This window comes from Crocodylus siamensis, chromosome 1, assembly GCF_052110815.1.
Source record: "Crocodylus siamensis isolate JL-2025a chromosome 1, ASM5211081v1, whole genome shotgun sequence".
In the NCBI taxonomy this organism is placed as follows: Eukaryota; Metazoa; Chordata; order Crocodylia; family Crocodylidae; genus Crocodylus; species Crocodylus siamensis.
This window is the reverse complement of record NC_143395.1, coordinates 400725702-401013366: the sequence shown is the minus strand read 5'-3', so window position 1 is coordinate 401013366 and position 287665 is coordinate 400725702. Positions and strand designations below refer to the sequence as shown.

Here is a 287665-nt window from a genome sequence, read left to right as displayed (position 1 = left end):
GTGTGCAGGGTTGAACCTTTGGCACAATGAATCAGGAAGGACTTGGGGTGCATGAAGTGTCTATTTGCACGGATGACATGAAAATGAAGGGTCAGAGACTGTTTTGGGGCACACTGACAGTTATGGGGGGCTGACAGCCACTCTGACCAGGGACAATTTCAGGAGGCCACAAGTCTGGCCAGGGCAGCATTTATGGAAAAGGTTTCTTTTCAAAGACTGCCAAATTAAACCCAGAGACTTGAGTGTGGTGGTAGCACACAAGAACTACAAAGTCTGGGTAGACCTTCTGGAAGCAAGAAGCCTATGAAGCCTTCTGGAAAAGATATGAACAGCTGGGAGCAAGAGGTGAACTGAATGGGGTTACATTTTGAGGCAGGGGAGAGGGCGAGGAAATGGGTTATTTTCATCAGAATGTTTAATGATTTGGTGGAACCTGAAGATGTCAAGAGGTGGTTGGAAGGGCAAGTGCAAAGAGTGTTGCAGGTTGAACAGGTCTTTGATCAATACTGGATCTAGACAGGTTCATGAAGGGCATGCATGGTAATGGAGGAAGAATGGAATTTTTTTTGGGGGGGGGGCAGGGTGCACCACTTGCCATCTGTGATACAAATGGATCCACATAAGGGATATATCAGTTACTTTGGGAAGCCTCAGGTATGTTCTAAATAGTGGGGAGGAACTTAGCAGTATTTTGTTCCTATACAATTTGCTTCAGTGTAGGGGAAGGGGACACAGGACTAACACATGTCAGCAGAAACTTGTGTGTACAGTTTGTGGGGAGAAGGATCATGCACAAAGGGACTGCCCTATAATCTTATGTGAACTATGCACGACTACCAGGGAAGAGGAAGGTATGGAGGAAGGAGATTACTGCTCCCTATTCTCACTAAAGTAAACTCCAAGGGGGTTGTAATTGAGGTGGGGGCTGGCTTAAGAGTTGGTGGGCGAGGAGGGAATTTTGTCCATATCATCTGTGGACAACAGAACAACAAGAAGTTTCACAGAAAATCCCAGACAAGATGGTGGAACAACTTGGGGGGGAAGGAAGCATATTCTGGAAGGGATGCTAACCAGGATATACTGCTGGGGCAAGGGGATAGGGGAAAAGGAAACTAGTTTAAAAATAAAAGAAGAAGATGGAGAGGAGGAAACTGAGAAAGAAAAAGCTTAATACAGCAAATGAAAGGGGCAAGGGGAAAGAGAAAGGGAAGGAAAGAAGGGGTGGTGGCAGTCAGGGGGGAAGGGGTGGCACAAAGTACAGCAACAGGGTTCCCTAAACTTTGAGTCTGAAACAGGCAATGGGCATGAGATAAGAAGGGACAGTGACAACGCTAGGGAAGGAGGCAGGGGGAACAGCCATTTAAATATTTGTGATGGGACTGACTGGGTCCTATCTCTAAATGTACAAGCCTACAACAGGTGGCAGCACAGGGAGGGGTTATGGAAAATGTTAGAAGGGGCTGATTTGCAAGAAAATTTATATCCACATGTGTGGGATAGGGTGGGAAAGGGATAGTTATCTAAAAATAGAGGCCATTGTGGTGAGTGGGTGCAGGTGCTCACAAGGCAGCCAGGGTGGGATTATTGGTGAGAGAAGGGAGGGCTGCTTTTTCAATTAAGTCCATGTACAACCTGGTGGTGGGGAGGCTGCAAAAAGCAGTGGTGGAGTTTGGAGAGGAGAGTATAACATTCCCTGCTGGTGCATGCACACTGAACAAAGTAAAAAACAAATCGGGGTTCTTCAAGAAACTTGGGGTATGTGATGGGGAGGTGGGCAATGGATAATAAATGGGGAATTTTTAGTTGTATTACTGAGAAAGGGGATCACATAGGCAGAGCAGGTAAAGGGGAATTGGATAGCACAGGGAGGTATTTAGGGAAATGGTTGCAGGAGGAGGGATTGAGGGATAAATGGAAGGGGCAACCAGTGTTTACAAGGGTGAAACCCAAGGAGAAGGAAAGTTCAAGAACTGATTTTGTTTCTCACAAGGGGGGAGAGTAGATCAGAAGGAAGTGGTGGATGTGGGGTTTTCTGATCTCCATATGGTGAGCGTGGAAGTTGGGGTAGGGGGGAAATGGGAGGAGGTGTTACTTGTCAGCCGTCTTCCTGAGGAAGGTTTGGCACCCAGCTTGCTGGACTTACAAAGGACTTTTTCTATTCCCCTGGCTGCCCCCACATACCTTACCTAACCAGAACTAAGCAGAAGAAAAGTTTAATAGGCATCTCAGGCCATACATTCCCTGGTCCCAGTATGGGAGGCTTATTTAAACGTAATTGGCTACAACTCAGTCGCCGGGTTAGGGAATGCTGAGGCAAGAAACTGGAGTCAGAGGGGGTATGGGCAACATTTGAACAATGGTTAAGGGTTCATCACAGCATCCAGCCAATCAGAGCCCCGACCACAAGTGCTGTCATACTTTTCCTGGGACAACTGGTAGAAGTCCTCCCCACAAAGTTTATGAACACTTCAAGTAATCAATCCCTTTAAGTAAGATCTAGAAGTCGTGCTAAACTGAGGCTTATTCACAACAGGTAAAACACAAAACCCTCATGTTACAAGCATAACTAGGCCACCTGAGAAGAAACAATGTGGTATCCCATCCTGTATATCTTCTATGCACAAGAATTTCAAGCTGGCTCTTATGTGTCTGGTTACTCCTTAAACCTTTGTGTTTTTCCTGGTTGTCAATCAGTTTGAGATGTTCCAAACCAGATAGCCCCTCATCACTGAAAAAGGTAATTCATTTATAAACAGTTTAAATTTTATAAACAGGATTTTTCTTGTCAATTCTAGTTTGAGACCCTCTTGATTTACACAATTAAAAGAATGCGTTGAAGAGGCTAAAAGGTACAAGAAAGCTGTAAAGCAGCAAATAGTTTGCTTCAAGAGAGAAATCCCCGATGCCACCTGCTGTTGTTCGAGAAGCTAGGAGAAACAGATAGGTCTCCCTTCAAGAATTGTGCTGACAGCTTTGCTCGTCAACAAAATAACCTAAGTGCCCTGGAACGGTGAGATCCCAGCTCTGTTTTTCTTTTTCTTCCTAGGCATAGCTTTCTGAACCTGAATTGTATTAGTTAAGCTTGAGCTGTTTCCCCAAATACTCAATGAAACCAGGGTAATATTACAATTGTTTTGTTAGTCTTCCCTTGCATGTCTATTAACTACTAGTGCCATTATAAATTTCATATGCTTAGCAATAAATAACTTTTATAGTCAAACTGGTGGTAACTGGGTATATTTTTCATTCTCTACTTCCCCTTCCCTACTTGCTCTGCAGCAATGCTTCTTCTACCCAAGCCAAAGATCCCTGTGAAGCCCAAAAATATTGTGAGTTCCACTCATCAAGAGGCTACCACTGCTAGGACATTTAGGGCAAGAGATTGGGATGTGCCGAGTTTGAGACACATAAGGGAATCAGCTTGTATAGGCTGACTGACCCAGTTTGGCTCAGACGTGCCCTAATAAATCGAATGCTGGTCCATGAGGGTGTCAGCTGGACACCCAGCTGGATTCAGAGGTGTTCTGTTTACCTGTGTGCTTGCGTATTGACTGCATTTTATTGTTACTTTAATGAACTGATTCTTGGCATATGAGGGTGTCAGCCTGTCCATGTTGATCAACCCAGATACATCACATTAAAACAGGGGCGGGCAATTATTTTGGGCAGAATTTTGGTAAAGCCATCAGGACAGGTAGCCCAGGGCAAATTAATATTAAAATTTTTTAAAGTTTTTTTAAGGGCCCCGCAGGCCAGATAGAATGGCCTGGCAGGCCGCAGTTTGCCCACCTGTGTGTGAGCAAGTGGGTTGGTGGCTGGAGGAACCCAGCCCCATTTAAACTGAGTCCTACAAGATAGCTGCACTGGGGGTGAGGACTTGCAGAAGGGGGAGATACAGCTCCATACAGAAGCACAAGCAACACACTGACAGAATTAGAGACCTTAAAAGTGTATCCCTAATAAATGAGCACACCAAAGTGATGGGAAAAAAATCTAGTAACAGGGTGCAGGGCTTTGGAAACTTAATATTACATTGTTAGAAGACAGGAATGTATGTAAGGAGTTTGGAAGATTATACAAAGGGTGGGTCACAGTACAGAAATATTTTGCAACAGTGGGAGTGGTGGGTAATGGTTAACAAAAGGATACAAGAGTGGTTCCGGTGGGTAGGGAAAACAAAAAGCAAGAGGAAAGAACAAGGGAGCTGCCCAACATAAAAGAGAAAGTACAAGGCTGCTCAAAGCAGCAGCAAAGGGGAGAATTGTGGCAGAGGACTTGGTGGAAGCACAAAAAAGAGTGATTTCAGTGGTGTGCATGGGGGAGAATGTTTTTGGTGAAGGCACCATGGGTGGAGGAAGGGGAAAATTGGAAGAAATAAGTTTTGCAGCAAGGGTAAGGAAGAAAAGAAGTGAATTGGGGAAACTTAGGACAGAAGGGAGGCAGACAGGTGGAAGGCTAAGAGCTGATCCTACAAGAAATGACAAAAGTTTTATGAAGAGTTATATAGTACAGGGGGAGCAAATCCAGGATAGAGGATTTTGTGGGGAGGTTAAACAGGATACATGGGGGAAGGGGAAAAAGAAGGGCTGGAGCAGGAAGTTACATTGGGGGAGTAGAGGAGTGTTGAAAAAGAAATGGGTTCAAATAAAGTACTGGGGTTAGAAGGGCTGCCTAAAGAACTCTACAGTAAATTTTAGGAGTGGACAGGGAAAGATCTAGAACAGGTTTTTCAGATCATGGAAGCAGGTGAAGTGGGGGAGGGATTTGCAGATGGGGTTGTCATACAAGGAAGTGGGGAGGGAAAGTTTAAGAAATTAGAGACCAAATTTGCTGAACACTGATTTTAAGTCGCTTATTGAAGGTTCTAGCAGAGAGAATGAAATAGGTGTTAGCACAAGTGGACTGGGGAGGAACAGATGTGCAGTGGAGAACATAAGAATCTCACAAACACAATGGATTTTATGGGACTTCATAGAACATGCAAGGGATCAGAAATGAAAATTAATGGGGGGGAAACTTAGAGCTGGAGGAAAGCATATGATCAGGTGAGGCATGGTTTTCTGTTTATAGTCTTGGAGGGTATAGGGTATCCAGGGCATTTTGTGGAGTGGGTTCAGGCCATCTTCAAAAGAGGCACGAAGTAGGGTGTTAATGAAAGCTTTTTTTAGTCAGAAGTTTAGAAGTAGCAATGGGTTAGATAGGGATGCCCATTATCACCTGGGCTGTTTATTTGTGTGATGGAGCTGGTAGCACAATGGATTAGAAGCGATAGTTTAATTAAAGGGGTGATAACACCAGGGAGAGGGGAGATAAAAATCATTGTTATATATGGACAACATATCGATTGGAGTGAGGGACAGAATCTCACTGGAAAGGCTATTGGGACACATGGTGGAATTCAGGGAAAGCATCAGGGGCAAGGATAAATAAGGGGGGAAAGTATATTGTTGGTAATAGGGGAGTGGGAGGGTATAGAGGGTCATGGATTACAAGTAGTGAAGGACAGTTTCAAAGCACTGGGGGTGTACTTAGATACCAGGGGGAGGGAAAAAAAACCATGGGAAGACTTAGGCGCACAGGTGCGGAAAACAGCAGGGCTATGGAGTACAAGGGGGTTATCCTCGTCAAGAAAGGTATGAGTGTTGTCCTTCACGGGTGAGAAAAGAAGAGAGGGGGAGAGAGAGGGAAAAAAGGGGAAAGAGAAGAGGAGAGGGACAGGGGCTAGGTCATATGGGTACATAGGTGATTTATAAGCCTCATCTTTGCCTTGAACAGTCTGCTGCAGCAGGGGCAGGGAAGCAATGAGGACTGGATATGATAGGCTTTCAATTTTCCTAGCCATATGTTTCTCCATTGCTTCTGCCGTGCACTGCTGTTTAAAAGGCCAGTGCTCCATTCTGGATTGATGACCTCCAGGATGGACCATTGTGAGCGATTTGTTCCCAAGACTCTGGGCTGATGCTGAAACTCTTTAAGGACACCTTTAGGGTGTCTTTGCACTACTTTCTTGGCACGCTTTTGTGGTGCATTCCATTTGACAGTTCACCATAGAAGATTCTCTGGCAGGTGAGCATCAGACATTCTTGAAAGATGGCTGGCCCATCTCAACTTTGCCAGGTTCAGCAAGGTGTGAATACTGAGAAGAGCTGATCTTCCAAGCACCTGGGTGTCTGGGATCTTGTCCTGTCACTTGATTTTTAGTATCTTTTACAGACAGCACAGGAGGAAGTGGTTTAATTTCTTGGCATGATGTTAGTAGACAATCCAAGTTTCACAGGCATAAAGAAGAATCAAGAGAAAGATAGTTTTGTAAACTTTCAGTTCCACTGATATTCCAGTATCTCTGTGGTCCCAGACCAACTTACAAAGTAGCCTTTGGCAGTCTCACATTGACCTTCTCATCTATGTGGACAGCACAGGACAGCGTGCTGCCTAGACAGGCAAGCTTGTTGACTATCGCCAGTTTTTGGCCTTTAACCAAGACATGTGGTTCCTGGGATGTTGTGCCATGCGCAGGTTGAAACATCACTTCAGTCTTTGTGCTGATAGAGTCTGAAGTTGTTGCAGTGACAGTAGGTCCATGGACCACTGCATGTCAGCCTGTGAGCCTGTGCATGACACAGTCGTCTGCAAAGAAGTTGCAAAGCATGGCTGTCTGGACTTTGGAACTCACCCAGAGCCTGTGCAGGTTGAAAATGTCTCCATCAAAATGGTACCTGATCCCCATACCAAGGACATTGTCTTGTAAGGCATCCAGCAGCACGGCAGAAGAGGATCAGTGTGAGCACACAGCCCTGCTTGACATAATTTGTAACTGGAAAGGGGTCAGAGCATTCGCTATTCACAAGGACATGTACCATCATGGAACTGTTGAACTATATTGATAAATCCTCCAGAGCATCCTTACTTCATGATTTCCCAGAGGCCTTTGTAGTTCACCATGTCTAAGGATTTGGCTGGATTGACAAAGAAGAAGAGAAGGTGGACATTCTATTCCTAGCGCTTTTCTTGAAGCTGCCAGGCCACAAACACCATGCTGGTCATTCCATGTCCTTTTCTAAACTCACCTTAACTCTCAGGCAGTAGGTCATTTAGATGGTCAGTCAGCCAGTTGAGGACTCTTGCTAGCATCTTGCTGGCAGTTGAGAGAAGGGAGATGTCCTTGTGACTTGTACAGGAAGAAGGGAAATCTCCAACTCCATGACAGGTGGATGAGGAGGGAGGCATCCTTGAATTCGAGGGACTACTTCCTGCACCCACATACTGCAGAAGATCTCAGTTAGTTTCTCTGTGAGGCCGTGACTGCCTGACTTGCAGACCTCCACTGGAAATGTGTCAGCTTCAGGAGCTTTGCCACCAGACATTTGCTGTACAGCCTTTTGGACTTTGCTTGAAGCTCTGTCTACAAACTGCAGGTGAAGGCAATTCAAGGCAGCTTAAATATGGCATCCATGTGGACAGAGGAGGTCTGACAGAGGATGGCACTGAAGTGTTCAGCCTCTCTGGAGGATTGAGGACCTTATCAGTTAGAAGTGTGGGCCTGCTGGCAGACAACAGTGGGGAGGATCCAAGGACGTGCAGACCATAAACAGTTTTTAGGGCAAAGAACTTCCTTGCATCATTTCAGTCAGCATAATGCTGGATCTTGCCTGCTTTGTTCTTCAACCACGTGTGCTGCATCCCTCACAGCTTACACTGAAGAGTCTTATATAGCTTCATGGAACCACTTCCAGTTGGCTTTGATGGAACCATAATGGAGCAGTGTGGTGTGAATCTGACCTTTCATTTCATAGACATTAGGGCTGGAAGGGACCTCGGGAGATCATCGAGTCCAGCCCCCTGCCCAAAGGGCAGGAAGTCAGTTGGGGTCATAGGATCCCAGCAAGATAAGCATCCAATTTACTCTTGAAGGTGTTCAACGTAGGTGCTTGAACCACCTCCGCTGGCAGACTGTTCCAGACCTTGGGGGCTCGGACAGTAAAGAAATTCTTCCTTATGTCCAGCCTGAAACGGTCTTGCAGGAGTTTGTGACCGTTCGACCTCGTCATCCCTTGGGGCGCTCTGGTGAACAGACGTTCCCCCAGATCCTGGTGGTCACCCCTGAGAAACTTCTAGGTGGCCATCAGATCACCCCTGAGCCTGCGCTTTTCCAGGCTAAAGAGTCCCATGGCTCTCAGCCTGTCATCATAAGATCTGTTTTCCTGACCTCTGATCATGCGCGTGGCTCTCCTCTGGACTCTCTCAAGCTTCTCCACATCCTTTTTGAATTGTGGAGCCCAAAACTGGACGCAGTACTCCAGCTACGGCCTCACCAAGGCCGAGTACAAGGGGAGAATGACGTCCTGGGATTTGCTCGAGAAGCATCTATGGATGCAAGCCAGCATTTTGGTCGCTTTACTAGCTTCAGCATTGCATTGGAGGCTCATGTTCATCTTGTGGTCAATGATGACCCCCAAGCCTCTTTCTTCTGTAGTGCTAACCAACGTAGCACTGCCAAGCCTATAAGGGTGCTGCAGGTTTTTCCTCCCAAGGTGGAGAACCTTGCATTTTTTGGTGTTAAACACCATCAGGTTCTCGTCCGCCTATTTGCTGAGCTTGTCCAGGTCAGCCTGGATCACCCGCCTATCTTCTGGTGTGGATGCTTTGCCCCAAAGTTTGGTGTCATTGGCAAACTTGGCCAGTCCACTCCTGACTCCAATGTCCACATCATTAATGAAGATGTTGAACAGTATGGGTCCCAGGACAGAGCCTTAAGGGACTCCCCTGGTCACAGGGCACCACGATGAGTGACTGCCATCAATCACAACCCTCTGGGTCTGACCACGGAGCCAATTTCCCAGCCAGCGGATCGTGGCGGAGCCAAGGCCACAACTGGCCAGTTTGGCCAAGAGGTGATCATGGGATACCAGATCAAAAGCTTTTTTGAAGTCAAGATATATGACATCAATCTCTTCTCCTTTGTCCAGGTGATAGGTCACCTGGTCATAGAAGGAAATGAGATTGGTCAAACAAGACCTACCCGCAACAAACCCGTGCTGGCTGTCCGTTAGAATGTTAGCCTGGGCCAGTCCATCAAGGATGGCCTCCTTAATAAACTTTTCTAAGATCTTCCCCAGGATAGAAGTCAGGCTAATGGGCCTGTAGTTAGCCGGATCCATTCTCCTCCCTTTCTTGAAGATCGGCACCACATTGGCCTTCTTCCAGTCTTCTGGCACTACACCAGAACGCCAGGAGTTTTCAAAGATCCGTGCCAGGGGCCGGGCTATGACGCTCGCCAGCTCCTTGAGTACCCTGGGGTGCAGGTTGTCAGGTGGTTCACAAAAGACAGCCTAGTGCTGTTGTTCATCAGCCCTGCAGTTCTGAAGAGCTTTCAGTCCACTTAATCCTTGTGGATGCCATCTAGTTCCAATTGTGACCTTTAGTGAGGAGATGAGTTGATTATCAGTCCAGGATTTAGTGCCATACATCGCTTTGGTTACACAGACATCATATCTGTCCCTCCTTCAGACAATGACAGAGTCAATAAGATGCCAGTGCTTGGGGCGAGGGTGCATCCACGATGTCTTCTGACTGGTGAGACTGAATAAATACAGTGTTAGTAAACAGGAGCTCATGTTCAGCACAATCCAAGCAGGAGAAGACCATTTCTATTGCAGCTTCCAATCCTGTGCTTCCTGATGACACCATCCCATACTTGGCTGTCAGAGCCAATCCTGGTATTTAAAGACACCAAGAAGGATGAGCGCATCAGACTTTGGTACAGCAACAATCATGGAATGGAGGTCATCGCAGAACTGGTTCTTGACTTCAGAGTCAGTCAGTTGGGGCATATGCACTGATGATACGGTCACACTTGTTGCTCAAGCTCAGGCTGGCAAAAATCAGTCAGTCATTCACTCCCTTAAGTAGCTTCTCGATAAGGCTTCTTTGTGTAGCAAAGCTGACACCCACTTCCCATTTGGCTTCGCTGCCATGACCACTCCAGAAGAATGTCTAACCAGCTTTTCCTTCTATGAGCTACTCTTAGTCAGGTAGGCAAGTCTCACCGAGGGCAGCAAATCTGGATGCCTTATCAACCCAGTTCACCCCCAGTGAGGGGAGTTCTCCTTTCAGGTCTGTTGGTGTTTCTGAAAGTCAGTGTATATACATTCCACGCACCCAGCTTGAGGGATATTAGATTTTTTTTTTTTTCCCCCAACCACTGTAGCGGGACCCCTGCTAACTAAAGTATGCTGGCCAGGATGAGGTGAACAGTATTTAAAGACATGTTTTCTAGCCCCTTCCTCATTCTAGGACATGAGCAATGCAATCCTGAATGGGACTGCTCAGGCACTCACAGGACTGCCGAGTTTTACTGCTGCTTCTGTCCATTAAAAAGCAACCCAAAGCCCTGAGCCACCTGTGTGCAGGTTTGCGGCTACAGCTTCCAGCATGTCCATACCTGCTGCTTCATCACTGGCTTGTCACTACAGGGCTTCTACTAGATGCATGTTGTGCAGGATTTGGATTTAAAAGTAAGAAAGAGCTGAGCAGCTCGCTCATCCAAGCCAACTGGTAGCCAGCAGCAAGACAGTTGGAGATTGGCCACGATGCAGTAGATGACCAGGATGTTTTTTGTGCCTTGTCCTGCTCTGCGCAAATTGACAGTGCATTGCTGTACTGCCATCATGGCCACTGGACCATGAGAGTCTCAGCTGAAGTCAAACTCTGCACACAAGGATAGGCATCTCCTTACCTCCTTGGAAGTCCAAAGACCAACTGGGTACCCTCACCTGGTTTGATCTGTCAAGGCAGTTTACCAGAGTGTGGCTACTGTTGCGTGCAGACAGCTACTTGGAGCTACAGGTGAGAGCTAAGTGCTGGTGAAGACCAAGTGAGGAAGAGTCACTCAAGCAACTGCAACATAGCACCTCCAGAGAAAGAGCATTTCTCCCAGACACCCGTCAGGGAAGGTAGAGCCAACTAAGAGTATTATTACCAGTTATTTTGTTTACAGGTATGGATCCAAGCACAACAGATCCAAAAGGGAAGTTTTGTGTTTTCTTTTGGGGAGGGAAAACAGAGAGAGTTGCAAGGGGGGGGAAAAAAATGGGGGTTACCAGAGGTGGAGGTTTTTGTTTATGGGCATTTTGTAGCATCACTGATCTAGGAGGCAAAAAGAGAAGGGGGGCTGTACGTACTGGGGAGGGAGGATATTGTGGGCAGTAGGTTTTTTGGGGGCATGGTAGATAGGGTTATGGTAGGAAAACCACCACTGCACTATACAAGTATGGGAGCATTTATCAGGACACACGCTTTAGGAACACTAGGGGTAGAAGGGTTACAAACTGCAAAAAATATGTTTAAAAGAAGGTAAGTTGAAGGAAGGATGAGTTAACAGATACAGGAGAGATTTGTTGTGGACACAGGTGAGGGTGGTTTGGAAGGGAATGGTAAGTTAAAAGGTGGAAGGCAGAGCACAGGGTATTTGCATGGAGGGTACTAAGACTGGTTCTAAATGGTGAGAGAGACACAACATAGATGGGGGTTAGTAAGATTGGCAAGATGTCCATGAGAGTTGTAGCAGTGTTGATTTGTGTCTTTTGGGAGTATTTTTATGCATGGAAAGGTGTGGGGATGGAGTACGGAAGTGTGAGGGAACTGGATTGGAGGGGAAGGATTTCTTATGAGGATATAACGTATGGGTTAGTGGTAGGGGGAACTAGGGAATGGAAAGTTCAAGTATTTTTAATAGGGGATGATAGTGGCACTCTGGAAAATAAAGGTGATTAGTAACAAAAGTGGTTGCGTTTCTCTGTGTGGGAATGCTTGCAACTGGCATACTATGAAATGAGGGGGTGCATGGGTCAGCAGGAGAAAGGGAACAACATTTTTCTATTCCTATTAAGTGGAGCCATTTGAACCAAAAGGAATTGGGTAAGACAAGGGTACAGGGGAGGTGGTATAATCTATACACACCTATCCAAAAACAAATTGTGTGTTTTATGACACTAATATGGGTTTATGGGATCCTAAAGCTTTGGTTTGTTTTATCATCTTTATAACAAACAGCATGTCAAAGCAGTGTTAACAGTTTCAGCACTTAAGAAGCTGGCAAGTTGGAATATGTTGTGTAGTGTAAGCAGAAGTTCTTTTGTTGATATTAACAAAACACCACAACAACATTAATAGTCTGTAACTGGATGCATATATGATACCCTATTTGACAACTTCTGTATTGTACTGTGGTTTATGCTGTTCTGTATGGTTTTAAATTTTGCTATAGTTTTAAAAAAAAAAAAAGTTATCAGTTTAATCCAGGGACAGGCAGTTTTGGATGGAGGGCCGCTTACTGAGTTTTGGCAAGCCATCGAGGGCCAGTGACAGGCAACCAGGGGCAGATTAATATTAAGTTTTCTAAATTTTTTAGTGGTCCCATGGGCCGGATAAAATGGCCTGGTAGGCCGCATTTTCCCCACCTCTAGTTTTAAAAAAAACAAAAAACAAAAAACCAATCACCGATCTCCCCTCAATGTGAGGGCCAACACATTAAATGCATTTTGGCATCAGGAGAGGACCTCTGGGCTTGCCCCAGCCACTACACGCAGCCGCCCAATATTGCAGCACCACTAGGCCTGGTGCCTGCTCCCCCACTATTCCACTGCCTCCCACCCACAGGTGCACCAGCCTAAGCCAGAGACAGGGGAAGAAGAGACAGGGACAGGGGCATTTCATTTTGTTCATATTTTAGTACCAGAATATTTTTTTTTCTTTTAAAAATCACTGCAATTCAGGATCTCTGCAGATTATGCTGGATAACACTCATAAAGCAGTGCCCAAGTATATGGTTAGACCGCTCTGAATGCCTTCAGCTCCATGAGCTACCTCCACATCTTCAACACCCTCTAGAGCTCACAATGTCTGACAGGACTATCAAACTTGTGTAGGAGCTTTAGGACAGCTCCATCACCACCATCTGGTCAGAGGGCAAGGCACACAACATCTCCATCGGATCTCAAGTGAATCAGGGTTGCCCACTCAACTCTGGCCTCTTCAGCCTAGTGAAGAATCTGTTTTTCCAAGCTGTGGCCCAAAGCCCCAGCAAACCACCTTTATGGGTGCAAGCTGAGCATCTTGGCCTACACAGACAACCTGGTCCTCCTCACTGGTGACTAAGCAGCTGCAGAGCATGTTGGACTTCAGCTCTGAGGCAGTTGGTGATGTTGAAGTGGAGCTCCATCCATACAAGTGTACCTCCCTGAGCATGGACTGCACAAAAGCAGCACCATCCTAGACTCCGCCATTACCATCTAGAACAGTGGTCACTAACTGGTCGATCCCAGAGCCTCTTGAAGTCAATCTTGGGCTGGGGGGGGGTCGGGTCAAGTCTATGCATGCACACACACACACACACACACACACACACACACACCCCTCCCCTCCAGCCCACCAGGTCCATCAGTGACAAAGGGAAGTGGCAGAGGCCCAGGAAACATGCACAGCTATGGAAAAAGAGGTGTACCACTTGCAAATATAATATATTCACACACCTGTGAATCTTATCTGGTAGTTGAGGGGTGGGAAGAAGAATAGAGTAAAGTAGTATGGAGAATGAGGAGGGTGAAATGGAATGGTTGGGAAATTAGTAAGAGGAAGAAAGGTATGGGGCATATAAACAGAGGAGATGAAAGCACCAAACAGCCTCCTTCCTAGATCCTCCATCTGCCCCTCCCTTCCCCTCCCCCCCATAACTATTAAGCTCAGCAAGACTGAAACATTTTACCCAATAAGAGTAGGCAGAAAGATTCCTAGAAGAACTGGACATAGAACAACTAGACATAAAACTAGTCATCAAAACAGTAAGCATGAGTGGAAGACGAAAATGCACTGGAGAAAAAGCAGCCAAAGTGAAAGAAGAACCAAGACCTTCAAAACAACGGTAAAAGAAGCCTCACTGAATGCAAGATCAGAACTCAGCAAAGATAGGTGGAGGACACTTAATATCTACTTTTAGCTGTGCTAAATATGCTTCATTTTCTTGCAACAGTGCACAATCCCCACACAAGAATTATACACAGGCAACCCCCCTTAAAATAAGCATTATAGTGAAATTAGCACTAATCAAAACAGTGTTAAAATTGATACCCAACTCCATTTAGCACTAAGCAAGCTTTGTTTTTAAACACTTGTGGTCGCCATCTTGGGTCATCAAAAACTTTCCGTTCCTCTTAACGCTCATTTCACTTAATTGGTTTCTGAAAAACCGAGTGTTAAGAGCACTAAGCAGGGCTTGCCTGTAGAGTATGAAAGACACTGGATACTGCAACCATTTGGTTGGTCTAGTTCCAATATAAGCAGAGCAGTCGGGGCAGCTATATTAATAAAGAACCTGGGAATTATGATTAGAAGAAATCAGAGAGGTAGTGGGTGGAAGGATGTTGCAAGGGATGTGCGAAGACAGTGGATCACCTTTCAGGATCATTAATATTATATGCACCACACTAGAACAGGATGAGAGGTGTGGTTTTCTGGAAAGTCTAGAGTTTGTCACAATTAAAACAGCACCCTATGTTAAGGTAGGGGATTTTAATTGTGTGCATTAGGCATGGGACATGAAAGGTGGGAAGGCAAGGAAAGCCTATCAAGAAATCCGCAAAAGTCTTGAACCAAGTAATCTAATATGACAACCTACAGGATACCAGGGAAAGCAGTGGCATTTATGTGGCATGATGTAGAGGGCAAGACTTTTTCAGGGATAGATTAGATTTTGACATCTAAATACTGAAGGAAGATGGAAGCAGCAACAGAGCCTGTCTTTTCATCAGATCATTGTCTATTGACCGCAAGACTGGAGGAGGGACAGGGAATGCAGAAAGGGAAAGGAATTTGAAAACTAAAATACATGACTGCATATGCAGACTTGATCTTTGATTCTACTAACAAAGTGAGCATTTCCCATCCATAATGGACGTGTGGAAATGAGTTAAGGAAGAGATGAAAGAACTCTGCGAGGGTGGAGAAAGAATGTGCAAAGATGAAAGTGTACAGAAGACAACTACAGCAAGATCTACAAAAATGGCATTATTTGAGCATGTTAAGGTTTTGAATTGAAGGAACTGTGGAGAAGAGAAGGAAACCTCAAGCAATGGTTCAGAGAACAGGGCAGAAAGTAGATATTCCTGGCACCCAAAATGTGGGGCAGAAAGTTTTCCAGTGCTTTATTCCCACCCCCCCATGGGAAATTTTCCCATTTCTAAAAATTCATTGCTTCATAAAATTCACTACTAGCAATGAATGGATGCCAATACAGTATTAGGCAAGCCTGACAGTTTCAAAGTTGCAATTACAAGTTTTTCAGGAGATTATCTCTAGGAAGTGAGAGAGAGTACATATATGTTAAACTGATTTGTGAACAGGAGGGTAACTACAGCTACACTCACATAGTAATCCAAACCCAAAATCAAGTTATGAAAAAAAATCACTTAATTGGCTGAGCAGGTCAAATCAAAACCAAAGCTAAAATTCTTATTTCATCTCAGGCTGCAAGTGAAACCAAAACCAAAACTGATTAATTTGTTTCACTTTCAGTTCAGCAAACAGAGTAGTGTCTCATTTCTTTCCTTGAGCTGGGGAAGTTTTTGCATAAGACCTTAGGTTTGTAGTGCTTTTGGTTTCAAGTATTCATAATAATGCCTAATCAGAAAGAAAAAAAAAAAAAAAAAAAAAAAACTACACACCCCAGCGTGTGGCATCTTTATAGTGACATTCTTCCTGCCTTCAGTGGCTTGAAAGTTGGAATATGACTATATTGTGGGCAGGAGCAGGCTAACAATACAACAAGAATGAAGAAACATGCAACAACATGAGACTTGATCTAGCTAAATATTTCCAATATAAAAATTAAGTTATGTACAATGGCAGGAAATAACCGCAGTTCATCCAAGAGATTTCAGTAACAACTCCCAACTAATAACACCCAAATTAAATCAAGATGTGGCATATAAAATGCAGCAGTCCAAACACTGGGCAATCTGAGAAATAAGAGCTAAACTAAGACCTCAGACATAAGCAGTACCATCACATGATGGAACAATATCTGACAAAAGTCTCCTTCAAGAATCCTACGCAAGTAAACAAATTAATATGTTAAACACCAACACAGTAGGGATTAGCATCTATAGTTTTAAAACATTATATGTCCTTCCCCACCTTTGTTGCAGGAATTTGGTAGCTCAGGTGAAATAACAGAATTGCAAAAAAATGGAAAATGAAAATGTTGACCTGCCACATCCAGGGGAAGAAACATTAGGATCCTTGCTTTCAAAATCACCATCACCAAATATGCAATCCACCATGAGTAGCTGTTCAGTACAGTCAGGCTTTTTAATCAAACTTCATGGGCAAAATGTCAAAAGACGATTTAAAAAAAAGCAGATGAGACATTAGTTCAAGCTATATTTGCCAGTGGTACACCTCTTTCCCAACTGAGGAAAAAAAAAAAAAAAAAAACAATACTGGGAGGAACATTAATATGATGGGTGAATAAGTTTGTATTGTGTACATCACATTCTCTTAGAGAGCATGACAGAGTTCAAACAATTAACTCTATCATTCAAAGGACTAGTCAAGCAGAATCACTGACTCAGATGTCAGATGGGGTGGATCAAATCCTTTATTGAATATTATTGACCAATATTCCCAAAAGCAATTACTACCAAATTTTCTCATCATACAGGTGACTACATAGCCAAATTACTGGAGTGAAGAAATTGAAAGTGAAGGTCCCTCCAGGGTACAAGCCCTTGTAACTGATAATGCAAACAACATGAAAGCTGCATGGCACATGTTAAAGGCAAAGTATCCTCATTTAACAGTATTTGCCTATCTTGCTCATGGGTTGAAACTTGTGGCAAAGGACATGGTAAGCAGAGTACAATGAAGACAATATTGGCAAACTGAAAGTGATTGTGAAAGTATTCAAGAAGTCACCATGTTGCTAAATCACACTTTAAAGAAATTACAGAAAGAGAAGCAGGGGAAGGAAAGTGCACTTATTGCCAGGAGAAACTAGATGGGGCTCAGCTACAAAGTGTTTACGCAGTTTGCTGTGCACAAAGAACTGTTTGCAGTGTGCTTCAATAGATCCCAGATTATTCCAGTGAACAATGGAAAGCAGATTATTGACAACAATGTGTACTGGGCTTGAGTTCAATTTGGTGAAAGTGGTGGGACACTGGAGCTGCTTACTGTGCCTGATGCCACTGCCAGCCCCAGCCAGTAGCAGCAGCCTGCTGTTGTCTGGCACAGACCCAGGGGCACGCACCCCTTGGGAGGAACCCAGCACAGCCTGGCAGCTCTCCCTGGGGCATGGAGCAGCAAAATGAATCCTAGAGGCAACAGCAAGGGGCCCACACCCACCCACAAACCCCACACACATGCCCATCTCCTGCAGGCAGGAGCTTCCCTCCCCACTCACCAGCTACACCCTAGGGAATTATGTGATTACGCCTAGGCAAAGGTTTACACACCAAATTACATGGGCACATAACTCCCTGGGGTGTAACCCAAAGTGTAGTCTCAGGAAAGAAAGGATGTTCTTTATGGTCAAAGCAGGAAGAATAGGGAAAGCTAGGTTGTCTCCAGTTCAGTTGTAGAAATTTACTAACAAAATCATAAATAATAGTGTAGCAGGCTCAGTGCTTCAAGGACAGGCTGACACATGCCTCATCACCTTGAAGTCTGAAGCAGAGATACAGCCCCCCCCCCCCCCCCCCCCCCCCATTAGTTAACATGCAGCCAAAAACCAGTTTTGAAACAATTACGATGTTAGGTCAGTGTGGGAAAACTCTTGTTTTCCTTCACAGTGAAAAATTCCCACCTGCGCGTGCATCTTGTCTGTAAACTATAAATCGCCTCTAACAGTTTTATTCGGGACCTCTGAGTTCACTCAGAGTGCCCAACATGCTGAATAAATTTTGAGATTGACAGCGACTCTGTATCTTTGGGAATAGCTCCGCAAGGGGTCACGAACTCCCCAACACTGTCACAAGTCTCTATGCAACTTTGTACCACTCAGTCCATCCCTCTTATCTCAGTTTCCATCTGAAAACTAGGATGATGTAGTACTTCCCTGCCACAAAAGGCATGGAAAGGATTAATTGATTAGCAGCTGAGATGTCACAGCTGAGGCCATAAAAGCTAAAACAGCGTTTCTCAACCTGTGGGTCACAGCTTTAACAAAAATGGATAAACAAACTTTAAAAATTAATTCTTTTTTTAGAGAAGAAAATGTGGGAAACCATGGTTTTTCTCTTGCAGGCTGTCAAGAGTTCCAGCCTGGAAGGGGCTGCTTGGGCCCTCCCCCCATGATGCACACACTGGAGACTGGGGGCAGTAGTGAGAAGCACTGCATCAGGACTGGCCACCAGTGTTCACAAATAGGTCCTGATACAAAAAAGGCCGAGAACCACTGAGCTAGAACTAGAAGTACACGGATACATTGGTTGTAAATGCTCTAACACAGCAGGCCACTGAAAAACAGAGGTACCGAAACCAGAAGCTTCTCTGACTGAGGCATTAGTCTTAGGAATCCAAGTCCAGCTAATTAAGTTCCTCCTTTAACTATATTGGGATCAGTGTAGCTGGCACAGACTTCAGCTGAGTTGCACAAAGCATGAAAGCAGCCAAAATGCCTCAGTAACTGTCCCTGTAACAACTGGCACAGTGATTCAGAAGCAGGCAAGACCCTAACTTGAGGCACAGCGGTGCAATGACAATGCAGGGGATCTGCTGACACAGTGAACTGCAGTACAGCTGTGGTCCAAATCCCAACCCAAGAGCAGCTGCAAAGAGACAATCCAGTTGGGCAGCTGCCAGGTTCCTGGGCTTGGAGAGGCCAAAACACACCCCTTATCTTCACCAGGACACCTTGCCCATGCTGCAAGAAGGTACCTACCTACCCCATGCTACTTTGTGCTACAGCTCCCTTGCAAAGTCCTTGAGTTGCTACTTCAGATCCAGCTCAATTCACTCACCAGGCACCAAGCAATGGATATCTGCAGGGACTAGGACTGCAGCTCCAAAGCAGCCTGACCCACGTTTCCAGGACTGGAGCGTGCAAACCACCATGGCATGTGAACACAGCCTTGCAAAGCAGTTAACAAGCCTACCAGTGCCTCTGGTGAAAGCTTGCCATTAAAAGACATTTCTTTTTTGCAATAGCCTAGCTGCTCTAATAAAAGATATCACCTCTATCTACCGCAAGTCCCGATTGCTTCCACCTGTTTAAATAGCCCAAATCCTTCAATTAATAAAAGTCCAACATTCTCCAACCAGAAAACTCCCAGATCTGCATGTTTTTCCACAAATGCAGTGAAACACCCCATACCTACCTACAAGTTGCTTCAACAGTGTAAATGTATAGCCTTTAACTGATCAACTGGAAGAACTACCAGTACCTCTATATTATACAACCAAACGAAGTCGACGTACCCCCGACCCGAAGGGGCTGCGGCCCCACGCGGACACCCAGGCCGTGTGTGCGGGGCCCCGGCGGCTCCAGCCCGTGGCGGGGCGAGCAGAGGCAAGAGGTCCCGGTGCCCCCCCGCGCCTCCCGCACTGACCTGGCTCCGCACTGACCTGGCTCCGGCTCCCGGCTGCGCCGCCGGCCCCAGTGCACGCACCGGCACCTCGGACGTGGCGTCGCCGCCTCCAGCAGCTCGCGAGGAGAAACCTTACGAGGGGTTTCCGCTTTTTTCGAAGAAAAACCGAGGGAAAAAAACACCCCGAATCCGCGAGCACGTGAGCAGAGCAACGAACAGCCCAAGCGCCCCGTACGAGGCGCCTGCGCGGAGGCGAGGGCTTCCCCTAAGTGGCCCTTCTGGAAAAGTGGTGCCACCTGGTTTCCCGCCTTGCGCTTGGCCCGCAGGTCTCTGCTGGTGGAGGCTGCGCTTGTTGCACTAGGCCCCGTTGGCACAACATGCTTGAGTTTTATCCCGTTCACATCGTTGTAGGGCGGAGGGTTTTGTTTTGTTTTTCAGTTATTCTTCTGGGGTTCTTCAATTCCTTTTCCTGGCATCAGAGTAGCCCTAGTGTCACTGAGAAACACCCTCTGCTTTTCCAAGCTTCCCAGGACACATCTTTCTTTCCAAATGAGCAATTAAATGAAGGGCTGCTAGGATTTCCAGGAGAGGTTGCTAACCAGCGGGTCCCAGAGGACAACATGATGTCCAGGGTGCACCAAAAAGAAAACTTTTCAGTAATGAGACTTCCCCTTGCACTGGTTTTATGTTGGTTTGTTTTGTTTTCGTTTAATGAAGCAGGGGGGTGTCAGTCTCCCAAGCATTTTTTTTCCCTAGCAAGAGGTCTGAAAAGTGCTGATATATTGAAAAATGAAATGTTCGCCCGTTCCTCCACCAAGTCCTGGTGCACAATAAACACAAGGGTGAGCAGAATTGGGTGCTTGCACGTGACTACATTTGCATGTTTAATTAGCCCATTAGTCACTTAGCCTGGCAACCTGTGTGAATAACTACCTGACCTGCTGCATAGCAGTAGTAACCTTCAGCAAAAATTAGCTTCTTTGTTGCCCTTGAAAAACCAGCCTGCTATGTCTAGACTTGATTTCTTGAGAATTACTTGACTGTGACCTGTAACTGAGTGCCTTTACATAATTTAGGTATCTAGTTTGTAGCCATTTTGGTCTACAGATAAAATTAAATTGGGGGGGGGGGGTTTGTTGGTTTTTGTTTTGTGTTTTTGCAAAAATCTAATTGATCTAACACAAGATAATCACCCCTACCACAAGTTCTGATTTTTTTTACATAGCTTAATGTAACTGTTGTCTCTGACTGTACTTCATAAAATGGTGATTTACAATCCATTTATTAGCTGCAGTGCCCCTAACGTCCTGGAAACAATGAGTTGACTGCCAGGGGTCTAGGGTATAGCCCTGTTGGAAGACATAGGCAAACAAGGGTCTTTGGGTAAACCTGTTATCTTTTATTAAACCAACTCAAATAGTTTGAGAGAGAATTTTTCAAACTTTTTGAGTTAGTCTAATAAAGGATTTTGGATTTACGCAAAGAACCTTGAGTTGTTTGCCAGGCACTTAGACCTGCTGCAGGATTTGCATTTGCCCTCCAATTCATTTCTACAAAGCCACCCTGGCAATGACAACAAAAGGCTGCAGAGGAATAAAATGGTAGGTTTCAGGGAAAAGCCCTTTCTGACAAATATGGATAAGATACTTATGTATTGTTCTCTACAGCATGTCAGGAACCCACAACCCAAGTTTTATTTGTGTCCGAAATGCCCATCTTCTCACCTCGGTTCTCCCATTCAGTAGATTTGGCCTGCCTGAAAGATACCCAAAATGGGGGGGCAGTCATTTGCAATTGAGATTGCACTTTAATTTAATGCTTAGTCCTATTTCCAGAATTGGTTTCTAGTGTTACCACATTGCATTGTGTGGTGGGCCGGCAAAGGGCAGATGGAAGTTGAATTCCTTTCAGTGGAATCTGAACAACAGACAAGTAAATCCTAGTGGGGGATTCTCCCCACAAGCAGATTAACCAGGATTTATTGGCCAGGTAAGTAGGGAGCAGGGAAACCAAGTCCAAGCCTCTGACCATTGTTCTTTCTTAGGGTTGCCCTATTAGTATTGGGTGCAATCCAGAGCATGGAGTTTGGGCAGCTGCCACCAGCCACAGAGCCCCGGGTTGCTTGCAGCAGGCAGACAATAGGGAGGCTGCAAGCTCTGCTGCAAGTAGCCCAGGCTCCGTGGCTGGCAGCAGTTGCCCAGAGCACAGGCCTGCTGCAGCTGAGAAGCTGCAAACAGGTGCACCGAGCAACACAATCCCCAGTCCCCACCCAGAGGCACCTGTGCAGCTATCACAAGTGATGAGGATCAGGCGCCTCATGGCTCCCCATGGTCTGCCTTTGATATGGCAAGTTAAGGTATCAGTCAGGGTTGGGGTATTTTTGGCCTAACCCCTGGTTTGATCACTGGCCTCTGTATCTCAACTCCCTTGTTGATAGTCTCTCACATGCTAACGATCACTGTGATTCAGACTGAACTGCTTCTGGGAGTGGAGTGGTAGGGAGGAGGAAGGCAGTGACACACCCAGGACAGCCAAAATGGATGAGGGGTGCTCAGGACTCCCCAACAACAAAAGGAGTCTTTTCACTTCACTAGCTAGCTGTATAGCTTGTAAGGTGCGGTGATATACAGATCCATTTAATGGCTTCAGGATGAGATCTGTTACCAATTTGTTTCCCCAAAAAAATTATTGGAGCACAAGTAGGTCAAGTGTCTAGGTTTCCAAAAAGCTAAAGAATCTTTGAACTAGCTCGGGGTCTAACAGCTGCTTACTTCTGCAACCAGAGAAGGAGAGTGGAATGGTAGTGCAGAGCTATGCAGAAGCATCCATAGTGAGGGTGGGCAGCAGCAGAGCAGCGCCCTCAAACTTAGTGATCCCCAGTGGTGGTGAGACCTGATAATAATGGTGGAGCAGCTACACTAGCTACCACATTCTCTCCATGTGACGGAAAACTCTGAACACATCGGCTGCAATAATCTGTTTGTAGTTGGTTGCAGTGGGCCACTGATTATTTAAGGGTTTCCCATGTCTGTTGTTCCATTCCCTTCCCCTTAAACCATGCTATAGTTTGGTATTGCTTGCAAATGAGGAACTTTGTTTTCCTAGGTTTCTGGGTGGGGATTTGAGCCAAGGTAATACATTTGTATAAAACCCCTAAGTTGAACTCGACCTTTCTTACTGCCATCTCACGCCCAGCAGAAGGGTAACACCCACATAGCACCAACTTACTATCACACTTGTCCAAAGGCCCTTTGAAGCATTACGCAGTGTGCACCTCCATGTAAATTGGCGTGGAGACTTTGTCCGTCTCTCCCTTAGCATCCTGCTCCTTTAGCCAGGAATTGGGCACAAGGAGCTGGCAGTCTTGTCCATAGCCAACTAACATGCCACACAATGCTGTGTCTCAGCCCTTCACCCATAGAAGTGCTGAGGCCACGCTTCCAGCAGCTGTGGCACACTGTCCATTCCCACCCAGCCCCTTCCAGGAGGAAGCACACTGCAGCTCAGCTGCTTCTTTCCTATCCAGTGTCACAGAGACACCTGTACTCTGGGCAGTGGGGGGAATCTCCAGTCCAGCAGCCATTACACATGCCCCCAGGGCCTGCATTACAGGAGTAGTGGTGTTCAGCAGCTGACTGTGGCAGGGTGTGGAGGCCAGGTGGATTCTGGGAGGGAGCAGTGAGGTACTGGAGCAGGACTAGGGGATGGCGGTGGCACAGACATGGGAAGATTAGAGGGTGCACCAGCGTCATGCAGTAAACAGGGACTGGGTAGGTGGGGATGCCTTGGCAGGCAGTAGGTATTTGACTAGAGGCCCAACAGGGCCTTCATTTCTAGCATAGCTCCCTCCTACCCCTTCTGCTTATTTTGAGGAAGGCCTCAGGTTCCAACCAGGCTTCTTTCCTGAAAAATAAAAACACGGGAGCAAGGAGTTTTAAGGCCCTTGCAGATCACAGCTGGAAGAGCCCTCTTAACAGACTTAACACTGTAGGGACAGCTCATTAGCACCTATGCCCAAGTAGAAATAAGGCACACCTGTATGGCTAGCTGCATGCTAACAGGTAATTGGGTTTTGTTGTGCAATCATTAAAATCCAATTGGTTTCTCCAGGTACTGGCTGTGTAACACAGGTGTCAACAATGAAATTGTTCTATCAGTCTGCCTGTCTGAACAGCCAGCTGAGAGCAATTAAAGGCTCTGGTTGTATCCTTGTGATGATTCTTTAAGCTTAATGGTATTGCACCTAGCAAACTGGGACAAGGTCAAGCTATGAGGGACTGGGACTCCTTGCAGCAGCTGGGAAGTCTGGTGGGGGGGGCAGGGTGCACTGATGATGTGGCAGGGAGGTGGGGGTTGGTAGGCAGCAGGGCTTGGCAGCAGTGGGGTGCTGAGGCTGGGGGTGTACAGGGAACAAGGGCAGGAAACAGGGATGAAACAGGGTGGCAAGAAGATGGGGCACACAGGGCAGAGGGATATTGGGATGGCAGTCATGGATGGGGAATGTGGGGGGTACTGGCAGGGGGTCTAAGGCAGTGGTTCTCAATTTTATTGATTTATTTTTGTACCAGGATTCATTTGTAAACATTAATGGCCAGCCCAGACCTAGTGCTCTTCACTCCTGACCCACTGCCCCCAGTATATAGGCTGGGGGTGAGCGCATTGGGGAGCGACCCTAGTCAGCCTCTCACAGACTGGAACTCTGCCAGCCTGCAGGAAAAAAAACAAGTTTCCCATGTTTTTCTCCTTTTAAAGGAGAATCCATTTTTTAAGTTTATTCACAACTCTTTCATATATTCTTGAGACCCACTTTTGGCTTGCACCCCACAAGTTGAGAAACACTGCTGTAAGGTGCTTTGGTGGGGTAGGAAGACCTTGTGGCTAGGAGTGGCAGAAGCTACTGTGAATGGTTGGAGGTGGGTGCTGGCAGTGACAGGGGAGGGCAGGAATTGGAGGGGGGGTAGAAAGCACACGGGGTGTGCAGGCTGGGGTGAGAGGCACTGGACAGGGCAATAGTTTTGCAGTAGGCATTGGGCTTCTTTGGATGAATTGAAAAGAAAAAGGGTGATCTGTTCAGAGAGAGCTGCTAGGAATTTGGGCTGCTACTGAAGCCAGGAGGTGCCCTTCTTGGTAGAGCCTGTGTGCACGAGACTTGTCCTGGTGGAATAAGCAGAATGACCTTCCCAGTCTGCACTGTGGGCACACACCTGTGGGAAAAGCGGGGGGGGGGGGGCTGAAAACTGTTTGCTTTTATGAGAACTCAGGAAGCATCTACATGCAGCTTGTTTCCCGCTCTGTTGTGCAAACATGCAAACCGCAGACTTGCAGTTGGAAAGCCCTTAGCTTCACAACTATGCTAGTTTGAAATGTGATTGCACTAATGGAATTTTCCCAATACCTTGTAATCAAGTATATAAGCAATGGAGAGTAGGCACTCGGGGTGGGCTTTGATCTGAGTCTCATGACTCCAGGCCGACCTGCTTGCAAGCAATAAAGGCTTTGTCTCTGTGGCTTGTGGTGTGACTCACTTCTGGGGACCAAATTGGAACTTAGCCTCCAGGAGCTCGAACGGCCCCTTGTGCAACACACCCACTCTAGGAACAGCACCTTCCCTCCTCTCCCACAAGTCACTCCTTTTTTTTGTTCTGTTTTTTTTCCAGCCTTACAATTCATTCCCTCTCCCTTCCCTACCACAAATTCAACCCATTCTCTCTTCTGAACAAAAAACACTCACCGCCATAGGCTACAACACAGTTTCCAAAACAGAGCACAATGCTTTTGGTTTTTGCTGTCTCTCTTGGCCTACTCAGTCATTGAAACAGTATTGCCAACTCCACCATGTCAAAAATCATGAGATTAACTCTTAAAAATCAAGGCATTTGGCATCTAAATCATGAGATCCTATTTTTCAAGTGTGGGAGTGCAGTGGGGAGGTGTTATTTGTGAAGATATGGGGGGGGCTGTGAATGGGGCCCTGGGGCTGCGTGGGCTGTATGACAGGGAGCCCAGAGTGTGCAGCCCTGAGGGAGGCATGGGGGGCATATGCCCCCCAGATTTGTGCACAGGGCAGAGGCGGCTGTCTACTGTTGGCTTGGGGCTCTGCACCATGCTGCCTTTGCACCAAGAGCCGCATGAGGCCATTGCTGCCCACCAGGCGGCAGGAGGCACACTGGCCTCATGCGACTAAGCTCCTGGGGTAAAGGCAGCAGGATGCAGTGCCCCAGCCTGCAATGGGGAGCCCACCTCTGCCCCGCACACAAATCTGGGGGTCACACTGTCTCTAACTGACTGCCACTCGATGCACCCTTCTTCTACTTTCCTAGTATTCTGAATTGTGATTAAACTGAATCATCGGTCATCACTTCTGTGCAACGGTAACTTCTCAACCCATCTGCTCATACAGATTTACAGGATGGACACATTTAAAACAAAAAATCCTCTTATCCCAAGTGCAGGAGGGCTGGACCTGAACCCGATGATCTGTAAGGTCCCTTCCAGCCCCTAACATCTATGAAATTATGAAACTATCCCTTGCTTCTGCTTATGCAGCTCCAACCTGCGCTGGCTTTTGCTTGCCCTGCGTCTGGTTTGGTAAAACTATTTGACTTGTTTCCAAACCTCTCCTTTCCCTGTACTTTGAATAATCCCCTCCTCCCCCATACATGTTTTTGTATATTTCCATAATCTAATTTAATTTAATTTCATTTTTTTTTTAATTCTTGTGACCTCAGTGTCATGCTGCTACTGCTGCACGTGAGGACCGGATAAAGCTTCGGGACTTTTAGCGGGCGGTGGGGTTGGGCAAGTCCAGCATAAACGTGGTTGTAATTAACAATTAACAAGGAGCAGGTGGGATGATGTGAGAAAATCGAAGGATTTTTTAATTGCTTACGGCTGCAGCCGTGGGTGACAGAAGATAGAAGCAAATAAGGTGAATACAACGAGCAGACTTGTCCTGGTAAGTACAAACGGCGTACGGGGTTGCTAGGCACGGATGGGAGGTGGGAGCTAGATGATCAGTCTAGCATCCCCTTTTTACAACAGAGCAGGTAGCGACAACCTTGCTCCGGTGAGGGTAGGGGCTCCCTTATATTGCTCAGATGATGCACGCAATGACAAGCTGACGAACGGTAAGTTCACCCTATCACTGGTTTTAAAAAGCGTGTGCTTTTCTTTCCCCTCCCTGGTCCCACAGCACAGGGGGTGGGGACTCCCGCCATCTTGTTGCCTCGCTCACGTGGTCACATTAAGGAGACATGCCTCTTTGCGCGAGGCAGCAAGATGGTCTAAATTATGGTACCGTACTCATCTTCAGGGTACAGCTGTTGTACAGCCGAACTCATAGTTGCTTCATCACTGGGTAAACGGGTGTATACAAATGCAGATAAATGTACTAGTCGCGACTTTAGCCACTGCAATAAAAAACAGAATAAACAACATATTATAATGCCAACAGAACAAATGGTTAAGGCCGTAACCGCTAGGCACTTTAAGTGACTGAGTCCGAACACATCGAGCCAACTAAACAGCCAGCCGGAGTTAGAACCAACATCACCAGCTTGGCGTGTAAGGTTGAGGGCAACGTCAGTTCCTTGCAGGACATCGGCGAGGTTGAAGCTAGCAGGGGTGAAACGCAAACAGCATTGTAGTTGACTATCACTTTCAGACGGAGAAGAGCCATTGTAGATGTCGTCTAGGGCAGTGCAAAGGCCACCTTCTGTGGCTGACAAATAGTGTAACCCAAGGCGGTTAAAGTAAACAGCTTGTTGAAGCTTGTTGATCGCTTGTTCCGTCTTCTCAAAACCTGTTTTTGTGGAATTACCAAAGGCCTCAAAGGCTTGGTTAAGATACACAAGTTTAGTTAACGCAGGAGGGGTACCGACTGAAGGGAATATAGTGCCTAGCTGCTCAAGGTGGGATATTTGATCCCACGCACTGCATTTTTCACAGCCAGACTGTGGGCGTTGGAAAAAAGGCGACTCGCAATAAAGTATAAACTGTTTCATGTTGAGGGCGGTGGTAACTAACGTCCACTTACAGTCAGGATCTGGCTGGATGTCTAAAAAGGCATGAGAGGTGTTAAGATTAAGCCATAGTCATCCTGGTGGTAAGGCATTGTCACAGGGCAGTGAAGTGCCCTGCTCCGAGAAAGAGTTACAGGTGCCAGTTGCCGGGGCAACTGCAGGTTGGTCAGCTGACCAGAAGGGGGCAGGGCCTGGCCTATATAAACAAGCCAGGCTGAGGCCAGAGGCAGTTCCCCTTTGGTAGCTAAGGAAGTAGGAGCTCTGTTTAAGTGGGCAGAGTAGAAAAGCCCTATGGCCTGAGCAGCTTCTGTGGAAGGAGACCAGGTGGAGGAAGCCCTGGTAGGGATTTGGAAGGATAAATAACCTGATGGTTTAGAGTTCATGTTAGCCAGGAGGCTTATCTTTGAGTTGCAGCCAATTGGCTTATGTTATTGCTTTTGGTTGTTACACTGGAGAACTGGGTGAGGCTGTAAGGGTTGGAGGAGCTCCCCAGTAGTGTGGGGGTTCCTGGTGCCAGAGAGGGCGCTCTGTTTGGGGTGTCTCAAACCCGGCCCCAGTATGGGCAGTATCGGGAGGGTAAAACCCCAGTGTGGGAGCAGGCGAGAAGCCCCAGTGGGGTACAAGACCCGGAAAGGGGGTCTGGAGGCCAGGCACGGCTACGGTCACCTGAGCCTCGATTGTGGGGAGTTGCAAGGCAAGGCCCCAGTGTGGGCAGGGAGTGTTGGGAAAACTTGATCAGCTACTGTGTAGCACCCATACACTGAAGGGTGTGCTCATACATCGAGGAGCACTGATTTCGTCTCTTTTGCTGGGCTCGTTCCTAGCCGCAATTAATTAGGCAGAGAATGAGGGGGTGTCGGCAAGATGATTTATTGCTCTGCAGAGGGGGTCACCCAGTGTCACAAAGACAGAGTTCCCACTGAATGAGTTTACAGCTTGGTATTTATACATTAAGCATTGCATTGCAACATTGTTGTGCGCGGATGTGGGTTTTCTCCTTTGCTGTTACAAAATTACAAAACATGGTACAGAGCAAGCTTGGGCTAGTTGAGACTGGTTTCACGGTTACACATTACTGTCAGTGAGAAGTACACATCGCTTACTGTCAGCAAGAGGCAATCTTTTAATTTTAGGTGGAAAAAAGATCATTTGCTTTTTTAAGGGTCATCTGCTTTTTATGATTGTATTGCTGTTTTCTCTTACAGGAGTCACGAGGCAAGGCCCCAGTGCGGGTAGGGAGTCGCGAGGCAAGGCGCCAGTGGGGGCCGAGCACGGAGAAAAGGCCCCGGAGCGGGCAGCAGCTGCTAGGAGCCCCAGGGAGGGCGCACAAGCAAGGAGGGCCATATAGGCTCAGCCTAGAGAGGCCTGGGAGTGTCCGCAGGGAGTGCGGGCGACTGTAAGGAAAAAGAGGCCAGAGAGCGTCCGCGAAGGCGCGGGCAACAGTAATCATCTGAACAATGTCCAGGACATCTGAGAGGCTTGGGGTGTGGTATTAGGGGTGGTAGGAGCCACATGTAGCCCTTGAGGTGGGAGTGCCCAGGATCATGGTAGACAGGGCACAGGCCAGAGTATGTCAGGGGTACCGTGCCAAGGAGGACAAAAGGCAGCCTTCCTTAATATTCATACCATCAAAGACGTGGCGGGTGAGAACAAGGGTGCATTTTATACCAAGTTGGCACAGTTGGGGTCGCTAGGAGAGATCACGGCTGCTCCTAGGTCCCTGTCCTGTCACAGGCATCTTTTGGGGAACGGCTATCACAAGGGGCAGTTGCTGGGGAATTGGAACAATTATGGAGAATTAGCTTCAGAGCTTGCGCACACACTTGCATAAAAGCCGCTGGGCTAAAGTTTGATGGAACATACGGGACTGCGTCGGTACTAGTCGGGTAGTTGCACTGTGCTGCTGCTGCCTTACAGGCCAAGACTAAGGTTTGAAGGCCTGCTGGAAGGGAAGTGACTTTTCTGAAATAGGGGGTGCTTATAAGTTGGGAAACCCATGCAGAGTGGTGGCAATTGTTATTATTAAAGGTTGGCCACCACACAAAAATTGCTTGCTGCATGGAGGTGTTACATAACAGTAGTCGGTCTATGGCAGTACCATTCTTTAGCCGTACTATGGGGGCTACTGAGTTTGTTAATAGGATTTGGGGAAATGCCATCGACCGTGCTGGGACGCCCTGACGGGCAATTAGGAAAATTGGCCCAGGATGCGAATTCGAAGGAATTATTAAAAGTAAATGGGGTAAATGAAAGGCCTAACTGCTGAACACTGGGGACTCAGTCGGTACATGCAACGAAGGTGCCATTTTCTTGCGTATCATTTATGGAATTGTGGGACACAATAGCTAATGCTGTCAGAAAGGAATTTTCTCATAAGTCATTGCTCTGAACCTGCAACAAGATAACACGTTAATAACAGTTAACAAGATCTACATAACAAGTTAAGATTTACGGTAATTTTGGGTTGCGCCAGCTTACCCAATTATGGTGCATTAATATGCGAGTATGAGGACCCTTTTTCTTCTTATGGTATGGAACAGTGTCTTCATCAGACACCTCAGAATCACCTCTGGACCTCTTCCACTTTTTCTTAACACTTTTCTTTTTCTTTGTGGTCTTTTTTTCTGTACTTTAGACTTCTTTTGTTCTCTTTGTTCTCTGTTTGTCTCCTGAAAAAAAAACTGCTCTTTAAACTCTGTTTCTTCATAATGTCGGGAACTTTCTTGGTCCACTCTATCATAACCAAAATCTATGACCATGTGGCCCAGCCAAACTAGTGGCGGCTCCCCTGGATGGCAGGACGTGGACGTAATCAGGTCACGTACCTCTATTCGTGACCTACTCCTCCAGGAGGTGCTCAGCACTGGCTGTCCTGCCGGCCCGATGGTGATCTTTGTGCTGATCGGATAAGCCGTAAGCAGAGCAGGTGTCGCTGGAGGCGTGGACTGTGGCTCGTCAGGGAGAGCTGACAGCTTTGGATGGAGGCCGGGTGGAGCTTCCTCTGCTGGCCCGCCTTTTGGGCCGTTGTATGGCGGGGGCGGTGCTGTGGGCGGAGCTACTGGCTGCGCAGGTGATGGTGTCTCCGCTGCCTGCTTCACTTCGTCTTGGCTTTCATCAGCTGCACGTTGCGCTGCAGCATAGAGCTGAGACTCCAAGTTAACATACGACTGCACCGCATTAACAAAATGCTGATACACAATACTTAGGCACAATACTTTATCCCACGTGGGCCCCGACCACTTATGTGCGGTTTTCCCATGTGTTTCTAAATCACTGATCAAATCCGCGGCCAGTTCATGCCCCTGAGAGCCTTCTTTTAATGGCAGGCAGTGATAATTATCCGTGGGCGTATCAACTCCTAGGCTTTTTAAGTGTCGCAGCCCCCATGCCCAGGTTTGTGCTGGGGTGGGATCTCCTATCCCGTACCCCTTAACTTTCTTTAGGGACACTGTTTGCCCCTCATCTTGCAGATGGAACAAGGTTTTAGAGTCCGTTAACAGACATCCTAGGGCTGAGGGCATCCCCTCAAAAGCCCACTCCTTCTGTCCCTTCTTCAGGGACAAATAGCCTTGGCAAGTTTTGGGAGCCGAGCTAGCAGCATGGTAACTCATGTGCCCACAATTCAGCATCATCTTCAGTGGGGCGGCATCCCCTGCCCCACAGACACGCGGTGACCAGTGGGTCTAAAAGCCCCAATCCTGTTCGTGACGCCATGTCATGCTGCTACTGCTGCACATGAGGACTGAATAAAGCTTCGGGACTTTTAGCGGGCGGTGGGGTTGTGCGAGTCTGGCTTACATGTGGTTGTAATTAACAAGGAGCAGGTGGGATGATGTGAGAAAATCGAAGGATTTTTTAATTGCTTATGGCTGCAGCCACGGGTGACAGAAGATAGAAGCAAACGAGGTGAATACAACAAGCAGACATGTCCCGGTAAGTACAAACAGCGTCCGGGGTTGCTAGGTGCGGACAGGAGGCGGGAGCTAGATGATCAGTCTAGCGTCCCCTTTTTACAACGGAGCAGGTAGCGACGACCTCGCTCCGGTGCCGCTAGGGGCTCCCTTATGTTGCTCAGATGACGCACGGGATGACGAGCTGACAAACGGGAAGTTCGCTCTATCACTGGTTTTAAATAGTGCACGCTTTTCTTTCCCTCCCTGGTCCCGCAGCACGGGGGACAGGGACTCCCGCCATCTTGTTGCCTCGCGCATGCGGTCACATTAAGGAGACACTCAGAACCACAAACCTGAAACTAAGACAAAAGCTTCAAGCCATTTAGAGAGCTTAAAAGGCCCAGGAATGCTAACAGATCTTTGCTTTCAGCATATTGATTATTATGGGGATGTAAGTATTGCTTACCTGCGCCTTGCCAGAAAACACAAGCTCAAGATCAGCAAAGACTTTACTGTTTGCTGCTTCCATACAGAAGAAAAAAAAAAATGAATGAAAACTGACCAGCCTCCTTGTTACTTTAAAAAAAGAGGAAGAAACAAGGAAATTAAAGTGGAATAAAGCAACCTGTGGTCTTTAATGGAAGAGGGGAGTCCTGCATAATTTTGCCCATTATTTTCCAGTACTTTTGTTTGATATCCATTTCTGTTGCTTAGGAGCCACTGCTGCTGCTGTCATGTTTTCTGTCAGGCAGCTCCATGCTCACTCACAACAGCTACAGAAAGTTTCTGAGGAAAAAATGTTAGGTGTTTTTGTGAGCCCCTGAAACCAGAATGAAACAAGGAAAGCTATGGAAAGTTTATATGGAAGTACTCCTTTCTAACTCTCCAAGAGGCTTCCCCAACCAAGAGGCTTCCCCAAGATTAATATTACCTCTAACATGCTGCGTTTGCACCCTAGAAATGGGACTGTATCTTGACAAGTTAACTCTGAACAGGTTAGTTATCCTAAGCAAATGACACTTTTTTATATCTTCAAAGTTAAATTGAAGGTTGAAGCAAAAAAGCCAGCACTCAGCAGAAGGAACTATTTGGCTCCTATCTGACTATTGTTTCATTTGTTACTGTGGTTTTGTTCCATTATTAATGACACCAGAAAGAGAAAACAAACATGAGATCCTCTGAGGGGACACAGACAAGGCAAGGAAGAAAACTGGAATGAACCAAAATGGGTAGGAAAACGTAGGGCTATAATAAGGCAAGCTAAAAAAAAAAAAAGTGAAGGAGAACTTGCTAGAGACATAAAACAATAACAAATTATTTAAATACATTAGAAGCAGGAAACCTGCCAGGGAGTCAGTTGGGTCACTGGATGATCAGGGTGTAAAAACAGATTAGAAATGTTAGGCCTATTGCAAAAGAATTAAATTAATCCTTTTCATCTGTCTTTATTGTAAGAGATGTGAGGGAGGTTCCTCACCAGAGCCACTCCTCCTCCCAGGGGACAAATCAATAGAAACTAACCCATAGGGAGCTATCAGGAAATAAGGTTTGAAGCTGGAAACAGCAACCAATTGCCAGGACCAGACGGCATTTACCCTAGAGTCCATACTCCAAATTGTCCAACTCTTTAGCATGCAACCTTCACCAAAAACAGCCTTGGTCCCAGAGGACTGGAGGTTTGCAAATGTTAACTCCAATCTTTAAAAAAGGCTCGAGATAGGCAGGGGCAGGACCAGGCAACTAGAGGGACAGGCTAAATTCTATTTCTGAGAAATTTGTAGAAAGATAGTAAAAATGGGGTTGTCCAGTGCACGGGTAAAACAAATTTGATGTGGAAAAATCAGCGTGGCTTTGCTAATGCAAGAACATGACTCATCACCAGCCTGTTAGAGTTCTCTGAGAGCAGCAACAAGCAGGGGGATCAGGGTAATCCGGTCAATATAGTATATTTTGACTTCCAAAAAGCCTCAACAAAGTCTCACATCAAAGGGCATTGGTACACACCACAAGATTCCCCATTAACTCATGCAGTGTAGGTCGAGCAGTGTTCTGGAGTCCCCATCAGTGGGAGCCCCAATACCCAACAAATATTAATCTACTTCAACACCACAAAAGCAATACCCACCCACCCACCCGATGTTGGTGCTGCTTTACAAAAAGCTACTCAGTGCTCAGGCTTTGCAAATAGTTTCACAAAAGACAGGAGTGAGTAAAACGATTCATTCTCTTTTACATAACAGTCCTTTAATATTTTGACCCTTTTAGTTTCCTTTTCATTGGTAAAACCAAGTCAGTGTGGAAATACACAGTCCATTCACGGTGCATTTCAGTGTATTCACAGTGAGAACCAAGACACCCACACACCCCTGCAGGGCAGAAACAAAGAATAAAGCAGGGTGGGATGCATCTGCCCTGGGCACAGGGATGCCAAGCAATTGGGGGAAGGTGATGTGAACAAGTCAATAACATTTTCATTAAATGACAGTATCCGGTGAATACTTTTGCAAGTGCAGCAAAAATAGCTGAAATCAATTGAAATGCTATTCAGATTGGTGAATCACAATAAATTGCAATGTTATTTCCATTGGTAAATCACAATAATTTGAAATTTTATTAATGCAGGCTCATGCCCTGACCCTGAGACCTGACAGATTTTTTTGATTGGTGAATCACAATCAATTGGAATGCTATTCATGCATGTATGTATATGGGAAAAGGTGGAACCTGCCTCACCCAGTCCAATGGTACTGCCTTGCCTGGCAAGAAGCGGGAAGGCCAGCCCCTCAAGGTGAGCAACAGCATCAGTGTTGCTCACCTTGAGAGGCTGGACATCTTCAAGTCAGCTGGTCCTGACAGATTACACCCTAAGGTACTCAAGGAGCTGGCAGGTGTCATAGCCCACCATTGGCAAAAATATTAAAAAATTCATGGCACTCAGGTGAAGTACCTGAAGACTGGAAGAAGGCCAATGTGGTACCGTGGTAAGATTCTTGAGAAAATGATCAAAGAGACCTTTCTGAACAAACTGGCTGAGAGCAACATCCTGAGGGAAGCCAGCATGGGTTTGTCGCAAGTAGGTCTTGCCTGACCAGTCTCATCTCTTTCTATGACCAGGTGATGCATCACTTGGACAAGGGAGAAGAGATTGATGTCATATACCTGGACTTCAAAAAAGCCTTTGATCTGGTATCCCATGACCTCCTCATGGAAAAATTGGCCAACTGTGGCCTCAGCTACACCACAGTCCAGTGGCTGGGAAATTGTTTCCAAGGTTGGACCCAGACAGTAGTGGTCGTTGGCAGTGAGTCATTATGACTCCGTAACCAATGGCGTCCCCCAAGGCTCTGTCCTTGGACCTGTTCTCTTCAACATCTTTATCAATGATGTGGACATTGGTGTCAGAAGAACACTGGCTAATTTTGCCAACGATGCTAAATTTTGGGGCATAGCATCCACACCTGAGGACAGGTTAGTGATCCAGGCTGACTTGGATAAATTTAGTAAGTGGGCGGACACAAACCTGATGACATTTAATACTGATAAACGCAAGGTGCTCCACCTCGGGGGGGGGGGATACCCACAACATATTTTTAGGCTCAGCAGTGCTACACTTGCTAGCAGCACTGCTGAAAGAGACTTGAGGGTCATGATTGACCACAAGATGATCATAAGCCACCAGTGTGATGTTGCAGCTGGTAGAGCAAACAAAACCCTGGCTTGCATCCATAGATGCTTCTCAAGTAAATCCCAGGATGTCATCCTCCCGCTGTACTCAGCCTTGGTGAAGCTGCAGCTGGAGTACTGCATCCAATTCTGGGCTCTGCAATTCAAGAAGGATGTTGAGAAGCTTGAGAGAGTCCAAAGGAGAACCACAATCATGATCAGAGGGCAAGAAAACAGACCTTATGAAGACAGGCTGAGAGTCATGGGACTCTTCAGTTTGGAAAAGCGCAGGCTCAGGGGGCACCTGGTGGCTGCCTACAAGTGCACAAGGCATGTTCATCAGGATCTGGGAGAATGTCTGTTCACCAGAGCACCCCAGGGAAAAACAAGGACCAACAGTCATAAAATCCTACAAAAGCATTTTAGGCTGGACATAAGAAAAAATTTCTTTACTGTCCAAGCCCTCAAGACCTGGAATAGACTCCCTCCAGATGTGGTGCAGGCACCTACTCTGGACTTAGTCAAGAAACGCTTGGATGCTTATCTTGCTAGGGCCCTTTGACCCTAGCTGACTTCCTACCCCTAGGGCAGGAGGCTGGACTTGATGATCTTTGGGGCTCCTTCCAGCTCTAACGTCTATGAAATCTATGAAATATGAACTCTATGAACCTGAATTGTAATAAGCAGGCAGGCCCAGGCCCTGGCCCTGACACCAAGCACAATTGGTCCTTGGTGTCGCAATAAACGCAAATGTTATTTTCATTGGAAAATCACAATAGATTAAAATTAAGGCTTTGTGGCCAGTTATTTTTATTGGAAAATCAAAATAGACTGAAATTTCATTAGGGAGTTTTGGAAGGCCCACCATGCAGTGAGTGGGGAAGCTAGGATGCAGTTTTTCATGCATTTAAGAAAATCTTACAATGTGGAGGGCTTATTCATGTGCTGAGTGGAGTTGGAAGTCAAGTGGTGAAGCACATGAGTGTGTGTGCATGCATGCATGCATGCATGCATGTGTTAGAAATATTATTAGAAATACATAATGAATAGAGTGTTGTTAGAACTGCACAGTTTGCATCTCGTACCTGATAAGTAGAAACACCACCAAGGACATTCCTTCCCCCCCTTGGCCAATTTGCTAGTTTTTCTTATACTAAATCACACACTCCCCCAGCCTCCCTCTAGCCTTTTCTCATGCAGATTACAGAAGCTGGAATTCAACTGACTGTGTCCTTGAAAGGGGGGGGATTTCAACTCTTGGTGACCTAGAGAGCTTTCTGAGCGTGCGTATAGCTGATGCATATATGCCTATCCGCCCCGCATACTTAAGTAGTTAATTATAATGCACATGCGACGGATGATGTGACGTAATCACATGTATGTTTGTATGAACCAGAAATGAGTTGTAAGAGTTCCTGTTTCTGCACACGTGCCCAGGAGGAAAGAGATAAAAGCCAGCTAAGAGTTTTCCTCGGTGGCAGAGTAATCTGAGATTTTCTGTCTCTGCTCTGACCCTATTTGCAAATACACCTTTTGTTCTGCTAATAGTGTGTGTCTGAGAGTTCTTCGCCTCCCGAGAAACAAACCGCAACATTTTTGCAACACATGTATGTATGTATGTATGTATGTATGTTGGCATGTTTTCAAACAATTAAACAACCTTCTGAGGTTGCTTTGCTATCACAAAGCATGGAGGTATCAGTGTCTTGGAGAAACAAGGCCAAGAGTGTTGCTCTCACACCGGCATGCAAAACAAGCACTGCACTGTTAAATAAAATGCAGGAGAGCTCTTTTTTTCTTCTAATAGGAAAAAGATTAAATTAGCAATGCAGGAAAGAAAGTGGACATTGTATAGATAGTGTATAGGTATATAGGTATTGTATAGTTGTGTGGGTGTTGTATAGTTTTGTTTGACAGATTTTGATTGACAGATTTTTGATTGATAAATCACAATAAATTAGATGCCCGCCAGGGAGGCTCACTCAATAGTAGTCTTGGTGTCCCTTGATGGCAATCAAAATGTTAATTAGTTACCTTTGCACTTAAGAACTGTAGGAGCAACCCATATTGCAAGTGGGGCGGGGGGGAGGGCAGTGAAGTGCTGTTGGTAGTCAAGTGGTGATTAAAACCAGACCAGAGATGGTTGTGCTCCGCAAGCTACAAAGAAGTGCAGTCATTACTAAGACACGACAGAGCCCAGAGTATTGTTATTATAAGTTACGATTATTAATATTATAATAATATATAATAGTTTATATTACATATAGTATATATAGTAATATATTCTATAAGTCTACTGTACTGATTATTAGTCTATATAAGTCTATATTATATAGTGAGGATATATAATATAAGTCTATATAAGTCTACTATAAGTATAATGCATACTATAATATATACAGTAAACTCTCTGGTAACTGGCACCTTACAAGCTGGCACACTCTGTTAACTGGCATGCTGGCTTGTAAGGAAAAGTAAAACCAGAAGTGCCCACTGTAGCACTTCCGGTTTCTCCGAGCCCCCACAGCCCTAGGCAAAGATGCCGTGGGAGGGGCGGAGGGACATGGTGAGAGAAGTGGTAGCTGGGGCCGCTCAATTAACTGGCATATTTTGTTATCTGGCATCCCCCATAATAATTCTCTTCCTCTTCTTTTCCACCTGTTGTCACCCCCACTGGGAGCAGCTTGCAACTAGCAATGGGAGCTAAATATTGGAGGGAGAGAGCATAGAAACAGCATGGGAATTTTTATTGGAAACCCAACATGCAGTGCCTCTTGTGCACTTCGTGTACCTTCTTTCATGAAAAAACAATTCCACCAACCCGATTTGCAAGAAAGTTAAAGTAAACAATCCCTGCACCCTCAGGGCACAGGCAAATGCCAGGTGTCACTTACCAATGCGTAAAGGTGCCACTTGGAAGAGGACATCGCAATGTGCTCCACAAGTCTCATGTCGCAAAGCTGCACTCCTCTAGCACTTAAACTTCACTGCACTCCACTCCAGCAGCGTGCAGCCTTCTCAAACACTGGGTTTGCATTCCAGTGCCCCCCAGGGGCAACTCTCCCCACTGAGCTGAGTCCTGCCTCTGGCATGCTGCTGTCTCCACCCACCTCAAACCTCTCTCATCAATACAGTGAATGCACACCCCAACAACTGCTCCCCCAATTTATAGTCCTTGAGTGGGGCAGGAACCACCACCCCCTCCACCCTCATTTTGGTGTTAAAAATACCCAGACAGTCTGGCACCAGGCGGGAAAGAGTGCAGAAAGAAGGTGGGAAAAGAGCCTTTGCAAAGTTTCTGGCTTTGCAAAATGCTTCTGTGCAAGCCAGGCTTGTGAGGGGCAACCACTAACCCCCCACCCCCAGCAGAAAAGACTGGGCAGGTATGCCCTGTGAACTTTGCAAAGTGTGTCTAGCTTGCCAAAATGCAAGCAAGGCTTGTGAGGGGTGACACACCACTTATGCTTGATGGTAATGTTAGTAGGATGCTTCCCTTCTCCAAACTGAGGGAGGTCAAATTAGAAACAGCCTGGGCTCCAAAGTGGCTTTGCAGAGTGGCTGCTGCCTTGGCAAACTGGTAGTGCACAGGCCAGCAGGCCAGCCAGACTTGTGAGGGGCAACCCACTCAGGCAGCCCCACTGTGTACCTGTGCAGAAGAGATTGCCAGCCCCTCCACCCCGCAGCCCATGCACCAAGCACCAAGAAAAAGCAGCAGGCAGAAAAACGCAAAAAAAAATTAAACCAGCAAACAAAATCCCCTTTCCCCTCTCAGCAGTGTGAGGGGGGATTTTGCCAGTCCTTCAAAGATATGGAGCCAGACACAGAAAGCCAGGATAACATGCGGTTTTATTGAAAGGAACACAACATTGTAAGTAGTTGGTTACTTGGGCTTCTTTGCCTTCACCCTACCACCCCCCTGAACCGGCCCTGGCTCTCTGAACTGCTGCGGTGGCTGCCTGGCCCTGCTGGCAGTCGTACACACCACCGCATTTGGTGGGAAGTACCACTGCATTGAGGGGAACAGGCCCAGCCGTAATGCTCCTGCCTACCTCCCGGACAGAGGCTAGCCGAGCAGAGCTACTTTTCTCTTTCTGGGGTGGTACCCACTTTTCAAAGAGGTGCTTCGGCAATTTCTAAAGGACATCACTTATCAAGTCCTGCTGCTGAGAGCAGATTCAGGCCTGGATCATGGAACTCGGTGTTAAGTAGGTCACCCAGAGACCTTTTTTATGACCCTCCAACTTGTAAAGTGACGCCATCTACTTATTGAGACCCAGGTTGAGGTGCTGTGTGTACTTTTGAGGGTCGGGTACAGCACCCTTGTGAGCGGGGTGCACAACCCACATATAAGGCATTTTGATTGACAGCTTGGTGCATGCTTGGGTCTGTCTGGGGGGTAAGTGAGGCTGAGTGGGTGTGTGAACGGTGTGGCTGAGGTGCTTTGAAGGTGAAGTGTGTGGGCCTGAGGGACCTGGGTGCATCTGAGGTGACAGGCAGAGAGAGAGTGGTGGAGTAGGATGAGATAGCAGTGTGCCATGGAGGTACAACGCTTCCAGCTGAGAGGTTCTCCAGGACTCCTGTTCATCGGTGTCTCCCACCGTTGTGACTCTTACAAAGGCAGCAAGGGTTGGCTCCCAGGTTTATGATCCCTGCCGAGTGCACGTTGCATGTAACTAAGCATCCCTCTGCCTTTTTCTCCATAAGTATCACCCCATCCCACTTTGTCTTCTGTATTCCTTTATCCGTCACCCCTTCCTAATATAGAGGAAGGTAAGCCCCTGATCAGCCATCGCTTAAGGACTGAGAGAACGGGCTGGAGTCAATGACCAGCAGGCCGAAGCATAATAAAATAGCCCTCCGCTTTTAATATAGTCTTCACCTTTACTTTGCTTGTTCCTGAATTATATTGTTGGGGAGTTGGATTATTGGTTTTTAGGATTGTTTATAAAAATAGGATTCATATTTGTAGGGGTGTTGTGTATGTTCTTGTTTCTTACTGTTATACTTACCTGTTTGTTGTGATTTGTGTGTGTGGTTTCTTTTTAATAAACCACTGTATTCATGTTGGTTGGTAATTTGTGTCAGTGTACTAATTAATTACAGGTCACTAATTGCTGGGTTGGCTAGATGGTGATCAGAAATGCCTTGTTTAATCTGTTAACTGGCTCAGGGTCAACCCCTCCCCCTGTTGACCTGGACTAGCTAACAGCCACTGATTGGGAACTTAATTAGTTCTAATTAAGTCCAGGTTCAACACTGTGACCTCTGGTAATCAACACAGAATTCCATGGCCATGTCTATCACTGCCACCTGTGGTCCAGCACCTTCTCATGGAAAGCAAGTGCATTGTCTGCAAGTCGGTTGTCCCGGACCGCGTTGACTCCCAGAGTTCATCCCGCCAGGCTTCTGCACCTGACACTCTGGCTCATAACGACTCTGACAAAGCCTCCATCAAGCTTTCTTGGGAGCATCACTGCCTGCGGCGCATATACCTTGAGTGCTCTGCTGTAAGGCGAGCAGGAGTCTGAGGTTTGGAGGCACGTTCCCAGCCGCCACCGGGCGCGGTAGCTGGTAAACAAATGAAATAAGTCTTCCTGGTTTTGTGACATTTCCTTCCCCCAAGAGAAGAAAACTCCACTCCCCCACCCCACACCCTGCAGTGGAGAAAATGCCTGCAGGCAGGGAAACAAACCCTGCAAGAGTGGGGCACCTTTCATACTGCCCAAAATTTACAAGTGAATGGTTCAGAAACACGTTCATGGCTGCCACTCCCTGTGCCAGCTGCAAACAAATTTAAAAAAATTGTTTGGCATCTGTTATATTACGAGCTATCCAACCCCAAAAGAGAATGACATATACCCTTCATCCACCACAACTGAAAGAGCATGGCGACCCACCTCCAGCAGCACATGAATTTCTCCCCACTGCCCCGTCCCCCAAGCTCAAGTGGCATGAACCTGAGCGGTGCCCAGCAGTCGCAAGAGGCACATTACAAGATACTTACAAGTCACTGGTCGGCCGCACATCTTCTTGGGTCTCGGGAACAGAAAATGATGATTGAGTATTGTTGGGAAGAGAAATCACATTGGTTTCTTCCTGTTCCTCCTCCTCCAACTCATCATCTGTGCTAATCTGTGGAATCGGGGGTGGGAGGTATGACAGTTGTGCCTCTTCAGGGCCATTTTTTAGTGGTCCCACAACACCGATCAAGGGTCAACCTCCTGCCTTCTCACGTGGCAGGCGAGAAGGCAGGTGGTTGTTGTTACTTGCTTGATTGGAAGATCTTAATCAAGCGGGAGGCTGCCTATTTTCTGTCTCGGTGCCTGAGGCACTATCTGCGGCTCCTTTCCTCCCCTTACACCGCAGCCCAAGCCTTGCAGATGTATCTGATGTTGTTCCGGTCAGTCCTACTCTCCACACCACGCAGACGCTTTTTGGCTTGTCCCTCAGCCTGCACCCTTGCTGGCGCCCTCTAGCTTGTCTCACAGCCCGCGCCCCTACCAGCGCCCTCTAGCTTGTCCTGCACTGCCTGTTCCGGGACTTCTCGCCAGTGTCCGCTCCAGGGCTCCTTGCTACCCCCTTCATTCAGGGCTTCCCCCTGCCCCCCCTTGGCTCTGGGGCTGCCCCTCTGCCCCCCCTTGCCTCCAGGGCTGGGGCCAATGCACCCCAAATAATGCTCCAACCTCTCCGGTGGCAGGAACCCCCACACTACTGTGGAGTCCCTATGAGGCCTCCTCCAACCCCTAATAGCCTCACCCAGTCCTCCGGTCAAAACAATAAACACAAGAACACAAAGCCCCCAGGCTACAACATAAAAGCTGGACCGTCCTGGTCAAATAAGAATCCATCCGTACCAGAGAGAGAATGCACCAACCCCAGCAGCAACCAGGGGACATTCCCACTGTCAGAGTTCTCCCCTTTGTCTGCACTGGCTGAGTTCCTCCTCCCTCGGCCGCCGGAGGGAAACTGCCCTCCTGGCCTCCTGCCTGGGCTTAAGAAGGGCTAAGCTCCACCCCTTCCTGTCTCTAGGTTTAACTGGTTGCCCTAGCAACCAACACCTGCACAGTCCTGGTGACTGGCAGCTGAGCTTCCCCCTTCTCGCCACGAGGGGTCTCTCTCAAGCCATTTCTGCTCTCAGTTGCTGGGCACCTGAGAGCTCTGCGACAGGGGGACACCAGGAACAAGTTCAAGGTGTACTGCTGTTCTTGTTGGCGGTCCCTGTCACCCAGGAGCATACTCAAATTTCACCCTCAGGAGGAGCTGCCTCTGACAGTGTGCTCTCCTCCTCCACATCCCTGGTCCTGAAAGACTGCATATTGGGATTGTCACCTGTATCCTTGGAGAGAATGACAGACAACTGGTCATAGAAAGGAGCAATTGTGTACCCCACCCCAGAATGAGAGTTTGCATCTTTGGCACAGTGAAACGCATATCTCAGGGCCTTGATCTTCTTGCACCAGCACTGGATCCAGTCCTGGTTGTACCTTCGCGCCTGCATTGCTTTTGCATTGGTTACATAAACAGGCTTATTCCTCCTACTTTCCAGTAGGATACATTGGATACAGTTTGGCTGTTCCTACATTAACAGGAGAGGACTATGACAAAATCTTATCTGTCCCATTGCAGAATTAAATGTTTGCAAGCTTGATTACAGTTGTCTTGAACAAAGACTTGATGCATCAGAACATAGAAGTTGGTTCTTATCTCAGGACCAAACAAAGGCTATGCAAAGGCCCAGTGCCCTGGGTTACTTGTTGAAAATCCATCACTGAATGCAGCTAGACAGACCTCCAGACCACAACACTCCCTCTCTGCTCCCAGCTTGGTGCAGGGGATGGTGGTGATCTTAGAAACGGGTGAGATCTGAGAAGTGGTTGATGACAGAGAGGGACCAAATGGAGAGTCAGGACGAAATGCATGAGAAATGGAAAGTGGAGAATGGAGAAGAACTCAGTGAATACTCCTCCGCAATGGAGAATCTGGAGGACTTGGGTGAACAGGCAGAGGAGGAGGAGGAGAACTACTCCTGGCTTTGAAACTAATACGAGACATGCAGCACTGCCGGATAACAATGATAGTGTATGCATTGTTAGCATTTCTCCAAGCTTTACATGAGGACACATCTGCACATAGTCACCTCGCGAAAAAGAAAATGGAGATATTCCAAGGAGTGGGATAACCAAGAGGCATGTGAAGAAGTGGAAGGTGACTGGGCTGTGTGGAGAAATCTCAGGAGCAGCAACTGCATAGTTTGGGCCTGCAAGAGCAGCTCGGACTGCTGGGAGCGAATCGTGCTGACCACTTGAAACAATCTTCAGGGGTGGGGACATTCCAAATGACCAGGGAGATATTTTACCATATCATCTCAATGCTGTCCCTGCACATTGAGAAGCAGGGCACTAACATGCATCGGGCCATCCCACTGGACAAGAGGGTGGTCATGTTCATCATGAAACTGGCCACCCCATCCATCTTCCGCTACATTGTGAACCAGTTCGGCATGGCTCCCTGCATGGCTGGGGCAGTGACTCGCAAGGTATGCCAACTGCTGCAGGACATCACTGCAAATAATTTCATTTGCTTGGGGAATCCTGAGGAAGTCATAGGTGGCTTCAATGCCATGGGGATCCCTAACTGTGTGGGGGCTTTAGACAGCACTCACATCCCAGTGCAGTCCCCTTTGGGGAGGGGGAGGTATTTCAGAAACAGGAAAGTATTTGCCTCTGTGATCCTGGAAGCCATGGTGGACCACTGGGGCTGGTTCATGAACATTTTTACCAGGTAGGCTGGCATCACACATGACACACTCACGTTCAGAAACTTTCCCCTGCCTGGCCTCATAGAGAAAGACAGTATGTACCCAGAGTCAACAAGGTAGTGATCCGCGGTGTTGCCGTTCCCTCACTTATAATAGTGGACGCTGCCTACCCCCTAAAGCCACTGCATGTGCCTTTGGCCAACTGAAAGGACAGTGGAAGGCACTTAACAGCTTCCTTGAACTAGAGCCAGAAAATATCGTGGCCTTTGTAGTGGCAACCTGCTGCATGCTCCACAACATCTATGAGACCCATGGAGAGGTTTTCAGCAACTCGTGGGCTGAAGAAGCACAACAGGCAGCAGCCAGACAGAAACATAGCCAGGCAGCAGCACAGGGAGTGAGGACATATCCACAAGGAGAAGCTGGTCAGATGACCCTTGTATGGGATGGCCTGGCAGCACATATTATGGATATGGGTGCTGACAACAACTAGCAGTGGTTGTTCTTTTGACTACAATAAATTATTTTACTATTTCCAACATAAACTTCTGTGTCTGCCTGCAGGAGTGTGTGGGGAAGGTAGTAGGCAGGCATGGAGGGGAGGTGGATTGGGGTAGGGGGTTGCTTCTTGGAGGTCAGTAGTGGTCTGTAGGGGGTGGCGGCTCTTTACACACACCAGCACCTAGCCAGTCTGAATCATGTCCTGTGGAAGGATTAATTACACCTCTCATTGACCATCTGGGGTGGGGCATATTCCACCTCAAGCCCACCAACAACCCACCAGTTCAACAACATTTTACAACACCCCTCCAAAAGCTGTATGCTGCACTAAACAAATTCACAGTGGAACAGCAACACAACACAAAACACAGTCCACCTCGCCAACACCATCAGCCACAATAGCCAACCACTCAAGGTGGTACCACCCTCCCGCTACTCTCACCATCATACATTTTTTATATCATATCAGTTATATATTAAAAAACAAAACTTTTCATATACATACATTCTCGATATTTTGTAACATGGGGGGAAAGGGAAGGGATGATTCACACAGCTTGTTGTCAGACTCGCCATAGAGCCACCTACTGGGAGACCGGCCAGAACTTAGACATGTGCAAGTGACAGGGTTTTGGGGTGACTATGCCATGGAGTAGGGTGCAGGAGTAGCGACTTAGCGTGAGACTCCTGGGGTGGGGACTGTGGAGGGAGCCCAGTTTACCAGCGTACAGGCACCTCCTACTGTAAGTCATTAGAAAATAAATTACTGGGGGTAGATTGGTATTTGGTCCCCCCTGCTGGAATCTGTGGGGAATTACACACGTGAGTTAAGTCGCTCGAAAGCTTGTGGTGTGCAGACACAAACACAATGCACCAAAATAACCCAGGTTAATATTTTTAAGGCACAGTAAATTAACAAAGATAAAATGCCGTGGCATATACAAATGACCAAAGGCTATTAATGAGATTAGGGTATCATAGCTGCAGTTACTTAGACTTTGAGTTAATTTGCTCTTTGCTTTCAACCCACAAAATTTATCCCAATTTATCCATCAATGGGATAAAGGAAGTATTTGGGCAAGCTGTTCAACATAAGGATCCATGACAAACACCATTGCCAACATATCAGTCAGAGAAACGCTATATTTGGTGGCTTCTGTTTTTGGGTGTTGGGAGGCAGACTTAAATTGGAGTTTGGTGCTGTATGGTATTGAGCACCCGTGGTTCATACTGGCTTCCCATGTATTCGGGGGTGCTCTGCCCCACTAGAAACCATGCTCTGATGATGTCCACAGCAGAGTACTCAAAACCAGAGGCACCAAAAGTAGAGGCTTCTCTGACTGAAGCATTAGCTTTAGGAATCAAAGTTCAGCTAATTAAGTTCCTCCTTTAATTATACTGGGGTTGGTGTAGCCGCACGGACTGACTTCAGCTGAGTTGCATGAAGGATGAACGTGGCCAAAATGCCTCAGTAACTGGCCCTGTAATAACTGGCTCAATGATTCAGAGGCAGGCAAGACCCTAACTTGAGGGACAGCAGTGCAATGGCAATGCAGCTGATCTGCTGACACAGTGAATTATAGTGCAGCTGTGATCTAAAATCCCTTGACCCCTAATTGAGAGCAGCTGCAGTGACCACCCAGCCCTGCCGCCAGGTTCCTGGGCTTGGAGAGGGGTGTGCTTTGGCTTGTCTCTGCCAGGACACCTTGCCCCTGCTGCAAAGAGGTATCTACCCCCAGCTCCTTTGTGCTGCAGCTCCCTTGCAAACAGCCCTTCAGCTGCTACTTTAGAACCAGCACAATTCATTTGCCAAGCATGAGGCAATGGATGGATCCAGAGTCTGGGATTGCAGCTTCTGTGCTGCACAGGAATGCTTCAGAGCAGTCCAACCCAGGTTTCCAGGACTGGAGCATGCAAACTACCATGGTGTGTGGATATAGCCTTCATGCATGGTATAATATCCTCCCAAGAAACTGCTTTGATGATCTTTTCAACAGCTAGGCTGCTACCTACCTTTAAACCTAGTTTAAACATACAAACTAATACTTCAGTATAACCTTGACCTTCCTTGGAGTGACTTGGCAACCAGTTCTCAGTTCTTGCTTGGGATTATGTTCTGACTGGTGATAATACAGGGTGACCAGGATTGTCTTTATACATTCACCTTAGCCCTGTTGTTGGCCAGAGTGAATCACATTGTTATGTTTTCCTTGCAAAAAATTATTTCTGCCTCCCAGTGAGGTGCTGCCCTGGGAGGTCACTGGTGCACCTGGTGCATATAATGCAAAACAATGAACACTTATTGGTGGCTGTACCAGTATTAGGCTAAGGTTATCTTCATGCCACTCACTAACAACCTTAATAAATACCATTCACATGTCTTGGTATCCAAGAGTACATCTGCACACACTTGAGCATGGTGTCTTCAGAATTGTATTTGCTTCTCAATGTTATAAACATTTCTATTTAAAAAAAAAGGCTATTGTGTTAAATTGTCCTGTTAGAAATATTATTAAAAATGCATAATGAATAGAGTGTTGTTAGAACTGCACAGTTTACATCTCGTACCTGATAAAAAGAAACACTACCAAGGACTCTTTGTGCTAAAGTATCACTCCCTTTGCCAATCTGTCAGCCGTTCTTACACTAAATCACTCTCAACCTTCATACTCCTCCAGTCTCTCTCCGCTTTTTATCATGTAGATTACAGAAGTTGTAATTCAATTGGCTGTGTCCTTGGAAGAGGGAGAATTTCAACTTTTGGTGACCTAGGGGCTTTTCTGAGCATGCGTAATTAGCTGATGCATATATGCCTATCCGCCCCGCATACTTAAGTAGTTAATTATAATGAACATGCGACGTATGAAGTGACGTATTTCCATATATGTTTGTATGAACCGGAAATAAGTTGTAAGAGTTCCTGTTTCTGCACACGTGCCCGGGGGGAGAGTATATAGAGCCGGCTGAGAGGTTTCCTCGGGGGCAGAGTAATCTGAGATTCTCTGTCTCTGCTCTGACCCTATTTGCAAATATACCTTTTGTGTTGCTAATAGTGTGTGCCTGAGGAATTATTATTCGCGAGCCTCCAAAAGAAACGAACCGTGATTTTCGTATCAGATTTTGGCGAGCCAGCCAGGAGATTTTTGGACGACCCCGAAATCCAGCGACAAATCGCCTCCGGCACGACAGGGAGTGCGCACTGAGCCAACTTTTTGGGCTCGCCCTAAGGTCTGAGACGTGAGTCAGGATATTCGGGACGTTAAAGGCTCCTGTGCAAATTTTTAGTTTCTGGAGTCGCCAAGCACACATTCCGGTATTCTGATCGAGATCTCTGGGGTATCTGAGTGAGTATACGAATTCCCTTTGCCCAATTTGGTGTATGGATCCAAAACAAAGGATGTGAGTGACTGCTGAGGAACTTTTGGCTTGGCTTTCATTGTAAATCATCTGTTGTTAAGGATCTTTTGGTATTTGGTGTGACTTGGGTGCACATTTGTGGGCAATGGGTGCGGGTAGCTCCCGTGTAGAAATCCCGGATACAACCTTAAAATGCATGTTATGGAATTTTAATAAGTTTGCAAAGCCGGCAGATTATGGAGTGAAGATGAAAAAAAATGATTTAATTAAGTTTTGTCAACTTGAGTGGCCAACATTTGGGGTCCACTGGACCCCGAAAGGATCCTTTGTAGTAAAAGAAGTGATAGCTATCCATGAAATAGTTATGCAGAACGGGTATTGGAATCAGTTTCCTTATATTGATTGTTGGTTGTGGGTGGTTCAAAATCAACCACCTTGGATTAAAAAATGCTTAGTAAAGTCTCATGTGATGGTTGTTAAAGGAAAGACTCAAGGAGGACTGCCTGTACTCCCTGAGTCTAATGAGGGGGGGGATTCTGAATTGGCTGAGTATCGGACCCGCTCTCCGGTTGCCCTGTCAGGTAGTGAAGATGAATCAGACACCTCCTCGGAATCCAGTCCCTCTGCACCACCGCTCCCTCCCTCAGGGAGACCACCACCGGCGTATCAAAGCATACCTAATGATTTAGAGCGTGAGCCTCAGCCAAGTGCCCTATCTGAATCAGGGAATAAGGGTTATTATTTGCGCAAGCCTCTAGAGTCACAGCTGGTGCTGAACTGCCCGATGCGAGAGGTTATCGGAGAGGGGGGCAATGCAACCTTTGTCTACACCCCATTTAGTACTTCAGATTTATTTAACTGGAAGAATCAGAGCCCCTGTTTTCATGAAGACCCTGAAAAGATGAGGGACCTGTTTCGATCTATTGGGCAGACTCATCGACCCACTTGGGCTGATGTCCAGATGATGCTCCAGACCTTCCTGACCCTGGAGGAGAGGAGATTAGTGTTGGGGACGGCAGAACGTATTGCAGCAGCCAGAGTTGAGGCAGAGGGAGCTGCTGGTCGTACCCTGCGTGATACCTGTCCTGTTGAGGAACCGAGATGGGATAATCATACTGCAGAAGGAAGAGAGCTGAGTGCACGGTATCTGGGGATTATAGTGGAAGCAATGGGGAAGGCAGTGCCTCGGGTTACTAATCTGTCTAAGTTGTATGAAGTGAGACAGGGAAGAGAGGAGGATCCCTCAGCTTTCCTCGGGAGGCTGTATGAGGCGTTTCACAGGTTTTCAGACCTAGATCCAGAAGCCCCAGATAATCAACGCATGGTAAATCTTATGTTTATTGGTCAATCCGCTGCTGATATCCGTAAGAAGTTACAGAAAACTGAGGGAGGTGCTGGGAAACCGATTTCAGAGCTGGTGGAAATTGCATATAAGGTATATGGGAATCGTGAGCAAGTGCAGGAGCGCAAGGAGGATAAAAAGGCTCAGCGACAGATGGCAGCACTGGCAGCTGCTATAACTAGAGGTAACCCTGGAAAGGCTGGGATACAGAAGGGGAAAGGAGAAAGAGTGGGAGCAGACGTTTGTGCTTATTGCAAAGAGAAAGGACACTGGAAGAGGGAATGCCCAAAGTTGAAGGAGAAGAGAGAGGGGGAACTGAGAGGTCACCTCATGCGGGCAGAAGAAAAGGGTGAGGACACAGAATGAAGGGGACGGGGATCTAAGACCACTACCCTTTGGGTTGGAGCCCGAGAAGATCCCATGGTAACCATTAGGGTTGGTGGCAAAAACTTTGAAGCCTTGGTGGATACTGGGGCTACATTTTCAATGATTCCAGAAAAACCCCCCTGTGCAGGAACTAGTGAACAGCATGTACTTGTGGAAGGGATTGAGGGAACGCAATCCCGACTCCCTGTTTGTAAACCACTCCTCGCCAAAGTGGGGGACCATTTGCTTGAGCATTCCTTTGTATATTCTCCAAGTTGCCCGGTTGCACTCCTTGGGCGGGACTTACTCACAAAATTGCAAGCTGAGATCTTTTTCAGAGACGATCAGATGGTGGTCTAGCTACCTGTCAAGCAGAGCTCGAACTATCAGATGGCTCTCCTGGAGGACCGACACCCTGCAGTAAGTTTGGAAGGTCACATGACTGGAGTAGACCCTTCGGTAGGGCTGATGGAACCCCTATGCGAGCTAAGTCGGTCTCCCTGGTAAGGATCATACTCAAGGATGGGGAGGGGCCCGTTCGGGTAAAATAGTACCCACTCAGCTGAGCGGCCAGAGCTGGACTCAAGCCGTTAATAGAGAAATACAAGAAGTGCAGATGGCTAGTGGAAGGGTCCTCACCCTATAACACCCCCATTCTTGGAGTGCCGAAGGCAGATGGGGTCTCATACAGACTGGTCCAAGACCTACGAGCAATAAATAAGAAGGTCCTTTCAGACCATCCTGTAGTCCCGAACCCTCACACGATTTTGACACAAGTACTGGGGGAAGCTGAAATATTTTCAGTGCTAGATTTGAAAGATGCTTTCTTCTCCATTCCCCTTCACCGAGAGAGTCAAAAATTGTTTGCTTTTGAATGGGAGGATCCAGATACTTTCCATAAAGTCCAACTCATGTGGACAGTTCTTCCACAAGGATTCATAGCAACCCCCCATATTTTCGGACTTGACCTTCAGAAGGATTTGGAGGAGTGGAAGGGATCACACCCCGCAGTGACTCTCCTCCAGTATGTGGATGACCTGCTAGTTGCAAGCCCAAACTTGCAGCTCTGCGAGAAAGCCACCAGGTCACTGCTAAACACTCTGGGGGAAAAAGGATATAAGGTCTCTAGAGAGAAAGCCCAAATATGTCAGCCTCAAGTCACATTTTTGGGATATAAGCTCTCAAAAGGAGTCAGAGCCCTGAGTGCAGATTGCATACAGGCAATCCAAGGTCTAACCCCACCTAAGTCACCCAAGGAGTTACGGGCATTCCTAGGGCTAACTGGGTTTTGTCGACTATGGATACCAGATTATGGTGGGAAGGCTAGACCACTGTATGACTCACTGACTAAGGAAAGTCTCACTAAATGGAAATGGAATAAAGAAATGCAGCATGCCTTTGATCTGCTGAAGGCAATGGAATAAAGAAATGCAGCATGCCTTTGATCTGCTGAAGGCAGCATTAATCCAGCCCTCTACCCTGGCCATCCCAATAGTAAAAAGCCATATCGACTGTATGTTCATGAGAGTCGAGGGGTTGCATCAGGGGTGCTGACACAGCCATCAGGCCCGACCTGGAGACCCGTGGAATATTACTCAAAGGTTCTAGATCCAGTTGCACTCGGGTGGCCAGCCTGTCTTCGGGCTGTGGCAGCCACAGCAGTGGTTGTTGAAGAAGCCCAGAAGATAGTCATGGGTGCAGATATGGAAATACTCACCCCTCATGGAGTTCTCCAGATTCTAGGGACTGAGGGAGGAAAGTTTCTTAACCCTTCCAGACAATCACGGTATGAGATATTCTTGCTCTCTAATCCAGGACTTACTTTCAAACTTACTACAGCCTTAAACCCTGCAACCTTGCTGCCGGAGCCAGGGAAACCGATGCATGACTGCCTTGAGGTCCTGAATCAAACCACACAGGTGCGGCCTGATCTTGCTGAGGACCCAGTTGAAGACCCAGATGCTGAATACTTCGTAGACAGCTCCAGCTCTGTCATCGATGGAAAAAGACGAACAGGATGTGCAGTGGAGATCATTCCCTGGTATTCCCTGCCTGAGTCCATTGAGTCGGATCAAGGACAACACTTTTTGGGAAAAGTGGTTCAAGAAGTTGCGCAAACTCTCAAGATCACTTGGAAACTACACACACCATGGAGACCACAAAGTTCAGGACAAGTGGAACGCATGAATAGGACCTTAAAGACTCTGCTTACCAAAATCTGTATTGAAACACGCCTTAAGTGGCCTCAAGCATTGCCGCTAGCTCTTACTTGCATTCGAAACACTCCCCAACGGGGCCTCAAATTGACCCCATATGAAATTATGTTTGGCAAACCACCTCGAGTCTTACCCCCTGGGATGCGAGAAAATGTAACTTTTGAATTAGGTAATAGTGAGCTTCATATGTATGCTATTGCTTTGCAGTCTGTCTTGTCTTCTCTTCACTGGTATGCAGCCTCCTTTCAGCGTCTGCCTTTAGACGTACCGGTACATGACTTCTGCCCGGGAGACTGGGTCTTGGTGCAGCGGTGGAAAAAGGAACCTTTGACTGAGAGGTGGAGTGGCCCTTTCCAAGTACTTCTAACAACCCACACCGCTGTAAAGATTGCTGGCCCTGACCGTTGGATACACCATACCCATGTGAAACGACATCCACGAGCGTCAGAGGACATCAACTCCCAAGACGAGCTCACTCCGGAAGCTGAGTCATCTTCAGAACAAGAAGCCAGCAAGTGGAGCTGTGAACCTACTGGTGATCTCCAAGTGCGCCTGAGACGGCTTAATCAAAGTTCAGAAAATTAGACAAGAAAGTAAAAAGGGAAACATTTAGACTGTGTTTGATCTCATGAAAGGGAAAATATGGTGGGAATCTTAATGTGCCTTGTTGTTATCTGTATAGTGAAAGAAGCAGGATTGAGCAGCCTTAGTCGCTGGCCTATACCCCCGCTTTCCCCAATTGCTCCCCTAGGGACAGATTTGTATGTTGACATGATGGAAAGAATTGCAGGTACTTTTAATCTTACCAGCTGCTGGGCCTGTGGGGGGCTCCGAGAGGCCGGAGGCCGGTGGCCTTGGAGGGCTTTTCCTTTGGCCCCAAAGTGGCTAGTGAGTAGTAAGGCAGATATTAAGAGTACTAGTCAAAAATGGGATGAGAACCACAGCTGGGAGCTTTCCCAAGTGGCATTGGGAGAGTACTGCATCAGTAATAATGGTACAGGAAAAAGTTTGGGACATAGCCGTTGCATATGGACTTTAAAAGTAAGATGGATGAACCTTACAAAATTAGAACAGCTTTATTATCTTAACAGCCCAGGGTATAATCGGCTAGAGTGGCAGCATCCTAATGGAACAATTGCACTGTTTAATAAGTATTGGAGTGCCACAAATCAAAGTAATGATTGGACAGATTGGACAGACAAGAACCAGGATGGACTATGGGAATGTTCCATGAAAGGAGGCCTCGCAGCCGCTGGTCCTTTGGGTCCAGAAGGAGGCTTGGGGTTTCCCGAGATGCCCTATGGTTGGGCCCCTCCAAATGCCACTAATAGAGAAAATAGGGCCTTAAGAGGATACTATTGGATTTGCGGACGACGGGCCTATACGATACTACCACAAGGGTGGACGGGAACTTGCTATATTGGAGTGATTGTACCAGCTTTCTTTTTGCTACCATCAGAGGTTGGAAATGAGTTGGGAGTCTCTTTGTATGATGACTGGAAAAGGGCCAAGAGAAGTATTGATGTAAGTTTGACAAAGGGTGGCTCTCAAAAATGGAAGGAGGACAAGTGGCCTCCTCAAAGGATTATTGAGTATTATGGACCAGCTACATGGGCTAATGATGGGAGTTGGGGATATCGGACACCAATATATATGCTAAATAGAATCATCCGGTTGCAGGCAGTCTTGGAAATAATTACTAACCAGACTGCCACTGCTCTCGAGTTACTGGCCCGACAGAGCTCTCAGATGAGAGCAGCCATATACCAAAATCGGATGGCCTTAGACTATTTACTCGCAGAGGATGGCGGAGTCTGCGGAAAGCTCAACCTTTCTAAGTGTTGCCTCCAAATAGACGATAACGGAAAAGCAGTCTTAGAGACTGCCAAAGAGATCAGAAAAATAGCCCATGTACCAATACAAACGTGGGAAAACACATGGGGTAAAGACTGGTGGTTTCAATTATTTGGAGGACCCTGGTGGAGAAAAGTAGGGTTTGTGCTTTTGTGTGCTCTGACTGGTTTGATTTTTATCCCTTGCCTTATTCCTTGTTTCACTACATTGATAACCACCTCAGTAGAAGGGATGCAAGTTGCAGCAGTCCCCCTTAAAGCACAGACTGCAGCAAAAGTCATGGTCCTCAGAAAAATTCCTCATAATTATCTTGATTTGCCTAAATGAAGTAAGGAGCAGAAAGCATCTTGAGGGGGGATATTGTTAGAAATATTATTAAAAATGCATAATGAATAGAGTGTTGTTAGAACTGCACAGTTTACATCTCGTACCTGATAAAAAGAAACACTACCAAGGACTCTTTGTGCTAAAGTATCACTCCCTTTGCCAATCTGTCAGCCGTTCTTACACTAAATCACTCTCAACCTTCATACTCCTCCAGTCTCTCTCCGCTTTTTATCATGTAGATTACAGAAGTTGTAATTCAATTGGCTGTGTCCTTGGAAGAGGGAGAATTTCAACTTTTGGTGACCTAGGGGCTTTTCTGAGCGTGCGTAATTAGCTGATGCATATATGCCTATCCGCCCCGCATACTTAAGTAGTTAATTATAATGAACATGCGACGTATGAAGTGACGTATTTCCATATATGTTTGTATGAACCGGAAATAAGTTGTAAGAGTTCCTGTTTCTGCACACGTGCCCGGGGGGAGAGTATATAGAGCCGGCTGAGAGGTTTCCTCGGGGGCAGAGTAATCTGAGATTCTCTGTCTCTGCTCTGACCCTATTTGCAAATATACCTTTTGTGTTGCTAATAGTGTGTGCCTGAGGAATTATTATTCGCGAGCCTCCAAAAGAAACGAACCGCGATTTTCGCATCAGTCCAATCAGGTTTATGGATGTGTAGATCACTAACCCTGCTCCAAGGACACATGCATTGCCCTGCCTTCAATTGCAAGACCTCATACCATTTCTCAAATATTATAATTCCCTTAATTTTTCTACAGCCTTGGCACAAACATGTAGTGTGCTATGTTACTGTGTAGATAAATAGAATTCATGGAAACCATCTAGGTAAAAACAGTATTGACAATGCCAACTGCTTAAAAAGCAAGAGTCATGTGACTGGCTCAAAAATCATGAGATTTAAAAATAATAAATGTGTATTTCTTTGATTTGCCTTTTTAACCTGTAGTAGTCCCAGTCTCAAGCTTTCTCTGGGAGGACAAGACACAGATTGTTTTAAATTATAGGCAAGTTTCTCCCACAATGATTTGATTCCCAGAGTTTGGGCATTTAGAAATACACCAGACACTATGACAGCAGGTATCTTTGCATCACATCACCTCTTTGCTGAGAAGGGAACTTTTCAAAATGCATCCATCTTGGTAAGGTAAGGGAGACCTGGTTAGGGGCCCGGTGGGCGCATGCTAAGGGAACTGTCTGAACACAGGAGCAGGGTCTAACAGCCTGTATCAGACTGTCTGACTGAAACCACTCACTGATCAGGGCGAGCAAATCTGTCCAGTGTCTGTCCAGGTACTGAAGGAGGTTGAGGGAAATTTGGATGATGTTTCTCTCAGCCAAAGGCATGTGTCCTGTTCCAAGCGCCTGCAGGGAAGAAATAACACAAGTAGGTTGGATCCATCTAGAGCAGGGGCGGGCAAAATACAGCCCACAGGTGTGATCTGGCCTGCCCGGCAATTCCATCTGGCCTACGGAGCCCCTCTGAAAGACGAAAGACAATTATCACCTGCCCTGGCCGGGAACATGGGAGCTGCGCGCTATGGGGCTGGGCCAGGCTGGCACTGCTTGCTGCTGCCACATGTGGCTCTGGGGACTCCAGAGACCCTCCCGCGCCCACACAGAGCTTCCCATACACCCTGGACCCCAACTACACATTCACACTCTCTGCCCATATACCCACAGCTCCCCAACACACACAAACCCCACCGTACCCACACCTCCTCCCACACCTACTTCCCAACCACACACTCCCCCAACCACACATCACACCCCAGTACACCCGCCCCACACATTATATACAAGAGTAAGACTTGATTTTGAGCTATTATGCAATCACTTCTAGATACACACTATGTAAACACACACGTCAGAACAAAAATATTTTTCTAATTAAAGTAAGTTATAGTAGATGTTTGATTTTTAGTATACGATTTGGGGGTTTTTTGCTGGTTCCAAGATGGCAGCCTCCCCGCCCCCCAAAGAGTACTTCTAGGGCAAGGGGAGGGATGTCCAGTGGCAAAGGTCAGGGGTTAGGGGTGGGACTTATGCTCCCACAATGGCAGCCAGAGGGCGGGGCACACGTCAAGGGGTGGTGCTACCCTTGCAGCCCTCAAAAGCTCACCAGAACTCGTAAGCAGCCCTCCAGCCAAAATAATTGTCCACCCCTTATCTAGAGGCTCCAGAGAAGGTGAATTTGGTCTGGTAGTAACCAAACTGATAATATGAGGAGTATCGGCAACGGTGAAGCTGGTTAGCAGTGTATTTGTTATTGAGAAGTGATCTAATGTATATATGTATATGCTGTGATTATTCATGTTTTTCATTACTTGTTGTTCATCCATTATCATATTAGTTACTGTAGTGAAAAAGATAACTTAATTTTTATTCTATATTATTCACTGAAGAAAATGTGATGCCAGGTATCCCATGCTGGGTCTGTATATATGTAGCAAATGCAGAGGCGTTGTACATGTGGCATTGCATAACCCTTTCATGTGCTGAATGAGAAAAGGACTTCAGACTTCTGTGCAACTGCCCCTGCTTCTGATAGACTTGAATTTAGCCCTAGGGATGCCGGCTCTTGAAATGGGCAAATTGGAAACTAGAGAATTGCTGCTTTTGCTTCTTTTCATCTTTTTTTTTCCCCAGCAGGTTGAGCCATGGGTGACTGGTGCCTCCTCAGTCTGGGCGGGGGCACCAGATTGCCAACAGCGGGCAGATGGGTACCCAGGCAGCAGATCACTGACCCGGGTAGGGGGAGGGTCCCCTGGTAGCCGACTGATGAGCCAGCAGCAAAACTGGAAGTACACTTACACCAGCACTTCCGGTTTCACAGCAAGCACTTCCAGGGGGTTCATGTGCACCTGCGTGCACCCCCTATGCATTGCCAATGGGTTGGGCACATCAGAGGCATTGTCCTCACTGTTGTGGGGGGAAAATACAATGGGATTTAATATAGGTTTTCCTCAATTTATGCAGGTTCTTTATATGAGAATTCGCTCTTATACAATAAATATATTTAGATCCATAATTCATTATATGCGAGGTAAATTCCCTTTTATACGATCAGCATAGACGCCCACCCGCCCAAATAGGTAAGTCTGTGGGGAGAGAGGAAAGGGCCATGGCCCCACGCACCCCTTCCCCAAGAGCGACCGACACCCGCTGCCTGCAGCCACTGGGCAGCACTGTGGTCTGGAGTAGGCAGCCAGTGTCGGCTGCTCCTGGGGCCACTCCAGCACAGGAAGGGGTGAGTGGGCAGAGCCCCAGAAGAGTTGGTGCACGATGTACCCCAGCTGCTACAGGCAGCTGGTGTCAGCTGCTCCCAGGGCTAGGGTGAGTGCCATGCCCCGCACCACCCAGGGCTCTGCTTGCTCCCACTCACCCCAGCCAGTGCTGGAGCAGCCCCAGGAGCAGCTGACACCACCTGCCTGCATCAGAGCACAGTGCAGCCCAGCAGCTTCAGGCAGCTGGTGCTGGCTGCTCCTGGGGCTGCTCCAGTACAGGCTGGGATGAGTGGGGACCAGCAGAGTCCCGGGGAGCTGACAGGGTGCAGCCCAGCTGCTATAGGCAGTTGGTGTCGGCTGCTCCCTGAGCAGGGTGTGTGCCTCACTCCCTCACTGCCTTGGGAACCTATCCCTGTTTGTTACATTATTAAGTGGGTTCGCTTCATGCAAATGTGATTTATTCGCCGTTCTCTGGGAGCATATGTATCGCATAGATCAAGGGAAACCTGTACTAACAATTGCCAGTCAAGGGTAACTGCTCAGTCCGTTTCAGGAAGGCAGACTGCTAGCTCTTTTTCAGTCTCAGTCATGTCTGTGTCTATAATCGGTCAATATATGACTTCCCAGTTCTTCAGCCCAGCATCTTCAGGTACACAGACAGTTGTGTGTGACTAGAAGGTGTTCTCTCCTTGTTGAGTTCATTTGAGCCCAGTTATTTCCTGCCCATGGCAGGGGACCGGACTTGATGATCTTACAGGTCCCTTCAGGTCCTTCTTTCTTTCTTTGCTGGGAAACTGGCTCCGTGGTTGGACCCAGAGGGTTGTAATCGATGGCAGTCACTCATCATGGTGCCCTGTGACCAGTGGGGTCCCTCAAGGCTCTGTCCTGGGACCCATCCTGTTCAACATCTTCATTAATGATGTGGACATTGGAGTCAGGAATGGACTGGCCAAGTTCGCCGATGACACCAAACTTTGGGGCAAAGCATCCACGCCAGAAGATAGGCGGGTCATCCAGGCTGACCTGGACAAGCTCAGCAAATGGGCAGACGAGAACCTGATGGTGTTTAACACCGAAAAATGCAAGGTTCTCCACCTTGGGAGGAAAACCTGCAGCATCCTTATAGGCTCGGAAGTGCTACTTTGGATAGCACTACAGAAGAAAGAGACTTGGGGGTCATCATTGACCACAAGATGAACATGAGCCTCCAATGCGATGCTGCGGCTAGTAAAGCGACCAAAACGCTGGCTTGCATCCATAGATGCTTCTCGAGCAAATCCTGGGACGTCATTCTCCCCTTGTACTCGGCCTTGGTGAGGCCGCAGCTGGAGTACTGCGTCCAGTTTTGGGCTCCACAATTCAAAAAGGATGTGGAGAAGCTTGAGAGAGTCCAGAGGAGAGCCACACGCATGATCAGAGGTCAGGAAAACAGCTCTTACGACGACAGGCTGAGAGCCATGGGACTCTTTAGCCTGGAAAAGCGCAGGCTCAGGGGTGATCTGGTGGCCACCTGTAAGTTTATCAGGGGTGACCACCAGGATCTGGGAGAATGTTTGTTCACCAGAGCGCCCCAAGGGATGACGAGGTGGAAAGGTCACAAACTCCTGCAAGACCGTTTCAGGCTGGACATAAGGAAGAATTTCTTTACTGTCCGAGCCCCCGAGGTCTGGAACAGTCTGCCAGCGGAGGTGGTTCAAGCGCCTACATTGAACACCTTCAAGAGTAAATTGGATGCTTATCTTGCTGGGATCCTATGACCCCAGCTGACTTCCTGCCCTTTGGGCAGGGGGCTGGACTCGATGATCTCCCGAGGTCCCTTCCAGCCCTGATGTCTATGAAATCTATGATTCTATGATTCTCCAGATAGAGTGACTGTATCTTGCTTACAGAATAAGAGACACCCATGGTGCTGCACTTGTCTTGTGAGCAGAGGACCCCTTCCTTGAGAATTGGCAGTGCCAATCTGGTGCTTTTTAATTATTAAATTGAATTTGCTGAAGAGGAAATACAGGGGAAAGACAATACAGGAAGAGAAAGGAAGCACCAGGCCTGTAAGCCCTTTAGTTGGGTGGGCCATTCCATTGGCACTGATGGTACAAGTCACATGAAAAAGGAGGATTGGTTAGAGGCCTGTACCTACTGCTCCTCAGGTCATCACAGTGAAGAAGGCTGACAGAATTGGACCTTGAGTGACTGAACCTTGAGTGACTGAGCATCTACGCAGGATCAGGCCCCAACTGCTTATAAACTTGCATCACCCTGTGTATGCGTTCTCTTGATAAGGGTTTATTACTGAGGAAGAAGAGCAGGTCCCAAGACTTCTGGAGGGAAAGAATGGCCTGAGAGTGGTGGAGACCTGTGGGGTAGGACAGTCTCCCACCTCTGTTTCAGAGCGTTTGCAGGTGGTGGCCGGTTCTGTTGCACGTGTGTAGTTGAGATGGTTTTGTGCAGTAAGGAAAACAAAAGTGCTGTTGCTTGAGCTGGTTTAGAGTCTTCACATAGGCCTTGGAGGTGGATGGAGGGCAAAGTCAGGGATCTGTGCCAGGCAAAGTCAGGGGTCTGTGCCAAGAAGTGACTTCCAGTATAATCTGTTCCACTGCCTCTGTGGCTTATTTCCTCCCAGAGGAGGAAAGTGGCACTAAATCTTCCCTGATGTAACTTCACTGAAGTCAGCAGAGTTCCCTCGGGAATGAGTATGGGCCATTTCTGGAGTGGTGATGGGGTAATAGTGTGAGCTGGAGCAGCAGCTCTGCAGACAGATGTGTCCATTAGATGCTCATTTCCTGGCTGTGTGACAGCAGGAATCTTTGTAGTAGTTTCCTTTCTCACTGCTCCCTTCAGCCAATGGCATCTTAAATCAATATCAGAGGATCGCAGGGTGTGAGCGTGGGAGAAGTCTCTTGCTTATGTGTGTGCGCAGCAGGCAGCAGAGGCTCGGCTCTGGCAAAGGCAGACCCAGAGAAGAAGCGTGTGAGAACTGGTTTGGCCAGAACCTGAGACCAAGCCCATCGGGGTCTGGGCTAGGATCAGCAGCAGTGGAGGTGAAAGCGGAGGAGGAAGAAAGAGGCCTGACAGCTGCCAAGCCAGGCGGTACAGGGAGCCTGTCATGTGGGCCCATGCACCCGGATAAATGCAGCTCCCGGGGTTCTCTCTTCTTTCTAATGAGGCTCCTACAGGGCTGCAGGAGACGAGGTATCCTGCTGGGGATTGCAACTCTCTGCCTGGCTGCTGGGTGGGCTCTACAAAGTAAGTGTCCTGGCTGAGCTGCCTGTCTGCTTTCTGCTCTCCCTCCCTATCTCTCTCCTTGCTGTCTCCTCACCTCCCTTCCCCTTCTACTTTGTTTCCTCCACTTCCTTTCACTTGCTCAGTTCCCTCTTTTTTTTCTCCTTTTCTCCTCTTGATCCCCTCTCTTGCCATCTCTCTTCTAGTCCTTGTTCTGGTGCCGGCTTTCAGCACTTGTCTCTGAGAGCAGGAGTGCACACATGCTTCAGCCCCAGATGCCCAAAGGCACCCAGTGGGGCAGCGTGGGCTGCACAGGATGTGGCTTGGCAAACAGAGATGGGAGTGCTCCAGCAGCATTCGCTCCTTCTGCCCAGCCGTGTGCACTCATCTACGTTGCTGCGTCTCATGAGGGATCAGAGGGGCTCGGCTGCCTGCTGCAGCTTGGGAGAGCGGCCAGAGTATGAGGAATCTTGCTGCGGTTTTCCTTGTGCTGGGCTGGAGCAGGGATGCAGGTGTGGGTGCCTGGCGCTGGGTGACAGCCCACAGGCAGGGAGGGCAGCACGTGGGTGTAGTAGTGACCCAGCAGAGTAGTGACCTGGTAGAGCCGGAAACCAGCAGGATTCCCACACCCTGTTGGGTGAGAGTAGGTAGACAGCAATCAAAATCCCTCCCCCTTCACATTTGTAAACATTGACACACCACTGAGCGCAAGCAAACCCTGTTTAAATGGCACTGAGAGTCAGCACTGTCCTGGAAAAGGGTAAGAGTCATAGTGGCAGTGAGCCAAACTCCTCTGTGGTGTGACTCAGCTGTGAGCTGTAGACTGATACCAGGCCTGCATTTGTCCCGGTTCCTTTGAATACCAGCATTGCAGGGCCAAGCAGAGAGGAGCCTCAAATGGGAGTTTGGGGGCGAAGCTCTATTCCCACCTCTGGCACTGTCTTGTGTGACTCTGGGCAAGTCATGTCACCTCAGAGACCTTCCTTTTTCTCATTTGTAAAGACCAAATTTGATAACATCAGCCTCAGCAGGATCCAAAGGGCAGTGATAGGGAATTTACTCCTGTAATAACTGCTGGTAGCGGTCAATGCACAGTGCTTCCTTGGGCACAAACCCTGCCCAGCCATTGTTTGCACAGCTCAGCAGAGAAAACCCTTTCTCTGCATGCTCCTTTCGCGCACAGCTGATTCTGTCTGGACCCCTGGAAGCTGAATAACACAGAATGCAGGATTTACAGTTGGGGGGGGGGTGCATCTCCCTGGATCTAGAGGCATTTCCTGAAAATCAGCAACATGTGCACACAGTCATTACATAACCCTTCCCAGGAAAATGGTCTTGGGTGTAATATTTGCTTTCAAGGCAGAAGCAACTCTGTTTAGACTAGGCAGGTTCAACCAATCCCAGCTGATTGCATGGTAAAATACAGTTCCATGTTTGGATTTTGCATTGCCCGGCTTAGTTATAAACTTCAAACCAAGACACTGATAGTGCTTGCTATTATTATTAAGGCTGATCCATAAAGGAATCATTATGATTATGATGCAAATGCAGTGTTCAAAACAAAAGCCTTGCATTTCTCAATCACCTAAAGAAGTAAGTGTTGAAGAACTGCATGTGCCTTGTACCCAAATAACACTTAGAGATACCTGATGGGAGTGAGGAAATTCTTTAGAACAGCTTTCAGTTATGACTAGACAAGAGACCAGCCCTGCTTCCCCAGCTTTTACACAAATCTTTTGGTGGGTCTTAAGTTACTCTCCTCTGTGTACCAAGAAAGCTGACAGTCATGCAGAGGTGAATGGATGTCCTGTGCACCACAGCATCTGCGGCTGTACCTGGAAGATTGCTGCTGTAAGACTTACGCTGCAGGACTCTTTCAGCGAGTCCAAATCAAACATGCTTGGTAAACAAGGACAAAGATGAGGGTTTCTCCTAAATGGCAGTCCTGGAAACAAGGATCAAGCTGTTTTTTCCTCCTTGTAGGTCTCCATACTAGGCCTGTAAGTCTCCACGTGGAGTAACAGTTCTGCTGTGTGAATGCTAGGCTGCTGTACTGAAGGCTAAGAGGGCTCACTGGTGTAACAGAGGGAATCGCATGCTTTAACTTGATCCCATTCAGATTATTGTGAGACTGTTTGTTTTGTTTTCTTCTTTTTCTAATGAGAGTTATTCCCTTTGGTATCTTCAATTCCTTTCCCTAACATAAAAGTTACAGAACAGTGAGGGAAATCACTTACAGATATCAGTTATAAAATGGCTTTAGTGTCACCGGTCAGTACATGTCCATTAATATGTTGTAATTATGGCATAATTATGTCATTGCAGGCACTAAATGTGCAATAACCAGCCCTACTGCACATTAGTGCAGACAGTTTTAATGTTATACTAATGCCCAGTAGATTAATTCTACTGCACATGAGTGCATTAGCACGGTTTTTGCCAGCCATGCTAATGTGCAGCCTACTGCAACATTAGTATCTTGTGTAGATGCACTCACTGAGACACACCTTCTGCCTTTCTTAGCTTACCAATATGTTTAAAATGCAGTATTTCTTTCCAACTGAGCAGCTAAATGAAGGGCTGCTAGAAGGATTTCCAGGAGAGTTTTCTTACTAGCAGCTCCTAGAAGGCAAGGAGATACCCAAGGTGCACCAGAAAGAAAACCCTTCAGTGGTGAGACTTCCCCTTTCAGTGGTTTTACTTTGGTTTGTTTTCATTTGATGTTGCTCTCCCAAGCAATTTTTACTAGCAGGAGATCTTAAAAGTATTGATATATTGAAAAATCGAATGGGTTTTGGCTGTTCCAGCTAAATCCTTGTGTGCAACACAAGGGTGAGCAGAATTTGGGGGCTTGCACAGAGTGACTGTGCATCTGCTTGTTTAATTAACCCATTAGTCATTTAATCTGGCAACCTGTTTGAATAACTACCTGACCTGCTGCATAGCTGTGGAACCTTGAAATGTGCTTCTCTGTTGCCCTTGCAAAACAAGCCTGCTTGCTTAGACTTGATTACCCAGGAATTATCTGACTGTTACATGTACCTGAGTGCCTTTATGTCGCTTAACAACTCAACTGTTGTCTCCAACTACACTTTATAAAATGGTGATTTACAATCCATTTGTTAGCTCCACTGCCCCTGTTGTGGAAACAATGAGCTGGCTGCCAGGCACTTAGTTCTGCTTCAGGATTTGCATTTGCCCTGCAATTCATTTCTACAAAGCCAGCCTGGCAAAGGCCAACGAGGCTGCAGTGGAATGAAATGGTAGGTTTGTGGGGAAAGCCCTTTCTGACAAATATGGAGAGATATTTATATGTATTGTTTTCTACGTGCCAGGAACCCACAATCCAGGTTGTACGTGTGTCAAAACACCAATCTTCTCAGCTCGGTTCTGCCATTTGGTAGATTTGGCCAGTGGAAGGGGGCTTGGGCCGACACCAACCTGGCCCTGCAGGGGTGGAGGGAACGTGGCACAGCCCTGACCCAGCCCTGTGGGAGAAGGAGGTTTGGCTCGGCTCCAGCCTGGCCCGGAATAGGGAAGATGGCAAGTCCTTTTATTAGTCTAATAAAAGATATCATATCTACCTGAAGAACCTTGCCTGCCTATGTCCTTAGACCAGGGGTTTTCAACCTTTTTTAGTCTTAAGTACCCCCAGCGGCTGGATGCTGAGTGGTGGGGGGTAGCATGTGCTCGCGTTCCAGTGTCAAAACATCATTGTTTAAGGTGCTGACCTTGGGTGGCCTGCCGAAGGGCAGATGGAAGTCAAATTCTTCCCAGCCTATGGGAATGCCGTTAGCATCCCAGTTTGTGCGGCTTCTAGTGGTCTCCCTTGTCTTCTGTGTTTGAGAAGTGAAGAACCGTGTTCAAACAGAAATGCAGAACTCTAGAACTCCTGGGTCAGAGCTGATACCTTTTGTTAGACCAACTAAGAAATCGCAAAAAAAATTACTTTTCTTTGCAAACTTAATATTTTTCTTTGTTTTTCCATTGCAAATTAATATTTTTTGCAGTTTCTTAGTTGGTCTAATAGAAGGTATCATCTCTGAACCAAGAGTTCTAGAGTTTTGCATTTCTTTTTGTCTCAGACCAGCTTGGCTACCAGATACATCCCTGTTCAAACGTTAAGTGTTTATGTAGCCAATCCTGGCCTAGTAAGAAACACAACTGCAGTAAACTGTGGTTAACTGGCCATTCCCTGTATCCAAAGTAATAAGTGACCTGTACCTGCTGATGAATGATAATTTGTTTGCATTTAGCTACTGTTGGGACTTTAATTACCCTTTTGCTGTGTGACATTCTTTCTATAATTTATTTAATCTTTATGACTGATAATGTGACCGTTTAATGGCCTCAACAAGTGCAGGAATTAAAAAGAAAATCCTGCTCAATAACAAATAGGATGAATGAACACAAGAATAAGCCTCTCACCAAACAATAGCTCTTCCACCCAGGATTCTCAGCCCATTTATTGTCTGCTCTCTGTTAAATAAATCATGTATCACCTGATCTGTTAAATAAAGCAATAAGATAACTAACAAGACACTTCTTCATCTTTGTTGGTTGTAGCTGTGTTGCTTTAAGGCAGGGGTTGTCAACTGGAGGTATGCATACCCCTGGGGGTACTTGAACCAGCCCTAGGAGGTATGCGTGGGCAGGGATGGATCACCACTGCCTCCCAGGAGCCGGGCTGGGGTGGGGCGAGGGCAGGGGCACCCCTCTGCAGGATGGGAAAGCTTGCATGTGGCCACTGTCATACGCCAGCCCAGTGAGCTTCCCCGTCCCGCAGAGGGGCACCACTGCCCTCACCCCAGCCCTGACCCCGTCCTGGCCCTGCTCCTGGGAGGTGGTGACGCTCCATCTCCGCCCACCTGTGCGCTGTCCCTGCCTCCCTGCTCCATGTTCAGCCACACGCTAAACACCATCCCCTCCCCGCTCAGAGTCTTGCATGTGCTACCCCGCTCCTGCTCAGTGTCCAGCCGTCGGGGGTACTTAGACTAAAAAATTTTGAAAACCCCTGGTCTAAGGACATAGGCAGGCAAGGTTGGGCAGTAGCCTAGTGCTAATATAGATTCCTCTTGTCTTACATTTATTCCCTATATATTCAGATTATTTCTGACTGGGCAAATATTAGTTTAATTACCATAGCAAAAAGAAGAGGCAATAATGGCGTCTTTGATGTGTACCTCTTAAAAGGGGAAAATTTTCTGACAAGGGGCCGTTTACAACTGCATATGGATAATTGAGCTAATACCCAATTTTGAAATGTTGCTCCTAGTCCAAAAGCATTACAAAAAAGGAAAAAAAACCTGCTAGTTGATTCAATCAAAAATAGGTGAGGTTCATTACTATATTCTGAGTGAAAAAGAGATCTAATACTCTGAATATTATCAGTCATCTGCCTATTTTGTTATGAATCCTCTGTGCTCTATATTATTATACGTAGGGAGGTTTGTTTTAATTTATTCACTCAAACTGATGAAAAACATAGTTTCATAGTTTCTAGGGTCGGAAGGGACCTGAACAGATCAGCAAGTCCGACCCCCTGCCCTGAGCAGGAATGAGTGCTGGGATCATAGTACCCCCCCCAGCCAGATAGCTATCCAACCTCCTTTTGAAGACCCCCAAGGTAGGAGAGAGCACTACCTCTCTTGGGAGCCCATTCCATAGCCTGGTAGCCCTAACTGTAGAGAAATGCCTCCTGATATCAAGCCTGAACCTGCTCTCAATCAATTTGTGGTCATTATTCCTTGTTATCCCAGGTGGTGCCCGGGGGAACAGAGCCTCACCTATTTTCCACTTGTCCCCCCTGGTGAGTTTATAGATGGCCACCTGATCCCCTCTCAGTCTTCTCTTGTGGAAACTGAATAGATTCAGGCTGTTTAGTTTATCTTCGTAGGGCCTGGCCTGCTGCCCCCTGATAATGTGAGTGGCCATCCTCTGGACCCTCTCAAGGTTAGCCACATCCCTCTTGAAGTGCAGCGCCCAGAACTGGATGCAGTACTCCAGCTGCGGCCTGACCAGCGCTGCATAGAGAGGAAGGATCACTTCCCTGGACCTGCTTGTGATACCTCTGTAGCTTCACAACAAAGTGTGGTTAGCTTTACTAACCGCTTCCTCTCACTGGAGGTTCATGTTCATCCTGGAGTCAACAGTGACTCCAAGATCCCTTTCAGCCACTGTGTTGACAAGAAGGGTGTTCCCCAGCCTATAGGTGTGTTGCTGGTTCTTTCTCCCTAGATGCAGCACCTTGCACTTGTCTGCGGTGAATTCCATCCTATTCTCATCCTATTCCTCTGTAACCTGTTTAGATCTAACTGAATTCTATCCCTCCCCTCCAGTGTGCCCACCCTGCCTCACATCTTGGTGTCGTCAGTGAATTTAGACAGCGTGCTTTCCACGCCCACCTCCAAGTCACTGATAAAGACGTTGAATACAGGCCCGAGGACCGAGCCTTGGGGAACTCCACTGCCCACATCCCTCTAGGTTGAAAATGACCCATCTACCACCACTCTCTGGGTGTGACCATCAAGGCAATTTGCCACCCATCTGACTGTGTAGGCATCAATGCCACAGTCACCTAGTTTTTTTTATGAGAATAGGGTGAGAAACAGTGTCAAAGGCCTTCTTGAAGTCCAGGTAGATGACATGCACCTCAACAACCACATCCAAAGACTTTGTGACCTGATCATAAAAGGAAACAAGGTTAATCAGGCAGGATCTGCCCGCAGTGAACCCATGTTGGTTGCCCCGAGCATTACCTCCCATGCTGGCCCCCCGCAGATGTGTTCCTTGATAATTTTTGCAAAGGTCTTCCCAAGGACTGAGGTGAGACTAACTGGCCTATAGTTACCCGGGTCCTCCTTTCTCCCCTTCTTGTAAATGGGGACCACATTGGCCCTTTTCCAGTCCTCTGGGACCTGGCCCAAGCACCATGAGAGCTCATACAGCTATGCCAGGGGCAATTCCCTCAGTACCCTTGGATGAAGAGCATCCAGACCTGCTGATTTATACATGTCCAGCCCCTCCAAGAGTTCCCTAACTAGATCGTCCCTGACCCTAGGCATGGCGTTGTGTCCCTTGAGCCTGGCCATAATCCTAGTGAGGGAGTCGTCCTGGTCCCTGCTCAGAAATATGGAGGCAAAGAACTTGTTGAAGAGATCAGCTGTTTCCTTTACTGCAATCACCAGATTGCCAAGCCTGTCCTGTAGGGGCCCCACGTTACCTGGTGCCTTCTTCTTTCTCCCTATGTATTTGAAAACGGACTTTTTGTTATCCTTAATTCTGGTTGCCAACCTTAGTTCTGTCTCTGCCTTGACCTACCTAACAGCCTCCCTGAAGTCATGTGCAACGGAGGTGTAATCCTCCTTGCTGATTGCCCCTTGCTTCCACTTTGTATGCCACCTTTTTTGCCCTCAGGACCTTCTGGATGCCTTTACTGAGCCAAGGGGACTTTTTAGCACTCCTGCCCCCTTTGGTTCACATTGGGACTGACTTCCTCTGAGCTTGGAGTGGTGTCTCCTTAAGGAACAACAACCTGTCCTGGACTCCCATCTCACTGAAGCTCCGAGTCCCCAATTTCTCTCTTACTAATCTCCTTAGCTTATTGCAGTTGGCCCTCCTGAAGTCAAGGATTTTTGCCTTACTGCTTGCTTTCACCACCCTGTGTTGGATAGTAAATTCTAACCCAGAGTGCCTCAGTTTGCCCCCTTCTGAATTTATCCTGATCATCAAGGATGTGTACCGTTCTTTAACATAGAGCGCTACACTGCCCTCCCCCCTCTTTCTCCCTACTCTATCTCATCTATACAACCTATAGCCCTTGATGTCTACTGCTCAGTCATGGGTAGAATCCCACCAGGTTTCTGTAAGCCCAACCAGGTCTGGGTTTTTGCTAGCTAGCAGGAGGGCAAGTTCCTTCTGCTTATTTCCCATACTGCTAGCATTTGTGTAGAGACAGTTAAGACCTCCTATAGTTGTTCGTGCTCCCTCTTGTTCCCAAGCTTGCCTGGGCCCTTGTCACTTACCTGGGCTGTTCCTGTTCACGTCACCTGGTTTAACGTCAAAGTGTCCTCCTGTACCTCTGCATCCCCATCCCACAATGAACCTAGTTTAAAGCTTGCCATATTAGATCACCCAACCTGGAAAACATGCTTGACTTTGGGAGGGGAGATGTAACCCATCCTGCCCTAGTATGTCACGTCTTCACTTAATAAAGATACAAGTCTATGCAAGGCAAAACAGTTAGTTACTTGCTCAAATATTGGGATTAGCACTGTCTCCTCTGGGTATCAGGAGTCTTTTTCCCCTTCAGTATCTAATTAAAAAATTCTGATAATGGGCACATTGATTCTGCTCTAAAAACAGTTGTAAAACTTCAAAGGGAACATAGGCCTGGAGATTTACCATTTCTAAGAGAGTCAAGTATATGTAGTATCTTCTGGTTTAATGTCATCTTCTAAAACACCTTGATCCCCAAGTTCTAGCCTAGGCAAATTTGCTGTAATTAGATATTTATGTATTTGCTTAGAATTTATTGGATCTATACAGTAAACATTTTCATAACAACTCATAAATTCTTCACATTTGGCTTCTGAGCTAGTTGCTAAATCATTTGGAGCTCTCCAGGCAGGTGGTATAATTGCATTAAAATTAATTTATTTACAATAATTTGCTAATAGTTTGTCGCTTTTGTTTCCCTTTTCATAACATAGCTGTTTTATGTAGCTAAGTGCCTTTTCAGCTTGTAAAAATATAACTTGTTTTTAGTTTTAATTTTAAGTAAGATAATTAATTAATAGTAACATTTTGCATTTCTTCTCTTCTAGTTTTTTATAGATGAAACACTTTACTTACTAGGCTGCCTCTGATGACTGCCTTGAAAGCACCCTATAAAATATTATTTCTAATTTTATTTATTTTCAGCAAATAGAGCTTAATTTCATCTCTAGTAGTTCTCATTCTTTCCTGGTCAAATACAAGTAGGATATTCAGTCACCAAGTTTTCTTTTTGGGTGTATTTTCCCTGTGTCTAATAAATAACTGTTCTTGGTTGGGGTCTGCCTTCTTTGGCTGATATAGCATTGTTAAGTAATAATTTGGATACTGGGATTGTATTTATTCATGCATATGGTTTGCCTGGTGTTGAAGAAAGAGAGAAATCCAGTTCTTTTGGATTTAAACATCTGCAGGAGTCAATAAGTTCATAAATATTTACTAATAATCTTAGTGCTGTGCTTGATTTTCTATCTTTTTTTCTTACTTCTATCCAACCTATCTACCTTTGGGTCCATAACACAATTATAGTCTGTTCCCAAAACAACTTCTACCTCTTTAAATATTTCTAAAGTCTGGGACAGCTTTGGAAAAAAAATTCTGACCTGATTAGGAGCATAGGTACGCCCTGAAGTTAACTTTCTATTACAAGTATTTCTGTTAATGAGTATCCATCTGTCAGAAAGCCAATTCTAAACTGAATATGTGGGAAGATCATGAAAGACCCGCAGGTCTGCATCCTCAATTTATTTCAATGGGAGTTCAGTGTTAACATTAAATTAAGAGTTGAAATACTCTTAAAGATTATTCTGGGCTGCAACTCCTAGAGAGCTAGCTACATAACATGTTTCTACTATTTATCTGAAGTCTGCCTGTGTGCCTCTGCACAGTTAAGTCTGCACAGAAATCTGGTATAAAGTCCATTAGCCTAATTACCCACTGCAATATTTCTTCCATGCATCTTTAAACAAAATATTTCACCCACTCATACACTTTATTTTATGCTTAAAGACACTGCAGGAGCTGTGTAACTCAACCACAAATGAATTTAAAAAAAAATAGGTACATACTATCTTTTTACAAACAGCTGCAAAACCACCCTACCAGTATTAGCCTATGATGTTGCAATATTTCTGAATGTACTAAAGGCAAACTCATGATTAAATGATCACAGCATCATCCCCAAATGAGCTATTACACTGAGAACAAAACTTGTTCATTGTAATAAAGCTGTATTTTTAATGTGCAGTGATTTCCCTTTGATTCCTCATGTTGTTTTTTAAAAGGAGAAATTCTAAGGCAGCAATTTTCAGTGGCTTGCAAAGTACTGCCAGCTGATATGCAGAGCTGTTTGTCACAAAGAGGAAGCATCTTTGGTGGTGGCGTTTCAGTCGTCAGCAGTGTCATTTGCTGTGAGCTGTGACCCACCCACATCTCTTTCAGCTTGTACATTTTTTTTTAAAATCTCATTTGTCATTGTAGAATGAGTGCCCTATTATTACTTTTCATGGAAACACATCACACTTGGTTTAGCTGCAAGTGAAAGATGATGGAGGAGTGAAGTCATGAGCTTAGGCTAGAGGAAATTTTGGTTTATTTCCGTTATCAGCTACAGGCTTTCTTTCTGGCCATAAGCAAGTCATTTGGGCTTCCCTAATCAGGGATGAGTTATGCTCCAGCTCTGAGCTTAGGAGAGCTTCTTGGGTCAGGCTGCAGTTCTGTTAGGAGTCAAACCAAGTGGTTTTAAATGTGGGTATTTGGTGTATTACTTGATTGTGGCCCTGAAGACAGGCATAAGTAGCAGTGAAGACATGTATTCCTGAAAACCCAGACAGCTTTTAAAATCTCAGTGTACATCTTCTATACATATTTGCTATTCCACCTGGGCTCTCAGTTCCAGCGGAGGGATAGGACAGATCCGAGCCCCACTAAAGCTAATGAGAGACATGCCATTGACTTTGATGGAGCCTTGTTTGGCACACAGGGATTCTTATGTTCAGGGCAAGGATTTCTTAGGGTGACATCTTTCATTGGACCAACTGTACAGTTGAGATTAAGTTAGACAAGTTTTGAATGTAAGACATTCTTTGTCAGGTTTCCCCGGTGAGAGAGCTTACCTAATTTTATCCCAACTACATAGTTGGTCCAATAGAAGATACCACCCTAGCAAATCCGTGCCTCTTGCATGATTTGTGGACCATCATGGTTACTACACCCATTTAACTAACAAGGATTCTTACCTCAGCTGCTCTGCTGGTCTCTGCTGTGTTCTGCAAATGCACTGTTAGGAAGCTCTTCTAGTTTCGAACAACAAAAGGCACATCCTTAAACAAACCAACATGGGTTGAACCCTGACAGCATTTGCTAAAAGAATGGACAAGAGAACTCCACCCCCCCAGCAGATGTGCACACAGGCCTGCTAAAACAAACAGCCTTGTATGGCACAGCTCTAGTTACTTGGCTTTGGAGCCTCTCCTAGTTCTCCCTGTTATCACTGAGAGCAATGACAAATGACAAGGAGCTGTCACAGAAGAGCATCAGGTCACCCCTCCTTCCTAGCTCCAGACAAGGCAGGAAATGGCCATTCACCCTTTTGCAACCAGGTAGGAATCAAGACTCCTGTGCTGAAAAAGAAAGCCTGAGCTGACTAAGCAGCTGAACAGTAAGGTGTCCTCTCTATTCCAGCAGTGGGCCTGCTAGGATCAGAAAGGCTATTCTGTGCACCCATTGTCACATGCTACCGCTTATCAATGATGCACAAAATTGCATTCAACTTCACTTGCTGCATTACTTTTCAATTTGATGTGCTGTGCAATGTCAATTCTAAGTCACTCTTAGGCAGTGCAGCCTTCAGTTTCTGTCCTCTGCTGAGGGGGTGTTTTATAGCTGATTCTCGCCCAGTCCATCTACACTACCTTGCTTCCAAAAGCTCCACAATACCCAGGTTCCAGAGCCACAACACCCAGCCTCAGGTGGTTAGTGGAGGAGGATCTGAACTGAGATTTACTGTTATGTAGCATGGTCTGTAACCAGTACATAAGTCCAGAGTTAGCTCTGTTGTATGGGAGTATTTCCTCAACTGGTGTTCAGGTATATCCAAATTGCAGCTCTGTGGGCTGGTGTAGTTTACAATGCAATTGGCTGGGAATCTCTTTTAAAAAGTTGTAGCAGGTCAGTATGAGCCCTTCTTGGCATCACCGTACTCCTGAAGAAGGACATTAGATCTCAAGAAATCCCAGTTGTTAATTATTTCCCCAGCATTTGGAGGGGAGAGGGGGATGGAAACAGGACTGAAATTCAACTGCATCCAATTCAGATTAATACATTGGCGAAGTACCTGATTTTTGAATAGGAAAGTGCCTCCCATGTCTTCCTCTCTGCCAAAGAAAGTGCAAGTAAAACCAACAGAAACTGGAAAAGAGCTGTTAGCTGATTGTTTTCTCTCACAACTTGGCAAAAGCAGAGCCATCTGGATGTTGCACACAGTGAAAAGTCTATAGACCCGCTGGTTACCAAACTGTGGTTGGCAAACACCTTGTGGATGATTTTCTAAGAGCTGGCTGGTCATATAGCGTTAGCCCCTCTTCCTTATTTCCAGCTACTAAACTGTATTAAATAAACCAAAAATTAAATTAAATTACTTTTTCCAAGATGCCCTTCCTATTTCAGTACTTGGGGTCATTGCCATGGGATAAGATTTTTACTTTTTTGGCGCTGTGCATATTCTGCAAAGGCCAGAGAACTCCTGTGCGAAATGATTCTGCATTTGTAAAAAAGGGTTGCCCACTGCTTAACATGTTAGACTTGGGGAAACCCAGATTCATTTCCCTAAGTCTCTTTTATGACCTTGGTCAAATCACTTATGATTCTCAAAGGAGTGAAGCAAGGATAAAACCATGCAAAGATTGTGAGAGGCTCAGGCACTATAGTGACAGGGCCCATGGAGGTACCCAAGACAGGTATCTTAAAAATAAATCAGGAAGCAAAATTAGCAGGTACCCCTCTGTACATTTGAATGCAATACCAAACGAAAGAGAAAGAAAGTCGTGCTATCTGCTAGCAACCGGTGATTCTGAACCCTCAGCATGAGGCATGCCAAAATGGGGGGGCTTTCTGGACATGCACCCTCTGAAAAGTAGCCTGTTCCAAAGCGGTGCCATTTGCACTCCCAAACACCAAAGCAAGGAAAGTTCACTACTCCTTTGGACCTCTCTTCACTGAACTTCAGAGGAGGAAGTCTATGCCCATAATTAAGCCTCTTGCATGGAATATTTAGGCTTATCTTGCAGTTGCCTGAAATAAGATCTGTATCTGACTGTTAGCCATTATTTCATGCTGATTACTGTAATGTATGACTGTCATCATTGTTTATTATATTTACCACAAAGTTGCACCATTATTCATCACCCAAACCGTATTTGTTTTTCAGCTCGGGGAGGAGCATCGCTGTATGTCCCACAACCCAACATAAACGCAACTGTGGCCCAAAACGTCCTCCTTTCAGTTGAGTATTTTTACAAAGGTGTTGCTACCATTGAATGGAAGCATGTGTCGAGTTGGGGCACCACAAAAATTGTTGAGTGGAGAACTGGGATTTATACCAACATATCCAAAAGTTACATGGACAGAGTGACTATTTATGACAATGGCTCAATACAGCTTCTGAATGTGGGTGTGAGAGATGCCGGTTACTACTTTGTCACTGTAACAGAAGAGTTGGGAACCAGCATTTATGGCACCATCATATTAAATGTTTATGGTATGAATGATTCGGGAGTTCTTTTATTCTACCAGTGAAATGTAAAGGTGGCTCATGATCATCTTCATGATGTTACATTTTTCCCCCCTTAGAGATTATCTATGAAGATTTACATTTTGTAGCCGTCTTCTTTGCGTTTCTTACTGCTGTGTCTGCCATTTTAGTCTGCTTCATGTGGCTTTGTAATAAGTCGGTGCATCTATACCAGAAGCAGAGGCGCAAGCTAGAAGGTAACTATCTCTGGGGGTAAATAACCCCGATAGGATGTTGTCTTATCAAAATTTTGACCATTTGTTCAGTTATTGTAAGATCCCACATTCAGCACTGATGCCTCCCACTGATGTTAATAAGAATCATCAATCCTCAGTATCAGACCTTTAATAGAGGTTAAGGAAGGGTGATAATTCCTACTTGTGGACTGAAAAAAAAAAAAGCGGGGAGTGCTTGCCTGCTTGCTGCAGGGAATACACTTACACTGGTAGAGAGCTTTTCAGGTCAAATTCATAAGGTAACAAGCCAATATTCTTTGCTATCAGCTCCAGCTACAGCAAGTAGGTTTTTCCTTCAGAAGGAAGTTTCTTCCCACACCTCTGTCCCCTTCCTTCTGAGGACAAATGCTCCAGTGACAAACCTTTTACAAGACAGGTGAAGACAGTGTAAGTATCTCAAGTATCATAACCCAGCCACTTTTTAAGTCTGCTAAAGTCAATTAATTCTAAAGAATCTTTGGCTAATTATTTCTTTTCCATACTTTACTTCCAAGACTTGGGTAAGAGGTTTCCACAACCCACACAACAGATATGTCCCTGAGATTCTGTAGCAGCTGAAAAACCTGGCTTTAAAAGCCCCAAACACTCACTGTACTGCTTCAAGACTGCTTCAAGGAAGGCAAGAAACAGATGAGGGATTTGTCTGGGCATTGACTCCAAACAAAGCAGGGCTGGGACAGTCATTTAAACGTGCAGCTTGAATAACAATTAACTCCAATTAGCCCCTATTGTACTGGGGAAAAATTTCATTACTGATGGTGGGAGAATGGGTTTGTCCATCTGTAGGATCCCAGAATAAAAGGCTTTGTGGCAGTGTGGATGGGGAGATCCACAGTTGCCCAGTCTTAACCTAGATGATCTTCTGATCAGTGCCTGAGGGGCTGGGATATAATATATGATAGATACCCTTTGTGCACAGATGCAGAAGACAGACCAACAGGATTTGTTGTAGCAGCTAACCAAAGATCCGAGCTCACCAGTTCCTCCATATCTCATCAAAGCACTGATGTTAAAGCACTCCAAAGCATGATTTACTATTGCTTTGATTGAAGGTCCCTCAGGAATACTTCAGGAGTTGTTTCAGAAAAACAAGCAATATTGATGAGCTTTCAGAAGTCAGCTACAGCTGACATTGCATTAGCCAGAGCTCTGAGCACTTGGAGGTAGAGAGCAGCCCTGCTGAGCAGCTTTGAACTTGAACCAAATCATTCCAGTCACAATAGAGAATGGTGTCTCATTTAGTCTCCTCTTTGAGGGAACCTGTATTACTTACATTTTTAAGAATTGAGAATGGCACTGTATAGGCTAACTAAAAAACATAGACTCATGTTATATTTTAAAGGTACAATTCTATCATAATCATATGCTTTTGCACTAATATTGAAGGACTCTAAAGGCTTCTGCTATTAACATCAGCTGAGCTGTTAATTTTGGGATGTTCCAATCGATTTTTTTCTAGATCAATAACCCCATCCTTTTATTTGCAGAAAGAACTGAAGAAATTGAACTGGAAGCCATTGAGTTTTAGCCAGGACTTGTTTTATAACCAAAAAAACCCCAACAAACCAAAAAACCCCATTTCTACCTCAAGTGAAAACAGTGGCAAAAGAAGGGAAGACAAATCCCAAAAGGTAAAGTTTGTGCATGTTCCTGCCAGCTACAGAAGCTTCCTGACTTGCAAAATAAAGATGGTTGCTAAATGGAGATGAAATAAGAGCTGCACATCTAGGGCATCTTGGAGCTGTAAAGGTCTCACTTCCACAGTTTGCACTGCATAAGCTCCAAGTAGACAGAATGATTTAGCTGTTTAGCATGAAGACTACTGTACTGTGGGCCCATGTAATAAAACGTACTGCTTTTTGCTCTTTTGTTTTTAAAGTGCCCACAATACCTCAGCTACACAGTACTGGGGAATATTAAAAGGCCATGATTAAGGTCTTCAAAGCTATTTATGTTTTGCTAATGAGCATATCAGCTAAAGCAAGCATCACTCATTACAAAAAAGCAACAGAAGAGACCTGCATTCTTGGCATGCTAATTATGCATTAATTTATTATAGCATTAATTTAATAACAGGTTTCAAGGAACAAAGTACACAGTGCTGCAAGTTTTGCTCCTGACCCTCAGGCAAAACAGTTTGTTGGATCCTCTGAAGACAAATTGTAATCCAACATCAGCAAAAGTGGCTGAGACATCTAGTGCTATCATTCGGTGTCTTTATGGTTGTTCACATTGTTCCAAGAAGCTAAACACAGACCTTATATTCTTATGGAAGGGTGGTAAGCAAGGAACGATGCAGAGGTAGAGAAAGTGATGCCAGTCAGTAGACAAGGATGGGAACAATTATTGGTAGATAAAATACCAGGTTGCTGGTGGGGTGGAAAAAATTACCTGATGCTTAAAAGCACTGAGCCCTAAGTATTTCTGACACAGGCCATGGAATGATTGAGTCTGCCTCAGAAGGAAGAGTTTATTACTTTTAAAGTTAAGATTACGGCTTTGAAATAATTTTCAGCAAGAGAAAACACCTTCACTACTTGCATTCCTTCACACATTCCCCTCCTCCTTCCCCCCCATCGTGTCCCTACCCTTTGTCTTCCAAATTTCCACACAAATTTCCACGCATTTGCATTACACAGACTTCTCTTTTACCTTAGTTTCTTCTCCACCTCAGAGAACACAAAACAGCAACAGTCTCCCAATGCCTAAGGAAGGGTGTTTGTGCCCGGAAATTTGCAAAGAACTTTTATTCCAGCTATTTAGTTGGTCTAATAAACAGATATCATATATTATTTACCCAAAGAGCCATGCCTGCCTTTACTTCTGTATGTTGTAAGAAAATGCTAGGAGAGCTAACTGTAGGGCTGTGTGAAATGGGACTGTTCTATTTCGTCTTGTGTTTCAACGGGTCAACCGAATAGTGTTTCTTACTGCATTATCCAAGGCTGTCTCTCCAAGTGTGTGGAAACATCCAAAATGGCTGTGTCTTCATATCCACTGTCCAGGCTTTTGTGTCCTGGAGAGGTCACTCCAGCTTCACTTTATTTTTAAGTGAGGCTGATGTCTCACTCAGTGTAATCCTCCTCTTGGGAGACAGACTATCCAAGGCTCAGTTCTTCAAGGAGTGAGATTCCTAAATCCTATCCAAGTCAACTTACCTCATGGACTTTAATGTATTTATTCTCAAAATGCCCAGGTGACACAGAAGGGTGCTATTATAATACCCCAGTGGGGAACTGAGGTGCCAAGGGCCTGGTATACAGAGGAAGTAAAGACAGGCACCTAAGCTCCAGCCTACGGTAGGCAGGGAGAGACAGGAGCCTCTCTTACCGTTCTGCGGCATTTTGGGGAGCTGCAGACAGCTAACTGCTGCAGCTGTGTGTGAACAAGGAGGTGGAAATCACTGCGGGGATCCCTGTGTTCAAAGAACAGTAATAGCTCCATTTAACTGGGAGGATGTGGCAAGTGGCATTGGGGAGGAGGGGGCTGGGGGAGGGCGGCTGACATTACAGATCAAGAAATCATTCAGACTGCATTGTGTTAAGCATGGGCTCAAGAGCAGCTCTTTTTTAAAGCCCTATGTTCTTCATTAACTGCCTTATTTATCCCTATTGACCTATTCAATCCACCTATACCTCTCAGCAGTTCCCCTGTAACCTTATCCTTTGTATTTAAATATCCTTCTCTTTCGAACCCCTCTGCACTTGCATTCATAGCTGCACTTGAGAGGACTATATTCATACCTGATGAAGTAGGTTGTTGCCTGCTAAAGCTCATTCCCCTCAGAAGCATCTAAGGTAGCATCCTGCCCTGCCTTCTGCCTCACTTCAGGTTAACAGAGGCAGCTAACTCTCGCTGGGGGTATCTGGAGGATGCTGATCTGGCAGATGGGATTGAGTGCACACTTGATATATTAGCAGATGACACCAAAATAGGTGGAGTAGAAGATTCTTTGGACAAGTCTAGAACCCTAAATAACCTTGATAAATTAAAGGAATAGTCCCAGATTAGATGAAATCCAATAAAGACAACTGCAAAGTCCTGCCCATAGAATGCAACAATCAGAAGCACAAAAACTTGGGAACTGGTTGGGCAGCAGTACTTCAGAAAACAGCCTGGGAGTCATAGTGTTGAAGAGTCAAGGGTGGTCTGTTATTGTTTCAGCTGTTCCAGTAGCACACGCTGGGATGTATAACAAAAGTGAGCCTTCTACTGTATTCAGCACTGGAGAGGCCTTTGCTGGAATATTGTGTCTGGTTCTTGTCAGGGAATTGCCCCAAGGTCACGGTGGGCCGGGGTTCGGATCGGATCAGGCGGGATTAGCGGCGAGGAGTCTGAGCGGTACGAGACACGTGCGGTTTCAAACAGAATAGATTTTATTTACTTACGCCACTGATGGTGATGTAGCGTAGGCAGAAAGGCTTGCTTGTTCAGTTACAGTGATATAACAAAAAGGGGGTCTGTCGGTTCACGGGGTTCCTGAGCCGAGCTCTTGCTTTCTAGCCCGAAGGCTAGGTGCGGCTGCCCGACTCGATAGTCCCAGAACTGGTGGACAGCTCATACAAAAGGAACAACTGTAACTCGTTTTCGGTTGGTGAAGAACATGATGTAAAAATCGCGGTTCGTTTCTCGGGAGGCGAAAAAAAACCTTCAGCCACAGACACACTCTATTAGCAACACAAAAGGTATATATTTGCAAATAGGGTCAGAGAGAGAGACAAAAGATCAAACACTCTGCTGCCCCCGAGGGAAACTGCCCAGCTGGCTTTATCCCCTCTCTCCTGACCACGTGTGCAGAAGGAGGAACTTTTACAACTCATTTCCGATTCATACAAACATGTATGTGAATACGTTGAATCATACGTCGCATGTGTATTATAATTAACTACTTAAGTATGCGGGGCGGATAGGCTTATATGTATTAATTCATTACGCATGGGCAGACAGTACCTGAGGTTACAAAAGTCTGAATTTTCCTTGCTTCAAGGCTAGAACTGCAATTTACTCTTATCTGCATGAGAAAAGCTGAGGAGTATATGCTTTACTGTAACAAAGAGATAGTAACTTTGCAAAACAAAGAGGGAGTGATACCTTAATACAAAGAGCTCTCAGTAGCTCTCCCAGTTCTCTCACCAGGAGGGCTGACAGCTGCACTGTTTTAACAAGACTTATTGATAATGCATTTTTAATAATATTTCTAACAAACAGTTGGCAAGAAGAATGAAGAGAAAACGTAGGCAAAGTCGGGTCGGTCGGTAACAACAATGCCAAGGATAAAGCTGGATACGTAGTCGATGTCGGAACAAGGTTCGGTAACGGTTGATCAACACGAAGATGAAAGTCGATTAGGCGAAGATAGGCTGTAAAGCCACAACACGGGGAGACCAGTGGAGCCCTGGCAGGCAAACCAGGGCTCTGGGCCTAGGAGGCTCTCCTGAGGCAGTCTCTGCAGCAGCAGTCTCTGCTCTCAGGTCGGGTCTTGTCTCCGCCGTAGGCGGAAACTTACAAGCTTTTTATATGGTTTTAGGTGGCCAATCAAGTGATTCTCTTCGTGGAACTTTCTGGTCAGATTATGTCATTCTTCAGGCAGAACTAGGCATGCGGATGGTAACAAGTTAAGTTACCTCATGGCTGAGCCATGATTGACAAGCCAGAGGTCGCACAGGGGGCATGTGCTGGGCATGCTTGTTCGCCCTCTGGGGATTTTCCATTGCTTGGGTGCGCATGTCAATACTTAACTCTGTGTTATTCAGCATACACTTTGAAATTTGGTTCGGACAGTTCTGATTAGAAAGAGCCCAGCAGAGGGCAACAGAAATTATAGGGGTCTCAGAAGTGTGATTTATGAGGAAAGGTTGGAAGCACTGAGGTTAGCACGGAAAAGAGGAGACTGGATGCGGAGGGTGAGGATCTGATAACAGTCTTCAAATGCCTGAAGGGTGGTTGTATAAGAGATTAGTGATGGTCTGTTCTGCTTGGCTGCAAGAGAGTGGACAAGGAACAGTGGTCTTAAATTGTAGCAAGCACAATTTAGGTTGGGGACTCTTGCTATGAGGGTACAGTTAAAGTATTGAAACAAGTTTTTCAGAGTGTAATTTCCATCCTTGGAAATTTTTACAAATGAGTTAGACGAACATTTGGCTGGGACAACTTAGCTCAGCAGTGGCCAACTTGAGCATGTGTCCCCTAAATGGGGCACACAGCTTGTGTGTGTGGCATGCAGCAGATTGGGAAGGGGACAGGTGGCACAGTGGCAGAAAGAAGAGCAGCAGACAGGGTAGGGAAAGGGGATTGGAGTGGCCCCAGGGAGGGTGTGGGGCTATGCCTGCCAAAACCAGTTGGCTCCCACTGGTTTGGCCAACAATGATCCTGCATTGAGTAGGGCAGTGGACTAACTGACCTCCTGAGGTTCTTTTTAGTCCTAGTTTTCACCACCTTGCTGATGATACTGCATTAAGTATGTACATTACATCCCTGATATCTGCAACAGTAGATCACACTGATGTGCTGAGTATTCAGAGATGTGTCATATCATAGCTCTGTAGTTACACCCCAGAAAAGGAGCATCTTAGTTAAGTTCTTCCTTTCTTGAAGAAAATTGATTATAGACTAAAAAATAATGACAAAAAGTTAATGGGTATATAAAGGGACTGAAGTTTTATTATTCTTGTATATCTTTATAATATACTCTAACTGCTTCAGGAAGGACCATGACAGTGCAATACTGATGACAAAAAGGAACTCAGCTCAGCTCACAGGCTTTGCTCTGCATACATTCTTGATGGCTTTTTTTTGTCACTCTTCAAGAGATGTAAGCTTTACATGTTAAACCCATCACTAAGGCACAGCAAGTACACACAATGCGTATACTAGACATAAGTAGACAAGAAAGAAAGAAAGAAAAAGAAAGAAAGAAACTTTGACTTTTAAGAGACATTTTATTCCGGGAAGGGTGACAAAAGGTGGGCAGTAGAAATTATGTGCAGTTCGGTCCGCCTGGGCACACAGCCTGCAAGGCCTGCCTGCACACATACTTTAGATAAAGAAAAACAAAAAAACACAAAGAACAAAAGAAGTATTTACATATATACATATCTTGGCAGTGGAGACACACAGGGGGGCCTCAGGACATCAGGGGTCGGCGTGTCCGGACAAAGCCCACGGTCTCAGCTCGCTGGGTGCGCCTCTGCACCTTGAGGATCTGGTGGTGTCACAGGGCAAGGTGCATGCGTCCTGCCTCGACTCGGCACAGTGCTCCGTCGATGGCCCAGCGTTCCTCAAAGGTGGACACCGTCTGCTGCAGGACCGCATGCTCAAATTCAAGAGAGAGGCGGGCCCGCACCAGCAGGTGGAACAGCTGCAGAGAGTTGTGCATCCCGGTCCTGGTGATCCAGTTTCGCTGGCTCTTCAGGGTGGCCATATTGGCCTGGCCCACCAGGAAGTTGGCCAGGCTGACTGTGGCCTGCTCAGCCACCCGGTACGGGAAGGAGTGGATGTAGGTTTCTGCTGAGAAGTCCCAGCCTAGTGCCCGAAGCAGCGCCCCGAGGGTGGCAAAGAGCGTCTGCAGTCAAGGATGTGGAAAATGTCCTCTTCCAGCACCCCTGGCAGAAGCGGCAGACTGCTGAGGCCACCGGGTCTAGGTGGCGCACAAAGGTGCCAGTGGCCAGGATGCTGCGGGCGCCTTGTAGAGCATGCGCCACGCTGGGGTCCTGAGCCACGCCAGGCGCTGCCGCCATGCGGTGTCGGGGTGGCCGGCCAGCACCTGGGCGTGCCGGGTGCTCATCACCCACGCGTAGGGTCCCTTCCAGGGCAGCAAGCCCTGTATTGCTGCTGGGGGGCACAGGGAGCCTGAGCAGTGTGTTGGGCCGGTCAGCCAGCTCACTGGCCACCGCTGGGGTGACCGGCAGTGGTGGGAAGGCGTCACCTGTGGCGTCTGCAGTGGGTAGGGCCTGGTGAGCCTGCAGGTAGTCTTCCAGGGTGGTCGTTGCTTCCGTCGGAAGGGTGGCCCTAATGGCATGCAGAAACTGGCCTGCGGTGCGGACGGAGCCCAGTGCCATTTGAGCAGCCAGGGCTTCGGGTGACAGCCAGCCCCAGTGAGCAGGGTCCAGGAGGTGCCCTAGGCAAGTGGTGTGCACCTCAGTGAGAGCAGCCACGAGGCTGGCGAAGGCCAGACTTGGCACGACATGCTGCAGGGCCGGGTTGTGAACCAAGGGCTCCTGAAGCAGCTGCGGGAAATGCAGGTGCCTGGCCTGGGGGCAGAGATGGAAGGCAGCCCACCAGGCCCGCACCATGCTGCAGTAGAACGGGGGGAGGACCGCCCCATTCAGGAAGGTGAGGTCCAGCAGAAAGAGCTCCCAGTCAAAGCCCAGGCCCCCCACTTGGTGCAGGTACTGGCATGCCAGCTGCCGCCACAGGAGGTGGCCCTCAGCATACAGGAGCTGCTGGAGGGCTTGCAGGCAGTAGGCGGCCACCCTGCTAGCCAGGTTGATCAGGCCCTGGCACCCCTCGGCGGTGGGCAAGTAAAGGATGGCTCGCGGGAGCCAGTGGCGTCTGTCCCAGAGGAAGTCCACTAGGAGCCACTGGAGTCTCTTGAGGAGCTCCAGTGGAGGGTCCAGCACGGCGCAGTGGTGCCACAGGGTCGCCGCCGCCACGTTGTTGGTGACGAGGACCTGGTTGCGGTAGGAGAAGGCAGGGAAGCACCAGCGCTGCAGGTGGGTCTCCACTCTCTCCGCCAGGCCCTTCCAGTTGTGGGCTGCAAAGGCCAGTGGCCCCAGGAACACTCCCAGGGCTTTGAGGCCCTCCCGGTACCAGGCGAGGCCCCCCGGCAGGTCCGGAGGTGGCCTGCCAGTCCATGTCCTGAGCAGGAGCGTGTTGCTCTTGCCCCAGTTGATGTGGGCCGATGCAGCGAGCTTGTAGGTGCGTTGGCAGTCCACCAGGGCCTGCATATCCTCCTGGCTGCCCAGGAAGACTATCACATCATCCACGTACACCGTCAGCTGGATCAGGGGGCTGGTGATTGGGCCCGGTGCCAGTGGCAGGGCTAAGCCAGTCAAGCAACGTAGCAGAGTGTGCAGCAGCGGTTCGATGGCCAGTTTGTATAGCATGCCCGAGAGTGGGCAGCCCCTGCGTATGTCACGACGCACCGGGAACGGGGAGCACAGCACGCTGTTCACCTTGAGCAGGCTGGAGGCGTCATGGTACAGGACCTGGAGGTCCGCAATGAAAAGAGGCCCGAAGCCAAAAGCCTCAAGGGTGCTGAGCAGGTACCAGTGGTTGATGCAATCAAAAGCCTTCTCTTGGTCCAGGGAGACCAAGCCGACGTCCAGGCCAAAAAGCTCCGCTGCCGTGAGCAGGTCACGCAGCAGAAACAGGTTGTCCTGGATGGTCCTGCCTGGGACACAGTAGCTCTGCTCCAGCCCGATGACAGAGGCCATGACAGTGCAGAGACGGTTCGCCAGCGCCTTCGCCAGGATCTTATATTCGGCGCACAGAAGAAAGAAAGAAAGAAAGTTGGCATAATTATACAGGGAATGTGCATCTTCCTATCAGCATTTTTTCTGTTGACCATTACAGGATGAAAGTTAATAATTAGCAAGGGTGCAAGTCCATAGTGATGCAGTAAAGATGCCATTTGGCATCGCTATCTTTGACTTACTTCCTCTTGACAATTTTAGCATAGTATTTAAAAAGCACAATTGACTCTTAAAAATCCATTAACAACAAAACAAACCATCTCTGTTGGTTATTTTGTCTCCTTTGCTTTGCTTGCTTACTGAAACATTGATTTAGGGCCTCTAACCCTTGACTATTCAATTTCACATACAGGTGCCAGCTAAATTCACTTTCATTTTTTTAATGCTTTGGAGTACTGCTATGGTCAGGCCTTGAATGATACAAGCATATTTAATGACTAGATGCACTAGGCATTATTGCAATGGTATTGTTTTTACTGTTCTGTAAGAGTCCCATTTCACCTCAAATTTAACCTGACAAAGTAAAAAATACATTTCCTACACAAAATAAATCAAATATTTTTCAAAATGTACTACTGCTGCTAGGTGTAAGAAATGCAGAGCTAAACCATATGGAGTTAATGCTCACAAGTTACTGGCACAAGGATTAAAGTAATTATAGTTAATAATTGAGGACTGAGGACCAGCAACTGGAAAACGTGATGTACTAACATAGCTGTCTCTGCACAATAATTGGAAGATTTAATACAACTTTTCCAAACAGTCTGGGACAGGGGTCCCCACAGTCTGCAGAGCCTTTAGATCTGGCCTGTGGAGCCATGGCTTTGCCCAGGCTGTGCCCCTGCCAGGCAGCAACTAAATCTCAGACCTGCTTGCTACCTAATGTTTCGTGGTAGCAAGTCTTCCAGCTTGCTACCAGGAAACATTGTCAACCCCTGACCTAGGATGACAGTATCATAGAATCATAGAAGTAGGGTTGGAAGGGACCTTGTAGATCTTCAAGCCCGACCCCCCGCCTGGGTGGGAGAAAAAGACTGGACTCAAATGAGTTCAGCCAGGTAAGCATCAAGCCTCTTCTTAAAGATCCCCAGGGTCGGAGCCAGCACCACTTCCCTTGGAAGTTGGTTCCAGCTCCTAGCCGCCCTAACTGTGAAGTAGTTCTTGCGGATGTCTAATCTAAATCTACTCTAATAACTTGTGTCCATTGTTCCTTGTCATGCCAGGGGCGCTAGGGGAAACAGCGTCTCCCCTAAACCCTTCTGGTCTGTTCTTCTGACTTCAAGTGCACTGTTTGGAAATGTATTGTTGTTATGATGTTTGCCTATAGAAGGTGAAGACTGCTCCAACTTGGCAAATTTGAATGTCTAAAATGTCTTGAGTACTGAGCCCCTAGGAATTTCCAGTGGGAGCTGGGAAGTGCTCAGCATTTTTGAAACTCAGGCTCTTTAAGGGCCTAATCCTTGGCTAGCATCACCCATGCAAAGCCTTTCTACACCACTTGCAAACGAAGCAACATGCCACATGCATTTGTTTTCTTTAGGAAAATGCAGAAAGTGACAAAACCTACCAACTTCACAGCTGCACTATGACCCCATCTGTGACATAAGGGGAGGGGAAACCTGCTACATGTCTGAAGTAGCAATAGGCCCAACGCCAGTTTAAATTCCAAAGCAAGTCCCATCTTTTCAGTTTGCTGCACAGTGTAAGCTCTACTACTTTTACTTTACATTCTCATGTGCAGGACAAATATGACAGCAGTATGAATACAGGCCTGGGGGCTAGGAGGACTCACTGTAATCATGTCTCCAACAGACCGCTAAGCCCTTTGTCTCCATTTCCCCATTTGTCATCATCCTTTCTCTAACTGGAATCGGACAATAACTACTCATTATAAAGCATATTAAGTCCTGCATATCATTTACCCGTTATGCAGTAAAAGCCCCATAAACTGTTGTCAATAGACATTCCCCCCCCCATTTACTCCACAGGGCATGTGAAAATACACCCCTCCATGGGTAGGTGACAGGAGTCACTTTCAAATCTCATAGGTCAGTTGTATAGAAAGTACAGCGTCAACATGTAGCAATAACTTTTTGGCCCTTGATGGTAATTATCATTGCAGTTACAGTAACTGCCTAGGCTAGGCACATCAGACCATGTCCCAGAATGAATTGCCCAATAGATAATTGCTACAGCTATTGGTTACTATGTTCTCCTGGTGACCTTCATGGTTACTGTACAATCAAATAGGGACCCATTTACCTCAGTGTACAGTTGGGCCTATCTAACTTCCAAGCAGCTAGGGAGCTGCACCAGCAGGGGCCATATTACTAGGGGCCACAGATCCCCCTCTGCCTCCCCCACAAGCTGTGCTTTACACACATGGGCAGCTCTCCCCCTACTATTGCAGTGCACGAGGGCAGGAACTCCTCCATCCTGCACAAGGCTGGGTGCTCCCCCACTCTGCCCACCACACAGTCTGGCACCTCACCTGGAGTTCCCTGTGGGGCCCCCCCCCCGGCACTGCATCACAGTGGTTTGGGATGCCAGCTTACTGGCACTGCAGCCTGCACTGCACTGCCTGGGCTCATGGGGCTGAGCCAGGCAGAAGCCAGGGGAAGGACAGGGAGCACCAAGACCAAGGTGACAGGGGGCTGCATGTAACCACTTGCAGGCTACCAGCTGTACACCAAGGCTGTCCAGTATGCACAAGTCTAAAACTTACATAGCGACATAACCTAAAACAGATCACTAGCAATTCACCCTCAAGTAGGAGACAATTTTCACCCTGCCCTATGGATGATCTTAAAACTCTCTCCAATTCCTCCTTGTTTAGCTTTCCTGGAACATAAAAGACCTCGAACTAAAAAAGGTGTTTATGCAAACATTGCATTTGGCCTGGGAGACATCAATGCAGAAGGGACAAGAATGTCATCACCTCAGTTTACTTATGAGAGGGGTACATCAGGACAGCTCCACTCCAGCTTAATGAGGATTTACATGTAAGGTTTGTGCATGAATTCGTTTACAACAGGGAGCTTCTCAATCCAGGCTCAGAGGCGGATAAGAAAACCCTTGGCCTGAACCTCATTCAGATGCTACACAAAAATAGAGCAGGAAAAAAAGCCAAGATAACAAGGGGCCAGTTGACTTGAACTAAAGTAGGTCTATGCAGCGGTAGTGGCCAACCTGCAGACAGGTACCACAAGTGGCATGGGCAACCTGTGTGTGTGGCATGCAGAAGAATGGGGTGGGGAAAGAGGCAGAACAGCAGCAGATAGAGCAGGGAGCAGAAACCCAGAACATCAGATCAGGCAGGGAATACAGAACAGGAAGGAAAGAGCAGCAGCAGCTTGGTCAGAGAGCAGAAAGCAGAATGGCAGATCAGGTAAGGGAAAGGAATCAGAATGGCACCTTGAGAAGATGCTGAACTAATTTGCAGCCCACCTGACAAAAGAGGTTTGCTCCCCACTAATCTAATTCATGCTTACTAGAGGAAGACTTGCCATCAAATATGCATTAAAGATCATTATTGTCTGCAGGGATATAGGTTGTACCCATGTTGATCTAAAGGCAAAAGTAGTCAGAACTCTTGCGGTAGAGATGGTATCTTTTATTAGACCAACTAGATAGTTGCAAAAAATGTCTTTATTTGTAAACTTTTGGGCTTGTGCCCTTCCTCAGACAAAGGAGAATGCAAAGATTGTACAATTTCTCTCAGGAAGAAATGAAACTTTATATTGCAGAGGAGAACTGTCTGCATGCATTTCCAAATTCACTTCTAGGCCTTTGGTGTGGGCAAATTGCTTCTCAAGACATAAATGGAAAGGACATAAGAGGAAAAGAGAACTACAGGGCACATACAGGTGCACACAAGGACACGGTTCAAGTCAGGGACTTGCTGCAGAAGGATGGCCTGAATCATGAATTTTTGGTGGCTTTAGTCATTCAGTGTGGGCTCTCTGTCTCCTTCCTGGTCCCATCTGCATCCAAACAGATCCACTAGCTGCTACAGTTCCAAGCCACTTGACATGCTATGAATATCAGGCCTGCTCCCTTACATGCCTTAGGTAAGCAATTTGCCTTCAGGAGATCTTCCAAGATAATTGCAAATATCATTCAATCACTCTTGAAGAGCTGTCTTCCTTGAAGCAATAAACTGCCTGAATTTAATTTTATAAAGGAAGTCTGTCAAAGCCAACTCCATCTGAAGCACAGTAAAAATATTCCTAGACAGCTGTACTGCTATCCTCATTGTTCATTTAGGGCAAGTGCTTCAGAAATGTAATCCCATGAACACTCAGAGGTTCTCTCAGCTCCTGCACATAGTCCCATAGCTGGATTTTTAGGAATCTGCAGTTGATAAAACTGTACTCTGACGTAAGAACACGAAGAACAAAACAGCTAGGAAAAAATGGTGTTGTCTATTTTAACTTAAAGTTTTATTTAAAAAAAAAATTACAGTTCACATAGCAAGAACATTTGTGCCTTAGACATTGTAATAGATGTGTCTGTACAGACCTGCAAGCCTGAACACTTTGTGTAGTACTGTCCAGGATCAGTGTCTCTTTGCTGCACTCGTAACAGCTCACTATTACAAAAGGAAGCCAAAGTCATCCTCAGTGCAATGCTGGACTAATAGCAGGGGGTTAGGGCTGCCATGAGGAGCTCCATTTTATATACAAAGTTGCGCCCTTCCATTTTGTTCCACTGGACTTCCTTGAACGGCCCACGGAGATGGTTCCATTTGCCATCTTGCAACACGTCGCTTTTAGGGAGATCCTTGCATTGAGACCGTGGGAGCTCAACCAAAACCTTGCTGCCACTTTCAGGACCATTACGCACTGCAGTGGACAAAAAAAAAAGGCTTGAAGAGCTTTTCCTGTCCCTCATTAGATAAAGCCTCCAACACCAGGTTACATGTCCCCCTACACCAGTGGTTCCCAACCTTGGGGTCATGACCCCATTTGGGGTTGCAATGATAGGAAATGGGGGTCGCAAAAGCACTCAACAGTGTTGACTGATTATGATGAAAATCACATGAAAAAGCAGGAAACGACATGTTCCCCTTGCAGGTGGGGGGAGTGGGAGGAGGGTGATCAGGCAAGGGGTGCCATGTGGATGTACATATGCAGACATGTATGTAGCAGCCAGGCAGCCTGGAGAGCAGCTCCTGCAGTTCCCTCTAGGTAAGTATATGGTGGGGGGCAGAGGGCAGATTGAGGTCCCCATCATGAGGGAGGGAAGGAGTGGGGCAGCACTGAGAGCTTTGCCATGGCAGTGTAGCCAGCATGGGGCTCCTGGCAGTGGCACCGAGCCTCCCCATCCTGCTTGCCCTCCTGTGCTCAGTCCTGCCTGCTAAGCTGTAGAGGGCCCCGGGGGGAGGGCAGCAGGGCAGGGAGCCTTGAGGCCACAGCCCGCATCTCCACCCCCCCACCCCATGGGCTCTGCTCTGGCTCATGGGGGGAGGGGGCACTGATTCAGCTGGATTATTTTGAGGTTGCAAAACATTTCCAATGTTTAAATGGGGTCAAAACTGAGGAAAAGGTTAGGAAGCACTGCCCTAAGTTAAGGAGCAATATACATCAACTCTCATCAAGACAGAATCAAAGGATGAGGAAGTAGAAGGACTGTGGGTTAGGCTACATGGGGGGCAAGGAGAAAAGGATTTGGTGGTAGGGGTCTGCTACAGACCCCCACATCAAGGGGAAGAAATAGATTTGGGGCTCCTGAGGCAACTCTCGGAGACCATAAAAGCTAAAGAGGCGGTGGTCATGGGGGACCTAAACTACCCGGACATCTGTTGGGAGACACAGACAGCAAAGTCCCACCGCTCACGCAGGTTTCTAACCTGTGTACAGGACCTCCACCTGACGCAGGAGGTACATGGTCCCACTAGGGGGAATGCCTTACTGGATCTGGTATTGGCAACGGGGGATGACATAGTAGGGGACCTACAGATCGGTAGCCATCTGGGGGACAGTGATCACCTAAAAATACAATTCAGCATAAGGCGTCGAGTGGGTAAGGTAACTAGCAGGGTGAACGTGCTGGACTTTAGGAAAGCTGATTTCAGTGAACTCAGGCGATTAGTGAAGGACGCACTACAGAGTAGTAGTTTTGAAATGATGGGAGCCCAAGAAGGGTGGCTGTGCCTTAAGGAAGCTATCCTTCGAGCACAAAGCGAGACGATCCCCGTGCGAGGTAAAAGAGGGAAAGGGGCCAGGAGGCTTCCCTGGCTGACCAGAGAAATCCAGGGCAGACTAAGGGCCAAAAGGGGAGCACATAAAAAGTGGAAACAGGGAGAGATCACCAAAGAGGAATATACCTCTTCTGCTCGTGCTTGTAGGGAGGCAGTTAGACAGGCCAAAGCTACCATGGAGCTGAGGATGGCAACCCAAGTAAAAGACAATAAGAAATTGTTTTTTAGATATATAGGGAGTAAAAGGAAGGCCCAGGGAGGAATAGGACCTCTGCTAAATGGGCAGAAACAATTGGTGACGGACAGAGGGGACAAGGCTGAACTCCTCAACGAGTTCTTCGCCTCAGTGTTCCTAAGCGAGAGGCATGACAAGTCTCTCACTGGGAGTGTAGGGAGGCAGCAGCAAGGCACCAGACTTCCATGCGTGGACCCTGAGGTGGTGCAGGGTCACTTGGAAGAACTGGATGCCTTTAATTCGGCAGGCCCGGATGAGCTCCATCCGAGGGTACTGAGGGCACTGGCCGACATCATTGCAGAGCCACTGGCGGGAATATTTGAACGCTCGTGGCGCACGGGTCAAGTCCCGGAGGACTGGAAAAGGGCCAATGTGGTTCCCATTTTCAAGAAGGGGAGGAAGGAGGACCCGGGCAACTATAGGCCAGTCAGTCTCACCTCCATCCTTGGCAAAGTCTTTGAAAAAATTATCAAGGCTCACATTTGTGAGAGCCCGGCAGGGCAAGTTATGCTGAGGGGAAACCAGCACGGGTTCGTGGCAGGCAGATCGTGCCTGACCAATCTAGTCTCTTTTTATGACCAGGTTACAAAACGCCTCGACGCAGGAGGAGGGGTGGATGTCGTATACTTGGACTTCAGGAAGTCCTTTGATACGGTATCCCACCCCATACTGGTGAACAAGTTAAGGGGCTGTGACTTGGATGACTGCACAGTCCGGTGGGTGGAGAATTGGCTGGAGGGTCGCACCCAGAGAGTTGTGGTGGATGGGTCGGTTTCGACCTGGAGGGGTGTGGGCAGTGGGGTCCCGCAGGGCTCGGTCCTTGGACCGATACTCTTTAATGTCTTCATCAGCGACTTGGATGAGGGAGTGAAATGTACTCTGCCCAAATTTGCAGATGACACTAAGCTATGGGGCGAAGTGGACACGCCGGAGGGCAGGGAGCAGCTGCAAGCAGACCTGGACAGGTTAGACAAGTGGGCAGAAAACAACAGAATGCAGTTCAACAAGGAGAAATGCAAAGTGCTGCATCTAGGGAGGAAAAATGTCCAGCACACCTACAGCCTAGGAAATGACCTGTTGGGTGGCACGGAGGTGGAGAGGGATCTTGGAGTCCTAGTGGACTCCAAGATGAACATGAGTCAGCCGTGTGACGAAACCATCAGAAAAGCCAATGGCAGTTTATCGTGCATCAGCAGATGCATGACAAATAGGTCCAAGGAGGTGATACTTTCCCTCTATCGGGCGCTGGTCAGACCGCAGCTGGAGTACTGCGTGCAATTCCGGGCGCCGCACTTCACGAAGGATGCGGATAACCTGGAGAGGGTCCAGAGAAGGGCCACTCGTATGGTTAAGGGCCTGCAGGCCAAGCCCTACGAGGAGAGACTAGAGAAACTGGACCTTTTCAGCCTCCGCAAGAGAAGGTTGAGAGGCGACCTGGTGGCTGCCTATAAGTTCATCAGGGGGGCACAGAAGGGAATTGGTGAGTATTTATTCACCAAGGCCCCCCCGGGGGTTACAAGAAATAATGGCCACAAGCTAGAAGAGAGCAGATTTAGATTGGATATTAGGAGGAACTTCTTCACAGTTCGAGTGGCCAAGGTCTGGAATGGGCTCCCAAGGGAGGTGGTGCTCTCCCCTACCCTGGGGGTCTTCAAGCGAAGGTTAGATGTGTATCTAGCTGGGGTAATGTAGGCCCAGCACTCTTTCCTGCTTATGCAGGGGGTCGGACTCGATGATCTATTGAGGTCCCTTCTGACCCTAGTATCTATGAATCTATGAATAAGCCATGAAAACCACTAATTAAACAAGAGAAATTCATGTACACAGCTACTCCATCAAAAGCCTTTCCTTCTGGCTTGCTCTAATTCTTCCTCCATACACTTGTTGCTCTTTAACACTAACTGCAATTAAGAAAATTAAAACAGGCTAATGTAGTTCTTAATGAGACTTTTTATTTCATTACTGATTCTTATTGAAGTTTAATGAGTTTATGCACCTTCAGTATGCTTTCTCAAGAGAAAGTTTGCAGAAGGCTTCTTTTGCAGCAGACATTTCAATCTCTTAGGGAGAGAATTAGGAGGTTTCCCAAAAGACTTGTCAGATCTGTTCAGAGATCTCTGCAATTTTTCAGCGTAGGAGTGGCCAATCTGCAGCATGTCTGCCACAAGTGCCACAGGCAGCCGTGTTGTGGGGCACTCATAAGCTTGGGGAGGTGAGAAGGCAGCACAGCAGCAGACAGGACAGGAAGCAAAAAGCAGAGCAGCAGATCAAGTCAGGGAAGGGGACTGGAGTGGCTCAATTTGTAGCATGCGTGCCAAAAAGGGTAGCCCCCACTGCTTTAAAGTACTATGAGAGTCTCTGCTTCTAAAAAGAGCAGACAAATTCATTTAATGGGGTGAAAAACATGTACTGCAACATTATCTCCACGTCAGAAACCACAGGATTGTGGTCAGAACACAAGACAAAGGGACATGAACTCTAGTTCTGAACCCAGAGCAACTGTCTCTCCAACTTCACTCTGTGCAGAATGCAAGTAACTTTATTTGCATTACCTACCATGAAACACATTAAATATTTAACTATTTCTCTTGTGTGTATGAAACAACTAGTTTGAAGCCATTTCTTAAAACCTTTTAAGTCAATAATGTGAGTATTAAACAGTGGTCTGAGAAGCAGCCTTAGAAGAATTAGTACTTGCATCACTTGTACATTTAAAAGGTGGTGGTGGACAGAGCGGAGGACTGGAAGGGAGAAGCTTGTTCAGAAAATAATTTACTATACTGAAGTCTTAATATCTTGAGATTGATTCTAAAAGAAAACAGCTAGAAAACCTTACTCTCAAATACATTTTATGACCACAATCAAATGAAATACTACCTGAAATAGCGTAGTCTCCATTTGGTGATGCCACGGTGATTGCTGATGCATTGCCAATGCTCTCTACTGGCCCCAGGCCCACATGATTACTGAAACTCAGAACGTGCCATCCCATAACTTTAGCGAGCTGCTGAACTGCATGGACTTGATGCTGGGACATCTAAAAGAAGACAGAGGTTCATGGTGTTTTTCCTTTGTGCCTTGCAATGGATATCTTATGTTTAGTTTTCCCTAGCTTCCATTTCTTTTTCCTGGTCTATATTAGGTTTTTAAATGCTTTTTTCCCCACTGAGACTTAATCATACAAAAATTCATATGATACCAACTAGAAATTTGTTTTTGTCCAAGTCTACACCAGCTCATTTGTGAACAGAGAGCTGAAAAGATGTATGAACCTTTTACATTTTACCCTTATACATGGGTCTGAGTTTTTAAAGATCAATTAGCATAGATCTCTAGAATCACTAAAACTTTAAGTGTAAGATTACACATCTAATTAAGGAGAGACTAAAATTAGAGAGACAATTTCTTCTATAAAACAATTGCAGAAAGGGCTCCAGAATAACCAATAGGAAACAATATTACAGGGCAAATTTGGAAAGACACAAGTTGGGCTTTGGCACAATGCAGAGATCATCACACTTTCTACTTGGGACTTACATCCAATGGAAGGTAGGGTAATTGCTTGGAAGAGCTAAAATCCTTTTCAATGGAGTGATTTAACAGTTGGAAGCAAGGAGGTATTAGTGCTAGACAGCCAGCCAGCTCTCCATGGTGGAGTTTGAAAACCATCTGGCTAGTGAAAGCAATAGCTTCGATAAAATTGATTTTAACTCCCTGTCAGGGTTCCATATAATTCAAATCAGGCAAACTTAATTCAGAATACTCTGCTGATCAAATGCCTGTGTCTATGCTATGTAGAATGCACTACTAGAAACACCGCTGCTGCTGAAACAAAACAAAACCTTGTTCTAAACAATTCAGAAACCATACTTCATTCAAATGCCAATTATCAGGTAATATCAGATACAAAGCTGGAAATTCTGTGTCAGTGTTGAAAGTGACAGCAGTTATAGGCATGTGAACTATAAAGATTCTCTGCCCCTAACAGGATATGGTTACCTTAGCAGACATGGTGAGAACCATGTCAGATGCTTAGTGTGAGGTTTCTAGCAAGCACAGCATACTGACCGTTCATATGGTAGGCAACACGTACTTTGCAGCTAAGTATATTTCAAATTTATTTGTGTGCCACTGGTACTTCTGAACCTGGCTACAGTGTGCTGCCATTTTTGGAATCAGTTGCCACAGCTGACATATAGGTGTTTCTTGAAGAATTTAATCAACCATGAGAAGCCTGGAATATAAATCTTCTTCTACAGTTCTCCATTCTACGCATGTATGGTTCTTTGAGTAGATGTGATATCTTTTATTAGACCAACTATGTATTCTATGCAGAATTTCTAACAACCTTCCATCTTTGACACCTTTAAGTGATACTTTTGTCCCAACTGTACTCATGTACTTGCTACAATTTGTCCCAGAGACATATGGCAATATGCATACAGTTACGTAGTTTATACAGATGTATACAAGTTCCATGTTATTCTTTTTCTAGTCTTTACGTTTACCTGAGACAGAAGGAAATCCTGCAGCTCTTGCTCTTGGTGGGATAATGTGATAACTCTTCCATCCCTGTGCACGACTCGGATCTGTTCAACTCCAATGTTCAGTTGTAGCTGAATAGACCTTTACAAGGACAAAAATACATGTATATTTACTAAAACTGCCTAAAAGTTGGCAGAAGACATCCATTTTAATTTAAGAATGAAGTACCTTAAACATACTAAAGAATAATCCTGTAGGAAGCTCACACCTCAACAGACTCTATTACTTCCTGGGACAGAAAAGGGAAACAGCTGTTTTCTGAATGACTAACAAAAGCAGGAGTCTTTAAATATTATGCAAGTTCTACTTGTTTTTAAATATTTTGATTAACCCAACATCTGCTGGTCTACAATCACCACATCTACTGGTAATACAAAACCATGCATGTCTACTCTAGTCTGTAGACAAGGATTGCTATAAACAAGGATTTTTTTAAAATTCCTATTCCTTAAGTGATACTAAAGCACAAAATCCTCTAAACTGCAGTTTTACATTTTTTCACAAAACTGGACCTAGCAGCAAGATAATACAAAGAAACTGGGCTCATCTGTGATCCCAGCAACTTCTGGGTCACCCAACGTAGTAAAAGAACTAACAGCTTCTCTAAAAGGAAGCCAGCATCAAAATAACTGAAGTAACAAACTGGACTATTATTACACCTCCAGTATTTTGGTGCAAGTCTGTGTGCAGAGACTTCATGGTCCAGTAGGCAAGACCCAGCAAGGAGGGCAGAGTGGGGTGGGGTAGGGAAGCTCAGTGCTTCCACCACGAGCCCCATGCCACCATGGTGAGGAACTCCCTGCCCACTGGTAGAAGTAGGGCTGGCAGCATGGAGTTGTGTCTGTCACTGCCGCTAGGCAGGCACGGGGGGTGCCTTGCCATGGTGGCGCAGGACTCATGGCAACAGCAATGAATTTCCCTACTTGGCTTCGCTGTGCCTTGCCACGCCAGGTCTCAGCTACTGGGCTGCAGAGGTCTTGTGGGGAGGGCAGCAGGGTGGGGAGGGCAAGCCTGCAGCAAGCAGCCTGCATCTGCCTCCAAAACGCCACAGCACCCACTGTCTCCCATATGTGGCATCCAGGCTTGAGTACTGCTGTAAGCAGGGGGCTGCAGACTTGGGTCCCTGACCCCACAGCCCTGGCAGCTGAGGGCCCCCTCCAACAGGACTGGGGGTGGGGGTTGTTGGGAAAGAAGGGCACCAGCAGAGCCAGGAGGGAGCTGTGGTTGGGGAGTGAGGGCCATCATTGGCAGGGGCGGGAAGTGAGAGCCACAGGCAGGGACAGGGGGCTGAGAGCAAAGGGCACTGGAAGGGGTGGGGAGGCTGTGGGTGGGGAGTGAGGGGCACCGGCAGGCCCAGGGTGCTGCAGTTGTGGAGTGAGGGGCAAGAGGGGCAATGGCATGCACAAGGCAGCAGCATATCAGGGTTGCTCAGCACCACAAAGTAGTGCAGGGGGGACAATTGCTGCTGGATCCTTGTCCTGGTGAGCTAAAGGGGGCAGGGGGAGCTCTGATTTTCATGATGAAAAAAGCTGAACTCAGGTAATCAGGTTCAAGATTTGACTCCTTTTGGGGGGGGAGGGAAAGGGAAGAGAAAGAGACTCTATTATGGTCACTTATTTGAAGAAAATGTAGTTATCTATTTATTAAATTCCTATATAAATGTAACTTTTAGATATAGGAGAGAGGTAACTTTGAGGGGGGTAACTTTCCTTCCTAAAACAAATATGAACAGAGATTAATGTTGCTTCTTTAAAGTCACATGTATCACAATGTAGGAAAAGCAAAACATTTTCTCATTCTTAACAAATGAATAATCCACATCTGCAGAGCTTTCATACTTACTTGCATATCTGCTCATAACCTTGAGAAGTTATTAAAACCTTAACACTGGATTCATAAACATCATTTATGTTGGACCAATGGGCCTGAATCTGTGGATCTTCAATGCGACTAGCAAGACTATCAATGGTTCGAGCAGTTCTAAAACAAAACAAAGACATACCACCCTCAATAGACAATATGCACGATTGTCTTTTCTCCAAGGGCAGAGGGGAAGTAAGCAAGCCTCTGTCTGATCTAGTTGACTGTGCAAGATAACATTTATGTTCAAGTCAGATATTTGTTGTTCAGCTGTATACGGAGAACACCCCCCTTACCCCCCCAGAGAAAGTCATCTTTTTCCCAAAGTGGTACATAAATCTATTGGTAGGCTGCAATATAAGGACTGCATAAAAAGAGAAGTAAGTGCTGAACACTCTTGTGCTCATATTCCATAGAAGTTTTATACAGACTTGAAGATAATAAACTACTGATTCTCAATACCTAGAAATGAAGTCTTACAAAAGCATTCAGCAATGAAGAATAAGGTTTAGAAACACTTTGAAAGTTAATCACCAGCCTGGGGTGCAAGATGCTAGTAGTCTGGCTTTACCTTGGCTTTAACCAGAGTGGCCTGTGCACATACCTGCGCCTCAGAAAGATATGTTTTGCCTGCTTAATAATCTTTTCCAGAAGCCCTTCATTGGACTGCAAGGAGTTGATATCATTTTTGTCAAATGCCTGAGGTCCTGCCAGCTTCATTCTCTTATGGCCAAATGGTGCACTAGCTGGGTGTGGCATTACCGTGGAGCTCAAAGTTTGCTTGTGAAACTGTAACAGACAAAACCAATTAGAAATGAGAGGAACGCACACCCCAGTAACGGCATGCAGTTTGCTAACATACGCTGCTTCACCTCTCAAAAGAATGACTTGAAACAAATGTACAATTCCACAAAAAATGGAGTACTTGGGGTAGCCAAAAGAACACAAAGTAGTCTCTGTGCTTCTACTTTTAGGTTCTGCAATGGACAGTGCCTTGAGGTCCTTTCCATGTTTTTCCACTGAGTGGGTGCTTTAACGAGAGAAAGCTATTCCTATAAATTAGGAAAATGTAAACGTCAGCCAATTTTTATGGTTTCACAGCTCACAGGCAGCACAGAGCCTGGATTACTTAGCCCCCTTTAATAAAAGACCTATTTGCCAGTGTATTTTCTCATCTGTGTAGCAGCCGCAAGGTTACTGAGCTCTGCTGCAGTACAAGTTCCACTGAGAGCAACAAGCCTGTTCAGAAGGGCTCTCACTTAAGAGAAACAATGAGGACAGATTAGAAGAAATTTACAGGTGGGAACAGAGCTGTGATGTAGAAGATGCTACTTTTGGCAAGAAAACTCAGAACTTTCTGGATATGGTGTGTTTGAGGCTGTGCATTCCTTTGTGCCCTGACACACTCCTCTACCACCCAAGGGAACACAAAGGGTCACAGGCTCAGTCATTACTTAATGCCTTCTATTAAATAAAATTCTATCGTCAGGCTCCAGAAGCAATGCAGGTAGTGCTTTTCTTTTGTCAATGCCTGCACTGATATCTGCTTTAAAGAGCCTGACAACCAATTTCTGGAGCAAGAGAATGGTGAGGAGTCTTAATGCAGGAATGATTCAGAACCATCTTCTTGTAATCAAGAGGCTAAATCAAGGGAATAATATTTCACACAGGTACAAGGGGAGCTCCTAATATCAGCCTTGCTCCATTTATACAATGGAGACACTTCTTTAGACATGTAAGAGGACTGCTTTACACAGGGAGGAACTGACTGACCTCTAATAGTGCAATAGTGTCATGACATTGTATTCAAGACTCCAAACCAGACTCCTGAAGGAAAAACAATGTCAGTGTTCAACTAAAATGTATTACCTCTCTGATCAGCTGATGCAAGTTGTGTTCCAGGACATAGAGATGATCCTCTGGACTTTGTCTGTCAGAGGCAGACTTTTGAGATTTCTTATCATTAGAAGAGTGACACAAGGATATAGACAACTGCAATCCTGCACAAAAAATTAAGAAAATAACCGTCAATATTTTCATGTAGACTAACTTATAGCCAGAGTATCTTTTTTTATTCTTTTCTCCTTTCCTCCTCTTCTTACCATAGTGTTAGCTTTCAAAGCAATATTTAAAATTTCAGAGAAGATAAAACAATGAGGTCAGACTGCAGTTGAAAAGCAAATAACATCTCATAAAAAACTGCAACATTTTAATTTAATATATAATTAATCAAAGAACCTGTAGCTGGTCTGACCTTGGCTGCTAGGTCAACAGAAGTCAGAGATGGAGGTGTTTTCCATCTTTATGGAATCAAGCAAATAGAAAAAAAGGAAACTCTTCATAACATTGCAGGGAAAGAATAACTTACATACAACATTGCTTCAGTACGTTTTTGAATGAATGCAGAAAAATAGCCTTGAGCAGGTGTAGTCAGGTTCAAGAATGGAGAATTCTCTAAACAACTAGTGATGCTTTCAGGTTCCCCATACTACTGATCTTCCAAGATAAATGGCAACCAATTTACCTCTCTTCAAGGTCTATTAACAGATTAAATTTTTCTCCTATACAGCATCAACTGACACACAACCTCAAAGTATGACCTCCATGAGGTGGTGCTTTTGGCTATCATTATTTTTGATGGACAGAGAATTGTGTTTAAAAACAATGCCACCAGTGGTGTAAGTACACTCACTGGCTGAAGTATGGTCATGTGGGGATTTTTTATATTGTTGTTTCTTGGATCTTCTTATTTAGTTGGAATTAACTGCAGAATTCAGGGAACATCATACATCTATTTGGTATGAGTAAGATGTAAACTTATTTACCAAGAAAACCTTCATATTTAGTCAGTGTTTCAGTCTGGATTCCCCATTTATAGAACAAGAGTATCCCAAAAGTTTCCTACCTGGAAAAGGCTGAGAGATGATCTGGTTCTTCACAACAATGTGAGGAATTTGTGACTTAATTTGAACTGCTTCTCTTGACAGCTGGGCAAAGATTTCTTTGCATAACAGGACATTTTGTGCAGCTTCTAGTTTTGTCTGCCAATGTGGAGCACCTAAGAAAAATGAATGGTGCTTGTTCTTTTAAAAAAGTAGCAAAGAACAACTATTGTATACAGCTCTTAAGGAATGACTAAGGCACCAGGTAAGATGGTTAAAGAGGCTAGAAAAGTCTGGACTACTGTTTCCACCTAATCTGAACCTTGTTATAACACCATAAGAGTGCACAGAAAACACAACACTAGTGAATTTTAAATAGACTCTTCCTATATTTATATTAATTAGTTGTATTGGGTTAGACCTACAGCTTCAGATCCAGTTTCCCATGCACTGGAAGCTTGCAACACAAGATATGTAAAATACGCCCACGAAAAGAAAGTCAAAGCACTTTCAAAAGCCAAGTAGATGTTTCACTATGGAGTTAGGCATCTAGGACACTTCTATATTTTTTCGGGGGGTGGGGGGCCAGCGTAACACTTTAGAGTGACTCCAACAGCTACTCTAATTAAAGCATCTCCCTGTCTCATGTAAAGCTCTTGTGTGTAATTAAAGCGTGTAAAGCTCATTCAAAGCTCCTCCATGTCTCGTGTAAAGTTCCTCCGTATAAGTAAAGCTCCTCTGTGTAATTACAGTGCCTCAGTGTCTTGTGTAAAGGTCATTCAACAAGTTTTAGTTCAAGTGCCACCACTGCTATTTTGAAGTGGGGGGATCCTAATACAGGAGACATAGAAGCTGGCTGGAGTGTGACAGTTACCAATTAATTACCAATGATTGCCAGTGATTAATTGGCAACTGAAGATTGTTGGTAATCATTGGTGATCACCTGTAATTATTGGTTAAACGAGCCTGCTCCAACATGCTGTAATTACAGTATCAGAGCAGCCTCTGCACTTGTGTACAGGCTAGTTCCTGATTTTTTTAAGTTATTGCCCAAGTAAACAAATAGATACCATATGCTATGCCCTAAACGTAAAAAGTGCCATAGGTGTCCAGACCCTTGCTAGAGCTTCCTGTTTTACAGAAACCAGTACCAGTAGTTATGAAGAAAGTTCAAGAGTCTCCTACAGACAGCTGTGGAACAAACTCCACCTACTGGCAGGATCTAAGCCCCTCCAATTACTGATTATTGTATGAAGCATTAGGATTTATGACTTTGTTTGGTAGTGCTGAAGTTCCCATTATCTGTAAAAGCATCTAATCCTTTTGGTTTTTCTAGGCTCTTAGATTCCCTGTGGAAACCTACTGCTGTAAGATAGCGGATGAAAGAGATGTTATGAAAGACCCATTTCCTTTTAGCTTGCATCACACCTTTCATTTTCATAAAATGTAAACATTCCTAGTATTGAGAAAAGGTATATAAATGCAGCTCATTTCCCTATCTATACCTCTAGCATATCACCTCACACAGTTTCATTTCTGAGATTTAACTATCAATATTTTCAGTTGCTCTCTATCCCTCTAAATTATTTTATTGCTCACCTTGCAACCTTTTCTAAACAGGATACATCTTTTGGAATGGAGTGACCAGAGCAGTCTAGCATTCCAGGTGGGGCCATATGCCTATAAACCATGAGGAAGTTAGTTTTGGCACTGAGAACTTCCCACCTAGAATGTCCCATATGAAAACATTTAGATCTCAGAAATAAAGAAGAGCATCTAAGCTGACTTTGCTGCCATAGCAATTAGTAGGGAAAGTTCTCTTGAAGTAACCAAGACGTAAACCGCTCAGGACCTTACAGAGCAAAATCAACACCTTTAATTGGACAAGCTGGCTAATGCAGACCTTTAAAAATGGTGCAAGTCACTTAGTGAGGTTGCATATAGGGTACTTACTATTGAGCACTGTACCTGCTGGATCAAGTAAATTCCAATTTAGAATAAAGCTTCTGAATAACTCATGAAGTCAATATTTATTAACACAATCACTAACTTCACCTTTACTCCCTGCAGTTTGCTACATTGTACATTTAAAAAAAAAATCTACTACTTCATCAGTTCCTGCCTTTAATGAACAGCAAGAGACCAAAAGAACATAGGTTGTGCTGCCAACTTATAAGCATCCACTATTCAATACTCGATCTTAGTGACAGTAGGAATTGATGTCATCTACCTAAATTTGACTTGAAACAGAATCAAAGTTATGGGATTCTTCAGCCTGGAAAAGCACAGGCTCAGGGGGACCTGGTGGCTGCCTACAAGTATATAAGGGGTGTATATCACGATCTGGGGGAATGCCTGTTCACCAGAGCGCCCCAAGGGATGACAAGATCAAATGGTCACAAACTCCTCCAAGACCGTTTCAGGCTGGACATGAGGAAGAGCTTCTTTACTATCTGACCCCCCAAGGCCTGGAACAGACTGCCGCCAGAGGTGGTGCAAGCACCTACTTCAGACCCTTTAGAGACATTTGGATGTTTATCTTGCTGGGATCCTTTGACTCCAGCTGACTTCCTGCCCCTGGGGAAGGGGGTTGGACTCAATGATCTCCCAAGGTCCCTTCTAGCCCTAATGTCCATGAAATCTATGAAAGCAGTGACTTAAATACAAGAAGCTCCCAGATGCAAGTCTCTCACCTTTCTGCCCCTCTTCCACAAAATCATAGATATTACAGCTTAACTACTTTTGTGACTGTAATAACTACAAACAAGATACTTGATTTAGTGTAGATGCCACCCGAAAAACTTATAAAACCAGAGAAACAAGAGAAAAGACAACTTAAATGGGAAATCAGAGCTTCAATATAAAACAGAAACCCCCTAACCAATATCCCATTCCTAGTTTCATCTACTAAATGCTTACCAAAGATCTCTATTTCATAAAATGTGCAAAGTTGAAATTGAAATAGCAATCGCACTTGATTTTCAGCAGGCAATGACAAATGAATCAATAGCTTTACTTCAGCAGCTAAGGGGATGAATGAAAGTCACTGAAATGATATTTAGACCTTCAGAACCATTATATTTATTTAGCCATTTTGAAGGAGCCATATTTGCAAAACCTCAACCGTAATCCAGTATAGAATTTCCAGTAAATCAAGAATCAGAAAATGTCCCTCTGTTCTTGTTTTCTACCACCACAAATACTTCCTTATTAAGCATTAAATTCAAACCCCTCGAGAGTGACATTTAACAAATGGTACCTGGTTTTGATTTTGGCAAAGGTCTTTTAAAGAGGTTAACTGTGCCAAGGTCACCTATATCTGGAGCTTGCTTTTGAATAGAAACCTGTACAAGAAAAAAGGAGATTGTTTTGTCTCATTCTGCATACTAGTATATGAATAATTACACCCTGGGGACCTAAGCAATTTTGAGCCCATGCAATTTTGCGCATAAAAGGCATGACCATGCACAGTTGCAATATTTTGCATCATTTAACCATGGCGGGCTCTGTGCCTCCACCTCCACGGGGCTGGGAGCCTCATTTCAGCTGGAAGCCCCATGATGTGGAGGCACAGAGCCTCATGACTAGACAGCTGGGTAAGTGGGAAGGGGAGCTCCTGACTACGAGGGGCAGAGGGTAGGTGTCAGGGTGCATGTGGGTGGGGTTTGTGGGTCAGTATGGGCTGCATGCCACTGGGCCGGGTGGGCTCCATGAGGCGCGAGTTGCTGAGGGCTCTGCCTCCCTCTGCCAACGGTGGGGGCTCTGCACCATAGGGGTGGGAGGATATTTGGTGTGGTGGGGGGCTCACACCCACCCACACGCCCATACCTTCATAACTCCCCCACATGCCCACAAAAACCACACAATGTCATACCCAGACTTCCTCACAAAGCCCATACACAACCCTCTTCATAATCCCCCCACAAACTCCACGCTCCCACACCTTCACAAATCCCCCCCCAAATACCCCACAACCATACAAAGTACCTGCATATATTTTTAAAGAAAGCTCAAATAGTGTTATATAGTAAAATCCGTGTTAAACAGCATTCTACAAGCCAAAATACTCTATTAACTACAATTTTCGGCTGCTGCCACCCCCGCCTCCACTCTGTGTGCGGCTGCCACTAGCCCCCTCTCCCCTGCGTGACTCGGGTAACTGGAATTTTTACATAACTGACACCTAGCATTCCCCATTCATGCCGAATAACAGGGCTTTTACTGTATTTAGTTTAATTTGTTTAAAAAAAGTAATTAATTTTGCATAATTTTGAGCTTTTCTGCGCAATTCCCTGGGGTTTAAATAATGTAGAAATTATACTATATATATTTGACACACCTTTATATAGGCTGATCCCTCTAAATCACTTGGAATCTGAACATCCAGTGGACAATAATCTTCAGGGATTTTCTTATCTAGATCAATGTCTGTGTTTTTTATCACTTCAAACGTGCCATGATGAGGGAAGAGGGATCCTAAAAAAGGGAAGAAGAGGGATGTACATGTTATGTCATAGAACGTACATGTTCCTGTGAACAATGGAAACTTTCAAAAGAAAATGTTTCTGTTATAGGAAGTCCTCATACATTTGTACCATGCAAAAGGAGTATTACTTAGATTTGATTTACTTGGCTGTTTCAAAATAATTAAATTTGTCTCCTCATAGTGTATAAAAAGCAATGATTTTTGTACAGAAAGGACAGAGTGGGGAAAAGGGGGGGAGGGGTTGCGCTCTATGTTAAGGAGCAATATACATCAACCCTCATCAAGACAGAATCAAAGGATGAGGAATTAGAAGGACTGTGGGTTAGGCTACATGGGGGGCAAGGAGAAAAGGATTTGGTGGTAGGGGTCTGCTACAGACCCCCACATCAAGGGGAAGAAATAGATTTGGGGCTCCTGAGGCAACTCTCAGAGACCATAAAAGCTAAAGAGGCGGTGGTCATGGGGGACCTAAACTACCCGGACATCTGCTGGGAGACACAGACAGCAAAGTCCCACCGCTCACGCAGGTTTCTAACCTGTGTACAGGACCTCCACCTGACGCAGGAGGTACATGGTCCCACTAGGGGGAATGCCTTACTGGATCTGGTATTGGCAACGGGGGATGACATAGTAGGGGACCTACAGATCGGTAGCCATCTGGGGGACAGTGATCACCTAAAAGTACAATTCAACATAAGGCGTCGAGTGGGTAAGGTAACCAGTAGGGTGAACGTGCTGGACTTTAGGAAAGCTGATTTCAGCGAACTCAGGCGATTAGTGAAGGATGCACTGCAGAGTAGTAGTTTTGAAATGATGGGAGCCCAAGAAGGGTGGCTGTGCCTTAAGGAAGCTATCCTTCGAGCACAAAGCGAGACGATCCCCGTGCGAGGTAAAAGAGGGAAAGGGGCCAGGAGGCTTCCCTGGCTGACCAGAGAAATCCAGGGCAGACTAAGGGCCAAAAGGGGAGCACATAAAAAGTGGAAACAGGGAGAGATCACCAAAGAGGAATATACCTCTTCTGCTCGTGCTTGTAGGGAGGCAGTTAGACAGGCCAAAGCTACCATGGAGCTGAGGATGGCAACCCAAGTAAAAGACAATAAGAAATTGTTTTTTAGATATATAGGGAGTAAAAGGAAGGCCCAGGGAGGAATAGGACCCCTGCTAAATGGGCAGAAACAATTGGTGACGGACAGAGGGGACAAGGCTGAACTCCTCAACGAGTTCTTCGCCTCAGTGTTCCTAAGCGAGAGGCATGACAAGTCTCTCACTGGGAGTGTAGGGAGGCAGCAGCAAGGCACCAGACTTCCACGCGTGGACCCTGAGGTGGTGCAGGGTCACTTGGAGGAACTGGATGCCTTTAAGTCGGCAGGCCCGGATGAGCTCCATCCGAGGGTACTGAAGGCACTGGCCGACATCATTGCAGAGCCACTGGCGGGAATATTTGAACGCTCGTGGCGCACGGGTCAAGTCCCGGAGGACTGGAAAAGGGCCAATGTGGTTCCCATTTTCAAGAAGGGGAGGAAGGAGGACCCGGGTAACTATAGGCCAGTCAGTCTCACCTCCATCCTTGGCAAAATCTTTGAGAAAATCATCAAGGCTCACATTTGTGAGAGCCCGGCAGGACAAATTATGCTGAGGGGAAACCAGCACGGGTTCGTGGCAGGTAGATCGTGCCTGACCAATCTAGTCTCTTTTTATGACCAGGTTACAAAACGCCTCGACGCAGGAGGAGGGGTGGATGTCGTATACTTGGACTTCAGGAAGGCCTTTGATATGGTATCCCACCCCATACTGGTGAACAAGTTAAGGGGCTGTGACTTGGATTACTGCACAGTCCGGTGGGTGGAGAATTGGCTGGAGGGTCGCACCCAGAGAGTTGTGGTGGATGGGTCGGTTTCGACCTGGAAGAGTGTGGGCAGTGGGGTCCCGCAGGGCTCGGTCCTTGGACCGATACTCTTTAATGTCTTCATCAGCGACTTGGATGAGGGGGTGAAATGTACTCTGTCCAAGTTTGCAGATGACACTAAGCTATGGGGCGAAGTGAACACGCCGGAGGGCAGGGAACAGCTGCAAGCAGACCTGGACAGGTTAGACAAGTGGGCAGAAAACAACAGAATGCAGTTCAACAAGGAGAAATGCAAAGTGCTGCATCTAGGGAGGAAAAATGTCCAGCACACCTACAGCCTAGGAAATGACCTGCTGGGTGGCACGGAAGTGGAAAGGGATCTTGGAGTCCTAGTGGACTCCAAGATGAACATGAGTCGGCAGTGTGACGAAACCATCAGAAAAGCCAATGGCACTTTATCGTGCATCAGCAGATGCATGACAAATAGGTCCAAGGAGGTGATACTTCCCCTCTATCGGGCGCTGGTCAGACCGCAGCTGGAGTACTGCGTGCAATTCTGGGCGCCGCACTTCAAGAAGGATGCGGATAACCTGGAGAGGGTCCAGAGAAGGGCCACTCGTATGGTTAAGGGCCTGCAGGCCAAGCCCTACGAGGAGAGATTAGAGAAACTCGACCTTTTCAGCCTCCGCAAGAGAAGGTTGAGAGGCGACATGGTGGCTGCCTATAAGTTCGTCAGGGGGGCACAGAAGGGAATTGGTGAGTATTTATTCACCAAGGCGCCCCCGGGGGTTACAAGAAATAATGGGCACAAGCTAGAGGAGAGCAGATTTAGATTGGATATTAGGAGGAACTTCTTCAGAGTTCGAGTGGCCAAGGTCTGGAACGGGCTCCCAAGGGAGGTGGTGCTCTCCCCTACCCTGGGGGTATTCAAGAGAAGGTTGGATGTGTATCTAGCTGGGGTAATGTAGGCCCAGCACTCTTTCCTGCTTATGCAGGGGGTCGGACTCGATGATCTATTGAGGTCCCTTCCGACCCTAGCATCTATGAATCTATGAATCTATGATTCATTTTTAACTTAGACTAGTGCTATATTCGCCTTTATTCACAAGTACCTGTGCAAATGCTTAACTTGAAGTCAATAACAACATGTACATGCCTAAAGTGGGACTACTGAGGAATGGAATTCAGCACTTGTAGTAGTATTTTCAGGACCAAGATTTTAACTAGGACAATATTACCTTAGAGTAACTGCCACACAAACAGCATTTTTGTGTCTACTGTATCATGGCTCCAAAACGGAATAGGAATCTTACATTAACTAAGTAAAACAAACTTGGACGAGGGAGTGAAGTGTACCATGTCCAAGTTTGCAGATGATACAAAACTGTGGCGAGAAGTTGACACACCAGAGGGCAGGGAACAACTACAGGCAGACCTGGACAGGTTGGACAAATGGGCAGAAAACAATAGAATGCAATTTAACAAGGAGAAATTCAAAGTGCTGTACCTAGGGAGGAAACTTGTCCAGCACACCGACTGCCTAGGAAATGACCTGCTCAGTAGCATGGAAGCGGAAAGGGATCTTGGAGTCCTAGTGGACTCCAAGATGAATATGAGTCGTCAGTGTGACAAAAGTCATCAGAAAAGCTAACTGCACTTTACTGTGCATCAGCAGATGCATAACAAACAGAACCAAGAAGGTGATACTTCTCCTCTATTGGGCACTGGCCAGACCCCAGTTGGAGTACTGCGTGCAGTTTTGGGTGCCACACTTCAAGAGGGATGTGAATAACCTGGAGAGGGTCCAGAGAAGGGCCACTGGTATGATTAAGGGCTTGCAGGCCAAGCCCTACGGGGAGAGACTAGGGCACCTGGACCTCTTCAGCCTCCGCAAGAGAAGGCTGAGAGGTGACCTTGTGGCTGCCTATAAATTCATCATGGGGGCACAGAAGGGAATTGGTGGGGCTCTGCTCACTAAAGCGCCCCTGGAGGTCACAAGAAATAATGGCCATAAGCTAGCAGAGAGCAAACTTAGACTGGACATTAGGTGGAACTTCTTCACAGTTAGAGTGGCCAGAACCTGGAATAGGCTCCCAAGGAGGTGGTGCTCTTCCCTAGCCTGGGGATCTTCAAGAGGAGGTTGGATGGGCATCTGGCTGGGGTCATCTGAACCCAGCACTCTTTCCTGCCTATGCAGGGAGTCGGACTCAATGATCTATTGAGGTCCCTTCTGACCCTAACATCTATGAATCTAACAATCACTCATTCAATATTCTATTAAGTACAAGTTAATACTGGAAAGTTTATACTTCAGATACAATCAGGATCTTAATTCAGAAAAGATGACACACAACTTGTTTTTTACTTTACAGAACAAATCTCAAACATCAAATTAAAAAGATGAAAAAAAAACTAGCACTTATCCAATCCAGTCTACTGCTAATGCAGGATTCTTCCTTATTGTATATATTGTATATTTTTAAATATTTCAAACACATTTAGTTTCTAGGTACCAAAAAGGCAATGGCTCTAATCAATTCCTTAGCCACCTCAGTGCCTCAGTTTCTCTCCTGTTAAGCAGCAAGTTCTTCTCTTTGCTCCTTTCTTATTCATGTCAACTCATAAATAATTCCTCTCCACTTTATAATTTAAAAGGATTTATATAATACTAACCAATCGCCAGTCATGAATAACGGATTTAAAATTACAAAGGAGTGTAAGCACTCCCTGTGCCACCACTGTCTCCTCCAGCCACCAACAAAGCCTCCCATTCCCTGCCTGTGTCTGCCTCCTCCTGAGCAGCGGGGCTCTGTCCCACCTCCCCTGCTTCCCCTCCTGTCCCCCACTTCCCTGCCAGCTGTTGGGTGGGTGCATGCCTGCCTGCCTGCCTCCCATCTGTCTCTGCCTCCACCTCCTCCACTGAGCATGAGTCGCGGGGCTTCCCTGCCTTCCCTCCCTTCCTGCCAACTGTTGGGTGCATGCATGCCTCCACCCTCACACCGGTCCACCTCTGCCTCCACACAGCCAATCGCCACCCGCCCTCTCAGCGGCACATGCACAGCTGACCAAAAGTGTTACGGACAGATAGACAGACTAAGACCTTTAATTATTTTATTCTAATATAATAATTATCAGTTGTTTCTTGAAATATCAATATTTGAGATTCCTGATAAGCAGTGATGTACCATACCTGCACTTCTGTAGCTCAGATCCCCAAGAATTTTGTCTCCTACTTTTCTCAATTTCCAGTGTTGTCTCAGTCTCAACAGCTCAGAGTTGAAATCTCTTTGCCGCTTATTTTCCTGGTTTTCTGCTACTGATTTGGATAACCTTTCTGCTCCTTTCAACAGGATTTGTGCTGCTCCAGCTAGTGACTTCTTTTTTGAAATCAACTGTAAAAACTGAGGATTCTGGAAACATGAAAATAAACATTGAATGGAAGTAAATATTTATGAGAAAAACATCTTCAAAGCAATCATTACTAGAAATTGCTGGTACTTATTTTTGCTGGCTGTTCAGTAACTTATTTAAAAAGAATTTAATGCCTCACGCTATGCTAATTAACAATTGTATTGGCAGTCTCTGCACACAGACCACTGGGACCAAAATGAGTCTTGGCATTGCCCTTTCAGACAACAGATAACAAAGTAGGAGCTGTATCAGTGGTGCACAACCCTCTAGGCCAATGACTTTCAGCCACGGTACAGCAGCATTTTGGGGTGCTGTGATAGTTTTTGAAGGGTGCTGCACTCTGGAAAGAGGAGATAGGTGAAAAGCTTAGGTGAGGAGGTAAATGCAGGCTCCTCCTTCCACCCCTCACTGCAGCACAAGCTATTTCCTGCTCCTCCTTCCCCAGCCCCTCTTCAAGCAGTTAAGCACTGTAATACATCAATTAATTTTTGAAACAGGGTGCTGCTCAACTCAAAAAGCCATAGAGGGTGCCTTAAGTCTAAAAAGATTGAGAACCATTACTCTATACCAGGAGTGTCAAACTCCTCTGGCTCTGTGGGCCAGGTATATGGCACAGGATTTGTTCACGGGCTTGATGAACAGCCAGAACGGCTACTCCCCCCCCCTTGCTGGTTTGGGACTGTACTGCATGTGGTGTTCACTCTGGCTGGATTGGGATGCGAGCTGCATGCAATGCCAGTTTCAGCTGGTCCTGGGTAGTCAACACGTGCAACGAGTCCTGGAACAACTAGAGTGGGCACCGAGTTCAGTACAGTCTAGGACTGGCTTAGTGGGCACTGGATCCAGCTTTACAGGGAGGGCCCTGGACTGACCCTTACAGATGCTGTATACAGTGCGGGCCCATGCATGCAATGCATGTCCTGGGTCCTGCGTGTAGGGCCAGTCTGGCATGTGTCAAGTGTGGGTCAGCTGTACATCCCAGGCCAGCACCAGGGCCCAGATGATAGGATTCCAGAGGCTGGATCTGGCAAGTGGGCTGCATCTGACACCCCTGCAGTTGCAGAGTCATGCCACAAAACTCTATGAAGCTACTTTTCTAATTGAAAAGGGATCTGAAAACAAAACAGCAACCTGCATGACCTCACAGTGCAGTGATTCATTGTGTGCATCTGGCTGAGGCTCAGGTCATGCTCCCTGTGCTGACACATATGAGCCAGCTATTTGCTCCCAAAGGCAAGGCTACCATGTTTCCAGATCCAAAAAAGAGAACACCTGTCATGCATCCCTGCTGGAGGGGCAGGCAACCCCTTGCCCCCCCCATCCTGTTGCAGCCCCCGCCCCCCTGCCCTGACCAAAGGTCTGGGATTTTGCTTTGGTCTGCAGCTTTGGTCTGCAGGTGCAGTAGGGGGGGCAACTGGAGGCAGCAGGGAGCACCGCATGGGTCTGCGCCCGCCTCTGCAGCTGCAGGCAGGTACATCTGTGCTCCCTGCTGCCTCCAACTGCCCTCCCCCTGTTCCTACCAGCGGAGCAAAGCACAATCCCAGACCTTTCATCAGGGCAGGGGGGTGGGGGCTGCAACAGGACATTTGGGCAGATGTGAAAAACCACCCGGACAGCGATCAGAGAGCTCAAAAAGAGGAAAACCTAGACATATGGTAACCCTACCCAAAGGTGCCACAGGATGAGGCATGTCCTTCTAGCAACAACGCGCCAGTGGAAAGCGCCCGGTGCAGGCAACCCCAGCAGGATCGCCAGGGATGGGCAAAAGGGACACCCGCCCCAGGCACCAAGTTAAAAGGGCAGCAGAACTGGCAGCGAGCTCCAAAACCACCAGGGCTTCAGGACTGAGCACCGGAGCAGGCAGAGTGCAGGTGCAGTGGTAGCCGTACCTGCTTGGGGGGTGGTGGGTCCTGCACGACGGGGTCAAGGGTCATGAACTTCTTGTCCTTGAGAATGCCGAGCACATCGTAGAGCACGCAGGTCTCAGTCAGTGCGCTGCGCAGGCTGTTCCGCACCGAGTCCCAGGGCCACAGTGACGGCTGGAACTTCACCAACCCTGGTGCATGCGCGGGAGAAGCGAATGCTCAGGGCCCAGGCGTTGCCTAGGAGACCGCCCCGCCCCCCCAAAGGCCATCACCTAGGAGACCGCCCCCCCACTCACCCTCCTCGTCCTCTGCGTCGCCGGGCGAGGCCCAGTCGCGGCCGCCGGGCCCGGGCTCGTCCTCCTCGGAGCCGCTGCCCTGGCTGAAGTCGATGCGCTGTGCCAGGCGCGCCAGGTTCTGCGACATGGAAAGCGGCTGCAGGTAGGTCTCGCTGCCATCCAGCCCCACCTCCTGCACCTGCTTCTCGCATGCCGACTCGATGCTGATCCGCACCGCCGACGCCCCCGACATCCTGCCCGTCGTGTTGCGCCGCGCCGCTTGCCCAGCTACAGGCCCCACCGGCCGCGCTACTGCGCAGACGTAAGGCCGCTACGGGAGCTGGCGAGGGACACGCCGCTTCAGGCGCGACCGCCGCGCAGCCGCAGTGCGGTCCAGCGCCAGGTACAGCTGGAGGGGCACGATCCTACGCAGCGCTAAGCTCCGGATTGCGGGTGATGCTCTCGGACAAGTGTTTGGGTTTTTTAATTTTTTTATATTACTTTTTAATTATTTTAATTTTATTTTGTTGGTTTATATATTTCTTTATTATTTAGTATTTTCATCTTTTGTTGATTTATATATTTAACATTTTCATCTTATTTAGTTCGTTTATATAGTTATTTAATCTTTTATCTATTTCATTTTCATTTCAGTTCATTATTTATTATTTAATCTTAATTTATTTGTTTTATTATTTATTTCATTTGATTTGATTTGATTTGATTTCTCTTTATTATTGTTTTTGTTTTATTTTTTTTACTCCCCTGTCAGGTGCAGGCTGTTTCTAGAAAACCAGTCTTTTTTTCAAAAGTGTGTCTTAATTAGCAAGAGAACAGCATGTCTCCTCTTCAGGATGAAGGGTCTGAATAATTTTAGTGAGAGAAGTGGTTGGTAACTTGCATTAGCTAAAATCATTTGGCTAAAATCATTCCAAGAAAAACTTAAATCTTATTTCTTGGCTATGCTTATAGCTTTGTTTCACTAGGACGTGTGATACTGTCAGAGGAATGGCAGGTTGCTTTGTCTTGCTGTTGCTTTGGGTCTTGTTCAGTGCATCTCTAACAGCACTGACAAGATGAAACAAGTCATGGTGAGTGCTATAAAAGTTAAGAATGGGGCAAAGTGGAGGGAGTAGGTTTCTCCTTGGAAAGAAGGAAATACTGTTTTCATGGTTGGTTGGATTTGATAATAGTTGTTATCCTTTCACTGGCTAGGAGCCCCTGCAGACTGGTTTTAGGAGCTGAAGTTATGTAGCACATTTAGGAGTGTGCTGCGTGTGCTGAAACAGTCCTTTGGGAGAGGGGGTGGGGAGTGAGTCAGAAAGTTCTTGAGACATATTTAATGGTTGGGGATCTGTTTAATCTACTTTTCCCTCCATTCATTTTCTGAGACATCGTGTTGATTAAGGGTTGAAATTTGATGTTGAATAAGTCCAAAAACCTACTTTTTATATCAGTAATTCAATTCTCAAAATAGCCTTTCTAATAAAATTATTTAATTCTTTAACTAGTCAGTAAGAAGAATGGATAATGACTTCTTTATTAGTCTTTGGAGGGCTGATTCTCTTCCTGAAAAGCTGCTTAAGTCTTGCCAGATAACTAATTCCCTAGCTAACATAAGTGTCACTGCATTGGCTTCATACATTAGGAATTAGATGCGTTATCAAATGACCTTACTGTATTATATATATTCTATCTCTGCATAGTAGATACTGAGAAGCTATTGAAGGCTTAGACAAAGAAGTCTGACTATAACATTTGCAACTATATCTCAAGGCTTGGCATCTCAATACCAGTAAATACAAGTACTATTCTGCTGTGGAGTAAAAAAACTCTGCAGCAATGCACATGTAAACACTGCCCCAGCTGCTAGGGCATGAGGGTGCTTCATTGTGGGGGTTGCCGGCTGGCTAGCCCTGTGCTGATACACCCTCATGTCCCAGTCAGCCTCTCTGGAGCATGGTTAGCTGGGGGGAGCAGCCCCAGGTTGACTGGCTGACCTACCCCACTCTCTACCCTGGACCTTCCAGCAGCTGGGGTTTTTCTGACCCGGTTCAATGCGCTGCTGCCTCAGACATGTGTTCAAACAGCACTTCTGGGAACAATAAACTCCAGTGCAGTTAAGTGCTGGAGTTTATGCATATGTCTTCATTGCGTGTGTAGAAGTGCCCAATTATTTCTTTTAAGTTTTGATGGTGTGCTCTTCAGGAGAAAGCAAGCATAACAATTGGGAGTCAGAGAGAGAGGCTGATTATGAAAAGCCACTTTGCATTTTCAAGGGAAATTGCTGTTCTTGAAGTAATACAGTGGAGCAGAAAGCCTTTTAGGTGATAAGGAAGAGAGAAACATGAGTCAAGTCAACAAGTTACTATGCAGTGTTAGAACTAAAAGGTATTGTTGTCATATAGCACGCAAAATGTGGTAATGTTGGACTTTTAACTTTTATTTTTGTGTTCAGGCCAGTCCCAGGATTCTGTTATGCTTCAAAATTCACCAGTTTTTTTGGGGGGGGGGGTTTGGTGGGGGGGGAATGCTGGAAAGGGAGTTGCTGTACATCCTGGGTTCTTTTTTAGCCTTAACAGTACAGTCAGTTGTAATATATCAGGTGGGAGTGGGAGTGGGAGCAGGCAGCAGTGGACAAACTGCATGCCACCCCCACTGCCTCCACACTGGAGGGATGGATATGCTGAGGGGGGATAGCTCAGGAGTTCAGCTCTTTCCCAAGAGGCCTCTGGAAAGTCCAGAATTCAGGGAGGGGTATGCAGGGTTCCCTCCCAGCCTGACTGCAGACCACTGAACAGCACTGCAGCAGTGCAGTGAAATGACACTTCATTGGCTCTGGGGAGCACTGGTCAAGGGCAAAGACCAGGCAAAAAGAGACCCTTGATAGAAAGTGCTGCCATCTCTCGGCCTTGCTTAAAGCTAGGGACGTGCAGAACCAGTCAAAGCTGGCACCCTGGTGATTCCCCTCTGGGCTCACACCCTCCTGACACAAGAGCAGCATGGTCTGAACTGGAGAAGTGGCCCTGCAGCTGCCACACAGTCTCTGAGTCCAGACAGTGGCAGTGACATGGAGGGAGGGCCCCACTCAGATCCCTGCTCCCCTGGCTGTGGCCCAGCTCATGATCCCTGTGACATCCTCAGGAGCATTGCTCTTGTAACATATTTTCTGATCTGGCAGAGGTACAAGACCCAACCAGCATCTTCCTCTTAGTTAAATCATTTTAATCAGTGGCTGACATAAGTGGCTAATCTCAGCCACCTGGGATCACTTACAGCACATATGATGGTTGGTATATGGCACAGGACAGGGCTTGTTCTGTTGCCGTCTCAGTCTGAACAACACAGCCCTTGGTTGCAGCACTGTTCTATCACAATGTGGGTCTTGTGTGGAGCTCTTTTCCTTTCATGCCTGCTCTGGAGCTGTCTCATTGATTCACCTACTGTATTTCTATAGCTAGGAGCAATCATCTAGTGGTACTTAACTAAGGCCACTGGTACGTATTACATAAATTTGCAATTAACTGGTCAATTGTGAAATCAATTTATACCAGTCATACATACCAGGTAAGACCATCCCCAGGTGCAAAGGTAATTCTCACACAATTAACTGGTTAACCACCAATAAATTTAGACTAAGTGTCTATAAAAAGAGCCAATCAACTATAAAGTGCTTGAAAATGTGTAACAACTCTAGAGTTGGTTTCTATCCAGCTTTAATTTAAACATGTAGCAGGGCCCCAAAGCAATCAAAATGGAACAAATCAAATCATTAATACAAAATAATTTGGCTCTTGATGTTTGAACATGTGATAGAACTAGTGATATCTGAAATCAGATTGTCTAGACATTGAAAATATCCCTTCTTTAAAAAGGCCAATAAAAGTTGATATGAAACTAACAGCAATAAAATGCCAAATATGTTTGTGTGCTTGATTAAAGGTATTACTAAATCCAGCATTTCATTTAAAAAATTGCTATCCTACAACTACAAGGCAAGATGTGCACTGATTTAGTCTCTTCCAATGAGATGAGTCTCTTTGGGTCTGTCAATACGAAAGAGAAGTTCTGCAGGCAAAAAATATCCCAAATACTCTACGCTATCTGGTGTGGTATCATTATGATAGTGTCCTCCTTCACCATAGTGACTAAAACCATGGGTGTGTTCCAATCGCAGATCAAACCCCTAGAACAAAGAAAACCTCATGAATATATTTTCTTCTGAAGTTTTAAATACTGCAGGTTTCTTCCAAAGATGCTGAAGTGCTTTGCAACATTATTTACAATTTGCAATAGGCCAATGACCTAGCTTAGCATGATCCTGACAACAATTTTCTGTATCTCAGTTTATCAGAATGACTTGTCTCAGATCATCCTGTTAGACGATCAAAGGAAGAAACGGAATTGAAAATTTCTTACTCCCAGTCATCTGTTCCAATCACCACAACACGCAGTTCTTTCGTGACATGAACCTGTTCTAAGCCAAGGTCAAATATTCAATGTTTGTATTGTGGTAGAACCTAAAAACCCTTTAGTAGCGATCAGGGCCCCTTTGTGTTGGTCACTGTACAAGCACACAACAAAAAGTTCCAGATTCAGTTTTAACAGATGAGCAGTGGGTACAGCTTGGGAGGGAACACAAAGTAACAAAGAGGTGCATGTGTACCTTGAAGGACCCAGCATGGCTCATTTCAGAGCTGAGTTCTGTAGTCTGTGTCAATAATGGTGTACATTGTTAGAATTAAGAAATCTAACTTGCTAAAAGGGAGTCTGAATGAGAGATGTTGGCAGGAATGAAGGATACACTAATATAATGTAGGAAAACAGGTGGGTGTACAAGAGCAAGGAGATTATATTTGGTAAGTCTAGGAGACTCATCAAGAACAGACAAAGAAAGTAAGTTTTGTATATTGGGATGATAAAATAAGTATGTATGGAAGGTTGGGCTATATCTGACCAGTTTCTAGCACTCAGATGATAATGTACAGTAATGAGCGATTTTGGTAGGATGAAAAGAAGCAGAAGAGATGGATCCTTTGCTAGTGTGGACTGATCTGCTGGAGCCAGACAGCACTGGACAGCTATGCTCCTCCTTGCTAGCCCAGTTTAAGTATTCGGGTCAAATACTTGTAACAAATTATGGTGTAGATTCAGTCATCAATAAGTATTGTAACATTCCTATCTAATGTAAAGTTGGTATGTTGCAATAGCATTTTAGAGCATTCATTTAAAATAACTGGATTTAATAAAGGCATTTCAGCTGAATTAGTGATGTGTCAATCAAATTCCAACACACATGGGTAAACTTGTAATAAGGACTGTCAGCAATGAGGTAGAATGAGAGTGGTCTGTAGTTTTAGTGGCAGTACAGCATTAGACAGAATCTGGTGAATAATACTTAAAGGACTGAAAGAGAGGGGCTATTTTTGGAGAGCAAGCATTGTGAAAGCAGGTTTAGGTATTTCCTTTTCAGTACAGCTCACCTAAATGTGAATTTGACTCATCAAAGAGATGATGCAGTCTGAAAAGGCAAAATGGCAGCGTATGTATTGAGTATTGGGTTCAGGTTGTGTTAGTGTGTACTTTAATCCTTTGAAAAAAGGGAAATGCAGGATTAATTGTTATGCCCTTTCTCTTCAGTGGAACACCACAGTGCAATATTAATTTTATATTAATATTTTTTTTTGTCAGTGAGTTTTCTACGTTTCTGGAAAGAGAAATGCTTTGTATGTTAATGTTAATGGCAAGGAAGGCATTGTCAAATACAGTTGCAATTAATATGCATAGTACAGGGGCAAGGTAATAAGTAGCTTTATAATGCTTTTCACAGTAGGGTTCAAAGTACTTTACAAAACTAAACATTATCTTCGGAGAAACTGAGGCAGAGATAGGTGAAATGACTTGCCCACAATCAACCAGCAGGTCACCAGCAGAACCAGGAACAGAACCCCGATCACTCAAGTTCTGGTATTTGCTTCATGGAGGTTACTGTGTGAACCCTAAATGTTTCTCTTCACACCTGTCTGCTTTATTATAATAAATGGGGATGTGTTTGGTTTGGGAACTGTTGATCCTTCTGGATCATGGTGTATGTGCAATAGGTCACCCAGACCTTTGACATGCATGCCTAAGCAGTAGTTTGGAGGCTGCCCAGACCTTTCCATTATCCCTTTAGGCCACAGAGACAGAATCCAAAAGCCAGACTGAGTCCAGACATTTGGTGCCTCCATGGCTGTAGTTGTATAAGCATCTGGGAATTGAACCCCAGACTCCCTTGTGGCAAAAGAAGGATTCTACCACTGAACCACAGGGGACTCTTATGAGGATGAGATTGTATTCTGAAATGCTTGGAGTGGATGATTACAAACTGAACTGATGAGAGAAATCAGACAAGTCTACACTCCAAAGTCTTGGCAGTGTTAGTTAATGTAATAACAGTAACTTAAAGAACAAGAGAACTGGTGCATGTCTTTTTCTCTATGAATGACCCCCACAGTTTACTCTCAGATTTCTGGCCTTGGTAGGTTTCAAATTTATGGTGCCCAAATATAGGTAAGCGTAGGTGGAAAATACCAGTTTGGTCCTGGGAAGGCAGAAAACTCATCTTTGCCTATGTTAATTCAGAGACTCTCACTTATTCTTCAATAATGATTTCAGTATGTTTTCCCAAGGGTTATTGGGGCCTTGCCCTAGCTGGGATAATGTCAAATAAATAAGATTAGCTATAGGAATGATTAGCATCATGGTGCATATCTCAAAAAATGGTGTTAGAAGCCAGGACCTTTAGGAAGTACTCCAGGGAGTTGCATCTTAGGAACCTCTTGCACAGTGAAATGTGGATTGCTACCCACATCTCATGCTTTCCTGAGACAGATCACAAAACTCATGACAAAATCACTGTAAGACACACTACACAGTTACTCTTGAGAGAGACTTACTGGATCTCTGGAAACTATCACAGGCTGACAAACCAATGGCGCCTTCATTTCAAAAAACTTGAGCCAGTTATTTACCTCCTCATCAGTGTTCAAAGGACAAGCAGAAAATTCTGGGGGCTGTAACAAGAACATTGTTAGTGAATTATGGGCACTAGGACTGACATGCTTTCTCCTAAGTTACTTTACTTTGTCAGCCGTATTCTTTTGTCAGCCTCATTTACTCTTATCCAGTACAATGCAAGCAGTAGTCTTAATGGTTTTTTTGTTCTGAAACGTAAGTTCATACAGCTTCTTCCACTGTTACTGCCAAAATACCCAGTGGGAGTACTCTGGGAATCAAAGCACTGGTACCCATATGTTCGGCTTCTAGCGTATTGGGCTAACTGCTAACACAACACGTAAGGTTCTCTCTGCTTTAATATCAGAGGCACATGGTCCTATACAGCCACATTTGAACACAGGTGAAATGCACAGGATTCTGTTTTTGAGCGATGTGAACATCTGGATGTCAATATCAGCTAAACTGTGATTCTTACAGTAACCACAAACAACCTACAGCAGAGTATTAAAAGCCTCATCCAGTTTGGTCATGGAAATTGTATTAAATCTCTTGGCAGTAAGAAGTAACGTAAACAATGTTCTCAATGTGGACAGAGCCCAGGACCTACAACTTTTATGTACTGCATCAGGATGACTGACTCAGAACGGTCAAGGATGATTCTTTCTCCAAGTGGAGGCACCACAGCTGTCATGCATAAAAATGCATAAGCAGTCTCCAAAGCAGGGTCCAAGTGTCAGGACTGTCCTGGGGAACTGCCTTCATCTGTGGGCTACAGAGTCAGGCCCCCTCCTCTTGCTTATTCTCTTTGGCCCCATGTATCTTGCCTTTGTGATTGAGTCATCTGCAATGGAGTAGTGGAGTTTCCACAGTTCCAGTCTTGCCTCTAGCTTTGTAGTTGAGGTCCTTCCCTGAGGATGGAGCTGTGGCTCTGAATTCCTTTGACATGAGAAACCTACAACTGAGGCAACCATTTTCCTGGACAAGTGTTCTTAGGATGCTATATAAAAGGTTAGCACTCCTTTTACTTCCTTCAGCCTTGTATTAAAAAAAACAAAGTGTAAGCCCATACCCAAAGGGACCATGTAGGTGCCCAATTCCATGAAGCAGTTTTAAATTCTGAATCCTATGAATCTCAAATCTTAGAAACACCAAAGTTTGGGGCAAACAGACAAAAACTCAAATACAGTCATCTCTTCCATGTTTACTATTAACTGGCTTAGACCTGCACTTGCTCAGCATACTGCCATAAAGTCAGGCCTATGGATTCCGCTTTTAGAGCCAAGTAGCTAAAGTTAGGCTTGGCAAGGTTGAGGGTCGCTACATGTAAGTGCCTTTGTAGATCTTGTCCTAAGTTTTGTCACCTGAATTACACTGTGGCTTTTACAGAGAGCCACTTAAGAAAAGAGCTACTTACCATGATATGCATCTTTGCTTTTCCCTTTTGAATAAGAAATGTACCTCCCATTCCAACTGGCTTATCACCATAATGTTTCTCTAAAATATGCCTCAGACAGGTGATAAAATTATGTTGCCCAGTTCTTCCATTAGCTTTCACTTCAATGACCTAGAGAACAGATATGCAGTAAACATTACTACTACTTGCAGAAAATTCTGTCTTGTATATTTCAAAGCTGCTGTGAAACCTTTTCCAAGTTGTGTCCCATTATCTCTTTGTCAAAGAATAAATTCTCACTCCAGCGAGGCTTTCTTTGTATCATTTATTTTTGTGATATAACAGGTGTGCGTGTGTAAAAGACTCCTATTTTTTTGTGAGGGAAGCCCTTTATTTATACACACAAGAGGCACTGCACAGGATGCAAAGGACATCAACCCCATCACAAGGGAACTCTGCCTAGAGTTGAAGAGGTTATTCATTTTCAACCTGCTACTCAGTGACTGGCTTTTCAGCTAATAGTATCACATGATAGTTGTATTTAGGGGGACATTCATCTACAAGGAACTAAGACATACTCAGTTTACTCTGTTAATCATTCATCAGATGGCAATAACTTTCAGAAGGCAATACTTTTCACTCACTGCCAACTGAGGAGATTTAAGAGTTATAGGTTTCAAATCCTAGTGCAATTCCTTCGGGAATCCAGTTCCCAACATCAACTTCATCTTTTTGTATCAGAAATTATTTCTTTTATGCAATATTTGCCTTAAAAATGATCAATCCTCTCAGGAAGGAAAGGCTGGATGGAAGCAGACAAATTAATTCTAGTCAAAGTCTATTGTTTAAGTTACTTTTTATCTAAATGTGCACCTTGCCTGGTTGGCCCTGGCTGGCAAACAGGTTGGCCAACAATCCAAAACCACTGTATTTGTACTTCTCCAGCAAGCATCCTCCATCTGTAGGATTAATTCGAGCAGTGTAACTTGCATTTACAGCATGCTTTTGTTCAGTCTCAGTTTGAGCAATAGGGATCAACTGAAAAGAAAGGTGCATGAAATAGTTGGATTTTATTCAGTTCACTTACTGCTAGAAAGTTAACAGACTTAAACCTGAGAAGTGATTCTCTTGAATACAACAGAAGCTATACCTCTCTGAATTAAACTAAAACTGGCTTGCAAAGTGTACACATTTTAGAGGGAGAAAATCCAGTGAATATTTCATTTCCTTGGCTGAATGTCATGGTAACATGGACACCAACATTAAAAAAAGTATTCTCCTTTAGCAATCTAAATAAAAAACTCCACATAAATAAGTCAAAAAGGAAGTGTTTCTCAGTGAGGCAACATCTATTAACTTATCACAGCAGAAGGCCCAACTTAATGCAATTTATAGTATTTATTAACAGGAGGTAAATCCTTTCATTCCAATTTATACATAAGGCTTTTAAGATGTCAGTTTCCAATTGCTTCAGGTTTCTTTTGTTTGTGATTGTATTTTGGCCATCTGAACATTTGTGTAGTTATACAATTTCCTTGTAATTATGCTATTTTCCATAGTATACTGGAGTTGTCTTAACTTCCCATCCCTACCTGACATTGCAAGCAACTCTTCAAACAGTAGTATTGTATATATCACTACCAAAAAATCTGCATCATCATTCAAGATTATGACTGACACTGGCATTTTAAAGCCATTTATCATTCAGCACTTTGGCAGCTGTTTTTCAGCTCACACTTCTGTCACTTACTACTTAATTGGAGATTTTTGGTATAGTGATAATTAGACAGTGCATACTGTTAGCTCCATTTCTGTTCCTCCTTGGCCTCAAGTCAAAACATGATTTGTTATTGAAATAACAATCACTTCATGGCATAGGTCTTAAATTCACTTATCCATGCTAATGACATTAATTACTGATGTTAAAAAAAAAGATAATTGTAAAAAGGAAATAGCAAGCTACATACATGTCCTGGCCTATAGCAATTCTTTCCTACAACCCTCCACGGCTCCTGTCACAGGCAGCTTTTATTAAAACAGCTACATACATGCACGTTAGGGGCATGTGTTTCCAGGAAGTCACTGATTGAGAAATACTAAATACTTATACAATACAACCCAATGTTACTGACCTCGGCATTTACTCCAAGAATTCTAGATGAAGCAGCTCCAGCTCCAAGAATGAAAGCTCCAGGCAGCTCTATTTCTTTTGCAACAGTATTCAGATCATATACCTGCACAACAGGGATACATTACTTTTGCTTGGGCTTCACATCCTGCCTTGTATTTCTCATTCCAGCTAAATTCCACTGCTACTTCTTGATGCACCCCATCAAAACATCATTATTACCTGTCTGGATTAGGCTTAATAAAATCTCTAGAGCAGAACAGTGCCAAAATCTGGTTGAGTTTAGATCTATATTCACCCTTTATGGCCTGAGCAGGTCTCCACCTTGTTTGCTAGATTGCAGGGTTTTATTGTACAAACCAGGCACCACTCTACCTGCAGACCACATTAAATAAATGTCAGTTTCATCGAGATCAAAAAGAAAAATAACCTTAAATGATGTCACATAGATCAGATTCTGGGAGGTCCCTAGAACCAGGCATTGTGCTCTATCCAAAGTGAGTGCTAATGTGAACCCTACTTCAGTTTGCACTACTCCCATAGGTGGTTTCTTCTTATGAAGAACAGAATTTAGGTGGGGACCGTGGCTAGAGGCTACTGACAAGCAGCATGCAATAAATAAATATACTGATTATGTCTTGGCCTATAGCAATTCCTTCCTACAACCCTCCATGGCTCCTGTCACAGACAGCTTTTATAAAAACAGCTACATCATATTTGCAGACAGCAGAAGAGGAACAACTAACTTATGCATACTGCTTCTGATGTGGGGCATGGTTTTTTTGACACGTTCTGTGCTTAGCACAAGCCAAATTTTAGCCTGGGATGCCTATGGAATATTTTTACATGTGAAACCCTGGAGTATCTATTCATCAGTGTTCTCCAGGAATTTTAAAAAAATGTTAAAAACTATGCCTGTAGAAGACTCACTTTATCTTTTTGTACAAGAGGCAAAAGGTGAGGGACACCTCCAACATCTGCTATTCTAGGTTTTCCACAGATTCCTGGAATAAGAACAAAGCCAGTTAGCTTGTTAAGAATATTCCTGTAAAGATCTCTCTATATATACTTGAAGTATAATATGCTAATGAACCAGGTCCTGAGAAGCCTCCTTTCAGTTTCCAGAAAGTCTTTTAAAGCACTGGTTTCTCTTCACATGCAAAAGAAATAAGGGTTGCTTTACTGTCCTTTCCAGAAATGTACATATCTACATTAAATAAACCTGAATTTCAGCAGAAAGTAGACATGGGATATGCATTTAAGGGTAGCCAGCCTGTTTCCAAAGCAGTGTTCTACAAGAATTAGCTCTACTTTGGGTTGTTGCCCAAAAATAGTGTAATGGGCAATAACCACAGAATACCAGTTCTTCAGTGAGGCAGAGGGTACACAGAGTGACGGGACAAAGTAGCTTTATTGGATATACCTTCCCTATCTTGTGTATGTACACAGGTAGGTTTTTAAGTATGAGATGAACGTATTAAAATGAGATTGAGCAATAACACAGTACTTGGCCTGGATACAGGCCTTCCATGAGAATCTCAAAGCACATCACAACACAAATTAGTTACATCAGTGAGATAAATGGCATTAGAATCATTTTACCAATGAAAGAATGACAGTGAGTATGTGAATATCAGCAGCAGAGGCAAGAACAAAAACCAGGTCTTACAGCTCCTGTGCAGATTAGTTATTTGCAGGACAGTGTTTCCAACATCTTCAGAAGTCCAGAAACATAATGAATCAGCTCTAAAGACCTGGCAATCTCAGCCTCAGATAGAAATGTGAAGTTACCTTTAACAGGAAAGGTGAATGGTTCTTGAGTCAAATCAGGGCAGTCCACTACAGAGACCAGAGCATCAGCAAAGTTTTCTTTAAGCCCTTTCTGCAGAACTAGAATAAAGAATGAAAAAAACTGTTATTGACACTATAAAAACATGCCTTTAAGCACCAAAAAACATGCCTATAAAAAAATGCCTTTAAGCCCTGATTCAGCTAGGTACTTAAGAATGTAAACAATTCCATTGATTTAAATGCTCAAAGTTAAGCACATGAAGTTTACTGCCTCTGAGTCAGGTCTTCAAGGAAAATCAAATCCTTCTGGGTGATACCATATCAGACCAGAAGCTTCCATTTTCTCCTTTTAAAAAAAATAAGCATGCCAAGATGTTCAGAAGTAGAACCCTAAACTTAGGGTCCAAAATCCATTTTTAGGAACCAGTCTGATTTTCAGAAATCCTTTGCACTCAACGATTTTCTTCAGTCAATTATTTTTTCCAGCCATAGTTAGAAAGAGTAGAAGACCTCTGTTGTAGGGGCTAGATTGTGGTAAGGGATAGGAAGGGGGAAAAGAACAAAAGGAGTTTTGTATTTGTATGTATAAAGCATATCTGGGCAGCCTGGGCTTCAGGTGAGGGCATGTTCTATCAAAAAAGATACAGAATAAGCTGAATCCTGCAGTTTGGATCTCAATTTGAACACCAAGAGGGGAACCACGTGCAGCTAAAAGCATACAGGACTGATGTCTCACATTAGTGTTGTCCAATGCTTGTTGTAAATCCCGGCCCACAGCTTGACAGGGTGGGCATGAGTTTTAGAAATGCAACAGATCCTGAGCCTAAAAGCTCAATTTCAGTGGGGTTAAGATTCATTTGTATTTCCCTCTTACAAACCTGCAAAATACATCAATTGGCATAAAAGAAAATTTCCCTGCTGTAAGAGCACTATTTCCCCTGAATTCTTCCTACTGTCTGCAGTTTTGCCTTGCTGGTAGCAAAAGCCATTGCTGTATATACCACAGGGATAAAAACACATTTTAAAATGTTAGTTTGTTTGTCATTCCTAATTATAATACTTTCCAGAATATTACAAATTACTTTACTTACCCCCAGCAAGTTCTTCTAGACTTGGGACGTGGAAAGCAAACTTTTCAACTTTGGCCATTTCTTAGCTCATACGATCAACCGACTTCTTCATGAAAGAATTACAAATCAGAGTACACCGAAGACTCTCAGCTACTGATCTGTTAATAAGCATTTTGGTTTAGTGATTAAAGTTGGTATGCACTTTTATGCTAATCTTTTATATATAACTGACTGTTGCCAGCCTCATTCAAGAATATAGAAGCTGCTGTTGCTTGGAGAGAGATTCAGAGTGCATGTTTATGCTGCTAACTTTCCTGAATGTTTTGGAATGAGGGGGTGTGCTTGGAACATTGCTTGAGAGCTCTAGACAGCCCCTAGAAACTTAGGCCTGCAGCTGACTCTGGGCAGTCATACTCAATTTCATTGGGGCTCCAGCCAAACGCGCGGGGCTGCCAATGTGAAGCCAACAGGAAGACTGGGGTTTGGATATAACAGAATTGTTTTAAATGATTTTGGAGAATGGCTGTGGCCTCTTCTCGCCCATCCAAAAATAAATATATATAAGTAAGTAATGCTGCAGACCAAGTCAAGTCATTGCAAACTGCCCCATTTGAATCCTGGGCAGACAGGATTCTATGGCTTTCCCCTACCAGAAAAAAAGAGAGCAGGGATAGCAGTGTTTCTCTAGGTGAAGAACAAAAGCAAGGAGCTCCAGTCTCTCTTCTGTAATAAGCTAGTACATAGCAATGTTGTTTTGATAGGAATGAGCATAAGCAAAGGATTACATAAAATGTATTGTTCACAGTTCTGGAGTTCAAGGTAAGCATAGTTTAGTTCATCTTACAACAGCACACAGGTCAGCTGGCTGGGGCACATCACCAAGTCAAAGTAGAAAAACCTGGTCAGGCAGCTTATGAGTCAACCACATCAATCATTAACTCCCTAGTTACACATCTGTCTCCTCCATGAACAAAGCAAAGAAGCTGCAAGTATCTTATAGCACAGGAGTGGGCAAAATACAGCTCACAGGCCAGATCCAATCCACCAAGGGATTTCATCAGGCCTGTGGTAGGTCCCTCAGCTCTTCCGGGCTGTTGTGGGGGGCAGCCCAGGTTGTAGCGCATGTGGTCAGTCCTGCTGGCCCCAGGCTGGCACCACTGCCTGGGCGCCCTGGCCTGCCCGCCCCTCACCCACCACCGGGGCACTGGACAGATCAGGCAGGGTCTTTATGGAGACCAGCCCGGGACCCGTGGGCTGGGTGTGCTCGGATGGCATAGGGCTGTAGGCAGGCAGGGAGCGGTATCAAGATGGAACAGGCAGATGGAGCTGGGGCTGGGATTGCGGGGTGATGACATCACGGGACCTTGCAGGAAGTAGCTTGTGGCTCTGCCCCAGGCCCTGGCCCCACACTATCACTGCCTTGCAATCCTGGCCCTGGCCCCAGCTGCCACTGCCAGCCACTGCTCCCTGCTTGTCCGCAGCCCCATCCCATCCATGTGCCCTGTCTATGGGGCTCCTGGGCTGGCCTCCCTGGAGATTCTGCTCGGCTGCTCTGTCCAATGCCCTCAGACTGGTCTATAATCTACCAGTAAGGGAGTTTTAGTGAGCTGCTGCAGGCTGCAAGGGGGGCAGGAGGGGTGCTGACCCAACCCGCAACAGCTCACCAGAACTCCAGGAGGCTGTGGGTGTGGAGTGAAGGGCACCAGCAGGGCCAGGGGGCTGTGGGTCAGGAGTGAGTAACACCAGCAGTCAGGAGATTGTGGCTTGGGAACGAGGAGCAATGGCACGGGCAGGGCACCAGCATACCAGGGCTGCTCAGTGCCACAAAGCAATGGGGGGCAGGGGCAGCTGCAGCTGGACTCGCATCCTGGTGAGCAAAGGAGGCAGGGGGAGCTCTGATTTTCCATGATAAAAAATCCAAAATCAAATAACAAAGTTTATAAGCATTTAAAATTTATTTTATTGTCATGATTGAGGCACTGGTAGGCTTCCAAATGGCTTTAAAATTGTAAACATCTCAATATAACATCGTGTCAACTGATACCTGTATACATAGTGGTGTTTCATTTTAATTGTGGAAAAATGCAGATTTGGGGTTTTTTAGTTAGTGAACTTGTGGGATTTCCCCCCCCCCTTTTTTAAATCAGAGAATGTGTGTTTTTTTTAACAGAGAAAACCAGGATCCTTGATGATAAGGACAACAAAAACAAGGATGAGTGAAAGGACTGGACAAGTAGGCAGAGGAGCTGGGAAGAGAGAGGACAGACGAAGTCCTTTGTGTAACTGTGATGGTTTCAAGGTGATGGTGATGGCTGCATGAGCATGCAGGAATGCGGGTGCATGGTACAGTCTTTGTAATGGGACTAAGAATGATGCAACTAAAAAAGTATTTTGAACTGTCAAGTGAACCAGTGATCACAAGACAGGTTTTTAGAGGTACCGTTATATAAGTAAATACTTTTGCAAACCCCTCCCCCAAACAAGGAAAACTGTGATGAAAAGTCTGAGATCATCTTGATTGGCATTATATAGTTAATGGTGGAGACTTGTCCAATCCACTGCAAGCAGGCCCCCTACAAGAGTCTATTACAGTTTCCCAATGAGAGGATCTTGGTTACACACTTTATTCATATAGATGGGGGATTTTTCCTAGCTTGCTTATTTTGCCTGTTGGCTAGGGACAAATGAGACTTGGGAGCATCTGACCTATATATAGATATAAAGAAATAAATATTTTTGCAAAAAAACCCCCAGGTTTGTATCCAGCTTCTTTGGCTCTGATCAAGTGTAATGCCAGTCCTCTCATGGGCTAAAAGGTGGTTTCCCAAGGTGAGGCCTGTCCCCTGCATCCCAAGCATGCTGACCCGTGAGTTTCCTGAATGCAGGAAACTTGACTGCACAATTTTGTGGCAATGGAGGACTGCTTTCTTCCTTTTCCCTGGACCTTTCAGCTAAAAGCAAGCAAGACTAGTAAACAAACCACATGGTTCCTGAGCCCTGGGTTTCCATGTAGGATATCTGACACAGATTTGGGGAGTATCTGTAACCCGAGTGATGGTGAGTCTGGGAAGGAGGGTATTTGCCCAGTGGTAGAGCCACATGGACTTAACCATTTCAGTTGAAACTTGGAACTTGACTATTGGGCTATACCTAATAGAATTTGGAAGTGATTTGACCTTTGAAACAAACAAACAAAAAAGTTTGCACCCAGCTGAGGGGAGGATCTTCCTGGCCTGGACCCCCTGGACAAAGAGAATTGGTTTGCTTATTTTGGCAAGATAAAGAAAGTTAAGAAGGAAGCTATAATCAGCCTGATAGATGGAGTAGGTGTAGAGCACTGTACAAACCAGGAGAGATTGGGGATGGCAGTGGCCTTCTACCAGGAGTTCTACAACGCATGACCAGAGGACACAGAGGCCATGCAGGAATACCTGCGGAAGCTCACTCACGTCTTTGGGGAGGACAAGAGTCAGAAGCTGGTGGAGGATTGGACACTGGAGAAGATTAACAAAACTTTCCATAGCTTCAAGAATGGTAAAACTCCTGGGGCAGACAGCTTGCCCAAGGAGTTCTATGTTTGCTTTCAGGCGGGCCCAGACCTGCTGGAGGTTAATAGAGCACCTGCAGGAGGGCCACCTGGGGTGAGAATGGATGAAGGCCTCAGAACCCTTCTTTATAAGAAGGGGGGGAGGCAGGACCTGAATAATTGGCATCCTATAGTACTCCTTAACCTTACTACAAACTGATGCCCAAAGTCTTGGTTGTGTGTTTTAAGTCTGTTATAGGTATAGTGATCTGAGGACTAGGTGTGCAGAGCCAGGGTGGTAGATCTAGAGCCCTGATACAGCTGCAAGATGTACTACAGTGCCAATGTGAGAGGGCTGAATGCTGCCATGCTGAACCTCAACCTGGAGAAGGCCAGTGGGTATCCCACTGGTTCCTATTTGAGACACTGAAGAACATGGGAGTCCCCCCAACCTTTGTCACCCAGTTAAAGACACTGTACACCAATATGAACAGTGGGGTACCGGTAAATGGGTCCCTGACATCTCTGATTGTGGTGGATTTGGGTAGCAGGCAAGGCTGCCTACTCTCCCTGATCCTGCTTATCTGTGTGATGGAACCACTAGCACCGCAGCTCAGGTGGGATCCCAGAATCAATGGAGTAGAGATCCCTGGGAATAACCGGAAAGAGATGAGGGTCCTGGTCTATAAGGACAACCTCAGCATCATATGTAGGAACAAGTGGTTGGTTGAAAGAGTGTTACAGCACACCCAAGTATATGGAACAGCAGTGGGGGCCAAGCTCAATGCAAGCAAAAGCACATGCATAGTACTGAGTGAACTTGGGGACCTGTTGGCCCCAGGGGTCTCCATCCACCGTGAGGGAGTAAAGATCCTCAGGGTAGAATCTGACCCAGAGCTGACTGGACAGAGGGTGTGGGAAAAGACTGAGGTCAAAGTCAAACAGGGATGAAACTATGGCAATCGCACTGCCCGTCAACGGGGGGGGCATGTAGTATTCATGAAGGTGGTGTTATTACCAATGCTTCTGCATACTGCTTCTACATACCCCTCAGAGCAAATCATCCACAGAATCTGAAGAGCTATGTACATCTTCTGGGACTCCAGGTGGGCGAAAATGGTGAGGACCACACTGTACAAAACAAAATGGTCTGGAGGCAGAGGAATGCCAGATGTCCTGCTGTTCCTCTGGGCCAAGTACATGAACCAGATCTGCAGACTGGCAACAGAGACAGAATCCAAAACAGCCTGCTTTGTAAAGTATGTTGTAGGCCAACTACTATGACAGCAGCAGGTGTATACAATGATCAACATAAGCCCATAGACCATGGTGTTCCCATGGTTCCATGAGGTCCTGAAACACTTCTGGAACAAATACAAACTGCATGACAAGGCCTCTGTGACCCTGAGAAACCACCATGAGATGCAGGAAGTGAAAGGGGCAAGAGACATCATGTTGCCCATGGACCTGCTACCCAGTGACAGCTACCAGACTGTGTGGGAGTGAATCTTCCATAAGGACCTACAGAAAGAGTGCTGAAACTTGAACCGGCAGGTAACCCACCAGGCACTCCCTGTGCAGGCATGGAAAAACAGTGATGGGCATAGAGACCCACCAAACTACTCCAGGCAAATCTGCTGGTGAAAGGTGGAAACGACTGACCACCTCCATTGGTACTGCCCATAAGCCAATGAGGTGTAGAAGAAAGTATACGTGGCGATGGGGTTCACAACCCTGACCAAGGTGGTTCTATATGGACACTTGACCAAGCAGCAAGGACCCCGACAGCCCACCTCAACCAATTCATCTCCTGCTTGAGGAATGCCTTCTGGAACACCAGAAACTTGCTCACGAACAGACACATGAACCTTGCAATCAAGGTCTGCATTAAAATGGGACTGAGTGAGATGTACTGGTACTACAGGAAAATGGTAGATGACAGGGAAGAGATGACAGACATCATAAAGAAGAGAGGGGACTAGCATAGACTGTTCAGAGCAATGATGACAATGGAGATGGCAACGAATATAATGATGAGCGAACAAGACGGAGGAAACAGGTGGGGAAATTGGAAGAGAGGGAGGTGAAAGAAGACAGAGAGGGCACTGATGTGGTTCTTTGCATAATTGTAATGGTTAAAGGTGACTGTCTCAGGCACACAGTGCAGTTTTGTAACTGGAATGAGAATGGTGCAACTGTAAAGGTGTGGTTTGGACTGTAAAGTTAACCATAGTGGTCACAAGACAGGTTTGTAGAGGTATGGGGGGGTGTATTTATACAGAAAAAAATACTTTTGCAGAAAAAAAAAAGAGCAAGCATGACTAGGAGTGTTATAGGATGCCAATTTTTCAGGTCCTAAGGAGCAATTGAACTGCGCTGTTGGGCTTAGGGCCTGTACATAGGATGCCTGCCATTGGATCTGGGGAATACCCAAAGTCCCAGACTGACTGGTCTAAGAAGGGGTAGACTTGCCCAATGGTAGAGCTACACAGACTTGAACGATTGTGCTCAGTTTAGTTGATTTGGAATTCAGAATTAATTCGGCTTTAAGCCAAAACAACCAAAAATTTGTAGTATGTATACAAAAGTAAGTATAAAAGTACTATTTAAAAGTGTGCATTGCAGCTGCTGGCAGCTGAGTCTGCATGACATGGGGCACAATGCAGCATGCAGAGTAGCTGTCCCACCTGCCCACCTCTGATCTGCTGCCACCACTGTGCCACACTGGGAAGTTTGGGGCAGCTGCCCCAAGCCAAGCCCCCTGCCATGACTGGCGTAGACTAGTGGTACCGTGGTGGCAGCAGCTCATTGTGGTAGGTTGGTGGGATAGCTACTTGGTACACTGCACTGTGCCCCATGTTATGTGAGCCTGGCTACTGGCACCTGCAATGCCGTAACTACCCAGCTGCAGTGCCAATAAGCCAGGGGGAGGGGGGAAGAGTAGGGTAGATGCAAGAGGTGGAGTCTGTACACTGTGCATCCAGTCCAGTTCCTGCAGAGTGGAGTGAAGCAGGGTGCATCCCTCCCTTTTCAGGGTCTTGGCAGCAGCCAGAAGGCCATATTTTGTCCATCCCTGCTGTAGAGACACTCAGCTGGATGAGAGGAACAGGAGTGGATGCTGTGGGTCACCAAGGCTGGAGGATGCTTGGATTGATAAACCTTGAGAGAGAAAATCAAAGGTGTCAAGAGTAATGAAAAGCATGGATTGAAGTGAGTTGACAGTACGAATAGGACAGAAAGGAATTTAAGTGGATAGTTGATGGACTGCCAGGCCAGGAAGAACAGAGCAACAGGGAAAGGAAGGAAGCCTGTAGGAATCCTGGCAGTGGCTGGTGGAGGAATTCAGCTTTATCTGGAGCTGCAGGTCAAAAGACTGTGAGGGCAAGGAGCCAGAAAGAGGCGAGCAGGAATTTTATTGTTGAAAGTTCTGAGTCACACAGTTCCCATACTACCCACATAAGCCTTGTGGCAGCACAGGCAGTCCTCTTTTTATTCCCTGATTAATAACTCAGTTATAATTATTATCGATTCTCTCTGTGATGCTGTCCTAGTGTGTGGGAAGAAGGGGCAGTGGACAAACCTAAAATATCCCAATTTCTCTTTGCAGGACAGTGATTCAACAAAGCACAACTACAGACTCCAAAACATGCAATGGCTGTTTATCATGTATATCCCTATGCCTGTACAGTTCCAGCAAATTTACCATTTGGGGTATATGACACCTCTCTTCACAGCTGTGTCCTGGACAGACAGCTTTGCCATGCAGCAGTAAAATACCATGAATTACTGATTGGTTAGAAGGCTATTCAGAACCTTATGGTGACAGTGAGAGGTCAAGAATCAGGTCTTTTCCACGCTATTACTGCTTAGAACCGTAAAAGGGGGCAAAAACTGGATACAGGTGGACTTACTGAAACTGTAATCCAGACAAGGCAAGAGCGGATTGTGGTGGGTAGACCACGTGACTTGGGGGGAGGGGGAGATTGGGACACCTGTCATTGATGGGGGTGCAACTTCCCTTTGTCACTCATGTTTGCAGCCTCGGAGTGTTCCTGGATCCTTTGCTGCACCTGCATCTTGAGGTGAGAGCCACAGCTAGGAGCATGTTTCAAACCAACTCTAGCTGATGAGAAGGCTGTGACCCTTTTCCCTAGCCTCTGATCTGTCCACCAGCCTCCATAACCTCAGGTTAAAGTACCACAATGCACTCTATGTAGGGCTGCCCTTGAAGACCATCCAGAAGCTGCAGCTGGTACAGAATGCCTTCTGACAAGGTGGGTCACCAGGAGCACATGATGCCAGCCTAGCAGACTCTGCACTGGGTACAATTCTGGGTACAATTTAGGGTGCTGGATTTGATCTAAAGCCCTAAATGATCTATGGTTTCATATCTAAGAAACCACCCTCTCTCTTATGCCCATCACAATTCTTAAGGTTAGTCAAGAGTGACCTCCTACAGGTACCAGCTGCATGCCCAGTCCACTTGGCAAAAGCATATAGGAGCTCATTCTCTGCTGCTGTTCTTCATCTCTGGAGCTCTCTTCCCCATGAGGCCTGCCAGAGCCTGAGTCTGGACATCTTTTGGGAGCACTTTTAAGAGTAAGACCTTCCTAGTTGGAAAGACATTCACCAAACAAAACTAGGGTGAGATATTGTTTAGGGGCTCTCTGTTGTATTTTGATGGTCTAGTTCCCTTTTAAGCTGTTTCAAAATCATAGAAAATGAGGGTTGGAAGGGACCTCAGGAGGTAGGTCATTTAGTCCAACCCTCCGCTCAAAGCAGGACCAGCCCCAACTATATCTTTGTTGGTTTTGCTGCTCTGTTTTTAAGCTACCCTATTCTCTAATTGTAAGCTGCCCTGAGCCTTTGTTGGGCAGGATGGCATACGCATAAACATATGAATGACCAAACATATAGACAAAAAGAGAGGGCGAGGGTAGTTGGTGTGGAATAGCTAAACCCCCTCCTCCTCCTGTACAGAAAGGGTAACTCTGTCTCTCAGCTTCAGACTAAAAAAAAAAAAAAAAAAAAATCCAATTAATATATTTTGGTCCAAGGCCGAGTCAGCTAAATCAATTCCAACTGGGCAAAGCCCCAGTAGTCAAGTCCCAAATCCAACTGAGCAGAGTTCGGTGGTTCAAGTCTGCGGCTCAACCACCAGGCAAGTAACCTCCTTCCCAGGCACATCAGTCTGGGGCTTTGGATGCTCCCCAGATCTGTGGCGGGCATCCTATGTGCAGACCCCGGGGGGTTCAGCTGCCCCCTCGCCTCGCCTGCTCCTGGCCAAAAGACCAGACAACTGTGGGGGGTTTTTTTTGTTTTTTAAATGTTGTGTTTCCAGCCAAATCAGTTCCCAATTTCATACAGGGCTCAGTGGTTCGCGTCTGTGTGGTGCTACCAGCAAATGTCCTCTTTTAGCCTGGGGCTTCAGATACTCCCAAATCCGCAGCAGGCGTCCTAGCCCGAGCCCTTGGGGTCCAGAGACCCCTGAGTCTCGCCTGCCTCCACCCAAAAGGCCACAGGAACAAGCTCGGGGGAAAGCCCGAGAGCAATCGTCCCTCCCCACAAACTGCGAAGCTGCGACCCTCCCATTGGGAAGCGCTTGTAGACTCTCGCAAGGGTCGGCCTCCCCCTCCAGTCATTCATGGTCGAGACAACCCCGGCATCGAGCTGCCAGCGGCGCATCAAGCACAAGTGGGCTGCCCACGAGAGACGCGGGCGCGAGCAGCAGGGGTGTCTGTGCCTCGCCCTGGGGCCCGCCCAGCTCCATCGCTTCGGGCGGCACCCCGGTCCCGAGCCCCCGACGCAGACAGCCCGCGCCCTCCAGGACTTACCCACCTCGCATCCGACGCCCGCGCCTGAGCCCCGCCCCCCCTCGCCCGCGCCGCGCTTCCGACCCGCTCTCGCGAGACTGGCACGCCTTGCCTAACGTTTGTTTGGTAGAGTCTCGCGAGATCTAGCGGGTATTTAAGCCGCCGGAAGGCGCTTGTGCGGTCTCTGTGCAGACGGGGTAAGTGCGTGGTGAGGTAGTGGTACGGGAGCACCCTACGGCTTAGGGACGCGACGGGGCGCACGGTGGTCGCCGCTGGTCCCTCCCCACCGCGCTGCTGCCCAGCAGGGGTCAGGCCCGGCGGCCCGAGTGGCTCTTCCGAGCGTGTAAGCGGTGTCCGCCCGGCGTTGCTGCGGGCGGCGCTCCAGCCTTCGGGAGAGCGGCGGCTTGTGGGCGCAGTCCGTCCGGGGCCGCGTGGGAGCCGCATGTCCGCTGTTTTCCCCCGACCTCGTCTGGCATTCGTGCTTCCCTCTTAGTTTCCAAATCTGTTCGAGCGAAGCGAGCCGTCGCGTGCTGCCTGTGCCTTGTGTCTCGGCCCTTCTTGCTGCCCGAGGGAGCCTTCTCTCCAGTAGCTAATGCCGAGGATTTAAAGTAAAGGCTGGCAGTTGTGGCCAGTGTTAACTGTCGATATTAACCAAACGATTCTGGGCAGGCTTTCACTCCCATCGCATGCTGCTGGAAATGACAGTGTTCAGGCTGTTGGTTATTGAATTAAAATATTAAGGGGACTTTTCTTTAGGCCAGTGGTGCTCGACTTTGTTTGGACTGGAAGCAAGCCTTCATAACTTTTGTGAAAGGAGTGCCACCCAACTTCAAAAGCTAATATATATATCTCAGTCCTCACTTCCTTACAGAGGATCTAAGCAGTGGGTGTGGGGGGATCATCCAGGCATGCCTGGGTTTATTTACTTGCTCATCTGCTTATCTCTTCATACCTCACACTAGCCTGGCTATGAATCACTGATAAAGGGTGCACTTGATTAACTAAAGCATCTTGCAGGCTTTCTTTTTTGCCCAAATGAGTTGGGAGCATCTGTTTGCTTTAAAATGCAGTACCTGACTCAAACTATAATACCATACCTGTCTTTCAGGTGCTACATCATAAAGTTTTTGAAGTACTATTGGATAAAGTGAGGTTTTGGCAGATAATTATTTGTAATCCTTACAAATACTGGGAAGTGTAGCAGATTTTTTTGGGTACAATACTGTCATGAAATTTGATACCATGAAAGTAGGATACAGTTGTTGAACAAGTATGCATCTGATGGGGCCTTTTTAATATATTGTAGACTCCTGAAAGTGTGCTGTGTCTACCTTCACCTTAAATAGAGGTGTTTCCTAATGCACCTGTCAATCCTACACCATGCATGTTTTCAGTTGCGGCAATATATACGTTATTTGACTGCATGTAGTTGTGAGTTAATTCTGTAATAATATTCAGTGGCAGTTGTAGAGACGAAAGGTTCTTTCAGGTGTGAGTGTCTTATTGTGTGTGTGTGTGTGTATATATATATCTATATATCTTTAACTTTTTAGGATACTTTGAAAGCTCAAAATGACCGATGCAGGTGATTCCCAGAGTTCAGTTTCTGACTACTTTGAAGATGGCCGGGACCTAGTGTGCACTGAAGAAGAGGATGAGTTGCCCATGCATGATGCTGCAGTTGGAGGGAGTGCTCAGTCGGGCAGTGCACGGGAAGATGCTACTTCTGAAGACCCTTCACATGTACTTGGTGCCTTTGGTACATCGGCCACATGTTACACTCAATCTGCCAAAGCCTCCCTGGAGAGCAGTGATTCAGAAAGGTGTGTTTCCCTTTTTTTTAATCTTAAGTATGGCAAAATCTTAAGCATGGCAAAAGAGCTATTTTAAAATTCTTATGAACATGTAAGAACATCTGATGCATTCTACTCTCCTATGTGGATTAGAAATGTATGCTGATTTCTGTTTCAAATGATGTCTTGAGGTTCATACCAGTTCACTTAAGTTATGTGGGGGAAGGATCAGTTTAGTGTTGATTCTGAAGGCTGTGAATATTTTCCAAATGTACAGGAAGATAATGTTTCAAATGGAGTGCAGTCTATGCACGTTTAGTAGCTATTGGGGATACTGGATAAATCAAGTCCTTATTGTATATTTCAAAATATTCAATAAGGACTCTGACAAATCAATAAGGACTTTGACTTGTATATTTTAAGGGGAAGTTGCCTTTTGCTTAGGCAGTGTTCATGCTCTGGATCTAAAACTTGATTTGGTTTTTTCATTTGACCCATCACTTTTTTTTAACAGACTTGTCACCTTTTTTTTTTTTTTTTTTTCTCTAGTCGGTAACTCCCTATAGCAAACTGCACACAAGTACTGAGGGAAATTGTTAGAGGTGCACTGATAAAGATTTTCTTGGCCAATACTGATGGCCAACTGTTAACCAACCGTAACAGCTGATGCTGATCTGATAACAGATATTTAGTAATAATGTAATGCATTTTAGACTACTGACAAACTTTTTTGGTACGCTTCAGTGGCTTTGTATCATGTGCATCTGCATCCCGATGCTTAAAATTGTCAGTGGCAGTGCTTGAATGAAAGCTCATCAAATGAGCTTTAGTTCAGGTGCTACTGCCACCATTTTTAACTGTGGGGAGACACTGTTAAGCGGAGCAGAGTGGGCTGAGGGCAGATGCGTGTTGCTTGCTATGGTCTTGGGATGCTCTGCCCTGCTGCCTTTGCTTCAGAAGCCCCTGTAGACCTGGAAGGGCTGGGGGTGCGGAGCTGGCACAGGGCTCCCAAGGGAACGGCAGCAGAGCAGAGAGTCCTGAGCCTACAGTGAGGAGCTCACATCTGCCCTATGCACAAACCTGGGGGGCATAACCCCTAGGGGGTACAAACAGTTGTGGGGAGCAGACCCCCCAGTGCTCCCTTTACAAGCTGCCCATCACTCCATCCTGCTCCCAGCCCCAGGTCTTGTGCACTACCCTAGCTGCGCAGCACCCTGAGCCCCTGCCCCACTGAAATCCCTCACTCGGGGGGGAGGCCCTCAGTCTGCACCCCCCCCCATGTCCTTTCTCTCCCCCATGCTCCTTCCCCTACATAGTTACCTGCAGGGAGCTGCTCTCCATGGTGTCTAGTTGTATTCCTGGCCATGTGCATGTATGTGCCCACATGCATGCATCTGGGCCCCCTGTTTCCTGTTCTCTTCAGCCTCAACCAAGCAGGACCCCTTGCAAGGGGAAACCTCCAGTTTCCCAAGGGAGCTGGGGCATCTAGGGACCCCAGTCCCCTGGGGGAGAGGAATCCAGGTATCCAGAGCCTTGGACAGTGGATATTTTTATGCCTTTCTCAAGTGTGAAGGCTGAATATACTTGTGGGTAATTCTCTGATGTCCAATATATCTGTTTTTCGAATAGAACTCAAATTCTTCCATGAGTAGCGAAGTGGGTACAGGCAACTTGTATGCACTTACTTAGTGAAATGAAAGAATAGGTTACCCTAACACAGAAATGGATGCATTAAAGTACTGAAGTGTGGCATCTAAATATCTGAATGGGATTTTGAAGAGTTTAGCATGTACGCTCATTCAAAGCAGGTAGCAGAGTGAAGATCCTATTGTTTTATGTCAGGGAAAATTCAGAATGCATGTTGTTGAGAAATACACACATACTTGCCTTAAAATAATCAACTATTTTATTTGCTGTTCACAGTAGCCCTTGTTTTAGTGGCAGCTTATACCAGCCTGAGTATAACACTGCATCAAGGCGAAAAGTAAGAACTCGAAGGTCAGCAAGGAACATATCTCACCCTTCTGCAAATAGGCAAGATAGTGCCAGACAGGATTCCTTGACAACCACCTCACATGGAGATCTGGGGTGTGGAAAGGAGTCAGAGTCCTCTGGATTGCCAAAATCTTCACTCAATTTGAAAGCTATTTTTGCCTGTCACTTTCGAGGGAAGAAGCTCAAGAGAGAGGCAAACCGAAGATTTAAGGAGAGAAAACAAAGGACAAAGAAGAAGTATGAAAGCACAAGAAGATGTCAAAGGAGACCACTGCAAACTATGTCACGAGAAGAGAGGAAAGAGAGACTTCTAGGCAGAGGATTTCAGTTTCCTTTTGTTGAAAAACACTATGGGAGGAAACACATCCCTTTGAAAATGGTGTTTGAGTATGAGGTGAGTTAAAGTGAGCAGCTTCCGGAGGAAAAACATTTTAATCTTTAATGGTATGCTGTTGCTATAAATAAGGGTCTACTGAAATTGTAATAGTGTGGGTTTTTTTTCATGGAAACTGATTTTGGGCAGGCTCTGTGAAAAGGGGCAGGTCTGTGCTTTTGGCAGGCTTGTTTCAAAAATAAACTTGCTGGCAAAGAGATGCATGGGAAGCCCTACAGTCTTGGAGCATGGGAGGGAAGGTGGAAAGGAGGGCATGATGGGGCTGTCTACAGGTGTGGGGTTATGCAAATAACAGGATTGGGGGGCAGGTACTGGGGGGAATGGAAATGCTGGAATGAGGCAGGGAGGCAAGGTGGGATTGGGGGTGGGGTTATGCAAATAAAGGATTACTCCCATTGAAGGGAGTCTTGTACAAAATCCCAATGGAGTGGGGTGGGGCTGCCTCCACCCTGCCCCACAGCTCCATTCCATTCCCTGTCACTTTGCATAACCCTGCTTCCGATCTTTCATTTGCATAATCCCCCCCCATCCAATCCCACCTCCCTGCCTCATTCCATCATTTGCATAACCACACCCATGTTCCAGCCCCCCTCCACTCTGGGACTTGCTCTGCCTGCATCCCTTCCTCCCTCACTTCATTATGTGCATAACTGTCCCCTGTAGAGATGGCTCTGCCCCCCTATGTTCTAAGATTGTGCTTTTCTCCTTGCCATTACACTTTTTGTAGCGAGCCCCACTAAGGGATGGCGGAAACTGCAGCTTAATTACCCCGATTAAGTCTGGGGCAGCCATTGAGCAATGGTTAATAACATGTAGATTAATGGCTTCTTCAGGCTTAGTAATTAAGTCATGGCTTCAGGCTGTGTGGCGAACTTGCTGGGAGGGGTGGGACTGCTGGGGCCCCTTGACTAATCAGAGGCATGAGGGGGCCCCCGGCATGCTCAGCCTGTGAATGTGATGGGTGGGTGGGTGGGTGGCTGGCTGTGTGATCTGCCCATGGAATAGTTTGGTAGACTCCCTAGTTCAGGGCAGGCAAAATACAGCTTGTGGGGCCTCTAAAATATTGGCTGAAATAATTGTCTGACCCTGCCCTAGCTGTGGGGGTGGCAAGGTATGGTAAATTAACAGAGCCTTTTGGTAGTGTTGGAGATGAGATTTATCATTGTATGTGGCCTGCTTACATAATTTCATGTACTAGGTGTTGAAATGAATTATCTAGTGCAGGCTTTCAACATATTTGTATTGGGATTATGTAAGGTATTGGGTGGGGGGGGGCAGAAATTTAATATTTCTTGATTTGTTACATTTATGAAGACTTTTTTTTTTTTTCTTAGCATGCAGCTTTAAAAGGATATTTCCAATACATTGAGATGCTTAAATATGAAGATCATTTTAGAAAGGGTTTAAAAAACCTTAATGCTAGTGAGGATTTGGAAAGCAAATGCATGGTGATGCGGAGACACAAATATTTAGATGATGAAGGACCCATATCTCCTATTCAGGACACAAAGTAAGTTCACTTCTTAATATTTAGAGATTTAAAAATGTTTCGTTTGCTTAACTAGAATTGAAATCTTTTGTATGGTTTATGTCAGCATAGATAGCATCTGAATGCTTTTGAAATTTATTGTTACACTTAACCCTACCCTAAGAGTGGACTATTGTCTTTCAGTGAAGACAACTTGGATTCTGATCATCAGGAAGAATATGATGCTAAAATAGTGGTGAGTGAACATTCTTTACTAACATTGTAATGTTAGTAAACATTATTTACTAGCAAGTCCTGAAAATTTCATTTCTCCTGTTCTTCTGTAATAAAAAGCTGAACTAATAGTATCCAAAGACCAGTTTGTTCTGACTTAAGTCATTGTTGGCCCTAGTAAATGTCAGCTGTGACACTGCTTCTTGCTTTGAGAATTCAGGGCTCTGTGTTGGGGACAGTACACTAGTGTTCATGCTTTTGGCCCTGTGGAGCTCTCCACGGGTCCACAGGGGGCCCTGTGAGCCAAGTAATGTGATTCTGGGAGGTGGATCTGGCTTATGAGTTAGGGGTTGAGTGCTCTGGGATATTCAGTTAGAGATCATAGTTATGATTTGAGAGATTTTGAGCAGCTCAAAATTATTAGCCAAACCTCAATTCAAGTCTTGCCTTCCATTGACTCTAATTTGAGCACAGATCTTATTTTTATTCTTATTTTTATTGACATAGGATAACAGCTGTTTCATACTAAGCAGCAAGCTTCCAATCAAGAAAACAAAAAAAACAAAGCAAAAGTCAGGCATGCAAAACTGACTAGAGTTGGTGATGGAAATGAAGAGGGGGAATATGCTGCTGATGGGACTGGGCCTCGATAGCATACATGCCAGAGATGAAAAAGCTAACTTCCAGAATAGAAATACAATGGCAACTCTCAGATACCCCTCCTCGGCACCAGAGTTTTCATGTAAAAACGTGCTCGGCATTTATCCAAAGAAGCATCTTCAGTAAATACAAGTGATGAATAGAAGGAACCTTCTTTGTAAGGTTTCATTTTTGTCTTTGGGTGAGTGCTTGGTTTGATTTGATCAGTGTCTAGAGGTAAAATTTAAAAATGTTGCAATAAAAATGCAGGAATAGAGGCACTGCTCTTACCAATCTTTGAGACTTATTTGCTTTTAATACTGTCCTGCAAAAAAACTCACTATGCTTGGTTCAAAAGTTAACTGCTTTTCTGTCATTGAGACCTAATAATACATTTGAACATTGTAATGTAAACAGATGCATCTTAAGTATTAAAAGCACTATTCTTTTGTTTTGTCTTTTGACCTGGACAAAAACTGAGAACTAAGTGCTAATAGTAAAATCACTCTTTTGCAACCCACAGTTCATTGTGATATGAGCTGTGTTACTAGTAAGAGGGGACAACTGAATGTCTACAATGATGATGCTAGGAATACTGAATGATTTGTAATTAGAGACTTTTTCCAAAAAAGAAAGTGAAGGCGTACAACTATAGAATTGTAGAATTTGAAAGCTGGTCCCAAAATGCTTCGTTAGAATATAACACAATTTTTTTTTTCAGTTGGATTCCTATTTCAGGAATGCTGGTGCGTTTAGCAAATGCTTCAAGAATGAGAATTTCATATCTTTAAATTGTAACAGTGAGTGTTGCAGTGAACAATTGGTGTGCATGGAAGACAATAAAATTCAAGTACTACCCAGAGGCCTTAATTGGACACACACACATGGCTCAGTATCAAACAACTTATTCCCTGCCTCGATCTTGCAATTAAATGGAGGCAAAATTGGGTGGTTATACATGTGCTGGTGGTGGGGAGGATTAGGTGGGGGGTGGCAATTTTAATTAGAGCAGTTTTCAGGACCCACTCTTACTAAAAGGCCCATAGTGTATTGGGTATCCTACTTTTTTCAAAATGGCAGTGTGGGAATTTAAAACTTATTCAGTATGCTTTAAAGTGCCCTGCCACTATTTTGAAATGTGAGATGCTGGATACAAGATGCTGCAGCCAGTATAGAAAGAAGCATCTGATTGCAATAAGTGGAATTGCTATAAAGCCACCTGCTTAACTTAGCTGTATACTTTGAAAAATGTTTTAATTTGCTGTATAATGGAATAGATTCAATGCTTATTGTGTTATCTATAACTTTCTGCTGTCTAATGCTTTTCAGATCAGGAGAAAGGAGCGTTTATTATTAGTTAAGCTTTGTAACTTAACATACCCTTTTGTGACTTGAGCTGGTGCTGTTGGATGATTTGTAATCAGGTGTGGTTTGAATTATGTGAAAGTGATACATTTTAAGGACCTTGTCTTGGTAATATTATAGGAAATGTGACTTGGTTTTACCCCCTTGACTTATTTGCTAGTTCCATGGAATAGAAGGTTTTTGTTAAATGGGTCCAAGATAACTGTTTCACTTATTTCTAGGTATTCATAAGGAGGAAAATCTTTTCAACTTCCCACTAGAACTAGGAATACAGCTGTTTCTGGGTAAGTCATGGCAGGTGGAATAGTACGATCTCCCACCTACTTACTAAACATTACAGTTCAATGATGAATTTCACTGTTCAACTGCTGGGTGATTTCAAAATGAACTAAACTCATAATTCTGAAATGAACTGAGCCAGCATAGTGTAAAAAGTAGCTTCTTGTAAAGTAAACTTTCTTTTCGCTAGTGCTGAGAAATGGGACTCTAACTTGATCTAATATTTCCATGCCTACTTTTTTTTTTTTAGTTCAACTGTGTTGCTTTTGAAAAGTGAATGTGGAAGTTGCTCTTGGTATAAGAGGTACGTTCCTGCTTTCTCCTGATTTTTTTTTTTTTTCTTTGGAATTCTGCATGGTTCTTCAGGAAAATAAATGTTTTGCTGAGTTGCCTGACCTTGGCAGCAGTACTTTCTGTATACCTTGGAGGGAGGATTTTGACTAATGGAAGCAGATAAGTTCTGTTACTTTTTGTGTCCTTGTGTGACAAGGTATTAGCAGGATTAACAGACCTTGTGTGACAAGGTATTAGCAGGATTAACATGGAATGAGACCATGGCTGTGCTGGGAACTCAAGCATCTGCAGCCCACTTTCAGGTTTTGTTTGTTGTCATAGCACTAATTCTGAATAAACCTTTGTTTAGCAACCCACAACTGTTTAATAAATGAGTTGAGTTGCTTCTAAAAAGGGACTGTCCTTGCGCTTTTTGATAATGGTACTTGTCTGAACAACACTTGGATGATTTATATTCCGTGTTTGCAGTTACTTGAAATTTAACTGATTCTGGCTCAGGTCTTCCTGATGCACCTTCTGAGAAGAGAGACTTGCTGATACACTGGATGCAGCAAGTCCAGTCATTTTTGGACTGACTCTGCTTGTCTTTGTTCCTGGACCTTTTTCTTTCTCAAAGCCAGCCTGCTTCCTTCTCAGTATCCAGGTTGCTGAACTTGTTGTTCTTGCTGTTTCAAAGGCGTTGATGGACAATGTATTCTGAGCTACTAGTGAAAAGGGTGAGCTGCAATGCAAGCTTTAGCACTAAAATATACTGTATTTTTCTTACAGAAGATAAATTGTAAAACCTTGCACTGCATGGTATCTGCATCCAGCAGTATTCTCCTGATGGACTGTTCAAAAAGCAGTGCTACAGTAATTCAGCATCTGGCATCGTTGGTTTTCATGCTCTTGTACTTGTTAAACCTGGTATTTCTGTTGATACAAATGGACTTTTCTTAAAGCTTAATTCCTTACTAGGGAGCTTGTTAAATGCTGTCGATTTATTGTATGCTATCAAACTCTGCAACAATTTTTTTTTTCCTTTTTGAAAGGTAATTTCCTTTGGCACTTCAAACAGACTGTAAATGTGACTTAAAATCCACCTGATGACAAGATCTGCATAGGGTATGTACAGAAGAAACCTATGGTTTGGAAGTCAGGGGGGGAACTTAAAATTAATTGTTATCAAATTGGCCCTCTACTAATCCATTCCCATGTTTTAAGCCCCATATTTAACTTGAATGCTACTGTTGGTGTAAAGTAGAGTGAGTTATAAACGTCTAGATATAGGACCAAACCTGATTTGAGAAAACAAAGTATGTTGCATTGATTTGATACCAACTTATAGGCATGATGAATAGAACCATGATATCTATCAATTGATACCAACAAGCTTTTTTTATGAGCTGTTGCATCTTCATGCAGCTGTTATGGTCCAAGTGTAGCAGAACCATTGCAACTTTGAACTATATTTCATTCATGCTTACAGTTTCAACAATTCTGTTAACTTTAATTATTACAGGAGTACACAGATGAAGCAGTTGTACTGTAACACTTTAAGTGTCTGAATGACAGCTCACCATCTCCTTTTAAAGGGGTTTGTCCCAAGTCTGTAGTATGAAGAGACTTGCACAATAAATGGATAAAAATAAAATGCCTATGCCTCGTTTAAAAAATTAAAACAGGCACAACTTCTTAGGTGTCTGAATTAAGCAACGTGGCTAAAGAAATAACAGGTTATGCTTCCATCATTGTAAAATTAATTACAGTGGTGACAATGAGACCTGTGACAAGCCTGTGCTGAAATTACCTGGATATTTGTCCAGGTAGGGTAAATTCACAGGAGTGCAAGATGCAACCATTTTGTAAAGATTATAATCACATCAATGTATTTTGATGCTTCTACTTGATTCCTAGGAAGCAAAATAAGCAAGCACCATCTGGTAGTTAAGTTTGTCATTAGTTTTCTGCTTCCTGTGGGAAATCCAATTGGGTGCCAATAAGTTGTTGAGATAAATGTGCTGCTGCGTGTCTTTCTGAATTGTGGGGTAGGCTTCTGAAAACCATTGACTTATTAGAAATTGGATTTGGCATATTTTATTATCCTGTGTGAGTGTGGTCTCAGATAAAGTTTTTATTTCTGGGCATGTCTTGGGTTTAAACAATTTTTTTGTTAGCAAGGGCATTCCATACCTACGCTAAATCAGCAGTTGGAGATGTAATAAATGGTGAATAACTGTAAATCACTTCCTGTTGAGGACACGTTGGTATAAAACCACTTAAATTCATCCTTTTCCTAAAATGCTTTGGGGGGGGGGGACCTAGAGACCACATTAACTGATATTCTCAAAGCATAGCATTATATTCTTTAACTTTTGTCATCTTCTAGGGAGTCCAAATGACTACACAGCACTTGAAGAAAGGAATCTGTGACCTTGTGCCTTGGTAAAGAATTCTGTTGTGCATAGATTTTGTAGCGTCTTTCAAAGGTGTTGCACTGCCTGGCAAAAGGATTCTGAATGCCTTCCTAACTGACAATTTACTCTACCACTATGCCATATTGATGTATCAAACTAAAATCTCTGCAAGGGTTTATTACATCCCTCTGCCTTCCATAAACTAGCTTATGCACAGGATATTGCAGTGACTTTTTGTTTGAGGAACCATTACCTCTAACAAAGTTAGTTCTATTTAAATTATCAATTTTGGTGGTGCATATAGAGCTTTCTGCCTATATTGGTTTGGAGTGGCTAGAGGTAGTGTTTCATAAACATGGCAAAAGCTTCCTCTGTTCCAGAATAGATGCGAGTATTGTTATGATGATTGGCAAAATGTTCAACTGCTCTGATAAGAGTGAGTGAAAACAGCCTTTCTGAACACACAAGTTGTAGAGCCCAGCTATTTGTTTGTCTGCACTAAGTAAGCAGAGGAGAGTGATCTTACTATTGAATGATTTACATAGTCACTTAGTATTAGCTTAATCAAAGGGAAAATATGCCAGACTCAGAAGTGGGCCTGGAAGGGGCCTCATGAAGTCACTTCTACAACCCCCTGTTCACAGCCAGACCATCCTCTTCTAAACCAATCTAGATTTTTTTTAAATTCTTTTATTTATTTTTTTGTCCAACCTGAGACTCCCTGGGCTTAAAAGCTTGTCAGTTGTGCCCTTAAGAAAAGGACTTGTGGATAGCAGACCTCACCTTTTGACAACATAAGAAAAACTCCCTCATCTCCAGGGAATGGAAACTTGAAAACATCATAAACAAGTCTTTCCATCTGTCCATTACTTAAGTGTATAGAGTTTGTCATGATTAATTCCTTCCTTAGTCTGAAATCTGCCATATTCACAAAGACCTTAACATCAAATAGGTTATTCAGCTTCAGGTCCCGGTAAATTTTTTTCATACAAGACATGGAGACCCAGGACTATGAAGAGTGTATAGAGCTGTCATATATTCTGGACAGGCATTGTATTCAGTGAAATGACTAACTGTTGCTATTCTGTACAAAAATGGCTTTATATTTAACTGGATCCTAGCACCTTTCCTAGCTAAGGAGGGAATGCTTCCATTACTGGTTGTGCATGATCACTTTCATATATCAAATTCATACATCAGGAAATGTTTGCTGCTTTTGCATGCAGTTTTTTGCATGGCTACAAATTGTTAATATGTTTTCAGATGGAGCATATTCCTAGAAAACAAGGACACTGAATTACAAAGAAGTTATCAGAAATGAGAAGTTGCCTCTTACAGAGGTATGAACAACCCCGCCCCCCCATGCTTTCCTCTCCATGCTTTTAGTACTGCTGAAATGCTGTTACTTTAGCTTCACCAAATGGTGAGGTTATGGTAGCTTAAATAGTGTGTAAACAACTGTACTGTCTACTGACAGTAAGTTTCTGTTCAGATCAGTTTACTTAAATGGCAAAGTTGTACAGATTCACTCTGAATGGAGAAATCTCACCTGTATTTCTGACTAGTGTAGTGTACTAACGTTGAGGCCTATCCCGATGGGACCTCTTTTGTAGGTTCAGGTCGTTGGAAATGCCTCGTAGAGCAAACTTGTAGTTTCGCTTTACCCATTCAACTATTTGTTAGTTCTATGGGATAAAACTGCAAGACAAACTTAAAATGTTGTGCCAAGCATTGCTAACTCTAGGCATGGATAGTAACATGTTCTTTCTCCATGTAGGCACTGACTGCAGCATTTGATGGTGATGGAAAGTTTCTCAGTAATATAAAGTTGCTAGGTAAGATTAATAGAGATTGCTTTCTTTTTCCACTTCTAATTGATGTGTTTAATTCATGCTGGTCACCCCACAGTTTTTAACTTGTGGTGTTTGTACAGTTGCTTAACATGCTCTGAAATATTTTTTATTTTTCACTGAATCCTTGCTGTAGAGTTAGAAGAAACTTCTGAAAATTTCTATGATTACAAAGGATTGTATCTGAAGAAAGCTTAAAAGGCTCAGATGTGAGTCTTAAGTTCTTGACATTGAAACCAAATGCAAAAATACAAAAACTGTTTGTTTGTTTTTTTTGGTAACTTTAGCAGAAAGTGTGCATTCCAAACTGAATTCACTATTTTCCCTGTATGAAAAGTCCCAGCTGACATTCCTGTCAGACTTTGCTGTGAAGTCAAGTAAATGTGGGAGGTGTAGTGTTGCAGCAATCCAGTAGCTCACATTTGCTTTTAATTCTATTGCGCTTGTTAAAAATAGTCTTTCTCTTGATACAGGCTTGAGGTGAGGGGGGAGAACATGACGGCTTATACTTGTGTACATCTGTAATATTTAGAACAGTGGATCTCAACCCCAGGGTACTGAGGTATAGTGGGAGCCTCTTATAGGTGCTGCACAGTATTAGCACTGTTAAGGTGTGCAAATACCTACATGGGTAAGCCTGGAGATTTCAAATAAGAACACATAGTAGGAAATATTCTGACCAGACACGCTCTACTATTTTGCTGTAGTAAAAACTAAAAAGTAGAAGGTAAGAGCTGGCACTTCCTGAGTGGTACCTTGAGTCTACTGAGGTTGAGAAGCATTGGTTAGAAAACAGCTAAATGGCTCTCCTTGATACAGTCATAGGATGGGCAAGACTTCTTTGTGATGAAAGGACTGGCTGGAGTGCAGTATCTTGACACAGCTTGTTTGACAGTTAAGGTTACCTTTCAGTTTGGAATGTTTTTATTGCAAACATCAAAATATGAAAACCTGAAATAAAAATAGAAAAGCTAACCAACAAGGACAGCTGTGTCTTGATATTAAAGGCAGGCCACTTAATATACGTGTTCCACTTGTGAAATATAGGATACTTGTTGCATTGATGGCAACTTAACATGACTAGGGACCTACCAAAATTGTGGTTTTGGGCAACCTGTAACACATTGTGAAATTACAGAATGGAGGTAAAAATGAAAGGAAAGCTGCAAGTGGAGGAACAGAGTAGGATGGGAGGGGGAATTGGGGGAGAGGTAGCAAATCTGAGACTGAGCCCCTGAGATGGGGTCAGTCCAGGAATGGAGGAGGGGGGTGGGGTGGAAGCAGCTCCCCTCCATCTCATGTCCTGTCACTTTCTGCTTCCAATCCCACCTTCCCATTCCTTTCCCTGCCCCTCCATTTCATTATTTGCTTAACCATACCCCCTGTAGATGGCCTCACCCCCATGCTTCAAGAGTACAGGGCTTTGTTGGTAAGTTTTGGGGAGGGAGTGGGTTCCCAGTGAGCTGGTTAGGGATGGCCAGAAACCATAGCTTAATTACCCTGATTTAAGCCTGGTGAAGCCTCTCAATGGAGGTACTAGATTTAATGCACATTATTTGAACATGTAGACATGCTCAGGCTGGGTCAGTTTAAATCTTACAGCATTAAGTTATTCTCTGCTGCCAGATGAAAGATGTCCCATTGCATGTAAATGAGAAATACTTTGGCAAATATCTGGTCATTACCAAGGCTGCTAGGAAAACACTGTTTCTAGTATGCTGTGGACATGACCATAAAGAGAATCCATCAGATGTATGCATTGCTACTGAAGTAGCGTTTCATCTGTTGGAAACAAGGGATTGAAGATGGAGCCCTCTAGTGTGCACAACACTACTGTGCAGAAGATTTGGTTAGTAAATAGCATGGAGAACTTACCAAATTTTAACCTAATTGTGCAGCCTGTTTCTGTAGTTTTTGTTCTTAATATTCTGAGCTGAAATTAAATCTTAGATTATTGGCAATTACCCATCAGGATTTTTAATGTTCATTAATTGCTGACTGCACTGAAAACCACTTGATTAGATGACTGGTACTAGTAGGCTGGTAATGAAGTTGCAAAGGTTAGCAAATTTAATAGTGTTTGTCCTTTATTGTCTTGACCACAGGTTCAGAACTGCTTGATACTCACTTTGTTCTGATCTAATCTAATGACTTTCTTTTATTGTCACTTGCTAGTGAGCATTCGGACAGATCCCAAAGGAAGACAAAGATCTAATATTTGCAATACAGCTAGAGAATTCCTTCTCTGTCAAATGTAAGTCTGTGCTGGCAGTGCTGATGCATTAACAGAAATGCTACACAGTGGAGCTCAAGGTCATTTCAGAGAGGGGTTTGCATGGCTGTGAAACCAGCAGCTCTTAACGCAATGACCTAATATTGAAATCCTTGGCAGGATGCCATGGGCACTTGGTGTGCACTGTGGTCTATTACTGGGGAGATATTTAATGTAGCCAAGCTCTGGCATAGGATGCTTTTTTTTCTCTTGTATTATTACTGTGTCCAAACACCAGCATAGATAAAAGTGCATCCTGTTTGGAAAACTAACCTAAAGTTTGCTATATTTTAATGTTAAGTGCATAGGGCATGTCAGACCAGCAATGTGGTTACTTTGGGACTGCCCTGCATGGGTCAGTACTTGTGATACAGATCCCAGATTGGCTGGAGCAAGTGCCACACCACACACAGTCTGGCCCTAGCTGGACTATGCCTCATGGCACCTGCCCCAGCAGCTCTGGGATCTGTGCTACAAGCCCTCAGCTGGACTGTGGTGTGTCCAGCACTTGTCTCAGCTGTCCTGGGATCTGCATCACATGTAGAATGGGACCCAGGCTGGTATGCAGAGGGAGGGGAAGGGGTCCATGGGCCCAGTCTAGCCTGTGGATTTGTCCCATGCTACTCATCCAGCTCATAGGACCAGATGAGTTTGACACCCTGATTCTGATGTATAGGTTTTGATGGTCTGGTCTACAAGTAAAAACATGTACAGCAGTAAAACTGATCACAACATAATTAACAAATACTTGCCCAGTTAGTTGTCCTTGGAGACTTAACCTTTGCCCAGTTAACTCTGTCTCCAGAGAAGCCTAAAGCTAAGTTTTGTTTTTTTCTTGTATTCTTTTAGCTTGACCTTCACTCTAAAAGGTGGTGGTTGAGTTCTTGCTCTGCTAGGTCTGACTTCTGGCTGCTTGAGCAAGACATTCATTTGACAAACCAGATCCACATTCAATGAAGCAAAATCAGACTTGTTTGAAAACTTGCTGGTGGGGCCAAGTTGGGACTGAATGAAGGGACAACGCCCCTCTCTCCTAACTGGCGATTTCTGGGATCTGCAGAGATGCAAAACACCTTTTTGTGTCTGGTGCAGAGAGGATGTTATCGTCAAAAGCTATACATCTTGGGAGACGGAGACGGCTGGGTCAAGTTGAGCCCATCCAAACAAATTGTTTGAAATAACCCCCCTTGTGGATTAATGCTAGTAAATTTTACCATTCAAAGAAACTGTAATCTGTAAGTGCTCTAGTCTGGCTAAACTGTAACCTAAGTGAGCTAATGACTTATTTTGGTATAAACCAGCAGTGCTTAACCATTTTCCATCATGGGCAAGATCATAGCACCCAGTTTGTCCATGGGCCAGATAGCGCCAGTGGTTGTGATCTGGAGCCCAGGATGGGTGCTGATGGGTGCTGCAGGGCCCCATCTGGCAGCATGGAGGAGGAATGTGGGGCAGCCTAGCCCCAGTCCAGCCATGTAAGAGAAGGGGTTTGGTCCAGGCCCAATGTGACTGGGGGTTGGGGGATGGTCTGACTCCACTATGACTGTGTAAGGGGTGGGGATGTGGCCCAGCTCTATCCCACTGTGGAGGACTTGACAATTTGGCGGCAGCAGTAGAGAAGTGGCAGTCTTAATCACCACTGCTCCCATGCAGCCTAACTTCCCAGGGTGTGGAGAGCCCTGTAGGCAGAGGTTGAATACCCCTGGTATAAACAATCAGTGTGAACCTTCAATCTGCTAACATGTGGCAAGAGTGTAATATGTGTTTATCTTTTTCAGGTTAGTGATACCTGGCAAAACTGCAGAACAGGAACTTGCCGGACAATTTCTGTTGAGATGGTTTTTTTTTGTTTTTTTTTTTTTTTTTAGAGGATTTTTTTTTTTTTTAATGGAAACCTGTGGTATGACTTCATAACTGACTGATCCTGCAAAACAGCAAAAAAAATTCTCGTGCCTTGCTGTGGAAACCTAATGGACTATGTAGCGAGGAATTACTCAGTCTTTTTAAATTTAAAAAACAACTTTCCTTAAATCTTTCAGATGAACGTGTAACATTCTTTAAACTAAAAATGTTTTCTGTAACTTGGATGTCTTGGGCTAGCATGTAATTGTACTCTCCAAGCTCTGGAATATTCTGATGATAAAGAAGCAAAAAGCTAGATCCACAAGAGGACTTAATGCTTGAATCTAGAACTTGGATCCACAAAATCCTTGCTTAACTCCTAATTATGGAAGCATTTAAAATCCTAAAGAGCGTGCGTCTGCCAATAAAATTCAAAAAAAGCTTGTTTGGTGAAATTGTATTGCTGGTGCTATGGGTTAAGTGAACAGTCAACAAATAGACACTCTAATACATGGCTGGAGTAGGCACCTGAGGGAGACCAAAGTCTAATCTAGAAAACCAGATACCTTGTACTTGGATTCTAGATATGGAAAAATCTTATAAATGTTATAATTTTCTAGGTATGGAAGTAAATTATTGGAGGCTTGTGTTTGAATTTGCCTCCCTTCCACTGCTACAGTAGGAAAAACAAGTCTGGGAGGTCAGATAGCTGCTTCACTTCCCCAACTTCTTCCCTTTCCACCTCTTAGCAGCAGATGCTTACTTTGACTGGCTTATGGAAAGCAGCAAGTTTTGAAGACCTTGAAATTAAACATGGGTGTAGCAATTTGCACATAGCACTCAGGCATCATTCAGAATTTTTTCCAAATTCCTGTAAGTTTTTTAGCAGAAGTGTTTGTTTATGCCTCAGGCCAAATCAGTTCAAAATTGTACTGACTGAGCACAGGGAAGTCTTACAGATCTGTGGCACTATCACTAGTCTCATCTCAAACTCATCAGTCTTGCATTTCAGATACTCCTAAATAAATAGCAGGCATCCTACATGCAAGACTTGAGCTTGGAGGCTTTGGGGTTCAGCTGCTTGCAGCCAAAGATCACAGGTGCAAATTAAAGAGGAAATTCAAGAGTAACTCCCCAGTGCCATAAAGTTATACAGCCATGATACTTACATGCCAGGGATCATCTATTCCTGGTCTACCATATCCTTCTAATGCGTGTCAATTAGTGGCAGAGAGAGGGATTTTTTTCCCCTGGCAGGCCAGGAGGCATGTGAGAAAATTGGTTTGTTTTTTTTAAAAAAAACAAAACATTTTTTGAGTTGTTGATCAGGGCTGCCACAGGTGCCAGTGCCAGGAGAAGCCAGGCAAGGATACAGTCCACTTTGCTGGCCCAGCCCCTGGAAGGAGCTGCTAAGGGGGCTCAGGCAGGTAGATGCCCTGTCACAGGTAGGGACAGCACCAAGCCCTGGGGCTAAGTGCCCAGTGCAGGGAGAAGCAAGCATGGGGGAAAGCAACACCAGCAGGCTGGACCCTTGGGAAGGGAGTGACTGGGTGGGAAGCAGGGTAGTCCCTGGGCTCCCTAGGTTTGAGCCACAGCAGGTGGGAGCTCCACAGGGATGGGGTGCAGCTGCCCTGTCCACAAGTGGATGCTGCCTGGGCAGCACAGGACACCAGGGTTGGGGGAGTCTGTTGTTTCCACAGACTCAGCAGGTACTCAACCAGAAATGGAGGACTCTCCTATTCGTTGTGCACAGATCAATTTTTACAAACTTCTGTCTCCATTTGGTTCCCCTGGTATCTCCCCCATAAAAAGCAAGTCCCCTAGCCTGGGATCCTGTCCTACCTCTGAGGTGTTGCCAGAAACTGGCTCCAGGATTCCTGAAACCCACCTCCCAGTCAAGAGAGGGCTTTAGCCTCCATATGTAAATTGGGTTTTCCTTGTTTACCTGGAGTAGCTCTTGTAGGACTTCCTTGTTGAAACCTCATGCCAGGGGGGAGAATACTGTTCTTTGATTCGTATCCATTTACCCTTTCCTGCCTCTAATCAACACTTGCACTTTTGCTCACACCTGTGCCAACTCCTGGGCCTGTTGGGCTTTCCTCCTATCCTCCCACCTGCTTCTCTACCATCACCCACCACTCCCACTTCAATCCAAACTATCCTTTAGTGTCCTTCAGGCCTTGAAGCTTCCTTGAACAGTCTATATTCTTCCTCTTCTGCCAGCAGCTGTGTACAATATTCATCCTCCGCATCCATTTTCTCCTTCCCTCCACTCCCAGCTCCACACTCAGCAGCCTGTGGTCAGAAAAACACATCTGTGATATCCTTTTTTCTCACTTGCAAACCTTCTGACAAGAAGACAAAATAGATTCAGGAAGCTCTCCTGCCCCCAGACTCCACCCATCTGAGCATTCCCTCACCTTCCCAAACATCAATTGGACCCTCTTCCATGACCCACTGACATAACCATCTCCCTGTCCAGCTTGCCCCTCTCCCCAGTTTGAACAATCCAATTTAATTCCCCTGCTTTACACACAGATGTCCCCCTTCCCCCCCACCACATCCCCAGTTTTTTAACTAATGCAATCCTGCCTTCTCTTTGGAGTATGTGTTAAAAAGCTCCACCTTTCCTCCCACCATCATCAGGACCACTGTCCCTTGCAATTGTCCCCAGACACCAGCAGCTGCATGGTATTGCACTTTTACCCTCCCTTCCTTAACCAAAATCCCTACCTCAGCTGATTTATTTATCAGCAAGCCCAACCACCATGAGGGACCCTGCCTCCCCACTGTTTTCATAAGCATTTATTATTCTGCTCCCACAGTAATCCACACTCTTGCAGGCATAAAATATTGGTGCCTGCTGCTGCTAAGGTTGACTCCATCCCTCCCCACCTTCTTCATGACAGTATGCTCTGGACATTTATAGAAATAATATTCACAGCCACAATCCAATACAGAATTTTAAGTTTACTATCCATTTGACTTAGCCTTTCTCTACTTGATGCTGAAGACATGCCCTGTAGCCACATCATCGTGGCCAGGGCTTGGGCTTTGGGCTGGTGCTGTTCAACATCTTCATTAGCGACCTGGATGAGGGTGTGGAGAGCACCCTGTTCAAGTTCACTGATTACACTGAGCTGTGGAGTAAAGTGAATGCACCGACAGGCAGGGACTGCATCCAGGCAGACCTGGATAGGTTGGAGAAGTGGGTGGATCTGAACAGGATACCGTTCAACAAGGACAAGTGCAGAGTGCTGCACCTGGGGAGAGGGAACCAGCATTATGGTTATAGGTTAGGGGCCGACCCTCGCGGCAGCACAGAGGCAGAGAGGGATTTTGGAGTCACGATTGACTCCAGGATGAATATGAGTCACCAATGCAATGAAGAAATAGGCAGAGCCAACTGCACCCTGTCATACATCAACAGGGGCATCACTAATCGGTCCAGAGAGGTCTTGCTCCCCCCTCTGCAGCACTGGTTAGGCTGCAGCTGGAGTACTGAGTCCAGTTCTGGGCGCCGCACTTCAAGAAGGACGTGGCGAACCTGGAGAGGGTCCAGAGGAGGGCCACTCGTATGGTTGAGGGCCTCCATGGCCAGCTCTATGAGAGGCTGAGGGACCTGAATCTCTTCAGTCTGCAAGAGGAGACCGGGGGGGGGGGGGGCGGGTCTTGTGCTGCCTATAACCTTATCAGGGGCTACCAGCAGGGACTCGGGGAAACTCTGTTCACCAGAAGCTCCCTTAGAGTCACCAGGAACAATGGCCACAAGCTGAGGGAGGACTATCTCTGACCCCCACAACCCAGCTCCTGTTCCATTAAGGTGTGGCTACTCCCCACAGATGTGCTGCTCAAGTTGGAAATCCTCCAGTATCCCAGGATGCAGTGCTTAGAGGTCTGCCAAACTTGGGAACTCAGCAGGGAACTTCACATAGGGGTAAAGGTATTTAATTCTCATATGGTCACTATTAACTTGCAGTAGGAATTAAGCACTTAACTGTCATTGACAACAGGAATTGGGCAAGATGTGCCTATTATCCCTTGGATTTTTTTTTTCCAAGCAGTGACTCTTAGCAAAAAATTCTAGATTTCATTACAAAACTTTATTGACAAGAGTGACTCTGACACTCCCCTTTCAAATACTGTCATACAACAATTAAGAACTCCCCTCCCCACCTTTCTACAAGAATCTTGATCTTGTTAACCCAAGTCACTATAAATATAAGCAGAAATGGACTTTAAACTGACAGACTGAACAAAGCATAGTTATACCAGTCTTTGTAGTCCTTTAGCTGTGGGAATAAAACATTATCTAGGTTGCTATAATAATGATTTAAATTATGATTTTCAAATATATTAAAAGCTCAGTATTCACAATTATTACATGATATTGCTTAATTTAAGTTTGATGCTGTAAGTGCATTCTTTGGATCGCACTAGGAAAGTAGTAATGCCTCCCTCGTGTTCCCAAATGTCTTCTAACAGGTTCTGGTGTACATTAATGTGTCTTTCTTGCTCGCAGTTTTTCCAGTGTTTTCTACAAATAAAAAGGACAAAGCGTGTAAGTGTTATCAGAAGGCAGTTAGATTTGAAGTAGTTGGGTGGAGTTGTGGATGGATGACACTCATAGAAGGAAGGCCATGGGTTAAAACCACTTCATTATACTATGCTTGGTATGGAGTAAACACCTCAGTTGTAGAAGGAGCTGTCAAGGGGCATGTCTACACATTCATTAATGCGCTATTAATTATGGCGCATTAAGTTTAGTACCTGTAGTGACATGTACTCACTTAATGTGACATAATCAGCACAACTGTGCATTACATTAGCACAACAGCTTCATTTGTGATGTTAATGCACAGTAGATTTATTCTACTAAGCATTAGCACGAGTTTTTCCTGCTGTGCTAATGGGCAGTGGAATTTGTCTCTTGCACATTAAGTACCTTGTGTAGATATGCCCATGGTGTCCTCAGGAGCCTGAGGGTGGCTTATCTGCGCCCCATGGTTGTCAGGCATCCAGATACATGGTGTAGGAGATCCTATAAATGTCTGGTATAGACATACCCAGTGACTCTCTGCTGCCTTGTAAGGAAGAAACTTGGTTTTTTGGGGATGAGGGAATCCAAAGTTTTGTAAGACTTATCCCTGAACACCACATTCTAGTCTATCCCAGTTCTTGCCTGTTCCATGCTTAGTAGAGGAAGCACCTCCCTGTGTGCACTCTTGCCCCAGAGGAGGGATGGGAGCTCTTGACAGCTCAGAAGCAGCAGTCTCTCTAGCCTCTGTTCCAGGGCTCAAGCCAGATCTAAACAATGGCCAGTAACTCCTGTGGCTCTAAGATGGTGCATGGCTAGAATCTCTGGACACTTTAGCTGCAGCTGTCTAATCTTCCCAGCAAATGTAAACCCATTTTTCTGCTGCCTGTAACTTGTCCAAATTTGACTGGATTTTGCCTAGATGGCAACAAGTGCAACAGTCTCTGATGCAAAGATCACTCTCTACCTGATTTTGAGACCATACTCCTATTCCCTGGGGGGCACAACAAGATCTCAAGGGTTAGCAGAACTTAAGACATTCTGAGAAGTGACTCAGTTCTTTTGGCACATACTTAAAATAAAGAATTAAATAAATAATCAGCCTGAGGCAGACACACTGCATAGGCAGTTTCCAAGCTAAGTTACTATTTTTAAACATAGTACCCCATAGTATATAATTATGTTTGCCTGGCATTTTTTATTATAAGACTATCATCTCCCATTCAAAAGGTGTGAGGGGGGAGGAGGAACACACAGCCTTATTGGGAGGGGTGTGGCCGGGGGCGGGGATGGAAAGCTACAAGCTGGTGCTAGAATGTCATTTCCACAAGAAAGGCTTTCCTACCACCCCAGTCTCAATCAGATACGCACATTATATACACTATAGCCTGCACTGAACTATCTGTGAAATTATCACAACTGCCCAAAGCAATACACACACAAATATGGAAATGCTGTTCTGGGAAGAACACAATACTATACAATATGCAATTACCTTTTGAAACTCTTTAGCTTTCTCTCTGTTTCTAGCATAGGCTTCTTGCCTTGTTTTTTCTTCCTTTCTGATTTTCACTTCTGTTAATTGGTTATGAAGCCTGCCAAACAGTGAAATGATATGTGCATCTCATCAATAGAATCTCAACTTACATATTAGATGTTAACATTAACTACATAGGCTGAATTAACTCAACATTACTAAGAGTACATTTAAGCTTGATTCTTCAGTCTGTTAGTATTCATGCCAAAAATTCCTTTTCATTATATGTAAAAACTTGTTATGCTGTTTTGAAGTTACTTTTTTAATGTATTATTTTGACATTATAAAAAGCATGTGTCAAGCTCAAATCAGCATAAGGAGGACAATGAGATAGGTCAAAGCAATGAGATGCCCTGGCCACAGCTTAAAACCTTGGTTCAGGCCAGAGCACTTTCCTCAGCAGACAAACATTTCTCTTCTCTCTGACCTTTGCCTTTGCTAGCATGCTCCAAATCTTTATCCTAGATTAAGCTCCCCCACTGCAGCAAGTGGGAAGAGGTCCTCCAACACTTGCTCCCTCTCCCCCTCCCACCAAGCTCTTAAGCTTCTGCTCTTTCCTGTTTCGATATTTTTGACCCCACAGGCACTCATCCACCAATTAATGGCTTTACTTAGCTCCATCAGCTGACTAGGTGCCAGCCAGAGTAAGAACCAAAAGTTCTATGCATTCCTTATCTCCTAACAACACAACCTCAGAGCTGGGTATCTGTACAGACTCTCTCTAAATGCATTCAACTTTGGCCGGATTCTCAGATGAGGGGATTGTAAGATGAGGAAGGAGTGTGATGTATGACCATTACATTCGCAACAGAAAGGTTAGTGTGTCACCTTGGATGCAAACTACATATAAGGGCTGAGATAAATGAGAAACTGGAAAACTGCTAAAATTAAGAGTCCACATCACTACCATGGGTATTGTTAACTTGCTTCAGAAACAGAAGTAGCTTAGTATAACTCTCCAGATTGTACTCACACAATACAGTGCGCTGATACGTTCACTGCCTTGGGACTGGAAAAAGGCTACATACCTACCTGAACTCAATATAAACAATGCTCATTACTAAAACAGAAGACTATGAGAAACATTTATTTAAGGCTCATTACCTCCTTTTGGGCAGGGCTTTATAACTATCAGTAGCCTTGAAATTTGACAGACTTCAAGCCAGTTTTACCAACCGTGCCCATAAAAACAGAATATCCTTAGGTTACAAAGTAGATAGTGGGGTTAAGAGTTCCTACGCACTCATGCTGCTTATTCATTTGACAGATATGCAGATAACCAATGTTTGTTATGATAGCAACAGCAGAAAACATATTAGGACTGGCTCTGTGTTATTCAAAGTTACATACTTATCCAGTATGCAAGTAGAATACACTAACCTTGAAGTGCGCTGGTGCAGTTCTGTTTCTACAGACCTCCTGTCTTCTGGAGAGCAGACTTTCACTTCCCCAACTTTCTTCAACTGACTGACAGCTGCACCTTTGTTTTAAGCAAGCAGATTTAAAAAAAAAAAATAAATTTAACCATTAGGATAACTTGATAAGTAGGACACAGATAATACAGAAAGGAAACTGAAAATATATCTATAAAATCTGCAATATAAAATATCCATAAAATCTATAAAGTCTATGCCTTTTACAAAATTGAGTACACACTGATCAAAAGACAGATGACTGAAACTAAGCCTTAGAAGATATATCACAGATGGTTTGAAACAAAAGCAATGGCAAAACTAAGTTGTAATGTTCACTGGTTAGAAAAAACACTCTTGGAGAAAGACAAGCAATCAGAATGGACACCATGGGACAGACATTTTGAGATTGTTTCCTAACTCTCAGAGGATTTTTTTTAGGGTCTTTTCATTACAGCGAAAACAGTGCATTTGTGAGTCAACAAATAAATAAATAAAAAGAGAATCCTGCATGCTTTACTGTTTCCAAATGAAATTTTTACCAGAGGTTGGAGAATGCTCCATTGACATGTGAAATCTTTCAGTCTTGTTCCTCTGAAACAGCTTAGCATGTGGCTTTCTATTTTCTTTATTTTTAATTTCTTGAATTCTCTCAGAGGACTTATGAATGAAGTTTTTCTTCTTTTTAAAAAATGCTTCTTGTAAACTTGCTGGAGTAGAAGTGAACTCCAGTAGCATCACTGAAAAAGATAGCATAACTGTCTGCAGCCAGGAAAATAATCAACTCTAAAATTTTGGAGCTTCACAGTTTTCATAAATTATGCCAGGTACAATTCATTGGGATTAGGAAATCTTACAAAAAAGGAACAATTTGGAGTCATGATTCCTATAATAATCATAAGCTCCACTACAGCATATAGCATTTCATATTAATGATGTGTTATAACATCTTAATTCATTATCATGTATTATAAACACAGAGGTTTAAATTAGAGATACTCTCCAACCACAGACAAGGTTTGTTGCAAATGTTTGTTTTCTAATTAAAACGGGTCGACTATGTAATGAAAAAGATAAGCGTCTTATAGAGACCGAAGTGAGGTCTGTTGTTGCACTGCTGATATACCAATTCCCTACTTGTCAGAGGAACAGGGACATACTCTTTAGTGTTTATTATTTTAAATTGTGCCTTAAACTGCAGTCTGTACTCATCTCTCAGAACAGATTAAATGAGATCCCCTCTCGAAGTTGTTTAGTGACTCGTACTAAAGTAAGAGAGGACCAAGAAGAATTTTAATGCTGCAAACTACACAACAACTCAAAAGGCACTGACATGCAGCATGACAGAGCAAATGTTTTGTTTTCTAATTAAATAGGTCAACTACGTAATGAAAAGGATTTAGTATCTCGTAGAGACTGAAGTGAGCCTTCTGGGCAAACAAGATTGAAAAAGACATTTTAATAGGATCTTTACACATTGCCGTGGCGTATGTTGAACCTGGACCATACATAGTATAATGCAATAATGAACTGTATTTTACCAATATTTCACTTTAATATTTAGGACATTCTCATTTCAGCTCTAATTAGATTATAAAGAACTACCTTCAGATTGATGTAATGGAGATTGATCTTCATGAGATCTCTTCATTACTGCAGAAGAGTCAGGCTGTGTGAAAATGCAACAATCCGCTTTTGGGTCTAATGGGAAAAAATCTCTCTTCTATTGGAAACAGAAGAAAAATTGGTATAATGTACTTAAAACATCATATTTTAGTAAAATAATACTAGTGCATGCCTGTTATAGTGTATGAACAAAACAGAGCTCTATCACCATTCACGCAGATGTTACTTTAATGCTAACTATATTTTTTCTTACAAGGAATTCAGATGGTTGGCATTAAAAACTATTATTTACAAGTTGCTAAAAAAACACCCTTCAAAAATCAGATGGGGGCACATCTATGCACGCAATTAATTCGAAGCAATATATTCCAGCACATTTTGCCAGAGTTCATTGTTCCCGGGTATTGTGTTGGAACGTGCATCTGGGACCACAGCACATTAAGCCATGTTGGAGCAGCCCTGACTGGCATGGGGCTGGTGGGTGGTGGTGGTGGGTCAGCCTGTTAACCCAGGGCTGCTCCCACCCAACTCAACTTGCTGAGGAGGGGCTGGCTTGGGCACAAGGGTCACAGGTAGTGGAAGGCTAGGACTAATGGGGCTTATCCCCCCCAAATGTGGCTCCACTACTTCAGTGCCACTGGCACACCCCACCACTGCAGCTCAGCACTACTGCCATGCATTGGCCCTGCACTGCCCCCGCAGCTCACCCTGCACCACCAAACAATATCGTCTTTCACCACCGTTGACAGGAGTGCTACAGTGCAGGGCTAGCCAGCTGGGGCAGCATCTATGTGTTGCTGCGCACTTAAAACTCAGTTGCACAATAGTACTTGTATTTCCAAGTACTAACCTGTGGCAGAGTTTATTAATAGCAGCACAGGTGTAGATGCTGAAATGTTTACTGTGGACCTAACTAGGCAGCTCTGCAGTAAACATCTCATGTAGACGCATACTGTTACCAGTAAAACCCCATTTTACCACTAAGTTCAGACTTTTCATTCTTGCTTTCACACTATTCTGTCCCCATCTATATCTACTCTTTTTTTCTTTTATTCTATTTCCAGCTTTCCCCCTTCATACTTGTACTGCTGTGTCTCTTCCTTCTACTCACACCACCTCTGTGTCTTGCATACAAAATTTTTTATTCCTCAGTGCTGCCCCATTATTTACAACCACATCTGAAAGCTCATTTCTCAATCTTTGCCAGGTTCTAATTACTTCCAAAAATCCAAGTTCAAGTACTTCAGGCTCCATCTCCAACTCCTCACAACCAAGTTGCTAACTCAACTATTAGTCTAATGGACTGTACCTTGGAGCCAGGATACTCATTTGATTGCTTTGCGAGCATCTTCCCAGCTAGCTACACATTATCTACGTTGACTTGAGGAAAGGTATCTTTGAACAATCATCCAAAAAGGTTAAATCCTAAATATTATCTGAACAGTTTAGGATGGTTTGAGTTAGCCTGAGGAATACCTGAATACAGAGGGAAGAAACTAGGTCAGTGAAAATGTGATCAAGGGGGATCATTGGAAAATTAGCAGTCCTCACACATGGAGATAATTTTTTGTGACCCAATCTTCAGCTCTGTCATTAGCATCCTCATTAATGCATCTTAAACTGTTTGGACTGGAGGAAAATATATTTGCCATATGCTTTAAAGTCAGTGGTGCTCAACCTCTGGTCTGTGATGCCATGTCATCTGGCCTGTGGCGTCTGGAAATATGGTGGCTGGGAGCAGAGAGAGCATTAATTGCCACTCCCTTACTGACAAATTTCCCCTCATGGGCTGGATAACATGGCCCCGTGTACTAGCTCAGTGGTTCTCAACCTTTTTTGTACCAGGACCCATTTGTTAAATGTCAGTGGCCAGTCCCAACCCAGTAAACAGTTTAAGTAGAAAACAGCCCCCTGGCCCTGTTGGTGTCCCTCACTCCCAACCCACAGTTTCCACCCCTCCCAGCCCTGCTAGTGCCTCCCTCCTGATTCACTGCCCCCTAGCCTCAACTCCCAAGTGTGTGGGGCAACGGTTGTGTGTGGAGCAGGAGGGACACACGCCCTTCTCAAATTTGTGCCCACAGCGGGCACGGATGTGAAGTCTGGCCAGATTGGCAGGGCAGGAGCTGTCTCCATGGCCCAGTGGGTGGGACCTGGTGGGGGAGGGTACAGCAGCAGCAAGACTCGTTGCTGCTGCTGCTGCCGCCTTGACCCCCGTGCCAGCTGTGCTTACAGGAACATGAGGACGGGGGGCAGGGCTGTGCTGCCCTGACTTCCTCCTGCTGCCAGCTGCTCTTGTGCCAGGCCGCAGCTGTATCCTGCCGCCATGACCCAGCTGCTGCCGGCGCTGCCTCCTACCCCATCTCCCCTCCAGGGTAGAGTCTGCAAGCCTGCATGGGGAAACCCATCAATTCTCATGTTTTCTCCTTTAAAGGAAATCCATGTTTTTCCACAGGAAACAGAAAACCCAGACTCCTGTTTATTACTATGCACAGCATTAACATATGATGAAGTACAAGCAGCATCTATTTTTTCAAAAATGTATACAAAATATGATCCATTTTTAAAGTTAATTTGTGACTCTTTCATATAATTTTGCAACCCACTTTTGGGTTGCAATCCACAGGCTGAGAAACGCTGTACTAGATCACACCAATGTGTAGGGCTGCTCCATAGCCAGATTCAGGCGTGCAGCGCCAGGCAGCATGCTGCATCACACCTGCAGACTGACCCCATCCCACCCAATCAGCCTGTAGGACCAGAAAAAAGTCTAGTTTTTATCTACTGACCATCTATTCTATAGAGCCATAATTTAATACTTGTTTTATAACACATCTTATATGGTTTTATTTTTAAGAAAGAAAACAGTATTTGGTTCTGCTTTGTTTTGGTTTCCTTACCCAAATTTCTCACCTCTAACAAACCAACGTATTCAGTAACTTGGGGATTTTTGGACCTCATTCATTCGATTTGAAGAAAAGACTACTACATGGCAAAGTCTTAATACAGTAGTATTATGAGCCCAACACTGTCTGTCTAATTTGAGAATTGCTACATGGTTCCAGTTTAATTCTAGCCAACATTTAGAGTTTCCTTTCTCTCATAGGGTAGCAGAATTTTCTTTCCATTACCACTTGCAACCTTTTAACACTGGATTATTGCTTTGTGTTTCTAAAAACTACAAGACAGTCTGTTTCTCTAATGGTCTGAATTTCGAAAACCTGCATCTCAGAAGTTTTTGAGGCAAGGGAAAAGAGTTAAAGTATGGCATGAATTTAAATTCTCCACATTTGATTAGTATGAAAGACATGGCACTATCATCAATCTGAAGCATGCTCAAAATCTGCCAAACTGAATCAAATGCTTTAAATTTACCAAGGTTTTTATCCTATCTGACTAAAGCAATGAGCCACCATGATGGTAGATAATCAAGATTCACCTCAGAACAACTTTTAAACTGAGACTGATCAGCACACGCTGGGGTACTGATTTCATTTTCTCTTTTTTCCTCTTGGTCAATGGAATCCATGTCTGATTCTGCAACAGTGATATCATTTGAGCTTAGTAGAGTGAGTTCAGGTTCTTCCATAATACCATGCCCTGACTCTGTCTCCTGTAAGATAAATTGCACAAGACAACATCAGTGAGAAAAAAAAAAAAATCAATTATTTCTAGCAACAGCAACATTTGTAAGCCTGTCAGAAAGGCAAAAGACTGTTCAACATATTAATAAAAAGAAAAAACTGCCCCAGGCAGTGAAGGAAATACCAAAGACAAAATGCTCTTTCTACATTTACTGATGTATACAGAATGTCTCCTAAGAACCTTAGTTCAACTTAAATATTTTATTTGCCAGTACATAAAAGCCTCCCTCCTCACTCAGAATTGGAATCTAAACCACAACCTGAAATATAGTTCTTGGCCAACAGAAGCAGCTTTTATTAGATCATTACAGAAAAGGTATTTCTTTCGATAAATTAAGCACACATCTTCCTTAGTATAATTGTTAACCTTTCCTAGAAAAACAAGCAAAAAAGAATTCCAAGATCTAATTACATAATGAAGATTTATTACACTCATTACATAGACACCCCCAAAACACTAAAATGCCATATTTTCTTGGCTACAGCACACCCTCAAATATAACATGCACCTTATTTTTTGGGGCCTTATTTTTGTAAGGCCCCAAAAAAGAAAAAAAGAAAAATCTTACCATGGACTACAGGTAAGTACCAAAGATCTGGGGTCTCTGGGGCTGAGATTCAGATCCAGCACACTGACTCTGGGGCCATGCAGTGGGACCTGATCTGGCATACCGGTGCTGGAACCATGTAGTATAGTGGGGCAGGCCCCGATTCAGCACTTGTGCTGGGACTGTGTGGCAGGACAGGAGCTATGTGCTTGGTTCAACTCTTCACACTAGCTTCAGGGAAGCATGCTAGCTGTGAAGCCATGTGTTGGGTGTAAGGCCATGCATTGAAGACCAGCCCCGCGACAGCTCTGCAGCTGGGAAGAGGGGCTCGCTATGGGTCCAGAAATCTGGCAGTGGGTGGGGAGGTGGGGAAGGGAGGGAGCAGAGGCATATTAAATTGCTGTGGCTCCCAGAGCCATGGCATTTAATGCTGCCACTGGCTGCATGCCCACCCCCAACTATTTCCAAAACCTTGGGGAATCCTTTTCCCTGCATATCATGCACACCCCAATTTATCCCACTTGGTTTTGGGGGCTAGAAGTAAGGTGCAGAATTTGAGAGAAAATATTTCTAGCATGGAGTAATAGCCTTAAGTGTGAATGCAGTTAAAGTAAAATTTGTTTTGTGCAGCTTACCCATACTGGTACCCAGGCTTGTGACGAGCAAGAGCCTGAACTTATTGTGAGCACTGAATGATAACTTTGTTTTTCATGCATTTGCAGCACAGGATCACTCTCTTGTACAGTAGCTTTCACAGGGATGGCTGAGATTTCTGAATAAGTTTCTCTAGGCATACTGCAGGATATCTGTGCTTCTAAAAAGCCTTGCTTTTCCTCTGCTACATTTGTGCTACACTGTGAAGCCACTTCCACCACCGTATTAGCTTCCCTTGCAATAACTGGGGTTTTAGTAAGCTCCTGATATTTATCAGGTGTCACAGTATCAAAACACAAGGCTCTGAATTCCCCATCCTCCTTTAAAGAAAGCTCAGCCAGTGGAGTTCTGTTTACTGCAATCTGTGTTGTATTTAGCTGGTCAAATGAACTATGCTCTTCCAGTGAACTTAGACTTTGACTTCGCAGGCTTTCCACAGAAGACTGGAAATTAATATTTTCAATGTTTTGCCTCAGCTCCTCATATTGGTCTCCAACAAGTGAAATGCACCTCTCACTCTCTGCATCTTTTATTTCAGGATTTTGTTCAGAAGAGCTTTCAGGTACAATGCTAAAGTCTACTGGTTTTTCAGCATTCTGACCATTCTCATTCAGAGTAGATTCCAATTGTAGTGGATGAAAAGATTCTTCAGAACCTGTTTAATAAATACAGATGCATTCAAGCAAACCAACATCTAGAAAGTAACTAATTTTACCTTCATATTAAATGCATAAGATAAGCCAGGCAGACAGGATGACATGGTTTTAAATACTGTAAATTCATTTAGACACATAATCATCACATACAGTATACTGTTTCAGGAAGGCATCTGCATCTAAAAATAAAGTCTTAAAAATATTCTTAGAAAACCATCTTTCTTTAAACTGGTGAAACTCAGCACAATTATATACGAGTCAGTGGGACTACACCATTTCATTAGCCCTAGGAAACCATGCTCAGTGACAGAAATTTGAATTACTGTCATAAGGTTTCCCAACAGCATCTCTGTAAAAGGGGCAAAAATCCACCATCATTACTGGTGTAGTACATTATCTTCAGAATAGAATATATTCAAATCAGAACAGACCGTTCTTCCATATTAAAGTCAATTGTAACAGATAATAACTGCGATATGATTTTTCTCAGTAAGGTCTACATGTACAAAGTGAATCACAAGGTTTTCTTACAGGCTAGGAAGGTAAAAAGATATATTGATATAATTTCTATTTTGAATTGGGAAGTATTTCAATACTAGAATATCTATTTGTAAACAGATGAGAGGGTTTCTATAGGAGGGGGAATCTTAGGGAGTTAACATTTTTAAAATTAGCAGGTACTGTACAAGTCCATCTCTCTCTAAACAAGGTAACTATATACTCCAGGCTCTCTAAATCCAAAACTTGCTTTGTACAGACACCTGCATATCAAACAGCTTTCAAAATACTACTCCCAGAGTCAAATCCCATGCTCCCTTATTCAGTAAAATAACAGAGGTTTACTTGTGCCAAAGAACGTAGAAGTCCCACAGCAAACAATGGCTGTTATGAAACTCAAGTCTATAAGAATAAACTCAATCAGAAATGAAACATGATTTAAAACAAGACAGGACTCAAAACTGACCTACTGCAAAAGCAGTCCCCTCTACTAGTATTTACATCCTTATACAATGGCCGGAATTACAGCAAATAACAAACCATGATATGTATAACTTTCAGCACAAAAATAATTGTTTTTTGGGGGGGGATGGGGAACTTAAAGGGTTAATTTAAATTGTTACATCTAAAACTAGGAGCTTATACTCTATCCTTAAATCATTCATAGAAATGCAAGACTAGATGGGATCTTGTGGGTCCAATATCCTGTCTCCCTACTACCGCAGGCAACCATGTCATAGAATACTTTTGTGTCTGAGGACTGAAAATTGCAAATTCTACATTGGGACCTCTGCAACACAGAGAAGCAGCAAGAGGAGCAAGAGCAACTACTGTATTTACTGAAATATAAAATGAGGTTTCCCCCTCCCCCAATCAATATAGCATAGGTACTGACTTTTATTTTTGCTTTTATTTTTATTTTTGCACTTGGAGAGGCTGGAACAAGCTCCAACACTCTCCCCTAGTGCCAAAAATGCTAATGGAAACTTAAATGGGGGGTCTGTTACCTCTGCAGGGAACTGGTACCAGGAGGACCGGAGCCAGCCCTGACACCCTCCCCTCAGTGCCAAAAATTCTTGATCTTAACCAAAAGGCTAAGATACTGATGGGAACTTTTTTTCGTGGCTCTTAAAAAAAACAAACCGAGTTACTGCCCCCCAGGAGGGAATGAGCACCAGGCCTGGAGATACTGCAATATCAGGCCAGCACTAAGAGGCTCAAGAAAGTTCTTAACTCTGAATTAAGTTCCAAATTTCAACTGAGGAGAGCTCAATCATTCAAGCCTGTGTGGCATTACCACCAGCAAGTATCTGGAATTTAATTTGGAACAGATTTGGCCCTGGAACTGAAATTTTTAAAAAGTTGGTACTACATACAAATAAGTACTAAAGTGCTGCTTAAAAGGATTTTTATGAAGTACCTGTGCTAAAAATGGCACCAGTTTGCAAAAAAAAGATAAAATGCATCAATTCATGATTAACTAAGTTTATGTTTATTACAAGGTCAGTGTTTTCAAATTTGCCCCTTACTTTCATGTGCTCTGGGAGAGCAGGGTCTTACAAAAAGGAGAAGGTAAAGGGGCTGCAGGGGAAAGAACTTGGGGCAGGAAGGGAGCAGAGAGCAAGGGGGCTGCCTGACCACCCAGATTTATTTTCCCTGCTGTATCAATGGGGGAGGGACAAAGTCAACGCAAACCTCCAATAATTAGATTCTATATCTGGAAATTTATAAACAAATTTATACATTTTTCATATACAGAATCTAATTATTCAAAGTTGTTTTATATTCAGTGTCATCTTATATTCAAGTCAATATGGTACTTGTATCTTGTTAGGTAAGAGTTTTTGACTTAGTTTTACTAGAAAATTGTCAAGCCTAAGATCAGATCACAAATGATTTGTGAATCCCATTCCTCAAGTGCCTAATTCTTGCTGTTTATTTTACAGGGAACTTAAGCATCTACCTCCTCTGGTTTATGAATTCTACCCAGAACCTTGGCACCCACAAGTTGAGTGGTATGATGTGTGGTGTCACCACATCAATTCCTTTGCAGATCTGAGCCTAACCTGTATGGCTCATTAAAACACTACTGGACATAGTACTGCTCTATGTTCTAATTGCTGGGGCTGGGTGCATTCAGGATAGGAGCAAGTGGGAGAAGCTTCTTTCTGTAGCTGCAGCCCTGGGCTCAGCAGAGGCACAGACTGAAAGCTGGCCTAAAACACTACAGAGAAAAGGGTATATGTCACTAGTAGCTAGCAGCATCACTACTAATCTTAGTGGATCAATCAATTTTAAAGTTTTATATTTAGATATTAACATAATTGCCACATTATTGTTCAGATAACAGTGCACATACCCAGAGTAATGTTTTCTTTAAGAGATTCCTCTGCTTGTAATGAATCCTTATTTAGCCCCTTCATTTCGTGACAAGAACGTGGATTGTTATTTCTCATTTTCCGGCTTGAGGTTGTGGTTTCTAGAAATGTAGATGTGTCTTGACTTTTTGTTGAGAAACTTGAACTCTAGTGAGAAACACCCCCCACAAAAACCCCATGATTAATACTCAAGTTCCAGGTTTAATATTTTCAGAAATATGAAAACTGAACAAAAACTTAAACAGTAATTTCTATTTTCCATGTCACATTTCTAGGTAAACTGTATTGCCAATTCTACATACAATAAAGCTTGTTCCTATCTTTAAATGCCAGAAGATTCAAGTCTTACAGATTACAACCCTATAAAAATTGTACACCGAAGTATTTCCTTCTTTAGGAAAAAAACTCCAACTCCATGTAATACCTTGCTACAGTCCTTGCTGTCTTGAGAAATTCTATATTGAGAAAGGGAAGATGAGAGATCCAAGTCAGGACTTTGTTCCAAAGGTTGAAAGAGCTGGCGATGGAAGTGCGGGAAATGTCTTTCCATATCTGATAAATCAAGTCCAACTGCTGGAGCTTAACAAAAATATTTAAAAAATGTAAATCTGGCTCCCATACTTAGATGCAGTAAATTAGATGTTATCTAATGCACATTCACAAATACTTTTGCCCAGTTTAAAACCAAATCTTTACAACCTATGTTACTGACACTCTAATGTTGCCCCATCCATATACAAACGCCCAAGAAACAGTATTGTGCTGAATCAGCTTTGAAACCTGTCCTGAGGCAGAGCAACTTTAAACAAAAATGCTAAAGCTATAACCTAAGTAGCAATTCACAACCATCTTATTCTTTTCATGCATTACTTTCATTATCATTATTTTTATGCATTGTCTTTTGTTTCTAGGAAGCAGAGTACTATGTTTACTCAATTCCAAGATGTGCCTGAGTTTAAGATGACTTCCCAATGATTAGATTCTACACATGGAAAATGTATACATTTATTATAATTTTCCATGTAGTAAATCTAATTACTGGAGGATTGTCTTAAATTCATCCCCTGCACTACTGCAGGCGGTGAAGGGACAGACAGTGGGGGAGGCAGCCAGTCAGGCACACAGTAGGGCAGGTGGTGGTAGGGGCAGTGAGAGGGAGGCAGTGAGGGGAGCAGTGGGGAACAGGTTGTGGGGGGGGGGGCAGCCAGAATGGAGGTAAGGGTGGTATGCTGTTTGTCCCCTGATGCCTGCTCCCCTTCCCATTTGCCCCTCCTTGTGCCTGTTCCCCACAGCTTCACCCTCCTCTTCTCTTCTCCACACTACTTTTGCCCCCTGCAGCCTCAGGTCCCTGCCCTCCCATTCCCTCCCCCTAAAATGTCTCTACCCTCTATCTGCTGTGCCATCCTCTGCTTTTGCAGTCCCCACTGCAGCCTGGTGCACTAAGCACAGCTCCAGCCCAGCCTTATAACAGCAGTCTGGAGCTGGCTCTGCTGCTACAGGGCCAGGCTGGAACCATGCTCTAGGCTGCAGTCAGCAGGGAGTCTGCTGGCACCAGGCCAAAGGTAAGGGGGAGCGTGGTGGGATGGGAGGAAAGGACAGCACAGGAGGGAGCCTGTGTGCAGTACGGGTGTGAGGCTGCAGGGGAGGAACAGTGAGGGTACAGAAGGTGGCAGGAAGCAGGCAGTAGCTCAATTCTAAGATGAGGAGCTCTCTTCCCCCATATTAAATGGGGGAAAAGAAATAGTCTTTTAATCAAGTAAATACGGTGTTTATAAAATACTACTTGGTACAAAAAATCAATGCCATGTCACCTGACTACAGGCTCAGCTTACACTATTCATTTTTACTATTAAGCATATTCATTTGTATTTTCCAAAACCAAATACATCGCACATATGCATCAAATTATCAGATAATTAAATTCCTGATCTTAGAGATGTCTGTACTGTGCAATGCTGAAAGTTCCAAGGGCTGCCTACCACTTCTCTCAACATGTGCACACAGTGCAGTATAAATACACAAGCCATCTCAGGTACCAGGAAGCAGTATAACCATGGTAGCATGAACCCTGAATACCATTCCCCCTCCTACTCGCCAGGCTAACTACCCTATTTACCTACATCAGAGGTGGGCAAAATGCAGCTTGTGGCCTGCATGCAGCCCACAGGTCCAGACTATCTGGCCCACACGGCCCCTAAAAAATTTAGAAAATTAATAATGATCTGCCCCAGCTGCCTGTCATGCGGACCTTGATGGCTTGCCAAAACTCAGTAAGTGGCTTTCCACCCGAAATAATTGCCCACCCCGACCTACATTGTGTTCTGTGGCTAGACTGCTTCTGGTACCTAATACTGCACTGAATTATACAGTGCAGACATACCCTTGATTAAAAGGGAGAAGAATCTCATCTGGGACAGGAAATAAAGTGCCTGCAAGCTAGTTACTAACCTAGAACATAATCAGAGGTCAAGTAAATATAGATTAAAGCACCTTCATATCAAACGTCTTCTCACTGTACAATTCTAAAATTTAGTACTAAGATAGTCTAAAAAAAGGGTCATTACCATGGAATGCTACATTGTTTTCAGGTAACCAATTAAAGTCTTTAGTATATTTGTCTATTATCTGCTGAACTGATCTTCTGTTAGAGACAAAATTTTCTTCTGCAGGTAACTGAGATTCAGAAACTTCAGAGGAATCCCCTTGTCCCTGCTGAGCGGCAGACATGGGAGAAGCTGAAGAGTTCCAAGGGCTGTTCACTGTTTCTCGCAAAATCTTATCCTCTGTGCTATTTGAAGACAAGCCTGGAAGATAAACCATGTTTGACACAGTGTGGCCATATCTACATGAGATATTTACTGCAGAGCAGACTAATTAGTTCTGCAGTAAAATCTCAGGGTCTACATGTGCAACCCTATTAGGCTGCAGGAAACTAATTAACTATGCCATAGATTACTACTTCAAAAAAACAGGTCCTATCCTATGCCAACATTACTTAGCGTGCAGCAATGAACATGCAGATAACGATGGGGCTGGCTGGGGCATGAGGGGTGTTACAATGTAAGGGTCGGAGCGGCCCTGGGCTGGCAGGCTGACACCCTGGACCCTCTGCTAGCTGGGTAAGTTCTGCTCTGGCTCAACATGCCGTGTTCTAGGTTCTAGGTTCATGTGTAAATGTGACACCCAGGAGCAATAAATTTATGTGATGTGCATCACATTAATTTCACATGTAGACATGCCCTGTTACAAGTAAAACACTTACATGAACTTACTTGGAAAATAAAACTTTTGTTTTACTAGCTGCCTTGAAACAATTTAAACTACTTTTTTTTATATATATATAAAATTACTTCTTTCAAAAATTCCCCCTCTTCCCCACAATAAAACTTAGACTTCTGGAAATTGCCACTAAAATGGTGATGCCCAACTACACAATGCTCCATGAAGCTTATTAATGTTAAAGAATGTAGATGGTTAAGCTTTAGGAAATACTAAAATAGCAAAATTAGAACCGAGGCTGTTGAATTAGCTTGCACCATGTAACCAGAGCTGGCCTTACAGGTGGGCAATATGAGTGACCACCAAAGCTGCTGTGGTCAGAAGCATGTCAAACATGCACATGCACACATACACGTCAGCAGCCTATGATCACAGTAGCACTCTCCCCCTGCCTTATCCTGGGCCAATCTCTGCCCCAGGTAGAAGGAGCATGCCCAGCCCAGCCTGCCTCCTTCTAGCCACTGCCCAGAGGGAGCTGGGCTGGGCACGTGCAGGTATGGTGGTGCCTGGTCCAGTCCACTCACCTTGGTGCTGACTGCAGCAGCACCACTGACAAGGGGGTGGAGGGTGGCGGGCACCAAAATACAAGTTTGGCTAGGGTGCCATTTTCTCTAAGGCTGTCTTTGTGTGTATCTTAAGTACTTAAGTGGATCCCGCTGCCACAGCATCATACTGTTTTAGTCTTTTCAGTGTATCCCTAAACACCCTTATTCATGTAAAGAAGAAATATTCCCCTTTATAGGAAATAAGGAAAGAATCTAAGGCTATGCCTGTACTGTCTCCTTGCTGAGGACACAATCACGAAGTGTGAAAATAGAGCTGGGGCCAGAGAACAGCTTATTCCTGCTACTAAGCACACAACATGTTTAAGCATTTCTATTCTATTATCATATCGTATTTACTCGAATAGAATATGACCATGATTCCCCCCAATAATTAAATTCTATATCTGGAAAATATATAAATGTGTTACAATTTTCCAGGCATAGAATATAATTATTGGAGGTTTGTCTTGAATCTGTCTGTCTCCCACTGCTATAGCAGGGAAAATAAGTCTGGGAGGGCCAGGTAGCCCTTTGCTCTCAGCTTCACCCAACCTTTTTCCCTTGGCAGCCCCTTCCCCCTCTTCTTACTGTCAGCTTCAGTTCTCCCTGAGCACATAGAAGTAAAGAGTAAATCTGAAAACAGTAACATTGAAATTAAACATGGCTGTAGCAATCTGCATACAGTACCCATACACTTAGTTTATCTAGAATTCCAACCCTAACTTTCTATGATTCTATGTTATTAAGGACTTTATTAGCATGTGCTAAAACTAGATTATGGAAAGTAAGAAACCCCTGGGTTTATAAGGGGTTGCTTTCACTGAAAGAGTGCCTGAACTTTGGGCTGTGCAAGTTGAAATACTATGTCGACTGGCACAAGGAAGAGATTGGAGACGAAGTGGAAGAAAAAGCACTGGACACACTTGTTTCACTGAATCAACAAAGAGGACTGATGGGAGAGGCAGAGTGTTTCAGGTGGTTACTAAGTGGTTTTTCATGGAGTTCTATATGAAGAAGAGTTCTGTAAGGGTTTCTTTTTTGTGGGAAGATGATGCATGTTGTTGAAGGTCTTAATATACATAGCTCCCATCAAAATATTTGCCCAATGTGGACCATATGTTCTATAGTCATGCTCAGTGTTGGCTCCATTTAACCAACTTCACAGTTAGTTTCCATTGCTGAGTTTATGGTGCTTTTGGCAGTAGTTTAACGATAGACGATGTATTTAGTGAGATTTCCTTGCATGCGATTATAAGATGAGAGACTTTTGTTCCCATGCCATTTTGGGGGAACAACTCTCTTCCATTTGAGTAAATAAGGTGATTTTTCAACTGAGTTGGTAAATGTTAGATTGCAAACACCTGAGCCAGGAGTGTACTACCTTCTTGTATTTGTAAAACATCAGACAGACTTGTGCTTCATAGTGAAATGAATCATAGTAAAGAGAGATTGCTAATGAGTGCAAAATATCAGAATTAAAATGCTGAGTCTTAGAATCAGTTATTTAATAATAAGAAAAAAATGTTCACATTAAATCTAGATCATGAATGAACAGAAGAAATATGAAGGTTTCTGCCTTAAAAGAGAATTTGCTGGAAAATTATGAATATATGAAAGAAGAAAGAAACACACAAGTCCTGGTGAAAATAAATGTTGTATCAAAACAAATGTAGTATCAGACTTCACTGATTTGGGTCAAACTGGTTTATGAAACTTATGTCCCAGACTCCTTCCTGGTTTAAGTTAAACCATAATCCCCCAGCATCCCAACATGCTTTGCAGCCCTGGGCTGGGCTGTGCTGTCTGCTCCAGAGAGCAGGGCTGGTGCTGGCTGTGCCCTCTGCTTCCTAGCTACAGCAGTGAGGGGGTTTGGGGGGAGAAGGGGACTGCCCTCCACACCCTGGCAAACCCTGGATAGAGTCTGGGGCCAGGGAGGGGGGGGTTGAACACCCCTTCCTCCGCTCAAGCTTACTGCCAGCTGTCACTGTGGACTACAAATCCTGAAAGCAGGAAAAGGAAATGATGAAAAACCCTACAGCATCCTGCTGATATGATTTGGGACTGCAAATCCCAGAGACCTTGGAGGCAGCAGGAAGAGGAAGTGAACACAGTCCATGCTGGCTCCATACTAGAGAGCCGTGCTCTAGTGACCCCTGCGTCTGGCCTGAGCCACTGCAAACACGTGGCTGCATTTCCTAAATCAAAGGGAAATGTCTGTTCACTTCTGTTTGAATGTAATCTCTGCAGTTCAGCCTAACTTGCAAAGACTGAATCACTTCAGCCTCAGGCTTTTCGACTCTGTACTTAGCCTTGAAGTTTACGATCACCATACCAAAACTTCAGGGTATTTCTGAAATATACAAGAAACCATCTCTATTCTACTGTAACTCAATCTGCACAGATTAGCCACATATTAAAGTTTTATAATTGTTTTCTTTTGAATTTTTTTCAAATTTTGCCAGCCTGAAAAGGCGAAGGATTGTAATGAGCTGCAGCTGCAACATAATTAACTTCAAGAGTAGCATTAGCCAAAATTAGTCATAATAGCAGAAAAGATGTTACTAGTTTTAGTTTAGTGGATTTGAATAAAACTATAATCAAGAACCATTCCATTACACTTTTTGCAAGAATATGCAAGTTCTGTTTAAAAAAAATATTTACCAGAGTTAGCAGGACTTATGTCCAACTTTTCGCTGGTTACAAAGCTTCCAGTGGAAATTGTTGTTGAAGACAAATTGCATGTTGCCTCTTGTAGGCAAGCCTGTGAACTTAAACTGCTGGGCAGTGCTCCAGAAAGTGCTACCTAGGGTTAAAGAACATATGAAGCTATTATTGTATGTTATAGTTAAACTCAAAATAGTTAACACTTATTTTGAATACAAGAACTACACACTTTATACTGAGCTCAGTTCAAGTGTAGAAGCCTTCATTATCTGAAATCAGGCAAACAAAAGGTTCATCATTGCTCAGGACAACAGATCACTCAATACTCTCCCACATGTACACTCTCTCCAAGTCCCACCCCACTGCCATACACACACACACACACACACAATTATGCTGCTTCCCCGAATACACAAACACTCAGTTATACTGCTTCCCAGAACTGTACACAGATCATAACACCATGTAGATCAGCTGATCTTTTGGTGCTCAGATTTGGCTTTCTCTCATCACAGATCTACTTGAATAATAAAAAGCAGATCTCAGAGGAAAAGGAGTACAGCACTTGAAAGCTCTTATGACTATTTTAAAAGTGACCAGCATGGGAAAGCTACTAAGTTATTTTATTTCTTTAATTCTACATAAATGTGCCCTGAGAAAGTTTATGAAAATTACGTATCTATATATAGAGCTGGGGTTTAACCCTTAAGAGAAGAAATATGATGGTTCATCTTTTTTATTTTTGTTAGTGGACACCACCAGAAAAGCTGGAGTGTTAGCTCTGAGTTCGACTGCAAAAGGACAAAAGTATTGTAGATTTTGAAGGTCTGCTCCTCCTCTACATCATGCAAGTTAAAAAACTGTTAACAAAAAGGAAGAAAGAAGAAGATGTAATCTGACTACAAAACCCTTAATTACTGAGGAATTTCTGTCAGATTGCTTGGACTTCTTCATGTTTCTAAAGATTTCAGGAAAACCAAACCCGAATTTCTATTCAAAACGCATGCATAAATCCACACAACTAACAAAAAGGTAGAACAAACTCTCATGCCTTGCGGGTCACCTTCAATTCATATTTCCAATTAGTACAAACAAACCTTAGAATATAGCATGTGTTTTTATTATGTTCTAGGATTATCTTAAAAAGCCGGATACATTATGACTGACCGTACGGTTGGGGTTAAAAAATAACCCAGAATCTGCAGCGATTCCCCTTCCAGTGTTAGCAGAAAAAACTGGTGAATCTTGAGGTATAACAGAATCCTGGGACGGGCCTGAAAACAAAATTACAAGAGTTACAAGTGCAACATTACCACATTTTGAGCACTAGATGGCAACAATACCTTTTAGTTCTATCACTGCAAAGTAACTTGTTGACTTATGTTTTCTCTCTTCCTTATTACCTATAAAAGGCTTTCTCCTCCACCGCGTTACTTCAAGAACAGCAATTGCCCTTGACAACACAGTGTAGCTCTCCATAACCAGCTTTCCTGACTTCAAATTGCCATGCTTGCTTTCTCTCCAGAAGAACACACCACCAAAAACTAAAGAAACCAGCAAAGGTGGTGCAGTCGCCATCCCTGGAGGCGTTCAAGAGGAGGCTGGGCAGGCACCTCATTGAGCTTATTTAAGCCCAGTTCCCTCTGGCGCGTGGCAGGAGACTGGACTCTACCTTATAGGTCCCTTCTGGTCCTTCTATTCTATGATTCTATGAAATAAATGTCACTTAGAAGGCTGAGAACTGGGAATTTATTGTTGGGTGTTGCAGAATGAACCACAGGTTTTTTAGTGTCAGTCCATTTACTATATACAAGTAACTTCTTTTGCCTAACATCACCCATTTACTGTACCCTGATTTAACTTTTGGCTTCCAAAAGTGAATGGGAAGAACCAGAATTTGGCTTCCATACCTTTCCATAAAAAGTACAACAAAACAAATTGGTGCCTGAAAAAAAACAACCCAGACACTAGCTTCAGACTTAAATTTGAAAAAGTTATTTTTAAAGCTAGCAGTGCCTTCAAAGTTTGTGTGAAGGTGGGACTGTGATAGATGAGCTCTATTTCAAACATTTTTGCTTGAAAATTCTTTCTAGTAGTAATTTTCGAGTAAGAAAACTTAATTGTGTGCAGGAACTTAAGTATTTCCAAACCGTGCCAGATGTGTGTGCATTTTTGGGCTCCACATTTTAAAAAGGACATGGAGAAGTTACAGAAGTCCCCCCACCCCCCATTGCTACACGTGTCAGGGTTTCCCTGGCCCCTCCTCAGAAGCACTGGGTGTTAGCTACAGCCAAAGATGGGGATTTTGACTGGAGTGTGCCAATGCTTCTGCTAGAGCTTAAAGATGGAGGTTCCTGGCTAGAGACGGTCTTGTCCCTCGACCCAGGGTCAGATCACCACATCTGGGATCAGGAAAAACTTTTATCCCAGGGCCAGATTGGGTTTTTTTGCCTTCCTCAGTAAGAAGGGGTGTGGCCCTCTTCCTCAAATCTCTCCAGCTTACTTTAACAACCTTGTAGCAGCTAGACACTGCCTACCATTGTCCCCCTGCTTTACTTGTAGTAAGTTAGTGCTATCAGGCATTGTGATTGTGCAACTGGGTTGACTCTGTAGTTTCACTGACAGGTTCTTCCACAACAAAGCACAAATACTGGAAGAACACAAAAACTTGCAGAATTGTGATTTTTCAGTTTTAAAACTGAAAACATTCACATTAAAAGATGGCCCTATGCAGAACAACAAGCCACACTAAGTGCAGTAAGAGCTGACTAAACAACTGATCTCAAAGCAGTGGTTAGTAGGAATCATCGTTAAAACCAGGTTGTTGTCATCTGATTCTATATGAATTTGTGCTAGGCTTGAGACCCTGTGTAGAGTAGATATAAAGTCATTACTGAACTCAATTTGTATTAGACAAAAAATTGTGGAATGGAGAGTGAATTCTTTAAAATGAGATACAAGTTGCTCAATTAAAAAGAAAATGTCAATCAAGTCATCTCTTAACTTACACACTATAGTCCACATATGTTTAGTTTGCTTAACTGCATGCCACCATGTGTATTGTTTATAATATAGCTGTTGTCTATATACCAGTCATATGCATAAAATACTTAAGAGCATAGGATGTTAGCCTTATTGTCTACTTTGTAGCTTAACTGCTCAGTCGCTGTCATTTCAAAGCTTCCAGAACTGCTCTAATCTGACTAGGTCTTGTCCAATCCAAGGCCACTATCAGAGGCATAAGGTGTTCTGAGAAAGTAGATGAGCCTTACTGAAGGGTACTGTTTGGGTGGTTAATGAGCATTCTTTACATCAGGGAAGTCAATAGTTGGGGTAGGGGCATAGCCTATTTTCTATCCTGAGGACATGCACTTCAATAGAGTACATTAAGTATTTTCAAAGGTAGAAAATGTTGGGACAAAAGAGCTCTCATTTAATGGAAAGACGCATTATAAGAACCAATGATCAGGAGCTGAAGCCATATACGTTCAAATGGAAAATAAAATGCAGATTTTGAACAGTGGACTGTTCCAAGCCAGAAACCGGCAACCTTAGAAGAGTAACGGGCCACTGCCTGTGACCTGGCTGACATCAATTTGTTCTGCCTCTGATTTCCCTTGCACCACCAGTGCTGTGGGTTCCCCCACTGCCATCCAGATACAATCCCAGCTGTAGGGTTGCCAACCCCTGGATTAAACTATCAAGAACAACAGTGGATTCTCTTCCATCTTTTGAAGTCTTCAAATCAAGATGAGATGTCATTGTAAGCGTGTTATTCAGAAAGGCAATTTATTGGGATCAATACAGGGAGAACTTGCTGAAATTTAATGGCATGCATTATGGAGATCAAACTAGATGATCAAATGCTCCCTCCTGGCTTAAAGCTATTCCATAATTGCAAAATTGCTTTATTACTTACAGCAGTAATACATTTGTTTTTCTACTATTAATACAAATGATGAACGCATCACAGTTTATTGCTCTAAGCCAAACTAACTACTAATTTCACTGGGGTTAAAAGGAGTTTCACCTTCTCTCATTGCTTAGTTACAATGTATTTTAATGACAGTCCTGTATTTGGAGGATAGCGATAGAAACATCTTTAACCAACAGATTATCTTTGTCACACACTGCCTCCAGCCTCCTATAAGAGATTTTTGTACTTTAACATACTGGCTGTTACACTGTGACAATGTATTTATGTATTTTTAAAAATTAAGGCAAGAATACATAGGATTTTATTTGTCCAGTGGAAACAGTGATAAGCTGGGAATGAATGATCTGAACTCTTACTTCCAGAGACAAAATTCCAAGTGAGAAACTGCTCAATGTAAAACATGAAAGAAAACGCCAACCAAAACAAACAACCCCCCCAAAAGATTAGGTGAAACCCAACCAATAATACAAATTGCTGAGAGCAAAGGCATAGGATATGTGCAGCCACAGGCAAATATTTTGCATTGAGATGGATAGTTCAGCCAAAAGAAAATGGATGAGACAAGAAACAATTTTAGAAATCAGAGATCTGACTGGGGCAGCAATGTAGAAGAAGATAATTATATCTGAAAAATGCTAGAGGGACTGTCCCAGATTGGAGGCTGAGCAGATGAACATGAAGGAAAAAGAATGATGCTTAAGGCTGAAAAAACAGAAGAGTTTTTATATATTAAATTTAGCTATAATTTTTAAACAAATATAGTATACAAGCCCCACTGAAGAGACTCATCCAGCCGAAATATGTTCAAACTGAAGAGTTATTAAAACATGTTTTTAATCTATACTTTATATATGGAGGCAGTTTATACTATACAAGGGTTCTGAATTGCAGTCACCAGGTCAATCCTGCAATCCAGGACCATGGGAATGAGAGCACCTATGATCCTGATTGGGCAGAGAGGATGAGGAAAATGCATCACAGAAAAACAGTAATAATTATAGTTTCATAGTTTGTAGGGTTGGAAGGGACCTGAGCAGATCATCTAGTCCGACCCCCTGCCATGGCAGGAAACAATACTGGAGTCAAACGACCCCAGCAAGATGTTCATCTAACCTCCCCTTAAACACCCCCAGGGTAGGAGCCTGCACCACTTCTCTTGGAAGCTGGTTCCAGACCCTAGCCGCCCTGACTGTGAAGTAGCGCCTCCTGATATCTAACCTAAACCTACCCTCTGCCAGCTTGTGACCGTTATTCCTGGTCACTCCTGGCGGTGCTCGGGGAAATAGTGACTTCCCCAATGCCTGCTGATCCCCCCTGACTAGTTTATAACAGGCCACAAGATCCCCCCTCAGCCTTCTCTTTTGGAGGCTGAACAGGTTCAGGTCCCGCAGCCTGTCCTCAAAGGGCCTGCCCTGTTGTCCCCTGATCATATGAGTGGCCCTCCTCTGGACCCTCTCCATGCTGGCCACATCCCTCTTGAAGTGTGGCGCCCAGAATTGGACGCAATACTCCAGCTGCGGCCTGACCAGTGCCGCATAGAGGGGGAGGATCACCTCCTTGGACCTGCTCGAGATGCATCTGTGGATGCATGACAAGGTGCGGTTGGCCTTCCTGACTGCCTCTCCACACTGCCGGCCCATGTTCATCTTGGAGTCAACGATGACCCCCAGATCCCTTTCCGCCTCCGTGCTGACAAGAGGGGAGTTCCCCAACCTGTAGGTATGGTGCCGGTTGTTCCTCCCGAGGTGCATCACCTTGCACTTGTCTGTGTTGAAACCCATCCTATTCTCATCCGCCCACCCTTGTAACCTGTCTAGGTCTGATTGTAGCCTGTTGCATCCTTCCAGTGTGCCCACGTCCCCCCACATCTTAGTGTCATCAGCAAATTTGAACAGGGTGCTTTTTACCCCCTCGTCCAAATCGCTGATGAAGATGTTGAACAGTGCAGGCCCAAGGACCGAGCCCTGCAGAAGCCCACTGCCCACGTCCTTCCAGGTTGAGAAGGACCAATCCACTACCACCCTCTGGGTGCGGCCCTCCAGCCAGCTGGCAACCCATTTGACTGTCTGGGTGTCTACACCACAGCCCCCCAGTTTCTTGATGAGAACAGGGTGAGAGACACTGTCAAAAGCCTTCCAGAAGTCCAGGAAGACTATATCCACTGCTACCCCTGCGTCTAACGATCTGGTGATCTGATCGTAAAAGGCCACCAGGTTGGTCTGACAGGACCTGCCACTGATGAACCCATGTTGGTTGCCCCTAAGCATGCAGTCTCCTGCTGGCCCCTTCTGGATGTGTGCCAGCAAAATTTTCTCGAACGGCTTGCCTAGGATCGAGGTGAGACTAACTGGCCTACAGTTTCCTGGGTCCTCTTTCCTGCCTTTTTTGAAGATGGGGACCAAGTTGGCCCTCTTCCAGTCCTCTGGTACCTCACCAGAGCACCACGAGTGCTCGTAAAGCCGTGCCAGGGGACTTGCAATGACCTCGGCCAGTTCCTTTAGAACTCTAGGGTGGAAATCATCCGGGCCGGCTGACTTGAATACGTCCAACCCCTCCAGAAGCTCCCTAACTAAATCCTTGCTAACCCATGGCCCAGGTGTGCCTTCCTCGGGGCCAAATTACTTCCAAAGGTCAGGGCAAATAGTTACCCCTGGAAACCTGTTCAAAAACCCCCTACCCTGGGGGTATTCAAGAGAAGGTTGGATGTGTATCTAGCTGGGGTAATGTAGGCCCAGCACTCTTTCCTGCTTATGCAGGGGGTCGGACTCGATGATCTATTGAGGTCCCTTCCGACCCTAGCATCTATGAATCTATGAATCTATGAAAAAAGCCATCATAGGGTAAGGAATATAGTAGCAAACAGAGAAGGAAAAGCTCCTTAAATATTTCTATAACTGAATATTTAGTTTAAATGTACATGCAGTTTAGCTGTAACTGTATCTTATATATACATGTATATCCATGTGTACATGTGCGGGGGAACCTCAGTCGTAATTAAAAGATTATTAATAAAGTTATTAAGGTTATTACACCTTAAACTTGCACCTTAAATTAAAATTTAAAAGATACAATTATTTTTATTATTATGATGCCTAGAAATTGTAATTTTGATCACTTATTAAATTAGGTGTCTAGGCTAATTAAAGAAATTCCAGGAAGTCTCTGCTTTCTGTCATCAAAGCAAAAAATATATTAAAGAAAAACAGCTTGGCCCATGAAATACTTTAATGTATACCCAGCTCCTAACAGAAAGATTTTCTAAGTAGGGACCTACTGAAATTGAAGAGGCAGGTGGCTGCCGATTTGGGGCTGGCTGCCATTTTTGCAGGCTTACAGCTGGCAGGGTCTGCACCAGGTTTGGGGCACTGTTAAGAATAAGACAAAGCGGAGAGAGTATGTTGTTCCACTCAGAGTGCTGTTATAACTTCATTTCTCCCTGGAAAGAAGAAAATACTCCTTTTTTCATGGTCGGTTGGCTGGATTTGATAATAGTTGTTATCTTCTCTCACTGGCTAGGAGCCTCTGCAGACTGGTCTTAGGAGCTGAAGTTATATAGCATATTTAGGAGTATGCTGCATGTGCTGAAATGGTCTTTTGGGAGGCGGGTGGGGAGTGAGTCAGAACATTCTTGAGACATGTTTAATGGTTGGGTATCTTTTTTAACTACTTGTCCCTCAATCCATTTTTTGAGACACTGTCTTGATGAAAAGTCAGATTTATTAAGGACTGAAATTTGACGTCCAAAATCTTACCTTTTATATCAGTAATTCAGTTCTCAAAATAACCTTTCTAATATAATTCTTAAATTCTTTAACTAATCAGTAAGAAGAATGGATAATAACTTCTTTATTAGTCTTTGGAGGGCTGATTCTCTTTCTGGAAAGTTGCATAAGTCTTGCCAGATAACTCTTCCCTAGCAAACATAAATGTCACTGCAGTGGCTTCATACATTAGAAATTAGACGTAGCATCAAATGACCTTAACTGTATTATACATAAATAATCTGTTTCTCTCTTTGCATAACAGATACTGGGAAACATTGAAGGTTTAGACAAAGAAGTCTTTGAGACTACAGCATTTGCAACTATATGTCAAAGCTTGGCATCTCAAGCATTTAAGGTACAAACAATGTTTAGCCCACTAAGAGGAAACAAGAGTTTAAAAAATAACCAATATCTCATACAGCTACTTCCAGTCCACGCTATTTTTCATATAGCTTGAAGGCCTTGGATATGTTATAAAAGAAAATACCTTCAATAAGAAAATCTTTGGGGCAAAGGATACCCAAAGAAGGAAAAAATGGTTGGGAAGGGGGTACATGCTTGCCTTAATGAATATGTGCATCACAAAGGATGCTAAATGCAATGGGAGAACCTACAAGCAACAGAAAATGGGACTGACTAGCAGGGAGGTGTAGAGGCCAAAGTACAGAATTAAAGTGAGAATGCCTAAAAGCATTGTTATGCTGGCCACTGCAAAGAAAATTGAAGCCAAAGCCGTTCCCTGGCCATAGGGGAAGGTGAGCACTAGAATGTTTTTTGCTTAAACAATGCTAAGCTTTTATAGCTTGGAATCCTTGCAGCATGTTTGCCTTCTCAGCCACTGGATCTGGTGCTGCAGGTAGCACAGGGTGTTAGTCCCGGGGTGTCACATTCAGCATGTGCCCTGGACCTCCTTCAGGTCTGGCAGGTGCTGCAAAGAGCGCGTGCTTTGTGCTGGCCTCCCCCTGCATGCAGCATGCATGACCACTCCAGCCCTGTGGAGTTCGCACTGCCCATGGGGGGCGCCTTGCCCATGATGCATGGTCTGGACCCAGTGGTAAACATGGCACAGGGGGTCCGGGACAGAGGCTGCATGCCCCAGACCAACCCTCTGTACTGCCTGCAGTGTATGCAGTGCCAGGTCCAGCCTGTCTCCTGCAAGTTGCATACAGAGCCAGGATCAGCACATGGGGCTGGGCCAGTAACTCATGGGCTGGATCAAATGGCTCCACAGGCCGGATCCAGCCCACACCTTACGCTTGACATCCGTGTACTATGGAGATTATAACTGTGTACGTGTGTCCTTATTTGCCGTTTTATTTTTTTTTCTTACATTTGGAGTCAGAAAGTTTGGATGAACCTTAAATTCAAGGGCATCTTACATTTAAAAGTACATAGTAAGCTAAATTTTGGTAAGCAAAGAGAAAATGTGGGCATTAAGATTTGAGAATCAATAATTTGTCCATTTTGAGATAAATACTGTAAAGGCTTTTTAGTAACTGGACAATATTTTCTTTGGGCATGCAGATTTTATTTAAGACTGCTTGCCCAGCCCCATTTATAAACCATCTGCTTTATCTATAACATACAAAATAGTATTCACCAGCCCTTAAACAAAAAATTCAGTGGCTCATTTTATGCTGAATTACCTGTTCCATCTAAAGGGCAGGCAAAATACAGCCTGTGGGCCAGATTCAGCCCGCTAGACCATTCTACCTGACTTGTGGGGACATTAAAAAAGTTAGAAAATTATCATCTTCCCAAGGCTGCCTGTCAAAGATGACAAGGCACCAATGACAGCAGGACCCTGGAGAAGCTGGAGGCAGGCAGCAGCAGCAGCACCAAGGCATGCTGCCTTCCCCCAACCTGCCCACTGGAAGCTTCTGCCTAGCAGAAGATTCTGGCCTGGTGAACCTGGGGCTGTTCTCCATCTCCGTTCACCTGAGGGAAACTCAGATAAGAACAGGCGGAGGGGGTGGAGGGAGGATGCCGGCACACCATGTGGCTCCCAACTGGTTCCTGCTGCACTGTAGGATCCCAGCCCTGCAGCTGGGAACCATGCGCTGCCCAAGTGGCAGGTAGGTGGGCAGTCAGGGTGGGGAAGGAAGGAAAGCAGCAGGAGAAAGGCAGTGGTGGCAGGGAAAGGAGTAGGAAATGGCAGCAGGTGGGAGCACAGGGACCCAGGGCCAGGGCTGGCAGCAGCAGGAGCCAGCTGGGATCCGCAGGGGCCAGCTTGGCTACTGCTGCGTTCTGTGGTCCCAGTGTTGCAACCAGGAACTGTGTGCTGGTGGGAGCTGCCCAGCTGAGCCAGCCAGCTCTATGACAAGCACTGGGGCTCCCGGCTGCAATGCCAGAACCCTCATAGTGCAGCACAAAGCTGGCTGGCCTGAGCCACCAGCACTTGGTTCCCTCAGTTCCCATGTCATAAGGCCAAAACAGGATGGGCCAGGCTAGCTCCATGCGGGTCCTGGCGTTGCAGTAGGGAAATGTGCTGTGCGGCATGGAGCCAGCCAAGCACGTCCTGGCACTGTGCCGACCTGTCCCGTCCCATCCCCTTGCCTCCAGGCACCACAGTTTCTAGCTGCAACGCCAGGACCCATGCAGCATGGCAGAGAGACAGCTGGATCAGCCCTGCAGCACATGATTCCTGGCTGTAACACCGGGACCTGCACAGAGCCAACCTAGCCCAATTGTGTGCCAGAAGCCATGGTGAGTCCCATGCCATCCGGCTGGGTCAGCTCGCAGGGTTCCTGGACATGCAAGCAGCCCCCCATAAACCCCATACCCATGCACCCGCACCCACACATACCCCTCCCCCTGACACAGCAACCCAAAAAAACCCTTACCTACCCACCCATACTCCCCACACCCCTCCACGTGCCCTGCCCACCCCGTCCATTTACAAGAATAAGACTTTATTTTGAGCTATTATACAATCACCTCTAGATACACAACACACACAAATTGAGACAAAAATATTTTTTGAAATAAAATATGTTATTTTAAATGTGTAATTTTCAATATACAAATTTAGTTTTTTTCTGGTTGGAAGATCATAACCCCCACCTCCCAAAAGGAGTACTCCTGGGGCAAGGGGAGGGACTTCCAGTGGCAAGGGTCAGGGTTTTTGGGGGCAGGATTTCAAGTCCCAACATGGTGACCAAACGGCAGGGCACCTGTTGAAGGGTGAGACTACCCTTGTGGCCCGCAATAGTTCACCATAACACTAAGTGGCCCTTCAGTCAAAGTAATTGTCCACCCCTGTTCTATCCAATTCACAAAAAAACCCTCTGCTGATTCGGGGACAGAGTAATTTTGTGTTCTCCACTGGCAGTCCCACTCTCAATGGTGCGATCTCCAAAGCCCTCCATAGAGAGACCAACAGGAGAAACAAGGATTGAACTAACTACTATTTGGTTTTACTTTTATTTTCTTTAACAAAAAGTTAGAGTTAATAATGCAATTCTTATGCTTGTTTCTCATTGCAATGTCACCCAATATGGTGGTTCTTAACCTTTGTTGTACCAGGACCCATTTGTAAACACTGATGGCCAGTCCTGACCCAGTAAATAGTTTAAGTAGAAAACGGGACCCTGGCCGTCAGCGTCCCTCACACTCAACCCACAGCCTCCCCCCCACCCCCCAGCCCTGCTGGTGCCCCTCACTCCTGACCTGCTGCCCCCTGCCCCCAGACCTCCAGGTATGCAGGGCAAAGGATGAGTGTCTAAGGCATGGGGGGGGCACATGCCTTCCCAGATTACTGCACCCTCTGCAGGCATGGGGCTGCAGCCTGACTGGACAAGCACATGCAGGAGCTGCCTCTGCGGCCCAGCAGGCAGAACCCAGCCCAGGGCAGAGCAGGATGGCAAGACTCATTGCTGCTGCCACCACTGCCAAAGCCCTGCATCAGCCACATCACTAACAGCATAAGAAGTAACGGACAATGGATGGTGGGGTGCCGTTGCCCCCACCTCTTCCTGCCATCAGCTGCTCGTGTGCCAGGCCATGGCTCTACCCCACTGCCACGGCCTGGTTGCAATCACCACCACTGCTCCCCCTCAGGCCACTCGCACTACCTACCACACTACCTCCCCTCCACGATAGAGCTGTAGACCTGAGGGGAGCAGCAGAGGCTGCCGGGCCATGGCAGTGGGGTAGAGCTACGGCTTTGCACACGAGTGGCTGGTGGCAGAGGAGGTTAGGGTAGTGCCCCCTCCCCACTCCAATCTGTTACTCCTCGCACTGTTGGAGGTACGGCGGTTCTGGTGGAGGCAGCAACAAGTTGTGCTGCTCCACTCCACCCACCTGTGCCCCGCCTCCCCTTTGCCCCATAGACTTACATGCAGGGGGCTGCAGGAGCTGTTTTCCATGCTGCCTGGCTGCTATGTACCTGTGTACACATGCACGTAGCACCACATGCCTGATCACCCTCCTCCCGCTCCCCCCCAGCCCCAAGCAGCCCCTTGCAGGCTGGAACTCTGTAAGCCTGCAAGGGGAAACGTGCAGTATCCCATGTTTTTCTCCTCTAAGAGAAAATCTGTGATTTTCTCCTTTTAAAAAAGGAGAAAATCATCATTCTTCCATGGCAAACAAAAAACCTAGATCCCTGTTTATTAGTATGTACAGTGTTAACATATGATGAAACACTAGCAGCTATTTTTAAAAAAAAAAAAGTATGCAAAAACATGATCCATTTTTAAAATTGTTTGTGACCCTTTCATATATTCTTGCGACCCACTTTTGGGTCATGACCCAGTGGTTTAGAAACGCTGCCCTAATACACAGCAAGACTGCCCAGGTTACTAAAACAGAATGATCACATCCCTGCATTTACATTAACACAAACAGACAATAGGGATTTGATGTGCCATGTTTTGTCTCTCTAGTCTAGAGTAAAAATTGTTAGTACATTTTAGATGAATTAGTTCATTCTTTCCAACTTGAAATACCCTTTTATAACAAAACCAAACCACTTACAGCCTTGAACAAATCAGGCCAGACAAAACAGATAAAAGCCATCTAACTAATAACACTGAACAATTACATAGATCTTTAAAAAAAAAGATAGATTCTCTCACCTGGGTCACACAAACTTTCAGCATCCACCATCTGCAGTTCATGCCATGAGCTACTTGATGGCTCACTTTGTCTTAAGCTGTCATTAGAGCTTTGTTCTTTGGAGCTTGCTAGGACTCTGAATAAGTCTCTTTCTTCATTAAGAGATTCATGGCTGCACACATTAGACGTTAGCTCCCCCTCAGTTCCAAAGAAAGAAGTTTCTTCACCAGGAGAGTCAGGCTTACCTGAATTTAAAAAAAAAATATATATATTTATTAAGAGGACAGAGATGTGATGTTTCAACTTTCTTATAATGAAGTGTTAAGGTGCATATGGTACACTGCTGAGCCACCACCCTGAATTTTAAAAGGTTCTGCTTCAAATGAAATTCATAAATTCAAGCCAGAAGGAACCACTGGATAGTACAGTCTGACCTCCTATGTAACACAGGCCACAGACTTTCCTTAAATGAATTTGTTTGAAATGGGGTATTTCTTTTAAAAGAAAAAACTAAATCCAATCTTAACTTAGAAGTTTCCAGAAAAATCTGGTAAAACCCCTAGTTAATTGTATCAATGGTTAACTAATACCCACCTACAAGCGTGCACCTTATTTCTAGTCCGAACGTGTCTCTGGTTCTCAGTATACCTTTGTGTGCTAGACTGAGACTGCTATCGTTTTTCTAATCCATATGTAGATACATGGACTGTAATCAAGTCAGCTGTCTACAGTTTCTATTAAGCAAAACAGAGGGAGTAAGAGGATAGAAACCTGAGCTTTGATCTCCAAAATCTCTCCCATTTTATGACATCTTTCTTGAATTCTTGATATGAGTACTGGGAGCCAGTGTTCTAGCAGTAGCTGTATCACAGGCTAATTCAGAGACAATAACCCCTCTACTCAAGCTCAGTATTCACAGAATCAGAGAAAATTAGGGTTGGAATGGACCTCAGAAGGTCATCTAGTACAGTGGTTCTCAACCTGTGGTCCATGAACCCCTGGGGATTCACAGACAATGTCTAAGGGGTCTGCAAAAGATGACTGTGATAAATCAAAAGTATGTGAATACCTACACTTACAATTCAAAGGGGTCTGCACCTCCTTTCAAAATTTCTAAATGGGTCTGGCACCTCCATTCAAAAATTTTTTAGGGGTCTGCAAATGAAAAAAGGCCAAAAACCATTCCTCTAGTCCAACCCCCTGCTCAAAGCAGGACTATTCTGAACTATATCATCCTAGCCAAGGCTTTGGATAGCCGGGTCTTAAAAACCTCCAAGGATGGAGATTCCAGGTGTCTTTGGGTAACCTGTTCCAGTTCTTTACTACTATCCTTGTGAAAAAGATTTCCTAATATCTAACCAAAACTCTCACAAAAGATGGGCACTATATTTGCCCTTTTCCAATCATCCAGGACCTCTCGCAATTGCTACAAGTTTTAATTGCCCCATTTGCACATGCAAATAACACATTATCTCTTCACACTATGAACTCAAAGTCATCTGATTTCAGTAGAACCCAGATGTTTCATACCTGGATAGTTCATAACACATTTAAATTTTCAGGAGATTGTACAGTGAAGGACAAATTGTTGCAACTATTCACTGTGACTTACTTCATCACAGGGTGCCACTTTTCCACTCACCTGGAGTACTGCAGTGGTTCTACAAAACTGACTGAAAAGCAGTGCCATTTGAAGTACAAGTTACAGCTGTCAGTTGGAGCATCTCAGCAGTTCAATGAAGCTCTATGCTCAGCTGTATATACCTCCAAGTTGCTTTATAAGCTCTTTATAGGGCTTATTAATTATCCAGGTTCTACTGAATCTACCATGGCCTGACCATCTTTTTTCTTTTTTAGACTGACTGCTTCCCAGGATAGAGATCCCCACATTGAAAGCCTGGCCTAACATAATTTGTTCCTAGATGTATGACTTTACATTTAAGTATATTAAAATCTAAAACGTTTGTTGTTCTCAGTTTACCAAATAATCCCAATCATGATCTGCCTTCTTTCCCAATCTTTGGGTAACCTGCAGACTTTCAGTAATAACTGTATCTTCTTCTAGGATAAAGTTCAGTATGTATAGGAACAAGAATCCATACCTGCAAGATCCTGCTAGAAAGATGCTATCTTGATGAGGTTTCCCCACACAATTACATTCTGAGATTATCAAAAAGTCAGATTTAATGTATGGCACCTTGGTTATATATATTTTAGTTTATTAATCAAAATGATGTCTAAATCCCAAGTTAAGTGTGTTGCACAAATCCAAACATATCATGTCATTTGTGTCCAGTTCTGTGCACCCCACTTCAGGAGGGATGTGGACAACATTGAGAGGGTCCAGAGGAGGGCCACCTGCATGGTCCGGGGCAACAAGGCAGACCCTACAATGAGAGACTGCGGGACCTGAACCCGTTCAGCTTCACAAGAGAAGGCTGAGGGGGGACCTGGTGACTGTCTATAAACTCACTAGGGGACACCAGAAGGGTTTGGGAGAGACCTTGTTTCCCCTAGCGCCTCCGGGCATAACAAGGAATAACGGCCACAAGTTGTTGGAGAGTAGGTTTAGATTAGACATCTGTAAGAGCTACTTCACAGTCAGGGCGGCTAGGATCTGGAACCAACTTCCAAGGGAAGTGGTGCTGGCTTCTACCCTAGGGGTCTTTAAGAGGAGGCTTGATGCCTACCTGGCTGGAATCATTTGAGCCCAGTTTTTTCTCCCACCCAGGCAGGGAGGGGGTCAGACTTGAAGATCTACAAAGTCCCTCCTGACCTTACTTCTATGATTCTATGTTAACATTATTCCCTTTAGCAACCAAATGTGTAATAGCATGAATTTTGCATAAGTTACTATTGATTGAAACTGAGCCAAGGAACAAATAAAGGAACAGATGAAAGAAGAGTTGATTGTTAATTACCTACCTTTAATTCTTTAATGTCAAACTAACACATCTAGTATCACCCAGATTGTTCTCTTTACTTTTCTTTAAAAAGATATCAGAACATTAGCTCTGGTACTTGCTACAATATAAACTTAGGTTTGAATGGATATTATCTACTTGAAGAACCGTAGTCTGAGTCTCTGCCAATTTGTGTGGCTTTACAAGCACCTTTTCCACCATAAACAACTGAGGAAGCTAACTGACTGACTCCCAGGGGAAACAGTGAAATCGACTATGTAAAATTACTACTAAACCTTTAAAGGAAACAAAACAGTAACTGTTATGTTTTGCCTCCTAGTTCTAGTAGTCTTGTAGCAACAGGAAGTAAATCAGACTGCAGTCTGAACATTTAAACTGACTCTGTTGAGTATTTAACAAACCTCAACAAAGATCATTAAAGGGTCCTGTAACAATCTGACACCAAGCAATCATTAAAAAATGTTTTATAAACATTGTTTAGGCATGCAGTAACCATCCACTGTTGGAGCACAGCATTTAGCACCTGCTGATGTTAGAAAAAGCTACCCCATTTAGGCAAAGGTACCACAAACAATTCCTGGTCATTCATAAGAGAATACTTATACTGAAGCATATATTTCAGCAGTAAACAATTTAATTTTTTTTTTTTAAATCAGCAGCCCTCAGTAGTCCCTATTATAGGACTGCTCATCTATCCATACCGCAATGGGAGGGTCATATACACAAATGACAGGATAATCAAGCAATTTCCCTTTTCAGTCTGTAAACACTTCCAGGAAGGCCGCTGTTATCTTAGCATTTGTAAAGCACGTAGTATAGATTTTGCTGCTGTTGAAATAAACATCAGAGAATCTTACTGAAATCATAGCTGAAAACACTGCTTTCACTCTCAATCATTCCAAAGTCTTAGAGAAAATTTCTGTTGAATTTCTTACTTAGGGTTTTGTGTCTCACAAGAGAGAACATTTAGTAAGCATTTTACCTGCAAGAGAAACGTTCCAACTTCTTGGTGTATCTACCTCAGGTATAACACTAAGTTCATGTTGTTCCAAATCTAGACCTAATTTGATTTTTGCCAGAGGTGGTTTTGAAGTTCTACATTTCTGTTCTCTTATTGGAATTCTTTGAGACTGTTCTGTAAAAAAAGATTATGTTCTGTAATTAGCAATCTTGCAAATTATTGACATGTAATTGGTAGAATCTGAGGGTAAAAGAAGAGAATTCAATTATAAGTAAAAATGCATGCATCATAATTATAATAGAGCATGATATATGGCCTCACCTATTTGCTCAGCTGGACTAATGTGCTGTGAAAGCGCTACATTTTCATTGTATTTGCTCACATTACCACAGATGACCTCTTCTTGATAATTTTCTGTTCCTTTGAAAAGAGTGAACTGGTCTGGTTTCTGTGTTTCTGTCATCTCTCTGTATTGGCTAAAGTGTCCAACCTTAAAAATAAGAACTAGTAGTAAGTAAAATTGTCTCATGTTTTACTAGACATCTTTTCCCTTCAATTTGTTTACATCGTCTATAGCTCTACAACACAGGAGGGGAGAAAAGAAACATTCTAAATGCTTGAGCTTGGCATGATGTTGGTCACTGGCTCAGAACAACAAAACATGTACGCTGCATATATCCATGCAGTTCAACGGGGCTCATACACAAAAATCAGTTGTGTACTTAACTGCACTACTAGGTTGTTGGGCAAACACATTCAGTTCCTTGCAGGCTCAGGTCCTGAAAACACACTTTTATCTAGTTCTCAGTCACTAAGTGCAGGGATTTTAGTTTGCTGAAGACCGCAAAGACAAAAAGGTATTCTTCTAGGATGCTTTCCATTCTAGGACAGTTTAAAACAGGGTGGCCAACCTGTGGCACATGCCACATGTGGCATGGGCAGCTTGTGCGTGGCAACCAGCAGATCGGGAAGGGAGCAGATGGCACAGTAGCAAATGGGGCAGGGAGCAGAAAGAAAAGCAGCAAACTGGGCAGGGAGCACAGAGCAAAAAGCAAAATGTGAGATCAGGTAGGAAACGCATAGCAGACAACAGAAAGTAGAGCAAGGGATCAGGCAGGGGAAGGGGATCAGAGAGCTCCCAGGAAGGATGTAAAGCTTAATTTGAGGCACACCTGCGTATTGGTCACCACTGATTTAAAGAAAGATGGAAAGACAATATTTCTTCAATTTTTTCATGTGCATCTTGTGCGGCCAACAACTAGGAAGAAATTGTTGATCTGAAAATGCTGTGGACTGTTTCAAAATGGATGTTATGGATAAGCATTACTCCTTGGCAGCTATGAAATCCTGAATTCTAGAATGAGCATATGAATTTTAAAATCAATAATCTGTACCTTGGCTTAGCAGTGATACGCTGACACCACCCCACAGAAAGGATAATTTAGCAGAGAAAAAGCTGGTTCCATCCTTGGAGGTTCTGGAGAGTGTGTTTAAAGCAAAACCCCCCCCAAAAACAAGAAAACCCCAAAACAAAACAATGCCAGTCTATTTCGCACTTGAACTCTAGCCTGAGTCTTCGTCTGTGTTTGTCTTATTATTCAATCATCATATTAAAGTTTACTTTCATTTCTAGGCTTCTCCTAAGCAGACAACTAGGAGCATGATGTTAAGACAGAAATAAATACATGGAATGAGATAATAATCTTTCTAAACACTTGTTTGTCTTTTAAGATTGCCAATTTCATCCTTAGTATCTTTTGTGAATTGGGACAGACTCATTTTATATAAGTGTGATATACAATTCAAATTCAAAATAAAATATAGCTGTTACGCAGAACTATAAATAAATAGAAATATATTGGCTCCTTAGCCAATATAACAATTTTAAAACCAATTATCTAGTTTGCACTTTTGAACAATTAAGTTGTGCTTTTTAAACAGTTTATTTGACGAAGGGTCTTTCAGACACTTTGAACAACAAAGACTATTAACATATTTAGCTTTTGTACACACCAACTGCATTTCTACAGCTGAAAAGCTTTGCAAGTACTGCAGCTACTTTAATGAACATTATGTTCAGAGATAAAGTCCAGACAAGCTTAGTTCAGCTCCAACTGGAGTGGACAGAAAGTGGTTCTTTTGGCTTGCCCAGTAGAACTACTGACTGTAGACAGCAAAGGTTCCAGCTTGAGTCTATGGTTTGGTAAAGGACAGACTGCACATGCAGCCACATGCATCACTTTGCTAAATGGTAAATTCCACTGCATTCTACTGGCAAACAACCTGTTACAATGCACTTATAAAGCATACCTGCTTATTAAGCAAATCCTTCACAGCCTCTTGTTTTCTTTGCATCTGTTCTTTCAATTTAGTTTGTTTCCATATAAGTAATTCTTCCTGCATTCTTTGTCTAGAAAGAAGAGCTTCTCTTTGCATGTCCAGTTGCTTTTGCAGTTGTTTCAAGTGGTCTTGCTGAGCTTGGATGCTTTCTGAAGAGGCTAGCACTCTCTCCCTTAAATTCAATATATTGGAATAATTTGACAACGAAACATCCTTATTTCTTGATGCCAAGGACTCCTGGATCACCCCAGGCTCAAGAGATAATGAAGTAAGATCCTGAAATGCCTGAGTGAAGGTTGGTTCAAAGGTTTTTATGCTGCTTTCTGCAGGTATTTGCTGGCACTCTGAAGAGTCAGATGATGCTGCCTGAGTTATGAGAGACTCCTCTGTTGGTGGCATACAAGGTACTAAGAGCAGAGGCTGTTTGGGGTCTTCTGTCTCTATTTGTCGGTTCGACACCTTCGGAGATCCTAGATTTTTTTCAAAATGCGAAGTTTGTGAAGACTCAGATGAATCTTCTGTGGGCAAAATGAACTGTGCCTCTGGTTGCAACATATCTGAAGAAGTACCTTGACAAGTCAGGATTGATACTGGCAGCCTCCGGGACTCAGAGAACTCTCTGACCTGATTACTGGAATTCAGCTGTTCCATTTGCTTGTGTGAAGGGGAATGCTGAAGCAACTGAAATGGTCTTTGCTTCAACTCTGAGGTAAGTGAACACTGTAACTGACTATTCAAGCCTGTACTCTGCATTAGCTCATTGTCTCTTTGCTCAAATGTTTTTTCTAACACACCACGTGCTCTGGAACACCTGATCAATGGCTGTGCAAGTTCCTGAGCCTGCGTTTCTTCAGTTGACTGACAGGCTGTTGGATGAACTCGCTGAAGTACTGCAGGTGCATGGGTTTTGAAAACTGATTCCGCAGTAGGTTTGAAAGCAACACATCTTGACTCTGATGCAACTGTAGAGCTTAAGGGTATAGTAGAAATTGAAGGATATCTTTGCTTCAACTTATTCTGGTACTCCTGTAAACGTTTTCTGGCTTCTTCAACTGACTGTTTGTGTAACCTAAAAGAGAATGACAACGTGTCTCTTGTGTGACATAAAGACCTTCTTAATTACTGGATCAACACTTAGCAAATAATTCTGAAATTATCTTCTCAATCTTGATTACATAAGGGAATGTACCTATTTTGTTGTAGAAGACGCTGTTGATAGTTACGAATCATCTGTACATGGTCATTCTCTCTAGGACTGGTAGTTTCTGATATAGCAGCAGTTTCAGTCTAAAAGGAAATAAATTATTTACATATGAAAATTCAAAACAATACACATATGAATACTGAAGAAAGATTAAGGCAGCATGCTCTTACTCTAAGCCAGCTGAAGCAAGTTTGCCCTGATTTCAGCCTGAGGAAGTAAAGACAGACTGCACTCTTCTGAACAATACTGATCGAAAGCTATGTCTTCCTATGACATATCTAGCAAATACTATGGAATATAATGGTGCTCAGAGTTGATCTGCAGTTTAAGTTTGAGAGGGCTTGGACTCTAGGGGTTCAATGGTTCAACTCAGTGCTGTTTTTATAAAATCAGTCCCCAGAAAGAGCACTGGAGAACAAGTTCTTGTGCAGATGCCTCCAGGTCATTTAATAGCAAGTAAGATCAGATCCTTTCTACATCACTGATGTCCCATCTTCCACATGGATAATCTATAAGGTATCGGTGCAGTCAAAAATGTCAATTTCCCCCGCTATACACTTCCTCTCACTTTTTCTTGAGGGAAATATGTCGTTCTGTCTGCATGGTCTTATACATTTTTTACCATGGGTCCAGGTGCTGTCCTGAAATCCTGCAAAAGTAAACCACTACCCAAAGCCCACTGCCAACAAACAAACCAGTGCTTCCACTTCAAAACAAACGTATTTCCAAGGTAGGAGATCCTGCCTTCTGGCATGGACGAAGTAAGGCTTAAATAAACCTTTATTTCACCAATGGGAATCACTTCCTTTACCCTGTGTTCCACCTCTGTCTGTTGGTTCATAACCAAATGAGTATTCACCTGTGCCAGATGGGATGGCTGATCTTTCTCCTCTTGCCCCCTTGCCTTAATTTCTTCCAAATGAGCCTGCACTCGGATCTTCAGATAGTCATCCTCTAAGCACATTCGCTTTTCTTCAATTTGTTTAAGCAAGGCCAGCTGCACCTGTTTTTGTTGCTCTATTTGTTCATTCTATCAAAGAGAAATACTACAGTGATTCTGCAAAACTAAATGACAGGATAATCAACTAAGTCCCAAATCACATACAGTGAAATTATCTGTACTACAAAGCAACCCCTATTTTGTTAGCGGCTTCTCATAATAACATGTAAAACTATATATGCCTTTTACTAGACAACAGATTCTTACCAGTCCCTTCACAGTTTAACTTTTGTGCTATATTACGTTCATCAACAACTGCTATCACAATAGCACAATGGAGAAAATCAAAATCTAATTCAATCAGGTAACATTTTCTGCAAAGAAATTGGAGGATGGAACAAATTCCCCATTGTAAGGCTGAATTCAGAATAAGTACAAGTGTTTTTTACAATCTATAGTGATTTTCAAAGATCTAAGACATTTTACTAATGTTAAATTAAGTCTCTCAGTACCTCTGAAGTACTTAATGGGTATATAACTTACAGTGCACTTCACAAACCTCTGAGTGTTTTTTTTTATTTTTAATATCTCTCTAGGAATTTATTATGAACCGAAGACTTAGTTTCCAGGCACAGAGATAATATAATACTATATTCTCTACTTTTTGTCCCAAGGGTATCCATTTGAAATTGCTGCCAGACACTGAACTGGCCAGAACACAGCAGCTAAGACATGATGTTCTGAGACACGCTAATCTTTACCGAGCGCTCATCATAGCCTCAAACAGAGGTGTCATGTGACAGATGGCCACTCCATCAGTGCACGTTACCGAGGTGCAACATGCTCATTTGAGTAAAGTCGAATGGGAGATGGGCCACCTTTTCAGTTGCCTGTTCCCATGTGTTCCTTGGATGCCTCCAACATGCATCAATGTAGATTTAGAGTTTGTTCAGTCTGAGCAGGGTCCTACTTAACTCACAGTGATACCAAGCCATTTTCACAGCTTGCTTGTGGCCTGAAGGGCTGATTTTGCAGACATTTCCTTGTGGCCCCGCCCCTTGCCACAGACTGGAGAATAAGCCCTGCCCCTCACTGCAGACAGTAAATCTCAAACACGAATAGCTGCAGGGATCACCACATTGTCCAAATATCACAGTAAGGATTGTGAGATTCTAAAACAGCGTATCATATAATATGCTGGGGTTTTAATGGGTTGATTTTGTGGGAAATTGTGGCCAATGGAGTATTTCCTGGTGATCCTGGATATCACTGGTTTCTGAAAACTGCGTATTAAGTATGTCCCTAAGTATGGCATACAACATGACTAGAACAACATAGCTATTGTTTTATTGTCTGCCTCACCACAAATGTTCAAAGTGTTGATCATGAAAAGGTGTAAGCACATAGAACAGAGAAGACAATTTTAGAAAAGCCAGACCTTTGGGAATAGGCAATACTGAAACTGAGCTATAAAATGTAGTAGATATGTGAATACATATCTTGGCAACTACATATCAGTTTCACTTTAATTCTATATTTATACATACATTCCAGACAAATACTGTGATTAGTCTAACAACTGCAATAACTAAGGCTGGCAGATGGGAAAATAAATCTAATTTCCAGACACAATTCTCAATGTTTGGTTAAACATACAAGTAGCCAAGGCAACAAGTAAAAACAGATAACATTTTTCAGGAAAATAATTTAAAAACTGACAGCATCTCTTTCAATCTTGCATTTCCTGGCTTGCTGGCTTTTATTTATACATCCACAAAGCTGAAGTTTCCTAATTTCTAATTTCCTTAGGTATGCTTTTCATTTTTAAAATTACAAATTAACATAAGATGTAGCACAGGACTGTCCAGCAGCTGGCAACATTTTGAAATGGCAGGCCAGAAGTCCTAGATGGCTCAGGGCTGACACTAAACCCCACGGGCCAGCACTGCCACTATTTTTTCCTGGTGCTGTTTCTAGCACTGCAGCCTAGCAGTGGCAGCATGGGAAAGCTCCCTGCCACCCAGCCACAGTGCAGCACAAGACAGGTGAAGCCCTCACTGCTTTAGCCCTAACTGCATGGGCTGGATCCAACTGCTCCATAGGCCAGAACTAGTTGCTGTAGATTCAGCTGCTGACACCTGTTAGAGACGCACTGAAATGGCAAAGAATTGTGCTAAAGTTCTTATTGCTTGGAGGCAGTAGATCTAGAATTAGATACAGCTACAAGAGAAGAGGATATTAAAAATCCAGACCCGTGGGAATTCCTTGACTCAAACTATAAATGCTTACTCACAGACTAACAGTACTATTGTACTGTTAATCCCAAACTCCCAAGACAAAGGGCACTTTTACACATGCTCTGATGCATTTTGATTAGAATACGTCAGAACAGATTCTATTAATTGTGCTGCAATGTCTTGCGTATTCAGTGCTCCGCATTTTAAAATGGTGGCGGGGGGCTTTAACTAAAGCATGTCAAACAAGCTTTAGTTGAAGTGACCCGCTACCATTTTGAAATGTGGGATGCTGAATAAACGAGACACTGCAGGGATTGTAAAATCAGAGTGGATCCCAAGAACCACTTTAATTAAAATACGTTCCCTTCCCCCCAGCTCCCTCCAGCACATGTACAGACACTCAAGAGCACTACTCTTCAGTGAGGATTTTGTCAACATCAAATTCCAAATTTAAGCCATCTCTCCTGTACCATTTTCAATACAGTTTCTAGAAACTACAAAAGTATTTTCCCCTTACTCTTCAATACCACAAGAAGAGCTGATGAAAATTAAAAAAAACCAAACAAACCAGAAAAACTACAAGAGATTATGGAAAAATATTAAACTTTAAAGGCAGTTTTTAAAGCTATATATACATAAAAAGGGAGGGATAGCCAAAGTTGTTTTACAAACCTAATTAGATCTGTTTGCATTTGAGCAAATGATGTAAAATGCACTTTAAGAAAAGGATATTGCTGAGGAAAAAAAACCGCACACATATACCTGTTTTTGTCTCTCTGCTTCCATTCTAATTTTGGCTGCTTGTTCTTGAGGATGGATTAGGACTGAATTTCCAGCTACAACACTCTGTTCTAGTATTTCCAGAGATTCTAAAATACATGTTACTTAGAGTTAGCATATTGTATTGTCAGGAAAATATTTATACTGGATTTAGAAACTGTACGACTACTAACCAGAGGACAAAACTTAGCAATGAATTTACTGTTTTTGCTTGTGATAGGCTTCCATAATTTACTACAAGGACAAAATCTTGGTAAGAGGTTTATCGTCCTCTCTCGTCCACAGTAGCTATAGGGAAGAAAGCAAAGGGCACTTTTCTGTTAGCCAGAGATCCGTCTTTGAATCTCACTCAAGATGTCTCATCTCTTACGTACTCTTAACTCAAAATTTCAAGAGTTGAGGAACTTCACCCTTGCTCCCCGTAACCATCCTCCCAGAAGCAGCAGATACAGAAGTGGCTTATTTTCATACACTTACCCTCCTGAAAGAGGCCTTATTCACACACTGTGCCCTTTCGCTCATTCCTAGCACTCAAACTGGGAGTAGGAAACGTCTCACTTTTCATAGGCCTGCAAATCCCTCCTTTTATTTCTGCTGTTGCTTGTAGCTTCCTGAGACAGTTCCCTAAAATCCTATAATCATTTTCACTGCTACCTCAGAAGAGATTTAATACGTTTCACTAGAGCTGCTAAGAAGAGATCAGCAAAAGGGACTCAAACTTCTGCAATTAGGAAAGGTGTAGAGGCAGCATTACCAGGTAATAAAAAAGGGGATTCTCCTCACCAACTCAAAAAAGGGAATAGTAAGCCTCTGTGCTTCTGCCATCTCAGTAACTCAGTGAAAATTTAACTATATGGTCAGATTCAATGTTGTTCACAATCTAGCAGTGACATTTAGTTTGATAATTGTCAAAGCTCCCACTAGTTTGTAACTATTTACTAGGAAAGGTTTCCTGCTTCCTTCTGGTAAGTATATTTCTCACCCTTAAAGGCAATAAGGGAAAAAAATAACTTCTCCAGCAGAGCCAGGCTCAACATTTTGGGGGAATAACTGTAAAACTTTAGCAAAGATCTTTAAAAGCACATGCACAATTAAAAAGTTCAAAGGTGAACAGCATGCTGGGCTGCATTACTAGAGAAGTCGCTTGCAAATAAAGGGAAATGATTCTCCTGCTCTATTTAGTCTCGCCTGGAGTACTTGTCCGGTTTTGTGCCCTGTACTTCAAGAGATGCAGTTAAAATTTAAAAAGTACAGCAGACAGCAACAAAAATGATTAGAGGCCTAGGAGACATGACTTATGAGAAAAGGTTGAAAGAACATAGAATTATTTAGTCTAGAGAAGAAAAGACAAGAGAATTTAATGACCGTCTTCAAATACCTGAAGGATGAATACAAAGAGGATGGAGATGGACTCTTCGCTGCAACTACAGGGACAGGACAAGAAGCAATGTCTCAAGTCACAGCAAGGGAAATTTAGGTTGGATATTAGGAAGAAATATGTTGTACTATGAAAGTGGTTAAGCATTGAAACAGGCTATCCAGAGAGGCTGTGAGATCTTTAACCTCAGAGGTACCTAAGAGTTAGTTAGATAAACACTTGACTGAGATGGTTTAGACAGAGACTATCTTGCCTTGAGTAGTGTAGACTGGACTAGATCAGTGATTTTCAATCTATGGTCTGCAGATCCCTGGGGGTCTATGAAAGATGACTATGGATCAATCATATGTATGTGAATATTGACACTTACAATTCAAAGGGGTCTGCACCTCCAGCCAAAACTTTTGAGAGGTCTGCAGATAAAAAAAAAGTTGAAAACCACTGAACTAGATGATCTCTGGAGGTCCCTGCCATCCACATTCTTCTATGATTTTACTTCACTATTTTGTTCTTAAGTTATTACAAAGCTGTTGATTCACTTGCCCAATAATTAAAGTGTTAAAGTCTATCACATACTCTAATGCACTGTCATACCAGAGACAAACAGGAGAAAAATAATAGTTTACAAACCAAACAGTAAATCCAAGCCATTTCACATTAAAAGATAATTTAGCAGAGCACTGTTAGTTACTGAATCAGGGAATCAAGGAGCAGAAACAGTCACATTTTTGGTACACACATAGGTCCAGCAAGCTCAGAAGTAAACATAATAGAAACATGGCTTCCAATTAATTTTTTCAAGAATGCCCTTTACAAGCTTGGAAACATACTAAAAGTGAGATTTTTCAAAGTATCTTATGCCCTTAAATGTCCAGGTCATTTCAACATTTTTTACCTCAAATCTTTATGCCTGGATGGAACAAAATGGGCAGAAGACCAAAAAAGCCTCTATCATGTTTGTTCTTCCCCATAAAATTTACAATCTAGTGCAGTAGCTCACTTTCTGGCTAGTACAAGAAACATGAATGGTCACATTACTGAAAAGCCATCCAGGTTTAATGTTGCATAGTCACAGTTCTGCCTATCAAGTTCTTTTTCCCTCCTAAACATTGCATTTTGATTTCACTATGAAGGACAAAACAGTATTTACCTTTGGCTTCAGAAACTGAATCTCCATGGGCTTTGTGACCAGGTTCCAAATCACATGAGAGTCTCTCTTCACTAGGAAGCGTACCTGACTCAATGGTTTGAATGTCACTTTGTACCTCTGCTTCACTTTTTGATGCCCACTGGTCTTTTTGGCTCCGAATCTTATCCAGCAATTTTTTTAAGAATAGTTTGGATTGTGGTTGGGGAACCTCTTCACACTCTGTAAGAAATGCACCAAAAATTGTTACAAAGACATAAGAGTAAGACAAAAAAGGATACACGATATAGTCAGTCAGCTACTTCTCACAACACAGTTACAGGCTGTAAACACAGATCATTCTAGTTAGATATAAATAGCAGAAAATTTGAAATTTTGCCTAACTGCTTCTGCAATTTGACTATAGCCAGGCGTGGGAAATTATTTTGAGCGCAGGGCCTCTTATCCAGTTTTGGCAGGCTGTCAAGGGCCGCATGGGTAGCCCAGCTCCTTGAGAGATGCCCCACCCCCTGGTTACCATCTTGGGACCAACATCCCAATACCTTGGGACCAATGTCCCAGGGCCAGCACCGGTGGGGACCAAAGTGGGGTGCAGGCTGGCAGGGGTCCATGGAGTTGGGCTGGGTTGCACCAGCAGGGAGCTGGCCCAGCTCCATAGAGCCCCTGCCAGCTGGGACCCCACGCTCCTGCCACACTACTTTGGGCCCCATTGGCACTGGCCCTGGGACACCGGTGCAGGCCATATGATTCCACTGGCTCCCCGCCCACTCACACCCAGTGCCCCCCAGCCCTGTGGTACAGGTGGGGGGCAGTGCTCAGCCCCGATGCCCTGCTCACCAGCAGGGAAGAAGCTGGTGCTGAGCGTGGGGAAAAGTGGCCCCTCACCTGCGCCACGGCTGGTACCCTGCGTTGCAGGCACTCGCAGCCCATGCTAGGGTGTCTGGAGCAGGCAAGACAGCTCCAGGCAGGCTGTGAGCAGCTGCAGTGCGGGGCACTGGCCATGGGGCAGGCGAGGGGCCACTTTTCCCCATGCTCAGCACCAGCTTGTAACCTGCCCCACTGCCAGGTTACAAGGTGATGCTGAGTGCACGGGGGGGGGGGGGGGAAGCAGCCCCTCCCCACCCCACCCCATGACCGGCACCCTGAGCTGCAGCTGCTTGCAGCCTGCATGGGGCTGCCTGTGCCTGCTCTGGACAGCTAAGCTTCCTGCAATGAGGCAGCCATGTGCTCCCAGCCCAGAAACCAGGCTGGGGCTTCCAGCTGCAGGGCGGGGCTGGGTGGGCCCCACTGTTGGAGCCCGCCGGGTTTCCCCTGGGTCCTACTGCCCTTGGCTCCTGTCATTTTTGACAGCCGCAGGCCGGATTTTGCATCCCCCTGGACTAAGCAGATATTGATCACTTGACTTTCTGACATGGAACGTGGACAGATTCCCAATCTAGATAGGTACTAATAGGTGCACTTTTCAAAACATGAATGATGTGTTAGATATGTATTAGACATCATGCAATTTTTCTAGTTATATTAACACAGTCGCATATAAAATTGGGCTCAGGTGTAGTTCTAGTTCTTAGTAGCAAGTACTATCTTCAAAAGAAGTCCAAAAGAAGCTGAATCTTTGCATCTGAATTTCATACTTGTTTGACTCCAGTTTCTGGAATGGAAAGCATCAAAAGCAACTAAGTGTATAAATACCATATACCTATTATTACTAAAACACCTAAAATGTCTTAAATTACACTTTTTTTTTTTTTTTAAACTATTCAAAGTAATGGTTCAAAGCAACTGCAACTCAGCTTCTTTGTAAATACAGAACAAATTCAGCAGTTCTCATTACTCACGTTAAAATGTATTAAAACAGCTGAAGATACCTCAATCTTCTGTATTTTATTTTTGTATTTCTTTTTACTCACAATTGCATTTTCTCAAAATTGGTATATGAACCTAAAACCTCTAGTCTCTCCTAATGTACATCCAAAGGTTTTTAAAAGTTAAGAGTTAAGCCTGAAAGTTTTACTTTCTGATTGACTGTGGTGCAAGACTTCCTCTTCTATCACCTCATCCAGTTTTGGCTGTCTCTCGCACACTATATCTGGTTCCAGGGAAATATCCAGTTCATCATCCTGAGATTGATCAGAAGTAGGCGGCAAAGGCTGTGGTTCAAGCTGAAGAATCATGTCTCCTTTCATTTCTAAATGAAAAGATGAAGCCATATGAAACCATTAAGTAATTCCATTTGTAACAAAAGCTCTCTCAAATTGCAAGATTAAGGTCATCATAAGATGCCCCTAAGAGATTCCAAATTAAATGGTCCTTTCAAACAGTTTAAACAAAAACTTTGTTTCAAAGGAAACTAAGAATATAATTTGATTCCTTAAGAACATATTTAATCCTGAATGTCTACAGTAGTTTAAGTACATGCTGACACCACATTACTTAACCTTCCAAAGGAATCACTTACTCCTGTCTCCACTATACATGTCTTCAAAGGCCATCTCCAGCTCTCTTTGCCAGTCATCTTTAATTTCCACACGTCTGTATGAAGGTACAAACAGCTGTGGTGGCATCTGTGCTACAATCCGTCTCCTGCATGCCCGATCCATATTCTGCATTTGTTCAAGTTCTTTTATAAGTCTTTCCCTGTCCTTCAAATAGAACCATGTTCAATTAACAGCTCAGCATTTACATTCAGGCAGAATGACTTTAGCTCCAATAAAATACATTCATTTGGCATCTGTAAGGTTTAATACTTACTTCATTTCAGGGATAAATAATACTTTGACTTAAATGTATGCACATATACACCTTCATAAAATAAATCAGTCTAGATATCCTCTAGGATACTGGATACCTTCTATTTAGTGGCTGAAAAGTCATTAATAGCACCATGGGATAACTGCAGTATTAGAAGCAATATCAGGCTATACACCAACATGCCAACTTCCCTAAGTATAGAAGAGCTCTAAATTTTCTGTTTTTATGAAACAAGCACATGGACCTTCTTTAGGTTACTCAGCGTACATGTTAAGGCTACCAGCCAAATATTTTTCGTAGTGCTTTCAGACCTTTTATAAATTGTTTTTTATTCTGTTTAGTGTGTGTGTGTATATTATATATATAAGCATTATCAGTCCAAGCTAGTCAACCTTTGTCAATAAGCTGGATTACTTGTTGGCTGTCTGAGAACATTTACAGCTAGCTCTCATGTTAGCTGAAAGACTGGGAATACTGTATATTCAAAAACAGGTTAATAAATGTTAAGACTTATATACAAAAAAAACCAATGATGATTAGAATGCCATTTCTTCAGCAATTCCATTTCAACTCATCCGCTACAATTTTTCTTAACATTCTTCAAATCACATAGAATTCGTTACAAGACATGTGCAAATAATCAGGACTTTTGCGTTAAACAGGAACTGGATTTCAAAACAAAGAAAAGGACAAAATATCATTTCAGCCTTAACAACCAAGAACCATAAACCTAACTTTTCTGAGAAACAATGAGTGCTCAACTCCAAGTACAGTCAGTTAATAGGAGATTCAAATATTTTCAACCCACAAAATCAAAAAAAAAATCTAGCTTTAGATATCTTAAGTTGGGTAGCCAATCATGCAGGCACCAAAATTAGTGGATATTTAGCAAACTTTGGTCTTTGTCTGTGCTTTCATTCTTAGGCTGCAAAATGAGGACATCATCTTCTACTTCATAAGTTTGGTATGAAAACAACTACATTAATCTTGGAAGGGCACTCGGATACCAATGCACCATTGAATACAGTGTCATTGATTTCATTGTGCCTTTTCATTGTCACGTTTGGATGTTGTATGAGATATGGTGCAATAAGGCATGGATCCACACTGAAAGGTGAAGATAATGCAATACTGAACAGCTGCCTAAGGCACTTCAGAGAAGTCTTACACAGCAGAATTCAGTGCCATGCAAAGATATTCAAGCTAGCTCTAAACAAGCTAATCCTTATACCCAAATCAGTATAGCTATGTTAATGAGGCACTCCAGTGGAACTAATAATTTTGCAGGAGGCAGGGTAAATTAGCCTAGGAGAAATACCACTGTACTATGGTTATCCCGTTTTCAGTACCTGGATCTAGCTTGGGCATCTTTGCCATTCCTGCAGTTACCTCTATTTCCATATGCTTTGGGCAAAAAAAATCCAACCAAACAAAACAACACCCCCACCCAAACCAAACCAAACCAAACCACTCTGCAACATAATCTTATCTTCAGATCTTTAGCGTATCTTCTACCAAGGGACACACTTATTTAAAAAAAGCAATGGGACTTTCAAAGGGAATGCTAAACCAGCCACTTTTCATTATATCAATGGGTCTCCAGACCAAGCATCTCTGCTAGTCTTACTAGTTTTAGCTGTGCCAAGATGGGAAGCTGGTTCCAGATCCTAGCTGCCCTGACCGTGAAGTAGCGCCTCCTGATGTCTAGTTTGAATCTACTCTCTGCCAGTTTGTGACCGTTATTTCTAGTCACTAGTGTGGCATCAGTTATAAGAACTAGAGAAGGAAGAACATTGTCAGAATTAGATGTCAGTTTCCAAAGTCATGCATTTCTTTTTATATTAAACATAGTGTGTGTTTGGTGTTATGTTTAAGTGTTTACAAGAACAAACCAAAATCAAATGTCTGAAACTGAAACTAAAAATACAGCAGGAAGACAGTGTTTTATATGTAGTTTTTTTCAGCATATATCTAGAGCAATTTAGGACTGCAAAGTTGCATTCACTTTCAATTAAGTACTCCTGAAAATTTTGCCCTTAATTAAATCTAATTCTACTTTCATGAATATTTAATATAAACAAGATGCTAATTTACACAATTTATTTTTGTAAAAGTTTGGCTCTAGCAAGAATTTTTTATTCAACAAGTTATAATGCTACTAAATAACAAAGCCAGTTCTAAATATTTGATTTAAATCTAGCCTAAACACTGTGACAGAAAAAATAAAGTGATCTTAAAAATAAGATCACTTAAATAAATATAAAACAGTTCTTTGGGTACTAGGAGAGATGAAAGACTGGCCTTGAAATTATAAATTGTATCTGCTGTTTGACAACTGCTGAGCAGCCCACTTCAAGCCATTTATCCATACTGTAAGTCTTCAAGTAAGATACCTTTACATAAATGACGCTAAAGATGATCAAGCCAATTCACTCTGAAGCAAAAGAACTCAGGCTGGGGTGGGCAATTGTTTTGGGCAGAGGGCTGCTTACTGAGTTTTGGCAAGCCATTGAGGGCTGCATAACAGGCAGTCCAGGGCAGATAAATGTTAGTTTTCTAAATTTTTTAGGGGCCCCACAGGCCAGATAGAATGGCCTGGCGGGCTGCATCTGGCCCCGAGGCTGCATTCTGCCCACTCCTGACTTAGGCTCATGCCTGCAGTACTTACAAACTTTGTAAAATAGTTCAAGCTTTTCTCACTTTTCCTTTAAAAAATACCCTCAGATATTTCCTCATTATGCATACACAAACATACCTGCTTTTTGTCAGAACAAACAGATATCAATTTAAACAGGATTCCATTTCTTATGCACTCATCCAGTTGATTTCAACATCTCTTACAATAGGGGTGTCAAAGATCTGGCCCATAAATCCACATTAGCCAGCCCTAGTGCTAGCCCCAGGTTTTGAGTTGACCCACAGGCCACATGTAACAAGCACCAGATGGGCCTTGCAAGCAGGGACCTCCCCATCTCTCCCCCCAGCATGCTGGATCCAGCACCCATAGTGCCCACTGTGGGTCATAAGCTGCACACACTGCTCACTCCAACCAGTTCAGAATGCATGCTGCATGCAGTGCAGCCAAAGTGGGTCCTGGAGCAGGCAAAGTGGGTGCTGGATAGGACGTGTGCGAGGGGAGGGGAGAGGGGAGGAATTATAGGCCCAATCTAGCCTGCAAGGCCAGCCCATTGCCATTCATCTGGTCCCACACCGTTAGGCATATTATAGCATTTGGAACTCTGATAACACACTTAACCAGCATTTTTCATTAAATCAGTTTCTCAAAATCTTATAATACATTCTGAAAAATTTGGCAGGTCACAAAGAAGTAGAATCAGCTGCAGCATCACTTTAATGTTCAAATGCCTTTTATTTTTATTGATCGTGAAGAGTTTATTTCCTTAATTTTCATATAGCTGGGCTGAACAAAAATGAGGATAATTTTCTTTTAGAAGGAATACATTTTGAAAACAGTTATTATGTCTCTCATGAAGTCAGTGCTCATTTACCATCTAGTCTGTTACCAGTTATGTTGACTGCTGGTCGTTCTGACAGTTAAGACTTATGGTGTACAATTTCTACTTTGCTTACTTGTGCCAAATGGACCATCTTCAAGGCATGACTTCCTCTCACATGTGCTTTTTCAAGCTGTTCTCTTCTTTCCCTCTCCTCCTCCTTTTGCAGTTCCTTCAAGCGCTTAGCTTCCTCTTCAGCAACTAACCGAGCATCTGGCTGGCAGTCAATCAATAACAGTTTAAAACCATCATAGACTGCGAATATTGCTGACAGTAAATAATTCTGTAAAAGTGTTCAACCAAGCTACTTTAAAAAGAGGTATGAGTGGATATATAAATACCCTCTAATCATTACAGCCCTCGTTCATAAACTACACATTTTTATACCTTCACACACACACAAGCACAGCAATACCTATCATCTTTTTTATTCTGAAATATCTAACAGTTCTAGTTTCAAGTAATAGTATGGAAAAAAAATCACTTATAACAGTCAAGCTATTATAAATTATATTTGCCAAGGTATTTTTCATTCAGTATAAATGGTATAAATGCTACTAAATACGTAATACAGCAAATTCTATACATTTGATTTCATTTTGAATAGTTTGGGATAGAACACACAAAAGTACTTACAGGTTCATCTGGAAAATAAACACATTTTTTAAAACCACTGCAATAGTAAAAGCATTATGAAATCTGACAACTGAGGGCTAAAGAAAGATAAAGTAAAAACCCTAGGACAAAGACAACACAGGCAGCCAGAATATATTTTAAACAGATTCAAACATTAATCTTAAGAAACTGAAACTGATCATTTTGTTCAGGGCCAATTTCTTCAGATAGTTAACCCTGTGCAACTTTATGCCAGTGAGCAATTCCACTGAGCATAACTGGACTATCCACTGGTGTTAAGTATGTGTTGGATGGATGGTTAAGTATGTATAGGATATATAAGGCACAACTGCAATCCTTTATAAGTCTGCACCATTTTAAATTAAGAACAGATGAACTGTTGTATTCTACTAACTCCTCTTTTAAACAGGAAACTAATTAAAACAGAACACTACTAAGAGCTGCCAGAGCTGCTATATGCAACAGAAGTGTTGACATACGGGAGAGCATACCATATATGAAGTCAATCACCTGCTCTGTGTCCATTTCTCTATCCACGTACGGTTCTGACAGATGATGATGAGTAACAGAAAAATTGTCAGCATTATAGACCTTCACTGTAGGAATTTTTTTCACTTCAAAGTTCTGAAAAAAATCCAGTAGGAGTATAAATAATCAGTTACTTTGCTTAAGGCTCTGTTTTCCATTATGAGCAAAATGGAATATAAATAAATGATTTACATACTCAGACTAGCTAGGAATATAATGTAGAAACAAAATGAGAACAAGCTGCACTCAGAATAAAACCCTGAAAGCCAGAAGAACTTTAAAACTTCACATATCTATTAATTATTAATACATAACCTCAATGCAAAGCCTATTTGGAGGTTGTAGTGATTGACAGCACCTAACAGCCCAAGACAAACTCCTCTACACCAGACATTAATCAGAGAATGTACATATATGCTTCAACTATATTACCTTAATTTAAACATGCTTGGTTCTTAGTGCAACAATACAGGTCCTGCTCATGGCAACTATCAGATTTACCTGAATGAACAATGTAGGACATTCATAGCTACATTATATACTTATACAATACAGCATTGAAAAAGAAAAGAAATCCCAACCACTGTCAGCTGCAGGCTTTGATTATGAACACCTAACTGCCTCGATGACATTTTTGAAACCTTATCTGTGAATTCTCCTTTTCGTTGTTTTTTTTTTAAACAAGTGCCATAAGTTTAAGTACAAACAAAAAACTATAACTCTTAGTTCCAAAATGATGCCATTTTCCAGTTGGTCTGATAACAGGTAAAAAAATTATACTTTTCTGCAAGCTTTTGGGACCAGAGTCCCTTCGTCAAGCTCTGGGAAAAGTGTAGATGGTACAAGATGGTAAAAAGTCCCCATAGGTAGGAAATCAACTTCATTTTTGCACAGACGGAGCTGAAGATAGAAGGCTATCCCTCTGGGTCCATAAGAGCATCTTTGTGAGCTGTGCTGAGTAGCTCTTTGATGTATTGATCAGGTAGAATTCCTTCCCTAGGAGGTGTCAGATGGCAGGCAGGGAGGTAAAAAAACCCCATGAATTTTATACTTAAAGTATTACAAGTTTAAGTATAAAGTCTGTGCAAGGGACTCCCTGCTCACAAAAACAAGATTATTCTGCAGATGTCAGTAGTTCAGACGGTATGCATGGGGATGGGAGTCATATGCAAGTCGTTTATGGTGCAAAGGAAAGGAGGGAGAGAATGATAAACAGCTGACTCTTATCAACATAGACAACTTCAAAGCATTTTCTTTATAGATTACATATACTTTTCTGTGCAATATCTCTGTCCCGGGAGTCAAAATAAAGAGCAGCACTTACCAGCAGCAGGGATGTGCATGGGGCGGAAGGAGGAACCCGCATGGTTTGTTAGCCGCCTTTTTGTTCAATTACGGCTGGCCAGTGATGTCAACGTTGGACGTCAGCCGATGGAAATAAGAATGGCGGCCGCTGCCGTGGAAGGGGCAGACAGCACGGGCGAGGAGCTGCAGCTGCTGGCAGCAACAGGAGGAACCTTCACTACAGGATCCATGGAGCCAGGAAAGCTAGCAGGGACATGGGTGGCGCGAAACAAAACATCCTGGCAGGAGCCCGCACCGAACAATGTGGGATTAGCAGGCACAATATCAGAAGACGCAGCTGGAGTGGCATCCGGGAGCAACACGATCCACAGATGGGGTGCCAGGATGACGGGGCACTGAGAAAGGGAAGACCCTGGGAGAGCCCTGAGGGGTGTAGTCGGGGCGGGCATCGCCACCAGTCCCAGATGGAGTGACGGGCAGAAGAGAAGAACGCTGGAGGTGATTGGTCCGGGGTGGACCAGAAGGAAACCTCAGGGAGTGTTCAGGGTAGGCTAGTAAGAGGGTAGCGAGTGACCTGACATTCTGTATTTTGTTGGTCTATTTAGCCACCCCAGATAAAGGGGCAGAGAGAAAGGGGAGTGTACCCAGGGGACCGAGGCTGAAGAGAAGCCTCTGTAAGTTTACCTCTCCTTTGTGTATGTTTTCCCCCTGAAGGAAGGGGTGAAGGTGAGGAGGGGAGATAGGAAGGCCCTTAGGGTGGTCACAGTGGCTAGGGGCTGCGGGCACTTAAAGGCCAGTCAGAAGGCATTACTCCATGGGGGGAACAAGACCAACGGATGGGTGATGCACTGAAGGTGGTGTGAGTGACCGCCAGGTGAATCCTGGGCCACTGGGTGTCTCGTCAACTGACCACTCCTACTGAGGAACAGCAAGTCGTGGCAGGCAAGAATGGGGTTGGTGACGCGAGAAGAAGAGAGCTACTCCAGCACCAACATGATCCCGGGAGGTGTTTGACATCCACCCTGTCCCAGGAAGCAGGGTAATGCAGGGTACTTAACTGCAGCCCCAAACGACGCATGTGGAGAACAGCGGGAGGACCCGTGCGGCTTGTGAGCTGTCTCTATGTACAGATGCGGCTGGCCAGTGACATCAGCACCAGACACCGGCCGGCAAAGTTAAAAATGGCGGCTGCCGCGGCAGAAAAGGTGGATAGCCTGGAGAGAGAGCTCCTGCAAACAACACCGGAAAGGCAAGCTCTGCTGCGGCTAAAATCACTAGAGGAGCAAGCCACGTTGCTGCATCCGCTGACGGAGGAGCGAGCAGAGCTGCTGTGGACGCCGCCAAGGAAGCAAGCAGTGCGGCTGCGAACACTGCCTGAGGGACAAGTCACGCTGCAGCCAACACCGCCAGAGGAGGCTGGTGAGCTGGAACCTTGGGCTGTGGGAGAGAGAGGCGCCCCATCAAGCTCCCTCACCAAGCACCGCTGAAGTGAGTACTGATGTGAAGGGGGAAGAGCAAAGGTGTCTACGTGGAAGTCTCAAGACGAGGGTGGAGTGGCGGGCTGGTGGGGCTAAGGACGGCTCGTCGGTGGACAAACACCTGTGACGATCCAGACAAGGGGTTGGGGTGAGACAGGGTCATTGACGAGGCCCAGGAGGGCTAGCGGAATTGGCCTGAACTCCGATGCCAAGCAAAGGGAGATTCACAGGGTGCGGTGAAGGAGCAGAGTCTTGTCAGCTGAAGGCAAAATTCCCTGAGGGGGGTGGAATCTAGGGTGAGGGCACTTAGGATACGTGGCTAGGGCAGCTAGGAGGCAGTTCCCGGGAGTAAGTGTCCCATGGGGCAGGATTAGGAGGAAGACTAGGCTGGGGCTTGGCCCAATCCTATGTCACGTCAGCGTACAAGTTGGGAGGGAATGATCCGCCAGAGGATGTCATCAAGGTGACCAGCAAAGTGGACTGAGGCCAGGGTGTAGGGGCGGTGGAGCCCCGTGAACAACCGCTGGGCCAGACCCAGGCATCGAGGAACCTGCCGGGCGCCCTGCCCATTGCGGAACATCAAGACATGGCAGGCGAGTGTGGGGTCTACTGCGCAGGAGGACAGAACTACTTCGAGGTTACTGAGGGTCCAGAAGAGGCACGAGATCCGAAGAGAGGTCCGAGCCACTGCCTGATGGCTAGAGACAGCCCGGCGGGCACACACCTGTAGAGCAAAGGCCGCTCGAGAGCGGTTATTTGAAGCCTGGCAGTCACAATCTCATACACACATTCTTGAATGCCTATCACAATCTACTCCTTAGGACCCCGGTAATCTCCTCCATTTTTCATTTCTCACCAATATCCTGCATCCTCATGTTTTCCTTCAAAGCCTGCCATTCCAAAACCTGGAAACTTGACTTCATGTCAGCCCTTTATATACCTTACCTTGGCATATGGGGTCTTCGTCAAATAATTTTAGATACATCACAACCAAAAAAGGATTAAGAAAACAGGATGCAAATTAAATACCATTAACTTTTAAATTATTTGCTCATCTAGTTTCTCCCCTTCCCCCCCAAAAATTTATTTATTTATCTCTATCTGGTGGGTTGAGGAGAACTGAGAGAGATGTGTTAAAAGAAAAAAAAGAAGTGTGATGCATCAGGAAGAGGTGCCTGATAATCAAACTCAACTAATGTGGCAATGTCAGAAGAAAAACATTACCAGAACTATCCTGAAAAATAAGTCACAGTAACTAATAGATCAACATTAGTTAAAGCATTTACATATAGTAATTACAGCTTTGAAAACAGACAATTCCCATGACTAAATTTCATTAAAATGTGATCACCCAGTGCTATGCCTATTCTGTTCTACTTTAGGACTGTACAATTAGATACAGTTCTTTGAAATATTTGATAATCTACTATTAACAAACCAGTAATTAATAGATTACACTTAATGAGTCAACTCTCCAACAATTTATTCAGAAGCAGTAAAGATGTGAAAGCTGTCTCAGAAGGCTGTAATTTCTCAATCAGTGCTAAAAAAATGCCTCCTCTTTAGGATACAGAAATAATTAGCGGCCTAATTCCCTACTTGTGATGAACATTATTACAGCTCCTGCTAGTACCAGTGAATTAAGATTCTATCAGTATTTCCCTTAGGGGTATACAATCCAATGCAAAAAAAATGTACCCCATCTTAAAATCCAGTCTACTGATGCTCCAGACAGCAATTTAATTTTACAATTTGTGGGGAAACCTCATATACCACAATCTACAAGTCCTATAGAAATGATAGTTTTTCAAAATGAAAACACTGTAGATGTGGACAGCAAGTTTTAAAAGATTTTGATTCAGAACAGTTCTTGCTGAATTTTAATCACATAGTTGTACTGACTTCAAACTAAAGATGTATGTAAGTGCTTGGCTTGATCAAGGCCCACATATACTTGTGTAGTAACACACTATAATCTTTCAAAATGGAAGTGGACAGTTTGTCACTATGCAGAATAAAACAGTCAAAGTAGGCATGGTTTTGAAAGATGTATTTCTTCAGTACTAGAAAAGATTGCAATGAAAAGTGCTGTTATACTGCTATATAAAATTAAAATAGTAACATATTAGGAGAGGAGTGTCGTGTGCTGGATCAGCTACAATTAAGGCTGGAAAGCCCTGCCTGAGTTGAAACACTCCCAAGATCTACATGATTATTTGCATTTATTTTTCTGATAGCTCGTGGGATGTCAAGTAAGGTTACCATGTAAGCAAGAGGTTCCTAGTAACACAGCAATACAATCCCACATCCCCAAACAATATTCCTTAAAGTTGACAGATTCCACCAACTTTTTTTTCAAAGGCCTGGGGATCAAACCCTAGATCTGTAAGTCTCCAAATCTCAGTCACTCACCATTTACTCCAAATAATGCATGAAACCCACTGGGAGTATTATTTTTCCCTTTTGGGGAAAATTATTTTTAATGCTGCCATTAAAAAAGTAGTCTCTCTGGATAGGTACATGTCAAATAACTTATATTCTACATGTTTCGAAAGATAAGCCAAAGGATTTGTAGCCAAACACCTAGGAGGATGTTCTCAGTTGTTGCTCCTCAACTCTGGAACTCCTTTGAATATGAGGTATGCCAGAGCCTGAAGCTGGCTTTTGGAAGTGGTGCAAGACCTTTCTATTCAGGCAGGCTTTTAGTAGCAGAGGTTGCTCTGGATCTTTCGGGTACTGTTCTATAATTGTATCTATTTTTATTGAAAGGCACTGAACCTTTCTGGGGAGAGTGGCATAAAAATCAAATAAAGAAACATGCCTTAGGTGGGTCAAAGGGACATGTTAAGCTACAGGAAGACTATGCTAGTTGACTCCTCCTTCCAGGCAGAAATCTCAGAATGATTTGCTGGTATATTGCTATGATTTGCCACTGTTAGGGTGTGTGGGGGGTGTTTCCCATTGTAAGCCAGGGTCAAGGAGGGAGTCCACCTTTCTGGATGCATAGGAGAACTTCTCCCTGCCCACAAGCAGGGGTCCAGAATAAAAAATAAAAAATGTAAAACCTTGAAAAATTTGGAAGTACAAAGTACAGAGTAAACACTGTCCTCCCTGCATATGCTGGGATGGCTGACCAGAATGGAAAGCGCAAGGGGTATAAAGGCCTCACAAGGTGTGAGGCTTGAACTCATAAATCAAGGAAGTGCTCACACTTTCAGTTTTTGCCTGTGACATCTACACGACAGCAGAGAGCAACAGTTTGTGTGCTAAAGGCTTTCACAATGCTAACAGGAGAGAGACAGAGAGCTCTAGCACACACATTTAAAATTACTAGAATGAACATGAAATAACCTTCCAAACCAGGCCTAGCTTTTTCCATGAGCTTGGTCAGAAAGTACATATTCCAAACACTTTCAGCATGACCAATACTTCAATTTCACTTTAAGAAAGCTGATAGGAGGAAAGAGGGGCATTTAGGAATCATGTAACCTAGTGCAGAAAACACTGAACAGCAAATCAGGAAACTTAAAGTCTATTCCTGGCTCTGCTCCAGGCCTCCAGGGTAACCCTGGGGCAAGTTGCATCATTTCTCTCTGCTTCACAGAATCATAGATAAGTAGGGCTGGAAGTGACCTCTACAAGTCATCTAGTCCTGGGTTCCCACTCTGTGGTATGCATACCACCAGTGGTACACAGACAACCTGTCAGTGATACGAATTAACAGATTTAATATAATTACTTTATACGACAAAAATTTGCTAGTTGTACTTAAGGTTGTATCATTTTAAATTGGTGGTGTGTAATCTGTCAGTTTGGGAACTGCTGATCTAGTCCAACACCTTGCCTGAGACAGGATCATCCCTACCAAATCATCCTATATAAATAAATACAGAACCTAGCCTCTCATCTGAGCTACTGTCAACCCTGACAACACAAGACATAACACCCTAACCTGCTACAGGGAAAGCAGGGGGACCACAGCAGCTAAAGCCCCACTTGTGTAGATGGTTGTTAATACACACTCAAAATATTTCAGGGAGAGAGCCTTGTACTCCCGCTACAGAAGAAGGCAACCCTTTCCCCCAGGCTGTACCAATCTGATCATGGGGTAAAATTCCATCGTGACCCCAAATATGGCAATCAGTCTGACTCTGATTGGAGGGGAAAGACCCTGCAGCCAGAAACACCTGGCTTTAAGTACCATCAGGACCTAAAGCACTGGCAAACCCCAGTCAAAATCAGCAGCCTTGGCTACAGCCAACATGCAGTGTTTCTGGGGAAGGCTTAAAAAACAACCAACCAACCAACCCCACAAACCCTACACATGCATGTAGCAGAAAGTGGATAGGGGAGAAGGGAGCTGAATTCCCTCCTAGTCCCATGCAGCAACCAGCAAAGCTCAGAAGCATGGGTAACACCTATATTACAACACAGGCAAAGCTATGCTGAGGTCATCCCTGACCGGCAGCTGTCCAACCTCTTGTGGATCGTCCATCACTGGAGGTGCTCAACTCCCCTAAGCAGTCTGTTCCACTATCTCACTGTTCCAACAGTGAAGAAGCTTTACTGGATCTCCAATCTAAACTTACTTTTCTGCAACTTCAAGTCATTGGTCCACACCCTAGTACCTGCAGGAAGAGAGAAAAGGTGCTTCCCTTCTTCATGGCAGCCTTTCAAAGATTTGAAGACTGCTATCATGTCCCCACTTCAGTGCCTTTTCCACAAACTGAAAAAACATCGTTCCTTCAACCTCTCTTCATATGACTTGCTTTCTGATCTCTATCATCTTTGTCACATACCTCTGGACACTCTCCAACTTCTTCGTGTCCTTTTAAAAACATGGAGCCCAAAACTGCACACAGTACTCTAGGGGAGGCCTAAACAGTGCTGAGTAGAGAGGCACTATCACCTTCCACCTCTTACACTTAATGCTTCTATTTCTGCATCCCAAAACTGCATTTGTCTTTTATGCAGTTGTATCACACCGAAGACTCATACTGAGTCTGTGATTTACCGAGACTCCCAGATCCTTCTGCACAGTGCTGCCACCCAGCCCAAAGTCACCCATTTTGTATTTTTTATTGTTCTTTCCAAGGTTTAGCACATTGCATTTATCAGCATTGAATTTCATCCATAAGATGAGGCTAAGAATATAAACAGCCCCAAGATCTACTTATGAAAATCATTAAGGAAGAGCTACATACTGTCATCTTACCACCGTAACTTGTCAGACATTATAACTATATAACTATATCAGCATAAAAGGCCACTGTCACAGCATTACTGTGTCAAATAAACTAGTACATTACATGAAGAAAACTTTTAGGGGATGTAGGGAGGGGTTTGCACTAGGTGATCTCTGAAGCTCCTTTTCATCCTTTTCAGCCCTGCTTTTCAAACCACAGTATCACATTATGACAGGAGAATGAGGTGATGTGTATGTCAAAGGAAGATCACTATCAGCATTATCATGATTAAGACAATTAAATGAAAACAAGATAAGTTTGAAAGTGCTCATTAAATCAAGATGATCATTGTGATCTGATTTGAAGAAACAAGATCCTAAGAAAATAAAAATCAGACCAGGACCTAAATTAAATATCAAAATCTGAACTGCAAGAAGTCTCTCCATGCATAACACTTGTTGCTTCTTGTATCACACAAATAATTATTTCAGCAGTTATCCTCCCAAAACAGAAGCAAGCCACGAAACCCACCATATTTACCCTGATTTGATGACAGTTATAAAATTGAATGCTTACCTCAAAAGGATAGGGTCGAGGTGGTGGGAGGCTTGCGATTTTGGCAGCTCTTGCTTTTTCCACACATATTGCATGCTTACGTGCATTTACTTTCCTTGAAAGGAGAAAAAAAATATTTAAGCAGAAACATTAGCGTAATGTAAAACTGAGAGGAAAACTGAAAACTTAGATTTAGAATTGTTTATGCGTGAATACAACTGTTCTTGGGGGACAGTGATTTAAGATGCATTCAACAGGCAATTGAATCTAGAATTGATTATTCAATTCTGGAAAATATGCAAACATTCAAAAAGAAATCAGAATTGGAGAAAAAACAAGTCCCTGAAGAATCAAGGCAACCCCCCTTTTCAAACAATTTTCCTGAAGTACCAGAAGATTGTGCACCACTTTGATGGACCAACTTTAATTGTTCATGCATGCGGAAACCTATCTATAGTGCCTCATTTCTGTTATAGTACAATTATCCTCTAGAGAATACAATTCATTTTTCATTCCCATTCAAACCTGAACCCTTCTCCTGAAAAGGCTAGTAAGGATGGCCATGACAAATATGATAGCTGCTTTTATGAAGCAGGTAGCTGTCCATCAGGACCTGGACTGAGATCAACCCATTTTATGTCACTGAACAGCTGTCAGCTGACCTGGTAGGAAAATGATAAGACAGGGGGAAAGGCTCCTCATCCTGTTGCCAGTTCCCTGAACCATCTTGTATAGTTGACCTTCTCCCTTGTTTTTAAAACTGGAATTCTTATCAAACTGCAAAAGTGTATCACCCGGGACCCTGGTTTTCTCTAGAGAAAAAAAAGAATCCCCAATTTTCAGATTAAAAACGTAACCTCAAATCCACCTTTTTCCATTATCAAAACACCACTATATATTAGGGATGTGTGAAGCTTCGGTCACTGATTTGATTTGGAGGAGATTCAGCCTGATTCAGTGGCCAAATCTGCGAAACTGAATCAAACTGGGAGACCCATTAAAAGGTCTGAATTGAATCCGAAGCCTCTGAATTGATTCAGAAAAGATTTGAAGGGATTCAGCTTGGCTGGGGAGAGGCAGGCACAGCTGGGTGGCTTCAGGTTCTCCTGCAGCTCCTATGGCTGTGCCTACTTCTCCCCAGGCAGGGGGAGCCACGGGAGAAGCCCCCATGGCTGCCCTGCCTGGCCCTTAAAAAAAAATTAAAAAGCCCCACATTCACCCACTCTGGCAGCAGCAATCAGGGCCTCTGGGGGATCATGGCAGAACACCTCCATGCAGCACAGGGCAGTGGGGATTGCCCCTCTCCTCCCCCCCGCCTGGCACCTGAGCAGCAGCTGTCATATCACATGGGCGCAATGAGGCTCGGCAAGGTGCTGAACGCTTTCTGGGAGCTGTGGCTGCTCCACGTGTCAGTCTGAGCCTGGCAGCATTCAGCCCCAGCGGCTCCAGCTCCCAGACAGCGTGCAGTGCCCTGCTGCTCCTGCGCCAGGCAGGGGAGAAGTGTGTGTGTGTGTGTGGGTGTGTGTGTGGGTGTGTGATCTCCACTGCCCTGCGCTGCAGGCAGGGGAGCTGTGGGGGCTTCTCCCATGGCTCCCCCCACCCAGGGAGAAGCAGGCACAGCCGGAAGAGCTGTGGGAGAACCTGCACCCACCCAGCTGTGCCTGCCTCTCCCTGGCTGATCTGAATCTCCAAATCAGTGTCGAATCTCTGATTCTGATTCGGCCAGATCAAATGGGTACAGTGATTCGATTTGGTGATTCAAATCACTGTCCTCCAAATCAGCTGAATCTGAACTGAATACTTCCCTATTCACACAGGCCTACTATACATATTCTAATATAATAAAAGCCTTACTTTGTCTGTCTGTCACGCTCTGGGCCAACTGTGCATGAGCCACCGAGAGGGTGCGCGCCAATTGGCTGAGAGGGCCCGGAGCATTATGCACAGAGGGGTCAAGGGAGCTGCTGCGCCATGTGCTGCCAATCCTCTCTCTGCCCCAACAACACCCAGCAGGGAGGGGGAAGGCAGCGGGGAAGAGGGGAGGGTGGGATGAGGGGAGCATGAAGGGGAAGGGAGGGTTTTTGGTGGCAGTGCCTCTTCACTGCTGCTGTGCCCCACCCCACCGCTTCTGCCCAGCCCTGACAACAGCTGACAGAGAGGGGGAGGTAGTGGGAAGTGAGGGAGGAAACAGGGAGGCAGGTGGGGGGGCAGGGAAATCTTGCCGGTCGCTGGGTGGCAGCAGCCACCACTGTGTGCAAGCTTTCTTCCCTCCCTGTTCCTGGGACCCTGTGGCAGCGTGGGGTGGAGTGGAGTGGCAGGGGATGGGGAGGGGGCGGTGCACAGGGCTGGAGGCGGAGTGGTAGCATGGCAGGTCACCGGGTGGGGCATTCTATCCCCTCCCGCCCCCACTCTGTCATTCATGATGGCCAATTTGTTAGTATCTATATATTAGTAGCATTCCATTTTAATCGCAGAAAAATGTGGATTTTGAGTTACTTTTTAAATCCAAACAGTGAGGATTTTTTTTTAAACCAGAGAAAACCAGGATCCCTGTTTCTCACACACTAATCTTTCATTATATACAGTTCCTAAATTAAAAAGCCTTCTCAGAAAGAAGTCTCAGGATTCCTGCCTTCTACACATGGCAAATTTCAGTATGCACTCTATTTGAATAAAAAACAGATTACAACTTCATACCATGTTTGCTCTGTCCATAGTTTTTCTTTTTGTTTTTTCTGCACTTTCAGAGCTTCCTTATGCCTCTTTTCTGCTCTCCGTTTCCTTTCTTCTGCTTGCTTTGCCAGAGATTCCAAATCAGGTTCCTTGACAATAAAATGTAATTAGTGCTTTATAACACCACACTTGACACTTATTATATCAACATATTTCATGTAAAGTATTATCAATGGCAAGAGCAACTTGCTTGACATGACAAAAACCAAGACGAATTTCTATTCTACAAGAGTCATATATGACTAATCACTTTCCACATCTTGTTCTTTCTTTATTACTAGTTACAGCAATATGCAATACTCCCCCTCATACCATTACAGAAACAGATGGAAGCCTTAGCTTCCATCTGCATCTGACTGCTAAAGTCAATATTTTAATAGCTCATATAATTCTAAACCACCACAGCCTTTTTCTGGAACTCTTCTTTCATTCATGCTAATTTAAAAAATTGTGAATCAAGAGGAAATCTCTTTTGTAATTCATAGTTTTAACCAATTATCTTACTACTATGCATTTCTACAGAATTCCCCACCCTATGTTAAAAATCAGAAAATTAGCCTCAAAGGACTTTGAGATAGTTTATCTACCTATAAAAAGGGGAATAAAGGTACTTGAGGCAGGGGCAAAATGGCTTGCAAAAGTTAGGCAGGAAGTCTGTAGTAGAGTTTGGTCTCTACAAACCTGATTCAGAGTTCACTGAAATTGTGCAAAGAGATTTCCCTTAGGCTTCAGAGAACTCCAAATCAAGTCCTGTCTAAGTCAGAGGGGGAAGAATACCAAGAACGTGTGGTATTTACAGCCATGAATAGAACTGTGAAATGATCCCAGAACAGACAGCTTGGTTCTTACTGGGAGATAAGTGATATAGGATGCCTTGCATGGGATGGACTCTGCAGACATATTCTTATACATACAAGCAATGACTTGAGATTAGACATGCTAGCATTTGGGAGTACAAACATTACACAAGCATAAGTTTGGAACGACTTATTGCTATCATGCAATGGAGTCTTCCTAAAGTAGGGTACTACCACAGACCATCATAATGGTCATAATGTTTATGACACATTACAGACATGTTTCTTTTGAAGCCAAACAAACTGCCTTACTAGATAAGACCACTTGTCCATCTAGTCCAGGACCTCAACTACAATAATAATACAAATTATTAAGAGAAATCCCATAAAGGCCAATAAGTTTCCGCCTCAAACTCTGAGGCCTGACAATCTGCACCCTTTATAAAACATGGAAAACAAATTTACTTATGTCAATAAAACTTATGTAGTTCCTCATATGCTTTGTTTCATGCATCCATATTTGCAACTGAAAGTATGTCAATATTTTTTATAAAAATATTCAAGTGTGGAATTTTTTAAACATGTACCATTTCAGGCACTATGGGTGCCTATACACGAGCAGTGAAGCTGCTTGGACATGCTAGAATTCCAGTGTGTTGGAGCAGACTCAATTAACTGAGTCAACTGATTGAGCAATTGCCATGCTCCAGCAGCCTCCTAAGTTCTGTGTATGAGCATCCCTTCGCTTAAAAATGGTGGCAGATGCACTTGAACTAAAGCTTGAATGAGCTTTAGTTCAAGTGCCCTGCTGCCATTTTTAAATGTGGGGATGTTGATACACGAGACGTGGCAGTGCTTTAATTAGAGCGGCTCTTGGAGTCACTCTAATTAAAGTGCAACACCCAGCATGCCCAGAGCATGTGTAAAAGTGCCCTATGAGTCTAAGGTTAAAAGCAACAGTAACATATGCCACTTCTACAATTTTGGTAAATTAAATACTGAGAGTCTTGACCATGTCACAATCTCTTTACTTACATTTTCTTTTGCCTGTCTGTGGCCCTCCCCAACAGCTTTTAGACTTGATAAATAAAGCTTTTCCAAGGCTTTAATCTTCTGATCTTGGGCTTTCAGCCACTCGGCCTTTAGGTTTTCTGCCAACTGATGCAGTTCTTCATCTTTCCTCTGCTTTACTTCTTGTCTTATCTGTAATGCAATGTACCTTTCCTGCTCTCGAACCTGATTGAGCAAAGTTATAAATTTTGTCAGTTACTTACCAGACCTGTAGCCAGCCTTATAGAAGGCCCTTAACCAGTTCTCTAACAATTGTCAGTCTCTTCCATTGTTAATACTGTTCACATTAACTAGTTATATCCTCAGTACACTAACTTCAAGTGATCACTTATTCCATTTTCCAAATTCAGAAGTCATAATAATAAATACATAAAACTATTCCAAGTGAGGCAGTACTTTTTCTCTAAAAAGCTAAGAGGGGTCAGCAGGTTAGAGTTTATGGTTTTTGAAGAAGCATGCTTTAAGAAAAATGTTTAAAATAAAATCAGGGTACTCGGGAGAGCAGAGGAAGTTCAGAAAAAAACAGACAGTGACAAGAAAAGCAAACAAGGATGCTATTTGTCCAGAAAAAGGTCAAAGCAGCAATTAAAAGAAATGAGGATGGAGAAATGGTCAGAAGTTAGGCTGAGAACATTCTGATGAGAAGTTGCTTAAAATATTCCTGTACAAAAGGCAGCAAGCAAAGCATTTAAAAAGCAAGTAGACCTAGCCAGAACAGTAACCAAAGAACACTTTATTTAGTGGGAGCACTTTGGATTGCCTGAAGGGAAATGAGATAAAAATTCAGAAGACCAAAGAGTAAGATGGCAGTACCTGAGGAATTAAATAATGAGGACTAGTAAAGGTTTTAGCAGCAGCTGGAAAGGAAGAGATGGCTGTTACGCAAGAAGACTTGCAACTGCAAGAACATGATAGCTCTTGAAGTTGATGGGAAGAAAGAAAAATCAATAATATGTAGCAAGATGCATATTATGTGTGCAGTTTCTTTATAGCAGGGGGGTCAAACTTATCTGGCCCGGGGCCAGATTGGAAACAACTCTCTGTGCTGTGTGCAGCACCCATGGTGCTGGGTCCAGCCCGCATGCTGCATACAGCATGCACGGGCTTTGCTCCAGGGCTTGTGCTGCATATGACACACAGGCTGGACCTGGCACTGCATGCAGCACAGGTCCCAGACTGACCCCTCTGGGCTGCATGTGGCACCCTGCCAGACTGGCTCTACAGGCTGGCTCTGGAGCTGGGCTGGGTCGGATTGGGCTATGCCAAAACCACCATATAGGGCTGGTTTGGCAGGGCATCACATGTGGACTCCCTATGCTGTCTGCAGTTCTGGGTCTAACCTGCACACTGCATCCAGAGTATGCCCTAGGTTGACACAAGCTACATGAGGCACTGGACTGGTTGCATGCCCAGCACATGGGGCTGGCAAGGGGTGGATGCTGCATGCAGCATCCTGCAGGCCCAGCCCTACACGTTAGCTCTGGCATGGCCTAATATGGACTGGCCCTGGAGCCAGTGTGCAGAGCTGGTTCAGTACAGGCACTGCATGCAGCACTGTGGGCTGACCCCACTATGCTATGTGCAATGCATCAGGTGCTGGGGAGAGCATATGGCCTATTTGACACATGGGGATGGTCCAGAGACCCACAGGCCAGCTCACATGGCTCTGTGAGCCAGGGTTCAATAACCCTGGTTTACAGAATTTTTCACCTTTGCTGTGCAAAAACACTCTTTAAAGTACACTCCTAAATCACAGATGTGCTTTCTTTCAATCACATAAATGAAAATTGCTGTCAACACTAAAAGCATACCTGCTGCAGTCTCAGTTTTCTTCTTCTTTCATATTCTTCTTTCAAAACCATAGCTTCCTCATTGGGACTAAGTCTCAGTTTCCCAGCTTTTGCCACTTTCCGTTTCATCTTTGGGAACACTGACTATTTGATTTCTGGGTCAGAACAATGTTGAAAAACATAGTAAATAACCTGCAGCTAAATTTTTTTTGACAGGAAATAAAGATACTGGCATAATGCTAAAAACCTATAAAGATGCTATGATTGGAGCTGCAAAAGTTTATGCTGGTTGTATACTTTTCTTAATACCTGGGGGGGGTTTTGGCGTGATATTTGTTACAGTCAAATGTACTTATTACTTAAGCTGCTAATCCTGCAGGGAGCAGGTGTTCACTGCCAGACTGCAGCCTAGGAAAGCCTATCTGCTGCAGCCAGGAATAGTAAGCTCAATTAAACTTCTGAAATAAGTATCAATATATGGTCTTTCAGATGTGTTAGTTAGAATGAAACATTCCATTGTAGGAGGAGACCTCAAACTCTTGCAAAGGGTGAACTACATCTTAAATTGGTTAGTAGCCTATATGCCCCTTCCCAATCACATGATCATATAGACCATGTTACCTCTCCCACTCACAATCCCAAGAAATTCTTGTGGCAGCTACAATTACTAACAAAGAAATCATGTTACAAAGGAACGTAATATCTTCTAACATAATGCTGGAATCAGAGGCTAGAATCAAGAAGGGGATTTGTCACTATGTAAACATGTCTAGTTGTACTCTACTTGAAAAAGGGACTAGAAATGGGTCAGTGTCATTGTGCCCTCTTAGTACAATATTTTATGTGCTAAAAAGGTTAAGTATTATGATTTGCCACATAGCTCTGCTCCTGCAGCATTTTTACACAGGTAATTTCACACTTAATACACAGTCTCACTGAACTCACTGTATATTTACTCAGATAAATAACTGCTTGTAAACTCCAAACCTTAAATATATAAGAAAACAATTTTTTGAGCAGCCTAGAACATTAACTAAATCATTTATGAAAGGACTATTGTGAAGCTGAGGGCATATAGCAAAACAGTAAAGGCGCACTGATAAAGATTTTCTGGGCCGATACCAATGGCCGATTATAAATAAGCCATATTGGCTGATACCAATTTGATATGCAAGCCCAGCAGCTTGGAGAGCAGTGTCTGGCTAGTTTGTTGTGGAGAGAGCATGGGGGTGGGTGGGAAGGGGCATGGTGGGGGCAGACTGAGCCCCTGCGGTGAGGGAGGGAGTGGGGCTGCCCAGTCCCATGCCCTGTCCCGGCTGAGCTGCAAGCGGCGCATCCAGGGAGCATGAGGTGGGATGTAGCTCCTGCTGCTGCACGCACACCCATGGGAGGCATGTGGCCACTGGATCTGCTTGGGGTGAGGGCGGGCTGTCACTGAATGCTTGAGGCTGGGTGGTTGGGCAGGAGCTGTGTTCAGAGAGGGTGACAGTGGTGCTGGGAGCAATGCCACGGCAAATTTTGGGTGGCTATAGCCTACCCTGTAACCCACCCCTCCCCAGTGCCCCACTGCCTACCCTGAGCACAGTCCCGGCCAAAGCCTGCCCTTGCCCAGCACACAGCTCTGGGAGGCACGTGCCCCGCCCCGTTCCTCACTCTGGGGTGCCCCCACTGGCAGGAGCCACCCCCCAAGACAAGCCGTTTATGGTTCCATCCCATGCTCTGCACAGCTGGGCAGCACCTGCCACTGCTCCATTCTCTTCTTCACTGCGGGGGGCCTTGATCTGCCCCTCTTCCCCTTCCCCCACAACAGACCTACCAGCCAGATACTGCTATCCACACTGCCGGGCTGCGCACCTGGCTGCCTGCATGCTGTAATTGCACAGATGAATACAGCATTTATCGGTGATACTATCAGCCAAACAAAGCCGACTGTGGATAATGTCAATTTTCCTTTTACTGGTGCTGAAATGATATGGACCAATATATTGGTGCATCTCTACAAAACAGCTGTAGGGATTTACAAGATTTATGGATCTTCATGCATGGCTCTCCTTTTCATTATGTTTCTAAGCTGAAACTCAAAAGGTAGCAAGGCTGCAAAGGCATGCGCCAAACATTTGCTTTACTAAACAATTCATGTTGGTTAAAGTTCACGTTGCTCATAGGAAAGTATTTTTCTGTCTCAGTGAGCGTATCCTCATGGTTCTGGAGCATCCAGTTCCCTTCCACTAAATCACAACATTTTAAAAGGTGCTTAAGCTAGGGTGAATTTGATTTAAATCAAATCAAATTAAATAATAATTTAAAAAACTATTTAAAATCACTGGTCAGGAAGCCTCGATTTAAACATTGTTTTCTACAAAAAGTGCATTCTTGTTGTTTGATATGCTTTATTCATTTAACTTCTTGAAATTTTGCACTTTGAGAAAGGTAAGGCCTTGACTGTGCATACACGAACTTGCAGACAGACAAGAGGGCTGATGGATGGGTAATCAGGTCTGTTATCTCTCATCTCCGTATACTGCTGTTAACAAGGATGTTCCCTGTGGAGACAGACTCTCTCTATGCATGAAGAAAGGTGTTTGTGCCCAAAAGCTTGCAAAGAATAATCTAACTATTTAGTTGGTCTAATAAATGATATCACATCTCCCCAAAGAACCTTGTCTGCTCAGGATCACTGGAGACACAAACCCAGTTTAAGAACTGAAACTAAGCAATACAGAGACAATTAATGGGATCTTTTAGACTGAGCACAGAGTCCAATTGAGTAAGAGTGGTTTTCTTTAATCTTTACTAATCTATAGAGGAGACTTTGGGCACCCCGTAAGTGTCCATGGCCTGTGGTGACCTATTTACAAAGCTTTTCTAAAAAGGTTACGTGAATATATGGTCTCAAACAGTATATAATTCAAAGTTATAATTCCTATTCCATGACGATCATCTTTGAGTTTTAACATATCTTATATTACAACCATCTTTATATGTTTTTTAAAGCATCTTAACGAAAAAAAATACGATTACATACAACCCCCACCCCCCCCCAATTTAAAAAAATCATTCGTTTTTCTCCACCCTGGGTTCAGCCAAGACAGGTGCCTCCAACAGCACCAGCTTTTGGCAAAGGCAATTATTTTGTTAGCACACCAATGCCACTGCCCGAGGACGACGTTGCTTGCTGAAAACCTACCTCCCGGGAAGGGAGGCAGACCCCGAGGCAGGACACGCTGCTGGGTTTGCAGGTCCCTCCAGATGCCAGAGGCAGGTTTCTGGAAGGGCTCGGGCCTGGTGTCAGCCGCAGCCTTCGACTGACTTTGGTTTTCGGTCCAAAGGCTCTCCAAACGCGTGCTATGCTTTAAGCTTTTCCTAACCCAGCTTTTTTTTTTTTTTTCAAAATCACTAGTTCCTGGGTGGAAGGAGCGAGGATTTACCACCGAGGAAGTAATTACCAGAGGCGACCTGATCCGGGGATGCCCGAGCGCTGCAGCTCCGAGGGGAGAGCAGCTGCCGCATTTACACAACTCCAGGGAAAGGACCACGAGCTCCTTCATCCAGTCTCCCCGCCCAGACCACCCCCCTCGCCCGCACTACCGACCTACCCCCACAGCCTGAGCTCCAGGCACTTCAAACGGCTTCTTCCGGCTCCTTCGACCCCGTCACATCCGGCATTCAAACCACCCGCCAATGAGTGCGGGCGCAGCGGGAAAACCGGCGGCGCTAACGAGTGTACGCATGCGCAAAGGCAAAGGTTCTCCCATCCTGGCGCAGCTGGGAGACTCGCTGCGCATGTTTCAAGAAACTAGCCCTGTTAGCGCGGCAGCTAGTGGTGAATAACAGGCGCGACCCTCTCCTGCTCGGGGGGCGTGGTCACGGCTCCTCTTGGCCAATGGCAGCTAAGCCGAGCCGTGATTGGCCGTTGCACGAGCCGCGCCGAATGTGCGAGGTGGCGCGGGCAGGTGGGTGAGTTCCGCGCTGCTCCCTCGCCGCGCCCGCTCCTCTCCCCCGGGCTGGGCCGCGGCTGCGGGACAGGGCGGTGCCTGTGTCTGTGGCTCCAGGGTGGGACTCTTCAGTCACCTGCAGCCCCAGGGACGCGCCGTGCTGCAGGTAGGGTTGCCAACTCTACGCCGGGAGGTTTCCTGACACGTCACGGTGACATTAATGACTTTATGTCAGGAAGGCAAATGCACAGGACCATTACATTTTAACAACCCGCTGGACTAGTGTATCAATCGGATTCAACATTTAATGTTTATTGTAATGACTGCCCTGTGTCATTTATCTCTGCCTGGGTGACTCTCAGCAGTTTCCTGGAGATTTAGATCTAATTCCTCGGGTCTCCTGGGCAGTCCCGGAGAGCTGGCGACCCTAGGTCCAGGTGAGGGGTTGCCAACCATGATCGAGGGCATGGAGGAGTTTTGACCCCAGGTCACGTTAGTCCAGGGGGCAGGGGCTCTGCCTGGGGTCTCTGGAGCCTGCTTTGACAACCTTTTATGAAAGCAGCTCCCCTGTGGCAGATTCAGGTGCCTCGTGTTGTCTTAGGGTGCATGGTAGTTTTAGGAACAGTCCCAGTTGCCTGTGTAAGGAATAGTTTGTGTGGTAGGGGTATGCGAAGCCGGTCCTATTCGATTTGGATTTGACCCGAATCACGGACAATGATTCAATTTGTTGATTCAGATCACCGTCCTGATTCGATTCAGCTGAATCCGAATCTGAAAATTTGATGCTGATTCAGAGAATCAGAGATTCAGACACAGGCACGGCTTTAAAAGTTTTTTCTACATAACTTGACATAGCAGACGCTGCTTGTAATTGCTGAAGTGGACCAGAAGAGATGCCAAGTGTGCTGGGGAGCGCCATGTGCCCCAGCATCACAGCATTCATGAGCCCCTGCTACCTAGAGGTATATAGAAAAAAACAATTAAAGCTGTGTCTATGTCCAAATCTTTCCAAATCTCTCCGAATTGATTTGGAGGGTTCCAGTTCAATTCAGAGACATTCAGAGGGTCCTCTGATTTGATTCAGATTCGGAGATTCAGCCACCGAATTGGATCAGGGACTGAAGCTTCACACAGCCCTGCTGTGTGGTGCCCCCAGCAGGGGTTGGACTTGAGCTCTGCAGGTCCCTGTCAGCCCTGCTTCTCTGCGATTTCTGTGACCCTCTCCAGCCCCTGCAGTGATGTCTGATGGACTCTGCCTGTTACGTTAAAGAAACACCAGCGCCAGGCCAAGCAGCGCCAGCGCCAGGCCAAGCAGTTCATTACAAGCCTTTTCCACCTTGCTGTGGTGTTGCTTGTCCCCGGTGGCAGCGTGTTGTGGCACTGATGTGCTGTCAGCTCAGAGGTGTCCCAACAAAGCTACTCTGGGCTCATCCACAGGAGCTGCTTTCGGGAAGCAGGAGAGCAGCCCAGCAGAGGTGTCTCTGCATTTGGAGCATGTGGGCGGGTGGGTCACAGTCGAACCTGTTGGGCTGAAACACAAGCCCTGCTTTTCTGTGGGCAAGGAGAACTATATGACACTTGTCTGATAATCAGTCAGAAGCTTTATTGACTACAAAATTATCCATTAAACACAAAGCAGTTAATCAACTGGGGTTGCCATAATACAAGAAGTCAACTTAACTGGGGTTGCCAGAATATAAGCAGGCAGTTACCAAAAATTAAGTGTGTTAACGTGATTTCTCACTGCATCACAGTCTCTCTAGAGCTGTTTCTCAGGAGGTATTCCCCTCAGTTGGCTGTACTGGGCGAGCTTCCTGGGTCATGCTCCTCCAAGGCTTGGTCTTCCTTTAGAAATCCATGCAGGCGATTCAAACAGCAGACAGCAAACTGTGATTTCACTTGCTTAGGCTATTTAACCCTTTAGTGGTGTCATCATTACTAAGGCTAGCCAAGCTTGTTATATGATATTTTGGCTTCTAGATCCTAAATTTACAATAGGACATCCTTACACATTTGGAATATTTTCCTGATATTTTTCTCTTTCCATTTTAATTAGTCCCAATGGTTATCATGTTATCATCTTAATTTACGGTTCTATTATTCTATTGTTCTAGATGTTCCCTGGCATTTTACTGGGGTTAGCTTTAGGTGACAATCATTGAATCATCTCAAAAAGCCTTGTGGGAGTTCGGTCAACTTGACATGACCACATTTGATTTTCCTTGCAACACCTCCCCTCCCTGGTAGCTAGGAAAGCCTTTTCTGTTGCTGCCACTTAATCTTTTGTCTTGGCTGTTGTACTCAAGGCAGTTGGGGCCACCAGCTCTGAGCTGGAGCTGGCCACGGTTGTGGAGAGGAGAAGTGCTGACCTTTCTGCCAAGTCTTTGGTCCTGTACTGCATCAGTAGATTCCTTGCGCACCAAGGTGCAAAAGAGGATGGTTGGGGCTATCTTGCCTGACTGATCCAGTTGCAGGCTGGCTGTGCTTCAGCAGCCTTAACATGTGTTCTGAGGCTCTCCTGTTCAAGGCTGCCCTTTTGGCACTCTGGGTGCTGAACTGAGGGTTCAGGGTTGCTGTAGTTACTATGATGGGTGGCTTCTGGACATGTATGTGTATTGAAGCATTGCATCTGTGGTATTCTGCCCATCTTTCAAACTTGTGTGTGGCTGGTTACGTAGTCCCACACCAAATGGATTGCTAGTTTGACCTTGTAACTATGGTAATGCTTATCTTTCCCTAGCCTCAGAACTCACCACCATCTCCTTTAGTGTTTGATGTGACCTATGTATCTAATCTCACAGTTTAACTTGTCTTAATAGAATTTCATGGAAGTGCGACTGGGATGGACCCTGCCATCTCCTCACATGTCGATTCTGACAGGTGGCTTGCAAAACAACTGGCAAGAATCTTGATCTCCTGTGACTTGTCTGCCTGTAGCAACAGCACCCAATCCTTGACATCCATTTTGGGGCACAGTTTTGTTATTCCTACAAATGAAACAGGATTGGACCATGGCAGGAGGACTTTTTTCTGTTGGCCCTGCTCATAGTATCACAGCTGCTGCTGCTGCAATGGACAGAAGAAGCATTTACAGGCAAGTATCAGTTGGTCAGACACAAAGGCTGTAACTGTGGAGTGAGATCTTTTGCTCAGCTGAGTGAGGGTAGGCTGTCAAAATAGAAAAACAAAATATGACTGATTTAGAAGGCATGCAACTTGGACATATGGTTTTATATTAAGAGCTGTTGGTACAGTTTGAGTTATGTCTACCAATCTCAAGGCTGGCAGCATCTGGGCTATAGTTCTTAGTAGCAGAGTTATTATCAGCTGCTGTCTGGTGTATCAGACCTAAATGGACATAGTTGATGTTAATTCCTTGTCTTCAAATTGGGCCCTAGGCCTTGTTTCTACAGCAGCTGAACTTAAAAGGCTTTAGATTCCTTGGTAAAGATCAGTGATTGATTTGAACTGTTACCTGCATTTGGATGTATGCCATAGTTAGGCCCTGGAATGATAAAGGCCTGGGAAACCTACCTCAGTAGTTGAGTATTTGCAGCTTGTTTGAAGACTGCTGGCTGTAGTGGTTAGCAAGTGTTAATACATGATCGTGCAAAGTAAGCACTCTCCAGATGTTCAGTAACGTGCATATCATATACATTAAACCTGAGCAGTTTGTTTTACTGAATGTCTATTCTCTGGTCTCCTTACTGGATTTTTTATTTCAGAATGTTCATGGTGGCAATGTTCTCTCCTTTTACATTTTTTTTCCAAATAGTTTTCTTTCTACTGGCCAATAGGTGCAGATTGAGAATTGTACCTGAACTGTATATGGAGAGATTAGCTAGGAGGATTTTTGGAATCTCTGCTTTAAAAAAGATGTGTGTGCTGCATGAGGTGCCCTCACTAGACTGGTGATGTGCACTGGTTCCAGTCTAGACTAGCCCCAGAGCCAGTGGGCAGCATTGGTCCAGTGGGGTACCACATGTAGCATATGCATCGGATTAGCCCCCCTTTCTGCATGCAGCACTTGTGGGACTTGTGCCTCATGCACAACATGCAGCATGCGCTGGACCCTGTCCAGGGCTTGTGTTGCACACAGCTCATGAGGTTGTTATGGGGCACAGTCTGCATGTAGTATTCATGTTGGGCTGGCCCTGAATGCTGTCTCCAACAGCCTGCAGCCCTGATCCAGACCAGGCCCAGAGCCAGCATGCAGGGCCAGTCTTGTGTAGGCGCTGTATACAGTGTGTGCCCTGGACCATCCCCCCGTGCTACATGCAGTTCCTGCAGCACCAGGTCCAGCCCCACATGCTTTATGCAGTGTGTACCAGTCCAACTTCATGCACCATATGCAGGTGGGGGGTGGAGTGGGGTGGGGGGTAGAGGCAGTGTGGACCCCATACAGTATGTGGGGTCAGTCTGAGACCCATGGACCAAAGCATAGGACACCACAAGCTGGATTCAGTCTGCAGGTTGTATGTTTGACACCCTCTGCCTTAGTCACATTATTGGAAATGGGGATCACAGTAAATCCTGCGTTTCTGACATAGCAAGCCTGCTGCTGCTGAATAAGTTGCTTCTTTGAAAAAGGTCTTGTTTCACCAGAAAATACTGAACAAATTCTACCTCCGCTTCATTTGCATATATATCCCTTTAAAATGTGGATTTCACAATCATTAATTTAACATCCCTTTCTTAATATATTCTGCTTGTAGAGCAGAATATCATACTGCACAAAAGGCAGCAATTATTTCCAAAATCTTTACATAGGCCTTGGCTGTTTTGTGGAAGGTGCCTGGAAGGGCAGAGGGACTGCTTGCCTCATCAAGGTAATCCAGTCTGTTGGGAGAATCTGAATCCAAATACAGAGTCCTGGTTCCCATTCCTCTGCTCTAAGGACTTGACCATGGAGGGAGTCCTCAACATATTTAAATAAACCAAGGAGTAGTTTTTCATCCTTGATCCCTCTGGATGCATTGTGAGGAATTTCATTATTAGTCATTTTATTTTTTAAGCCATAGAAAATATGTCAGAACAGCACATCTTGATTCTCTGAATGTTTATACAAGTGAAAAAACTATGCCATGTAACACTTATGAACTTTTCCAATGATTTGCAGTGACAAGTAACATTTAAAAATCAAGCAATTACATATTTCTGGTTTCATGTGTTCTAGAATTGTGGGAGAGTTGAAACAACTAATAAAGAGAAGCCTGCGTTTGAAAAGAGCTGCTTACACAGACTGCTTATCAAGTGTAGGTGATCAAAGCAAAATATTTAACTATATTGAGATACCTAAAAAAGTAGCTGAATGTTCATAGATACCAAGTTCTGCTAAGTCCTTGGCATTTCAATAAACTGAGAATGTCAGTAACTTGCAAGATCAAATTCTTAGCAGAACCAAAAGCTGTGGGAGGATCAAAAGCAAAATGAAAGGGTACCTGTAGACGTGCAGGGAAGCTGTTCTGATGCACTGTAATTGTAGCACATCAGAGCAGACGTAATTAATCAAGCCTGCTGGGGCATGCTAATTTAGCATGCGCCAGCAGCCACTGCGACTCATGTGTCAGTGTTCCTGTGCTTCAAAATGGTGATGGGGCACTTTAACTAAAGCTCATACAAAAAAGCGCCCCTGCTGACTTTTTGAAGCACCGGGACACCAATACAAAAGATGCTGTGGGCACTTTTAATAAAAGCGCCCCCACACCTCACCACCGGAGCATATATAAAAACGCCCAAAGTGTCTAACATTTCCAGTTTTAATTGAATGAATGATTTAATAAGTTTGAGTGCCAGATGCACTTAAAAGTATGGAAAAGTTAGGGGAGAAGTAACAGAACGCAAGTTATAGTGTCAGTAATTCACAGGAGAATTGCAACTCAGCATTTTCCCATTTTAGTTCTTTATTACAACTCTCAACAGATCATAGAACTAACTCAAGCTCATATAGTATTTGATAAATGGCTGAACTACATTCTTTCCCTTCAAAGTTTTGGAAGTTGAGCTTGCACTGCAAGGAGAGTTTCTTTAATTGTGTTATGAGTTATGTATTGCCCGTTATTCTCTAATAAGAATCAGTTGAAAGCCTCTTCTCTTACCAAGTCCAAAACACTGTAACAAAATGCTACCATATTTACTCAAACATTAAATGATTTTTCCCTCACTCAGCATGAGGAAAAGAAAACCCCTTATCTTATATTTGCACACAAGAAAACATTATTAAATACATCATCTATCATTAAACTGCTGCCAGAAGCAATGTCTGCTCAGGAATGGAAGCCACCTATGAAGCTGATTAAATGCAGCTAGCACTGAACAAGCTTGCAAAACACATGATCCATATTAGGCAAACATGTTGATGAGAATTTTTTTTATCTCTATCAAGGCCAAATTAGTTCCAAATTCAGTTGGGCAAAGCCCAATAGTCAAATTTCAAAATTCAACTGAGCAGAACTCATTTAATTGATTTCATAGACATTAGGGCTGGAAGGGACCTCGGAAGATCATACAGTCCAGCCCCCTGCCCCAAGGTCAGGAAGTCAGCTAGGGTCAAAGGATCCCTTCTTAAAGGAGTCCAGAGTAGGTGCTTGCACTGCCTCTGGAGGCAGTCTATTCCAGGTCTTGGGGACTTGGATAGTAAAGAAGTTTTTCCTTATGTCCAGCCTAAAATGGCCTTGGAGTAGTTTGGGACTATTGATCCTTGTCATCCCTTGGGGCACTCTGGTGAACACGTGTTCCTTCAGATCGTGATGTACGCCCCTGATGTACTTATAGGCTGCCACCAGGTCATCCCTGAGCCTGTGCTTTTCCAGGGTGAAGAGTCCCATGGCTCTCAGCTTCTCTTCAGAAGGTCTATTTTCTTGTCCTCTAATTATGTGCGTGGCTCTTCTCTAAACTCTCTCAAGCTTCTTCACATGCTTCTTGAGTTGTGGAGCCCAGAATTGGATGCAGTACTCCAGCTGTGGCCTCACCAAGGCCAAGTACAGTGGGAGGATGATATCCTGAGATTTACTTGAGAAGCATTTATGGATGCAAGCCAGAGTTTGGTTTGCTTTACCAGCTGTGACATCACATTGGTAGCTCGTGTTCATTTTGTGGTCAATCATGACCCTCTTTCAGCGATGGTGTTAGTGAGCTTAGCACTGCCAAGCCAATAAGCGTGCTGCATGTCTGTTTCCCGCCCCCCCCCGAGGTGGAGTACCTTGCATTTGTTGGTATTAAATGTCATCAGGTTTGTATCTGTCCACTTTTTGAGCCTATCCAAGTCAGCCTGGATCAACAGCCCACCTGCTGCTGTGGACGCTCTACCCCATGATGATTCACTTCCAGTGACCACCGTTCTCTGGGTCTGGCCTCGGAGCCAATTCCCCAGCCATCAGACTGTGATGTAGTCAAGGCCACAGTTGGCCAATTTTTCCAAGAGGAGATCATTGGACATCAGATCAAATGCTTTTTTAAAGTCCAGATATATGATGTTGATCTCTTCTCCCTTGTCCAGGTTATATGTCACCTGGTCATAGAAGGGGATGAGATTGTTGTGGAAAGGTCTTGCCTAACCAAACCTGTGCTGGCTGTCCCTCAAGATGTTGCAATCAGCTAGCTTGTCAGGAATGGTTTCTTTAATAATTTTTTCCAGAATCTTTCCAGGGATTGATGTCAAGCTGATTGGCTTGTAGTTCCCTGGATCTACTTTCCTCCCTTTCTTGAGGATGGCTACCACATTGGCCTTCTTCCAACCTTCAGTTTGTCAAGTCTGTGCGACTCAACCGCTGGGCAAGTATCCTCCCTCCCAGACCCATCGGTTTGGGGCTTTAGATACTCCCCAAATCCAGGCAGGCATCCTATTTGCAAACCCCAGGCCCAGAGGCCTTGGGACTCAGATGTCCCCTGTCTTGCTTGATCTTACCGAGAAGGCTGAGAAGCAATGGGAATTTTTTTTCCAAAAATACAAATTTCTATACATATAAATAAATATAGACATATACTTCTAAACATTTACAGTCCTGACACGGTTCATTTGACTGTTCACTCAACAGTCCATAATGCACATTTACAGTTTAAACCATGCTCATAATCATAACTGTAATCGTATACATAACCATAATCCTTCCTGTTACAATAACTGTAGCCATGTGGCCATGTGCCTGTCGCTGTCTCTGTGCAACAGGGGGCCTTCTTGGGGCTGATTTGCCTTTGGCCTGCCCACCTGTTTCTGGGCCAACCACCCACTTTTTTGCCTGCTATGCTTGTTATTAACTAATTAATGATCTTTATTAGGCAGAAGGCTGCCCATTTTCTTTCCCTGATGCCAGGGGGCATTATCTGCAGCTCCGTTCCTCATCTATACCAAAACCCATGCCTCGCAGATGGCATCCATAGTTCTTACTGTCACTGTGCCCACACTGGGCCCTAGAATCCTCCCATCAAGACCTCTCTAAGATCCCTCCATTCAGGTGGCCTACCCCACCCTCATTCGGGCTGCCTAGCTCCCTGAAACTATTTCCCCTTTGGGCATGCCCCCCCCCTCCAAGGCCAGTTGGGAACCCCAGGCTCTCAGCTTTGAGTGTCCCTTACGGTGGGCCCCTGGCCCCAGCATTGACCAGTCGAGGGCCTCTGAGCCTCTAGACCCACTCTCTCCCTTGGGTCCACCCTCTGTACCCGACAAGGGTTAAGGCATCTTTCACTGGAGTGGTAACTGGCGTGGCATTTCCTGGGTACTCCTGTGCCACTGAGAGCTCCACCAGGCCACCCGCTCCCGGCAGGGTGCAGTTTTGGGTCATGCTCAGGACCAGGAGCCTCCTAGCCATCCCCAAAGCTCCTCCCTCACCTCCAGGCATGAAGCCTTGCAGCCAGATGATGTTACTACCTGGCCTGCCAGCCAGCAGGGAACTGATCTGTTTATATAGGCAGCTAGGGATCTAAAATGGATGCTGGAATCAAGCATCTGGTTGGGTCCTTAAAGTGGCAGGCACAAACAGTGCCCAGCCACACTCTGTGACCCATTACACTCACGCCAACAACCTCTGTGCCCCTCTTCCCACTTTCCACTCCCCCTTACAACCTCTCTGATTTTTCCCCCAGTCCTTTCATGTTTCCACTGCTTCTAGATTTTCATTGTCTTTGTTGTGCTCTTCCTCCTTGTTCTGATCATTGTCCTCTTCTTTCTTTTCATTGTCATTGTTGCCTTCTTTGGTGGTCTCATTCTTGAACAATATGCTCCATCATTTCCTCTTCCACGTGTCCTCCGCTGTCTCCTCCCAGGCATCGCATTCTTCCCTCTTATAGTACAGCTGTAGCTCGCTCACTCCCATTCTGACTCGGTCCTCAACTGGGAAGTTTGTGTGTTTGTACATGAGCAGGTTCCTGGTCTTCCATAGGGCGTTCCTGAAGCAGGAGATGAACTGGTCGAAGTGAGCTGTTAGGGTCCCTTGTTGCTTGGTCAGGTGGCCAAACAACACTGTCTCTGGTCAGGATCTTGACTCTTGTCACCATTTGGAGGAGTTTGCTTACTCCACCCCCCTCACCTCTCTGGCACACAGGTATCTCCAGAGGAGGTGATTAATTGTTTCTTCCTTCCACCAGCAGGTTTGTCTAGGGCAGGGATGGGCAATTATTTTGGGTGGAGGGCCACTTACTGAGTTTTGGGAAGCCATCGAGGGCTACATGACAGGGAGCAGATAGATATTAATTTTCTAAATATTTTAGGGGCCCGGTGGGCCGGATAGAACGGCCTGGCAGGCTGCATCTGGCCCACAGACCACATTTTGCCCACCCCTGGTCTAGGGTGAGCCTCTCTGTGTCTCAGCACCCATGCAAGACTGCCCTATGGGCTGTCTGCCAGTTTGTCTCTTATGATCCTTCTGCAGGTCCTTGTGGCAGACTTGCTACCACACAGCCTTGCAGCTGTTACTGTAGGAGTATGTTTACAGGCAATAGTTGTCTCTTTCCCTTACCACCTCCTGCATCTTACAGTGGTTTATCAGGGTTGCTGGGGCTTCATTTTGTAGCTCATACCTGTTCCAGAACTGCTTGTAGAACGTGGCAGTTTCAGGGCCAACGGGAGCATGTTGTGTGTACACCCACCAGCTTTGCAACAGGTGCCCTGCAAAGTATTTAGTGAGCAATCTGTTTTGGAGTCTGCCCCGGCCACCAGTTTGCAGACCTCACTCATGTATATGGCTGTCTGTTTAGTCCCCCCCATCTGTTTAGTCTTGTACCAAGTGGTGCTCAAAGCTTTCTCCCATTTGGAGCCCCAGAAAAAGATGTGCATGGTCCTTTGGATTCTATGGATGGTTTGCCATGCGGGTGGGAAGGTGTGTGTGTGTGTGTGTATTTTTTTTTTTTAATCTCATTTTACACACATGTACCCCTCTCCCCCCTTCCCTGCCTACATGGGCAGTGCTGTCTTGTGACCAGTGCCATTCACTTGACAGTTCCTAACACGCACACATGCACACACGCACACACACACACACATGCTGTTACACCAGCAAAGTCCTGTTACAATAGCCGCATCTGTGCACTCAGGTGTCCATCACCATCTCTTTTGCCTGTCACAGTCACGCCAAACTCATCCCTGTCTTCCCCCTTCCCACCCCACACCTCCAAGTCCCCTGTTCCCTTCCCCAGTCCTTAGTGGGCATTGCCTTCATTATTGTCCTCTTCTCTCCCATTGTTCTCATTGCTCACCTCCTCTTTGTCACTGTTCTCATCTTCTTTTTCCTCTTCATCATCACCATAGTCTTCTGTGGGGGCCTTGTTCCTGAACAGTCTGTGCCAGTCTTCATTCTCCCAGGTGATTTCTACTATCTCCTCCCTATCATGGTCTACTGACTTCTTGTAGTACAACTGCTTCTTACTCGCTCCCATTTTGACATAGTCTTCAACTGAGAGGTTCTGGTGTTTGTACGTGAGCAGGTTCCTGGTCTTCCAGGCGTTTCTGGAGTAGGAGGTGAACTGGCCAAAACGGGCTGTCAGATCCCTTGCTGCTTGGTTAGGTGTCCAAACAGTGTTGCCTCTGGTCAGAGTCTTGGCTCCAGTCATCATTGTGAGGAATATAATTACTCATCTCTACACTTCCCTGGCATAAGGGCGGTATCAGAGGAGATGGTCAATTGTTTCTGTTTTCCACTGGCAGGTTCACTTGGGCAGTTCTCTGGACCTTTCTGCCCCTCTGTTTCTCAGTGCCCGCACAGGGAGTACTTGGTGGACTACCCACTAGTTCAGATCCCTGTGTTCCTTCTTCAGGTCCTCGTGGACTTGTTCACTACATGGCTTTGCTGCCATTGCCATGGGACTCGTCCATGGTTGACATTCTGTCCCTTGCTCCTACGGTGATTTTTCAGGGCTGTCTTTTTGTAGCTCATACCTGCTCTGGAACTGTTCTAGGACCCTGTAGAACCATGGTGATTCCCAGGTCCACGGGCACATGTTGGGTGGGATGTACACCCTTCAGCATTGTAGCAGGTTCCCTGAAAAATATTTAACAATGCAGGCTGTTCTGGAGTCTGCCCTGGCTGCCAGGTTGCAGATCTGTCTTATGTACTTGGCACAGAGGTACAGCTAGATGTCTGGCATTCCTAAGTCCCCAGTCTTTTTTGTCTTAGACAGCTCAGTCCTTGCAACCTTCTCCCATCAAGTGCCCCAGAAGAAGATGTATATGGTTCTTCGGATTCTACAGATAATTTGGTTTGATAGGTGGGGAAGAGCAGTGTGGTGTACAGAAGAACTGGTAGCAACACCACTCTCATGAGTGCCATGTGCCTCCCTCCCCCATTGACAGGCTGTGCAAGTTCCACGGTGCCAGTTTCTGTCTGACCAAGGCCTCGGTTTTCCCCCACGTTTTAGTGTCCTTTCAGCTCCAGGTTGAAAACCACCCTAAAGATATTTACCCCCACATGGGGGATGGAGACCCCCAGAGTAGATAGGTCTCAGAGTTTGCCCAGTGCCAGGCAAGTGCTCTTGGTTATGTTGAGCTTGGCACCTGTTGCCACTCTGTATGCCTGGACATGTTGTAGCTCTTTTTCCAACAATGACTTTTCTCTGCATATGATGTTGAGGTTGTCTTTGTAGGCCAGGACTCATTTCCTTCCTGCTGCCCTTGGTGATCTCCACTCTGTGGATCCCAGGGTCTCACCTGAACCACTATGCTAGCAGTTCCATCACACAGATTAAAAGGATCAGACAGCCTTGCCACCTACCCAACTCCACTGTGATTGGCATGGTCAGGAACCCATTTACCAGAACTCTGCTCCTCACATTGGTATACAATGTCCTTACGTAGGCAATGAAGGTTGGGGGGACCCTCATCTTCAGTGTCTCAAAGAGGAATTGGTGAGGCACCCTGCTGAACCTTAGCCTTTTCTAGATCAAGGTTCAGCATAGTAATATCCATCCCCCTCTCCCGTTGGTACCACAGCACATCTCACAACTGCAGCAGGGCTCCATGGATCTGCTTCCCTGGCAGTGTGCATGACTGGTCCTTGTGGATCACTGTACCTATAACAGATTTGAGGTGCTTGGCCAAGATTTGGCCAGCAGTTTATAATCAAAATTCAGGAGAGTTATGTGTCTCCAGTTCTTCAGTTCCTTCCTCAGCCCCTTCTTATAAAGAAGGGTCCTGAGGCCCTGGTCCGTTCCTTACCCCAGGCAGCCCTCCTGCAGTCAGTCCCTAAAAACCTTCATCAGGTCAGGGCCCAGCTGGTCCCAGAAGGTGACATAGAAATCCTTGGGCAAAATGTCTGTCCCAGGAGTCTTACCACTCTTGAAACTGGAGGGTTCCTCCAATGTCCACTCCTCCACCAATTTCTTTCTCTCATCTTCCCTGAGGGTTTGGGTGAGCTCCTGCAGGAGTTCCTGCATGTTCCCTAAGTCCTTTTGGTATGCAGTGTAGAGCTCCTGGTAGAAGGCCACTGCCATCCCCAGCATCCTCTCATTTGACCGGTGCTCCACACATTGTATCTATCAAGCTAGTCGTGACCTCCCTCTTGGTCATTTTTAACTTGCTAAAATAAGCAGACCGCTCCTCCCCCTCCTTCAACCAAGGGGCCCAGGCCAGGAAGATCTTGCGGCCAGGGGCTGCAGGGGGAAAGGTTGGTGGGGGGGGATGACAGAAGACAAGGGGGCTATCCATTTTCCACCCTCCCCCCGAGATTTATTGTCTCTCATGTAGTAGTAAGAGGCGGACAAATTCAAGATGAACCGCTAATAATTACATACTGTGCTTGGAAAATTATAATAATTTTCTATACATAAAATCTAATTATTGGGGGAGGTTGTCTTATATTCAGGGTCAGCTTATATGTTAATAAATAACAAATAAATATAGTAACTGTACCTAGACCCTTCAGCCTGGGGCTTTAAATACTTTCAAATCTATGGCAGGCATCCTACATGCAAGCCCCAAGCCCAGAGTTCTTAGGGTTCAGATGCCCCCGAGTCTTGCTTGCCCTTAACCAAAAAGCCAATGGAACAAGTTAGGGAGAAATCCCCCATCTCTATAAAATAGACATGTAGACAAGATCCTCTCATTGGGAGGCTGTAGTAGACTCTCATGGGGGCCTGCCTACAGGGCATAGGACAAGTCTCTACCTTCAACTACACAAAGCCATTTAAAGGTCAGGAAGAAGTGGATCCCCCTTTCTAGTTTCAGCAAAAAAACACCTGGACTGATATCATAGTGTCTCCCCTGCTAGGCGTACGCTGCAGGCTCCCTTAGTCTGCTTGCAACAGAGAGCAGCTGTGCATAGAGCAGTCCTGATTGATTAAGTCAGACTGCCCATGGTGATCCTGTGTTTTTCTGCAGCACAATGTGAGAATTGTGAAGGGGGTATCTGCACCCTAACTGTCCAGCAGTGTCTACCAAGTGACACACTGTTTCTGGTGAGGGTTGTGGGGGGCACAAAATGCTGAAGAGCTATGTTCTCTTCTGAGAGAAGCAGTTGACATGTACAGACATTTGCTCTCTCCGGAAAAGCTCTCCTGGAATTTAACCCTGGAGTGACTCTCCTGGGAGAAACTGAATGTCTATATAAGGCCTATGCTTATGTAGGGGGCAGGTCCCCTGTAAGAGTTAAACATTCTCCTTGATAAATGCTGAAGGAAGATCTTTACTGAATGTGTCATATTCAAGGCAAACTAAAAACTACAAGAACCTTCTGACACTTCATTAGATAGTAATGTAGTTTCCTGTTTCTCTCCTCTCTGTTGCTGATTACTAAAGCATCTGGATGAAAACAAACCTTTCTCATTTTGAATTGGCCTTTTTCTCTATACTCTATTCCCAAGTTTTATTTGGCACATTATCATATTGCTTTAAATGTTTTCCTTTGGTTCAGGTTGTTTTGATCTGTTATTCTCTTTCTCTCTCCCACAGCGTTTTATCTCCCTTTAGCACCTTACCATAGAATTCTAATGATCATGACCCGTTGGAATTAATAGAATGCAGTCTTGCAAAGGTCTGTAACCTTCTGTCTTATAGAATCTCAATTTTCTACACTTTCCTATAATAGTTTGCATGTTTAAATGCATTTTTTTCATGTACATATTTTATAAAAAAACCCACAAGATGAAATTGTTACACATTATCATTTTAAATATTGTTTAGTGGCTAGTTTTACTTCTGAGAAGAAATTTACAACAATTCTATTTTTATCTTAGGATCTAAACGCTCCATTGTATTCAGCACTGTACAAGGACATTAAAAACAATTTCTGGCTCATGCTATGGTATATGCAAATCATTCTGTAAAGCTGCATTAAATGCAGACTCCATGCCCAAAGCAAAATGTTGAAGGACTTGTAAGATAACAAGGCTGTCATGAACTCACCCCATACGTGCATAGACATTTTTCTGAATTAGATTTACTAGTATTGTTTGGTCTCTGTGGGTGCATATACATGAGATGCTACATTGCTGTAGCAACGTGCTACAGCAGCGTAGTATTGGCAGACAAAAACTGTGACACTGGAGCTACGTCGCCATAAGAACGTGCTCCCTCAGTATAATGGATCATTATGGCAATGTAATGACTAAAAATAACTGTGCACTGTGCAGATGGCAGTATGGGCTGTTACTGCACTGTCATTTAGTACTTCCAAAAGGAAGTACTAAATGATGGTGTGGTAACAATGGTGTCACAAGGGCAATTGTACAAGTGCCCAGTGTGTAGCTAATGTTAATCTGTGTTTAATTGTATTATTTTTATGTTTATATACACTACAATATTCAATATGAACTTCTTCTGTATTTTTATAATGGCATAATATGAAGTAGTCAAATGATTGTCTGTCCTGATATCTAATCAACAAAAGTATTTCACACCTAAAACAAACTAGGTCTGGTTGACTGAAGAAAAGTAATTACAAATAATTCACAGTTGAGATGGCTCTGCATACTGGCCAGCCTGCAATACTGGGTGCATACCTGAGATGAGGCCTGTCCCAAACATACATATTCTATGCATATTACTTCCTCCCCTAGATAGATATCTGTTTACCAGGCCACCCCCTCCCTGCTGCTGCTCTCCTCTCTGACCTTTTACCCAGACGGCCCCAACCCAACCCTCCCCCCCAGCAGGGAAGAGGTCACAGTGGGCAATCTGCCCTCACCCTACACACACATTTGGGGGGTACATGCCCCTCATGCCTCCCCTAGGGTGCTCGCAGCATAGGGAGCTGCCCCCACTCCCTGTACCTCCTGGATGAGCCGCCCATGGCTCTGTCCCATGCCCCGCCCTGGCTGGGCAGTGCCAGCCCCGGCTCCATCCCTTCCCTCACCGTGGGGGCTCGATCTGCCCCCACCATGCCCCTTCTCTCCTCCTCCCCTTTTCCCTCCCCAATTGACTTACCAGCCAAACGCTGCTCTCCAAGCTGCCAGGCTGCCTATTGGCAATCAGATAGGTATCAGCTGATATGGCTGGTTAATTATCAGCCATCGCTATTGGCCCAAAAAATCTTTATCGGTGCACCCTAGTATCAGTTGAACACAATGTTTTATTGATATATTTACAATTGTAAAGCAATTTTGAAACTTACCAGTGCCTCAATCACTATAACAGGTGTGGACAAACAGTGACTCATGAGCCACATGCAGCACGCCAACACGGTACTTGCAGCTCTGTAGAAATTGGCTGAAACCCCACCCCCAACTTCTCCCTGAGGTGGTTCTGGGGGACAGCACAGCCCATCACCTCCCGCTACTCCAGTTTTCCCTGTGGGGAGCGTGCCCTGAGCCTGCCCTCCACCCTCCTCTCTCTGGACCTGCCGGCTCAGGATTCCCAGGGTGGGGGCTGCAACCATGCTGCTTTCCCTGGGGTGCGCTCTCCATGGGGAAAGCCTGAGTAGCTCAGTGCTGTGGCAGCAGGAGCCCGAATCTGCAGCCAGAGGCTGCCAGCGGGAGTGTGGGGGAAGAGGGGGAGGAAACAAAGCTACTGTGAGGAAAGCCAGAGGCTCCTGGCTGCGGCCCCACTTGCCCCGGTGTGGATGTTTACAGTTTTCCATTTCTCTTAGAGACAGTGTAGTATTCCCAGAGGGGGCACTGGCTCTGGGCCCAAGCAGGGCTGCATTCCCAGAGCCAGTTGGGCTCAGCCTTCCTGGGAACAGTGGTGCAGCTCACCATGCCCCGGGCTCCCCCACAGAAAAAGAGGCAAGACTAACATATTTTTCTTATGGCGGGAGGGTGTAGGGGCAGGGGGTGGTCACCTCCACTCCAGGTTGCTCAGCACTCTCCTCCCTCCCCGCCAGCTCTTGAACTTCAGTGGAGGATCAGATGTGGCTCCCAGGATGAGTAACTGTGGCCACCCCTACACTATAATAAAAACAATTCTAAATACCTGTAAATTTTGGCATTTGATTTTGGGTTTTTTATCATGGAAAATCAGAATCTCTCTATACCATTCACTCCCCAGGATAGGGGTATAGCTGCAGCTGCCTCCCACCCCGCTTCATGGCACTGAGCAGCCCTGATATGCCAGTACCCAGGCCACACCACTGTCCCTCACTCCCACCCTACAGGCCTCTAGCCCTGCTGGTGGCCCTCATTCCCCACCCACACTTCCCCATCATCCTAGGCATAGTGGCAAGAAAGAACTACAGCCCTGGTCACTTCTCTTCCATCTAGAGATATTATTGTGGAGGTGTGAGACCCAGTTCTCACTTGCTCACAACAAAGTTACAGAGAGCAATATAAAGTAAATAAGATGAGGACTTATTTACATACTTATTTGCATACTTCCCAGTGTATAGTATGCAAATCAGCATGCAAAGAAATTGTCATATTTGCTGCATATTGCTCACCCTGAAAGAGCAGTAAGTGAATGAGAACTGGGCCAAAATTGAAGAAAAAAATATCATATATTTGCTAACATTGAACCCATGTGTTGAGGGAGTTCCTCATGCAAGAAAAAACTGAGGCTGATTTTGGATGGGACCATGGGGATTTTCTCCCACTGTCACCATCTTAGAGTCAAATATGAGGATGGAGTGAATTAGGGCAGGCAGCTGCTATGGCTAGTCTTTATCCAGGATCACGGTCATAGTCGCAGCTTCTGCCTGTTCCCTGCACCCTATCATCTCCCCCCTGCAGCCTTCTCCTCCATGCACTCTCCTGGCTATCCCCCATCCTCCTGGCTTACCCTTCCTCCCTACCAGCAGGCTTCATCCACCCTGCAGTCTGGGGCACTGATCATGGTCCTAGCCTGGCCCTATAGCACCATTGCTACAGAGCTGAGCTAGGGCTGTGTGTAGTGTCCCAAGCTAGCGTGAGGATGGATGGAGCTTGCTGACATGGAGCAAGATAAGGAGAGGAGCAGGGCAGGAGAACTTTGGGGAGTAGAAGGGAGCAGAGGCTGGGGGAGGAGGGAGAAAGGGGAAGTGGTGGGGAGTGAGCCTGGTGTGGAAGGGAAAGGCGGGGGCAGTGGTGGCAGGGAGTATGCTGCTTTAGCTCCCCACATTACCTGTCTCACCACTGCCTGCCCCCCTGCAGCAGTGTGGGGGATGAATTAAAAATGACCCTCCAATAATTAGCTTCTGTATATGGAAAATTGTAACAAATCCATACATTTTTCATATATAGAATCTAATTATTGGGGGTTGTCTTAAATTTAGGGTCATTTTTGATTTGAGTAAATACGATACTCAAAAGTATAAGCATATGCATAATAGTGCAGCGTACACATGTTTGTCCTTGTGTACATATTTTCATTAAAAACCCCACAATCCACTGTAAGGGTTGTAAAATATATTGAAGGCTTAAAAGGGATTTTTCTCCAATTATTATGGCATGCGTAATAATTATGTGCAAAAATAGACCAATTATTCTCAATCCAGTGAGCCTACAGCTGTTCTTCACCAGTTCTTGAATTATTGCTTCTTATCCTGTATTCTCTTTGGCTAACATTCTTCTATTCTTCTAGTTAAATTTCCTACTTATTCAGTTTTAGAAACTCTGAAGTGAATATTACCTGCTCGGCTGATTTTTAAGCAGAGAATAAACTTGGAGCAGTTCTTCTTTGAAACAGCCAAGTTGAATACACTGCAGCAAGTTCTTTTGGATAGTTTGATAACCTACTGTAAAGAAAAAGCCCTGCTTTTGTGATTCAGAACCTTTTTTAGTCTAGTCAACAAAAGCAGCAGCTTTTTATATGTAGTTTGCATGAAACTAGAGAAGCTATCTGAGCAGCATTTTGGAATGTATTTTCTTGATGACCACTTTCTTATGGCTTCTTCCAAGCTAAACTGACATCTGGTTCTTTCCCTCTTTTTTTTCCCCTTATTGCATATGTTCATTAGCTTTTCTATGGCAGTGGGATAGTCTTGTAGTTAAAGTACAGCATTAGGAACAGACACAGGAATGGTGACAAAGATTGTTGTTTGGAGTGAACACTTATGGTTAGAGAACTACTTAATTAACAGTGAGACAAAGGAATTTTTGCAGCTTGGCTGCGATATGAAGAGCTGATTTTGTGGGCATTTCCCAGTGGCCCTGCCCCTTGCTGCTGATTGACGGAGAGGCCTGAGTGTGGGGGAGGGACAAGAGGTGGCCACTATCTTGGCTGCTGACTGCCATACTTGCCACCCTGCCAGCCTCTGCCTTGCCTTCCCTTCCCAGGTGGGCTGCAAGGCAGTGAGGACTGCTGGCTCCCAGTGGGAGCCAGCATTTTATTTTTATTAAGATGATTTTGCAGACATTCACAGATTTCATGGTTTCCGTAAAATCCATGAAATGGCTAATTAAGTAGATCTATACTTATGGCAGGGTCCAGCACATTCAATTACATTTTTAAGTTTTTTGCTGGAGACTTGACAGGTTTTTCTTTTTGCGAGGGGTACCTCTAAAAACAATGCTATAAGCAATAAAATCAGTGAATGAACATCTTTGAAAAATAGTCTGAGGCCTTTGGGGAGGCATAAAAAACTGAGTAAATGGTAGTAGTGTGCTGTGAGCATAATAATTGCCTGAAGAATATGTAGTAAGTACTCCCTTTTAGTTGTGACTAGAAAAAAAGCAACTAGAAAAATGGATGTTGAGTAATACCCAACATAGCCCTCAACATAGCATGAACTTACTTGCTAGGGTAGATTCTGGCTTTTATCAGGGTTAGGCACTTCACTTTTTAGGCACTGAAGTGCTTTATGTGTTCTGGTACTTAGTCTCTGTATGGGAAGTCTTTAATTATGATAGTATAGAAAAGACAGAGACAGGAAAAGGGAAGAGTGAACAGGAGGAGATGATGGGGGTCAGAGACAGCAGTGGGAAACGAAAGAGCAGCAGTACCTTTTGCTTCACTAACCAGAGCTATAACAAATAAAATGCTTTTCTACCCCAGTGAAACAAAGTGTTCATTTGGTCTTTATGCTGTCCCTTTTAAAAGATAATTTAATTGTTTTACATTTATAGAGACAAGGTAATAACCTCAGGTTTACATAGACCTAATTTCTTCCTTTGCAAATGGGATTTTGCAGGATGTGAGCAATTAAGCTTTTGTAGGATACAGGAAACATGATTAACAGATCAAAGAGATGCCGTCTAAGGGAAATGGGTATAATACCAAGAGAGGTAATGTTCCATTTCATAACAGTTATGCAAATATGGCAAATGTTGGAGAGATTCAATTAATATTTGAAAAATGGATTTCCCTAAATGCTGAGTAATTAGGGCTTTGGAAAATAAGTGTTGTTTCTGGAGTTCTGTTTAAAAGTCTACCTGTTAAGTAAGTCGGGCTGCCTGGACAACCATTCCTTTTCAGGGCAAGGAGCAGGTATTTATGATTCAGCAAGTGCCATAAGAATGGGATGATTTGAGTGGGACTGGCTCAGAAGGACAGGGCAAATTGTGCAGTGCTTACATCATATGTACATCTTCTGCTCAGTCCCTTGCACTTGAGTTAATTTTTCCTTGTGCGAGTGAGAAATGCTTTAAAATTATAACATAACATTTTTATGCGCTCTGTCTTCTCTTTCACTCATCCACATTTTTTGGCATCCAGAATGCAACGTTGGCAAGGAAACAATGGTCAGCAGTAGTTTAGAGGACAGAGTAGGAGGGCCCAGAAGATCAGTCACAGACTTTCCCATTTTACAGATGGGAAACTCAGACTTCCTCTCTAACAGAATTCTGGTGAGGGCTGTTCATTAGTGATAGTGACTACATCCAAATACTCTAATGACAAGTGCAATGGAAGTATTTAGATTGATTTAAAAAATGAAATAAAATATGAAAAAAGAAATTGTTCTACTTCTGCTTGCCGGCTTTTCATGTTCCATATTTTAATTCTGGCTATAAGATATGCAGTTTTGCCACTAAAAATGAATTAGAATGCCAGGCATGATGTAATATTTACACACACATGCACACCCTCCCTCATTTTGGAGGCGATGAAGCAGGAGAACATGTACTGTAGTTTTGGGTGGTCTAGAAGTGGTAAAAAAGGAAATTGGCAAATATCTGGCAAGGGCTACGTATAGCTTGGTTGGACTTCATGCTTTAGGAAATTCCACTCTTTGCAACACACAAATGCATATTCCCTGCATTCCTCCTTCTGACCATGGGAAAAGATATGAACCTAATTTTATATTTGCAAGGGTTATAGTCATGTATTTTGATTCATCTGTTATGTTAAAAAATCCTCTTCATCTTATCCATCAAACCCTCCACTTATATATGAGGTAAGAAGAAATAATTAATAAATATGGATATTTTAACCAATTTTTATGACTGCTTTTAACATAAAATTTTACTGTGATCTCTGAATTATTTCCCCTAATAGATGACTTCCATGTTGTTATAGCTGATTCTGTCTCAATGTATTAATCTAACCCACATATACACTTTAGTTAAATGTATTTTGGCAGACATCCATAACTGAAATCAAATGTTGAACATTACAGAATATTTTTCTAATTGGTCATAAAACTTGCAGGGTTTTTTATCTTATGATTACTTGCTATATGGCATTTTCAATTAGACTAAATGATCTAATATTTAGGGCAAATTGGCCAAACCAATGCTAGTGCTAATTGCTTAGAGGCTACAAAAAAGTCACTTGATTTCTTTGTTAAATTAAATCTTACTGAGAATGTTGGTTACTTTTTCTTTCAAAACATGCATATACAGAAACAGCATCTTGAGAACAAAATGTTTGCATATATTTTATAAGGATTGTGTAGTTTCAGCACAACTAAATCATGTAGGATTTTACTTTTCTTTGCAATCCACTCTGGAGCGAGTACAATGGGGCTTTTGTACAGCAGAATCCAAAGGAGCAAGTACAACTTAGAAGAACCCAATGTAGCTTTAAATGCTCTGGTTTTGGTACTAGTAGCAGTGCAGCTGCAGTAGCTTTGACCCCTATCTGCCAATTGTATACTCAGGATTCTGGACTAACATAACCTTTGCTGCTTAGCTTGGCTGCTGCTGATACTTAAACTGGTTTAAAGCTAGCTTAGGTACATTTGCACAAGCGATAATCACACTTCTTGACTAGTATAGACTATATATTCTCAGATGTTCTTATACCAGCTTAGAATGTTTTAATTGGAAAAAAATCACTTGAGATACCAAATCACATTAAAATAGGTTGATGGGGTTTCAATAGGTGGGTTTAACAAGTAACTGAAGGGGATAACAGAAGAAAGGACAAGGGAAACTACAGTTTAAAGAAGATTCAAATACCGTCATCGTCGGTAACATGGTGCCACTTGAACACACCATTGATTGAACTGAGATTTTGATTCAGTGCTGATTCAGAGGAAAAAGTGGTATCTAGCAAACAGCCAACACCATTTCCCATGGCAACTTTGCTTACATAGCTCCCATCCAGCTGTTGTGTATAGGTCATGGGAATAGGTGTTGGAAGACCTGGGTTTTATTATCTGCTGTGACAGTATTTCACCTAGGAGAGGCACACAATCTTTGCAGCTTGCTTTCTCCATTTGTAAAATGGCAATAATGACATACATTTCTGTAAAATGCTTTGATGTCTATGAACAGAAAGTTCCATATAGGAACACAAAATATTCTTATTCTTTCATTATATTTCTGTTTGCTCCTGTTGAGCTTTGTGAGACCTGGCAGGTTCAGAACCCCACGGTGTTTGCCTCTGGCCCCTACCATTTTCTGGGTTGTTAGAGTTGGGGCTCTGGGAGATAAAAGAAAAGGTCACGTTCCAGCTTGTTTGCATCGTATTAGATGTATACTAAGGCTTTCAAGCTTGGCAACAATATTATTCTTGCTGCTTCTTCCTAAACAGTTTCTCATTTATATACAGAAATAATGAACAAAAAGAATGTTAAAAGAATAGTCCAAACAGCATATTACTTCTAGCAGTAGTAATTTATCTGCCGGCCTCTGTGTTTGTGTAGATCTTCTTTCCTCTCCCAATGCATACAATAACAAATTACTTAACAGAGCCAGGACTGCATATTTTCAACTTGTGATGCCTCTCTTTTGACCTGTACACAAACAAGCAACATGGTTGAGGATGTATGAGTTTTACATCTACAGGATTTTTTTGGTAATGTATTTATGTGCATCCAGAGGCTCTCCCAAGGTAATAGACTACTCTCCTTTCCCTAATGAAAACAATAATGTGAAAATTTGCCATAGGTGCTATAATGAAGGACAGTACATTTTTAATGTGTTTTCAGCACAATGGTTGAAACATGATTGCCCTGTGTGTTAACTATTTCTTTCAACCATATAATGTGTATTTGGCATTAACAACAATACAATATTAGTATTTTATATGGTAGAGAGTCAACATTAATTAAATTATCCTTACAACAGTCCCAGGAGCTAGGAACATATTATTAATCTCATTTTTGTAGAGAAGTTGAGGGAACAAGGACAGGAGGCCCAGTTCTCTTTTCCTTTCCACCAGATTTACGCTGAAGTCCCTGCTGTCATTCCACTGACTTCAGGGGAGTTGCTAAGGGGCTGGGGTGGTGCAGGCACTAAGGTGCGTGGTTGATAGCCCAGAGGTTGCATGTTTGAGCAGAAGTGTTCATGGCATGGCCTGCCAGGTTCCAACAACTGCAACTTCTGCTAAATATCTTGTAACAAGGACATGAAAAAGGAAAGGAAAGTGGAATCCCCCCAGACTTATACTAATTTAAACGAGAGCAGCATCAAGTTCAGAGAGATTAAGTGCTTTACTCAAATTTATACAATGTATGGTTACCACTGCTGAAAATTAAGCTCTGTCCTCTCACTCTTCCTCCACGTGCCTCTAACCTTCAAATACAGCAGAGATGTTGCTCTGGGAACAACCACTCAAGAGGTAGTAGGCGGTTCCCCCAGGTCCTCCTTTCCCCCTCAGTTCCAGATTTGGAGAGTATGGAGAAGAGGCAGGTAGAGGGGCTCAGTTTTTTAGCAGCAGGCTTGAGAGTAAGGCAGAGCCAGTGTAAAGGTGCCCAAAATGAGTCAGTGACAGAGTGAGGAGTAGACTCCTTCCTAGTCATACAGCATCCCTTTGCTGTTTGCTAGGGAAATTTGATAAAAGAAGTAATAGAGCCTTCAGTTCTCTTTCAACTTGTATCTAGAAATAACTGTCCGGTATCTAGAAAGGTCTAAGTCTGTAAGGCTAGAAATGAAGAAGAAATAAATTACTTCAACTTGACACGAAATGGGCATATTTTTTTTTCTGAGGAAAGTTAACAGCAGCGAAGAAAAATAGGTTTGTAAAGGCTGCCAATGAGCAAAAAACGAGAGTTAAAAGCCTCTTTATATGCAAATGTATTATTTTGTTTGTTTTCTTGAATTCTGAAGCACAATGGAACATTGGGTGTGCTCATTTGCATATCAATACCCAGAATGCACTCTCAGCTTACAGTTATTCCATAGCTGGGTTGGTGTCTAAGAATGTGTGAGGCTCAGGGCATGCTTATGAGTGGATTAAGTTCTTAAGGCTGATTGCTTTGCAGAAATGAGGGTTTTCAGAATATTTCTACAAAAAGATAAAATCTTCTTGCAAAACGTTATTCCACGGTAATTGGCAGAAATAGAAAAGCAATGTGTCTTAAAAATGCTTACAGATATATAAAACTCCCATGTCCCTTACCTGCATTATTACTAATGTATCCATTATCAAAGTACTTAGCCATCAGCTACAATGCAGTCACTCACTAGGAGCCTGGGGGACCATGGTAGAAATTCAGCCCTCCACAGGGATCAGCACAGAGTCTGTGCAACATTTAAGTCCCACTCAAAATAAGGTCAAGTCTCACTTATTGTGGGGGGTTTAATTTGCCTGATTTTAAGTAGCACCTATGTGTTGCCCAGGCAATGTGCCAGTTCTACTTACAGGACTGAGTTCTCCTCTGAGCTTCTAAATTAATTTTTGAAATCAGGTAACAAGACATCTGTAGCCAAGTCCTCCAAATGCAGAAAGTCATAATAACGTATCTACAAATTGATAAAGCTCCCCCTGGTTGGAAACAAACACGGGGCCAAATTATGTGAACAAAACCTGTGTGATTCATTGAAATGAACTGTATTTCATGGCTGCATCCAGATGAGTGTGGACATTTGATTCCCTGGGGACAAGTAGCAGCAGCACACCTGGGGAACACCTGTGCCACTTGTGCTCTGGTGCATAGCAGATTACCCTGGGTGGGGTAAGGAGGGCTGGGGCCGGGAACTGTGCTGGCCCCAGCACCCTTTCTTGGGGTCCCGTGGGCCTTCTGGGGCTGCAGTCACAGCAGGGAGCCTGGCCAGCAGCTGGAGCATAACTGTGGCTGGCCAGGCTCCAGTTTTGGGCAGTGCGTGCTGCTACCATGTATGCTGCCCCGTTTTTTTCAGCTTGGGTTTTTTGACCCTAGAATCTCCCAGGGTCAAAGAAGCCCACCCATGCTGCAAGGTAGTAGTGTAAGGGACGCCTGCATGTGTGGTGTGTGGCACCGCAGACGGGTCTGTGGCACAACATACTGCAAGTTCATGCTCGTCTGCACGTGGCCTATGGGTATGTACGGCCTGCATGACTGAAAATCACAGCTAATGCTCCATTTGACTTTGTATTTCACTGGAAAAGTCTGATAAATCTCAACCTTTTTCATACTGTAACAAACAGCCTAATTGCTCATCTTAATTTTTTCAGTATTATTTTTAAAAAATCTAAATAAGAACAGAGTAAAGAAAAAAGGAAAACTTATTTGTTTAAAAAGTAGAAATTGACTGTAACAGTAAGCTGTCCCAAAAGGTAAGTTCTGCAAGAGAGCCAATTATGTAAAATTGATTGCAAGGCGTTCTTTGAGTTGGAAAATGAAATGCTTTTGGACTTTAGCAGAACTCTAGGGATTACAACCTATTTGCAATCTTTCATTCTTGCAGAGATGAGAACCAGAGGTTAGGAACAGCTCAGTAATCATAAAATCAAAGCTTGCATTTTTAAAGGTTTGCCTTGTTTATTTATAGTATTTTATGTACATACATATTACAGCACAATAGTTAAATAAATGTTAAAGAATAATCCATGCTCAAAACCTAGTTTGCAAAACTCTTCTTGAAAATACTTCTTATTGTTTCCCTAGCTCTGTTTTTTGATGCTGCTTGTTTTTCTCATTCGGAGATATCTTTCCTGTAGCTCTTCATTAAGAGAGACTTTTTTTTTGTCTCATGTCAGTATTTAAATGTGTGAGAGCCAGGCAACCCTTAGGCCACGTCTAAATGAGATGCTGACTGAGCAGTCATTACTGCGCAGTCGTTTAGTACTTGTCTGTACAAGAATTACTTGTACAAGTAATATTTGTTTGTACAAACAAGAACTAAATGACTATGCAGTAACCAGAGTTACTGCGCAGTAGTTTCACCGAATGGCTTTTAGGTGACAACTGTGCAGTGGTGTTGCATCATGCTTTGTGCCATGCGACACTATTGTGCAGTAGTAATGAGTTAGTGTGTAGTCAGCGTCTCATGTAGACGCAGCCTTATTGATGTTCTGAGAAAAACTGAGTTTAATTTTTGTTTTATTAACAACAAAGTATGAAGCCTCCTGTTTTTACTGGCTCTTGAACTAAGTTCGCAGGATTATTAAGATGATGGCTCTTTTTTCATATTTTTTTGTTAAGACAAATGAAATGCTTTAGTTTATTTACCATTCTGTGTAGTTAAGATGCATTGCTAAGAGTCTCTGTTTTCCAGCAGTTAACAGCTATGTCATACTCTCCTGGGGAGAAAATCCAGGAGCTGGCTGGATTTATGTGAGAATCTGTAGCTCGTGAACCAAATGTATAGAGACTGAAGTTTGCACAGCTGCAGAGTGTGTGAAGATCCAGAGTGCAACTGGCCACACAAGGAAGTCCTGAAAATTTAAGGGGATGAAGGACAGCTGGAGCATTGAAATGGGAGGCTGCCTTCTCAGTGCTATCCTTGAGGCTGTTTTCTACCTTGGTGGGTTGATTCTCTTCTGACATGCTCTCATGTCCTTCTTTGGGAATTTTGATAGCAAGAAAGAGGAACTGAGGGAACTTATTGTGGTGCTCTGTGTGGGTAGATCCTTGTATGTTTGCTAGAAAATTTAGAGTGCTTCCCTCGATGGTCATACCTCCAAATACACAGAGCCCCAAGCGTGCATTGTTCTAATGGAGGTGCTGCCACGTTTATAATGGGGCAATGGGGGTTTACACAGTAACTTCACATGTATAGTCAAATAAGCATGCACAAGATATTATCTCATGAAGTGAAGGTTGCTCTTTGAAAATCAGGTCCTCGTTGCCTAAATCTTATTGTTTATAAATAAACCTTTCTGAGGAACTCAGAAGAGGTTGGTCTGATCTAACAAGCCCTGCACACCACTTCCACATTAAGGCATGTTGAAAGTTCAGACTGTTCTAAAATGGCCTCTCTCTGTAAAAGTCCTTAAGTGTGCATATTGGGAACTGGAAGATAGAGGTCTCATGCCCAGCTTTCCTACAGACCTTTTGCTTGAAATTGGATGAATCATTTAGGGCCTGATTCAGCCCCTACTGCACTCAGTAAGAAAGACTCTAGTGGACTTCATTAGACTTCATCCTGACCCCTAATCTCTGAAAAAAAACATTTCCATTCCAACAGGCAGCAAACACTGTTACTGTAGTGTGGGTGTACACGGGTATGTACTCCCCTCTCCAGTTGAAGGGGACCATTAGCTAGCTGATGTGCTGTGGATGAAACTGTAGATTACTCACAATTTTCTCAGTCCCAAAGAAGCCAGGCCAGGCCAGGCCAGGCCAATCTGGAATTTAACTGTATATAACATTTTATTATTAGTTACATTAATAGATAAAGATAACATAAATGTAACATATGTACAGGTTTATAGGTTTATATATGTAATTATAAACCTTATTCTCTATAATGGCTTACCACCACTGGGGTTTCAGGTAAGTTGCAAGTAAACACAGGTAAGTAATAGGTAAGGAGGTTCCAGTGGATTCCCCAAGCAGGGTTATAAACTCTATTAAACTATTAATACACAAATATAGAGGTACACAAAAATATAAGGTGCACGGGACAATATAATAAAAATATCAAAATAAATATTTACACCTCTATAAATAAAATGCACAATTCTTATGTGATGCTATATCCCAAGAATCTATGCTACCTCAAAAGGGCATCAGGCCCCTCACGAGTAAACGGCTGGTCTAAAGTTTATAAACACAGGGAAATACAGGAGGACAACAAGTAGTACAGGTATGTGCAGTAAGGCCTCAGCCCCATTCTGGTTGGTGCCTTCCTCCCTAGGAATGTCAGGATGGGACCACACCCTGAGGCCACCTAGATGTTTCTGAGCACTACCTCTACTCACCTGCCATGACTTTGATGTTGATTGATGGGGGAGGCAGTTCGCTCTCAGTGGTCTCAGAGGGGTTGTGACCCTGGTCTTCCTTCATGGGGCTCCAAACCTTCCCTTTACCCCACCCTGACCATATCCACGGCCTGGGAGGACACTGCTCCCTGTAATCTTCTCCGAGATGATATCCTCTCACCCATGAGGCCCGCCTCGACCGAGGTCGGGTCTGTTCGGCCGTTAATCTCTCCCGAATGGATCCCTTGTCTTCAGGCCAACCTTCGGGTAACTAAACTTGCCCCAGCCTGGGGTGAACAATAACTTAGAAGACACTAAACTAAAAGAGAAGGCCTTTTGGCATCTGTCAGTGGGGTACCTTGGACCCCAGGACCCTTCTGCTTCCCTGGGATGGGAGAAGGACTTTTGTCCGTTTCTCCAAATACTCTTCCCAGGGACCAACAGATTAGGAGTCAATTACTCCTGAACCCACCACCTGGTGGAACTTGCCCCTTCGCTGCCAGGCTCTGGGCCAGTTGCTACCTGCTCCTCCCTCTTCACCAGGCTGCCCACAATGTTTTGCCATCACTTGCCGCCCTTCCCCACCACAGTACCTGTAATCTCTGGAGCAGCCTGGTCTTCACTCGGGACTGCAAGGACTATCTTCTCTCTGCCGTGACCTTCCGGTGAACTTTGGCTCCCCGAGCCCGGACCTGTGAGCTTTCCCACCAGGCTTCTCTGATCGGCACTGGGGCTTCTCACTGTGTGCCTCGCTTTGCCATTCTTATCCAGGCTCTGCCGCCCGCATCTCTCCACTGGCATTCTGCCTCTCCCTGCCAGTGTTCCACTCCTCATCGCCTGGCTCCACCATCTGCCTCCCTCTGCCGGCATCCGGTCTCTCCCTGCTGGTGTTCTGTTCGTCCCTGCCCAGCTCCACCACCTGCTGCTCTCCGCCAGCATCCAGTCTTTCCACTTTCGGGCAGCTGGGTCTCTTCCCAGCTGCCTTTTGATCAGTCTGCACTGCCTCGCTTGCTCATCCGCAGGCTCAGGCAGCTGCAGAACTGCCGAGCCTGCATCAGCATTTCTCCGCAGCTGCTACTCACCCTGGCCCCTGCTGTGAGTATTAGTGCTCATCAGGTTGGGTCCCGGAACATGTTGGGAGGGGGGCTTCTACCTCCCCTCCCACAAATACGTATAGGGGAATGTTACAGGATGGGGTCCTCAAGGATGGCCGTGTTATCCCTAGACCGTGTCAGTTCAGCTTGATGAGCACTCTCTATTCTCGCCTGCCACGTCTTGATGTATTTATAATATAGGGAGGCTGCCTTCACATCTGGTTGGACACGGTCCTGATGGACTTCCTTGAACCCCGTGGGTTCCCGGACCCCTTTGTGAGTCCTGTTCCAAAATAGATGTCACGGGACACCCCAACCTTATGTTCTATATACATGGCTCTAAACCGCCGCTTTACCACACCCCAAGCCTTGCAGATGGCATTGCTGTTGTCTCTCCCAGGCCTTGCTACAACTCGGTCCCTTCTCCTCACTGGGCTGTGTGCAGCCCAGTTTCTGCACCACTTGGCGCCAGGGCCTGTGCACCCCAAATACCATGCCCTCTCTGGCACCAGGGTCCTCCCCCACTATAGCAGGGCCCCAATGTGAGGCCTCTTCCTTCTCCAATAGCCTCTCCCAAACCACCAGTGTTATAAAACAGCAATCAAACATAAGCCCCTGGGCTGTAACATAACACAAGCTGCGTAAGGTGTCCTCTGCCCCTTTTACATTACTGGGAGCAGAACTTAGACCTCTTTCCTTCACTTACTCTAGGAGGGCTCCTTCTCCCTTGGCCACCGGTAGAGAACTGAACTCCCTAGTCCACGTCCTGGGGTTTATATGGTCCCAGGGCCCTGCCCCTTCCGGCCAGCTGACCAGGTGCAGGTGCAGGCTAATTTCCTCATTAGCTGGTTGCCATGGTAACCCGCACCTGGGCTCCTGTCTGGCTCTTTGGACTCTCCCCAGGCAGTTTCTGCTCTTCTAGGAGCAGGCACCCAAGTGCCCTGTGACAGGAAACAATCACTAAATGCAAATAGCTGGTACAGGGTCTAGCAGAGGTCCAGCAAGGATCTTATCACTATAAACATATAACTATAAATTTACAAATATAATAATATGCAAAATATGAGGCACAGCAGTATCAAGTACCCATAACCTTTCAGTGCTCCACAGGCCCCAACAAGATCTCTAGGGACATCACCTCAGAGCACCCCTTGACCTAAGGAAGCCTTCCCTTGTCTAGGCTTCCCCTTCAGCCCTACTGCCCAGGCAACTCCCTCTCCCGTGTGGGAATCCCTCTTCCTGGGCAACTCATGACTCTGAGGGTCCCAGGCAGGTGGTCTTCGGCTGCAGGTGCGCGCTCCTATCTGGCAGGAGCTTCCTGGGCCCTTGCCTGCCTGTGGTTCTGTGCACCAAGGGCTTGGCCTTTTGCCCAGGGTTGGAGGCTCGGGCCACATTATGGGACCAGGGCTTGGTCCCCCCTGTGAGGACTAGCTGTGCATCGTCCGTGCACTGAGCGCCTGGCCACGTGCCAGGAGTGATGGACTCAAGCTGCCTTGAATGGCTCCCAGAGTCTTGGTCCCCACTTGGGACCCACTGGGCAATGCTGCCTGTACAGGACCCTGATCATGTGCCAGGGGTCGGAGGCCTGAGCCATGTCATGCAGCTCCCAGGCCCTTGATCCCTCCTGGACCCATCGTGCAGGGAAGCCTGCACTGAGCACTGGCCGCTTACCAGGGGGATTACAGACCTGAGCTACCTCAAGCAGCTCCCAGGGTCTGGGCACCATGCACTGCACTCCTGGCTGCTTTCCAGGGGTTGCAGACCTGAGCTGCCTCAAGCAGATGCCAGGGTCTGGGCTCCATGCACTGTCTGGAGCTGATCGCTGAATCTCTCCCGCAAAGGGAGTCTTTGGAGCTTTGGAACAACTGGAAACCCTCACTGGGCAGCTTTCCCCAGTTCTTCTTAGCCCTACTCGCTTCTTCATCCCTTGACGCATCTGCCATGCAGCTCTTTTTATTGTCTTCGGATGCTCCGCGCCCACAAAGTTCTGCCGAACCGGCGGAGTGTGGTCTCAAGCCAGGTCTCAGGCTTTTTTTTTTTTTCTTGCCCCAGGCAGAGGCAGGGCCAAGCCTCTCCCAACAGCTATGCGATTGGTGGATGGGCTCCACCATTCGCAGTGGAGATTCTCTGACCTGGATGCTCCAGACTGTATCTGTAAGTCCGCCACATTATTAGCAGAGACGAGGAGAATGGCATAGATCTATTTCCAAACAAATGAGATTCACAGGTGAGTTGGAATAACAGCACATGAATTTTTTTTTTTAAGTTAATGAGCTGCATGATCCAGTAGTAACTAATTGTATCTTATGATTTTCATAAAGCTCTTAAGGCATTTCATAATCAATTAACAGCTCAAGCACGTCATCATTACAGGACATTTTACAATAATACATTAGGAATTAACGTAGAGTGAACGTTCCATCACCACTAAACACCCCGTTACAGATCTAGGATCCAAGCCAAGCAGACATGCTTCAAACTTTATAATGAAGATTTTAAATTCCTTGTAAGCTTGTGGGTTTTTCCCCTCCTCCAAACCTACATTTTTTTTCTTGTTATATAGGTGAGATTAATTAAGTGAAGGGTTGCTTCTCTGCTTAACTGTTTGTTCAAATGTTTTGTACAGGACAGATCACAGGAAATATGGCACTGATCCATTATATCCCTGGAGAAGGAGGTTCTAAGGCAACTAGTTATGCTTCTGTGGTTTTTCTCAGTAGCTCTCTGCAGAGGACTCTCAAGTTGAAAGCTGCAGCAGGAAAGGAGCAGGGGGGTGGAAAATTCTAGATTTGCCTTGTTCACCCATCCACTCTTTGCCACTGAGAGAGAGAATACTGTGCTAGATGGACCTATGGTCTGACCAGGTAAAAGGCAATATATTCTTATATGGAGTCACCATTTCATGTCTGACCTTTGCTGCCTATTAAGATTTACTGCTACTTATTTTTTTTTTTATCTTCCTCCTCCCCTGCAGCAGCCCAACTTCCTCAAACTAAATCTGGCACAAAGCGACCCTCTTGACCTCCCTTCTCCGTTGTCTTTCCTCTGAACACCATGGACAGCACCACTGTTCTTCCAGATTAAGTCTGCATCCTTTCTTTCTGCCAGGGATTTTACCAGTTTCTCCCTGTATAGCATGAATAAAATTACCCCATTCTCTGTCTCTCTAACACACGAACCCCTAGCTTATGCAGTGATTGTTTTCTGCTTAAAGGGTTCTTTTGGAGCTTTCTGCTAATTGCCACCACTTTGCTGAAGAGTGTGATCATTTCTAACATCTGTCAAATAGGAGCATCTTACTCTGACATCAGCAGAACTCAAAGGTTTGCTGTTTAAGGAAAGGGCTTCTTGTTTAAAAATTAAAACTCTTCTGAATGTTTAATGGTGAGCCCCCTGACAGCATCCCAGAGGATGCAACTTTTCAGCAAGACATATTTTTGTTTTACACAGACAGAGAAGTCTATTATTAATCTTTTTGCATAAGAAACATGGCAGTTCTCCCACTGTTATGCCAGACAATATGGTTTGATTGCCTTTGCCTCCTGTCATGTCTCCAGCTGTAAGCGCATAATGTAAAATGAAAATGTTCTTCCAATACAGAACACCCGACAGGAGTCTGTGGGAATTAGTAACAATACTGGGGTAATTAAAGACCAGCATCTATACTGGAAATAAATAAACCCACTGTGCAAGAGCTTTGATTTAGTGCTGCACGATTGTAAGTCTTTGATAAGGGTTACTAAACCTACAGAAGCTGTGCAAAGGTGAAAGAGAAAATGATTTTAAATAGAAAAGACTGAAGATTAAATGATACATACTGGGAGTATTTAATTTATTTAGAGGTTTTGGAGAAATATTTTTCACTCAAAATAGAAGTAGGAATGGAAAATATTTTTGCAGCTGTTACAGCCACCTAGTTAAAATAGCAAGGACACACAGTCTGATCTTTTTTGCTAACATGTACTGTAGTTATTATTATGTGCTCTGACCTGTGGCAAATGAAGCAGTAAGGAAAGGGAATGATTGCTTATAGCAGAAAACACTAGCAGCCACTGACATGCTTAAGCACAGGAATTCCTCTTCTCTTGCACCACATTCGTTCAAAAGAACAAAGTTCCTTCTTTCCCGATGCCAAAGTGACCATGGAGTCATGCCCAGCCAAACAGTGCTGAACCGTAAACTGCTATGTTAACACTTTTGTTATAACTCCAGAAAGTCCAGTGTTGCATATTGGGAAGAATTTTCAGCCTGCTTTGTAGACAGAAACTGATTTCCACAGGTGTGACCTCTCACTTTTTCACAGGATCTGGATGTCCTGTTCACATGTGGAATATCTGAACATGCCTTGTGCTTTACCTGGCTGGTGAAAGTTATAAACTTCAGGGCCTCCTCATTTACAGAAATAATGATTAGCCCTGCCTCTGGAGAAGGCAGCCAATCCACCATTCATTTATTGCAGTTACATATTAAGGAATACATTCATCCCCTAGTACTGCAGTACATGCAGCTTCCCATTGGCTTCATATGGGGAGAGAAGAACAATTTAGAAAAGAAAATGTCCTTGAAACAGGTTAGAGGAAAAGATTAATGAAAATTCATTTGAAAGAAATATTCTCTCCTCCTGTATCCTTTTCTGTATTTTCTGCATCCTTCCTCGCTTAGGCAAAATCTCTTCCTTTTCTCTCAGTACCAGGGGAGGACATTCATGTGGGGCTAGCTTCACTAATACATACATGGAAAACATCCTTACTTTGTTTCCCTAAGTGAACAGATCAATTTAACCAACTTTTCAACTGTAAATTGCTGTTCATGAGCCAACCAAAGTTTCATTTTTTTGTTAGGGGAATGATGCATGTGGTTGACAAGCTCGATAAAACAAACCATTTCACAGTTGTGAGCTTCAGTGGGATATGGCCTTTGGAGATTTTCAGCAGCATACTTTTCCTGCACAGCTATTCTTTCATGTGCAATGAGCAGTAAGGAATTTTTATACCTCTTTCTCTTGGGGTGAAAGATAGACTGAAGTAATTATCCTGGCTAAACGATACTAATGCTAGAGGAAAATAACCTTCCTTGTGAGTAAAGCACTGGCAGGTAATTCAGTTGATCTGGGGCCAAGTCCTAGCTCTGTACCTGACTCACTGTGTGACCTTGGATAATTCACTACTCAATAGCCCAGTAGTTAAAGCACCACTTGGGATGTGGGAAAACTGTGATCCATTTCCTCCTCTGTCCGAGGGAAGATAAATTCCCATCTCTTCCTACCTCTCAGGATAATGTACTGACTGCAAGACAATACTGTATGTTAGAACGGAGTTTCCTCAGCCTCTCCTGTTGGGGCTATGCCACTGTGCAAGAAATAAATAACCATTCATTGGGGCTAGAGAGAATGAGCAGTCAGATGGTGTGGGGGAGTAGAAAAGGGTGAGGACACCTGGGTCTCTATTCCTGCTCCAAAGAATGATGAAATATACCACTCCATTGAAACTACAGGGTATAGTCCATGCAGGCAGTGGACAATTTCTCATTTGTTTAGGACACTGATGGACATCCCTTTGCCCCTGTAACAATATGCAATGTTTTACCACTTATAGTACTACATAGCAGAAGGAAGAGTGCAGCCCTTGACCTTCAGCCTTTTCAAGCAGTGGTCAGTGCAGTTTGCCATTTTTCCTTTTTTTCTGTTTCCCCTTTGATTTACCAGTCCATATTCTACCATTACTTTGGTAGAGCAGGCTCTTATTGACTTTGTAGCCACATCCAGGTTGGAATCCATGCCTGCATAGCCTCTCAAACTACCTACTACTACATTGCTGGGTGAGAAGGCCAAATACTAGAGACCAGAGAGGGTGTATGAGGAAGTAATTCCTCATTACAATTGCATTTAGTTTAATTAGTTTGTTAGTCTGAAACAGTTGATTTGGGTAATAATACTTGGGAGGGATGAATGACTAAACACTGAGATTTGAGTAGAGTAGAAGCCTTTGATTTCAAAAGCTTAGCTCTCTACATTGTTGAGCAGTGCACATGTAGACACTGACATGGCTGGATGAGACACGATGCATGGGGGCTGCCTGCTGCTTCAGTGTAGAGGCTGCCTGCTGGCTAGTAGGGCTGTTCAAAGCTTTGGTAGCTGATTAAATTTGGAGGAGATTCAGCCCGGTTTCGTGGCCGAATCTCTGAATCTGCATCAAATCAGGAGACCCATTAAAAGGTGTGAATCAATTTGGAAGCCTCTGAGTCGATTCAGAGAGATTTGGAGATTTGGCCATAGACTATACTATATGGTGGGTGGAGGGGGAAAGGAGGGGGAATGTGGGGGGCAGATCAATGCCCCCACAATGAGGGAGGGATTGGGGCTGGGGCTGGGACAAGCTGCCCGGCTGGGGTGGGGGGACGTGGGACTTGAGGAGGGGGCCTCCCGCCACTGTGCGTTGCTGCGTGCTGCTGGTCCAGGAGCTGCTGTTTGGGAGCGCTGATCCAGGAGGGCATGGGAGCAGGCATGTGCCCCTGGATCTGCGCAGGGTGGGCTGGGCTGTGCTCTGGGAGGCTAGCCCCAGCCACCCACTGGTGGGCTGTGCTCCATGGGGCGGGTGGAGCCAGGGCTGCACTCTGGGTAGCTAGCCCCAGCTGCAGCCAGGAGCACAGGCCTGGCTCCTCCCGCCCCACAAAGTACAGTGGAGTGGGGGACACCAACATCCTGAGGGATAGCCAGCACGGGTTCGTTGCGGGTAGGTCTTGCTTGACCAATCTCATTTCCTTTTATGACCAGGTGACCTGTCACCTGGACAAGGGGGAAGAGATTGATGTCATATCAGGCATGTGTGTGGGGGTGTGAGGGTTATGGAGGGTGGAGGAGGGTGAGTGGGTGCAGTGTTTGTGGGGTGTGTGATTGTGTATAAGGGAGGGTGTGGTTGTGGGGCTTGTGGGGGAGAGTTTGAGGGTATGGTGGGGTGTGCATGGCAGCCCCCCGTGCCTGTGCCCCCTGAGCCAATCAGCACCTGCACCTGTTCCTGCCCCGCAACAGTCTAGACTCCATGCACCCTACAGTGCCTTCCTGCCACCAACAGTGCACAGTCCTAGTCTGCCTCGCACCTGCTCCACACTGCCCCACCCTGTTGTGGCATGTTGTTCCACAGCCTTTCTAGGTAGCCCAGGCAGGTGCAACTCCTGACTGCTGCTGCTGCTGGTCCCAGCCCCGTGGTACCAGTGGGGACCCACACACGCAGCCCCAACCTGGCACGTCTCGCACCTGCTCCGGACTTGCCATCCAGGCTCAGTAGCATCAGTACCAGGCAAAAACTGTTGCTCAGCATGGGGGGAAAAGTGCTTCCCCCCCCCCAACCCCCGCTGTCTGGCCATTCCTGCTGCAGCTGCCTGGAGCCCGTGCCATGCTGGGCTGCCCTGTGTCTCTGCCTCATCACCGCTGCCTCTGGGCTGCCCTGTGGGGCACCGACAACAGTGCAGAGCAGCCACAGGGCAGCCTGAGCGGTGGTGACACAGGGCAGTCTTGTCTTGCATGGGCTTTGGGTGGCTGCAGCAGGAACAGCTAGACAGCAGCGAGGGGGAGAGGTTGTTTTGCCATTGTGCCGAGGAACAGTATCTGCCCAGTGTCACTGAGCCTGGATGGGTGAGTCTGGAGCAGGTGTGGGGTGCCACGTCAGGGCTGTGTGCACGGGTCCCTATTGGTACCATGGGGCTGGGGCCGGCAGCAACAGCAACTGGAAGGAGCTGCCCTCCACAGCCCAGTTGCAGAGCCGCCCAAACCCTGCTGAGTGTCCAGGGTGGCAGGACATGCCACAGCCAGGCAATGCCTGGCTCAGGCGGGACCAAAGGACCTGCCATGGGCCAGACAAAGCCCCTCTGTGGGCTGTATTTTGCCTGCCCCTGCTTTAGTCCATATCACTGTCACTGTCTCTGTTGTTGCTGCCACTGTTCTTATTGTAGTCATTGGAAATGAACAGGCCTTTTTGTTTGTTTTAATTTTGTGTCTCAGGCCAAATTAGCCAAATCAGTTCTGAATTCCATCAGCTGAGCAGAGCTCAATCATTCAAGTCTGTGTGGTGCTACCACTGACAAGTATCTCCCCTTCCAGACTCTTCAGCCTTGGGCTTCAGATGCACCCAAATGCATGGCAGGCATCCTACACACAGGCTTCAAGCCCAGAGATCTTGGAGCTTGGAGCTAGGGGCAGACATTCAAAAATCCTGATTGATTCAGTCTTCGCAGGTTAGTCTAACCTAGCTCAGCTGAACTGGTTTGTAACCATACAGACAGCCTCTCTGGACTGAGGAAATATAGGCACATGCCTGCAGTGGGTCAGGTCAGAAGCCAGGGGGTGCTAGAGCAGCCCTTCCTTCCCTGCCATAGTGCTGAGCTGAGGGGGGCATGGCCAGGTCCCAGCAGGATGCTCTGATTAGGGAGGGGTTTTCTTCCTCCCCTCCCCACCCCAGTCCACCCTTGCACCTGACCAGCAGGGAGCTAGCAGAGGACATTTAGTTACACAGGGAGTTGATAGCATTTAGCACCATATCAAAACAAAACAGAAGCCTCTTTCATTAGTTCAAGCTCTTCTTAAACAGCTTTTTCTGAGGAAGGAATGGAGGGACCTTATCAACCAGCTGTTGATTAGCTCCAAAAAGCCCTAATCGGACACTGGCCTATCTGCTTTTGTCCTGTCTGCCTTACACAGACACCTGTCAGCATTAGCTAGCAGACCACATGATGGCTACCGTCCATGCTGTGGGAGAGGGGAGGGGGAATCCTTGCTTGAGCAGGGAGTGATGAGAGTGGGGTGTGGTAAGGGGAAGCCAGGCAGACACCGCTGTGCATGCAGCTTCTGCTAGAGCTCCAGCCAGGAAGCAAAGGGGCAGGGCCAGCTCTGCTTGGAGCAGAGAGCCCAGCCCAGGGCTGCAAAGCACCTAGGATGCTGGGGGACTCTGGTTTAAGTTAAACTAGGAAGGGGTCTGGGACAGACATTGCATAAACTGATTCGACCCAGATCAGTTAAGTCTAAAACTACATTCAAACAGGTTTATCTCAGACTGGTTTCAGTCATTTTCAGGCTGTTTTATGTTCACTGAATGTCTGTTCTGTTACAGTTTAAACCAGTTTCCAATAACTTAAACCGGTTTATGTGTAATGTGTGTCCCTAGCTCGGATGTCCCTGAGTCTCACTTGACCTTAGCCCAAAGGAGCAAGCTAGGGAGACATCTCCCATTTTTATAAAATTGGCATGTAGCCAAGATCCTCCCACTTGGAGGCTATAATAGACTCTTGAAAGGTGTTCTAGCTGCAGTGCATTGGACAGGTGTCCACCCTCTACTACACAATACCATTCACGGTTGTCTTGGCTTGGGGAACAGAGTAGTGAAGCAACTAGACTTGATCTTAGTCCCCAAGAGACCAAGAAACAGTCTTCTTTAATAAAATGATATATATTCACAACTTACAAGCAATATGCATGTATGTGTATATATAACAACACACTTCCCCATTTCCTGAATTCCCTATAAAGCAGTTACATAACAACACCCACAATCTCATAACTTAATATCTTATATACCCTTTAACCTATAATCTATTTATATTCTATTATACACTTAACACTTCAGAAAAACAGTACAGTAAAAGCTCCATTAAGTGGCACCATACAAGCTGGCATGCTCTATTAACCGGCTTGCTGGCTTGTAAGGTAAAGTGATACTGGAAGTGCCCTTTGTGGCACTTCTGGTTTCTCTGAGCCCCCATGGCCCAGGGCAAAGCAACCTGCGCTGCCAAGCTCCCATGGCCTGGGGCATAATAGGCTGGGCAGGGCCTGCCTCCTTGTCCCTCGGAGCCTGCAGGGCTTGTGGGAGGGTCAGCGATGCTGCGGGAGAGGCAGTGACACCATGGATGTGGTGGGAGAAGCAGCGGCCCGAACAGCCAAGGACGCCTGTTCGGACCACTCATCCTGCAACCTCCACTCCCGGGGGATGCTGGATAACAGAGCTTTTACCATATAAGCATTTTCCCCCATTCCCCTACATCTTTTTTATTTTACGTGAATAACTGTCTCCATTCTTTCTTCCTCCATACAGTTTCTGTCTTCTTTTCTCCCGTCTCTTCACTGTCGCATTTCAGGTAATATCTTAGGTTGTACAGTGCCATTTGCAGACATTCCCAAGTTGTAAAAACGAACCCCTTAAACACTAACAGGTTTCTCACTTTCATATTGCTATTTTAACATGACTTAACTATACCTTAACTCTTTTCTCCCCTGGCCCCTCTTTGATCAGCCTGTACCTGACCATTTCCTATGTGACTTGGGAACATATCTTTATTGCATTCAAGAATCTTTGCACTCCCTCCCACACCTCTTTTTCATAGGGACAGTCCCAGAAAGCATGCCCCACTGATTCCTTGTCTGTACACTCCTCTCTCGGGCACTTTGGTGTCTTTGCCAGTCTCCACTTGTATTCTACTCCCCTCACAGGTAGGATCCTTGTTGAAGCGATCCATAGCACTTTCGGGTATTCCCTTTTTAAGTCTTTCCTAGACACCAATCTCCACATCTTATTTAACTGGTTGTCTGTCAGGTTCCCCACCCTCATAATTTTCCATCATCTTCCTCCTCTTTTTCAAGGCCTCTGAGCTCAAACCCTCCAATTACTGAGCCCTTATACAATTTTCCATTCTGATATAATGAATGGATGGTTGCCATGCCCATGGTTCCTTCCAGATTCCCCCGTACAGACCATACCTTCTTAATATCCTTCCCCCCCGCCAGAATCAGCAGAAGCTAGCTGTTTTCTCTTTTCCTTCCATTGCTTCTTTAAGCACCATTCTTACATAGTTTGTATATAGGAAGACCTCCAGAGTTGGCAGTTCCCACCCCCCCAAGCATTACACAATTCCCTTCTTGCAAATCTCTCTCTCTTACTTTTCCAGAAGAACACACATATTTGTCTTTGTATCATTCTGATCTGTTTCCACACTGACTGACACACCACCCCTGTAAAGAGAATTACCAATTGTAATACTTTCTTAATTACCATCACCTTTCCACAAAATGACATCAATCTCATGCTCCATAGACCCAAAATCTGCCCCACTCTTGCACCAACTTCCTCCCCATGCTGTTATCTCTTTTTCTGTGTCCATTGGCACTCCTAGTATTCTCATTTCATTTTTTTACCACTTGTAATCTGCTTTTCTCTAGTTCTGTCCAATTTCCTACCCCCGTCATTGCCGCAACGCTCTCTTCAGCAATACTTTGTCCCTTATGACAACATTCATGTTCTCCATGTACATAGTGCATTTCACTTCACCCCCCTAGGAACCTGCACTCCACTAATCACTTTAGCTTCTTCTATTCTTTGTGTTAGCAACTCCATTGCACATATGGCTATACCGGGGGAAAGTAGGCATCCTTGCCTTACCCCAGCTTGGATGGGAAACGCTCTGCTTAGTTGCCCCTTAACTAGTATCTGGTTTCTTACTTTACTGTACAGTAGTTTAATCCACCTGATTATCTTTTCTGGTAATCACATCTTCTTCAGAACTGTAAACAGGAACTTGTGTTCTGACCTATCATAGGCCTTCTCTAGGTCTAAAGTTGCTATTGTCGTCTTAATCTTTCTGTCTTGAATGTATGACAGTATGTGTCTCATCAATCACAGTGTCTATGATATCCTTCTACCTGTCACAGCACGTCTGCTCCTTGCTGACCACCTGTAGCAAGCTCTCTCCCCTTCTTCTTGCTACTATTTTTGCTAGCAACTTAAATCCACATTAAGCAATGTTATTGGCCTCCAATTCCATAATATCTCGTGTCCCTCTCCTAGAAGGATAACAGATTCCTCCCCTAACTCCCCTCCCTCCATTATTTCCTTCAATACCTCCACTACATCTTCTCCCACCCACTGCCAGAACTTCTCATAGAATTCTGCTGGTAGCCCATCCTTCCTGGGTGCTTTCCCTCTTTTAAAAGGTTTTAAACAGTCCTCTACTTCTTTAATATTAACCTCCAATTCCAACCCTTCCTTCCTTCCCTCCTCAACCCTTCCTTTCAGTCCATCCAGAAAGGTCTGCATTTTTCCTTTTCTGTCCCTCTCTCCTTGCACAGTCCTTTGTAAAATATGGCCACTTCTTCCAGTACTTCCTCTTTCTTCTCTACATGGCTACCTTGTTCTGTCCTCACTGCCTGCAACTTGCCTTTTGCTTCCCTGACCCTGGATGAGAAATATGTACTCCATTCCTCCCTTGCCTCTTTCCAGAGTGCTTTTGCTAGAAATATTTTCTCCTTAGTCTTTCTTCTAAACCACTCTTCCATCTTGTTTCCATCTCTTCCATCTCCTCTTTCATTTGCTTTCCATTTGCAGTTTCTTTCACGAAGTCTTGCATCCTTCTTTGTAGCTCTCTCAATTCTTTTGTTCTTTTTTTTGCCCTTTTCCCTCCTTCTCTCTCAAAGAATTCTGTCATGCTCCTTTTTACCATTCACCACCATACTCATAATGTTTATTCAGTGCATTCCATGCTTTATACATTTCCATGTATTCTTGATGCAGTTCTACATCCCATAGCAGTTGGATGTATAGTTTCCAGATTCCCTTTCCACTCCTGGCACTATGCTTTAAACTCAGCTGTGCTGTCAGCATCCTGTGGTTGCTGAAAGAGACTGTTTGGATTCCTTTCTGAAGTGTTTCTATTCCTTTGGATAGGAACACGAAATCAATTCTTGATCTCTTTCCTCTGGTTGGATAAACCCTGGTGTATGACTTTCTCTCCTGTCCATACATTCCTCAGCGCTTCCTCTTTGATGAGTTTTGTTAGAAGTCTGGAGGAGCTGTCTAATGATCTGCATCCCCCTTCTCCAGTTCTATTTCCTGTTTCTAAGCTACAGCTAAAGTCACCTTCTACCAGGCATGACCTCCCTTCAACCATCATAATTGCCAGTTGTTTAAATAAGGCTTTCCTACCCTCCCTTTCTAGTGGTGCATACACATTTATTATTTCCATTAATTTCTCTGACTGCCAGTACCATTCTCTGTAGTTGACTGCATATAATATGATCCATCCTTTTTACCCTTAACTTGGGATTTTTTACCGGCATTGCTTTATTTTCACTAGTACCAGACCATCAAGATGATCCCCACTTCGAACAACCTGTGCCAAATGTCGCTTTTCCAGGTGGAGTTGGCTGCATCTTCTCTGTCGTCTCCCACCGACTTCCGGTAGTAGGACTGGAGTTCACCCAGAAACATTTTAATACAGTCTGTTTCCTCGAGTTTTGTGTGTCTATACATCAGGAGGTTCCTCCAAGCCTTTTCCCACTCCCAGGCTTCCACTCCAGGGTTGAACTCTTGGAGGGAGGCGGCGGGAAACTGCTCTCCAGCTTTGAACTAGACCCAGCTTTGAACTAGACCCAGTCCCTTCAGTTGGAGGCTTTTTTCACATCTTCTTTCCTTGTGTTTTCTTTCATTTCTCTCCCCGGGTTTTTGTCTTGTTCCCCTGCCCACGCACCGCTCTGTTGACTTGCTGCTTACTTTCTCCTCCTACCCCAGTCCCATGTCCAAGTGCTCAGACGCTCCCCTCTCCTCTTCTTCCCCCAGATTGCTGTCCTGCTTCTATCACTGATACTGCACTACTTTCTTTCTCCTTCTTTCCTCTCTCCCCACAGGGTTTCCTCCACCACTTCCATCCTACTGTCCTCCCCTTTACTTCTCTTCCACCTCCTGTTGTGTCTCTGGGATCTGGCTTTATTTGCATAGGTTTGGGGACACCTCCAATAAACGTGTCCCTCTTCCCTCAACTTGTGCACTTAAGGGTTTCTGTACAATTAACAGCCCCATTCCCTCACAGCCAAAGCACACAGTCAGAGGGCAGTGTGCAGCTAGATGCCCCCCCTGGTGTGACCCCAGCTGAATCACCAAATCACCAGCAGAAGGTCTTGCGCTCCCCTTGGGCTTGACTCGCATGCAGTTAGGATCACTCTTACTCTTCATGATCTGGTCCATATTCCATACTTATCCTGTACTTTCTCCGCTCACAACTCCATTCTCTGCACATGTTTCTCCATCCAGATCTGTATACCCTCAGCTTCTAACACATCTGTGAACATTTAGACAATTATTACTCTGTCTCGTATTTTCTTCTGCCAAGAAATCCTTTTTAGTTCCTTTCACGTCCCGCAATACTTTTTCCAGAAGTTATTATACCTTTCTCTGTTCCACTAGGACAGTACCCCAGTCTTTCTGTTCAGGTAGGCTATCTGGCTGTTCAGGTATGCTGGCTGCACCTACAAAATATTAAAAAGTACGTTCTCTATGAATTTGTTATCTGTCCACCTTGCCAGCTGGCTGAGCCCCATCATTGGTTAACACTGCTTTAATTCTCTGCCACTGTCTTTTCTTTTTCTGCTGTAGCTGCTGCTGCTGCCTCTTCCTGCCATGTTGCTTCTGGTGGGCTAGCCTTCCCTCTTGTCCTCATGGGCTGCTGCCTCATGCTGGATGCTTCTTCTGATGCTTTTCTCCCCACGACCCTGTTTCTTCTCCTGATGCTTCTGCTCTCCACTGTTGTGATTTCATTCCTTTTGTTGGAATCCTTCTTTCATCTGCTGCTACTCCTTCTGCTGGTGTCTTCTTGAACGCTGTTTTTCCCCCCTCAGTTTATTACTGTTGTCCATTTTTTTTATTCTCCTTGCCAGTTTTTGTTTTCCTTCTATTTCATGATTGTAAGCCTCTTCTTTCAGTGTTTTCTCAGCTAGGGCTTCAGCTCTGTCATGTCCATCTTTTTACCCAAATGCTGTATCAGCCTTTGCTTTTTTTCTTTATAACATTTCATCAAAGTAGATCTAGTTATTATACTTGATCTTAACATAAAAGAGGTTGCCCAGAAATCTATAGTAGCAATCTGGTCCGCTTGAATAGATTTCTAATGACTTACTCTCAGGAGGGTAGGTTGTAGCCATGCTGTTCTAAGGACACAGGCAGACAGACCTTTGGGTTAATCTGGTATCTTTTATTAGACCAACCATTGGAAAAATTATTCTTAGCAAGCTTTCGGGTACAAACATCCCCCCCTTTTTTTTTTCCAAAGGAAAATAGTTTCATAGTTTCTAGGGTCGGAAGGGGCCTGAGCAGATCATCTAGTCCAACCCCCTGCCATGGCAGGAAAGAATACTGGGGTCAAATGACCCCAGCAAGATGTTCATCTAACCTCCTCTAAAACACCCCCAGGGTAGGAGCCTGCACCACTTCTCTTGGAAGCTGGTTCCAGACCCTAGCCGCTCTGACTGTGAAGTAGCGCCTCCTGATATCTAACCTAAACCTACCCTCTGCCAGCTTGTGACCGTTATTCCTGGTCACTCCTGGCGGTGCTCGGGGGAACAGTGACTCCCCCAATGCCTGCTGATCCCCCCTGACTAGTTTATAACAGGCCACAAGATCCCCCCTCAGCCTTCTCTTTTGGAGGCTGAACAGGTTCAGGTCCCATAGCCTCACCTCATAGGGACTGCCCTGCTGTCCCCTGATCATACGAGTGGCCCTCCTCTGGACCCTCTCCATGCTGGCCACATCCCTCTTGAAGTGCAGTACCCAGAACTGGACGCAATACTCCAGCTGCGGCCTGACCAGTGCCACATAGAGGGGGAGGATCAGCTCCCTGGACCTGCTCGAGATGCATCTGTGGATGCATGCCAAGGTGCGGTTGGCCTTCCTGACTGCCTCTCCACACTGCCGGCCCATGTTCATCTTGGAGTCAATGATGACGCCCAGATCCCTTTCCACCTCTGTGCTGACAAGAGGGGAGTTCCCTAACCTGTAGCTATGGTGCCAGTTGTTTCTCCCGAGGTGCATCACCTTGCACTTGTCTGTGTTGAAACCCATCCTGTTCTCGTCCGCCCACCCTTGTAACCTGTCTAGGTCTGATTGTAGCCTGTTGCATCCTTCCAGTGTGCCCACATCCCCCCACATCTTAGTGTCATCAGCAAATTTGAACAGGGTGCTTTTTACCCCCTCGTCCAAATCACTGATGAAGATGTTGAACAGTGCGGGCCCAAGGACCGAGCCCTGCTAACCCCACTGCCCACGTCCTTCCAGGTTGAGAAGGACCCATCCACTACCACCCTCTGGGTGCGGCCCTCCAGCCAGTTGGCGACCCATTTGACTGTGTGGGTGTCTACACCACAGCCCCCCAGTTTCTTAATGAGAACGGGGTGAGAGACAGTGTCAAAAGCCTTCTGGAAGTCCAGGAAGACTATATACACTGCTACCCCTGCATCTAATGATCTGGTGATCTGATCGTAGAAGGCCACCAGGTTGGTCTGACAGGACCTGCCACTGATGAACCCATGTTGATTGCCCCTAAGCATGCAGTCCCCTGCTGGCCCCTCCTGGATGTGTGCCAACATAATTTTCTTGAACAGCTTGCCTAGGATCGAGGTAAGACTAACTGGCCTATAGTTTCCCGGGTCCTCCTTCCTCCCTTTTTTGAAGATGGGGGCCACGTTGGCCCTCTTCCAGTCCTCTGGTACCTCACCAGAGCACCACGAGTGCTCGTAAAGTTGTGCCAGGGGACTTGCAATGACCTCGGCCCGTTCCTTTAGAACTCTAGGGTGGAGATCATCTGGGCCGGCTGACTTGAATACATCCAACCCCTCCAGAAGCTCCCTAACTATATCCTCGCTAACCCGTGGCCCATGTGTGCCTCCCCCGGGGCCCGAGGGGGGCTCAGCAGGGAAGTGGCTGTTCTGGTCCCTACGTAGGAAGACGGAGGCAAAGAAATCATTAAACATGTTAGCTTTGCAGTCTGGTGTGACGACCAAGTTTCCCATGGCGTCCTGCAAGGGCCCCGCATTACCCGGGACCTTCTTTTTACCCCCTACGTATTTAAAAAAGGACTTCTTATTGTCCTTAATCTGGGAAGCTAGTCCCAGTTCCATCTCTGCCTTGGCCTTCCTAACTGCCCCCCTACATCCCCAAGCAACTACAGAATAGTCCTCCCTGGTGATGACCCCTTCTTGCTATTGGGTGTAAGCCTCCTTTTTAGCAAGGAGACATTCCCAGATGCTTTTGGTGAGCCACAGAGGCTTGTGTGCTCTCCTGCTCCCTTTGATCCTCGTTGGGATTACCTTCCTTTGGGCTTGGAGGATCGTCTCCTTAAGGAGCGACCACTCTCCTTGGACACCTGGCTCCCCTCCCCTCCGGGACCTCAGCGCATGTTTCATGTCCTAAGTCAAATCAGCCAAATCGATTCCAAATCTGTGAGTCAGTCAGGAACCATATGTGGCCCTGCTACGGGCAAACATCCTTTACCCTGCTTGGCACTTCAGATGCTTCCAAACTCTTGGGCAGGCATCCTATGTGTAGGCCCAAGCCCAGAAGCTTGGGGTTCAGATGCCTCCAAGTTTCACTTGTCCTCAGCTGTAAGGCCGCAGAAGCAAGCTAGGGAGGAGTCTCCCATTTCTATAAAGTGGTCGTAAAGCCAAGATCTTCCCACTGGAAATGTAAGTGGGAGGTGTCCCAGCCACAAGCAGAGGGTTCGAGATTGAGAGTGTGGTTGGGGGTAGAAAGGTAAAAAAGGTTTATTGACTTAACAGACACACAACGACGCGTAAATAATAATGCTACAATGACAGACAATAATAATTTGCATCAATAACTTAGCGGCAGTCCCCTCTGATGCTTGATGTATGACAAGTTTCTCTTCTGCAAAACTCAGTGAAGTCAGGCGTCCCCGATCAGCGCTGTCTGAGGGGTACTGGGAAGGACCCTGGTATTCAGTCCTTGGGCTCCTCGAGATCGACGGGCCCACTGAATCCAGGTCAGCAGCTAATCTTAAATCAGTAGCCTTTTTTTACAGAGCTGCATCTTCCTTTTAAATGATTTCCAGATGTGCTAGCCAATTTATAACTTTTGAACTATGCTGATAACTTATAGCGATCCAGATTCTCCCATTATAATTATTTTTAGGACTGACCAATAGTAGTACAAGCCTTGCATTTTTTTGATAAGGTTAATTTTTACTACGCCACGGGGCCTACTACTTCTACAAGGCTTTGTTAAATTTACTAGGCCTTACTACATACAAGGTCTCATTACTCTTTAATTTTAATTAGGCTCTCCATGAGTACTACCCCATGCTAGAAAAACAGTTCTCCCCAGTGACTAGGAAAACTGCTTTAGTGGTCATGGTATTGCTTTTGGGCACAAACATTATTTGCTTTTTTTTGCTGAAAAAAAAATATTTTTTTTATTTTTATATATACATATAAATCAAATTTTATTTTTTATATTTATATTTTTATATATACATTTTATTTATACATTTTATATACAGAGAGAGAATACTAATACACACACACACACACATCACGCAGGACAAAACTTAAACCACATTAAGAAACTGTGCTCCCATTACAATAAATGCACCTGCTCCCCTGCGCACCCACCCACTGCCCTTCCCTAACCCAATCGCAGTCCCTTAGACCAAACACTGATCTGGGGCTTAATTCTCAGCTCATTTGCTGTCTAGAAAGGCAGCCCAGCCACGGCGCCACCCCAACCACTCTGAGTGCCCAGGGGCAGGACAGTTCTTTCACTGTCCTTGTCACTGTTGATGTCACTGTCACTTCTGCTGCTGATCCTGTTGCTGTCTTTCTTGCTGTCTCTGGGCAAGTTGCGTCGTTGTCCTTTTCGTTCTCCCTGTCCTCTTCCCCTCCCAGGGGGTCTTTGAACACCCTGTGCCAAATGTCCCTTTTCCAGGTGGAGTTGGCTGCGTCTTCTCCATTCTCTCCCACTGCTTTCTGGTAGTAGGACTGAAGTTGCTCAGAAATGTTTTAACACAGTTGATTGCCTTGAGCTCCACATCTGTACATCAGAAGGGTCCTGCATTGCCACAGGGCACTCCTGATGCAGGACACAAACTGGTCAAAATGGGCTGTTGCAGCTAGTTCCTCACCCCTCTCTGTATCTCCACGTCCTGTGAGCTGGGAGTACACAGTGAGCTATTAGCCAGTTCAAGTCTCTGTGGTCCTTTTGTAGGTCCTTGTGGAAGATCCAATCCCAGATGGCTTGGCAGTAGTCTTTGGGAAGCAGCTCCACAGTCGATAGCTTGCAAATCCTTTTCACATCTTTCTGGTATGGGGAGTCCCAGAAGAGATGGTGGATTGTGTTTGTTTCTCACCAGTAGGATTGCCTGGGGAATTTGGATGGGCTTCTCTGCTCCACAGTGTTTTCCCACACTTGCACTAGGAGGGCCTGGTAGGCTACTTTCCATTTCAAGTCTTTGTGGTCCTGCAGGTCTTTGTGGAAGATTTGCTGCCACACAGCCTGGCAGCTGTCACCAGGTCTATGGGTGATGTGATGTCTCTTGTCCTTACCAACTCTTGCATTTTGCAGTGGTTCATCAGGGTTCATGGGGTCTCATCAGGCAGTTTGTATTTCTCCTAGAAGCATTTCAGGACTTCAGACCCAGGGGACTCCATGGTCTGTGGGCCTGCATTGGTCATCCTGTACACTCACCACTGTTGCAGTAGTTGTCCTGCAAAATACTTTACAAAGACTATGGTTTGCGATTTTGTTCCTGTTGCCAGTTTGCAAATCCAGCTGATGTACTTGGCCCAGAGGAACATCAGGTCATCTGTTTTGCTTTGTCCAGTGTGGTCCTTGCCACTTTCTCCTGTGTGGAGTTCCAGAAGGCACACATAGACTTACAGAATCATAGAAGTCGGGTCGGGAGGGACCTTGTAGATCTTCAAGTCCGCCCCCCTGCCTGGGCAGGAGAAAAAACTGGGCTCAAAGGATTCCAGCCAGGTAGGCATCAAGCCTCCTATTAAAGACCCCCAGGGTAGGATCAAGCACCATTTCCCTTGGAAATTGGTTCCAGATCCTAGCCGCCCTAACTGTGACGTAGTTCTTACAGATGTCTAATCTAAACCTACTCTCCAACAACTTATGGCCGTTATTCCTTGTTATGCCAGGAGGCACTAGGGGAAACAAGGTCTCTCCCAAACCCTTCTGGTCCCCCCTAGTGAGTTTATAGACGGTCACCAGGTCCCCCCTCAGCCTTCTTTTATGAAGGCTGAACAGGTTCAGGTCCCGCAGTCTCTCATTGTAGGGTCTGCCTTGTTGTCCCTGGATCATGCGGGTGGCCCTCCTCTGGATCCTCTCAATGTTGTCCATCCCTCCTGAAATGGGGCGCACAGAACTGGACGCAGTACTCCAGCTGTGGCCTGACCAGTGTCACATAGAGGGGGAGGATCACCTCCTTGGACCTGCTTGAGATGCACCTGTGGATGCACGACAAGGTGCGGTTAGCCCTGCCAACCTCGCGTTGTCAGCCTACGTTCGTCTTGGAATCAATAATGACTCCGAGATCCCTTTCTGCCTTCGTGCTCTCAAGAAGGGAATTTCCCATCTTATAAGTGTGCTGCTGGTTACTACTGCCCAAGTGCAGCACCCTGCACATGTCAGTATTGTCTGCACGTGGCTCTTTGGATTTGGTGGATGACTTGTTCTGGATGGGGGAGAACTAGGGCATTGGTATTAACACCACCTTCATGAGTTCTATATGCCTCCCCATTGACAGGCAGTGCAATTGTCATAGTCCCACTTTTTCAGAGGTGAGCCCTCCAAAGAGAACAATGAGGATGATGATGATGATGATAGATACGATGCCAAGTGAAAAGACTGAACAAACAGGAGGAGGATTTAGGAGGAAGTGGTGACTGAGGTAGGTCGTTGGATAACTGTGATGTTTTCAAGGGGACACTGACAGTGATGGGTGTGCAGGCACACAGGAGCACAGGTTCATGTGTAGTCTTTGTAACGGGACTAAGAATGATGTAATGGGATATCATGTTTTTGGACTGGACTGTCAAGTGAACCATAGCAGTCACAAGACAGGTTGTTAGAGTTATAGTTTCATATATTTATATAAAAATTGCTTATATATATATAAGGGAAAAAAAATCCTGCAGAGGTCGGATCACCTTGAATGGTATTGTGCACTGAAGGGTGGTGCCCTGTCCAGTGCATTGCAAATAGGTTCCCCCCTCCAAGGTTTACTATAGCCTCCCAGTGGATGCATCTTGGCTACATGGATATTTATGGAGATGTGGGAATTCTTCCTAACTTACATCTTTGGCCTGTAGGCTAAGGGCAAGTGAGACTTGGGAACCCCAAGGCCTCTGGACGTGGTCCTGTATGTAGGATGCCTACCATGAATTTAGGAGTATCTGAATCCACAGACTGAAGTCTGGGAGATAAGATACTTGGCAGTGGTAGTGCTGTAGGAGTATCTGAAGCCCCAAGCTGAAGAGTCTGGAAGGGAAGATACTTGCCAGTGGTACTGCCACATAGATTTGAATGATTGAGCTCTGCTCAGTTGATGGGATTTGGAATGGATTTGGCTAATTTGGCCTGAGACATGAAATAATAATAAAAAAACCAAAGCAAAAAACCCTTGAGTGGTAGCCTCCTTGAATGATTGAGCTCTGATCAGTCAATAGAACTCAGAACTGATTTGGCTAATTTAGCCTGAGACACAAATTGTAAATACATTTTAAAAAAAAGGTGTTGTGTGGACAGGACACCTATCAGCAGTGAGGGGTGGGGGCACCACGGCCCCTTGGTCAATCAGAGGCATGGGGAGGGGCTGCCATGATCAGCCCGTGAAAATGGTGGCTAACTCCACAATCTACCCATGAAACTGGCTAGCTGCCTCCTCAAGTTAGGTAGACCCCTAATCATAACCCTGTCTCAAACATAGACACCGTCTCCCACCCCATCCTCATTAAAAAACTAGACGACTGTCGCATTGATGCCTACACAGTCAGATGGATTGCAGACTGGCTGAAGGGTCGGACTCAGAGGGTGGTGGTGGACAGGTCATATTCGACCTGGGGTGAAGTGGGCAGCGGAGTCCCCCAGGGCTCGGTCCTGGGGCCTGCGCTGTTCAATTTCTTCATCAGCGATTTGGACGATGGGGTGAATTGCAACCTGTTTAAATTTGCTGATGATACCAAAATTTGAGGTGAGGTGAGCACGCTAGCAGGGAAGGAAAGACTGCAACTAGACCTGGATAGGTTACAAGAGTGGGCTGACATAAACAGGATGCATTTCAATACTGGCAAGTGCAGGGTGCTGCGCTTAGGCAGTAGAAACCAGCAGCACACTTATAGAATGGGAAACTCCCTTCTTGAGAGCACAGAGGCAGAAAGGGATCCTGGAGTCATTATTGACTCCAAGATGAACATGGGCCGACGATGCGAGGTCACGGTTGGCAGGGCTAACCGCACCTTGTTGTGCATCCACAGGCGCATCTCAAGTAGAGCCAGGGAGGTGATCCTCCCCCTCTATGCGGCACTGGTCAGGTCACAGCTGGAGTACTACGTCCAGTTTTGTGCGCCCCATTTCAGGAGGGATGTGGACAACATTGAAAGGGTCCAGAGGAGGGCCACCCGCATGATCTGGGGACTACAGGGCAGACCCTACAATGAGAGACTGCGGGACCTGAACCTGTTCAGCCTTCATAAGAGAAGGCTGAGGGGGGACCTGGTGACAGTCTATAAACTCACTAGGGGGGACCAGAAGGGTTTAGGGGAGACACTGTTTCCCCTAGCTCCCCCTGGCATAACAAGGAACAATGGACACAAGTTATTAGAGAGTAGATTTAGATTAGACATCCGCAAGAACTACTTCACAGTTAAGGCGGCTAGGAGCTGGAACCAACTTCCTAGGGAAGTGGTGCTTGCTCCTAGCCTGGGGATCTTTAAGAAGAGGCTTGGTGACTACCTGGTTGGACTCATCTGAGTCCAGTCTTTTCTCCCGCCCAGGCGGGGGGTCGGACTTGAAGATCTACAAGGTCCCTTCCAACCCTACTTCTATGATTCTATAGAGAAGTGCTTCTGTCATGTCCCTTCCCCTTTGAAAGCCCAATCTTTATTGTGTGAGCTAAATGTCATTTTGTTCAGACTGTTTTGAAGTAAGTTAACAGAAGCAAATTTCACGGTTTCCTAGAAAGGGCCATTAGATCACTTGAGCTGACCTCCTGTGTATCACATGGCATAACGTTTTGTCTTTATATTAAGTCCAAAATGTGTAGACTGCAGTACCTAGGAGACTAAACTGTATTCTTCAGGCAGAAAACAAGAGATCAGTACCTGGACTAGACAAAAGAATGATTTAATGTCAGAGACCCCTGCACTAGCAAGCAGTTGATTAGCTTGAGATATACCCAGGTGTTTCCAGCAGGCAAGCAATGACCCCAACTGCTGAGAAGTGAAAAACCATGAAGGTCCCTGCCAATCTCAGATCAGGGAAAATTCTTTCTTTGGCTCAGATGTGGGATTCAGTATGTCCCTGAACATGTAAGCAAGACTCAACTGCTAGGAAATGGAGTCTTGTCTACACTGCATATTGCAGCCAGGGTGGCCCCAACCACACCCTCCTTTGCCCTGTCCACCTGTGTTCAAAGACATACACTAAACCTAAGGGTTCATTGGTAAGGTTAAAAAATATCCTTCTCTGATTGCTCTCCAGGCCTCAGTGTCCAGTGATCTTGAGAATGGCCTCTGGGGGGTGATTCTGGAGCAGCTGTACCAGTGTATTTCTGGATTTGGAGCATGTCATCAGGTATAGGTGGGTGAGGTGTGGAAAGAGCTTACTCAGGTCCGCCCTACTGCTGTGGTGTAGATAAACCCCCAGTGTACTAGGTCAGGCCATTGTTCCACCCCATCCAGTGTCCCATCTCCAGCTGTAGCTAATCCCTGATGCTTCACATCATAGACACAGACTTTTATTTTTGCCGGGGGGAGGGGACATGTGGAACACATGCATTTACATATGTCAGGTGATGGCCGTCTTAGGGGGGGCAGAGCCCTTGGGCCCCCATATACTTGACTTCTCTGCTTCAGATGAAAGTAAAAAAAAAAAAAAGTATATTTAAACAATTATGCACTGGGGGAAAAATCCTTCCTGATCACCACAGAAGACTGTGTGAATCCATGAAGCATGAGATTGAATGAAATCATTATTTTAATGCAGAACTGTTAGAAGTATGTTGAGGGCAATGCAAGCAATCCTGTTCTCCCCAAAGCCCATTTCTTCACATCTAGAAAACTGCCTCCTATTTCCATGTTGAAGTTCTAATCATTGGATCTTGTTATACCTTCCCAGTTTGGGAGCCCAGTACAGAAAACTGTATGAAGATTCACGTACAAAAAAGAATGAACAAACTCTAACCAGAGTAAAATGGCCAAAACTGCTTTTTTATCCAGTATCACTGTATGTTTTTTTCATAAACATTGTCTGACTGTATTGTTCTACCTCCCAGCCACTGTGAAGTAACCATCTTTGGGTGGGTGGATGCAGCTGTGTGCCAGAGTGAGGATTTAAGGGCATTCTGCAAATAGCTCTATGTGCCAAAATGCCATTGGATCTGTCAATAGGTCAACATATACTCAACAATGATGGGCTGAAACTGAATTGGTGTTTTACTGAAAATTTTCCAGTTCTCTGAGCCATTCAGACACCCTGTTCTTATGCTTCAGGAAAATTAGAAGTCATCCCAGAGCAAAGAAGTCAAATTGTTCATTGAAAGGTCATTGAACAACACGGGGTCTTTTAAAACTAAAGGATTTTTTTTCTCAGTTTCTTCAAAATGTCTTGTCCTCTTCCTGATGCTGAGTATGACGCAAGAAATGTGATAGTTTTGTGAACCATCTATGCAAGGCTGCTCACAGTTGTTGTGAAATTTCTATGTGAGGCAGCTTCATGTGTTTGCCATTGTATACAAGTCATGGAGGTGGGATAGAAATGACAAGCTGAACCCAAAAGTAACTAAAATTTCATAATCTAGTGGATTTAATTTATTCCTAGTTTGATGAGATGCTGAATTGGTCCTGTGAGCTGTCCAGTGCCCTCAGATCCTAGTCAAATCAGTAGGAGTTAAGAGTGCTTAGTATCCTGCAGGAAGGTGCTCTGTACCACAGAGGATGAAGCCCATGGTGCTGACTCTGAACGTCTTGCTGATTTGACAAGTTCCTTGGGAAGAAAGAAAGGTTGAAAAGGAAATTATATATTTTTCACATCATCATAAACCCTACAAACACTGATATATTTATGATGCTTGAACATGAAAATGTTGTACGTAGGTGTGAGCTTTGAAAATTACTGTGATTCAGGGAGCTTCAGGCATTGTTTTTGTAAATTTCTTGTAGCTTCAGAGACAGAAGCGATACTGTGAAAAATTATAAATAGATCTAATAGAGTGTTGTTTCAATATTCTGAACTGCAGAAAGCTTTGTCAATGCGCGTGACTTATCTCTCCACTTTTGTAAGACACGATGCACAAAAAGCTGTCTAATGTGACTGTAAGTCACAATATTTAGTTGCTTAAGATATAGTGTGATCTATAGCACCACAGATTTTTTAGTTTTACAACCTATCTCTGTCTTGGATTTGGAATTGTGAGCCTTTAAAAGGAGATTACATACCTAGTTATTCTCAAGTAATATGTCATTTAAAAATCATTTGTAACTGTGAACAAAATGTGTTAAGAGTACATTTTTAGAATGTACTCTTAATTCATAGTTTGCCTATGAATTATATTACAGTTTTTGTAGTGTGTGCAATACCAGAGGAGTAAATCACCTGTCAGAAGTTGCTAGCTAATAGTTTTATTGCCTCAGGGTAAATTCAACTATAACTCTGAAGTTGTAATATTTCCTTTGTACCTGTCAGTATATGCTACTGTAGGGGTGGCCAACCTGTGGCGTGCATTCCACAAATGGCATGAGCAGCCTTTCTGTGTGGCCTGTAGCAGAATGCAGAGCAGCAGATCAGCCAGGGAGCACAGGGCATGGAGCAGAAAGCAGAGTAGCAAATTGGGCAGAGGAAAAGGATCAGAATAGCTATGGTAGGGGGAGGTAATTGGTGACAAGCCTGCCAAAAATGTTGTCTTTCACTGTACTTTTCTATATCTTGTGATGAAAGGAATTTTCCTTTTCATGTGTCCTGTAATAGGGGGTTTCAGAGAAGAATTGTTCCTGGTACAGTTTCTGTGGTTCACCCTTATCTTCAAATGTCAATAGGCCAGAATGTCATCTAGTACAAATCAGTGAAGTTTTGCTGATTTCAGTGGACTATGCTGATTTATATCAGCCAAGGTCTCTGACCCTTTGTTTTCTGTCATGACTCATATATTTCCTAAAGACAAGTTTTGTCAATTTCCATTCTGAAAATTATTTTTAGTTCCTAAAATAAAAGGAGTGAACAAAGGAAGTCATTGAGCTTGTGAGAAGTGTCAGTTAGACAGCTCAGGAGATTAAACTTCTCTGTCTGTTTAAAGTCCAGGAATGGCAGAAGCAGTAGAAGCCAAGCCTGTCACCTTGCCAGTATAGATCAGTATTTTTTGGAAAAATCTCCATAGATTCAGACTGTAAAGCCAGAAGGGACCATTATGGTTATGTGGTCTGATCTCCCATATAAAGCAAGCTGCATAATTTCCCTGAATTCTTGTTTGAACTAGATTGTATCCTTTAAAGCATTGATTTAAAAATTGCCAACCTTTGGTAAGTTGTTTCCATGGTTAATTATCTTCACTGTTAAAAATTGCATCTCATTTCTAGTTGGAATTTATGAAGCTTCAACTTCCAGCAATCAGATTTTGCTGGACACCTGTGTCTGTGAAATTGAAGAACCCATTATCAAAGTTTTGTTCCCTGAATATGTACATATAGACTATGATTAAGAGACATTCCTTTATATTCCCTTTGATAATCTAAATAGATACAGCTTTTTGAGTCTTCTCTCCCTGGAGAGTAAAGAAAGAGTAATGCGTTTTCCAGGCTATATCAGTCAGTGGCCTCTCTAATGAGGTTATCATTGAAGATACCAATTAAGAACTACATGGAGTTCTCATTTCTCAGAAGCCACAAAACAGTTATGAGAGGGTGCGTCTACATGAGATGTTTACTGTAGCATAGACTAATTAGCTCTGCAGTAAATTTCTCGCGTCCACCCTATTAGGCTGCAGGAATTAACTCCGCAGCACCATATATGTAGACATTGATGTGGTTGGCTGGGGCACAAGAGTGCTCCCATGTGGGGGCTTTATGCTGGCTGGCCCCACACTGGAGCACTCTTGTGCCCCAGCCATCCCCCCTGCAGCATGTGAGCCAGGTCAGAGCAGCATCAGGCTGGCAGACTGACCCCTTAGGCCCCCTGCCAGCTGGGGCTGCTCTGACCCCATATAAACACGCTCAGGTCAGGGTATGTTCAGTTTGCTCTGCAGCAGGGAGCAGGTGGGATGTATTCATGGCAGAGAAGGAATCCACAGCATACATACAGGCTGGGGAGTTCCCTCCTTGAAAGCACGGAGGCGGAAAGGGATCTTGGAGTCATTATTGACTCCAAGATGAACATGAGCTGCCAGACCGCAGACAGCAAGGCCAGCCATACCTTGTCATGCATCCAAAGATGCATCTCAAGCCAGTCAGAGAGGTGATACTCCCCCTCTATGCAACACTGGTCAGGCCGCAATTGGAGTACTGCGTCCAGTACTGGGTGCCGCACTTTAAAAGGGATGTGGCCAGCATGGAGAGGGTTCAGAGGAGGGCCACCTGCTTGGTGAGAGGGCAGCAGGACAGGCCCTATGAGGAGAGACTGAGGGACCTGAACCTATTCAGCCTTGGCAAGAGGAGGCTGAGAGGGGACCTGGTGGCTGCCTACAAACTCATCAGGGGAGATCATCAGCAAATAGGAAGAGCCCTATTCTCCCCAGCACCACCTGGGGTGACAAGGAACAATGGTAATAAGTTGATGGAGAATAGGTTTAGGTTAGAGATCAGGAGGCAATATTTTACAGTTAGGGTGGCCAGAATCTGGAACCAGCTTCCTAGGGAAGTGATCCTTGCCCCTACCTTGGGCAAATTCAAAAAGTGGTTAGATGATCACCTGTCTGGGGTCTTATGAACCCAGCATTCATTCCTGCCTGTGGCAGGGGGTCAGGCTAGATGATCTGTTCAGGTCCCTCCTGACCATAGCTACTATGTCAGGATGATACCCAAGACAAAGTCAGAGCTGGTGCTGGGTATGCACTCAGGGCACTCTAAAGTGGCTATATTACTCCCTCTTTGGGAGTTGGCATGTACAGAGCAGGAGTGGAAATTCAGGGCACATACAGCAGGACTCTTGGATGCAGCACAGAGGTGGTATAGACATGCTTGTAAGATAAAGGCAGGCAATTATTTTGGGTGGAGGGCCACTTACCCAGCTTTGGCAAGCTGTCAAGGGCCGCATGGGTAGCCTTGCCCCTTTACAGGTGCCCCATCCCCTGGTTACCATCTTGGGACTAATGTCCCAGGGCCAGCACTGGTGGGGCCCAGAGCAGGGCACAGGCTGGCAGGGCTCTGTGGATCCAGGCTGGGCTGCACCAGCAGGGAGATGGGGGAGCTGGCCCAGCTCCATAGGTTCTGCCGCCTGGGACCCTGTACCCCTGCTGCCCTGCTTCGGACCCTGCTGGCACTAGCCCTGGGACACAGGTGCCGGCCCTGTGCTCCCACACCCGCTCACTCCCAGCGCCCCTCCAGTCCCACGGTACAGGCAGGGTGCAGTGCACAGCCCTAAGCCCCTGCTCGCTGGCAGGGAAGGAGCTGGTGCTGAGCACGGGAAAAAGTGGCCCCTCACCCACCCCGTGGCCTGTACTCCCTGCTGCAGCTGCTTGCAGCCTGCGTGGGGCTGTCCTGAGCAGGAACAGGGAGCTCCACGCAGTCTGTGGGCAGCTGCAGCACAGGGACACTTTTCCCCATGCTCAGCATCAGCTTGTAACCCGCCCCTGCTGCCAGCCTGGGACCCACGTGGGATCCGGGCTCACCTGTTGCGGCTGCACCATGGCAGCAGCTGCAGCCCCCTCCCCGCCCCACTTACCACGCTGGGCAGTGTTGGCTGTGGCTGCCTTCCTGGAGCTCACGTGCTGGGCAGCACAGGGGTGGTAGTGGCAGCATCACTGCAGCGTACCACGGCACGACCTCCGGGCAGGCAGCAGCAGCAAACACTGCCCAGCGCAGCAAGTGGGGGGGGGCCATAGCTGCTGTTGCCACGGCACAGCCCTGACAGATGAGCCTGGAGCCAGCGTGGGGCTGGGTTACAAGCTGGTGCTGAGTGGGGGGGAAAAGCGGCCCCTGCCCCGCCCCTCCCCATGGCTGGTGCCTGCATTTCAGCTGTTTGCAGCCTTCCTGGGGCTGCTTGTGCCTGCTCAGGACAGCCCTGCGTGGGCTGCACATGGCTACAGCAGGGAGCACTGGCCACGGAACGGGGGAAGCGCCATTTTTCCCCATGCTCCGCACCAGCTCCTTTCCTGCTCTTCCTCACACCGCCCCCCTTACCTGAGGTTCCAGTGCTGGGGCAGCCAGGTGGTCCCAGGCCAGAAGCCCCTGCTGGGGCTTCCAGCTGGGGGGGCGGGGCTGGGGGGGGCCTGTTGTAGGAGCCCGCCGAGCGTTCCCCTGGACCCTACTGCCCCTAGTTCCTGTCATTTTTGACAGGAACCAAGGACAGATGCATTTTATTTTCAAAAATATTTTAGGGGTCCTGTGGGCTGGATAGAATGGCCTCCGGCCTGCGGGTCATATTTTGCTCACCCCTGTTGTAAGACCTAGATGCTGCCAGGTATTTTGGAGGTTTAGAGCCCAGCCTAGCAGAAAACATATCAGTGGGCATGTCTACACATTCATTAATGTGCCATAGTTACACCTCATTAAGTTTAGTACCAGGTAGTAAATACACCATAATCAGTACTACTATGCATTAGTGCAGATGAATGCTTTTTTGTGATGCTAATGCGCAGTAGACTAAACCTACTGTACACTAGCACATTAGCATGGTTTTTGCCAGCCACACTAATGCTCAATAGAATTAGTCTTCTGTGCATTAAGCATCTCACGTAGAAGCACCCAGTGGTTGTGTAATGATGAGAAAGGTCTGCGTTCCCAGGGGAATCTACCCTACCTCTCCCTAGCACAAACCTAAGTGGAGAAAAAGGAAAATATTTCCCCCTCCCCAAATAAATCTGAGGAAGGTTATTGTTGCAAAGACTCTGGTACTTGGCCCTGGATTTATTCTGGTACTTGGCCCTGGATTTAGTGGCTGCAACGTAGATTGGGAAAATGTTTATATATTTTCCCCTCTCTGACTTGCTTTCCCCTTCCTTACCGTTTTCCCACCTTCTTCACTTATCAACTGTTGGGTCAATCTACAGCTGTTTGTGAAAAAGTGAGTTTCTCGTTGCTCTCTGAATGCTGTTAATTGGGGATTCATTCTGCCCTTCTGGAGCACTGAGTTCCACAGTCTAGGGTCCTTTCCTTCAGCTCGCTGAAGTTTCACTCTGGTTAGCATCTGTGCCTGTTGTGGATGCAGAGGCTTGCATGTAGAGATATTGTCTATAATATTGGTTTTCAGCCTCTGGTCTGTGGACCCTCAAGGTCTGAAGACTATGTCTAAGCGGTCTGAAAAAAATGACTGTGATCAATCAAAAGTATGTGAATACCCATATTTACAATTCAGAGGGGTCTGAGCCTCCATTCAAAATTTCCAAAGCTGTTCACACCTCTATTTGAAATTTTT

The 287665-nt window shown here is 44.9% G+C and overlaps 5 protein-coding genes and 8 non-coding genes across 29 annotated transcripts; 9 read left to right on the top strand and 4 right to left on the bottom strand.

Annotated features, from left to right (window-relative positions):
- Positions 1-60028: 60028 nt before the first annotated feature.
- On the top strand, positions 60029-76055 carry VSTM5 (V-set and transmembrane domain containing 5). The gene is made up of 4 exons (XM_090031766.1): positions 60029-60368; positions 73546-73875; positions 73968-74105; positions 75632-76055. Exons 1-4 carry the CDS (start codon positions 60029-60031, stop codon positions 75670-75672), a joined length of 849 nt encoding a protein of 282 aa, XP_089887892.1. The 3' UTR covers positions 75673-76055.
- Positions 76056-80791: 4736 nt separating this feature from the next.
- On the bottom strand, positions 80792-111803 carry MED17 (mediator complex subunit 17). Of its 3 annotated transcripts, XR_016439639.1 has the most exons (13): positions 111246-111803; positions 110974-111140; positions 108864-109083; positions 103681-103817; positions 102601-102685; positions 99365-99517; positions 98329-98459; positions 97064-97248; positions 96442-96579; positions 94563-94680; positions 92932-93091; positions 88139-88461; positions 83480-83617 (listed from the first exon to the last, which is right to left on the bottom strand). XR_016439639.1 is itself a non-coding variant. In XM_090030573.1 (12 exons), the coding sequence occupies exons 1-12, from the start codon at positions 111475-111477 to the stop codon at positions 88253-88255; spliced, it is 1935 nt and encodes a 644-aa protein (XP_089886699.1). In that variant the 5' UTR covers positions 111478-111802; the 3' UTR covers positions 87256-88252. The 3 variants fall into 3 exon arrangements, 2 of the variants coding, with proteins under 2 accessions (XP_089886698.1, XP_089886699.1); XM_090030573.1 differs by lacking the exon at positions 83480-83617 and having other exon boundaries at positions 87256-88461; positions 111246-111802; XM_090030572.1 differs by lacking the exons at positions 92932-93091; positions 94563-94680; positions 96442-96579; ... (6 more) ...; positions 110974-111140; positions 111246-111803 and having other exon boundaries at positions 80792-83617; positions 88139-88376.
- Positions 111804-114434: 2631 nt separating this feature from the next.
- Positions 114435-134004, bottom strand: BKGD (beta-keto-L-gulonate decarboxylase). 4 transcript variants are annotated; one of them, XM_090030575.1, is made up of 9 exons: positions 133966-134004; positions 124627-124763; positions 123536-123634; positions 122675-122748; positions 121749-121850; positions 120490-120654; positions 119638-119787; positions 118163-118279; positions 114435-115410 (listed from the first exon to the last, which is right to left on the bottom strand). In XM_090030575.1, the coding sequence occupies exons 2-9, from the start codon at positions 124682-124684 to the stop codon at positions 115237-115239; spliced, it is 939 nt and encodes a 312-aa protein (XP_089886701.1). In that variant the 5' UTR covers positions 124685-124763; positions 133966-134004; the 3' UTR covers positions 114435-115236. The 4 variants fall into 4 exon arrangements, with proteins under 4 accessions (XP_089886701.1, XP_089886702.1, XP_089886703.1 ...); XM_090030576.1 differs by having other exon boundaries at positions 133970-134004; XM_090030577.1 differs by lacking the exon at positions 133966-134004 and adding an exon at positions 129179-130778.
- Positions 134005-135497: 1493 nt separating this feature from the next.
- TAF1D (TATA-box binding protein associated factor, RNA polymerase I subunit D) lies at positions 135498-151206 on the top strand. Of its 4 annotated transcripts, XR_016439641.1 has the most exons (13): positions 135498-135767; positions 137661-138126; positions 139461-139636; positions 139799-139850; positions 142054-142116; positions 142362-142415; positions 142904-143121; positions 143437-143509; positions 144774-144829; positions 146065-146141; positions 146579-146636; positions 148827-148905; positions 150702-151206. XR_016439641.1 is itself a non-coding variant. In XM_090030574.1 (5 exons), exons 1-5 carry the CDS (start codon positions 135517-135519, stop codon positions 140417-140419), a joined length of 1029 nt encoding a protein of 342 aa, XP_089886700.1. In that variant the 5' UTR covers positions 135498-135516; the 3' UTR covers positions 140420-140523. The 4 variants fall into 4 exon arrangements, 1 of the variants encoding a protein (XP_089886700.1); XR_016439640.1 differs by lacking the exon at positions 142904-143121; XR_016439642.1 differs by lacking the exons at positions 135498-135767; positions 137661-138126; positions 139461-139636; ... (3 more) ...; positions 142904-143121; positions 143437-143509 and adding an exon at positions 143517-144210.
- On the top strand, positions 140904-141032 carry LOC149875312 (small nucleolar RNA SNORA40). Its single transcript, XR_016440127.1, has one exon. It is a non-coding gene; the product is annotated as a small nucleolar RNA SNORA40 (small nucleolar RNA).
- On the top strand, positions 142172-142243 carry LOC149875311 (small nucleolar RNA SNORD5). The gene has a single exon (XR_016440125.1). It is a non-coding gene; the product is annotated as a small nucleolar RNA SNORD5 (small nucleolar RNA).
- On the top strand, positions 143193-143331 carry LOC149875310 (small nucleolar RNA SNORA8). The gene has a single exon (XR_016440120.1). It is a non-coding gene; the product is annotated as a small nucleolar RNA SNORA8 (small nucleolar RNA).
- Positions 144045-144179, top strand: LOC149875309 (small nucleolar RNA SNORA1). Its single transcript, XR_016440116.1, has one exon. It is a non-coding gene; the product is annotated as a small nucleolar RNA SNORA1 (small nucleolar RNA).
- On the top strand, positions 145194-145264 carry LOC149875308 (small nucleolar RNA Z40). The gene has a single exon (XR_016440111.1). It is a non-coding gene; the product is annotated as a small nucleolar RNA Z40 (small nucleolar RNA).
- On the top strand, positions 146381-146512 carry LOC149875307 (small nucleolar RNA SNORA18). Its single transcript, XR_016440119.1, has one exon. It is a non-coding gene; the product is annotated as a small nucleolar RNA SNORA18 (small nucleolar RNA).
- LOC149875306 (small nucleolar RNA SNORA32) lies at positions 148327-148448 on the top strand. Its single transcript, XR_016440109.1, has one exon. It is a non-coding gene; the product is annotated as a small nucleolar RNA SNORA32 (small nucleolar RNA).
- Positions 151207-154846: 3640 nt separating the features above from the next.
- Positions 154847-227507, bottom strand: CEP295 (centrosomal protein 295). Of its 9 annotated transcripts, none has more exons than XM_090030558.1 (29): positions 227349-227507; positions 223774-223907; positions 221927-222127; positions 220059-220183; positions 217383-217476; positions 208801-208933; positions 207750-207886; positions 203866-204049; positions 203422-203595; positions 201411-201629; positions 198865-198971; positions 195785-195955; positions 194911-195008; positions 193692-194790; positions 191703-191871; positions 191403-191555; positions 187517-187741; positions 175908-176014; positions 174738-174879; positions 170817-171056; positions 168677-168831; positions 168234-168399; positions 164702-165375; positions 163314-163487; positions 159857-159974; positions 158794-158991; positions 158220-158319; positions 156798-156897; positions 154847-155302 (listed from the first exon to the last, which is right to left on the bottom strand). In XM_090030558.1, the coding sequence occupies exons 2-29, from the start codon at positions 223879-223881 to the stop codon at positions 155264-155266; spliced, it is 5610 nt and encodes a 1869-aa protein (XP_089886684.1). In that variant the 5' UTR covers positions 223882-223907; positions 227349-227507; the 3' UTR covers positions 154847-155263. The 9 variants fall into 9 exon arrangements, with proteins under 9 accessions (XP_089886684.1, XP_089886683.1, XP_089886687.1 ...); XM_090030557.1 differs by lacking the exon at positions 227349-227507 and adding an exon at positions 226940-227314; XM_090030561.1 differs by lacking the exon at positions 227349-227507 and adding an exon at positions 226940-227314 and having other exon boundaries at positions 207750-207890; positions 208820-208933.
- On the bottom strand, positions 175175-175258 carry LOC149875304 (small nucleolar RNA U2-19). The gene has a single exon (XR_016440124.1). It is a non-coding gene; the product is annotated as a small nucleolar RNA U2-19 (small nucleolar RNA).
- Positions 227508-287665: the final 60158 nt, after the last annotated feature.

Excerpts from the sequence above, each read along its gene's own strand:
- VSTM5 (XM_090031766.1), top strand. The coding sequence starts at position 60,029 with ATGTGTGTGCGCAGCAGGCAGCAGAGGCTCGGCTCTGGCAAAGGCAGA. Across the intron at positions 60,369-73,545 it reads TGCTGGGTGGGCTCTACAAA|CTCGGGGAGGAGCATCGCTG; the intron begins GTAAGTGTCCTG and ends TTTGTTTTTCAG. Across the intron at positions 74,106-75,631 it reads GCAGAGGCGCAAGCTAGAAG|AAAGAACTGAAGAAATTGAA; the intron begins GTAACTATCTCT and ends TTTTATTTGCAG.
- MED17 (XM_090030572.1), bottom strand. The coding sequence starts at position 88,234 with ATGACTTTGGCTTCCTTTTGTAATAGTGAGCTGTTACGAGTGCAGCAA. Across the intron at positions 83,618-88,138 it reads CAAAGTGTTCAGGCTTGCAG|ATCCTGGCGAAGGCGCTGGC; the intron begins GTCTGTACAGAC and ends GCCGAATATAAG.
- BKGD (XM_090030575.1), bottom strand. The coding sequence starts at position 124,684 with ATGGCCAAAGTTGAAAAGTTTGCTTTCCACGTCCCAAGTCTAGAAGAA. Across the intron at positions 122,749-123,535 it reads ATTCACCTTTCCTGTTAAAG|GAATCTGTGGAAAACCTAGA; the intron begins GTAACTTCACAT and ends TTCTTATTCCAG. Across the intron at positions 115,411-118,162 it reads TGATAGTTTCCAGAGATCCA|GGGTTTGATCTGCGATTGGA; the intron begins GTAAGTCTCTCT and ends TCTTTGTTCTAG.
- TAF1D (XM_090030574.1), top strand. The coding sequence starts at position 135,517 with ATGACCGATGCAGGTGATTCCCAGAGTTCAGTTTCTGACTACTTTGAA. Across the intron at positions 138,127-139,460 it reads AAATGGTGTTTGAGTATGAG|CATGCAGCTTTAAAAGGATA; the intron begins GTGAGTTAAAGT and ends TTTTTTTCTTAG. Across the intron at positions 139,851-140,335 it reads AATATGATGCTAAAATAGTG|GATAACAGCTGTTTCATACT; the intron begins GTGAGTGAACAT and ends TTATTGACATAG.
- CEP295 (XM_090030558.1), bottom strand. The coding sequence starts at position 223,881 with ATGAAACGGAAAGTGGCAAAAGCTGGGAAACTGAGACTTAGTCCCAAT. Across the intron at positions 201,630-203,421 it reads GCACCACAGTCAATCAGAAA|AGTGTGAAGAGGTTCCCCAA; the intron begins GTAAAACTTTCA and ends CATTTCTTACAG. Across the intron at positions 159,975-163,313 it reads AGTTTAAAAGTTGTTCTGAG|AAGAGAGATTTTTTCCCATT; the intron begins GTGAATCTTGAT and ends TGTTTCCAATAG.